A 288,358-nucleotide genomic window follows, 5' to 3' on the forward strand; every position below is an offset into this window, starting at 1 on the left:
AGACGGCCTTGACACCTGGATGCTAACATCCAGATTCTGATTTCTAAATATTTTTCTGCTAGAAAACAATCCAGGGCTCCTTGGAGAAATGTCTGATTCTAGAACATTGACAGGGGATATACAAGATGAACCTGGAGCATCTCTTCGACCTAGAAGGTAAGGAAGTGTTAAAAAAAAAAAAAAAAGAAATGATGGGGACATATCAAAGGAACACATGAATAGGGGTAGGGAATGAAGAGGTACAAACTACTATGTATAAAATAAATAAGCAACACAAACATATAGTACAACATAGGGAATATAGCCAATATTTTATAGGAACTCTAAATGAAATATAACTTTCAAAAAAGGGAACACACAAGCCCAACTGAAACAGCTACCAATAGCCAGGACCACTTGAGCAACAATATAAATAAGGTAGAATTGGATTATCATCCACAGGATAAAATAAATCCATAGTTTGTATAAATAAATGGTAGAATATACAAATAAATGAAGGCAAAGAGGCAAACTCTCTCTTACACAAAATCTCAAATATATGTAGATATTTTCCCCATAGAAGGTTCAGTTAATCCACCCCCTTGAGAGTACTCTGAATTTTGTGACTCACTCCCAAGAGTAGAGTAGGTAGAGGGAAAAATAATAACTTCAAACTGGAGGAACTGGCCATCGCTCCTTAACCAGGAGATATGGCACTGATGTTACGTGGAGGCCAGGTACCTCCAATATGATGTGACAAGAAGGGCACTTCACCCATGTCATATTCTTTCCAAAAACCCTTAACCAAGTCTATTCAGGAGAAAATGCACCCACATTCTGCAAATTACCTGGTGAGAATGCCTTAAAACTATCAAGGTCATCAAAACAAGGACAGTCTGAGGGACTGTCACAAACCAGAGGAGGCTAAGGAGACATGAAGACTACGGGCAATGGACTGTATCCTGGAACAGAAAATGGACATTAGTGAAAAACTGCTGAAATCCCAGTAAAGTGTGGACCTTGTTTACTAGGAAGGGCTTTAGTTGATGTCTTAGTTTTGAGAAACGTAGCCTGGTAATGTAAGAGGATACTATTAGGGGAGAGTGAAACTGGATGAAAAATGTAGGGGAACTCTGCATTACTTCCATGAATCTGTAAATCAGAAATCATTCAAATAGAAAATTTACTTTTAAAAATTCTTATTGTGCCATGTTTAGCCCAACAAAGGAATTCGATATTGTTGAATGAATTATATGTGAAAATGGCTTAGCATGTCTGGAACACGGTAAGTAATCAGTATGACAGTTTAAGGAAACAATTAAAAAGACATAATAAATTGCCCTTGATTAGGGATCACATCAAGGTCTTTAAACACTTTGAAGATAAAACCCAACACTGATTTTAATGAAGTTGCTTATGTCTTCAGTGTCTGGGTCATATGTTGGTTTCTTTCCACAATATTCTCTTGGCTATTAAGATCAGCTCTAATCTCTAAGCAAGAATTACCCAGCAATAAAATTCAAGAGCACCTTTTAAAAATAATATCACTGTCTTTAGATTTTCAGGTGCAAAGAGGAATCTGATATCTTCATTGTATTCCTCTCTTCCTTTTGTGCTAAAGTTAGCTTTTGACTAATGCTTATTGCCTAAGCTGTGCCACTTTTGATGTTTACATGGGCAATTCCAAAAAATATTAAACTTTACTCTGCCTAGTATTCCGTTTCACACTGGAACAAATACAAGCTAAGCTTCAGAATTATTCATTTATTAAAGTTCTAGAAGTTCTTACTTGTTAAGTCAAAGGAACACAAAGTTCAACTTAAATTCCAGTGTTACACCCTATCTGAAATCCCAGTTCATAAAAAGAATTTGAACACAGAATTTTTAAGTGCATTTTTTTCCTTTCTTTTCAACGTTGTGCTTCAGATGAAGCCTCTGTAAACATACTGTCGGAGTGAAGAATATCTTGTTTCATAGCTGCAATACAATTTCACAGAACGTGGAAATGAGAGAGGGAAAAGAACTATTAAATCATCGTGTCCGCTCCCTGCTGGCACTGGATTGCTCCCCGCAGTACATTTTCCGTTGCTTTGTCGATTTTGAAATGACTCAAGTAAGGAGGTTTCCATCACTTCCCTTGGGAGACTTTTCAATGGTTTAATAGCACTCACTGTTAGGATTGCTTTAATTTTCCCTCGCTCAATTTTCCTTTGCTTAATTTTATTCTGTCTTTCCCAGTTGCACTCCCCTGGATGTGCTCTCCCCCTCCCCAATGTTAGAGAAGCTCTCATCTGTTAGTCGTCTAAGGCACGGATTTAGTCCTTTTAAGCTCCACTCAGAAATCCAATGCTCAGTCTTCCTTAACTGTTCTCCTTGACTTTCTTTGGAAACATTCTATTTGTGGTCAGTTAACACCAGATTGATGTAAGCAGAATATAACTAAATTATTAGTACTCTGTTTATACCAGAAGTCTATAATATGTGTTTAATATATTCTTGCACAAACAGCAAGCTCTTCTGTAATCTTTTTAACACCTATTTAGTGCAACAGCGAGCTAAACAATGCACAAAGGAAAATTCAGATTACTTCCCATGGATTTAAACCCCAAATCCAAAATGGCCTGAGTAGAGGGGGACCAATTTTTTAATGATGCGTATGCTCCCATATTTTTCTAGGAGATTTGCAAAATTATAATAAGGTTGGTTATGATTTATTTTACTTAAAGTATATGGTAGCTACTGTTACAAACAAAGATATATTTCAATAATGTCAATAATAAGAGTTTATCTTTTGATATTAGAAAACTAGGAAAAATTTAATAAATTGTGATACTACTTATATTTGTAACATGGGAATTAGGGTCCTTATCCTTAGCCCTGTGGGAAGGAGCATGGGGTCAGAAGAATAGACCAAGGAGCACTTAGCCTGAAGCAACTGAAGGCTGAGGACCCATCAATTTCCTTCCCCTGCTATAGTCTGAATGTTTGTGTCTTTCTAAAATGCATATGTTGAAACCTATTTCCCAAGGAGATGGTATTAGGAGATGGGATCTCTGGGAGGTGATTAGGTCATGAGGGTGGAGCCTTCAGGAATGGGATCAGTGCCTTGTAAAAGCCAGTTGGGAAATCTCTCTCTCACCCCTTCCTCCATGTGAGGACACAGGGAGAGGGCAGCCATCTATGAACCAGGAAGCAGGTTCCCACCAGACACCGAATCTGCCAGGATCTTGATCTTGAACTTCCCAACCTCCAGAACTTCAAGAAATAGGTGTTTGCTGTTTATAAGCTGCCAAGCCTCTGCTATTTTGTTAGAGCAGCTCACGTTGACTAAGACACTCCTCTTGCATCCATTACCACTCAGAGTTGCTGGGAATATTCTCAGGTGTGTGTGGAGTGGGGGACAATTTGCAATCGGGAAGTATTTCCATGTCAGCATAGCAGGTCAACTATCCAAAGACAGCTCAGAACAATTGGGGCCTAAATCTCTAATGTTCTAGCAATTCGTTATGACGGATATTTTCATTTTAAATATGCATTCCTAATTGCTTTCCTAATGTAATTATGATTTTGTAATTTTTTTCTCAATGAGGACCACTCAAATCTTCTAAGCTTTAGGTCACATCACTGTGAATCCACCTTGGCTGAGCTGATGATGGTGCAGGTTCCCCAGATCACAGCATCAGCCAAGCTGCAGGTGCCAGGCACTGACCTAAGGTGAGGACAGGTAGTCTGTTCTATTCCTTTCCCTCTGCCAAGTGATCAGACACAACCCCACAGGTAGACTTGGGGAATCCGGTGATAAAGCCAGCTCATCCAGGGTTGGAGGGACAGTCACCTTTTTTCTTAAATTATTACAGGTTCTGATAACTTCTGCAACTTTCAACTTAAAAAATCGAAATCTTAATTGTTGAGCCAATACTTCCTGATTTTATTTGGCTACAAACCCACCTTTTTTCCTTTTTAATACATTACCCGCCATTTTGCTAATGGACTTAGATTCTAAGGAACACATTATGGGAAATACCCCACCACTGCATCCCTTACAAATCTAACGTTCATGCTCTTTACACAGCAGGACTTAAAGCACACATTGAATTCATGTGGTTATTGAGTCCCATAAAGAGGTAAGGAAGCTAGACAGAAATCTCCATGAAGCTTAAAGAATAAAAGGTCTCTCTATGAATATGTTCTATATCTTCTCCTTCTTATTGATTACATGGATGTATATTATTGTTAAATCTTATTGAACTGAGCATTTAGGATATATTGTATGTAAATTACATCCCAAGAGAAAAGAAAATGAAAATAAATAAAACTCAGCTTGAAAAAAAAAATAATCTCTCTATTCCGAAGTAAGTGAACCGAACAAAAACCTTCTGAAAGAGGAGTTAGCAGTCTCTACTTTGCCCCGAGTCCCCAGTCCTTGAAGGTAATTTCCACCTGAAGTGTATTGGGCCAATCATTCCAGACCCCTGTCTAGCTGACAAATCATGCAGAATTACTGTCTGCCTCAAGCCTCACCGGAGGTTTCTTGCCATGCCATCTGGGCTGATGTTACTTATCCCGCTGTATTTCTTAAATCTTTAATTAGCAACAGGTTCTTTGTGTGAGGACAGAATGCAACCCCTGGGCTACTTCACGAGCCAGTGAAGCTCACATGCTCCTGGGAAGGCTTGGTTCCCAATATGTTCTCTTAGTTCACTTCTTCCACCAATGTTCTTTGTTGGAATCAGGCAAGGAAACAAATTATTCCGATGCCTCCAAAGTGAAAGTGAATGTCATTTGATCTAGGAAATCTCAATCTCCATACAATTTCTTCCACAAAATCATATATTTAGGAAGATAAACATATTCTTATTGATTTTATGTCTACTTCGTCCATCAATTTTTTGGGGGGTGAATGGAAATCTCCAACTGTAATTGTTCAGTAAACTATCTCTTTTTTGCAGTTCTTTAAGTGGTTCTACATGTTTCTGAAGCCTCATGTGGCTTCTGGTGGCTCCTGGTGTCTCTTGGCTTGTGGCGGCATAACTCCTTAGCTTTTGCTCTTAAGGATTTCCAAATGTTGGATGAAGCTCACCTACATGATTGACTTATTCTTCTAAAAGTCAACTGATTGTAAATGTTAACCACATCTGCAAAACACCTACACAGAAACACCTAGACTCCTGTTTGATTGACAGGCCTAGCCAAGTTGACAGTGACAGTTAAAACTAGCCATCATTAAACTGCTTCACTAAACTTTTGTACCTTAATACAGCATCTGCGAAACTCAGGGATCTAAAAAAGTATTCTCAGAAGCCCTCAAATTCCAAGTGATTTTAAAATGTACATTTTTTTCCTTAGACAAATACTTTCTTGCAATGATTTCACTGGTTACAAAGATAGAAGATGAAAGTTCTCTTTTGCAGCATAATTGGATGTTGAGACACATTTTCAAATATTAAGAATACCATCTCCTGTTTGAATATGTACATTTATATTGAATGTATATATATTTATATTGAACATTTATGTGTGTATATATATATGTGTTTTATATATATATATATATATATATGGAGAGAGAGAGAGAGAGAGAGAAGTTGAAAGAATAGAGCAATGAACTGCAATCTCACTTAAAGTATCCCCTGGTTACTCATAAAGTTTCCAAGATATCCATTTTAAATATGGCCAGAAGGGGTCTCTCCTATTCTGCCTTCCATGAACCCTGTGGTTGCCAGACTTTATGGCGGACCCCATGACACCCACTCCTAGAATTAACCTTTGTGTAATCCCTATCTCTTGAGTGTGATAAAGACCTGCAACTTGTTTCTAATCAAGAGAATGTGGCAACAGTGACACACCTGATTATGTGCACATGATTATATGAGTGTGGTGCCTGTTTTGTTAGAGTCTTTATCCATTTCTAGATCTCAAAAGCAAGCTGACATGAACACAGCTACAAAGATAATTCTGCCAACAGCCTTGATGAGCCTGGAAACAGAGCCCTCTCCAGGCAAACCTTTTCATGAGAACACAGCCCAGCCTGTGAAACCCTAAGCAGAGGACCCAGCTAAGCTGAGCCCAGACTCCTGACCCATCGAAACTGTGAAACAATACAGGTGTGAGTTTTTTTAACTTACATAATTCGTGGTGATTTGTTGCAGAGCTGAGAAAATCTAATATAAACACCCATCTACCCAACCATCTCAAATTAAATACGAGTGTGTTGATATGTATGTGTGTTTAACATTGTCCCATATTTTCTTTACTTAGCTTTTATTTCCTGAACCATATCTACATTTCAGGCATCATGATGCTTTACCCTAAATACTACAGTGAGTTTCTCATCAAAGTAAAGACAATCTCCTATAATTGTAATATAATGATATTTATATACTTAGCATACTTAGCAAATTAATCATACTTAGCAAATTGCCAATAATTCCAAAGTATCAAGTAAAACTGAACTTCATTTATGTATTCTTTGAGACACAAAAGACTTTTTAAAAAAAACTTTTCAAAGAGGTCCACACATACTCATTTTTTGAAAACTATTTTAGCAAAGGTCTACTAGAAGATAGGATAAATTATTAAATTGAATATAAATGACTAAATGAGACCACATTTAAAAGTATCCATAGCATTGTTAATTCCCTGTGTTCATTCCAAAAATAGTGCGTTTAATACTTGGTTATTTACATATTAAAGGCCACTTAATGTCCACCATCTACTGCTGAAGAGAGTCTGGGCAGCCCTTCCTGACCCTCTCTCATCTCCAGCCCTAGCAGTGTCCAGTCCAGATTCTTTAAATTGCAAACAATAAAATCCACTTAAACAAATTTAAATATATTGAATGAGCATTATTTCAATAATTTTTAAATGTTATAGAATTCAAGAAGGGCAAACCAAAATTAAGTCAGACTTTGTGAGATTGGAATTGATGATTGACAAATGGAAAGTCTAGTACACTTTGTCTCTACTTGGTCTCCAAGGTGTTATGTATTCGATCTCTATCTTAAATTCTATTTTTTTTCTGCTTACTTATATCATCTTACTTACTTTATCATGAATTTAGTACAGCATAGTCACCAACTCTGATCTAAATTGTGACACTTCTATCCCAGAGCCCTTTACCACCTGACTCAGACTCCCAAGGCCCCATCCTTCTCCCCAGGTATAAAACAATACTCTCCTTTTCTCACTTATCTAAAAGTAAGATTGGATAAGGTCACAGTTGTTGCAAAAAAATGTAGACTAATTGTGATCCCACACACGATTATAACCTCTGCTCAAAGTGGCAACTGTTCATTGCAACATGCAAGTGAAAAAGAGACAGGTGATACATAGCAGGTCAACCGCTGACCAAAACCGTATGTGTCCTAGGGAAAGTGGGTACTGCAGGTCTGACCTTGTCTCACCTCACATTTCAGTACTTGATTCTCAGGCAGGTAAAGATGGAAAAATACTGCTTCCGTCTCATCTATCCCACAGACCAGGCAACACAGACGTTAACCTTTTGAAAAACAGTTTCTTTCTCAGTTTATATGGGTATAACTTGTCCATGGATCTATCAACCCTTGAACCTTCCAAAGACACCAGAAAAGGCACCCTGTAATCCTGCTCTCTAATCTTTTTCAACTATAGATTTTGTCAAATAGCCAGAAAGGTACAAGTCCAAGGATTGAGGACAAAATTAGCTGGCATCAACAGATGTGTAAAAAAAAAAATCCCTGCCACCAGCAGGATGGGTATAAAATCCCTATTTAATAAAGACTATCAGTATCTATGCCAGCTTTCCTCTTAATTGGATTATGATTAAAATGTTGATGGATAAAAATAAGAAAGTCAACTTTTGATTCTGATTATTTGTTTTTACCATCTACAACATGTTTGGACCTGCAAACATGGCCCTGTGATTTTATTATGACTTACCCAAAAATGAAAAGCTAAAACAGCACACAAGGTGTGTGAGATTTCAAAAAAAAAGTCAGTTTCCTCAATGTCACCACCTTATTGGTAAACTCTATCGCTTCTCACCAATATCCAGCTTTCATTCTTATTAAGAAATTATGTCTCCCCACCATACCGACCTCAGGTGTGGCCATATGTCTTGTTTCAGCCAGTGAAGGGTGAGAGATGACACTTATCACTGGTACAAGCTTTAAGAGTTAAGTGCACTTTATCATGCTTCCTTTTTTGCTACCAATGTTTTCAAGAATATTACAGATGGAGGATCTATCTGACAGCCTGCAGATAGACTAGAGCCCCCCAGCTGACCTGAGATGAATATCTAGGATGAGCAAGAAATAAACCTTTGGTGTTTTACACCCTTGGAATTTGCAGTTCCTTTGTTACCATGGTATAGCCTAGACTGTCTGGCTAATATCCTTTACTTCTGAACTTTATATCTACCCAAGAAGACAGCAACAACAGTCTAGCTATCTACCCTACTTCTCCCTTTCCTCTGTCAAAGACATAGTCTACATTGCTGCTGGTGTAAACCTTATGAAATCCAAATGTATTCATGCTTTATTAAAATCCTTCTATGAAATACAGTGTTAAGTGAAAACCCATAGTATATAAAACAAAGTCACTCATAATCTGCCATCTCCTTCAGATTGCCTTCCACTCACAAACTTCTTGCAGTACTTGGATTTCTGACATTCTTTCACATTTTGGAATTTGCTCATAAAATGTCCTCTACATAGAGGACAGACCTTTGCTGGCTCTCCTATAAAGGCTTTTACCCATTCTTCAAAATTCAGCTCAGATATCTTCAATTCTATGAAGTTCTTCCTCCAACTGAAGTCAGAAGACCTGTGTCCTAGTCCTCACTCTGCAAGCTGTGTGCAAAAGCGGACTCTCTCAACAACGCACGAAGTATCTGAGACACGTTAGCACTGAGTATTCTTCCTCTTTTTCAATGGCTCTTCATTTATTACCTCATGATTCTGTAACGTGGTCCACACAATCTGTGGAATCAGGGAGATATCAGAAAAGGACTATAGATATCCAGCCTGTCCTTCTCACTGCTCTTCACTAAGACTTTTGTGATTTTATGTTCTAATTTTGTTATTTATTAAAGATCGATTGGGGATGCCAGCAGGGTTCTTAAACTCTTTTTGATGAGGTAGATTGAGCAATGGACCCTTCTATGGAGATATATATTCTGGTTTGGGGCCAAGGTCATATGTCTCTGGTTAAAAAAATGAACTTGATTTAGATGATCCCCATGGTTTCTTGTAGTGCAGCATCTCATGAGTGTAAAGGTATGGTTCATTCAACCAATAACAGAAAATATTTATTGAGGACATTCCAAGCACAAGGTCTCAAATCCAATGCAGGGACCTGTTCACTAACCTGGAGGTTTTATACCAAAGCTTGAAGATATTGTTGATGGAATGCACTTTTTCTCTGCTACACTTCCCTCTCTGTATTTCAGGTTAGTGATTCCAAAGCTTTGCATCCAGCAACTTCTTGTTTATTACCAATGGCACCCTTGGTGGGTCCCTGTGGAGTGACTGTGGGGAAATTAAATGTTTTCACACTGGGCATAATCCTTCAAAGAAAGTCCTTGCCTGAGACGAATTCTCTCCACAGGTTGTAGTTAGTAATTTGCTTCCTGTTAATAATTCCACACACATTGAACTCACAGCAGCTGGTGATTATTTAGCACAAAACCCACTGGATTTATTTTAAATTTAGAAAAAAATGTGCTCCAGTACCTGCTTCCTGCTTCCGCATTGCCTTGGGAGACCAGAGTATTCTGAATAGCTTGGTGAGAAGGACCAGTGTTCTCAACAACAACAAAGCTTCAAACTTTTCATCCAGCTGCCCACAGGAACAAGATTTTGTTTTTCATTCAGCTGAATTTCTTCAAGCAGTTTCAAGTATAAAGGCTTTTCTAGCTTCATCCCAATTCATCAGGCATACACTGCTAAAATAAGACATTTTCTTTTCACAGCCAGCTTCTCTTTTTGCCCTTCACACCATCCACCCCTCTCCACTCCTCACCTCTAAAAAAAGAGTGGTTGTTTATCATTAAGCGTCTGTTATCTGTATCGGGAACACATTTAATGCCAGAATAGGAGCTCCATTAAGGCATTTTTGTATTGTTCATTGTGGTATCTTCAGCAGCTGAGACAACGCCAGGTACATAACAGGTGTTCAAACGTTATCTGTGCTGATTTATCAAAAACACCAAACTACATTTTCTATTGCCTAAATATTATTATCTCTTGCCAAATATCAAAGGTGGGTTAAGATTTCTCTGAGTGTAATATGATGACCATTTCTCTAAACACAATTTTGCTACCAATACACTCCATTTGTCAGAGGTAATCACACCTAGTTGTATTCAAGTCTCCTATCTGGTTATCTTACCTTAGGATCCATCAGCAATTCATCCTATTTTTCACCTCCACATTGGGACCTTTGAGGTACCACATTCATCATTGTTTTTTCTTCTGAAGCCATTAACACTTTTGTTGCAAAAAGATCATTTAAAACTTTAGCAAGCACTTAAAGCTTTCTGATATTATTCCCAGTCAGACTTTATGCCCCAAATGCAACATGTTCATTCTTTCCTCCCTTTTAAAACTGCTTCTCACTTTTACTTCATTGATCAAGTTTTTATCTATGCTTCCAGGAGTATTTCACTTAGTACGCTCTCCATGAAGCCTTCCTGAACCAGTGCAGGAAAAGCAAGCACTCTGTCTTCAGAAACTCCCATACAAGTCATTTGCATCCTTCATTTTGGTCAAAGACATCCTGAGTTAGAGGAAAATGCATAAAATTTGCAGCAGAAAATCTAAAATTAAATTCCTAATTAAGACGGTTGGACAATGATTGTGTTCCTTGTATTCCTTGGACAATAATTGTACTCCAATTTATCTATCAGTTTTGTCACTTGTGAAGTTATGGAAATATTATCTGACCCATATGTCTTGTGAGAAGCAAAGAGGTAATGATTGTGGCTTATAAAGTACCACAAAATGCTAGTTTTCATTACTTACCATATATTATACATTTGCGGACGTGTCATCTTGTCCATTAAAGTAAGTTTCTTGAATTCAGAGACTGGGTCCTTTTGTCTTCCACAGCACTGACTCCTACAAAGTTCCCTTGATTTTAGATGAATAAAAAGAAAATTCAAAGAAGAACCTAATATGTGAGGTCCTAGCCTCTGTTCTCAATGAGCAGGTTTCTCACGCTATGTAGGGAAGACCCTATAGTGCGGTCTATGCTTTTATGATGAGTGTACAGAAGGAGGAGGGACCGAGTACTTCTCAGAGGAGGTAACTTTCAAATTCCATTTTAGAGGTGATTATGATATTCAATCATATAAAATAAAGAAGGATATATTAGGAGTGCATCTAGAAATAACATTTACAAAAACCAGGAAGCACACTCCGAGTTTTATAAGGGAATAGTTAGACACTCAATATGGCCAGAAAGGATCAGGTACCAAGAGCTGGAGAGTCCAAGTAACAGGAGACCTGCATGGCAAGCTAAGAAAATTCCACCCTATCTTTTGGAACTTTTTCTGGTCCATTAGCGTGGGCTGACCTCCCGTGTGTCTGGTCCTCCTCACCTACCCAACTGTGACTTGTTTTCCCACCCTTGCATTCATCATCATCTTCTGGTCCCTGCAGCTTGATCCCCTCTCCATCTCATCCCTGTAATCATTGTAAATTTCAGACCTATTATTTCTTATTTGACCTTGGACATTCTTACAGAATCCAACGCTATCTCAACCCACAACGACAGGAAAGAAGCACACTGACCCTGGTCCTCCTGGAGCCTTTAAAGTCCACTCCTTATCAAGGGAAGGGAATCAGTCTTGGAGACATCAAGGTCCAACATTTAAATATTATGCTGCTGCATTTACGGAAAGCATTTAGTAGCACCTGTGGAAAATATAAACTTAAAAATAAATTCAGAAAGGGAGACCTACCATGAGTGGGCATGTGTCACTTATGTGGTAGGAAATCTTTGGATAACACAATATTTTACAGATAATGTATGTAAGGGACTTCAAAATTTTGAAAGCTCTGAATAAAATGAAACGGAGAAGAATTATTCTTTGACCTCAGGATTCATAGACCTGAGCTATGATTGCATGTTTCAGCTTTCTACAGTTTCCCCAGCTGATGATGTTGATATCAAAATATCACATAATAAGTGTGATGTTCAATAACATCCAATGTGATCTTTACCAGAAAATGCAATGCATCATAGGGAATCAATGGAAACAGTTTCACTAAAGTAAGAGTGGAATGGATTAAATCACTGGTCATCTATGCTGCACTGCATCACAAACTGGATTCTTTCTCTGTGAGACCCAACAGTGCCAGGTAGAACAGTGTAACTCTAGGGCTGGGGTAGAAAACAATTCTCTGAAATTATGAACACAAACTGTGTTATATGCTGTGAAACCTTTGGGCACAGTGCACTGGGTTGTCTGGGAATCTTTAGAAGAGTCCAATGAAGTCACATCATCCATGGGCTTTATTCTGCATCTTCTCTGGCCAGAGACTAGCAGCAGAGCTACATTCTATCAAATGTTAAGTTCCAAGCATTTTCTCATTTATTAATTCAAAGGATATTTCCTATAGATCAACTATTTTATATGAACGTGAAACTAGAAACTTGACAGCAAGTGAAATGGGAGACATTCTCACTCCCATTCTTGATCCAAGTCTACTTTAGTAGTGCTTTCTAAATATTCACATGAAATGAATAAATATTATAACTCTTTTGTGATACATACCCCCTGAGGTGATGCCTAATGTGATGACTATCCTTCCCTTGAATGTGGACATGTCCTGTGACCTGCTTCTAACAGAATATGGCAAAGGATGTAACTCTATTGATTAGGTTATGTTACATGACAAAGGTGAAGGCTATCACTCCATGACTACATTACATTATATAAGATTATAACTTAGCAGACTAGAGAGAGATTTTCCTGGTGGCTTTGAAGAAGCAGACAGCCATGTAGTGAAGAGCCCATGGAGAGGGCCAAGTGTCAGAAAACCACAGTGGTCCAAGACTTAAGGGCAGCCTGTGAGAAGCTGAGGGCCTCAGTCCTACAACCACAAGGAAATAAACCCTGCCAACAACCTGAATGAGCATAGAAATGGATTCTTCCCTAATGATCCTCTGGGTCAGAACACAGCTCAGCTGACACCTCAGTCACAGCCTGGTGAGACACTGAGCAGAAGACTGCTAAGCCGTGCCTGGACCCCTGACCCACAGAAACAGGTCAGAAACTAGAGATAATATGTATGTTGGTAATAGTTTGTTATGGAGTAAGAGAAGACTAAGACATCCTTGATTCTAAGATTCCATCTTATAAGGTTTCAAATCAATGTAGTAATAGTTTTATGGGAAACTAGGATTACTACATTAAATATATATTGAAAAAGAGGGATTTAACAACCTATAATACTATATATTAATGTACCAGGTGCTTTGCTAAACCCAGAGGATGGGCTAATAGGGAAAAATGCAAGCTTTCTGCTTCAATGAACCCACAGTATAGATGAAAGAGACATAGACAGCAACAAGGCAACATGCAGATTTACACTGTGGCCTAGAGGGACCACACGCTGACTACAGCCTATCTCTCCCACTGGTTCTAGCTGAAATTGGACAGAACACAACAAAAAGCTACTTGAGGCCTCTGAAAAGTAAGCAATATCAGATGAATTGGGAATTGAAGTAAAAGCTGAGTAACAACTTACAGCCAGAGTGACTGTCATAGATTTTTCCCCCCTCCTTTGTCTTCTCAAGGGTGAACCAAATTGTGGAACTATGCAGCAGTCATTGACTGCAAAAACAATAGAGGAAAAAATCAATAAAATCAAAAGCTTATTCTTTGTAAAGCTCAATAAAATTGATAAAACGCTACTCAAACTGCCCACGAAAAAGAGAGAAGACGCAAACTCCCTAATTCAAGAACTAAAGAGGGAATATGACTAGAGACCCTTAAGACTTTAAAAGAATAATAACGAAATTCTATGACCAATTCTATGGTCTTCAGTTCAACAACATGGATGAAATGGAATGATTCTTTGTAAGTCACAAATTATCAAACCTCACTGAAGAAATAGGTAGTATGATTCTTCCTACACCAAATAAATAAACTGAACTGTAGTTAAAAACCTTCCAACAAAGAAAACTGCAGACTCAGATGGTTTCACTACAGTTCTACCAAACATTTAGGAAAGAAATGCTACCAATTCTACATAATCTCTTCCAAAACACAGAGGAAGAAATACTGCCCAAATTATTTCAATAATTTTTTGGTTCTGTCACCTAAGGCAAATAAATAAAAGCAAAAATAAACAATTAAACTTAAAAGATTTTTCACAGCAAAGGAATCCATTGACAAAACAAAAAGACAACCTATGGAATGGGAGAAAATATTTGCAAATGATATGACTGACAAGGGGTTAATATCCAAAATATATAAATATCTCATACAACTCAATATTGAAAAACAAAAAACCCAATCAAAAAATGGGCAGAAGACCTGAATAGACATTTTTCCAAAGAAGACATACAGATGACTAATACGCACATGAAAAGATGCTCACATTGCTAATTATTAGGGAAATACAAATCTAAACAACAATGAGATATCATCTCATACTTGTTAGAATAGCTATCATCAAAAAGTCTGCAAATAACAAATGTTGACGAGGATGTGGAGGAAAGGGAACCCTTGTACACTCTTGGTGAGAATGTAAATTCGTGCAGCCACTATGGAAAGCAGTATGGGAGTTCCCCAAAAAACTAAAAATAGAATTACCATATGATCCAGCAATTCCACTCCTGGGTGTAGGTATATCCAGAAAAAAATGAAAATACGAATTCAAAGAAATACATGCACCCAATGTTCCTAGCAGCACTATTTACAATAGCCAAGATATGGAAGCAATCCAAATGTCCATCAACAGACAAATGAATGAAGAAGACATATATGATGGAATATTAGTCAGCCATAAAAAGAATGGGACTGTGCCATTAGCAGTAATGTGGATGGACCTAGAGAATATTATGCTTAGTGAAATAAGTCAGATAGAAAGACAAATACTGTATGATATCACTCATATGTGGAATCTAAAACATAGTACAAACAAAAGTATATAGCAAAACAGAAACAGACTCACAGATACAGAAAACAAACTAGTGGTTATCAGTGGGGAGGGGCAGGATAGGGGTATGGGATTAGGAGATACAACTACTATGTATAAAATAGGTAAATAACAAGGATACATTATATAGCACAGGGAATTATAGGCATTATCTCATAATAACGTTTAATGGTGTATAATCTATAAAAATACTGAGTCACTATGCTGTACACCAGAAACCAATATAACATTATACTTGAATAAAAAACAATCAACTCTAATTCAATAAAAAATAAATTAAATTACAAAATAAATTCATCAAAGATACCTTTAAAAAAATGTGGTATTGGTATAAACCAATGTGACAGAACAGATTGCTATATAATGTGAAAAGATAGTTACATGAACAATGAATTGCCTTTTCAAAAAATGGTACTGGACCAATGGGACTTCCATATGCAAAACAGACAAATAAAAACAAAAAGCAAAAAACAAATTTCAACCTATACCTTAACTAAAAATTAACTCAAAATATCTCAGCTCTAAATGTAAAATATACAATTATAAAACTCTCAAAAGAAAACATCAGAGAAAAGCCTTTATGACCTTCATTCAGGCATCTTTCTTAGCTAAGCATGATCTGTGAAAGAAAAAATATTAAGTTGGACTTTAAATTTAAAACTTCTGCTCTTCAAAATAGGTTGCTGAAAGAATATAGACAAGCTATAGATTGGGAGAAAATATTTGCATATCTGACAAAGGACGTTTCCCACAGTATATAAAGAACTTAGAAAACTCAAAAATTTAAAAGCAAACATGCCAATGTAAATAATGGGCAAAATATTTTCACAGACAGTTTTTACCAAAGAAAGTGTGTGGAAGGCAAATGAGTACATGAAAAGATGCTCAACATCATGTGGCATTAGAAAAATGCATATTAAAATCACCAAGGTATACCACTGTATATGACAAGAACTCTCACGCATTAATGGAAGAAGGCACAGTAGAAAAAAATGTGGAAAACAGTTTGTCAGTTTCTTATAAATTTAAACACACACTCTACGACCAACCAATCCCACTCATAGGCATTTACTCAAAAGAAATGAAAAATTGAGTTCACACAAGAATCTATATGACAAAGTTTATAGAAACTCTATTATAAATCACCAAAAATGGAAATAACCAAACGACCTTTAACAGTGAATGGATAAATAAAATATGATACATCAATACTACTCAGCAATAAAAATTAACAAATTACTGGTACATTCAACGATAAGGATAAATTCCAAATGCATTATGCTAAGCGAGAGAAACCAGACTCAAAATGCTATATAGTGTCTAATTCCATTTATATGACATTCTGGAAAATGCAAAACTATAGGGTCAGAGAACAGGTCTGTGGTTTCTGGGGCTGAAGTGTGGGGTAGGAGAGGCAGCATAAGGGTGTTCATTTAGGGTGATAGAAACCTTCTGTGACTTTACTGCACTGGTGGTTACATAGTTCTCTGCATTTGTCAAAACTCATAGAACTGTGCACCAAAAAGTGAACCTTATTGTATGTAAATTTTAAATAAAAACAAAAATAATTAAACCACAAATCAGACAAATATATAACTACATCTATTATAAGTGCTACAAAAGAGAATATAATAAAAATTAGCCTGATCAGAGAGGATAGATACAGACTGTTGAACAGAAGTGAGATTTGAAGGAACAGTGGCATTTTCACGGGAGAAGGGGGGAGGAGTGAAGGCTGTTCCAGACACAGGAAGAGCATCTGTGCAAAGGTCCAGTGACAGGAAAAAGAAGGGCGTGTTTTGGTAACTGAAGTAAGGCCAGTGTGGCTGGAGCATGGAAAACGATAGTGACCTCAGTGTGTCTTGTAAACCACACTAAGAATTTGTTCTTTATTTGAGGACAAGGGCAAAGCCATTGAATAATTTTCATCAGGCATAGGACAAAGTTCCTCTGTCACAGAATGGATTCAGGGAAACAAATCATAATTAGGAGCCTACTGTGATACTTGAGACAAGAGACCATCAGATTCCCACCTGCAGTGGTGCAGTGGTGATAAACAGAACTGAAAAGATCCTTGGAATATTCATATAGCAAATTGATAAAATTTCATGTTGGATTGCATATGGCACATGAACAAACAGCAAAGTGTCAAATGTAAGTCTAAATCTGGAGTCCCTAAACATTTTTACATTTTAGGCTTTGAAAGCCACACCACACGTGGACTCTGTTGCATATTGTTCTTCTTGGTTTATTTTATTCTGCTTCTTGCTTTTTAGCAACCATTTTTTAAATGGTTGGCTCATCCTTAGCTCATGAACTACATGAAACAGGCCACAAGCTGGATTTGCCTTGTGATGTAGGGGATTCTGGCTTTCATAAGACAGTAGGTACCAGTGCCTTTCTGTGGAGCAGCTGACATGGTTTGAAGCAAATACATCATGGGATTAAATTTTAAAATGTTGACCTTGAGCTGCCTTTGAAACACCAGATGGAGATATCAAGCTGTCACTTGGGTATACAGAACTGATGCTCGGAGCAGAAATCTGGGCAAACACATAATTCGACATTGTCTATGACTGTGGTAATAAAGACAGAGATACGGATGAAAGTGCCTGAGGAAAAGTTAGACTGGGAAGAGGAGAGGGTTTGGGATTGAGTCCTGAGCAACTGCATAAGTTAGTGTCTCAATTAAAGGTGATGAACCTACAACAGAAACAGAGAGAGTGGGCAGAGTAATTGAAGGGAAATTAGATCAGGTTGTGTTACAAAAGCCAAAGGATTCCATTCAGATGCTCATTTCTTCTCCAGAATCACACTCAAAATGGGGATTTAAGTCTTATGAATGTCCTAGCCAAAGAGTCTTCCAAATCCATAACGGTCCTAGGTTGTTTCATAAACTATTATGATAATCCAGTGCATTTATATTAACGTGTGTGGGTGATAGCAATCCTTTAACCTATAATATCCATAATATAATTTTGATTATTTAGAAGAATTACAGGGTCTTTTTTGAGTTTACTGTTTGGTTAAAATAATCATCTTATTTTTCAAAATCAAAGAACTTCTCTTCAAATTTGACTGGACGGGTTTGAGGGTCAATAATTACCTAGCTCTGTGATATTCCCATACAAATCATATTAGTATCTGTCAGCTTCAAATTTTATGTATGCATTTTCAATATATGTGCCAATTTTTATTGTTTCTTACTGGATTGTATATTAATGCCATATAGGTTAATTTCATCTTGGACTATAGTAGATAATGTTCATTATTTCCCAAAATGGTTTTACCAATTTAGAGTATTACTAGCAGCATACAAGGAATTCCAGTTAGTCCACATCTTTGTCAACACTTGATTTTGGCAGTCTTTAAAATTGTTGCCAGTCTTACAAATCCAGTGACATGTATTTAATGTCCATTTTCCTGATTAATGAAATTGAGGACTTTTCTCATGTTATCGGCCAACTGAATTTCTTTTTCTGTGAAATGTCTCTTTACATTTTGTCTCTTTTTTATGAGGTTGTTTGTGTTTTTCATATGGATGTGTATCAATTATTTATATATTCTGCATATTGATCCCATTTCAATTACATGTTTGAAAAAACATCGTCCAGCTTGCAGCATTCATAATCTTTTTCCTTGAGGTTTATTTAGTAGAAGAGAGATTCTTAATTTTAAAGGAATTTGATTTTTGCAGTTCTTTTGTTTTTCACTTCTTACATCTTGTTAAAAGTTGTACCTTAGTGTGATAAAGATGTTGTCCCGTATTTTCCTTTAGAGATGTAGAGCTATGCCCTCCTTTTCCTATGGATCTGCAATACCAGTGCTGTCATAAATCATGGTGCTATTATCAAGTGGTGATTATGGGATCTCTGTCCTGCTCATTGGTTAATTGGTCTGTCATTGAAGCCATGCCCCACTCTCCTGCCCTCCTAATGACTGTAACATGAGAAGTCTCAATGTCTCAAACAAAGTCACCCCTCAGCCCCCTACCCTAGCATTGCCCTGCTGCTCTTCAATGTTCTGGCTTTTTTTAAATTTTTGCCATTTACTATTCCATATAAATTTCAGAGTATTTTTATTTTTATATATTTTATAATTTTATATTTCATGGTAGTTTTCAAGAGATTACATGTCTTTCTCAGGCATTCCTTTCTGCCTTAAAGACTAATGTGTCTGACATTAATGTAGCCATCATAGCTTTCTTTGGGTTAGGATTTGCCTTTACTTTAAGCCTTTTTGTATTGTTTTGTTTCATATATGTTTCCTATAAATAACACATAGGTCTATACATAGAAACAATTTTAAACAAGTCTGGTAATCTTTAATTGGATACTTTAGTTCATTTTCAATTATATTATTACATGTATATATACATACACATATACATTTGTACTTATTTCTACCACCTGATTTTGTGCTTCATATTGATTCACTTCACCCTACTTTTGATTGGTTATGTACCTTTTGTTGTTTTTCTCCTCCTTTAGTTTGGAAGTTATGCACTCTATTATTCTCTTGGTGGTTACATGAGACAATTGAACACACATACTTTGCACCTAAAATAACATTACCTTCCCCATGAACAATACAGAGATCTTAAAATATTTATTTTCCACTGCCTGTCTTCTGACTTCTAAGCTATATTGTTTTCACTGATTTTAGTTTTCTCTTGTTTCTTTTACATCACAGACTTCATTTTTACTGTAGGATAAAATTGATGATTGTTTAGATTCTTTTGCATATTTATTACTCTCTTTGCTCAATACTTCATGATTCTCGGAATTTCCATGCATGATAATTTTCCTTCTGCCCAAAATACATCCTTTAGAAATTTCTCTAATATTGGCTGGAGGAAAATTGAGTTTCTATTAATAGGAAATACTTATTTTGTCCTCATTTTTAAACATATTTCATAATATATATATAATTATATATAAAATCATTATATAATACATATAATTACATAATAATTATAATTCATACATATATATAATTTTGCCTGGTCATTTATTTCCTCTTAGTGTATTGAAAATCTTATTATCTTTCAACTTCCATTGTGGCTTTTGAGAAATCAGATATCCATCAAACTGTCGTATTTGTAAATGTAATCTTTTCTTTCTGTTTTAAAAATACTCTTTCTATCTTTGTTTTCGTTTTGTTCCAGTTTCATTGTGATGAGTCTGTGTAAGGATTTCTTTTTACTTATATTGCTTGGGATTTATTGGGATTTTTGCATGTAAGGATTGATTTCTTTCTACAATTCTGGAAAATTTTAAGTCATTATATCCTTTAATATTAATTCTTCTCTCATTCTCTCTGTTATCTCCTTCAGAAACTCCAGTTTGATGCAAGTTCACAACTTTGATCTCCGCTGCATGTGTTTCAACTTCCCTTTTACTATATGACATCCATTTATCCCCCTTGACCATATTCCATGTGATTTAATGATTCTACAGCTGCCCAACTTTCCATTTACTCTCTCCAATAGATTTTTATCTTAATTGTCATGGTATTTTAATTTTTAATTATTTTATTTAGTTCTCTAATTAACCTTATTTATTATTTTTCACTCTCCTGTTTTTGAAGATGTTATTAAGCTTCCCTAATATCTTAATACACATAATGTAGAGAAAGTCCCCCCTCCAAAGATGTGCATGCCCCAATCCCTGGAATTTACAAATATATTGCTTTAAAGGGCAACAGTGACTTTGCAGATGTAACTGAGTTTACAGGCTTTAAGGAGGACGATTAGCCTCGATTATCCAGGCTGATCCATTCTAATCACAGGCAACCTGAAAAGGGGAGAACTTCCTCCTGTAAGAAAAAAATATAGCGGAGGGGAGAGCAGAAAGGTCCCCAGGGTGAGAAGGACTCAATATACCTTTGCTGGATCTGATATGTAGGTGCTCCCATAAAATGACCAAAAAGAGGCCTCAGAGTTAATGGTAGCCCCCAGACAGCAGTCAGGAAGGAAATGGACCTTAGGCTTACAACTGCAAAAACCCAGATTCTGCCAACAGCCCTGATGAGCTTGGAAGTGGATTCTCCCAAAAGCCTTCTCATGAGACTATGCCAGCAAAGCCTAAACTTTGGATTCCTGAAACCTGGAGCAGAGAACTCAGCTGAGCCAACCCCCAGAACTAGATAATAAACACATGTTTTTTCAAAACCCTAAATTGTGGTAATTTCTTATAACAACAATAGAAAACAGATACAATGTATTGAACATCAAATCAAAACTTTACTACTTAATGTGTGGTCCACAGATTAGAAGCAATGGCAAACCTTGGGGGTTTATTAGAAATGCACAATATCAGGACCAACTCTTAGACTTACTGAGTTAGGATATTATTTTAATAAATCAAAATATCACTAGGTAGCCCATAAATGCTCAGAAGCAATGTTAGAAGACATCCAATGTCTGATTATGTCAATATCCAAGGTCTATGTGATGTGATTCTTGTTTCTTATTCCTATTCATGGTGCCTGGATCCCTTGTGTTTTATGACTTACTGTGCATTTTCATTTATTGGAATTTTATCTATGGGATTTCAATATGTGCATGTGTTTACAGATTTTAACTGAGCGGATCTGGGATGGGTCAGGAGTATCTACATTTCCAACAAAGGAAGTTCCTTCAGAAAGTAATTGTATTTGCTCCGGGCACCTGGTGCCTGGAGACTCTCAATCCTGGTTCCACACTATTCACCCTACACAAGGAGGCGAATTAGATCTCTAAACCTATGTGGAATTCAGCTTGTGGTTTTGATTCTCAGGGAAGATTTCTTTGACCTTCAACCAAGAACAAAATGTAATTTTCCATGTAAGGAACTGGTCAGTGAGCTTATTCTAGTTTACTCTTAAGCTAAAGGTGAAGCTACTAGAAGTCACAGGTTCGTTGGACAGATCTATTGGTCCCCCAACATGCGTGGGGCTTTGGCTTCGTGTGGCCTTGTGCTCAATGCGGCCTTGAATATTGAATCTTCTAATTGCCCCATTGGCAAATGGCATCTGGTGACAGTTTATTGTACTGATCTGCTCACTTCTCTGACCTTCATCTTTCACACTATATTTGGCCTCTGAGAAGTTCAGAAAGAATTTCTTAAGGGATTATTGATACAATTAAAAAGCTGATTTCTATATATTTTAGAAAAATATCTCTAAAAACTGTAAACTGATGGCATTTTGATTGTTTTCATCAAGAAGGGTCATTCAGGGAGCATGGTTCATTGTGTTGCTGGAAACAAATCTCTCCAGTAGCTGGACTAGGCAAGTATTTGACATGTACAAGGCAGGAAGGTGTCCCAGCAGAGGGGAGGGGTCTTCCACCATCCTTATCCCAGGGGTAGGTTAATATGGCATTTTGTGTTCTGTTATTGAACTTGTCAGGTTGAGTCTATGCCATGTGCTTGCATATGTTAAATGGGAATAAAGCCATACTTGGCTTTTATGCGGTTTTCAAGGTGAAACAATTGCTAACCCACATGAGATGTCCCAGGACGGATATCGGTGTCATGCACTGAAATACACCAGGATTGAAGAGATAAATGTTCAATATTGAAGTTTGAGACATTTTCTTTTGAGATTTCCAAGTGTCGATGTCAACTAAGCTATTGGTCTGGGCTCAGAGTAGAAATCTGGGCCAGAGACATAAACATGGAGTAATTTGGGGCAACACAAGGAAGGAACAATATTTCACATTTTCAATAAACAGAGCTGCCGGCTGGTCGTAGGGGAGAGCGAATGTTATTGGAAATTCACAAAGAAGGCTTCTTGGAGGAGAAGGGCTGTAGAAGCCACTGAGGTTTATGAAAACAATTTGTTTATGAGAAAGAATGATGTGTATGCAGTGGTAACGTTGCTCTAACAGGAGAATTCTGACAGCAGGCCCGCCTGAGAGAGGTGGGCAGGAGACAGCGGTGTTTGTTTTTACAAGGAGATAATGAAGCAAACAATCTCAGATTCATGTTATTTTCAAGTGTCATGATGTTGTGTGAGGTTATTTAATCTTCCTTTAAACAAACAAACAATCCAAAGAGAACAGAAGGTAAATACCATAAACATAAGCTGGAGAAACCTCCGGAAAGATAATCTGTTAGGCTGTAGAGATAGGTGTCAGCCCTGCCTTCCCTGGCTCCTCTGGCTACAGGTGCTGCCTTTCAGCACCTGCAGAATCCCAGACCCGTAGGGGAGAAGCTATAGGACCCGGCTCTCAGGAATGCAGAAGTTTGCATTTGGTAGAAGCGTTTGCCAGACCCAGAGTCTAGTCCATATAGATAGAGTCCTGCTTGTCCTCTCCCATCATTCCCCACACTTTTCATGTGGCCCCAACAGTGCTGGGCCTCTCACCATCCCTGCTGCCTTGCTGGTATTCCTGCCTTGATGCTCAGTCCTGACTCCCCGTCCAGCTCTTGTCACTTTCTAGACCTCAGTCTCACACTTCCTTCTGCTACAAATAGACTGAACTTTCTGAGACCTTCACTGCACATGTCACCTCCTGCATCCCACCTTTCAGAGTAGGTTGCCCTGGATGCTGACACTGGCATGGATTAAGCAAAAGTTTGCTGTACCACTAACCCTTCTTACCAAATTGGGACAGTGTTAGACTCTGGCTCTCAGGGTTTCAAGTCATCTCAGCAGCCAGGTCTGACCTGGTCCCAGCTTCCTTCCCTTACACCTCAGCTCAGACCACCACTGTATTTGCATCCCTGATATTGAGCCCAGGTGGTTGTGCTCCATGAAACCTGGAAATTTCTAGGAAAGTCATTCATTATTGTATTCTACAGATATGTATTACCTGACTACTATGCCCCCTATCGATTCTGCACCAACAACAAAAATAAAATCCCTATCCTCGTGAGATAGCATTCTGGTAGGGGTTGGAGTGGGAGGGGGTAGAAGTAATGATCAAAATTATGGAGGATGTTAGATGGTGTTAAATGTTATGAAGAACAATAAAGCAAGGTGAGAGAAAAGAAATTTCCAGGAGAGGTGGGAGGGGGTAGCTCTTTTTTGAGTGCCCAAGAATGGGTCTCTGTAATATAGTGGTATTTTAGCAAAGATCTGAGGGACAGAAGGAAAGGAGCCATGAGACTATCTGATGGCAGAGTATCCAAAAGAAAGAACCACAAGAAGAGCCCCTGGAGTGGACACCTGCTCAGCATGTCCAAGGAATAGGGAGGACGCCAGTGATGTGGATGGACAGGTGTGGAAGAGGTGGCCAGCAGAACAGCAGAAAGTCAGGTCAGGGAGGACGTGTAACTTTTATTTAGGGGCAGACGGGGACCATCAGGTTGTGAGCAAGAAGCTGAGATGATGGAATTTCCACATAAAGAGATCACCCCAGTCCCTATGTCAAGAATAGCCCATGTTACAGAGGCAAGTGGAGAAGCTTGGACCAGTTTGGAGCAGTTGTAATAATCCATTGGAGAGATGATGGATCAGGGAATGGAAAAGGAAATGGTGAGGTCTTCAGATTCTGGATTTATTTTGAAGTTGGCTCCAGTAGGATTTTCCACATGAACCGTGAGAAAATAAGTCCAAGGTGACAGACTTCCCGGTGCTTGGACTGGGCGACTGACTGTAAGGACAGATTGTCGTATCCTGAGATAGGGAGGGAGTTCTGTGTGTGTGTAGGGATGGAGGAATGAGGAGTTTGGTCTGGGATATGTTGAGTAACAATCCAATGAAATATCCGACAAGAGATGTCAAGTAAGTAGGTGGTTGTAGAAGGCTGGAGTTCAGGGGAGGGATCAGACATTCATTGGGAGTATAGAAGCTATTTAAAGCAATGAGACTGGAGAGAACACCAGAGAGTAATGTGGCAATGGAAAGGTCCGAGAGCCAGCACTGAGAACCACTGTTAGGGCTGCCCCAGGGGAAGAAGTGAAGATAAAGCACTGGGGGCTCTTGGCTCCCAAGCCTCTGTGTTTTAACCAAATGAGCTCCATTTTTTGTGAAAAGCCATGCAGTGCAGGGGTTCTATACCTACTGGACTCACCCTGCTTGGGTTAAATTGCAGTTTCCACCACTGACAAGTTTTGTGACTGTGGACAAGATAGTTCTCTCTCAGTGCCTCAGTTTTTCCACCTATAAAATGGAGGTAATAATACTACCTTCCCAAGCTTATAGATTTTTCATGAGGATTAAATGAGTTGAATGCCTTAGGGTGAGGCCAGACATAAAATGGGCACCATAAAAGTGTTGGACATTATTATATGTTTTATACCTCAGGGTTATAAACACAATTTAAGTAGAACTAAAAGGTTGACTGCTAAAAAGAAGCTTTTTCATGAAAAAGAGCAGTGGATCCCTATAACTACAAGTTTACAGGTAAAGACATATTAAGTATCACATACAATTATGCATTAACCTTTGGAAGATAAATGGAGGTTCTTAATATAAATTATGGCAAAATAATATGAAATAATGTTAGGAAACATAAGTGTCTCAGCTAAGGAATTTTAATATTTGCTAAAAATGGGAGAAATGTAAATTATTTGTAAATGTATATAGCACAAGACTATCCCACTGGGAAAACTTTCAGCTGGGTTTCATTCTCCCAGTAGAAACTCCTATAGCACATAAATGAGCCCAGTTAGAATATGCTTGTTCCTAATCACTAAAAGCTTTTGTACAGTAGTGGCTATAACTAGTTATTTCTTTATAGAACAAGTGACTTTCTGATGAAAACCTAGACTTGGGAAGATGCAGGGTCCTAAACTTTAGGATCGGGGAGCAGGTTGGGGACCTCAAACAGGACTGCAGGTGAGGAAATGCATCAGAGAGATGGTGCGTATTGCTCAGGGTCCACAGCACACTGCAGGTAGAACTGAGACGGATCCCAGAGCCCAGCACCTCAGATCAGGCTGATTCAATGGCATTGCCTCCACTGACCTGGCCAATATCCTACCTAAAGTGTGGGCTTTGTTTTTAGGAACCAAATTCCCTGTTAAAACAGAAGCGAAGGTCTGAGATCCTGGGCAGCCCTGCAGGACATTCATTCTGGATTGCTATGTATCCATGGAGTGGCCAGACACCGAAGAAACTTCAATTCAAAAACTCTGGAGGGGGAAGGGTAAGCTGGGACAAAGTGAGAGAGTGGCATGGACATATATACACTACCAAATGTAAAATAGATAGCTAGTGGGAAGCAGTCGCATAGCTCAGGGAGATCAGCTCGGTGCTTTGTGACCACCTAGAGGGGTGGAATAGGGAGGGTGGGAGGGAGACGTAAGAGGGAGGAGATATGGGGATATATGTATGTGTATAGCTGATCCACTTTCTTATAAAGCAGAAACTAACATACCATTGTACAGCAATTATACGCCAATAAAAATATTAAAAAAAAAAAAACTCTGTTGGGGGAGGGAACATTTATGATGAGAATTGCACGCCAGGCCACATGGAAGGGCTACTGCACAAATCGCTGGTGAACTGAATTCTCACTCAATCACCATTTTAAAAATGATAACCTCTGTGTCTTTAGCAGGTCCTAAGAGGAAACATTTGATAGCTCTAATTCTCTCAAAATATTTGTTATAGGTGAAAAGGTTGGAATTGAAATTAGAATCGGTAACTGAGCATTTTTTTCTTTCCAATGATATTTAATTAACAAATAATGTATATGATAAGAGAAGCTGCCATTACAGCGTGCTGTGTGTGCCTGCTCTATTCAAGTTCATCACATACTTTGTCTCTATCGACCCTGTCAGGCAGGAAAAACAGTCCCCATTTTACCTATAAGGCCCAAGGTCACATACTCAGTCTGAAACTAGAAATCCAATACAGATGTATTTGAATTTGAAAACATTGGCTTTTCCAACACATAATCCCTACTTCTCACCAGGTTTATTCTGTTAAACTTTCCCATATTCGTGTGGAAATACTAAATAGTCTTGACATTTTCCTGATGATAATGCAAATATAATGTGTTAATTTTGAAGACAGAGCCAGTTGCAAAATATCTAGGTAGTTGAATTAAAATTCAGAAAAAAATTTAAATTTCTTTAGCCAAGTCTCTAGTCTCCCATCCACAATGAAAAGATTTTGTCATTTAGTTGAAAAATTTTGCCAAACTTGAAGTGGTAAATTTTCAACAGTAGGAGACCCTGTCAATTATATGGATATCATTAAAACTCTAAAGCAGAGCTAACAAAGGTAGCACATTTTTCAAAACTGCAGAAGCTTGATTTAATCAGTGAGAATTTCTTCTTCACACAGATTTTTGTCATCTCTCTCAGCTCCAGGGGCCCCTTAATGACAAATTAGCAAGGTGCTACTGTCTTGTAACTGGGAAACATTTTATCACATTGACATTCAGCATTGTGACCTGCTTCTCGCTAGACTGATAATTAATATTTGCACTGGCTACAGAATTAGCTTGTTTTTTAGATGATTCTATATTCAAAAACTGCCTTCATGTGAAGCAGGTTTTTATCTGGAAGCCAACTTTATTTTGTTTTATTAATGATATTTGCAAGAACAACTACTATTGATGAGATATGTTTTTTCTGGCCACGCAGACATCTTGATGACTTATATGATCTCAATTACACTACGATTGGGCAAGATAAATAACATTACCCCCATTTTGTGGCTTAGGAAACTAAGTCTCAAAAGTTGGAATAATTTGCCCAGGGACATGTAGTTGATGAGCGATGCAAGGAGGTTCAAATGCTCTTCTGTCAGAATCCAAAGATGCTCTTAACTGGACCTAACCACCAGCAGCAAGCTAAAGAAGGTCCACTCGAAAGAGGAGTAGAAATCAATAAAAATTCCAAGTGAAGGCTTGCCTTAGCAGGTGACCTGCACTACTGTAGATCTTGCTGCTGCAACAAAGGAAAAAATACTCTTCCAAACAGAATGGTTTAATTGGAAGTTATGTGAATACACCTGAGCTCCCCGATATTCTTCCAGCATGCAAATATGGTCCCAAGTACCTTTGTTTTTAAAACAACCAGCATTCATTTTGATTAGTTTATACTCAGGGCTGAACCAGCTATTAAATATATTGTATCAGATTCCAAAAAAACAGAAACTGTATCTTCACATGTTTCTTCATAGAGACGGAACAGTTTTCTTAACAGCAAGAGAATATAGTTGAAGATCAATGAATGTGTACCCTATCTATCCTATCAACTACATCTTTGTGGAAAGAGCTACAAAGTAAAATCAAACTGGAGGGCAACAGGAACCAACAGACAACTCAAGCTCCCTGAATTTTCTGTCAGGAAGAGCAATCTGCTTTGTGTTCGACTGTAGTTGAAGTCTCAGGATTCTCCTCTGTGTTTCTTTTCTAAGCACAATTTCACTTCCCTGTTGATCGAGGTCAATACTTGAACAGATGGCAGCTGGCATTTCCAAACTGTAGCTTTAAAGGAACTGGGAGAAAGACTCAAAGTGTCCTAAACTGAAAAACCTTAAATTTATAAAGAAATCACTTTTAAAACAAAGGTCAAATAACTGTTGATTTCTTCTTTTAAGGAAAGGATGTTTAAATTCAGATTGACATTTTATTTATTTGTATTTTTTATTTTGAGTATACAAATAATGCATGTTTATTTGGAAACATAGAAAATACGGAGAAGAAAAAAAGGAAAAGAAAGAAGAAATCATGTGTAATCTCTTCAGAACTAAGGGAGATTAATATCAACTTGATTTGACTTATGTTAACCCAATTGCAGGGGGGAGATATCTTTTTTAATCCCTTCATAACATTTTTGGAGCTTGTCATTTTTGCTTCCTATAGATTTATAATATACATGTTTATATTACACAGTGAAATCACACTGTATATGCTAGCTGTAATGTATTATCAGGTTTTGGTAGTAACAATTTCATTATCATGCTCATTATGTGTTCATTACAATGTTTATATAGTGTTCATTATGACTTCAGTGGCTTTGCCATTCCACCAAATGAGCGCAATACTATTATTTGCTACACAGCCTTAAATAAGATCACAGTTGATTAATTTTTGTTGTTGTTTTTATTTTAAAAAACACTTTGATGAACATCTTTGTGTATACATATTTTGGCACTTGACTAATAATTTTCTTAATACAAATCCCTAGAAGCAGGTCAAAGTCACAAACAGTTTTAAAGCTTTCAATGCAGTCTGTAAAGAGGTTACAGCAAATTATTTTCACACAATCTGTGTGCGAGTATGCCATACCCCTTCACCCTCTTCAACGCTGTATATTTTTATTCTATTTTATCACTGTCAGTCTCAGTAGCTCATTTTTGTCTTAATTCAGCCTACTCCTTTCAAGCTATATTCAGCATACATACAAAATCCAGGACAAGACTTTAGGCTGTTTGGACTTTATGCTAGACTTTTCTCATACTACTTCTTTAAATTTTTTCTTTCCAAGTTTCTCTCCATTTTCTGCCTCATTCTCTTCTGAATGCCCAGCATCTACTTCAAAAGGAAAACCCGAAGAATATAGCTTGAGAACTGTGAGTTTCCTGGCTACCACTCTGATAAGAAGAAGAGAACAGCAGAGCCAAGGGAAGAGACTGTGTCCCAGAACCCCTGCCTCATACAATTCCTAGGAAAAGGTACCTAGGTTCAGAGAAAACTATTTCAAAGAGATACATGCACCCCATTGCAGCACTATTTACAATAGCCAAGACATGGAAGCAATGTAAATATCCATCGACAGATGGATGGATAAAGAAGATGTGGCACATATATACGGTGGAATATTACTCAGCCATAAAAAAGAATGACAATACACCATTTGCAGCAACGTGGATGGACCTAGAGATTATCATACTAAGTGAAGTAAGCCAGACAAAGACAAATATCTTATGATATCACTTATATGTGGACTCTAAAAGAAAAAAAAAGACACAAATGAACTTATTTCCAAAACAGAAAGAGACTCACAGACACAGAAAACAAAATTATGGTTACCAAAGGGCAAAGGGGGGGTGGGGTGAGGGATAAATTAGGAGACTGGGATTAACATATACACACTACTATGTATAAAATAGATAGTCAACAAGGACCTACTGTATAGCACAGGGAACTATGCTCAATATTATGTAATAACCTATAAGGGAAAAGAATCTGAAATAAATAAAATTTTAACAATAAAGAAAAGAAAAGATATCCATGTTTCTTGGCACCTAAGTTCCTCCATACTGAACAAGGCATAGGCAAGGCAAAGCTTGCAGCCAGCAGCTCTGTGATGGTCCTTTTACTTGAAATAATTGTCTATTTTTATTTTCTGTTAGTGATTATCTACTCAAAATGTATGACTCGTGGCTTTGGTAATATTTACTCATTTTCCAGAAGACAAAGTGGTGGGGACTGGAGAGACATTTCCCCTCCCTTTGACCGGATGAAGAGCTTCTCCTGGGCAGGTTGCCCTTCTTAAAGAGCAAGTCCAACCTTGGGCACTCCAACCAAATCATCGGGCAGGCCAGTGAGACCATGGCTTGTCTGAAATAGAAGAGGAGAACTGAGGGACCCCCATCCATACGGTGACACCGACCCCTCCTCTCTAACCCGACTTCTGGGGAAGGGGACAGCAGAGGGGAGAAGGAGAGAAGACCAGGACGCATTCAGAGTGACCGCTGCCCCCCAAATGCACAGGGTCACCTCCAGCTCTTCCTGTCCTGTTTGCCATGCCTCTCACCTGTGACATTTCCTTTAAAGTAGGGCTGCTTGCTCACTGGTCTGCGTCCACCCATGGGCCTGCCATGTGGGTCGTGTGGGAGGACAGTCGGGCCCACACAGTGTCCCCTCCAGGGCGGCACGGCGTCTCCACAGGGATTCTGTCCAACCACAGGGCTGTTGCATCTTTCTGACAAACACGTAGCAAAATTCAGTGTCTTACTCTGTCCTGGGAGAAGAGATGAGGAATTCTGCTCTGGAGCTAAGGAATGAAATCCCGGATCCCAACCAAAGGCCGAGTTAATGGGTATAAGGTTTACCACTGACACCCCCTTCTTGAAGAGGTCTCCCTCTACTTAAAGTCTAGGTGGTTAGCGTTGTATTGCATCCGAGCCATAGGAGCAGCGTCCTTTAATGGGAAGTGGCCTCAGTGCAGCCTGGAAGACAGGGCTGGACCTAATGGCCACCAGATGAGCTGCACTGCCCAGGAGGAGGGCTCCCTGACCGCCTTGGGCTTGTCTGAGATGCAGTTGCGAAGGACCCGGAACGGCAAATATGCAGCAGTGTGACACTACTTCTCCTTCCTATGCCCCTGACTGTGATGATAAAGGTCAAAACTCTGTCCTGCTTAAGTGGGACCGGCTTCAGGATCCTGCACAAAGCAGCCCTCAGACAACCCTTACCAGTGCTCGCAGCATTGAGGTAAAACACCCTTATCACCGCCGAAACCCTCCTAGCCATAAAGCTCTGTGCTTGTGGAAGGAGAGCCAAGTATTAACCCACTTTATCTGTTACTAAATTAAACATTTTCAGTGTAAGGATTTATGCGTGGTACTTTTATGTTCATTTTCTCTCTTAATCTTTACAAACACCCCATAAAGTAGATAGCATTATAAATCCTATTTCATCTATTTGGAAGTTGAGTCTTGGAAGGATCAGACGCCTAATTATGGTTACATAGTTAGCTAGTTACTGATCAACTACAGAAACCTAGTCTCAGGGGAGGGATGAATAGGCAGAGCACATAGCATTTTAAGGGCAGGGAAATTATTCTGTGCGATACTGTGCTGGTAGACACATAACATCATGCAGTTGTCAAAACCCCTAGGAGAACGCCCAACACAAAGAGAGAACTCCAGTGTAAACTCTGGCCTTCTTTCATATTGTTGCAATATTGGTTCAATTGTAACAAAAGTACCACACTAATGAAAGATGCTAATAATAAGGGAAACTGTGACAGAGGAAAGAGGGGACGATAGGAAATCGCTCTACTATCCGCCCAATTTTCTGTAAAACTAACTGCTCTAAAATATGAAGTTTATTTTTAAGAAGAGAGAGAAATAGAAATGATGGTGTAACTTGGTACTGAGGATCATAGATGTAGATAGAAGAACCCACTAGAGAGAAGATGGGTAGGAAGTGTCAAGGATGACTTAAATTACAGCATATACAGCGCTGATAGAAATGGATTCATTTAAAAAAGCAGAATCTAAAGACAATTTTCAAAATGAAAAAAAATTATTGGATGTGCTTAAAAACAAAAAAAAAGCCAGTCTGTGAATGGAATCTGAGTTATTCACACAGTGTTGCCTCCATCTCCGAGGACAATTTTATCTGTTCCCTCCCGGGCATCCTCAGCACCTAATACTTTTGCGTTGACAGATACTCTCATTTCTTTCCCTCCCTGAAGCAAAACTAGAAACGATCCTTACGTCATTACTGGTGCAGATGTTGGGGGAGGGGTGCATCCTTAGGAAGCGTGACTTGTGTGTTATGAATGGACCACTCAGTAAATAGCAGTTGTGATCCCAGCCTGCCCCCACCCAGCACTGGCTTCCCGGGACACAGGTCCTGTTTAGGAATATGATGGATCCAGCTCTCTGAGCACATGTTCCCAGACTCCTTCTCTCTCAGTGTTTCTTCCTTTCTTTTATTTCTTCTATTTATGGGTGTACGCTGTACTTAAATCCAATGGTGGCATGCTAAGCTGCTTGTCAGCCTTCCAAAGTCCTGTCTACTGAAATGGGCAGTTTTCAGGTATGCCTAAAGGTAGGTAAATTCTGACTTCTTATTAACATTTCAGGATGTTTCGACTTTAAACGAACAACCAGGTCTGCAAAAAACAAAGCCCACTTGAGAGTAAAGAGTTTTGAGTCTTGTAACCATTAGCACCCCTGCGAGTGAGCGGTCTTAGACAGTCACATGGAATCCCCCAGCCTAAAAGGACGTCTGCACGATTCACTGGAAGGCCCCGCGTTTCTGGGTACAGAGACCCGGGAGAAGTCTGGACGATGGTGGCGCTCTGTGCTGGTCTTGAAGTAGAGCGGATTTACCACGGTGTGTTAGTTTCAGGTGTTCCGCAAAGTGCCGTAGTTTTATATATATATATTCCTTTTCAGATTCTTTTCCCTTATAGGTTATTACCAGATATTGAATATAGTTCCCTGTGCTATACAGTAGGTCCTTGCTGATTATCTATTTTATGTATAATAGTGTGTGTCTGTTAATCCCAAACTCCTAATTTATCCCTCCCCACCCTTTCCCCTTTGGTAACCACAAGTTTGTTTCCTATGTGTGTGAATCTGCTTCTGTTTTGTAAATAAGTTCATTGTTCTGTCTCTACCAGCCTGAGCTGCGAGACAAGAGTGGGTCTGCACAGCTTCGCTTCTCTCTGGGTGTCCCTGGGCAAACCCAGTGAATTGCGTGGGTTCCAGTGCACGGCTTCTTGCTGAGGTCGTCACTGAGAAACTGAGGACATGAGCACCAGACCCAGCACAGAAGACTCCCCCCGGACTGTGGTCCAGGAGACACGGGGTCTGTCCCTGCTCCTCTCCATCCCTGCTGGGCCAGGAGGCAGCACTGGCCTCCAGGATGTGCCGGCTCTGCCCATTTTTGTGAGATCGTCCGTGCTTACCGATACGGCCCAGTCCCACTGTCTCGCTTCCAAAAGGATGGGCGCTCAGCCTTTCATGACATGAGGATGATTTACAGCCTTTAGGAGGTTTCATATTCATTTCGGAGTTCCTTTGGCCAAGTTTGCGTCTCCTGTAGGGCCTTTTCTCCCTTGGGTATAAATGTCTTTGGGCTAACCTGGCCCTGGCAGGGTTTTTGCTGCAACAGTGACACCTGTTGTTAAGGACAAAGTTGGCGATTTCTGCCAGAGGAGTCTCTGTGGGGCGAAGATGGCTTTCAGATCTCCAACATCTGGAAGGATAAGTGGGCTCATTTTGCAGGAATCAGTACTTCTGCGTTGAACAAGCGACATCAAACAAGAGGCCAGGGACCGGAAGAGAAAAACAAAGGGGAAAGAAAGGTTTTCTGTGTTGAAAAACAAAGAGATCAAAGACCCCGCCAGCCTGGCACAAAGCCACCTGGCCAGGAAAGGCTGAATAAGAGCTGGCTCTTGACCCCAGGAATCCTGAGTGGTTAGAGGGATCGGGTACACCTCCTCGGGGGCAGAGAGTCCTCTCCTTCTCTCCTAGGAGGCCAAGCCCAGCATCCTCAGAGCAGACCCTGATCCACCAGGAACTGGTTTCTGCTGATGGACTTTCCCCAAGCAAAGAAGCACCCAAGGTCCACCCTCCTCCACATAGGGCGTGGTGAGAAATGTCCTCTTTCTCCTGTTTTCCCTGCACTGGGAAAATAAGTGCTTGCTGTTGCCAGTTCATCAAGTTTACACGGTCCTCATGTTCAAAGACGCAGTACCCAGATTTCTTTAAAACCCTAGAAATTATAACAGGAAACATTTAGGATCAATGCCCATTTCACACTTACCTGTAATCTTAGGGAATAATTCTATTATTGATGATTTTAATTTGCCTTAACTTTTAATTAAGGCAGGCCTTGAAGTGTCGATGACATATCAGATTCCTACCTTATATATATATTTTAAAGTAGACACGTTTTTAAATGACCTGCTCTCAAGTAGTCATGTAAATACTTTCAAAATGATTATTTTGGGGTTCCAAAACTATCTTTTCACCTACATGGATAGTTTGACACCCATAGGAAATCCATCAAATGAATGTCACTAATACCCGAAACAGAGGAGTTTATTTCATGGCGGGAGTGCTGGTCTAGGAATTAGCGGAAGCGGGCTGTCGAGGATAAGTGAGCTGGGTGTCCTCCGGCAGGTGTCTTCACCTCTCTTAGTCGTAGTTCTCCACGGATCAAATCAGGGAGTCAGAGCATAATTCAAGAGTCTTCAAAGTGTCATAGAAATCTGTTTAACCCTCTTTGCATGCATCAAATTATCAGCAGAGAAGCCTAGTTTTAAAATTGGAAAAGGTGGAGTCTTTACTTTTTCACCCAGAGCAGCCTTGAAAAAACTCCTTGGCAGCCCAAAGACCCTCATGTGGCAGTTTGCCAAGCACAGGGTAAGCTGCCTTGATGTTCTGTCCAGCCCCATGGAAGCCATGGTCCACGGACAATGGCCACATTCCTGTGAGACCTACAAGCTGCAGATCACTACATGTGCATCCCCATCTGTGGGTGAGGATGACCCAGCCTGCAGAAGTTCTCCTGGCCATTATGAGAATCAAGGGGGACAACTTATCTGAGAAAGTTTTAATCAATGCAAAAGACTAAACAATTCCTGTTTTTAAGTAAAACTGGAAATAATTTCACTTCCTTAGTCTTCCCTTTGCCCAAATATAAAATGAGAGATCAGATTAGGGGATCATTAATAATACCTTGTTACTTAGCAGAACATGTTAAACATGACCATTGCATTTGCTTTTTACATTTCTGTGGTGCCATCCCTAGGTCCATTTTCTGGCTGAAGAAACAGGTTCAGGGAGATTTGGGAGGTTGACCAGTAACCCTACCGGGATGGTTCTAAAGCCCCATCCCTGTGATTCCTGGCCCAGTGCTTGTTTATCACCCCCAAACCCCACTCCCTCCATGGTAGCCTCAAGCTCTGTAATTCTATGATTCCCTGAAACACTGTCCTCAAACTCTTATCATGGAGACTTGCGGCTCTGCACACGGATGTGAAACCAACAACACTGTGGTTACCAGAGCACTCCCTTCTCAGGCGAGCATACATAAAATATAAGCATTCCTAATACACAGCAGCTGGACCCTAGAACAGGCTGCACCTTCAGGGAGGCTCTTCAAGGTGTTTCTGTCACGTCTTCTGGGGCCGTCTTGAACCCTCGACTCCAGACGTGGGGGGCTTCGTCAGTTCTGTTGGAATCTCTCAGGAATGCGCTTTCATTCCTCATCATACCTGGACTGGATATTACAGCACAAATTCAGTTTCCCATTTCCCATTTTCCTCTCTCGTTCATGTTCATTTCACTGATTTCCCCCTTATCACTTAATACATTTTCCTCATTATTGGCATCAGGGCTGAAAGCTGCAACACAAACACTGAAAGACCAAATCAAGACTTAAAAAAAAAAAAAAAAAGAGCAAAATATTCCCATTTCAGATGGAGGAGCAGATGGGGCTCTTGGCACTTCGGAGGATTTAAATTGACCCTCTGCACCACGCAGGGGAAGACAGACTGTCACTGCTGACAAGGAAGCACGCAGAGACCTGCTTTCCCAACGAAGATAGTTGCATTTTGGAGCTCTTTCTGTTGGCGGTGTATGACGAAAAGAAACCATATGATTTATCCTCACTCTCTTGGAACCTGAAAATGCAGCTGTGGGACCCAAGACTGTCCTGGGTACAGATTGCACTCCCCGCTTCCACCTTGGTGGTCTGGACCCATCCGCCTCTGAGCCTTGGTTTTGCTATTTGAAGGTGGTAATAAAACCATCTGCCTCTCATCATTATTGCATGAAGGAAGGTGAGTGCAGGTCAAAGTGCCCGGCACAGAGCCCTGCACATAATAGGTATTCAATACGTTGGGTTTATTTTCCCTTTTTTTTTTTTTTTTCATACATGGCCAGAGATGTGATTTTTTGGAAGCTGTCTTTTCACAACTTTCTCTTTCACAGCTGGTAAAGATAAGGACCAGGTGGGTAGCTCTGACCTTCCCTTGGATGACATTTATAAAATAAGCATGATCTATACATAGGACAAGTGTGATCGGCATTTGAGACAGGAGTTCCTTATTTTAAACAGGTTTTGAGCTTGCCTGCAAATCTTTAAAATATGGGAAACTTGGACAACCTTTAGTCACAAATCTTGAAGCTGTCCTCCTGTTCAGTTATCAAAATATGTTCCAAAGCTCTATGTCTATCCATTTTCAGCTATTCTAAGCACTGACTTCTTTTGATTGGTGTGAACTGTTCATTTTAATAATAAAAAAAATCTGCTTTGAACAAATCAAACTGTTTGTGCTTGTTACTAAAAAAAAAGGAAAGAAAGAAATGGCGTAAGCCAAGTGTAGCTGAGTTAAAGGATTACTTGATGATAAAATACTACAAACTCAAAGAAAGAAAATCCATTTGGGAAATTTATAAATGAAAGTGTTTATTAGGATGATTGTGAGAGAAGAAAAAGGATGCAAAGAGAAAAAGCAGTGAGAATAAAAGAAGAGAGAGAAAAATGTGAGGGTGAATATGCCCTCTTTGGACTTTCTGCCAGACATCGTATGTCTCCGTTTCAAACCTGTCATGGGTGCCTCGTTGGCCATAAGATGGATTCAGTCCTCAAGGTACAGCACACAGGGACTTTTCTGATTAGTCTGCCCAATGCGTTTCAACTCAATTTTTAATAATTCCCTAACTGTTCCTTCTATCTCAAACCATTCACACTTCCCAGACAATGCCCAGCATGGTAACTGGGCACATTGCATGTACTCAGTGACTGTTGTTTATCCAAACAAAAAGCTTCACAATCACTGTACTCAAGTCAATGGCTTATTAAGGATATAGACCACAGAAAATCTCAGAAATTCCATTTACTTCAAGAAACAGGAGTAAGAAGAGAGGCTGAGAACAAAACTGATTTGATAGCCATACAGAGAGCTAGCCCCCCATCCACTCCACCCTGAGCACTAAGGCATCTACACTCTTCCATCCAGGTGGGAGTAAAGAGGGAAAAGGTAAAGTATGAGGCTATAGACAGAGGGAAAGAATGGCATCAGCATAATGAAGAGGAGGTCCTCCCAAGATTCTTCTTTCCTTGGCTCACAAAACACCACAGGAAGAGATGGGAGAACCAATCTCTTGAGAATGGATGTGCCTGAGGGGGGAAAAAAAAATAGGTCCAAGGACACAGTCATATCCATCCAAACACCAATTACTCCAAGTGAAGCTTACCAATTACTAAGCCATACACTCAGAATTTCAGGTGGCTGTTTAGTACTTGACTCTTAAATCTAAGCAGAAAACCAAGAAGCACTAGACATTTGGAGGGCAGGAAGACAAATCAAAACTTAATAACAAGGAAAAGAATATTAATTAAATAGATTTTTAAAGTTTCTTCATTGTAGAAGAAACTTTAAAAATATATTCTCAAAGAGATAAGATATTATTTCAATGAAACAAGAACAGAATGCTGTTAAACATGAATAATCAGAGAACAGAGCTCTTAAAAATTAAAACTATAATCCAAAAAGTTAAAAACACAATAAGAAGGTTGGAAGTTAAATTTGAGAAAATCTCCCAGAAAAATGTAACAAAAATTATGGGACATGGGAAATAGGAGAAGATAAGAAATTAAGAAGATTTGTCTGAGAAATCAAATATCTTAATAGCAGGAGTTACAGAAAACACAGAGTAAATAGAAGGGAAGAATTATTAAAAAAATAATAAAAGAAAATGTCTCAGAACCAAAGGACTTCAGTTCCTATTGAGTGACTGTGGTGGGATGGATTATAGCTGCCCACCCCCACAAACAATATCTATGTCCTAATACCTGGAACCTATAATGTTGTATGTTGGGTTTTTATTTCAAGTATTTGAAAATGTGATTGAGTTAAGGACCTTGAGCTGGGGAGATTATCCTGGATTATCCAGGTGGACCCTAAATGCAATCACTTGTGCATTCATAAGAGGAAAGCAGAAGGAGATTTGACCCATACAGAAGAGAAGGCACTTTGACCACAGAGGCAAAGACCAGAGTGATGCAACCACAAGCCAAGGAATGGTGGCAGCCACCAGAAGCTGGGAGAGGCCAGGATGGAACCCTGTCAGCACCTTGGTTTCAGCTCAGTGACAATGATTTCAGACCATTGGCTACCAGAGCTTGAGAGAATAAATTTCTTTTTTTAAGCCACCCAGTTAGTGGTAACTGCTGCAGTCACAGGAAACTAATAAAGTGACCTATTCAATAAATGGAGAAAAATATACATATGTATATATATATATATATATATATATATATATATATATATATATATATATACAGCAAAAAACACCATAGCAAAATTTCAGAATGCCAAGGTTAAAGATAAGAGGTTAAAAGCTTTCAGAGAGAAGAAAAAAATATCTTCGAAGGAACAGGACTCAGATAGGAATTATAATAATAATTACTACAATCCAATGTAGCAATATCCACAGAACTTAACATTCTGAGATTAAAATAATTTCTGATCTAGAATTCTATATCCAACCGAAATAAAATATTAGTTGCAAATAATTACATTTTGGCATGCAGTACCTCACTAGATGAACCTCCTCTGCACATTTTCTTGGGAAGATCCTGGAGGATATACTCAAATGAAGATGCAAACTCCAGAAAAAGAGGAAATCATGAAGTCTAGAATGAAGGTAAGCCAAATTAGGTGTAACAAAAATGAGTTCCGAGAAAATTGGTGAAGGCAAGTTCTGAGATGACCACTGGACCACAGATTTAACACAGAACCGTCCATGTTAGAGCAGGAGGATGGAAGTTCTCACAAGGATGTCTCAACAACAATGGAGCCCATATATTTACTATGCATTGGATGATACTGGATGGTATACTAAACCCCTTTTTCAAAAAGAATTATTGATAGGTTAATAGAAAAAATATTTTTTATCAAAGATATATGTGGTAGGCATAGAATGTAACACCTAAAACCTCATCGTCCATGACTGAGATCAATCAGAAGGTTTTAAACTTTTAAAAAATAGAATAAATATATATTATTTCAAAATCTGAAGTTTTAAACCAGAAGATATAACTAGAAGAGTTTGAAGTAGATGACTCTGGACATGGGCCCAGGCTACAGTTTTTTCTAAGCTTTTATTACTCTGATTTTTGTAAGCCATGCACACTTTTTTACTATGAATTTTTTTTAAAAAAAGAAAAAATTCATGGGCTTTCTCTCTACAAATAGAGTACTAATCCAGTTTCTACATGACAGTAATTGTGTTAGGTACATTATATATATATATATATATATATATATATATAAAAATATATATATATATATATAAAATATATATACACACACACACATACACATGTTCTGTTAATTCCTCTCCACACTAACAAAATATAGTTAACGAATGCCAATTAAAGATGAAGAAACCAAAGCTTAGAGAAATGAGGTCATATATCCAAGGTAGTAGAATAAGGAAGCCCATGAATCATGACCTCCTAATACAATGTATTGTATCCTATCAATCCAGGTCTCTTTGATTTGGACTCCATGTAGCAACATGAAACCTTATTCTCTTGACTTCTCTGAGCTCATTCTCTTCCTATCATCTCTTACCTTTCCTGCTTCACAGCACAGGGATAAAGGACATCTGCAGATATTAACTTCATCAGGATGGCCAGAGTTCCCAAGGATGCTTTGCAGGCAACAGACTCAGCCTCCACCTTCCATCTGTCCAGATGGGTCCTGGGCTGGCCAGGCCCTGAGACTGAATGAAGGCCAAAGGCACCCAGACCTTAGCATGACCTTGAGTGAGGCTGATTCCTGCCTGGTTGTTTATTCAGGCAAAGAAGACACATGTGCTCTTCTCTGACCTGCTGAGTAAACGAAGTAAGAGTACAAGATGTGCCACATCCCATCCTTGCCCTCAAGACGTCCACGGGCAGAAACTAGATGTCCACTGAGAACTAGTAAAGACACATTTTAGAATCTAAAATTGTGGAGGATAGAGGAAGAAAAAATCACTTTTGGCTGAAACATCAGAAAAGGCTTCATGGAGATAGTAGCATTTAATCTGGGCTCTAATGAGCAGACAATTTCAATCACACCCCTGGATTCCCAGTGTGAAATGCCTCAGTCCTGTCCTGACACCCGTCCCCAAGGCAGGCCTGACAGCTTCTTCCTCTGAACCTGAAGTACCCTCTGCAGACGTGTGTCCTAACACCCATGGCACTGTTGGGCTCTGAGTACCTCAGGGCTTGGGAATTGTCTTAACCAAAAACTAAAGGTTGCTTGGCATTTATTAGCATCTATTAAAAATACTTGCCAAAGGAAAGAAAAAAATGCATGCCTGTTCTGTCCTATCAACTCAGTTCCTATCAGAATCCCTGGCTGTTTAACTGAGGCACTGGAATTTCAGAGGGGTAGAGCCCATTTTAATAAAGTGCATTTCAACATGATTCAGGGGGGCCCTGCTGAGTGCTGGGCTTGAGGACACGGCCCGAGATGAAGGGCCAAGGTCATTTTTCAGTCTCGCTAGTTACCAGATTGGTCTGGGAGAACACGGAGTTTCCAATGGCTGACAAGTACTGTTGTCAATCTGTCATTTCAAAGAATGTTTTCGAAATATATACACACTGCTATATTTAAAATAGATAACCAACAAAGACTGTATAGCACCGGGAACTCTGCTCAATATTCTGTAATAACCTAAATGGGAAAAAAACTTGAAAAAGAATAAGTATATGTATAACCAAATCTCTTTGCTGTACACCTGAAACTAACACAACATTGATAATCAAATATACTCCAATACAAAATAAAAATTTTTTTTAAAAATGGGAAAAAACAATGTAAGTGGAAATGAAGGTGTTTTCCTTCTTAATTCATGACTGATGCTTTCCCTTGAGACTCCTAACTCCCTTGGAAGCTGGAAATTTGGATACCAAACAACTTTGATATATTATTGGGGGTTCAATGGCTCCCAAGTGAAAGGACAGATCTTCAAAAGTAAAAACCCCAGCCCTTGGGGCTGGTACTGCAGGCCTGAGAACTGCAACCAGAATGGAATAGTTAAGGGGTGTGTGTGTGTGTGTTTGTGTGTGTGTGTGTGTGTGTGTGTGTGTGTGTGTGCATGCGTGAATGTTTGTCTTTGGGAGCATTTTTCCTGATGTTGGGGAAAAGAAGGGTTTATTTTTCCACTGCCATTCACACCAGCTGCCATGAAGCAGCAGTAAAGGCCCCCTGGTGCAGCACTCTGGCCATAGATCATGGCGCCAGCCCCAGCTGCAGATGGACCCAGCAGCTGGCCAGAGAGGTGCTGAGCTCACCCCCCTCCCAGGCTCCCTCGCCTCACTCCCCAGATTTATGAAGCAGGAAGCAGCTAGCCAAAAAAGCTAAAGACAAAAAGCCCAACTGCTCCTCTTTTTTTTTTTTCCTTAAAGCCAACACACCTAACTAGTGCAAGAGTCTGCCACCTGCAGGTGTCAGGAAGCCAACACCTTGGACCCAGAAGAAAGCAACGTGTGCAGATGCTGTTAGGAAGTTCCAAGTCCTCGGAGTTTCCCATCATCGGGATCCAGGAAAGGTTGAGGGACAGTAGTCACATTTACTGCACGGCCACTCTGAGCTGGACTTGTGACAGACTTTTACACTGAATCACCAAGTGACACTTGGGAGAGAAAAGGTTAAGGTGAGCTGAACATCATGCCCAGATTGACATGGTCAAGAGTTGCTTCCCACTGTGGGCTCAGGGCTGGGTTTTATGCCACTTATTTTATTTTATTTTTATTGAAGTATAGTTGATTTACAATGTTGTGTTAGTTTCAGGTTAGTTTCACAGCAAAGTGATTCAGTTATATATATTCTCTTTTAGATTCTTTTCCCTTATAGATTATTACAAGATATTGAGTATAGTTCCCTGGGCTATACAGTAGGTCCTTGTTGGTTACCTATTTAATACATAGTAGTATGTGTATGTTAATCCCAGACTCCCTCCCCCACCTTCCCCCTTTGGTAACCACAAGTTTGTTTGTTTGTTTGTTTATAAATTTATTTATTTATTTATTTTTGGCTGTGTTGGGTCTTCATTGCTGCGAGCACGCTTTCTCTAGTTGCGGCGAGCAGGGGCTACTCTTCATTGCAGTGGGCGGGCTTCTCATTGTCGTGGCTTCTCTCGTGGTACACAGGCTCTAGGCACACGGGCTTCAGTAGTTGTGGCACTTGGGCTCAGTAGTTGTGGCTCACAGGCTGTAGGTGCACGGACCTCAGTAGTTGTGGCGCGCGGGCTTAGTTGCTCCGTGGCATGTGGGATCTTCCCAGATCAGGGCTCGAATCCGTGTGCCCTGCATTGGCAGGTGGATTCTTAACCACTGCACCACCAGGGAAGTCCCACAAGTTTATTGTTGAAAGAAAGCTCTAGAACTTTCTAGAATTCTAGAACTTCTCTACAAGACTTTGGAATAAGCCATTGAATAGGTGTTTCAATCGTCATTAACTGAGACTTAGATGGATTTTTTTCTTTTTACAGTTTCACATCATACCTGGTAAAGAGCTCAAAACCTCAAATTAAGTCTGGGGTGGAGAGATTATCACACTAAGTGAAATAAGCCAGGCAGAGAAAGACAAATATCATATGATACCCCTTGTATGTGGAATCTAAAGAAAAAGATACAAACGAACTTATTTACAAAACAGACACAGACCCACAGACATAGAAAACAAACTTATGGTTACCAAAGTGGAAAGGTGAGGGAAGGATAAATTATTAGGAGTATGGGATTAACAGATACACACTATTATATATAAAAGAGATAAACAACAAGGACCTACTGAATAGCACAGGGAACTATACTCAATATTTTGTAATAACCTGTAAGGGAAAAGAATCTGAAAAAGAATACATATATCTGAATCACTTTGCTGTACACCTGAAACTGAAACAGTGTAAATCAACTATACTTCAATTAAAATTTTTTTTTTACATTCACATTGTAGGGCCCGAGAGCTTGGTGGCTGCAGTTTAGCTACGAGGCTCCTCCCAATGTCTGGCTCCAGCAAAGTCAGGGTTTAAGGCTCCTGGAGAATCAAGCATGCAGCGGTCAAAGTCCACTATTTTCTCATCATCCAAGGGCAGGCAGTCAACTGCATTGGTATAAAGGAGATCAGAGCGACAGTGCAGGTGCCACAGACGGACCCCCATGGGCATGTGCTTTTATGTGTCCAGACAGGACATCCCTCAAGGCCAGAACCAACCCCCAAACAAGGAAATAACAATCATGATCTTCAGTCCACAGGGCTAGGATTAAGATAGTGCAAGCCCAGGGTCTGTCAGTGGACCATTCTGTTGCTTCAGTGGTTTGGGGCTTCTCTCGGGGACACCCACAGTTCACCCTTTGTGTACAGGCTCGGTTGTCCTCCCATCAGCCCCAGACACCATCTTTAAGCACGGGGACACCTGTTTTTAACAGCAAATGACTTGGTGATCATTACCCAATATCTAATAAAGTGAGACCTTTAAACAGGCTGAAGAGAAACAGATGTTTCCAGGATTTAATGAAGGGGAGTCATGCACCATCGTACAGCAGAACCTAGTCACATGCATTATAAAGTGCCCGAACGTCCTCGCTGGGTGTTTGGATAAGCTCGGTGGGAATGGCCCCTGGTCAGCTTGAGTTGACTCCAGTGCAAGCTCAGCTAAACATCACACGCTCACAATTACACACCTGTCTTGTATGTGTGCATGCACACCCACCCCGTGCCCAGGCTGCCTGCAGGCAACAGTTAAATAAACTCACTGCCACGAATGACCTTCAAAAAGGAACCAACCCACTGCGGACATCTGAAGCCTGGATACATTGAGTGCACTCAGGCCAAGGGTTGCAGAGGAAAAGAGCTAACTCTGCAGCCAGTCACACCCGGGCTCCCCCTCTCATGAGCTGCAGACGGGGACAAATTATTTATCTTGAGGCTCTATTTCCTCATCTGTGGAATTAGATGACCAAATATTACAAGCCCTAAAAAATTCAATTTGTGGATTGCTGAGTTGTGAAATACTATTGTATAATGCAGGTGAGCCCTAGGAAAGTTTTTTAAATGACCACGGAGCCTGTAAGTCAAGATAAAGTCTCCCCTCATCCATCCTGTTGCATGTTTTCTCCTTTCGCAGTGGAGCCCTCATGCGTCAGCCCCTAGCTCCTTGATCAGTTTTCCAGAGTCACGTTCCTTGATCTGGGGTGCCGCTGAGTGGGGCAGGGCCCTGCTGACCTGTGCTCCGGGTGTGCAGGGCGAGTGGCAGCCTGCTGCTCCCCAGATACACAGAGGGAAGGCACCTTCTTCAGCCAGTCTTGTTTTCTTCCTCTCATCAGTCTGTGTGGCCTCCTAGCCTCTATCCAGACTGGCCATGAGGCAGTGTCTCCCCAAACCCTGCACAATATCAGGGCTCTGGGTAAAAACCTGGTTTATCAACACACACTGGAGCTCAGCCATTTCCCCAGGTGGCTTCTCTCACCTGCCCCGCATGCTTTTAACTCTCTTTAGCTCACCTTGCCTCCCACCCCAGTGGACCCTAATCCTTCCAACCCCAGACATCCTGGGACAATCCACCTGTCCATCCAATCCGACTTCTCTGAGCTATGCTGCCTTAGCCCACTTCCCTCCACTAGGTCATCGTAGTAAGTGACCAAGCATCACCTCAGTGGACTCCCACTCCAAACGAGGCACCTCTGCCCCAGCCAGCAGTCTGTGAGTGAACACGGCCTGTGCAGCAGCTGGCAGGCTTCTCATCTGAGCCAACTCCTGGTACACAAACTGCTTGTCTGTCATCTTCAGTATAACAGCCATTGCATTGTGTGTGTGTGTGTGTGTGTGTGTGTGTGTGTGAGGTCATGCATGTACACACATGTCCGTGTTTGCACAAAATGAAAGCTGCCCAACTCTCTCTCGCAATTACCCCTCCAAAATTCTAATGTTCTGGTTGGTTCCCATCAGCACCGTGTGCATCATCTTCTCTTCTCTTGCTCAATCCTTGTCTCTCCTGACGGAACACCTAAGGGGAAATGGGAACATTTCCAAAACACCCAAAATGATGTCATGGGGTCACTCCCTTTTGCAGCCACGGACTCTGCAGGGTAGAGATTATGACCTTCATTCTAATCATCACATTTGTTGAGGTTTACTATGTGCATTCACTGTTTCAACCATCTTTGCCTGCCTGCCTGACCTCATTGAACAAGCACTAGGGATGGAGTTCAGAGAAGGTCTGATGGGGCCGAAGTAGCCCCGGTAGCAGGGGGTCAACCAGGGCTGGAGGCCCCTAACTCGTCTGTGACTTCACTTACAGCTACAGAAGGGCACAGACCTGAGACCACCTCCATCCTGCAATTTTGAAGGCCCAGGAGACTTTTTAAATGCATCTTTCTCTGGGAAACAACAAGCTTGTCAGTGACCTCGGAACTCCCAGCCCTGATGAAAACCGCACATGATTCCTTCTTCCAGAAAAGCCTCGTTCTGGCTTGTGGCCCTGCTCTCCTGGCAACCTCGGCAGAAGCCATCTTCTTGGCCTCACTTGTGACATAATAAATCTTGAGACTTAACTAGATTATTGTATCTATGGGCACATATATTTAGCTTGGAAGGAATACTAGAAATTTGAGATTCAACATCTAAAGGGCAAAGTGATACATTTTGGCCTCAGAGCATCTTCTTTCACTCCAGGAACAGCATAGAATCGATGTGGTTCCAGAATTGATTTGGGACTAGGTGTGGAAACAGACACTGGGTCCTGTGCTCCTTCACACACACACACACACGCGCACACACACACACACACACACAAGGCCAAGCCTTTCTGGAACACACAAACAACGAAGCCAGGATGTCATAACCTCCGAGGTAACCTCTAGGGCCTCAGCGTCTTTGCAGAACTTTCGCAAATGTGATCTCATTTGAATCTCATGGTGACTCAGTGAGGGGGCTAGAGAAGCAGTGAAACCACATTTGTCAGGTAGAGAAATCTGCTCAGAGAGTGAACGAGTTGCTCTGGATTTGCGGCAAAACTAGAACCATGCCTTGACCTCTGGCTTCCGGTCCCACATTCTTTTATACTAAAACGCTCAGGAATCATCGTAATTCACGAACAGCAGTCACAGTGGTAGTAACAATAGAGGAATAACACCAGGAGAAGCAGTTGTACTGGAAGACATATTAATAGCAGAAGCAGCAGCGAAGGTAGAAGTTATTGAAGTATTAGAGATAACAGCAGCCTAGGTGTTAACAGTAGCGACAAGAGCTTAAGCAGTAGCAGCAGTATGAGGGCAACGGTAATGAGCATAGTGTGAGTCACATGAACGGTAGGATTTGTACGGAAGTATTTACATAAACAACGTCCACAGAAGTAGAGAAACCATTAGAAAAGTGTGTTACCCGTCACACCTTCATTACTAAAACTACCCGTTATACTTGCTAACAGAGTGTAATTATAAGAATAATGGCAGCAAGAGTGAAAACTACACAGTTTATTGGCATCTACTGAGGGTCTGGCTCTCCACAGGCATCATTCCTAAACTCTGTCATGATTCTACAGTGTATGAAACATTATCCCACTTTCCAAAGACAGCTCAGGTCAATAAAGGAAATCAACCAAGGCCAAACGTTTAATAGGTAATAGGGTCAGGATTTGAATTCAAGTCAGAACAGACCTAAGGCTTATGCTCCAAATACCTTGGAACCCACGTTTATAAATCAAAAACTGAAGCTAGGACGTGGACAAATAGAAACACACTAGGGGCAGAATTTTAGGTCACTTGTATCATGACGGAAAAGATAAAAGTAGACAAAACACATCCCAAAGAGGAGTCTTAAATAAAATGTTAATAAGGTGAAGAGAATCAATTCATGTCTAACATATGCCATGGGAACAGAAGATAGGTAGACAGTTTCAAGTGTCCGTGTAACAGCCCTTTAAAATGAATTGAAAACAGAATATAGATATGTACATATATATATATATGTGTGTGTGTGTGTGTGTGTGTGTGTGTGTGTGTAACGGACTCACGTTGCTGTATACCTGAAACTTACACAATATTGTATGTTGACTATACTTCAATTTTTAAAAATGGACCTTTTATGAGGTCACAAGAAAAAACTCATTAAATCCCCAAAGAGTAGAAATGCTATATACAACGATGGAAAAAAACCCAGAGATTAAAAAACAAAGTTAGAAAATAAAACTAATCCTAAAAGCCTTTCATGAGGAAATCTAAGAAATTCCATTTAACAGTACTTTGGTCAAAGAGTAAATCCAAAGCTCAAAACTGAGTGTGAAGTTTCTGGACATAGGACAGTGAGAACGTGAAATGCCAGGATCACAGAACAGGACTGTAAGTTTCTCAGAGGGGATTTCTCTGCCATTATCATGCACGTTAATCAGAAAGTAAAACTGGAAATGTGTTATTTAGTTATTTAATGCAAGAAATTAGAAAAACATAAGAAAGGTAAAATTAAGGAAAGCAGAACAAAAGAACTAATAAAGATAAAAGCAGAAGTTATTTACTTAGGAAAAAAAGTAGTAGCATTAATAAATAAAATGGAGAAAAACATTAAAAATGTTTAAAAACCAACTCCTGGTTTAAAGAGCAACAATAACAATAAAATGATGAACCATTAATGATAAGAATTATAGACATAAGGGGAAAGTGAAAAAAGATAAAGCACAGTGTGCAAAACTTTGCACAAATCAATGTAAAGACCTGAGATAGAATATACATGACCCAACTGACGCCAAAAGAAAGAAAACATTCTAAATAGTCCAGCTAATAGAGAACAAACGAAGTCCTAGAGAATTAACTGCCTTCCTATAAAAGAGCACCAGGCCCGGTCATTCTCAAAGGAGATTTCTAACAATCCTTTGAGGAAGAGGTACTAGAATGACATGAAGTGTTTCTGAGCAGGAGGAAGCGGAGGATGGAAGAGGGAGAAGGGGAAGAAAACTTCCCAAACCATTTTGTAAAGCGGCAACACATGAAAACAAACCAACCAAGAAGAGAAAGGACAACCGTGGGCCAACTCGACGTAAAAATAATTACATTCAGACTTCCCTGGTGGCGCAGTGGTTGAGAGTCCGCCTGCCGATGCAGGGGACGCGGGTTCGTGCCCCGGTCTGGGAGGATCCCACATGCCGCGGGGCGGCTGCGCCCGTGGGCCATGGCCGCTGAGCCTGCGCATCCAGAGCCTGTTGCTCCGTAACGGGAGAGGCCACAACGGTGAGAGGCCCGCGTACCGGAAAAAAAAAAAAAAAAAAAAAAAAAAAAAAAAAATGATTTCATGTGATCAGCACTCTTTCAAAGCAGTACAACACTGAGATATAAAGTAGGGAAAATACCCACTTTGTCAGCTAGAAATAAGTCCACAATACTCGTTGAGATTTTCAAGGTAAATAAAACTTATTATTTAGAGAAATGAATCCCAGGGAGATTCATCAATACATTTTTTTTTAAAGCTTTAAAATGAAATCTCACTCCTTTTTGGTGGAATTACCTCTGGGAAACCAAACATTAATCCCTTTCTGGTCATTTTTTAAACATAAATAAATGGTCTTCAATTTTGTCAAGTCCAGGGGCTCCATAGAAATGACTTGAGGGAGGAAACTATGCTTTGTTCATTTCTAGGGCTCTGTCTCACTCTGCTTCCTGCCAGGTGCCTTCCTGCCATGTGCCTAGGACCAGGATACAGAGGTTCTCAACAAGTTGAGAATTAAATGACCCGCTAGTAACAGCTATGTCTACAAAACTCTCTAGTTCTAGAAGTGTTCTCACACTCCCATCTTTATTTGATCTTCACAACAGCCTTATGAGCTGTTTTAGGAAGGGGTAGTCTTGCTTCCAAGGGAAGAAATGGTGGGCAAAGGCGTGAAGTGAGGCCCAAGACCATACAAGCAGAAGCAGAACCTGGGGTCTTCCGACTTTCTCCTTCTAATTCCCAGCTGGCAATAAGGCAACACACTGCATCCCAACCCAGAGGCTAAACGGAGCCGCTCAGAGTGAATGAGAAAGATCTGGAATCACTCTGCTCACTATGCAAAGAAGTCTTTTTACTTATGAAACAAAGAGTTTGCTTTGCAGCCCAAACATCTCACCCTTAAGACTGGGGAGCAAATGTTTCTGGTCCCATATTCTGAGTAGAATCTGGCAGTAGAAGGAAAAATATTAGGTTCCTTCATTAAAGTTGTAAATAGATCTCCTTTCCATCCATGCATGGATCTGTAATCAGGCTAGACCCTAAGATACAATACTAACCACTGCAATGACTAAACCCAGTTAACTTTATGCATGTTTATTTCAATGAATGGAACCCTTAGAGGATTCGTACTCTTGTCCATATTTTACAGATGAAGAGCTGATGTGAACCTGCAGTTCAGAGATGGAGCAGAGTGGGTCCAAGGTCCCACAGGCGTTAAGGGGCAGAGAAGATGGGAGGGCAATGCCTACCTCAAAGCCTTTCAAAGGATTAAAAGTGGCTGAAAACACTTTCGAAGGGAGAAGGCAAAACCCATTTAATTTTTTCTTATTCTCGCTTCCTGGGGGTCTAGAGGGCACAGTAGTAAAACCTTTCCCAGGTGATGCCACCGAGGATGAGTGAGGTTGAGTGACGTGCCTGAGGTGACTGGCAGAGCAGGGACCAGAGTTCCCCCTGAGCGGGTGTGTCTTTGGGGTTCCCTCTCATTCTATTAAGGAGAAAGGAGCCTACGGGGAGAAACCATTGTCTGGGCAAGAACCAATCTCCTGGCCTGAAGAACAGAAAGCAGTTACTGAAGGACGTCTAAGGTGAAGGCTGATTTTTAGATTATCTTGAAAGGGGACCTCTTCAAACAGGTGTGTCCATCTGGGATGTGGACCAGGTGCATGGGGAGGAGGTACCTGTCCATCACCTGTCTCTGGACCCCATGATGGGATTCCACCTACTCGCAGTGTGGCCCCCGAGGACCAGGGTGAGGCGATGGCCGCAGAGGCCTGGTCTCAGTCAGAGACGTGCACGGCAGGGTCTGCTCAGCTGCCCTAAATATCACACGGTCCTTTCTGAACCTCAGCACTTGCTTTTTCTTCCTTTGCTGCCCTTCTTGTTTTGATTAATTTAAGGGAGAAAGAAAAAAAAAAAGTATTCTGAAAGAAGTTGAAAGGAAGCTAGGTGCGTACAGGGTGCAAGGGCAGGAGGCAGACACAGAATTCGCCACTTACATGGCAAACAAAAACGACAAAATAAAAAATAACAAAAGACCTCAAAGCACAGGCCCGCCGGAAACTGGAAACACGAAGTGCTGCAGTGCCACCTGCTGGCTATCTCTTGGCACTGCATGCTGGCCGGCTTCTCAGAAATGCAGTGATGCTTGACTCAAACCCCAATTCCAGAGATTGTGAGCTCCAAGCTCTCGCCCACTTTTTCCTCTTGCAAACTTCTTCCGGCCTCCGTGGGCCCTCCTCTTCACATGAACCTTGGGTTTCCCTCCATGCCAGTCCGGACCCTGCGCCAGGTTATTTCCGCGAGTGTGCACACACATGCACATATTTCGCCCACCGCAAATACTTTGTGAGGTTCCTTAACGGCCCAGAAATGACCACACCAAGGAATTCACCCTCCACCACCTCCGGGTTCTCTCACCCTTCTTCCTGCTTCCATGTGTCCAACAAGAACCAGAAACTCCTCTCCAGGGCTGATCTCAGCTAGAAACCTTAAATATGTTCACGAAAGAAAACCTTCCTGAAAAACGTAACAATGCTCCGCAGAGAAGGATTCTCCTGAAAACATTTGCTCCATCTTATTACACCTCGAAGCCCGAAAGGACCTCGCTGTCCACGTGCAGGGCAGCTCCCTAGAACTGGACGCCACTGTGAGCGCAGGTCTCGTTCCCCGCTGGTCCTTCTCCGCCATCTCCCTGCAGACCAGCCTTCCCTCTGCTCCTCAGGTGGGGACACCCCAAGTTTATCTGGCCTCGTGAGCATTAATATGACGTCGGACTTCCTTGAGAAGGACTCCGAATGGCCCGCCACGGGTTCCTGCCCATTGCCCACATTCTTTAGGTGGCTGACGGGTGTGTGGATCGTTTTACAAGATGCTGGCCACGCTGTGCAGCCATAAGGAAGCCCCCACCACCACCACCACCAGCAGCCCTTGGCCTCGAGTAGATGCTCAGAAAGTCCACTGTTCTGTGTCCTGACCAGGATGCCTGTGGTCAGTCCCGCTGCCTCCCTTCCATCCCCACCCTGTGCTCAGAGCCAGTGAGTAAGTGAACGAACAGGTAGAGCAGAGCACCTGTTACTCCCCTAAATCCTCACACTATGGGGCGTCCAGTTCAGGATCGCAGGGTCTGAGTACACATACCACACGCCTTCAAGCTCAGCTGGTCCTACTCTCTCTTTCAAAAATCTGTAAACCAGAATAAAATAAAATCATTATAAGGCATAGGGCACGTAAACAAATGTCATGTTCGTCCTCGGGGCTGAGGCTATGATTTGAGAATAGATTTGGGAACTAGAGACATAAAACTTTCTTTTGAAAAATCCCCACTCGTGGCTGTTTCTGAATCTTTCAAAAGCTGTGCAGGAGCAAAAATCTTTGCAATATTCATTCATATACTTGTTGCTTCTTCAAAACGATTGCATCTTTGCCTAAGCCAACTTTAATTATGAGGGGAAAGTCTTTCTGTTAGGTGAGAGATGTTGTCAGTGGCTTAATTTTAACCTTTCTGGTGGGGGTGTAACCTTATTCCATTGCAGGTTTGGTTTGTAATTTCCTGGTAACTAGTGATGCTGAACACCTTTTCATGTGTTTATTAACTAATCATGTATTTTATATTGTGACATGGCTATAGAAGTCCTGTGTCCATCTTTTAAAATCGGGTTGGTTCCCTTTCATTATTGATTTGAAGGAGTTCTTTATATATTTTGGATATAAGTTCTTTGTCAGATACTATATCGTAAATATTTTCTCCCCGGCTTGTCTTTTCATTTTCTTCATAGCCTCCCCTTTGAGCTTTAGTTGTGATAAAACCATTCTATCAATCTTGTTCTCCCACGGTTAAAATTTTTGTATCCTCTCAAAAAAATATTTGCTTACCCCAAGGCCACAAAGATATGCTCCTCTGTTTTCTTTCAGTAGCTTTTATGCTAAATCTATGATCAACCTCAAGTCATTTTTGTGTAGGTTGTGGGGTAGGTACTGAGGCTCAGGCCTTCCACGTGGAGTTGTTAGGAAAACTCACGATCGAATTGCCTGGGCACTCTTGTTAAAAGTCAGTGTACCACATTTACGTGCATCTCTTTGGAGGCTCTCTATTCTACTCTTTTGATCTATTTGTCCAAAGATGAATAAGCCTATTCTGTAAAGAGCAAGCCAGGGAGTATTTTAGGTTTTGCAGGCCATGTGGTCTCTGTTGAAAAGACTCACCTCTCCGCTTGGGGTGTGAAATAGTCAGAGTGTGCGGTGTGGTTGTCTTCCAGGGGAACTTCTGTAATACTGAAAGGCAAATTTCACATCGTGTCACAAAATATTCTTCTTCTTCTGATTTTGTCAAACTTTTAAAAATGTAAAAGCCATTCTTACCACTGTACAACAGCAAACAGCAGGCTGTTTTTGGCTCACAGCTGTGGTTTGTCAACGCATTTTTGTCTATCCTTATCCCCAAACCACAGGGTCTTGATTACTGTAGTTTTATAAGAAATTTTAAAATCGTGATGTGAGTCGTCCAAGTTTTTTTTTTTTTTCAAGATTGTTTTGTCTATTCTAGGTTCTCTGCATTCCCGTATAAATTTTAGAACCAACTTTCAATTTCTATATGAAACATCTGATAAGACCTTGAGAGTAGGTTGAATCTACAGAGCAATTTGGGGAGAATTGACATCATGACACTACTGAGTCCTGCAATTCGTGAACATCACATCACGTATCTCCCTTTCATTCAAGTCTTCTTCAAGTTCTCTTACCCATGGGTTGAGATTTTAAGAGTAAACATCTTATACGTATTTTGTTAAATATATTTCTAAGCATTTTGTATTTTTGCTGCTGTTAAAAATGGATTTTTAAATTAATTTTTCAAATGTTTGCTGCTAGCCTAGTGAAATACAATACATTTTATATATTGACCTTGTATCCTGCAACATAACTATATTTATTTGATGCTTCTAGTAGTTTTGTGTAGATTCCTTAGGGTTTTCTATGTAAGTAATCGTATCAGCTACAAAGACAGTTCTACTTCTTATCCAAATCTTTATGCCTTCTAGTTCTTTCCTGCCTGTTGCATGAACCAGGAACTCTAGTACAATGTGGAATAGAAATGGAAGGAGTAGATAGCCTTGCCTTGTTCCCAATGTTACGGAAGAAGCATTCACTATTTCACTGTAAATTGTAGGTGAAGCCTCTCAACAGACCACGGTAGTTCCTGCCTATTCCTAGTTTGCTGAGAGCTCTCACACAAATGGAAGCTGACTTTTGTCGAATGCTTTTGCAATATTCACTGAGATGATTGTATGATTTTTATTTTTATTCTGTTATTATGGTGAATTATACTTTTGGTATATTTTTGGTTTTCAGTTACTAAATTTAATGAGAATTTTCGCATCTGTGTTTCTGCAGTTTCCTTACATTCTAATCTTTGTCAGGCTTTGGTATCAGGGTTATAAATAAGTTGGGTAGTATTCGCTCTTCATCTAGTTTCTGAATGAGTTTGTATGTAAGATTTTTTAACATTTCTTCTTTAAATATTCGATAAAGTTTGCCAGTCAAACCCTCTCAGCCTGGAGGTTTTTGTTTTGTTTGTTTTGGGAAGGTCTTTGCTTATAAATTTGGTTTCTTTAGTAGATGTAGAGATGTGTGGATTTTCTATTTGTTCTTTGTCGCTTGTGGTTAGTTGTGTTTTTTTCAAAGCCTTCTCTATTTCATCCAAGTTGTCAAATGTAGTGGCATGAATGTGTTCATAATCTTGCCTTCTTTTTAGTGTCTATGATTTTTGCTGTGATATGTTGGGGTTAGCCAAAAAGTTTGATTGGGTTTTTCCACAACGTCTTACAGAAAAACTGGAATGAACTTTTTGGCCAAGCCAATAGTTTCTTCAACTCCTGATACTGGTAAAGTCACATCACTTTAGCATTTCAAATCTGAAAAGATCATTCCACCTTGTAGGGTTAAAGTGGAATGGGACCAGAGCTTTTGACTCACCTTTAGTGTGTGCACATCACATGGTACCTCCTTAAATCTCTTCCTTGAGCCACACCTGTTCAGGGAGGGACAGTAATTCTGTCTTTGACTTCTAAGAATTATTATAGTTCTTATGTTATAGTAGTAGTAATAGTAGTATAGGTCACATGTTGCTTCCACATTAAACCGTAAATTATTTACTAACTATATTTTCATAGCCTAGCATGTCTATAAAGCCTTAATCATAAAAAAAAGAAAGGGAGGGAGGAAGGAAGGAAAGAAGGAAAGGAGGAAGGGAGGGAGGGAGGAGAAAGGTAACATTTGTGTGAGGATAATCTTAATAGTTCATATTGCCCTATCTTTAGAGACAAATTTTAAGAGCCTTTCCAGGGTAAACACAATGCTAAAAAATATAGTGCGAAAAGATGCTCCACATTGTACATCATCAGGAAAATGAAAATTAAAACAACAATGAGGTACCGCTACACGCCTATTGTAACAGCTAAAATCTGGGACACTGACAACAGCAAACACTGATGAGTTTGTGGAGCAACAGGAACTCTCATTCATTGCTGGTGGGACTGCAAAATGGTGCAGACACTTTGCAAGATAGTTTGGTGGTTTCTTACCAGAAAAACATATGTTTTCCATATGTCCAGCAATTGCATTCCTTGGTACTTACACAAAGGAGTTGCAAACTTATGTGCACACAAACTCTTTCATGCAGATGTTTATATCAGATTCATTCATAATTGCCAAAACTTAGAAGTAATCAAGATGTCCTTCAGTAGGTGAATGAATAAATGAACTGTGATACATCCAATGTAATAATTTTCAGTGCTAAAAAGAAATGAGCTATCGCGCCATGAAAAGACATGGAAGAACCTTAAATGCACATTACTAAATGAAAGAAGATAATATGAAATACTACATACTGCATGAATACAACTAGATAACCTTCTGATAAAGGCAAAACTATGGCGAGAGTAAAAAAAAAAAATCAGTGGTTGTCAGGGATTGGGGGACTGGGGAGAGATGAATAGGTGGAACACAGAGGATTTTTATGGTTGTGAAAATACTGTGTATGATGCAATAATGGTGGATACATGTCATTATACATTTGTCCGACCACAGAATGTACAACACCAAGAAGGACCCCTAATGTAAGCTATGGACTTTGGGTGATGATGTGTCAGTGTAGGTTCATAGATTCCAGCAATGTGCCCTCTGGAGGGGGCTGTTGAGATTGGGGGCAGGCATGTGTGTGGGCGTGGGCAGGTGGTAAACGGGAGATCTCTCTACCCCCAGCTCAGTTTTGCTGTGCACCTAAAATTACTCTAAAATACTGTCTTAATAATAATAAACCAAAAGGCTATCGTTCCAGAGGGATGCTCAGTTACAGGTGGCTCTGATAAGAACAAGTTCTTGATAAAACACCTCAACTTTCTTGCTCACAAGAAGGACAGGACACCCTACAGGACACCCATGGCCAAGGGACCATGGTTAATTTGCAGTAACTCCCTGCAGGATGGGCAGCGCCACAGACACCTGGGGACCGGCCGCTCTTAAGTTATGTGCCCCCCACCTCCAATGCACGTGTGTTTAGAAGCTGGGCTACAACTAACAAGGAATTATTCTACTGATGACTGCTTAGGTTGGACTACTTTGAATCTTCTCTAGTTATTATATTTAGGAGGACTGAATACACCCAAGCTAATGGGGCTTCAAGGAGTTTAGTTTCATCCTCACCACCTGGTCGAAATGCTCCCAGACCTTGGAGATAGCTCAGGTTCAGTTCCAGACCATGGCAATAAAGCCAGTAGCACAATAAAGAAAATCACACAAATTCTTTCATTTCCCAGTGCATGTAAAACTTATCTTTACTCTACACTGTAGTCTATTAGGTGTGCAATTGCATTATGTCTAAGAAAAAAACAATGTACAGAACTTAAAAAGACTTTATTGCTAAAAAATGCTAACTATCATCTGAGCCTTCAGAGAGTCATAACCTTTTTGCTGATGGAGGGTCTTGCCTCGATGTGGACGGCTGCTGGCTGATCAGGGCTGTGGCTGCTGAAGGCTGGGGTGGCTGCAGCAATTGTGTTTTTCTTGGTTGGACGGCATTGGGATCTTAGTACCCTGACCAGGGATAGAACCTATACCCGCTGCACTGGAAGCGCAGTCTTAGCCACTGGACCACTAGGGAAGTCCCACCAATTTCTTAAAACAAGACAACAATGAAGTTTGCCGCATTGATTAACTTTTCCTATCATGAGAGATTTCTCTGTAACATGTAATGGTGTGTGGTAGCATTTCACCCACAGTAGAACTTCTTTTAAAACTGAAGTCAATCTTCTCAAACCCTGCCACTGTTTTATCAACTAAGTTTGTAATATTCTGAATCCTTTGTTTATTTTTGAGATGGAACGTACTCCTGGTGAAGTGAAGATTGTTGAAATGACAACAAACACTTTCCTTGCTCATCCATGAGAAGCAACTCCTCATCCTTTCAAGTTTTATCATGCGATAGCAGCAATTCAGCCACGTCTTCAGGCTCCACTTCGAATTCTACTTCTTTTGCTATTTTCACCACATCTGCAGTTACTTCTTCCACTGAAGTCTTGAACCCCTCAAAGTCATCCATGAGGGTTGGAATCAACTTCTCCCAAACTCCTTTAATATGGATATTTTGATCTCTTCCCGTTACTCATGAATGTTCTTCATGGCATCTAAAATGGTCCTTTCCAGAAGGTTTTCAGTTTAATTTGCCCAGATCCATCAGAGAAATCACTGTGGCAGCTATAGCCTTACAAAACGTATTTTTTAGCAAGACTTGAAAGTCAGAATCACTCCTTGATCCACGGGCTGCAGAATGGGTGTTGTGTTACCAGGCACGAAAACAACATTCATCTCATTGTACATCTCCAATCTTGCTTGACTGAAACTTTATGCCCAACAGTTAGTTAACTCCTCATTTCTTTTTCCTCTCAGCCCCTGGGAACCACTATTCCACTTTTTGATGCTATGAATTGGACTAATAGATACCTCTTGTAAGTGGAATCATGCAGTGTTTATCTTTCTGTGACTGACTTATTTCACTTAGCATAATTGTCTTCGAGGTCTGTCAGTGTTGTCATGTGTGGCTGAATAGTATTCCAGTGTAGGGATACACCACATTTTCCTTATATATTCATCTGTGGGTGGATACTTGTTTCCATACCTTGGCTATTGTGCATAGTGCTTCTCTGAACATCAGAATGCTAATATCTTGTCAAGATCCTGATTTCAATTGCTTTGGATAAATATTCAGAGGTAGGATTGTTGGATCTTACAGTAATTCCATTTTTAATTGTTCGAGGAACCTCTATACTGTTTTCCATAGTGGCTGCACCATTTTGCATACCAACAGTGTACAAGTACTCTAATTTTTCTGCATCTTCACTAAAACTTGTTTTTTGTTTTTCTGATAACCGCCTTTCTGACAGGTGTGAGGTGACATCTCACTGTGGCTTTGATTTGCATTTCCCCCATGATGAGTGATATTGAACATTTTTTCATATACCTGTCAGTGCTCATTTTTAAAACATGGGATAAACTACCCAATTCTCTGGGATGCCAGAGGAATTAGACATCATGGAAAATGTACACCTACTGTTTTGTCCCTAAGATTCCCCCCACCTCATCCCACTTCTTAGGAAACTACCTTTCCAGCTCTCCCAATTCTACAAGGTCAAGACGAGAGTAGCCATTTTTACATTTGGTCCAGGCCTCCTGACTTCAGTTGATGGGGCCACAGGAAGACACTTGATCAGTTTGTTCCAATCAGAGTTCTTCTCCAGGACTTTTGATTTGGAACTAAGAGATTCGAGCATCAACCTAAATCTTCTTTGAACAGAGGGAATATCAACTTAAAGACCGTTGTTGTCAGGACACTGATGTGTGGGATACTGACAAAGTCAGGCTTCAGGGAGAAAGATGTCCATGCAAGGGAGAAGGAGAGAACATTCTGGGTCGCTAGAAAAGCCACCACCTTTCTCCATCCCAGTAAAAGACCCACTTGCACACCTGCCTGTTTCATTGTCATGAATTCATCTTTTTTCTTGTGGGCTTAACAGAACTGAATGGGATACTTGCAGCCCAAAGAGTCTGAACACCATGAACAGGGGTCATGGTTTACTGGGTAAGAGGTTCTGCCTCTGGGGTTGGAGCACCTGGAAACCAGTTCTGTTCCATCACTATTAGCTGCCTGACCTCAGGCCAATTCCTTCACATTTCGAAGCCTCATGTGCTCAGTTTTAAAGTAAAACTGAGAGTATCAAACTCATAGAGTTGTTCAGGGGATTAAATTTTAAAATGTGTCTCCCAAAGCACTAAGTACCATGCTGGTACTTAGCATGTTGAACACTCAGGAAATGTTAGCTTTTACCATTATTATTGTTACAGCCAAGAAAATGTTCCGACACCTAAAAAGCACTTTAAACGCGATAGCAGCTTATAGTTACAGCAGACTGTAGCCTTGAATTTGTTCTGGCTCCCAATCTATTCTTCAAGATTACCAATGCTCTCCTTAGGGCAAAACTAATGGTTTTGAAAAAAAAATCTAACCTGAATTGTCTGCAGCAGTAGACATTAGACCATTTCTTCATTTTTGAAATCTTTTATTCTCCACTCCTATTTTCTCCCTCTACCTTGCAGACCACTTCTTCTGAGTCTCCCTTCTGTGAGCTGTGTTTCCTCTGACGAAGCTCTAATATTGGTCTGCTGCCTTGGGCTTTTTCTCCTTTGGTAACTCTTTCAACACCTCTTTGGCTTCCATATCCTTACTGTCCATCTATATAACAATGGTTCCAAAGTTAATCCCCTGCCCTGATTATTTTCCTAAGCTTTGTTCTTTTATATCTACCTGCCCTTTGGACACTTCCACTGGGTACCGCATGGGCACGTCAAGCTTAACCTGTCCATAACCGAACCCACAATCTCCCTCCCAACCCCATCTTGCTCCTCCTCCTATGTTCACCACCCCAGTGCATATGCACATTTGTCCAAGGCCTTGAACCCAGTACAAGAGCTGCTGCTTTCTCCCTGTCACCACCATGCTGCTACAGCTAACTGCCACGTTCTGTCCTACGAACATTATTAAATTCATCCTCGTTTCTCCAACCCAATGACCAATGCCCCCATCATGACCTTTAGCATCTCTTCCGTAGATTACTGCCAAACTCAGTTTTGTGTTCTCAAATCTAGTGTGAGTATTCACTCCATACAGATGTGCCCTTTCTAAGTTGCAAAGCTGATCCTGCCTCTTGCCTGCTTACACCTTACCCATAGGATAAATGTCAAACATTTTCGTTTTTCCACCTCTGTTCAGTACTTGGACCACAAACAATTCCAATTGAATTTTTGTCATTGTTTTGTTTTCATATTCTTAGTATTATTATATTTCTGTTCCCCCCAAAAGAAGAATTTCTAGAGAAAGGAGATGGTCCATACATAGACAGGAGCCTACCAGAAACTATGTCATCCCTAATATGACTGCCCTGATACGTGGTGGGATCTGAAGCTCTCCCCATTTGAGCTGCTTAAGAATTAATGAAGCTGCTGATAGAACTTCACCACAATCAGCCCTCTGAGCAGAAGAGAGAATTCCCTTCAAAGTCAGCAGAGATTCAGAGAAAGAAACTGGGTGTATATCTCTCCTCCCTCCTCTGGTCCATCTCACTCAACACCACGCACGCTGGTATCAGTGGTGAACAAACCTTTATCGTTCTTTGTTTATCTGACTCTCCACCTGAGTTGTCTGTAATCAACTTGTTTTAACTTGGGACCATAATGTCCTTCATACCAAGGATGCAATGTCTTCTGTGGCCTTTCTTGGTTGAGATGGAAGGCCCCGTACGTAACCTTCTTTGCGTCGAATTCCCCACATCATTACAAAGAACACATCTGCGACTGATTACATGGATGGCCCCCCATCCACCCCCTTTGCAATGTGATTTTACAGCCACTCACATCAAGAGGCAGAATGTACAATATTTCCCTATTTCTTAACTCTGGAACCTTCTTGAGATTTGCTTTGGCAAAAAAACAAAAAGGAAACAACAATATAAAAAAAAAAACTCAGCAGAATTAAAATGAAACAGTTTCAAGCCTAGACCTCCAGGGACCCTGCGTGTTTCTACTCTTTGTTCAACCTCTGCCCGGGTCAGCCTGAGGACAACACTTGCCAAACCTGCTAGAAACGGGCCTCCACGTGAAGCGAGGCCAAGTCAGTTCTGGATCGGCAGAACCACGAACCCCGCTGACCCGAGCTAATCACAGGTGCTTGAATTAGCTCTGGGGACACAGGGAGAACTGCCTCCCTGACCACTAGGCTCACCGGCAATGAGAAATACTCATTATTTTAAACCACTGAACTTGGGAATGATTATCCATAGCAAACTGATCTACTATCACTTATGTTTTTTATCTGTTACAGAGTAAAATGGGGAAAATTCCTGTCATACAATATGTATTTGATAGGTAACATCTGTCAAAGGCACAGAGTGTCTCATGCACAGAGTGGGGACTCTTCCATATCAACCTCTGAGATTCTAGAAATAGTTCTCATTCTTATGTTGGGTAATTTATGAAGAGTTATGATAGCCTTACCAGAAGTAAGTATGAGATATAATTCTAGGCCGCAGCATTTGGCCTAAATCATGAATTCCAAAGACTAGGTGTGCTAACCAACCAACAAAATCACAGCAGGAGACGTACAGCTGAGCTGTGTTCTTCAGCTGGCTGCGTGGTGATGGAATTCCACCTTGGCCTGTGGGAACGTGTGCAGATCAATGCAGGAGATAAGCGATCTGGGGGGAAAGCCTTGGCTGTGGTTATTATTTTGTTCATCTGGGAAGAGAAACCTCACCATGGAACTTGGCTCCTGCATTGTCCCTCAGAATATGATTAATTACTCTCTAAATAATAAAAGTCTTCCAGGAACAATAGAAGGCAGCTACTACAGAATAGTCATAAATATTCAACTGAAGCCTGGTGGGAATATTATACTCCCGTCAGGGCTCTGTGCTGACATTGGAAGTCAAACCCCAACTCAGAGACATAAAGCTGTGCAGAAAAATATTTACATAAATGAGCTTGGAATGAGTTGTCAGAGTGCCACATTCTGCTTTTGCCTGGAAACTGGGAATTAATTTGGACCTGATAACGAAACTCAGGTCTGACATGCTGGCAGCCTCTTTATTTCTGTGACCAGCTCACATGAATGTCAGGGGTGAACAGAACAGGTCTACTCAGGCCGCTGTCTTAGTAGAACTCAGGTCTTCAAAACATTTTTATTTGTCTTTGAGTTCTATAGTTTACATCTACCCTTTTAGAAATCATTTGGTGCCCATCTACTAGACATTAGGAAAAACAAAGTGTAGACTCAGGGCCCAAGTTCTCCCAAGGAATACAGGCACATAAATAGGTCATTACAACTCATCTTAAGTGCCAGCATGGCAACTCGACCAAATGCAAGGGGAGCATAGGAGGAAAGCGAGACTGCAGGAGCTTGTCAGGGAGGTGGGGCGGACCAGTAGCTGGATTGACAGGAGAGGCTTCATAGAGCATGGGACATCTGAGCAGGGTCTCTTGGAGGAGGTCAAGAGTTCTTCCAAGTGAGAAGAGAAGGCAGGAGAGCCCAGGCATCTCTGATGTGGTCTGGGAAAGAGTGAAGGACAGTGGGATTGTGGTTAGGGATCGTGAGCTGGAAAAATCAGAGCTAAATCTGAGGCAGTCACTTGGAGTCCCAGAAAAACACTGTGACCTTTCCCTCCATCTCACTTTTGGTTTATTCTGGCTGAAGTTTGTGCACAAGGGAAACACTCCAGAGGGTCTTGGAGTATGTGTCTGGCTGAATCCTTTGGAATTTGTGAGGAGCAAAAGAAGCATCCAGAACCGCCGATTACCACGTGCTTTGAGAATGGCTGAGGGTCTTACAGACCCCCTCGTCCACTGGGGACACCGCCACGCGTTCTTTGTCGAGCCCTTTCAGCTGTGACCCTCTCTGGGAAAGCAGAATGCCGGCATAATGCAACTGGAGCCCGTGGGGGTTGAGAGGACATTGGTGACTTTAGCAAGAGATGCTTGGAGAGGGCAGTGGGTGTAGAAGCTGGTGAGTGTGGTGTAAAAGCAAACGAGAGGATTAGAAATCCAGCTGTGTCACTTAGGAAAAGTGGTTCATATGCAAAGCCTTAGGTCATTGCACCTGTGAGAATGTGGTAACAGATGAGATCTGATCATTGCTTCTCAAATTTCTATGTACACGAAAGAAAGACCCTAGGGTAGCGTCCATGCTCACACCCTGTATAGTTCCCTTGCCTCAAGTGGGGCAAGTCCTGTAACTTGCTTCTAAACAAGGCAAAGATGTCACTCCCATGATTAATCTACACACACACACACACACACACACGTACACATGTATATATACATATATTTATACATACAAGTGCATATATACATATGCATATATGTTCACCTTGCTAGCACACACTAGAGAGAGACTTTCTTAGCTGATTTGATAATGTAAGCCACCATGTTGAAGAAACCCACGTGGTGAGGAAGTGCAGGCAACCTCTAGGATCTAAGGGGCCCCCCGCAGACAACAACAGGCACATGGAAGAAAATGAATTCTGCTAACATTGTAAATGAGAACAGAAGTGGGCTTTTCCCCAGTAGAGACTTCAGATGAGAACACAGCCCAGCTGACACCTTTCTGGCGAGACTCTGAGCAGTGGACCTAGTTAAGCTTCCCAGACTACATACCCATAAAAACTGTGAGATAATCAGCATGCTTTAAGACACTAAGTTTTTGCTAATTTGTTACACAGCCATGAAAACTTAATATAATGTACTCACCAGTCACCTAGGGATCACCCTAAAATCCAGATTCTAACTCAGTAGATCTGAGGTGGGGCTTAGTTTCTGCGTTTCTAAGTAGTTCCACATTTTCAGTAAAAAGGAGATAAGACGCCTACCGAGATTCCTTCCAACTCTAGGAATATACCAGCTGGAGAAGAAAATCACGTGAGGATCAAAGAAAAGAAGTTATTGCCGTTTGCAAATATCTAAAACTGACTTTTGCAATTTCACTAAAAACTGAAAAAGTATGTTGAACAAGTTTAAATGCATATGGAAGTATTTCATAGAAGTCATTTTCAAGAAATACTCAAGGCTCTGCAGGAGAAATGAAAAGACTAATGATGAAATAAATGTTGGAAAGAGAAATTACAACAAAGTGCTAGCTCTAATTAAATATTACATGTGTAATGGTGTACATGGGTCCCTGTGCACGACTTACCCTGTTTCATACACAAACCGAGAATTATGGGGAACAGGAGGGTCTTTGGTAAACAAGTGGCCCCCACCATGTCACAAAAGAAGCCTGAAACATGCTCTCAGCATGGGGACCACAAACCCAAGAGCTTCTCCTTCTAAAACACTGGACCAAAGGCACAAGTGCACAGTCGCTGGGCAGCATGGGATAAGTTGGCTTTGTTGCTACCAGTTACATCACTTATGATACATCCTCTCTGAGCCATGATGAGCTTCTCTCTCAAAATAATGAGCCGTCCTGCCTCCACGGTACCCACTCTACAAGAGGCATTGGGAAAATGAAACAATTCGGTGGAGAGGTCCATCTTGGCAACCCTAAGGACACCTGCTCAAATCCTGGCTCCATGGAATACTGACTTTCACCGTGGGCAGGTCAACTTATGGTTTCTCATCTACAAAATGGGTGCAAAATAATACAGACTTCTAGAATTTTTGTAAGGATTAGAAAATGTTAAGGGTTAAGGTTTCTCATGCTCCACGCTAGGCAGTAAGCTTCTTTGTTGAGTGAAGCGTCACAGAAGAAAAAAATTAGTCATCCCCCTGCCCATTTCCCCATGGTCTCCTTGGCCAAGATCATCAGTTTCCTTTTCTTCTTTCAGCATCAAGAAAAGGTGACTCTGAGAGAGTATCACCTGAGTTTTGAGGGTGAGCGTGGACTGTCCCCGTGCATCTACTTCCTCCAAGCTCTAGCTGCTGAGGCAATGGGGCATGTTGGCGGCATTTGTGGGATGTTTAATTAAGCATCATAATTAAGATGGATTGAAGGAGGGGGAATATGAGTAAGAAGTGGGCACACCCAGGCGAGCATTGCTCTGCGTATCTCCTAACACTGGGCGTTTTCATGATTCTCCTGGAGGAGGGCGCTTAGCACAGGAAGATCCAGCAGTGTTGAAAGCAGAGGACGGAAACAGTCAGAGTAGTCATTCTTCCCTTGGTCATCCTGAACCCTGTGGACAAAGTGCCACAACATGGCCCAGGAACACACAGTCCCCGAGTCCAGGTCACTGCAGCATGTCCAGCAAACCGTACACCCAGAACTCGGCTGCCAACAGAGCCAACTCTGCAATTTCACCTCTGTTGATCTTAAGTCTTTTTATTGATGTTCCATCCTTTCTGCTTCCACTCCACAGTCTGGTACAGACGCCCACCCATTTTAACAGCCTCCTAGTCACTTCCAGGCCTCCACTCCCTTCCACTGCAGGCTCCCAACTGGTAGCCATGCTTCTCATGCCACCACCAGCCTTCATCCCGAATCTCCCAGGCTGGCCAAGCCTAGTGGTCTTCTTCCTGCTGCTCCAGCCCCTTCACCACCTGTCTGTCCCCAACCCCACCCCGGGAGGCCTGCTTCTGCGACTCTGCTCACACAGGGGGTGTGAAGAGGCTCTCCTCCCTCCTGTCTGTGCTCAGGGAAGCCCTGTTCTCTCTGCCCACCCCCAAGCCCTGCAATCCCTTCTCCCCCAGGAGTTGCTCTGACTTCCCCTGAGGGATGCTGCTCCTCTCTGCCCCTCACTGTGCTTCAGGGCAGGTATAACCTCCTCATCTCTGCAGCCCAGTGGCCTTGACGCCTGAGGGTAGAATCCCGCTGCACATTCTTTGGTCTGTGTGCGGAATTAAGGTGCCGAGGATGGAGAGAGATCTGCCGAGAAGGAGCTGCGGGCTGTGGGCGAGGAAGTCTCCCCGCTGGGCGCCAGGCTCCTCCTTTATAAGAACAGGTGATCTCTGGGATTCTTCCCTGGGGAGCTTCGTTAGGGATCAAAGCTTCACTGAAATGCTGGTATTCGGGATCTCCTCCATGAGGTCGGAAGAGAGAGCCAAGAATCAGTCCTTGAAGGGAGAGTTCTTCTGCATCTCCCTGAAGCGCTCCAGAGAATTCACACTCCTGGGATATGTTATTGTCTTAGAATTGTAAAAGCATAAATAAGGAGCAGTACGGGAAGCTGGGGGTCAAAATCTAATTCTTAAGAAATTAAAAATCCAAAAAACTAAAAAGTATAGTGTAACAAACACCCATGCACTTTTCAGCTAAATTAAAAAAAAAATTAAAACCTGAATCCTATAGAGCTCAGTTATATGTCTGGTGTGTGAAATAAACATCACAGGTGAGGCTGAGAAGTCTCTGATGGGTGTCCCCTTCCTTCCCTCACCCTGCCACACCCCAGTTTCCTAGAAAGTAACTGCCTTCCTGGATCTGTTGTGCACTGTTTCTGTTCGCAAAACTTCTACAGAATATATTACACTAAACCATGCAGAGTGGTTTATTGTAGTATATTTACAATATATAATATACATTATATAGATAATCATTTTTTTAAGAGTGGATCAAGAAAGAAAAGGCAGGAGAATAGTGTGATGGGCAGTACATGTGTCCAGCAGGGCAGACTTGCATCCCCCGCCAGCTGCCACTTCCTACAGGGGTCCTCGTGGCCACGCCTCCCAGAGCCCCTTTCATTCCTGTGCTGTGGAGATGACAGTCCTTGCAGACCTGTGAGCACTCAAATCAACCCGTGTAAGGGAGTGAGCAAACTGCCCAGCTTATGATAGGGTCCCAATTCATAATACAAGTATAGTGACACTTTTGCTTCTAGACTGTCTGTATACTTCCAGTTCAATTTTTTTTATTAATTATTATTGGAGTATAGTTGCTTTACAATGTTGCGTTAGTTTCTGCTGTACAGCAAAGTGAATCAGCTATACCTATACATATATCCCCTCTTTTTTGGATTTCCTTCCCATTCAGGTCACCACAGAGCACTGAATAGAGTTCCCTGTGCTATACAGTAGGTTCTCATTAGTTATCTATTTTCTATATAGTATCTATAGTGTATATATGTCAATCCCAATCTCCCAATTCAACCCACACACACCCCTTTCCCCCTTGGTGTCCATATATTTTTTCTCAACGTCTGTGTGTCTATTTCTGCTTTGCAAATAAGATCATCTATAGCATTTTTCTAGATTCCACATATATGCATTAATATACGATATTTTTTTCTCTTTCTAATTTACTTCACGCTGTATGACAGTCTCTATGGCCATCCATGTCTCTACAAATGACCCAATTTTGTTCCTTTTTATGGCTGAGTAATATCCCATTGTATAAATGTACCACATCTTCTTTATCCATTTGGCTATTGTAAATAGTGCTGCAGTGAACATTGGGGTGCACGTGTCTTTTTGAATTATGGTTTTCTCTTGGGTATATGCCCAGTAGTGGGATTGCTGGGTCTGCCAGTTTAAATTTAATGGTTGATTTTTTTTAACTGAATGACCCAAGCAATTGACCTTCCTCCTGTAAACACACACACACACACACACACACACACACACACACACACACACACACTCACAGAGCAATTAATTCCTTCATGTGACAAGCATCTACCATGTCTCTACTATGTGTCAGACAGTAGTAGGAGTTAGTGATGCAAACAGTAAAAACCCATATTTATAATGTTAATTTCCTAAACTCCTGGATAAAACTAACAATCGAGTTCACTTTTCTGAAGATTTCAAAATTTATTCTTTTTACATTTTGGGCCTTTCATAAAAGCTGTGATAAACAGAGAGAATCTGAGGAGTGAGAACAGACTATGCTCTCCTGGAGCTTTCCAGTGTGATGAAAACTGCATTAAAAATATGGACATTCTGAGTGGATTTTCTAAGTCGATAAAAACTATATATAGAATGAGTTAAAATATGTATTTAAAAAGACCCAAATAACTACCTAGGGGAACAAGTGAATGACTTTTGGTTTTCCCATACGGAGAATTTTACTCCGTGTTTCTTTGTGTCAAAGAGTCCAACACAGCCATTACCAGTATCCCTGGCAGCATGGGCTGTGATATCAGAGGGAAAAGTGGTCGGATCCGGCATGTTTCACGGGTCTTACAATGAGAAGAGGGGGAGGGGCCCTCGGTGTTTTGTAGTTGGAGGATGTGAGTGACTATTCTTGGTGGGGCTGTCACCCACATCAGAACCGGAATTCATCAATGACTTGACATGTTGCCCAACACTCTACGATTGACTTACTTTTTCTCATTTATCCTTGGAAAGGTCCAGGGAAGGATACAGAGAACAAACTAGTGGTTACCAGTGGAGGAGGGGCAACACGGGGGTGGGGGAGAAGGAGTGTGAGGCACAAACTATTGGGTGTAAGACAGGCTCAAGGACGTATTGCACAGCTTGGGGAATAGAGCCAGTATTTTGTGATAACTGTAAATGCAAAGTAACCTTTAAAACTTGTAGAAATTTATTTTAAAATTTAAATAAATATTGAAAAAAGTAGGTAGAAAAAAAAAATCCCGTGAAGTATTTTAACCCTCATTTTCAAATGAAGAAAGGGACCCCCTGGGTAAGTCACATGCCTAGGAAGTCACCCATCTGGGACCTGAGCCCAGGGTGCCCTGAGCACAGTGGCCACACTCCTGACCATGATGCTCTGCCTCCTGTTCCGTGTCGGCCCCATTCCTAAAACACACACGCTGAGAGACGCTAGAAAGGGAAGCATTGTAATAAACCAGTAATGAGCAGGAATGGCTATTTTTAAACGTCTGAGTCACCCACGGGCTGAGACAGAGCCCAGCATTTGACACTGTCTTCGGATCTGGCCACATCAACAGCTACGTTCTCCACACGGTGGAGAACCGTTCTCCACACGGTGAGGTCGACCTTCGCAGCAACCCTCCTACGTGCACAAGCCGTGGTCAGTACCGACACCCTCCTGCGCCCTGCAATTTGGGTCCCCTAAGAGGCTGATGTTGGTGAGTGCTGGTACAGTGAGGAGTAGTTTTTGTGGGGAGGACGAATCCACGTGCCCATGTGTATACACACACACACACACACACACGCACGCAGATTTATTTTGCTTAAAAGCAGTTTCCTTCTCAGCAGAGTGTCCTCTGGGGTGATCCCCACGTTCCAGGTCAGCTTGAAGCACTGAGGTCCAACCAGAGTGGGGAGGGGCTGCTTCAGGGCAGGGGAGGCTTGGCGACCTCCCACCTTGGATCTCCTCTGCCTTCTGTGATCCGTCTCACTCGGGCAGGGCTGTCCACCTGTGGGCCATGCTCCCTCTTTGGGCTGAGCTGTATTCCTCCAAAACATGCTGGAATCCTCACCCCCAGCACCTGTGAATGTGACCTCATTTGGAAATAGGGTCTTTGAAAACGGTCAAGTTAAGATGAGGTCATCCTGGATGATCAGTCCCTGGTGGGACTAATCCAGTGACTGGTGTCTTTATAAAAAGAAGAGATGTGGACACAGAGACAGTCAGGCACGCAGGGAAAAGAACACGTGAAGATGAAAACAGAGATTGGTTTGAGGCATGAACAAGCCAAGGAACACCAGAGATGCCAGCGAACTCCTAGAAGCTGGGAGAGAGGCTGGAACTGATCCTCTCCGCTAAGGGTTCTCAGAAGGGACCAAACCTGTTACCCGTTGATCCTGGGCCTCTGGCCTCCAGAACTGTGGGAGAAGAAATTTTTGTTGTTTCAGCCCCCCAGTTTGTAGGGCTTTGTTATGGCAGCCCTAGAAAACCGACACACTCCCCGTAGCTTTAGAATGAAGGTCGAGTCCCAGAGCTTTTCACGCTATGCCCACCGCAGGTGGACACTTGAGTGACAGTCCAGCCCCAGTGTGCTGGTCTGACCAAAGCCCTTGCACTTGCTGGACTGGGCCATCCCTTGAACACTCCAGCCCTCGTTTTTGCTTGGCTGACCCTTACTCATCTCCAAGACCCAGTTCACACAGCTCATCCTCCTTCTCCGGCTGAAGGGCTGCAGGTGGCCCACCAGATCACTAATCATCGTCTCTGATGGACAGACCTGCCTCACTCCGGACTAGGAGTCCCTGTGAGCAGGGACTCTGTGTCTTCAATGCTAGCAATGAGTCCCCAGTTCACACAACACTCCTCGCTCCATCTGCATCTCCAGATTCTAAGGGTGGTTTTCAAAACGTAGCCATAGGACAGGTAATTAACTGTCTATTTCTAGCCTTTCAGTTCAGGTTAATGAGTGAGGTACATACATTCCTCCATGAGGTGTAGATGAAGCAAAGGAAAATCAAGGTGGAACACTCAGAGTTACTATTCCTTTCCCCTGCTAAACACACAGAATCCATATTTATTCTTTTTTTTCCCAGTAGGGAAAGGTTGATCACTGATTTTGATGATGCTCTTGTAAACTTTGGTAGTTTTGCAAGTGCTTGTCCCTGTGGACGTAGGCAGAGGAGCCAGGCTGGGATGCTTTCCGATGCCGCCTTCCTGGGCTGGCACCGGGAGAAGGAGACACGGGAGGATGAGTGGGCCCACCTTCCCAGCGTCCCAGATCTTTTTGGCTGCAAAACAGAGCTGAGAACATTCCCAAGAGAGAAAACCTCAGTGTATGTGGATGGACCTGGAGGGTATCACGCTAAGTAAAATAAGTCAGATAGTGAAACACGAAGAATCTACGATTTCACTTATATGTGCAATCTACAAGACAAAACCAACAAGCAAATGAAACAAAACAGAAACAGACTCATAGTTACAGAGAACAAACTGGTGGTTGCCAGAAGGGAGGGGGCTGGTGGATGGACAAGATAATGTGCAGGAGATTAAGAGGTACACACTTCCAGCTGTGAGATCCCAGGGATGTAATGTAATATAGGGCAAATAGTCAGCCATAAAAAGGAACAAAACTGGGTCATTTGTAGAGATGTGGATGGACCTAGAGTCTGTCATACAGAGTGAAGTAAGTCAGAAACAGAAAAACAAATATCGTATGTTAATGCATGTACGTGGAATCTAGAAAAATGGTACAGATGAACCTATTTGCAGGGCAGGAATAGCGATGCAGACGTAGAGAATGGAAGGGTGGACATGGCGGGGAAGAGGAGGGTGGAAAGAACTGGGAGATTAGCATTGACATACATACACTACAGTGTGTAAAATAGCTAGCTAGTGGGAACCCGCTGTATGGCACAGGGAGCTCAGCTCGGTGCTCTGGGATGACCTAGATGGGTGGGATGGGGGATGGGATGGGAGGGAGGTCTAAGAGGGAGGGGATATGTGTGTTCGTATGGCTCATTCGCTTCGCCATGCAGCAGAAACTAACACAACATTGTAAAGCAATTACACTCCAATAAAGAAAAAAAAGATTGTGAAAGCTTTATATGGTGACGAATGGTAGCTGGTCTTACTGTGGTAATCATTTCACAATGTATAAAAATATTGAATCACTACGCTGTACACCCAAAACAATATCCTAGTGTATGTTAATTATTACTCTTTAAACAAACAAACAAAAAAACCGTTTTCCCGGTGGTAGAAGTTCCCCTTCCTGTCCACCTCCAATCCTCATAGTATTTTCAACCTTCAAGACAGCAGTCAACTAAGAGTATAGAAAAGATGGAGCCAGACAGGATTTACAAAAGTAACCTGTATTCCAGCCAAAATATCTTTAAAAAGAAATCCCTTCTAAAGGGTGGGGGGGCAAACTACATAAGACACAATACACTTAAAATATGTATTGAAATTACAAATCAAACTTTTCCATATGATTCCAAAGTACAAAACACAACATTAAAAGGCATTCAAACAGCTCTTTTATACATCACAGTGTTAGTGGCACAAAACGTACTGACATCTCAAAAACACAAACCAAACTTGTTTTTGTTGTTTTGTTTTTACCACCACTTGTCAAATACATAATGTATACATGTGCATGACTCATTCATGCATATTTTTATACAAGATTAAAATACACCCATGGTAAAATGAGCATGGAATGAAGGAAAGGTCGGGTACCTACCCCTCCCTGAAGGCTGTTGGAATCTCGGAAGACAGGATTGTGCAAACCAAGGACGGGGAGACCACGGGCTTTACACACCCAAACAGCAGGCTCTCCTGGTTGGGAGGCGTCCATCATTCTGCTTTAATGCAGCCCCTTCTCTCCAGCAGGCATTTTTGACAATACCAGTCATAACTCTTGCTTGCTTTCATAAGGGCTTGGGTTAATGATAAGGAATAAACAAGCTTTGGCATTTTTTAAAGAGACCTTCAGGAAGCTTTATACATGCAAAATGTTTTCCCTTGATGATTTTACTGTGATTATATACACATCCCGGGGTATTTATTAATCAATGAGAATCTGAGAAATATACAAAAAACCCACCCTGGTTCTTTCCAATCCTCTCATTTTTAAAGACGACCAAGGGAAAACGCTCTCTTCTAATTTGCGAAATAACCTTTAACATTTGTAACATAGGAGAGAAAGATAAAATCATCTTGGAGTAATTTTTGCATATCTGATACTCCCCTTCCCCCGGGAACTGGCCTGGTTGCTAAACCGGTTTTGTGCAATAATATGCTGTAAAGAGAATTTGTTCCCCTTTAAAAAGATGCCAGAGGTGGCGGATATTGGTCCCTCAGCCCGCAGCTCCCCCTGGAGGTGGAGCAGACACTGGTCTGGACAGCCATGCGTGCTGTCAAAGGCTCTGCGCATGCTCAGGTCCTAGGTCGGTCTCTGTCCCGTGAGCATCTACAGAGACGCCTCTGAAGGCGCTGGTCCCCTGTGACGATGGCGAGCTCGGCCGGCCAGGCTGGAGGATGCAGGGCAGGATCAGGCTCAGAGACCAGGCACGGCCGGGGAAACCTCACAGCGTTGTCAGTTACCAAAGGGACTCAGATAACCCCACCGGGACAGGGGCAGAGTCAGCCGTGGTCTGTCTCCATGCTCTTCCATCCCTCCTCCCCAGATTTAAAGGCCTCTAAATGAATAAACAGACGTGTGCTTCCAGAGAGTCAGCAGGAAAACCACCTGTAAAAGTGTCATTTTTAATTAAGACCAGCTCCTAAGCATCGAATCCCCAGGTTTTACTGGGAGGGACCGAAAGGTCAAAACCCAAACCGCGGGCCACCTTCCCACATCCTGTTTACGTCTGACATCAAGCCTGGTTCATACTGCATCCCCACAAACAACGGGATGGCATTCCTCCCTGAAAGAAAAGGAGTCATATGGGGGCGATGCAAGTCTATGTAAGGATCTCAATGCGATCCCACTGGTATCTTTCTAGGGAATAGACAGTTTTAGTTTTGTTTTTACTGAATCAGACTGAGCACTCTGAGGCATGCCTGATGCAAAAACTCAGAGCAAGTAGGTACCCGGCCGGCCCCAGAATCTCCGGTGTTCCCTACCTGGGTCAAACCATGTGCTATGAGCAGAGGTAAAGGCACAGGGATGGTTGATGCTCTAGATGTGCACGATTTGCCCATGGACTCTTCTAGGAGAGACAAGACAGCCCGACTCGCTAGGAATAAAGGAACCTGAGCACTGACCCAGGGAATGCAACCTTTCCAAAGCCTCTGGTTCCCACCCCAAAGGAGCGGGTACTACTGTGTGGACCTCTGTATGCAATGGGCAGTAGTGAGCACAGGCAGGATGACCTGGGATGATGAAGGCCTGCTCCGTGGACCACTGGACATGGGCCACGAGCCTTCTGTATTCCATACGAATTCTAAAGCGCACTCACAGATCATGAAGCCATCTCACGCCTGGGCCGCCAACCTCACCTTCAGGCCTCCTGGAGTTGTCACTCTCTCCAGAAAAGCCATTCTACCTCCAGGGCCGATCAAAACGTCTCATACTGCAGAGACCTAGTGCCCAGGCTTCATCCAAAAAGATGGTCCCAGGCATGTTCTTATTGTTACTGAGTTTTCAAACTGCAATTACAAGGATGATTTTTTGCATGTAATTTTGACACAGACTGGGTTCCTAAATGGCTTCGGTTTCAAAAAGAAAATCAATACTAGAGGGGAAGAGTGAGGTGAGCCTGTTTCTCCTAACTGATGAAATGTTAAGAAATAAAGACATTTCTCTATGGGAAGGTAAACCAGGACCTGAGACAGGTACCCAACTGCAGAAGTCAAGGATATAAAACACCACCACACTTTACAAATGTGCTTGCCACAAGCAAACAACTGAGATAAAAGTCAGGTTTTGTTTTCATTTTACTCCTTTGTGGAATGCTTAGTAAGTTTTAAAAAAAAGTTCCACCATGATAAATCTACAACATTTGCCTTTCTACTATGTTTAGAAGTCCCAAGTTGGATGCAATCAGTTTGTTCTTTAAAAGCCATTATTAAAGTCAACTTTCTGTAAAGAACACACTGTCCAAAGGCAATTGATGGAGTTCCGTGTGTCTTACTGATCCGGGCATCCTGCTGCCATGGTAATCGACACACTCAGCCTGTAAAAGACCAATCCAAATAACTAAGTGAAATGGAAGATTTTTTTCAGCAGGGTAAGCAACAGGATTTGGAACTAAGATGATTTCTCCAAATTAGCTTAGTCATTACAAAAACTGTGAACATCCGGAAGCTTCTCCCCCAGCCCCTGGGAGTCCCCCAGCCCTGATAGGAGGCCCCCCTGCTGGGCATCAATGTCACTCTTTGCTTGGTTTTGTCTGCTTGAGGAGACTGAGGCTACGGCCAAACCACAGGGATTCTCAGCAGAACTATTTCCAAGTAAAACATTTGGTTTCTGAAGACATGAAAAAATATTTACTGATACTTGGGTGAAAAGAGAGGAGCCCTGTGAGCTGAGCTGAATCACCAGAGAGAGAAAGACAAAAGGCAAACCTAAGGATGGGCATGTCCCTTCCAATGCATCCGTGTTTTCAAAGAAATGCAATGATACAGGAAACACGTTGGTAACAGTACACAGCTTACAGCATCCAAAAAGTCTCCACAAGTTTCAAGAAAAACACAAAGAGCGCATAAGGCTTTCTAAATCTCCTGAAAAGTGGCCAAGCCAGAAAGGTCATCTAACCATAACTTCTTAAAATGCACATTTCAAGAAAAGGCATAGGGTGGTTTCAACGCACCTTGTTGATTTTTCACTACTCAGTTGGAAAAAAAAAAAAAACCTTCTAAAAAGGATTTTACTAAATGCCATTAGTAATAAAAAGAGTTGTCATAAACAGAGTGCTTTTCTCAAGTCAGAACACTTGGATTCTGCCTGAAGTGAGATGCGATCCTTAAAAGACTGCTTCTCTCAGCAACGTGGCGCCAGCTTGAAGCCAAGGAGGAGACGGACAACATTCTGCGAGAGAAGGTCTCCTAAGCAACACCAGACGTTCCTAGTCTACCACCACCTGGTGGTCCATACAGCAGCTCCCTTGTCAAGTCTGCAGAGACAGCCTCTGTGGGACATGCCCCACCCATGCCAGCCTTGCCTCCCCCACGCCGGGGTGACTGCACCTGGGGCCTCCGCCAACGATCTGATATCAGTCCCTGAAATCACGGCATCCGGCGTGACACTGTGAAGCTCAATGGGGCACATAAGGCAAGAAACATGTTTAGTGAGAGGGGGACGGCGGGGTGGGGATGGGAGAGAACCACGCTTCCCGGAGGTGGGGTCTTGTTCCAGCATCACGCCTTCCTCTAGGTGGGTAGGGGGTCGTCGTCGCCTTTACTGCACTTGCACTTGCAGCAAAGTACAAACGGAGTGGCCAGGAGCAGGAAAGGTGAAGCCACCAAGAGCAGGAGCCCAAATCCAGCAAAAATGCCCACAACCTGCAAGAAGGAAACAGAGGAGCAGAGGGTAGGTTGGCTGGTCTGTAAGTTAAGTAGCTAAAGTATAAACCACACAACCATCCACGCATCCATCATCCACCCATCTATCCATCCATCCATCTGTACCCACCCAACTATCCAACTACCCATCCATCCATCCATCTGTATCCACCCAACCATCCAACTACCCATCCATCCATCCGTCCACCCATCCATCCACCCACCTATCCATCCATCCATCTGTATCCACCCAACCATCCAACTACCCATCCATCCATCCATCTGTCCACCCATCCATCCACCCACCTATATCCACCCATCTATCCATCCATCCATCTGTACCCACCCAACCATCCAACTTCCCATCCATCCATCCATCTGTATCCACCCAACCATCCAACTACCCATCCATCCATCCATCCACCCATCCATCCACCCACCTATATCCACCCATCTATCCATCCATCCATCTGTATCCACCCAACCATCCAACTACCCATCCATCCATCCATCTGTCCACCCATCCATCCACCCACCTATATCCACCCATCTATCCATCCATCCCTTCATCCACGCATCCATCATCCAGCCACGTATATCCATCCACCTATCCATCTATCCATCCATTATACACACAACATCCACCCATCTTTCCATACATCTTTCATCTCTCCATCTACTCATCCATCCACCCATGCGTGTTTCCATCATCTACCACCTGTATCATCCATCCATCAATCCATTTATTTACCCACTCATCACCCATCCGTCATCCATCTATCCAGCATCCACTCACCTATCCATCCATCCATCCATCCATATTTCCTTCCCTTCACTTCCTTCCTTTCACTCCCCCTTCCCTTTTTTCCCTTTTTTCTTCCTTTCCCTTCTCTTCCCTTCCCTCCTTCCACCTAAATACCCAAACATCCATCCAATTATACATCCAGTTAACCAACAAGCTTCCTCCGAGCCAAAGGCTGTATTAGGGGCGGCAAACACAGAGGCACATTAGATCTTGGCTCTCAAGGACCACCCAGTCTGGTGGAAAGAGACCATGACTACAACTGATAATAATACATTTTACAAAAACTGCCATTGTGTTCCAGGGTGTAAAGGGAGCCCAGGAGCCAGACACCTACATTAGCCAGGGGCAGGAGACTTTGCGTGCAATGGGAAATGGTTGAGATTATAAGGGTTATGAGGACGTGGGTGGTAAACAAAAATGAGTGGGATAAGGCATTCCAGGTGGGAGAATAGAAAGGCACAGGCGTGGTGCATTAGGGGGTGACCAGACCTGTGTTATCCCTGGAGTTTAAAACCCAACATTTACTGCTACGAATTTTGATTTTTTTAAAAAAACATATGTTTACCCCTAGGTATGAGTAAATACCGAAGGAAGTAAGCCTCAAATGTAGACATACTGTCATTCAAATCAGGCAGTGAGGCTAGACAAAGAAGCAAGGGGGGTGGTTCTTTAACTGGTCCCCCCTCCACCAGCTGCTGGAGTCCAGAATCGGAATCCGAAGGTGGAGCTCGTCCGCCACCTAGTGTTCAGAGCGATAAATACATGAACCCCTTGGGCTCATGGTTCTAATCCTGACTCGGTGTGTTCACCTCTCTGGGCTTCAGTTTTCTCAATCATAAAATAAGCAGATAAAGTAAAAGATCTCCAAGAGCTAGTATCAGCTCTGAAGTATGATGCTACGCTGCAGCATCACAGCAGTGTGAATGAAGGTGCACCCTTTGATTTTGCCGGAAAATCATCTCACACACACACACCCTCTCACACACACACACACACCATGTTGTGTTTCTAAATTAGACTGTGCTTATGCTCAGAATCTGTGTTTTCTGCCGCCTGGCTGAGTCCATTGGTCTGAACATAATGTCAACGGTGGGATTACGCGGTGTGGACTCAGATCATGCTCTGTTAAAATCACGCACGCAGATATTTCAGAATACATAAAACCCCCCAGGAAGGCATCACCGATCTGCAGGGCATCTTGGATAACCTCAACCACCTGGGACACTTTCTCAGTCTCTAGGGAGCCAGGGACTCTTGCACCAATAACACACCAAAATCCTTCACCAAATGCTCACATTCTTGGTCAATAAGACCCCATCTTCATTTTCACTCAGGCTATCTTGTCTCTTTCTTTGCATGCCATTGAACAAGCGATGTTACCCAGTGGGTCCCAACTGGTGATGGGAGGATACAGGTATTGTCAGAGGGAAGTCAGCCAACAATAAAGAATGAGACAGGAAGCAAATACCTCACAACAAAAATAATCACTTCGTGAGCATCTTATAAGTACGTGTCAGGCAGAAATGATATACTGTAGGAAGACAGAAGGATAAAGAAGGAATCACGGTGAAACGAGGATCATTCCTACTGTCAAACCCTGATTTAACGGAGCGGCTAAGCAGTCAGACAGTTTCTCAAGAGGTACACTCATTCAGAGCAGGACACAGTTTGTGTGGCCACCATAAGCCCCTGTGCACAGCCTGGTGGCTCTGCCTTAACAAATGTCCAGTATGTGTTTATAGGATGAACCAGTTCAAGGGAATCTAGTAGCTTCTGAATCCTCTGCCCCCAGAGAGTTCTGTGACAAAACCACTCCAGGGCTTGGCAACACTAACCCAAGTCAAAGAGATGGTGAGATGAACGGGACACATTTAATTCACTGAAACTTGGCATTGGACACAGCCTGGGTGTCTGCTGCGCCCAGGCCTGAATGCGCAGAGGCCGGGCCACTGGCCGAGGGCTGTGCTGGGGTATATGGGGGCTGCTCCCATGTCTCTTTCCAGTTCTCCATCCAATGACATCACCTTGGCAACTTGAAACAGCCATCCTGGGGGTGCTGACGCCGCCCCGCCCCCTGCCGCCCCATGGCCAGTTGTTGAATATCCTCACTGCGCTGGCCCTGTGTGTGTTCTGAGGCAGGGGATGAATGAGCTAAGGGGGCCGGTGGCAGCTGCGTCGTCTACATGCAACGTTTACCGATTGCTCCCATGCAGTCCTCCTCGCCCCACCACAGAGCCCCTCTTTTCTCTGCTTCATGAATATCTGCCGTTCTGGATTGGATAGGGTGCGAGAGAGTTAGGGTCTGCTTTTGTCCTCTGAGAGAATGGGTTCTCCTGTTGGCAGGAGGAGGTGGATGCAAATAATGAAAAACTTCTGCCCCAAAACAGAGTCAGGACACTGAAAACAGCCCCAGGAGAGGCGTCAGGACCCGCAGGGGTCAGGCAGGTGGAGATGGGGGCCTGATAAGGGAGACACGGGAAGCTGTCTCTGAGGATGGGATCGCCGAGCTGCTGTCTGCAGGAGAAGAACCCCAGCAGGGAACGTTAAGACGGCTACCCGTGCAGTGAGCCTGGGAGTGGGGGTCAGGGAGCAGGAAGGAGGTGATGTGGCCGGAGTGGAGGGGTGCTGGGGGGAGTGCTGGGGGCGGCCCAGGTCTTTTGCTCAGAAGATACAGAAGCTGGGGGTGTGCTTCCCGCCATGAGGGAGACCTGGAGAAGGAGGCGATCTTGAGGGAAAATCTAAACTTCTGTTCGCGCCTATGCTAGCTGAAATGTACCGTTAGACGTCCAAGTGGAGATGGCCGGCAGCCAGGTAGGCACGAAGCTGCGAGTTCGGTGGGGCCGCCAGGACGGAAACCGAAGTGAGGCAGACATAGCCTTGCAGTCCCGGGGGGCCGTGGGCTCTAGGAATGCACACAGAGGGCTGACACGACGTCCCCTCCCTGCTGTGGTCACAAGCGCTGGTCCCACCTGCCTATAAATGTAGAATAATGAAACCACGGTTGACCCTGGATAATGACCCAGTCCAATTTTCTCATTTCACCAATGCAACATCTGTGGCCAAAGAGCGATTCCAAAGGCCCCAGCACTTAAGACAGAGAGGAATGGGCGTCTAGGTCAAGTACAAGACACAACTTGTGTGTATTTTCCTGAGTGCAGTGAAAAACACCCTCAGAACAGGTCACTGCGTGAGGCCCCTGCCCTGTAGCCTGGCCTCGGGGGAGGGCTGAATGAGGACAGCTCCACCACGTGTGAACACAGACATCAGCAATCAGCTGCGTGTGAAATGCCACCCTCGGGCTAAAAGTGAGCTCTCTCTTTACAGGGAGGTGGGTCTCCTGCTCAGAAGAAAAGGAAGAGCCAGTGTGGGTGCGATTCCCCCTTGTCAGGTGCTGGCCTCCTAAGGAAGAAGATTTACTTGACTGAGAAAGAAATGCCGCCTTGTCTCTTACGCACGACGGCTGGAACAGCGCCGGGAAAGGCAGGGGCTGCCGCATAACAAGTGTGTTTCCAGAGGTGTTCGCGAGGGCAGGTGGAAGGCCCGGGCTGTGAGCCCTCAGTGTGGTCAGGGAAGGGGGCAGAATTAGGACGTGCAGAGCTGGGCATGGACAAGACAGGGAGAGAGAGGGGTGGGTGATGAAGACCAGGACAACAGCGGGGCCACGGCGGGGCCAGGGAGAGGGACACAGCACAGTTGGGGGCTTGCGTCCCGAAGGCCAGTGAGTGACGAGGATAAAAAGAGGAGGGGCTGCGGAGGGAGACCCAGAGTCGGGCCATGGAACGGGGGCCTGCCCGCCATCCCAGAGCACCTGGACATCAGCGCCTACTATGACGTCCAGGCGCTAGGGAGACACTGAATGCAATTTTCCTGAGTAAATTGATGGAAGATAATCAAACCTGCATTTCTGCTTAAGAGACTTGGTGATAAATGCAAAGTGAAACTCCACTCGCGGATCATTGGCGAAGCAGATGATGAACGTGCCCTGAGCCAGAGCCCGTCTGAGGGGTAAGGGAATGGAGGCCACCAATCGGATGGAGAGCCAGGAGACTCACAAGGGAAGGAGGACTTTCTCAGCTTCCACCTGGATGCTTTACCTCTAAAAGCAAATTACAAGAGTGAAAGTTCCTTTCAGTAATGGAGGTTCTGTACCATGTGCTGGGAGGTGGTTCTAACTATGAAAACTGAAGGCTTAAGAGCTAATTGGTCTTGTGATTGCACAGGAATGTCTGCTCTGGGCGGGGCGCTTCCACTGCACACCATGTCCCTCGCTAATTCCCAAGCCTCTGGCCTTCGTTCCTGGTTTATATGTCACATGCTTTGCTAGTTTTCGTGACTCCCTTACTTTCCTTTTGACACTGCTCACTCATATTTTATTGTTTACCCCAAATCCAACACTAATGTGTGGACATCTGTCTACAGCCCTGCGTGTCTCCAGGGTTCCTCACACCCCAAGGAAGAGACCCCTGCACCCCGAGTGCCTTTGTTCAATTCCACCAGCACCGAGAGGGGCCTGAGATCGGGGCCGGGGGGGGGGCTTCCTTTGTCCATGTGGCTCCAGGGGTGACTCAGAGCTGGCACTCAGCAGGTGCCCCTGGCAGGTGCCGACCGACGATGCTGAGAGAGGCTGGTGGGAGGTGCCCCCAAGATCCTTCCTCAACAACAGGGGAGGCTACGGACCCCCGTCCAGGCTTCTGCATTTCTCAAGGGCCCGTTCTCTAAATGACCGTTACCAGAAACCGCAACTGTTCCAGGACCCCAGGAACACGTGACTCACTCCCGGGGATAAGCAGGCACGAGGGCTGAGGTGTGAGCGCCCAGCCCAGCCTTGCTATTGGACAGGGTGACACGGTCTCCACAGCTCTCACACTCTCCTGGGAAGCTTGCCGTGCTCTTAGGGAGCTCAGGCCACATGGAGAGACAGCTCCTTATGCAGAAAGAGGGCCTTTCCAGAGGGAATCAGGTTAAAATGACATTACTAGGATGGGCCCTGATCCATTATGACTGCTGTCTTTATCCATAGGGAAGTTTGGACACAGAGACAGATGTGCAGAGAGAAAGATGAAGTACTGGAGAGGCGCACCTGGGAGCTAGGACTGCAGGGAACGACCAGGGGCTGGAAGAGGCGGGCGGGGCCCTCCTACAGGTTTCCGAGGGAGCCCTGCCCACACCTCGACTCCAGACTCCTGGCCTCTAGAACCACGAGGGAGTCTATTTCTGTTGTTTGGGGTGCTTTTTTTACACAGCAGAGGTAGAGGGGTGAGCACTGGAGCTGGCCGTACTGGCCAGGAGGACGAAATAAAATGCAGCTAAAATCCACTCTCCACGCTGAGGTCGGCAGACTGGCCCTCGGGCCAGATCTGGTCCGCAGTCCGTTTTGTTTAGTTTGGTTCTTACAACTTTATGGAGCTATAACACACATACCTCGCAACTCACCTATTTACTGCACAGTTTGATGGTTTTTAGTGCACTCAGAATTGTGCAACCTTCGCCACAGTCAATGCTACCACCTGATTGTTCAAAGCGTTTTCCTGGAATGCAGCCACAGGCCTTTGTTGGCCTACTGGCTGCGGCAGCTGCTTCCCTACCAGGCAGAGCTGATAGTTGCAACAGAGACCTTATGGCCTGCAAAGCCAGGACCGTCTACTGTCCGGCCACCTGGGGGCCCATCAGCCCTGCCACGTGGTCTGCAGTGAGGATCACCGAAGAAGCACACTTACGGGTGGTCTCCTTCTACTCCCACAAAACTGCCTGAGTCTCGGTTCCTGCATCTCCCAGACCGCCTGCTTCAAGGCTGTGCTGAGAAATGCCGACAACGTGGTAATGGTCGGAGCCCATCAAGGCTCTTCCCCGTACCCAGGAGCTGGCGCACACCTGAGTCCTGCCTGCAGCTCCCCTCGGTGGGCTCCCCCCGTGAAGATTGCACCTCATCCTGCAAAGCCATGGGGTCAACTCTGATCATCTCTGACCACTGCTGCCTCATGGTTCCCATGGACCTTTATGCCATAGTTCCTCCCATCAGCCCATCTCCGTTCCCCCCTGCTTGCACTGTCCCCTCTGCCTTGTCCCACCTACTCCCATGGCCGGCTCCCCAACACTCAGTGCTCAGTCCTAAAGCAACGCCTCCAACAAGCCTTCCCAGCCACACCATCTAAAAGACCTCTCCCCAATCACACCTCCCCTGTAGCTGAATTCACATCATATATATATATACGTTATCTGTCCCTCCACGGAATGTGGGTTCCATCAGAAAAGGATGCATCTATCTTATTCACTGGAGTATTCCCAGCTCCTAGAATACTGCCAGGCACACAATAGGAAATAAATACGTGTTGAAAGCATGAATAACCGCACCAGCTGCACAGACATCATCACCCAGGGACCTTTCCATTCTTTCCCTCTTACCCTTCTCTGTGACTAATTTGCTCACCTGGGAGCCTTTATGGAATGCTCTTCCATTGAAGGCCATGCAAGGATTGACTAAGCACAGTGGGTCATTACCAAGGTCAAGAGTAGGTGCTAGCAATCGAAAGCCTGATGTTGAAGAGTCATCAGGGGCTAAGTGTGGTGCATGTTTATTCCAGGCCTACTGAAAGCATCATCTTGGTCCAGGAAAAATTCAGGCAGGAACCCCATTTACTAGCTGTTTTTCTATATAATAGACCTTTGACCAACCGGCAAGTCTCCTGGAAACCCCACACACATGTACACACACACTCTCTCTCCCCCTCTCCCCCAGAGGTCAGAGTGCGAGGTGAGCGGCCTCCTACCTGTGTCCGATGCCAGATGACAGATGCCCTGGAATGACCCAGCTTGTTCCTGCAGGGCCCTTTATCATAATGGATCAGAAGGAAGTCATCCTGAGAAGGAAGGGAAAGAACAGGGGTGGGTGGGACAGTCCTCTCTGTTCAGTGAATGAGTCCTGCCTGGTCCCAGTTTCTTTTTTTAAAGCTTTAATTGGGGATGTGAGAGAACGAGGACAACAGCAGAGGAAGAACGTACACCCAGAGGGAGCTGCTGCCACCCCAGGTCCCTGTGAGTCCCCGGGCTCTCCATCCTCCGTGGAGCGTCCCCGACAGACTGCTCACGGGCCACTAGAGGGAGCCCTGCTCCAGCTTCGGTCTCTGCTGCAGCCTGGCTCCCCCACCCCCACCCCCGCCGGGCTCAGGGACTCTGTGCTGATGCAGGACTTCTGTACAAGTAGGTCAGAGCCCCCTGCTGCTCCACGAGCTGCCCCCAGCCCTGGCTGTGCTTTACTCCCCACGAGTCTCTGCTTGTGCATCTTCCCGCCACCCTGGCAGGATTATTCCGGGATGCAATGACTTCCTTTATGTCTGGTCCATCCTCCTCGCCCTGAAAGTCCTTCCTCTCAGCTCAGACCAAGAAAATGTTCTCAGTACTCAAGAGGAGACCCACCCTCCACCTCGGACTGTCTAGAAGTGAGAGACAGCTCGAGGGAACATCCTGCCCACCCTACCACCTCCAGATGTCCTCACGTCCCACCTTCATCTCCAATCACCTTCCCCTGACAACCTTCACCAGACCGTCAGGTTCTTGGAGCCGGGACCCTGAGCTGATGTCAGCCTCTGTCACCACATCCCCGGCTCGGTGCGCGGCCCCCAAACCTCAGCGAGCAGCGACCGAGGAACAGGAGTGCGTTTTCTGGACAAAGCCCTCTGCTTCTCCATGTACAGGAGGCGCCATTTTCTCTCCTATCGTCCATGAAAAGGACCAGCTCAGTAAACAGCACAGAGAGAGGCTGACGCTGTTTGTTTACTTAACTGAGCCTGTAAACAGAGCCTCTTTCTGAGAAAAGGGGAAATAAGCACAGGGCCCAGCGTGTCTGAGGCGGGAAGTCACTCCTCTGAGGGCCGGGCAGAGCCGGGGGCGGTGGTGTCCTTTGGTCCTTAGCGGCCCCGCTGGGTGGTCCTCCAGGGAGACTCCAGTCTGATGATTTTATAGGTCGGCCTCGTGGAGCCTGAACACACGCTGGAGCATCAGGAAATCCTGGCTTTCTGGGGGTTGTGGTGAGGGCCCAGACTGCCACCCCCCGACTCACCCCCTGTCCTAGACCCTCATCTGTCCAAGGAAGCACAGGCGCGGGTGAACGCACGCCTCTTCTGGCTGGAGCTTGTCCTCTCTGGGGCCATTTCTGATGACTTCTGTCCACGGAGACTCTCTGTTCCTCGAACTCCTAATTCTGTTTTCTTTCACCCACACACCGCGGAGAGTCACGTCCCACTTTAAGCCTCATTTTCCCAGGCTGCCTCTCACGGCCTTGCTCTGTAGACTCCTAACAGCCTTTGGATTTGTTTTCTGAAACGCAAGCTGAGCTGCTCTGCGTGACCCAGCTGAAAAGTCTTCAGGGCGCTCGCCTGGCAAAGCTGGACAAACCCAGGGACTGCACGTTACAGTCCCTGGGGCCGCCTGGGGAAACGCGGATCCTGACTCTGGGTCGGGGGGTGGGGGGGTGTACCCAGGTCACAGATGCCCCACGTGGCCCTCATCAAGCTGCTGCTGGACCAGTGTTTGGGGGGCACGAGCCCCCGTGCCAGAAGTCCAGCTCTAGCTCGGCACGGAGACCCTGGTCACGTTCCCCGCCTCGGCCAGACACAGACCACGTACAGCCCACATCCTTCCTGACCACGTCCTGTCCTCTGGAGGTGACCCGTCTCCCACATTCTGCCCTCTGCCTGGTCAGCTAACTCCATAGCTGTGCCCACACCCCACTCCCACCCCAGACCCAGTGACCCGCCCTGGAGGGGCTGCTGGCGACTCCACACCAGCCGTCTTGTAGCACTGTGCTCACGAGGACCAGGTGCTACTAGGGGCTTCTCAGTCGGGAGGTCACCAGCCCCTCAAGGTCACGGATTTTGCCAGCGGCATCCTGGCAGCCCAGGCCTCCATGCGGAGTTGAGTTGCCAACACTCACGGCATGCTTCCTGAGCAAAACAAAAGCCTTCTCCCTAACAAAAGCACTCCAACATGCTTTTACAATATAAAAGTGATTTCATCGTGACTTTAAGTTCCTGGATGAAGCCCTTGGGTACACCCACCGCAGGGCCTGCCAGGAACCTAGGTGCGTGGTGAGAGTGAATGTTTCCCTTACATTGTTCAGAGAAGCCTCATCAAGCTTCTGGGTGGAAGCAGAAACAATGGTGCTGGCGAAAGAGAGCACGGTGGACCAGATGCTCGCAGATAACAGTGAATTCCTCAGAGCAGCTCCACCACGGAAGGTGTGAGACTTCCTGTCCTACTCTGGCTGACAGTGACTGGTCGTACCCAAGCTGTTGGGTCTTGGGGTCTGAAAGATCAGAGAGTGGATGCCAAGTCCGTTCCTCACTCCTTCGGTGCTTTGGGGAAAGATGGTTAACCTTCCTGGACTGCTTCTTAAGGTCAGGAAACAATCATTCCACGTCTCACAGAAGGAGTGCCCGTATGAAACAACAGGGCTGTGCAGCGCAAGTCACAGATAGGCTAACCTTCAGCCCACGTAAGCATCACTTCATAAATAGGGACCATTTACCACCAACTCCAAAAACGATAGAAGGCGAGCGGGTCCCTTCTGTCTGTAAGCGGTGAATGTTGGGCCCGCAGGGGCAGCAGAGAAGCAGTGCAGTCCTGGGCCTCACGGGTGAGGGCGGGGCCTGGCGGGGGGGCAGGGGCAAGGACGAGAATGGAAAGAATCACCCTAAGATGACTGATAACTCCGGGAGGTGTATGTGCCCAGGAGCCGGTGCTCGGAGAGGAAAATTCCCGAGAGGAGGGAAGGGGGCTGTGTAAGCCCCTCCTCCGTCTCGGAAGCTCTGCTGCTTCCAGACACACGTTCACACACTTGCCCTAAATCATGGCTACTGTCCTTGATTGACCACTGCAGAGCAGACCCCCTGTCCCTCAGGGTCTGTTTTCTGTGGTCACAGGGTCACTTTTCAGCAGCTCATCACCTACAGAGGAAAACAGGCCACCCTTGGCCCCAAGGACACTGACCTTCAAGGAGGAAATTGCCCTGTGCTACCTCTGTCCCTGGTCCGGGCAGAGTGAGGACACAACGGGGCCTCTGGCCGGCACGGACTGTGCTTTAGAGCCAAGTCAGATGGACACACAGACGGACAGAGAGGGTGTCTCTCCAGAGACCAGATCAGAGAGAGAATAGCTTTGGGCTCAAAGGGGACAGACCTCGGGGAGGTCACGGTAGCAGGGGAGGTCACAGCAGAAGCAATGCTCCCTCTGGAAATCTGTGTCTGTCCATTTCTAATACTTCCCCCAAAAAATCTACCAGGAGATTTGATAACATGAGGTAAAACTGGCATTTCATTTCCTTCCCCCTTTAGGAAAAGTTGATAAGGAATTGCAAATTGCAGGCCAGACTTTAGATAATATAACATAATTTAATAATCAGTTTTCAAAAAAAAGAAATACAGTAAAATGCAAATTACACATATATATATTATGTATAATACAGGGAGACTATATATAGCCTATATATGATATATAGAGACTATATATTTGGACTATATATATAATTGTATATATAATAAATAAAGAAACTATACACATAAAGCCTCTGACGGCCCTGAAGACTTTTTAGTGCTTCAGACGTCATTCCAAACAGCAGAGACAGCGCAGGGCACACTGGGGAGACGGTGGCCGTATGAGGCCAGAAACTGCCATCCTGCCAGACGGCAGAAGGTCTGTATGTTCTTCTGCCCTGCAGGTGACACGAGTGTCACTAAAGTAACTGCCCCGCGCCCAGCATCCGCGGTCCCCTGCCTCCATCATCCTTGCTATTCCAGTAACGGCCCCTGCTATGGACTGTTTGCATTCCCCAAAATCCCTGTGTTGAAGCCCTGACCTGCAGTGTGATGGTGTTTGGAGGTGGGGCTGCTGGGAGGTGTTTAGGTTCAGAGGAGGTCATGAGGCTGTGGCCCCCATGATGGGATTCGTGTCCTTATAGGAAGAGGAAGAGAGTCCAGAGCTCCCTCTCTCTGCCAGGTGAGGCCACAGCGGAGGCGGCCGTCTGTACACCAGGAAGCGGCTCCAGAACCTGAGGACGCCGGCGCTGATCTCAGACGCCCAGCATCCAGCACGGAGAGACCAACGTCTGTTGTTTCAGCTCCCCGATGTGGGGAGATGCTGAGATCCTACCCACCCCTTTAACACCCAGGCTGAACCCCAGTCTGAGCTGACCCTTCGCTCCCAGGGCTCCTGCACAAACTCCCATCTGGATACCTGGGATACCACTGCATCCAGGGAGCTCACATTACCATAAATACGCACAGAGAAAACGCCTGACAGTGTAACTTCAGTGAAGCGGCTAGCGCACGCCTCCGGCTTCAGCCTGACCCCCAAAGCCCCCGCCGTGTACTCACGTCCAGGGACTCGAGGCAGTACCAGCAGAAGGCGTGCTTGCAGTTCTTACACATCATCTGTGCGCACCCTTCATCCCGCTCGATGTAGACCTTGCACTTGGGGCAGCGTTTGATGGGCGCGTCGTCCTCCTCCAGTTGGAAAGTGGAGCTGCTGAGGGAGAAGCTGCATCAGGGCTGTGCTCAGAGGGCCAGAGGGCCAGGAGACACCTGCCAGCACAGGTTAACGCTGGAAGCACTAGCTCAACTAGAGGGACTGAGGTCACCTGTGAAATATGTTGAAACCAAAGAGACTCGAACTCTGGAAAACAATCACCGAAAAACGGTGAAGCAGCCAGTTTGACTTGGGGGAAGAAAAAGCAAGATCAGCACATGCCTAAATTTAGACGCGCACAGACAAACCAAAGAAACTAGGGCAAAAGGCTTAGAATGGACGTCTCTGAGCAATGGGATTATGGTCGAATTTGATGCCCTTATTCATATAATTGTACACTTTCCGAAGGGTTGAAAACACACGGTATGTTCTTTGCCATTATCAGAAAAACATATTAAAACACACACACATACACACTAATCGCTTATTAAGATCTACTTGGCTTGTCTGTACAAAACTGTTTTCCTGAGAGGTCTGAGCAGGCCCACAGGGGTGAGTATGGTGGCATTTAAGCTTGGGGTCAAGTGCAGCTCATCTGCACACCGGCTGGGTGGCAACCTCTCAGAGGCCCAGCCTTCTGGTCAGTGTGAGTGTGACAGATGGGGTTATGCATGTGTGAAGGGCAAAGGGCAGTGCAGGCCTGTGTGAAGTGCCCAGTAAATGGCAGCAATGATTCTATGCTGTTCATAAAAAGACAGCCTAGGTATCTTTTTAGGTTGACTGTAGAACGATGTCCATCCCATGCTATTCATCTTAAAAGACAGCTAAAAATATGGAATCACCTGGAAAAAGAAGCCACCAAGGTCAGTCATCGCTGATTATGGGGCACGTACTGCTTGAACTCACTGCAGCTACTCAACGTCACCAGGAGAAAAATGACTTCCCATTGGGATGAGCAGCCTTTTCAGAACCTAATGCATTCGTGAGTATAAATTCACTGCAAGTGAGCAAATTCTGGCATCCTGAGTAAATTCTGGCTGAAGGATCTTCCATAAGCATCATAGTGAATGTCAGCCCTAATTATGTCATCACTTTACACGGTTGTCTGAGGATCAGTGAGCTTCCAAACAATTGCAGTCTCAGGGTTTTCCTAAGCTCGAGGCTCCTACACCGTGGGGCACGTGCCCCAGCTTAATAGCTTCTTGTTTCGTTCACTAGTACAAGGTGACCAGGTAAGACGACCTGGAAGGAAGCAGTATGTCCTCATAGTCAGGGGGTCTGGAGACAGACATGCAAGCCCTAGCTGGGCTGTGTACGTACTATCAGTCTCCACGTCTGCAGACATGAGGCGAACTGCATCCGTCTCAGAGCGGGTGATGAAGATGTAAAGAGTTTCTCTGTGCTGAGCACATAGAACCCAGCACGTATATAGTAATCACTCAATAAATGCTAGTTGTTAGTAATACTATCACTGAAAGATAATACAACTGTAGCTCAAATTCATCTCTAATTTAACAGCAAACTGCGGACCAGCCTGGCTGCACAGAATGAGATTTACAATGAAGCAGGGCTGTCATAACACGTGCAGGTACCTCCATGGGGATGGGCAGGGGCCAGCCATGCACAGACGCTAGCTGCCTCCTTCTGGAATGAGCTTGATTTCTAACAAAGGCCAAAAGTCAGGAGGTACCAAGTCCCGTGACTAAGGTTGACTATCAGGTTAGAAAACGTTGTTTTGATTTGAAAGCCAGGTGTGACCTTAAAATAATGAAACCAATTTTCTCATGTGACTCATAAACTAATTTTGAAGGAAATGCCATGAACAGAGGCCACGTTAGTGGAGAGTGGAAAGCGCCTCTCAGGGAGACTTTTCAAGCAGAAACAGTTAAAATATGTAAGTTCTGGTGCATTGCGGCATGGAAATTATACGGTATAGACAACAGTTTTCAAACATTTTCTGGTACCTTAATTATATTTAAAATGATTATTAGTAACAACTACTACTATACACTCAAACTTGTGAAGGCAGGTAGGAGTCTTTTGACAGTTTCATCACAATTTACGTGGTCTAATGTCTTTAAGGGGCAAACACACAACATAAATGAGTGGGGCTTGTCAGGTGGTGGGTGGGAATGGGGGTTAAAGGAAGATTTAACTTAAAGGAAAAAAAAGTCTGTTATATGAAAATAACCGAGCATGTCCTCAGTTATAAATGGTAGTTGACAGTCAGCCCAGGGGCCAGGGAGACAAGAGGGAGTGGTGAGGACTGTGGCAAAGTAAAGATGCCAGAAACCCCAGATAAAGAAGGGGTTGCTGCCCAGCTCCAGACACCTGTCTCCTGGTGGGGATGGAGTTCCATGTGGCTGGATAAGCCAGAAAGTCAGATTTTTTGGGGGTAAAATCTTTGTTTTTTATATTTTCACAAAATGAGATTTGTGAGTTCTTATTCAAATTGCCCTTGTGTCAGTTTCTTAGGTGGCACAACCTGATTTTTTTTTTTCATTTTGTTTGTTCTTGTCCTTTCTAAGGTATATCACGGATGATTTAATATACACGTATGTTGTGCCACCGTGACATAATTGCAGTCTTTGGGCAATGACCTCCATGAAATCAGAGCACCACAGATGAAGAAATACTAAGTCGTCAGGCTCCCACCACCCACCACCCACCACCCTCCACCTTAAGGAGGTTTTATGGATCCCTTCTCCATCCCTCCCAAGAGCAGGACACCGGCTCTTCCTGACTCCTGGTTTCGCTGGTTCTTGGAAGGGAGGAGCCCCTCACTCACTAAGCGGGGCCTTCTCTTAAATAGTCACCCGACTGCTTCACGAGGGTACAGCCCCGCCTGCCCTCTACCTGCTTCTTCCCCAGCCTGGAAATCCAGCTCTCCCGGTTATGTGTAATCTGTCACACTCGCAGTGTGGCTCTCCTCACAAAATTATGAAGGATCAAGACCCTAAGTATAAGTTAAGTGTTTCGGCGCCTGCCGTATGCCAAGATGTGGGGTGACAACGCCCAAACACACACAAGAGCTCAGCCTAGTGGAGGGACTGGCCACATAAACAGATGAACTAACAGCCAACAAGGCTGGTGCTGTCATCAATGCAAACGATCTCCAGCGGGGGCACAGAGGATGGGTCTCCAACCCTGCCCCGGGAACTGGGAAGCTTGACAAAAGAGGGGACATAAGCCATGTCCTCGAGGGTGGCAAGGAGTCCCCAGGGGAAGCAGGAGGGCAGAGAAGGGACATTCCAGGCACAGCGCAGAGGTGCAGTCGGCAGGGGACAGGAGTGTGTCCGGCGTCGCCATGAGGGTCCCTGGGCAGGTCGAGCTGTGGTGAGAGGGGCGGGGGCAGCAGATGGGGACAGAGGAAGACAGGCTGGTGACACCTTCAGGTGGATGGTGAGATTTACTCCACCAGGAACTGGCCTCAACAGGCGCTGGGCCACCTCTATCTGATTGAACCAGATGCCACTGCAGATACTGGAGGACAAAACAGCTGAATACGATCAGTTTCTATGCTTCAACCTACTAAATTTCAAGGTACACAGAGTGATGCTGTGGTGTCCACCTGGCCATCCAGGCTGAGGGTCTGGCGGGGGACGGGAGGGCAAAACCGCTATAGTGGTTTACCGCAGCCTTCCTGCCAAGGCCCCCATTTCAGGGACATGTGGCCCCCTTGGCCTCAGGCACCAGGAGCCTGTATTTGGTGATCCTTCTGGTGTTTCTAACCACTGCCCCCTCTCGTTTCTGCTCCCGCACCCCCATTTCGGATCATCTTCAGCACAATGGAGTCTTGGCAAAACTTCAGGTTATCACAGGACTTAAAACCCTGCCTAGTAACTGACTGTTCATACGTTTGCCTTTCTGGATGGGCAGAGTGTACTCTGTTTCTTATGCAACTTTATATTTCCAGAGGCTGGCACAGTGCCAGGCACATAATCAGTTCTCAAAATTTAATAATAAACAAATCCAGGTCTGAATGAGACCCAAGAGAAGACTGACCTTGGAGACTGACCGGGGTGCAGCCCTGTCCTCCCCAGAGGCACATTGAAGGAGAAGCCTGATTCCTTCTCCTGGCCTGCAGTCTGTGCCCCGAGCGTACCTGGTCTCCCCGGGAAGGAAGGTGATGGGCATGGTCTCTGGGCAGCCCTGGCCAGGGTGCCAGCTGGCTTTGCAGGCGGAGCAGAATTCCGTGTCGCAGGCTTTGCACTGCACCAGCTGCGGGGTCTGCAGCCCCATCTCCTGGAGCTGGCACACAGCCTGGCAGGTGGACGCCGGGCACCAAGTCCGACAGGGGTCCAGGAGCACCTCTGGCACAGGGAATAAAAACGGGCAAGTCAAACGCCGCAGGACCAAGGATCTGGCGGGGCTTCGGACTGATGGACACGGACTTCACGTGTTTAAGGGAGAAAAGGAAATCAAGGTCAGACATAACATCCCCTTCACGATCCGGGACCCATCTGGCTCTACCTCCTCCCCCGCAGCCACTCCCCATTTCCCACTCCACTCACGTGGGGGACAGCAGATCCCCAAGTACCCCCAGAGTCCTCGTGGCTCAGGGGCCCCTACATCCTGGAAGCCTTGTGGTCCGGGGACCACGTGTTGCTCGCTGCCCGCCTGCCCTGGGACGTAGCTTCGTGGAGTCAGGACCGTCCTTCAGGCTCATAGCCTCACAACCTAGCCCAGTGTGGGGCGTGCATCGGGCATCCCCAAATACTGGTTAAGGATGGAAGGAAAAGAGGGAAGGGCGATGGCTGATTCTTCTTCCCATCGAAGGTCAGACCTCTGACTTATGACTATCTCCCTCCCAAGTTCAAAGCTAAGCCCTGAGCTAAGGACTGTATGAAATTCACTCTTCAACAGCAGGCTTTCCCTCTGAAGTGGAGCCCACGTCACTAAAAAGCCTGATTTGATGAAATCAGTCAGGAAGTTGATTTTGAAAAACAGAACACCACAACCCTCCCATTCCTTCACATCTGCTTTCATATCTCGCATTTCTTTAAATAACGGTCCCGAGCTGTCCTTCACGTGAGCCTGGTTACTGGTTCCTTGGACCCTTTGTCCAGTGTGACTGGACTCTCAATGCAGGCCAGCGGGAGGGAGAGCTGGGCAGGAACCCACACGGATGCTGATGCAAGGCCAAAACGCCGCGAGGGAGGCCAGAGGATTCCAGGGTGTGTTCAAAGGCCTCCAAGTCAGCCACTGAGGGTCGCTCTTGAGAAGGAACGGACTGCATTGTGCTGGAAGCAGTGAAAGGCGCTTGCAGCCTTCTCGGCCATGTGACCAGCGACGGCCAGGGTGGGTGGGTTCACCCACATGAGAGACAGGATTTGTAGTCACTGGGAACTCCAACAGGCTGGGGCTGTCATGAGCTGCAGGCGTCCGGGCCTCACCTCAACAGGCCACCCGTGTGTTTGCCATGCTCCCCAATCAAATGCGGATTCAGCCCGCCATGAATGAGCTCCTGTCAGGTACAACTGGACTAAAACCCATCTCACCACCAATCCGGGGGCCACCAGTAAGCATTTCAGTCTTGGAGGGCCATGAGGTCTCCATCCAACTACTCAGCTCTGTGGTAGCACAAAGGCATCTGTGCTGGCCCGTAAACGAGTGTTCCAATAGAACCTGATTTACAACCCCAAGCCAGGGGCCGTACTAATTTGGCCCACTGGCCATGGCTGGCCGACTCCTAACCTAATCTAACTTTTTTTAAAAGGTGAATTAATCAACAGCACAAAAGTATCAAATTGGTAGGTCTGGCAGAAGCTTTAGAAGACTTGCTAATACAGAGGAACACCTGCATTCAGGAAAATGTGATACTTTTTAATTGTTTTTCTTTATAATAAGGTAAAACCTTCCTGATGCGCCTAATAGTGAGCGAAGGAGTAAAGTTCGCTCTTGTCACGATGAGTTGAGAGTGGGGGCTTTTCTAAGACTGTCTCTGGCTGTCCGATCCGAGGCAGTGGTTTTCTGGGAAAACGCACGTGTGTGGGGCAGCGGCCTGCAGGCCCCTGGGCTGAGGAGGCAGGAGGAAGGCGGAGGGAGGGATGCAGAGGCGGCCTGGGGCACCGGGGGAAACACCAAAGGCCGCTGCCCCAGGGTCCTGTGCCTTTTAGCAGGCGGCCCTCCCCCTCCGTCATCTGGAATTTCTCTAAGAGCTCTGCCTCCGGTACTGGTGTGCTGGTGGGTGAGCCAGGGTTTGCCGCACCTACGTCACGGGGCCCCTATGTGCCCGGCCCCCGAGGGCAGTGCTGCGGGATGTGCGCGCTCGGCCTTCCAACAGCTGGACACGGGCAGGTACGACCTCAGCGGGGTCTGTTTCCCTGCCAACTTGGCAAGGTGTTTAGTGCTGTTGCCCCTAAAGGGGCAACACTGTCCAGTTTAGACCCTTCCAGTTCCCACCGCTCCCCGCGTCTGCTCTGAGGAGCCTGTGACATCAGGAGGGGACCAGCAGAATCTCTGCCTGCATCTCACGGCAGAGCGCCATCTTCCGTCCACTCCTCTTAGACGGCACGCGTGGCTGCCAGCGGGTGGGGGGGGGGCGGGGGGAGCTTTTCATGAAAGGCCCAATTATATCATGCAGCGCACAGCAGAGGAGACCCAGTTAGGGTTTCCATGGTAACGACTTCAACTGTGCAACCTGGGTCCTTATGGCACCGCCCATCCCTATGGGAGAGACTCCCTGTGGGAGATGTGGAGGGCAAACACTCTGCCCCATGGATCTGCTAGCTCAGAACACCCTTCTGTCGTGCGCCCGGCACACATGCCCCTGTGGGCACAGCCTGGGCTCCTCTCTCAGACGTCTATTAGAATTCTACATCATCACCCCGCTGCTGGAGTCTGCCTGCTGGTTGTACAAGATGGGATGCAATCAACAGGAAAATCCACACCGGGCAACAGCAGAGGTTTTCTTTCCAGGATGTGTATATACACACATATCTATGTCTGTCTATCTACCTATGTATTACATATATATGTTATACTATACATTAGATACATTATATCATATGATATAACTATTATAAATATTGTATCTTTTATATATATATACATATTTGTATATATTTTCACACAAGGCAAGTAGTGTATTTTCTTGCACACTAGAAGAAACTCATCTTAACTCCCATCTCCCAAAGGTATATTCATAATAGATTAATGAAGCAGTTCCCTAACAGCTCTACTTATCAAAAAGCCCAACTCTTTTAAAAGATGTTTTTCTTTCCTTTTTTTTTTTTAACATCTTTATTGGAGTATAATTGCTTTACAATGGTGTGTTAGTTTCTGCTGTATAACAAAGTGAATCAGCTATACATATACATACATCTCTATATCCCCTCCCTCCCACCCTCCCTATTCCACCCCTCTAGGTGGTCACAAAGCACGAGCTGATCTCCCTGTGCTATGCGGCTGCTTCCCACTAGCTATCCATTTTACATTTGGTAGTGTATATATGTCCATGCCACTCTCTCACTTCGTCCCAGCTTACCCTTCCCCCTCCCTGTGTCCTCAAGTCCATTCTCTGCATCTGCATCTTTATTCCTGTCCTGTCCCTAAGTTCTACAGAACCATTTTTTTTTTTTTTTAGATTCCATATATATGAGTTAGCATACGGTATTTGTTTTTCTCTTTCTGACTTACTTCACTCTGTATGACAGACTCTAGGTCCGTCCACCTCACTACAAATAACTCAATTTTGTTTCTTTTTATGGCTGAGTAATATTCCATTGTACCTATGTGCCACATAAAGATGTTTTTCTTTCTTAAACACAGCTGTCCTTTGAGAAGCACACTGTGAAGGGCCCAGCATCCCCACTCATACTGGTCCATTCTCACTGCCCTGGATATATAAACAAATGCCTGCAGTGTGGTGTGCTCGGTGCCCAAATAGGAGCTCGTGTGTAGTCCAGTGGGGCCTGCAGGCAAGGGCGATGGACATTCCCTGGAAGCTTGTTTGTTCCCAGCCTTGGGGGTCTTCCAGTTGGGAGAGTAGGTGCTCAGAAAGCACCTCACAGCCTCCCTCCTGGCTTCCTGCTTCCCAAGGACCTGTCTGGAGGAGTGGGGAAACTCAGACTGAAATCAAGGCTCTGATATAAGATGAGATGTGCAAAGTTCACAGGAAGACAGTGTTTGAAACTTTAACCATAGGACTTTTTAGTAACTAACGGTTGTCAGAAAATCATGGCAACTGTCACTTTTAATCCAGTCACCATCCTCATTTGAAAACGAATTTCAAAGGGAGGGAGTACGTTGAAACTTGCTCACTGATCCTGTCTCAGAATTTACTCAGTGACCAGCTATAATCAAGAGCTGTATTTTATTAGCCCTAACATTTTAACATTTCATTCAGACCGGTCTCTGGTCCTATTAAGTCCGAGTCCTTTTTGTGTGTTTTGCTGCTTTGAACGTAATGCTAGAAAAATGTTTTAAAGTGATGGGTTTGAGAGATATTTTTTTAACCTAAGTCGAGTTGGGTTCATTATTATGCAAAGGAAAAAAAAAATCTTTGACTAAGCTAAAGTTCGGAAGAAATAACACAGTTAAAATTATTATGTAGGAATATTTACCCAGCTGCGTTTTTAAATTCAATGTCATAGAAAGTTCATTTTCTTGTAACCCAAGTAACTGCCACTTTCTGTCAAGATTCCCACTGGAAAATGTTTTCAGAAGACGCTCAAAGTCTCAGAAATCCAACTTAATTTTATTGCTCCACATACTGACTTTTGTATCACATGGCATTATATTTAAGCTATAAACTGCCCCAAACCAAACAATATATGGCATTTGAATAAATAAACTCTTGAAAACAAATTTCAATGCCATCAAAAATCCTGTTTGATTTTTTTTAGGTTGGCCACACATTACCTTTTTTTTTCGTTTCTTGAGAAGTGAGCCTCAAGAGGAAATGCAGCTATCTTTAGCAGTTCTTTAAAAAAAAAAAAAAAGAAAACTTTCCACATTCAGCTAAACTAAGAGTCTCTGGACACTTTACTCTAGTCTATTCCGCATTCCATTCCCATCCTGATGGTGTTTTCCTGTAAACACGCCACCCAGGGTTTCATCTCTCATAAATGCCTGATCCAGGCAAGGACCGAGAACCAGTCCAGGAAGAGCGGGGAGCAAACTTCAGTGCTCACAAACTGAGCTGAAAATTTTACAGTCCGGATGCAGCATCTTCACGATAAAGTTTTACCTACAGAGCGTCTTCTACCCATGTCTTATTCTGCTCCTTTTCAGATGAGCCCAAGGTCCAGAATATATATGAAAACGAGGCCAAACAGAATCCACAGACTCTTCAAAATACCATGTTATGATCCTGAAGTATTTCAGACAGCAAAGAGAAAGACCCATCCCGGACGCTCAGCGTGTCTGAACTCTGCAGCGGCCCGGCTCCAGCCAGCAGGGCTGGGCAGGGCACTGCGGGGGACCTGGTCCACACCCCACCCCACTACCCACCAGAGATGGAAATCAGGGCACGTCAGTGAGTCTCTGTGGGTGTCAGGTTAACAGACAACTTTGTCGGGCTGTTGGGAGACTTGGTGAACTAAGGACTCAGCACCCACTGGTCCCAGCGTGCATGACGCAGCCTGTGAAGGCGACGGACATGTGTGCGGTCAGGATGGCGAGCGCCACGATTCCACCCTGCGTGACCTCGGGACTTGCTTCCAGGCCTTTGTATCTCTTAAATTCTCCGGAGGTCAAAGAATTAGTTCTCAGACTGTTAGGCCCCACGAGGGTCTCTTTAAACTACCCCCCAAATCCCAACCCCCTAGAAGCAAGCTGTGGTTCACGAATCTTTCCTGTCCTAACGAGATCCCCAACAGAGGCCTTCCAGCTGTGAGCTCTGCAGAGAATTCAAACGACAGCCGAACTTTAGAAGTCTAATTTACATCCATGTTTTCACTTCTGCTGTAGCCAAGTGATCTATAATCACAATCACCCAAAGCACTCCCCGAAGTTACCCGGATTCTGTCACGGGCTACGACACTGGCGCACCTACCTCTTTCAAATTGTAGCTTTTTGTATTTTTGCATGATTTCAGCTGCAACCATACACTCAATCTAAGGGAAAAAAGAAAAAGGAGTATAACAATCTGAGGGCTAGACTACAATGCCAGGTCAGCCTAGACAGAACCCATAACCCCCGATCCGCTGAGGAGCCCAGGCTCGTGCACCCCAGTTTTCCCAGCTGAACGTGCCTCGTTCTCCTGTAGGTGGCCCTGTTTGGGGCAGGCAGCATCAGGGCAGCTAATTGCAGTTTCTAATCCTTCTTTGATCAAGAGTTCCACATACTGTTTCAGGCACTGAAAAAAAGAAAAAACAAAACAGAGAAATATCTGTAAACATCTTTACTTCCCTAAGGCTGAAGGAGCAGTGAGGCATTAAAAAAAAAAAAAAAGGGCAAATCAAGAACATTGTTCCAATGCGTTTTTTTGTATATTTGCTGTGTAGCCATAGCAACGACCAAATTAGGGGTTGTATTCACTCAACAAATATTTGCGTGGTACCTCTTCTGCACCGGGACTAGGGATGCGGGCTGGACCCCTGGGCCCGACCTCGGCAACCACCATGTCAGTGCGCCCAGGGCAGGAGCAGAGGCATCGAGGGAAGCAGGGAAGCCGCGTCCCTCAGACACACATCAGACGTCAGGCGCCATGCTCAGTCCCCTATATTCCATTGTTTCACGTGCTCCTTAGAATATTCTCGCAGGAAAGGTGTGACCATGTCATCACTTGGGTGTGAACACTGAGTCACCAAAGAAGGAACTGCCAGCTTACCCAGACAGCAAGGGCAGAGCCCAGATTCCAAGCCAGCCTCGCCTGCCTCTAAGTCGCCCCTGCACCCCACACCCAGAACCCAGGTATGGCTGCCCATCCTCCTTCAGGGACCCCTTACTTACTGGGCAATTACTTGCTACCACCTTCCGCTACTTGGCAGTCTGGCTGGACATCTGAAGTAAGTCAGAAAAATCAGTGAGGGACACAAAGCAAAGTTCATACCAAAGTGAGGAGGCCTTTCCCAATGCCAGTTTACTCTTGCTTCACTGTCTGCTAGTCGTAAAAATCCAATACTCCCTTAAAAAGCCTTTGTAAACAACAAGTAGAAGAAAGGTCATGACCTTCCCTAGTTGCAAGCTCACTACCATTTGTGACTGAGACAAACATTGAAGCGCTTACATCAGAACTCAAAGAGCATGGGAAACCAGACCTTTCAGTGAAGGGACAACAAAGCACAATATCTCACCAGCGTCTCCAAACCTCCTTTCGGTCACAGCCCAGTGTAATACTGGGGCTCATAATTCCACCACCACTACACTATTATAATAACACTATTACGTGTCACAGCGATTCATCAAGAAAAGCGCATGAACTGTTGGTGGGAATGTAAATTGATACAGCCACTATGGAGAACAGTATGGAGGCTCCTTAAAAAACTAAAAATAGAACTACCATAGGACCCAGCAATCCCACTACTGGCATATACCCAGAAAAAAACATAATTCAAAAAGACACATGCAGGGGCTTCCCTGGTGACGCAGTGGTTGAGAGTCCGCCTGCTGATGCAGGGCACACGGGTTCGTGCCCCAGTCCGGGAAGATCCCACGGGCCGCAGAGCGGCTGGGCCCGTGAGCCATGGCCGCTGAGCCTGCGAGTCCGGAGCCTGTGCTCCGCAACGGGAGGGGCCACAACAGTGAGAGGCCCGCGTACCGCAAAAAAAAAAAAAAGATACATGCACCCCAATGTTCACTGCAGCACTATTTACAATAGCCAGGTCATGGAAGCAACCTAAATGCCCAACGACAGACAAATGGATAAAGAAGATGTGGTGCATATATACAATGGAATATAACTCAGCCATAAAAAGGAACGAAATTGGGTCATTTGTAGAGACATGGATGGACCTAGAGACTGTCATACAGAGTGAAGTACGTCAGAAAGAGAAAAACAAATATCGTATATTCACGCATATTTGTGGAACCTAGAAAAAAGGTACAGATGAACCTGTTTGCAGGGCAGAAATCGAGACACAGATGTAGAGAACAAATGTATGGACACCAAGCGGGGGAAGTGGCAGGGGGTGTGGTGATGGGATGCATTGGGCGATTGGGATTGACATGTATACACTGATGTGTATAAAATTGATGACTAATAAGAACCTGCTGTATAAAAAAATAAATAAAATAAAATTCAAAGATTCAAAAAAAAAAAAAAAAGGAAAGCACATAAGCTGTTTCCTAAGCCTCTTCCTCCCCCCCGCAAAATGTCTAATCCATTTCATTATAAGAATGCATGGTTCCTAGGAACAGATGGGCCTAAAATCAGATCCAGCTGCACCTTCCAGTGGTTCTGTGCTTTGAACAAGTCTGCCTCTCTACCAGCCTCATTTTCTGGATCTGCATTTTAGGGTGGTTCAGCCTACATCATGGTGGAGTCGAAAAAATATTGTGCAAGGGAAAGAGGTCGAGAACTTCCCTGGTGGCTCAGTGGTTAGGAGTCCGCCTGTCAATGCAGGGGACATGGGTTCCATCCCTGGTCTGGGAAGATCCCACATGCCGCGGAGCAACTAAGCCCATGCACCACAACTACTGAGCCTGCGCTCTAGAGCCCGCGAGCCACAACTACTGAGCCCATGTGCCACAACTACTGAGCCCACGTGCCTAGAGCCCGTGCTGTGCAACAAAGAGAAGCCACCGCAATGAGAAGCCCACGCACCGCAATGAAGAGTAATCCCCACTTGCCGCAACTAGAGAAAGCCCGTGTGCAGCAACGAAGACCCAACACAGCCAAAATAAATAAGTAAATAAGTAAATAAGTAAATACATTTATGTTAAAAAACAAAAAGAGAAAGAGTCTAGAAGACTACATGGACAAGAGTGTATGCTCAATATATAAATGACAGTTGATCTAAATGGGTAATTCTCACCACTTTAGCAAAACCAGAATATTTCATTCACTAAAGACTCTAAAGATGGCAGTTTCCTTAAAAAATAGAAATCAAGGTAGTCCTCGAAAAGACCCACCTCCTACAGCCTCTCTCAAGAGCACTGAACAGAACGCCAAGACTCCACGTGTCAACTGCAGCCTGGGTTGCTATGACCCAAGGGCCCTGTATGCCTCTGTCCTATCCAAGCTCCCTGTGACCACGCGGGCCCTGAACTCAGGTTTTCCCCAGATCATCTATGTTTCACCAATGCAGTGATGATGAAGAGAGCTCCAGAGAACCGAGTAAGGATGAGCCTAGTCCTGGCACTGCCTCTGAGGCCTAAGATGGCAGAGGTTTCAGAGGTAAACTCATCAAAACCAACACAGGAGCTTCCCAGAACGAGGGAGGGGGTCACGCCGAGCCTCCATCAGGCCTGCACCTCTTCAGGAAGACGGCACCAGGGTTTGGTGGTGTGCTGAACCCCGACAGCAAGGTCTGTTCACGGTGGGAGGTGACGGGAAAGCGAATGTCCCGTGTGGGGCTGGGGGCAGAGGCTGAGGAAGAGAAACACCGCAGGCTTCAGAGCTACAGAGACACCTGGAATCCCTGCCCTTCCAGGCAGAGCCGCGGACCGGTTATGTGAAGAGTTTGGGCCACAGCCCCCTTGACTACAGAATACAGATGCCCACCTTGCTGGGCTTTTGCCACGGTAAGAAAGAAACTATGTAGAAGCACCCGACACAATTCCCAACACACAGACCAGCTAAGTGAGAGGGACCACTGTTACCTGCGGTGTGTCTCTCTGGGTGATAGATGCCTTACAGTCATAGGTGAAAAGAAAGTCAGAACCTTAGCAACAAGATCATCAGTTTACTTTTTACATTAAGTTTGTCTACATTGAGTCTCTGGAGGACACTGGAATGCCATAAACTGATAAAATGCTGAAAACTCTCACAGTACTGTGCAGAGAAGTACGTGACGAGAGAAGGTTTACAAAATGCAACCATGAAAGCTGGTGTGAAGCACACACCCGGGGGGCATCTCCGAGTCTGAACGACGCTGTTGAAGAGACGGCACATATCAACAAGCACTGCGTCACGTCTGCGGAGGACTACCCAGCAGCGTCCGTCCTATGCCACTAGCAGGCCGCTATGCAATTTGCAAAATGACTGTGCTCTGGAAGCATCCGTTTGTTTACTATATAAAAAGAGATGAGGATCTAAGTGTCTGACCAAGCACACACCGAAAACAAGCCCGGGCTTCTTCCAGATATAAAGCAGACCGTGACTCACAAGCTATGGTTTTCAATCTAATAGCAAAAAGATGTCTTGAAACGAGCACAAAAGTACGCCAGAGAAACCTCAGTCAAAATATACATGACAAAGGCAGACACTGATGTACTGATACTTCCTACCATCATATTAGTTATAGCTCTCTGTAACCAAATGCCTCAGGACCCTGTGTTCATCACTACCTGTGTTAGCCAACTAAATAAACGGGAGGCTCTTAGGAGGTGTTAATCACTCCCATTTTATGGAGGAGAGAACAAAGCTCAGGGAGGTTAAAAACGAGCCCAGAGGTGGAGTCTGTAAGTGTAGGAGCTCGAGCTCAAACCCACGTGTGCCTGACTCCAAAGAGGTGAGGGTTTTGTTTTTTTAAACTCGTGTCTTCTTCCTCCCCAATCAAGAATTCTTTCATAAGCAATCATTTATTACTTATTTTCTGTTACCTCATGAGGTTTTTTTTTTTTTCTTTCAGTACAAAGCATTGTATGCATTTTAAAGTGGCAAAGTCTGAGTCAAACTAGACTGTGTCTTTATGTGTCCCTGATGCTTGGATGCCAGGACATTCCATGACATCAAGACCCCAAGGCCCCTGTGGGAAAAGATGCGGGTGCAGATCCTTAAGACGCACTGTGCTGGGGCTCCAGTGGGGTCCCACCTCAGGGGCGCGGGTGCTCAGGAAGGCGTCCCAGAGACGGAAAGCTGGCCAGAGGGACAAGACGTCCCAGCAAAGGAGCGTCTACCACACAAAGGGCAGGAGGAGGGAGGGGGGCTGTTGAGAGCCGCAGAATGTTCCAGGCCTTTCGTTTTCCACTCTGTCGTCCAAGTCTTTGAAACCCGGTCCAAAGGCAGAGGCAGCACTGCTGATCTGCTAAGGTACCTCCGCCGTGCCAGAATTTTTCTGCCAAGGAGAAGGGGGCCACACAGACACCTCTGCCTGATGTAAAGTCTGCAGCAAGCCTGAATTTCATCTGCTTTCTCCCTTGGAGGCCTGCTGGCTACTGATGATGCTAACAGCTGAAAGAAACCTCCAGAAACTGTGCTCAAAGGTGCTTGAGTAGCTTCTGCTTACCAAGATCCACTGTTTACAAACAGTACATGCAGGCGGGTCCAAACAACTGTGGTGGGACCCCCACGAACAGTGTTCAAACAGCAAGGACCCTGGAATCCCCGCCCTGGGTTGGGATGCCAGCGAACCCGCCTGCCAGATGTGTGACTGGAGCCGGAGCTGTGCCTCTCTGAGCCCCCGTCCTCCACGGTGTGGAATGAGACAAGCCTGGCGGACAGAAAAGGGTGCCTCTACAGTCGGTGCCCCAGGGCCCGCAGTGCTCCGGCATGGTGCCCGCACACGCACCACGTGTTCTGCCCGGCACCCCCTCAGCCTCCATCACTGAGGGTCTGCTTACATTCCTTCTCCATTAGAAGGCAGGCTCTTTGAAAGCAAGAACTGTTTATCTCTCCAGTCCCTGTGCCTGTGAGTGCTGGTAGAATGCAAGGGATTAACAACACCGCAGGGAAAGGCAGATGCCAACAACTGGGGAGCCGAGCGCTCACACACACGACAAGCCGACACCCGCATGGACACGGACACTCGGCAGCCGTGCAGAGGAGGGGAGACCCAGGGCGGCACGGACCTCAGGTCACCGCCAAAGAGCAGCTGGACGACGTGGCATCCCAGGCATCTCCGCAGGCGGGGAGGGCAAGCCCTTCCTCACAGAGCTGTCCTCAGGGAGGCGGGAGCCACCGCCTGGCACAGCAGGCATGACAAGGATGCTTCCTGCATCACCCTCCGCCCCCCGGCCATGCCACCAGGGGCTGGAAACCTGAGGAGGCCACCCAGCCGGCCCCGTGGTCAATGTGCTGGCAGCGACGCTGCTCCAGACTGCAGGAATGTGACTTTACCCAAAGCAGGGGAGTCCAGAGTATGAAGGTTGCTTTTGTAAAATTTTTAGAGGAAAACAGAATGCAGACGTACTTTCTACCAAAAGAAAACCCCCAGAAAACAAAACCCAACTCTCATCTCTGTGCTCTCTTTGTCCTCTGCTCTTGACAAACCACAGGATCTGCTGTCTCCTGGACTAAAGCTCCCCTGAGCTCCGACCCCTCGGCTTTGCTGAAGGCCAGGTGCAGCCCCACGGTCAGCCCTGCTCCAGGTAACCTCAGTGCTCTGCTCCCTGGCTGTCCTTGGGCCTTTCTGGGGAGAAGACACCATTCTCTCCTCCGCAGGGAGGGCGCTCTCCTCACCCTCGGGCTTCTAAACGAGCTGCAGGAGACGCCGTGTGTGTAGGACAAGGTCTCTCTTCTCCTAAGCCGCAGAGAAGCAAGTATGAGCGTTTCACCAAACCACACCTTCATCACCAAGAGCTCCCAGGGAAGGCCAGACAGAGCCGGCTGTGGTGGGCAGGGTTAACATATGGAAATCAGAGTCAGGGACACAAAGGGGTCCTCTGTGTCATCCACTCAATAGATATTCATTTACTCTGCAGCAAAAGTCCAGGAGGCCGGAAATGCAGAAGCAACAGATAAACCTTGGGGTGAACTCTTCCTGAAAGTAGAATGAGTGTGTTTTGTGCGCAGTTGTGTGGGATCTGTGTGTTGTGTGCATGTGAATTTAAGAAGGCGCGTGAGAGAAGGGGATGCAAGGATATGATGAGTTTGAGGGTCTGAGGGTGTGACAATGGGAGTACATGGGCAACTGCTCAGAATAGGTGGTACCTGAGGGCTAATTCTAACAGAGGGGTACTCTGTTCACCCAGTCTCGTTAGGTAGGTTCAGCTGTCTAGATTTTCCAAAGGACTGAAGATTATTCCATGGAATGGAGAAACCAAGACTTTTGTTTGTCTTTTCTCATGAATAAGAAGGGGCTGGGGAGACCGAGAATGCCCATTTGGGTGTCTTGCCATCAATGGGGCAGGGTTCCAGGACCCTGACTGCAGCAGGATGAGGATAGGCTTCCTGCAAGAGAACAGGGAGGTCGGCTTTGAGATTCAGAATCAAGTGCACAAAACAAGGAGAGAGAAAGGGACCCAAGTGTCCTTCCTGGGTAGGAAGGTACTGAGATCTGGGGGCGTGAGAAGGAAGCCCAGTGCCCGTGACCCAGGACATGGCCTGCAAATGCCTCCCAGCAGCCCTTCAGTTCTTTGTTATGTTTGTCAGCAAAGCTGATACCAGGAGTCAGCACTTCCTTCTGCATGGTTAATGCACAGGCATCAGGTTTTAATGCAAAAACCAAATGCACCGGAGTCAAGGCACACCCAGTGAACGTTCTAGAGCAGCTGGCCCCGTCTTTCTGAGCTGCAGTGTCCCTTTTAGGAGATGGAGAATCCTGCCCACTTGGCAGGGTCTTATGGGAAGTGCGGTCATGTCGCAAGGCACGGGGTAGACCACCGGCAATCAGAGAAGCTGTTCTTTCACCCACAAGGGGAAGTTTTAGAGGGACCCTAAATCCAGACGTAAAAATGAAAACCACACCTGCGGAGCCTGTGAGCAGTGCCCCAGCTCGCCGGCCCCAAGAACAGGAGCAATGACGTCACACAGCCAAGGAGGCCAGAGGGTTCCCTGGGAACACACGTGTCTTCCTTACCCACAAGTTACCGAGAGAGATGCCCTCGCTCTACCTGTGGACAGCGCAGGGTGAGGACGTGCCGTCTGCAGCTGCTACCATTTTGTTACCATCGCTGGGAGCCCCAGCTCTGCAGGCTTCCTGGGTCACGGGCAGGATCCTCATGCCACCGGAAGCTCTTAATGCCTACACAAAGGCAGTGCCAGTGGGACTGGCAAGTGACAATGTCCGTGCAGTCTGAGAGCTCAGAGACTAAAGAGTCCCACTTTCCTTCCCTGGACAAGGGCACCAGAGAATACGGGGAAAGGGACTCGCCCAGGGCCCCCCATCGTTAACGGTGGGGCGGACCCTAGGACTAGTCAACACTTGTGAATTACAGCCACGTGACCTTCCTGCAGTGTCCAAACTGTGGCTGTCTATGCAAACAATGCCCTGCTGAGAAGCTGGTCTCACTGGAAGATTCATGCACTTTCTAGGCCCAAAGCTTTCTGCTCCTTGCACATCTCTGGCCTCATGTGGGAGGTGGATGACCCAAGCTGCCCTGCTCTCTGCACGTCACCATCCAAGCACAGTTGCACATTCACATCTTTCTGGCCTGATGCCCTTCTAGTCCCTGCCAGTTATGTCACTGTGGGAACCCCTCATGACACCCCGTCCTTTGCCTGCCCTTCCTGATGGGGCTCTATCCATCACGCTTTCTTCAAGTGACCCCCTGAAGCCTGCCGGGTGAGTTCCCTTCTCTGTGTCATCACATACCTCTGTTTATACTGCGATTACAAGTCTTTCCATCCCAATGACAGCAACCCAGACCTCTCTCTCGCCTACACATGGGATCAGGAGAGCAGAGACTGGAAGCTTTCATCTCCCCCAGGTACCCAGGGCACCTGGCACAGGCTGGCCCTTGACAAGGACTGAAGAATGGAAGTGACCAAGCACCCACTTTGTGCAAAGCTGATGGGGATGTTAAGGTGTGCAAGTCAAGGTCCATCTCCTCACGTGCTGGATTTCTGGATGAGAAAACATAACTAAGGGAAAGAGTCAGAAGTTCTGGGTCTCGGAAAACAGACATTTCCACACCTTCCTGATCCCTGGGGCGTGTTATTTTGAGGGGGGAACCACAGCACCCCACGTCTTTGAGCCTCAAGTCCCCCCAACCTTCGGAACAAGAAGATCCCCTCCAGTGCTGCGAGCTGTCACACTGACCCTGCTTTGTCAGCAGTGAAACACCATAAACGTTCTACGTTATAGGATGCTGCAAGTATAGGGGAGACCACAATGGCCTTGATGGGCTTCATTTTAGCTTAAAATGTCATACATGTTAGCTTCTGGTCCACGGGGCGTCTCCCAGGCCACCAGAAACACAGGCTGACGAAATGGAGGTGGGATTGGCTCTCAGTGCAGGATCTTAGTTTAAGGACATATTTTGACATAAACGTCAACAACCCTTTCTCTCCTCCCAGTACTTTTGCACAGAAACTGTTGGTCATACTTGAAGATTTCACATTTTTGCACACAAACGTTCAAGTTTACTTTATCTCTTTAAGTTTCATTTTCACCCTCAGCCAAAACTTGACCATTTGAGCTACCTGGTGGGCGTCACATCTCCAAAGCCCTGGAGCTTAGCATCATACCTGAAATGTGCACGGGGCTGGGAGGGTCGCTCCAGTCACTGAGACCCTTGGACCAGTGCATCCCTCTCCTACCTGTGTCACGCCCCACCGGCCCCGTGCACAGGCTCTCCATGACCTTTGAACTCACCCTAAAGCCACCAGGCGCCCTGTAAACAAGGGAAATCCCCCAGAACATGTGTCATGGTCACGCCACGTTAGTACGTGGTAGGCACACACTTCTGGTGCTCGAGGAATCTGGGGAGATGCAGGTTAAATCAACAGCTGTCCCTCGTGTGGGTTCCTCGGGGCTTTCTCTGTGCTCTTGGGCACCCAGAGCGTCCCAGGGGTAAGGGTACAGAGAGGGACACGGCATGCTGCGTTTAGTAAATCCACTGAAACACACAGATTGTCTGAGTGCATCCTTGAGGACAAGTGTTCCTCAGGACACACGCTTGGGGAAAGCTGCCCAGAGCTCCCTCGAATCCCTGCGGTTCTAAGTCCCAGTTCAGAAGCGAGATGGAGAGGATCTGAGCCTCCACGTGGCAACTCCTTCACACGTCCTTCCTGAACCTTAGGGTAAACTCCATTCAGCTCCGTTATACAGATGAGGCACACAAGGGAAGCTGAGGTCAGAAACAGCCTGCATTTTAGTGCCCTGACGCCTGACCCCAAACACCAGGCTTTCCCCTCGAGCCCCTTCCTCCTTGAGGTCAATCTACCTCAGACCTAAAGCCCATAATTCTCTAGTAGTGTTTTATTTGAAGAGTGCCCCCTTTCAGCTTTGCACAGTTTTCTCTCTTCACTCTTTCCTACCTTCCCAGGTCTGTCCCCAGGAAGAAGACAATGGCAGTTCTGCTGGCTGGGGGGCCCTGAGGCCTACACAGAGGGGACAGCAGGTGACGGAAGCCCTAGGGGACATGGGCGCCTTCCCCCAGTCTGCGACACGCAGGTGTTTCCTGTGCTTCACGGTGCAGGGAGCTGCGGACACAAGTAAGCCTGCCTCAACATCTTAATTTTTAATAAATGGCCGTGAGAAAACAATCACAGCTGTCACCTGTTTCTCAGCGCTCCCAGCAAACCCCTCTTTGAGAAAACAATGTTATTCTCCTCTATTCGCAGTCCCTGACTTAAATTAAATGTTTGATCTGAATTAGACTTGCCTATTTATTTTCACTACTATGCTCTAGAAATAGAAAACTAAAACAACAATGACAACAAATGAAAGGCTGGGTAAAACCATGCCAGGGTGAATGGGCGACCTCACAGTGGAAGAAAAGAAGTCGTGGGCCCGTGAGGCCCTCCCCACACGACGCAGGCAGGGGACACGAGCGGCAGCAAGCTCGCCTACAGGCACATCTGCAGAGGGGAATCGAGCCAATTGGTTGAGATTGCGGAAAATTCCCCTTCAGGCAAGAGGGAGGCAATTCTTGCATAAAGAGAACTCTAATCCATCCCCACGCTGGACCATCTCATCCTCCAGAAATGAAAACGAGTCCAATTCTCTGTGTTCATTGGCTGCACGTGTCTTTCCACCCACCTCCCCCCAGGGCTCTCTCCCTCCCATCCTTCCCCAGCTCAGAAAAAGCCCAAAGCAACTTCCGGTGGTCCAGGTTGAAGTTACTTTCCTGGGGCTTTAATGAGGCACATTTCTCGGCTGCTAAGCACACGGCTGAGGCTGACTCTGTGCGGTTCAACCCAGCTGCCTCTCCCGATTATCTATCGTGGGCCCCGCTGCAAACCAGGCATGTGGGGGCAGAACTGTGCCCTCAGGAAGCCAGTGTCTAACATAAAGGGAAGTCAGAGACCCAGACTTAAACGATTGAAGCTCCGTCTCATCTGTAAAATGCAGATGATGCTATTGAATGCACATAGGTCCCAAACAGACAAGGTCGGTAAAACAGAGGCAAACAGAATAAGGTCTGTAAAATAGGGGCAGGAAGAAAGAAGTCTCTGAAAATCAGGAGGAGGCTGCCGGGGACAGAACCCAGTCCAGACGTCTGAACCATACATGGGAAGGCCGTCCCTACAGTCCATTTATAACAGTAGTCAAATTCAGAAACCTTTTTAGTTTTTCACAGTCTAAAGGAAAATTGTTTTTTCCGGACTTTTCTTTTCTTTTTTTTTCTATTTCTTGAATGGGAAGAAAAACCAAGCATAATTAAACGAGACAAACTGAAAACAAGCCCTACACCCTCATTCTTCTCTTCTGATAGGTAAAATGCTGGGTCTGAGAGAGGCCTGATGGGAACAGGAGCCCCTACAGGCATTAAGAGCAGGCCATTTGGCCCACGGTGACGCTGGCTGCATCTTCAGGAAATTCAAATGTGATTTCAAGATGCAGCCTCTCCAGCTTAGCACTAAAGCAGTGACGGCTGACACGGAGAGCTGACTATTCTACCGTACGCACTCACCAGGCCAGCACCCCTGCAATCTCAGTCATGTCACTGTTCAATTAAATTTAAAGGGAGCTGGGGTGAAGCTTTGCCTTTCCAGAAAGGAGCGCACACGCCATGCTCAGGGTTTCTCAACTGCGTTCCCAGCTCCTAAGATTCTGTTTAACTGATTACTTTTGCACCACGAGCGCCTGCAATCGCACCTGCTTGGGGAGCCTGACTGATTTGGAGGAGAATCCCTCCGATAACTGGGTAAAAGTGAGGGCAAAGGGCTGCATGGTGTCTCCAAAAACAAAAGTGAAAAAGGCTCATCCTGAAATTCTTTTAAACTGGCGTTTTCTGCAAGACCCACCAGGGTACAGAAGATGCATTGGCACTGGGCAATGGTCGTCATCTTCTCCACTGGGTACTCCCCGAGACACAGCTTGCAGGACACCAGCGGGTCCAGGGCCAGGTCCCAGGTGGGCCGGCACCGTGCTGTGGTCATGGCAGAGCAGTCTGAAACGAGAGAAGCACAAGCCATCAGACACTGTGGCCTCCACCAGAACCGAGGCAGGGGTCACTCCTGGCTGAAACTGGGGCTCTGGGGGGTGGCCAAGTGAACACTGAGGGGCCCGGGGTTTTAGAGTCCTCGTCTGGGTCCTCTGAGAAGTTTTAGCCAGAGGTCCCCGATCTGAGTCTGTGGGCGATTCCCTTCCCGTATCGATGGTAATATTCAAAACGGCGAGGGATCTCCCCATCGGCATCCTTCCCTCCACCCCTCCGATGGGTACTGAGGAAGACATCGTCCACTAAACGAACCACCCAGCTCAGGAGGGCAGAACCTTAGCAACCCGGCAAAGGACGCTTTCGTTAAAATAGTTACTAATCAGATCAAAGTGTTCTCCAGTCTCTGCTGTAGGGATATCCCAGGGAAACCAGTTGGTGGAGTTCTGGCCTCTCTGTGCCCTCCCAGTAGAATGGTCCTTCCACACTGGTTTCTGTCCTCACTGCCCAGGTGTCACCTGACCTTCCAGAAGCAGCTCAAGCACCACTGCCTCCGAAGTCCTGGAAGACTGTCTCAAATGTAAGTTTCAGGGAGGCAAGGCCCTTTGGCAGATTTGTTCATTTATGTGGGTCAAGTGCATCCAACAGTGCCCGGTATGTGACAGACACTTCACAATCGTCCACGGAACAATCCTCACTTCCCCACCCTCCCCAACATTCTCTGTGCACATCCACCTCTGGTCTGTGTTCCCCTGATAACAGGCATCTTCCTATTGCTATGTTACACACCGATTTCCACTGCTTACTGCTCGAGGGAAACAGAGAAGGTGTGAGTGTCCAGCTCTTAGCTCAGCTGTGACCCACGGTGGCCTCAATAATTTCCTGTTGATTGACTGAATTCTTGCATCCAGGGAAATGGCTCCTTGCTCCTAGCATACCCCCTGCGACTTGATTTAAGCCTTACAACACTTATTTTGCACCTGTGGTGGGTAAGTATGTGCTTTATTCTACCAGCAGCCCCTTGCCCCCCAAACTCAGAACTGCGAAAGATTCAGTTAAAATTTCAGATAAAATCCACGGCCATCCAAACTCTCACTATCTGCTATCCAAATCTCAGGATCTAAACTGATTTAGAGAATTTGGTATCCTTCCCTACTGAACCCCTAACCTCACTCTCTAAACTGAGGCATGAAAAGATTTGGATAGCAAGACACACCTACATTCCCCCCGAGTTTGTGAGGCCACGAAAAGAGGGTTTGTCTTGTTCAACTCCACATGTACAGCAGAAGACTGTACGCATAACGACCAAGGTACACACATGAAGGGAAAGAAAACAAGACAAAGCAACACCAACCAACGCCCAGAACGTACACAAAACGGCTCTCGGATCCTGGAAAGTCTCAAAGATGCGTGAGACAGAGCTCCCCACCTTAGGGTCTTCGGATTCAACCCAGGAACATCCTTTGCCAAATAAAAAGCTAATTGATAACACAAGGCAGAGTGTAGGATTATGTGTGAAATCAGTGCTCAAGGCACTCGGGAAAACTGGAAATCAGCCTGGGCTAGAATCTTCCGGATAGAACTTCGCAGGGGAGATAAGGCTTGAGTTTTAAGGGGAGGTTGCATTTCATACAGGTGAAAAGGGGATGGATATCAAAATAAGAGAGAGAGGTAACCCAGCATCTTTCACCAGGCAACAGGGTGTGGAGGCAACACCATAGGGGCAGAAGGAACTCTGCTCCTCCAGGGCAAACAGAACACCCCTATCTAGTAGGGTGCTGGCTTACTTGGCCACTGTCAGCCTCAGTCTGCTCATGTGTGTGATGGGGCCACAACCTCCATCTCCCAGGGCTGGTGCAGGATTAGCAGAGATCATATGAAGGACCTGACACACATGGGCAATGCTCAGTAAACCCTCGTCCCTTCCCCTGGGATGCCTCATTTGGCCATAGTTTATCCACCTGTGAGAAGGCCTCTGATGATACCAGCCAGGGGCTGGGTGTGCAAGTTATTTCTGGGGTCAGGGAGCTGTCATGATACTTTTTTTTAGAAAAAAATTATATCCATTTCTCGTGTTTTGACAGTCACAGCTCACCGGGTATCACTAAGCAAATATTTACTTAGGACGAACCACTGTGGGTTCTACGCAGGGCGCTGGGGGCGGGGAAGGCACGTGTGAGCTGGGGAAGAGACTCTGCGATGGTCTTGGGAACGCACAGAGGAGGTAAGACACAGTGACACACGACCCAGGCGCGTGAGTGATGTCAGGGTGGCAGAGCAGCGGAGGAGACCCTGACCTATAAGAGCTCAAGCAAGTGAGGGGAGTTACTGAATTCCGGCGGGAATCGGCATTGGGAGTGAGGGCGGGAAATCCGAGGTCGGGGCAGGGAATGGACAGCAGCCTCCTCCCAGGACAGTTAGTATCTGTGGGCGACTTAGTCTAAAGTAAGTGCACTTTCCATTGTTAGAAAAGAACTCTGACACAAATTCAAGTAATTTTGGGGTGGGTTGGAGCCTTCCAGCTAATTTAAACAAACATGATCATTTGACCTTAATCCAAGGGCACCAGAACACTTAGGTGATTTGGGGGTCACTCAGTGATCTGGGGGTGCAGAGTGTACCAGAATCAAGGCTCCTCCTGTCCCTGAGTTCATTTTCATTTGGAACATCTCCCTGCATCTTGAATTTATGCTTATGATGATTATTTTAAATGTCCAGTGTTGCCTGGATCCTGGGCTCAGGTGCCAAGACTTTTTTCTGTATGTTTCTCGGCACCTTTTTTTGTTTTAATCCTTAATATCTCTTAAAGCTCACAGTACAGAGTGTCAACTGTGTTTTGATTAAGACTGTTAGCTAAGCTCTATCAGGGATCACAAAGCTTTACTGGAAGCATTGAGAAACTGCCTAAGACTGGAAATGTCCCCAAGAGGACAGAGGTTGCTTAATTGGCTTTTCTGTCCTGGAGAGCTGGGGAAAGGCTGCAGTGGACACTGTCCAAAAGGTCTGGGGTCCAGATTCTGTAGGGCACTGAGCAGCAGATGACATGTCACCCAGCAGACCTGGGTCCACATTCCTGTTCTGCCACTTGGTCATGTGATTTTGGAGAAATTACTCAACCTCGAGGAACTTTAGTGTTTTTCTCTCTGTAAAACGTACACACCATCACCTCCCAGGTACACTTGTGAAGAGTGAGTGAGAAAGAATACGTTTAAAATTCCTGGTAAGTAAAGGTCATTAGGCTCTGTCGGGTTCAAGAGCTTGGACATTAACCCATATGAACCAAGGGGAGGAGAAAAACTGAGAGATGGTAAGACGGACTTAGTCTTAGGAAGTTCACGCTGATGGTCGTCATCTTTGGAAGAAGCAAACACCAAAACCTCAGAAGCCTCGTGCTTTATCGTCTGCTGTGCAGGTTGCTCCAAGGCTGGACATCACCCCAAATGGCAGAAATCAGGGACTTAACCCTTTGACATAGTCCTTGAAGCCCACGGCCCTGACCCCACTCACTGCCTTTCACCCTGGACCACTGGTCCCATCCTGGCTGGTTCCTCCCCAGACAATTCTCTCTCCCCCAGCTTCTGAGCTTGGCTCCTTTCTTGTTTATAATGACCCTCAGTTCAACTTGCAAGGCTTGACCTCTCACCTCCTCTCTTCCTGGACCATGATTTCCACTTGACCTGAGACAGTGTGGCCTCCACTGCCCTGGGCACAGGTTAGCCGTAGCCTCTCACCTCCCAGCCCCATGATTCAGCCTTGAAGCAGGTCAGACACGGTCTCCTGGCATCTTGTCAGTATTCTTTCCTACACAGTAGACACTCTCTAAGGTGAGCTCACAATCATGATTCAATGGGAACAACAATTGGACATATTTTACCAAAAAGAAAAAAAAAAGGGGATACATTGTCTAAGCCCATCACGACCTTCCCGACACACAGGATGGGCTGAATATGATTTTGCAAACATTGAACAGCTGCAAACTTGAAACAGGAATTTGCAAAGAAAATCACAATGCACAATAAGAGAAAAAAAGTGTTTGTTTTCCTAATGTGCATGTCAAGTAGAATGAAACAACAAACTATTTTAAGAACATCTGGTCAATTATAAGCATTATTCAATCTAAGCAACTCAAAATGTTTATAAGGCAAGTTACTTATTAAGCACGTCTGGGTTATGCAGAGGGTGCATTGTGATGAGAGGTATACAAAGATGAGAAAGAGCTAGAAGGGAAAAAAACCCATTGAGGGAGACAGTCTTAAAAGTACGATGTGGTTATTTGGCCAGGACCATCGCACCTGGGCTCTGAGGCTGTGGATTCTGAAGGTCCCAACTCACCCACTGTCACCCCTTCAAGGCAAAGTAGGGGAAGGGAAAATCAAATTGGTGTCAGCCAATCACTACCCAACTTTTACTCTCAGGACTTCCCTAAAGCCGGCAGAGGCATGTTGGTGGTTCTTCCCCAGCCGAGGGGGCAGGGGGAGTCACAGCCATCTGAGTTTTCACTAGCCTTTCAGGGAATTCCCATATGCAGTGAAGTCTAAGAACCGCTGGGCTACATGATTCCACAGGATAGCATCTCCCCCGAGGACCCTCCCACCCTGAAGCCCATAGGGGCTTAAGCCCAACACATGATCACCTCTCAAAAATGCTACACTGCGCAGCCTGTGTCTGCCAGGCACGGGGTTAGACTCTGCATATTAGCCTCCTTTATTCTTTGCCATGACTCCCTCCGGGGAAGCGTGGCCTTTCCACATCTGCCACGTGCATTAGTTTGTCCCCCAAATTGAAAAGCAGTGCTTTCTACCCTGCTGGACAGTGCTGGTCACAGGCAGACAGCCCATTACATACACATATATGTGCATCAGGCATTATGTGAACCAATTTTATACATTATTTCATGTATCCGCACAGTGACTTTGAGGCTTTAGTAGTTGTTATTATTCCAATTTCAACAACGAGGAAAGCAAGACACAGAGAAGGCACATAACCAGCCTGCGAGACGTCCTTTGTATATCCTATGGATGGCATGAGAAGGGAGTCTTCTGGGTCTGTAGACAAACTAATTCCAGTTCTGCCATGGAGCTTCCTGGGCCTAACCCGAGTGCTTCCATGTTGGCGGCGGGGTGGAAAGCTACAGCTTCACAGTTTGGAGCTGCCAGTCACAGCAGAAACATGAGAACGGTTGCTGGGTAGAAAACTGACTGCAGGGAGGTTGACTTATCCAAGTGTATGTGGTTCCATGAACCTTCAGGAAGGTGTCTGAGTGTCATCTCCTCCAGAGGAGATGATGCTGCTCCCAGGTATTCACACAACTAACGTGAAAACATATTCACACGAACACCTGTGCATGGATATTTACAGCAGCTTTACGCATGACTGCCAAAACGTGGCCTCAACCAGAATGTCCTTCAGGAGGTGAACGGATAAATGACCTGTGTGTCATCCAGACAATGGAACATTTTTTCAGGGCTAACGGGAAATGAGCTGTCGAGCCATGGAGAAACATGGAGGAACCTTCAATGCATGTTATTAAGTGAAAGAAGCCAATCTCTCTGAAAGGCCACAGACTGTCTGATTAAAACTATATGACATTCTGGAAAAGGTAAAATTATGGAGACTGTAGAAAGATCAGAGATTGCCTGTCAGGGAGAAAAGGATAAACAGGCCGAGCACAGAGGATATTTTAGGACAGTGAAACTAATCAGTATGATTTGTAATGGTGGATGCATGTCATTATACATCTGCCAAAACCCACACCAAGTGTGAGCCCCAATGTCAATGGTGTGGGCAAAGTCATGTCCCCCACAAAGTTCCTGTGTTGAAGCCCTAACCCTCAGTGTGATGACTGTATGTCCTTTCGAGGCAATGAAGGTTCAGTGGGGTCGTAAGGGTGGGGTTCTAATCCAGTAAGGCTGTGGCCTTATGAGAGAGGAAGATCTCAGCATCGCCCTCTCTTTCTCCTACAGGTGAGGACTCAGGGAGAAGGTAGACACCTGCAAGCCACAAAGAGGGCTTTCACCAGCACCTGAGGAGAACCCAACCCTGCTAGCTTCCCGATCTTGGACTTGTAGCCTCTAGAACTATGAGAAAATACACTTCTGTGTTTTAAGTCACCCAGTCTATGGTGTTTCGTTATGGCAGCCTGGGCTAATACAGCAAGCTATGGACTCTGGGTGGGAGGGATGTCTCAGTGTAGGTTCATCGCTGTAACACCCACACCTCTGGTGGGGATGGGATGTCAGCAGTGGTGGAGACCTCAAACTCTTCTATATGGTACCTCCCTATACAATCTACATCAGCTTTCTAAATATAAGTCCAAATCTGTTAACCTAAAGCTAAATTTAAAACCAAATCTGTTCATCTAAACTGCCCTAAAATAAAAAGTTTATTTTAAAAAATTTGTTATTTTCATTTAAACCCGAATAAGCCTATTAACATGCAGAGTCAACTGGAATCTTTTAAGAATCTAAGATTTTAATCTGTTTTAAGACCATGTTTTCCCCAGGCAGTATTATTTTTATTTTTTAACTTATTTTTTTTTCTATTGAAGTATAGTTGATTTACAATGTTGTGTTAGTTTCAGGTGTACAGCGCAGTGATTCAGTTAAATTATATATATATATATATATATATATTCTTTCTCAGATTCTTTTCCATTATAGGTTATTACAAGATATTGAGTATAGTAAACTGTGCTATACAGTAGGTCCTTGTTGATCGTCTATTTTACATATAGTAGTGTGTATCCATTAATTCCAACCTCCTAATTTATCTCTCCCCACTCCCCTTCCCCTCTGGTAACCATAAATTTGCTTTCTATGTCTGTAAGCCGATTTCTGTTTTTTAAAAAAGTTCATTTGTATCATTTTTTTAGATTTGACTCCAAACAGTACTATTAAGTGTGATACTAAAAATCAGAAGAATACGGGATTAAATATAATTGGGCAGATTCGTGTGCTTATTTTTAACCATCACACCCCGCGCGGTCTTCAGGTGGTAATGAACACAGTGATACTCCAAGAAGGCCGTACAGTGTGGCTCCGCTGGACGAAGCACAAAACACGCTCCCAAGCACAACCACACACCATCAGGTTAAAAAGGGAAGAAAAGGCTACTTTTCAGTCATTTCGCTGTCACAGGTTCCCCAACATTCAGACTTTGAAGGGAAAAGAGCAAAGAGGAGACAACCAACAAGGGGCCCAGGGACCAGAGAGAACTCTGGCCTGTCCGAGCTGCACTCCGCACAGGAGAAACAGCCAGAGACCTGTCAGGCACAGGTAAGGGTTTCCACTCCGCATGTCGTAGAGGCCCAAGGGTCCCTTACCACAGACAGGACGAGGAAACTTGCCTTCACTTAACCTGGGACCTTCCGTTTACTTCCCTCCTGCCTCCCAAAGATTCGGACCATTTTACAAGCATATGAACTCACCTCTGTCTACAGTGACCCAGAAGCCTCTTTGTGCTAAAAGCAGGGATGTCTAAGGCAGTCAGCCATTCCCGGGCAAACAGGTCCTGTTGCGTTTGGCTGCCCCCCCACCCCATCCCTGAGGCCCCATGCAGTAAGGCAACCCCCTTGCCAGGCCGTCCCACAAACCCGTGTCCCAGCCGGGCCCCGCGTCTGAGGAAGGTAAGCCTGTTTCCCCTTGAGGTCTTCAGTCGGTTACCCGACACTGGTGTCCCTCAGTCACCTTTTCCGTAAAATGGGGTTTTTAGTTTTGTCTTTTTTTTTTTTTTTTAGTGCTGGGAAATACTTGCATTCAAGCAGGGAAGGGAAGGCAGAGGTCTGGCCCGATGCTCTATTCCTTTAATGCTGTGGGAGCTGCCCCGGGAGCTTCTCTGCTTGTAGTTATCTCAAGTTCAACATAGTTCAACTTAACCCCCTTCTAGATGTCGTTTGGAGGGCGAAGGAGATCTGCTTCCCATCGCCACTGGGCTCTGGGGCTCTGACTGCCTTGCCTATAGATTCATGGCTTGATAAATTTGTCATATTCAAACTCTTGAAATGTACTAAAAGTGGGTTTAAAAAAACATCCACGAATGGGAGCTCTGCACCTTTCAAATGCACCTGCACAGGTGAGAGCGAAGAGGAGTTCCTTCACCTGGCGCATCCTGACTGTGATGCAGCCTCTATTCCTGGGCGCTGAAGTGCACAGTGGGGTTGAGGGGAAGGTTGACTTAAACGAGCCGCCTCCTTCCACAGAGCAGGCCCACATCCTCCCTCCATCCTACCCTGGTGCTCTGGGTCTGCGCTTCTCTTGCCAGAGAAAATGTCTGGGCTGGGGCGAGGCCAACACAGTGAGTCTTCCTGCAGCGGGGCCCGGAGCCCGTCTGCCTGCCAGGGGTGCCAAAGAGGGAGGCCCACACAGACACGACAGAAAGCCGGCTGAAAGAGCCCTTACAGACATTTCCAGCGCCAGCCGGGGCGCCGGCCTTGAGACGCTTCCTCCCCGGCCTGGGCAGACCTGTGCGCTTGCTTCTGGAAGCTGCCCCTCTGCGGGAGGCTTGGCTTAGGAAACAAGTGACATTCACGGCAGAGCACTCACTCACAACGCCCCAGTATCTTCCTCATCACAGACTGCTTCCCGCAGGCAGCCCAGCCCAGCCTGGCTCTCTGACCTCGGTCCCGGAATGAAACGAAGAGGGAGACACAAAGGGACTATTATTCCCACCGCAAACGTCACACTTTGGCTATCAGAGAGCGACAACTTTAAAAGTCAGACATAAAGGCGTTGCGTTTTAAGGCCGATGGGGATCCTCATCAGATTGTGTGTCCTTTTAGAGATGATTGCCTTGCTCCCAGCCGTTTAGGGATTTGCTAAGAGGTCGCACGGCCACCTCACGCCATCCCACTGCCTTCTACCTGGTCATGAACTACCCTGATGGTACTATTGCCAAACCTTGGCAGTGACACAGTGAATCATTATCTCCACTTTTTAGTTTTCAGATAAGGACACAGAGAAAAGAGCAACAGAACATGTCCACACATGTAGGATAGAGCATGGACAGCATGGGCCACGCCCATTCCCTGCTCTAAACATTCCTAACCACGCTCTGCCAAAGAAAGGGCCCTCAGTGGGGCACAGGTGTCCTCTGCGTCCCCCCGCCCCTTTAAGTCAGTCCTGGTTGATGGCAGGTGCTTTGGGAGCACGCTCTGGCCAGCTCAGGTGGGGGTAGGACAGGTAGGTAGCTGTGTCTTTCCAGGCACCAAACAGACGTCTTGCTGCTAAGACAAGGAGCCTGGGAAATTCCTTGGTGTGGAGCTTGTCAATCCCTTGGGTTAACAGAACAAGACGTGATGGAGTAGGGAACACGCAGTGGGATGGACACGGGCCTCTGTGAAGATTCCAGAAGCCAGGGTTCTCATGTCAGCATTGCTGCCCACCGACCACGTGACCCCCGGGACCTGTCCTGGACCCTCCTGCATCAGTAGCCTCATCTGAGCACTGGCTCGGGCCTGGCTCGCAGGATTCCTCCAGGCCCCTGAACCCTCCCTCCTTCCACCCACCTGGGAAGCTGTCCCCCAGCTCTCAGCAACAGTGACTGCTGCTGTGACTGCAGCAGCAAAGGGGGGCTTCGGCGGGGGGGTTGGGGGGCGATGCATCTCAGAGAGAGAGAGAGCTAGAGGATAAAACATGCTCTCGAAGGATCGATCCTGCCACCACAGACCCATCTCAGAGCTCAGGTACTCCTGCGGCTGTGAGCCCTGTCTGTCCACGAAATCATCTCAACACTCCTGCCTGCCCTTTCTAAGAGCTCACCACAATTCCACCTCAAGCCCCTCCCATCCCAACGCCTATGGTTACACACCCCAATCCTTCCATGTACTCCCGATCGGTAGTTAGCCAGCCGGCGTTAGGCTTCTGTAATGATCCAAACACTGTTCTAGACACGGGATGACAAGGGCCAGAGGTCTCACCCACACAGCACGTCGGGCAACAACCAAAGCCTTTTCTCCGGTTGAAGCACCTGCTTGTGAAGACCTCAGCATGAAAGAAAAGGGATCAAATAAAAGGTATAGAATGACAGGGAATCTGTTCAAAGAAACCTTGGGGGAGTCGAGCAGAATCACCCTTTTATCAATATTGAGCTGCAGATGGTTTCGGCTTCCTTGATGTACTTTAGCCAGAAAATTAGGTAAAATTTGGAGCTTCCAAATACATGCAGCAGATTTCTTATTGTGCCGATATATACACTTCTTCTATCAGGTTTATTTGGATTTTGTCTTTGCTTCTTAAGAACAGATGAGAGGAAGGGGTATTGCTAAAAACAGAGTAAGTGGATACCATAAACTCCACTCGGGTAGTTAGAGCTGATTCATGTTTTCAGTGAGGAGGCCAGGTATCTGCCAGATTCTCTGAAGACAGAGTTGGCAGGATGACATTTAGGACTCAATGAGGGGCCTGAAATAACCAAGAGGCACACATGGCCCAGCCTGAGGTTCCGGTGGTGTCCCTGCAGGCCAGGCCACGGCACGTGCCAGAGGTCTGGGGTCGTTCAGGGTCTGCATGCCCGAGAAACGTACATACACATATACCCCTTAGTTTTCAAATGTACATGATATCATTGGGATGAACTAAAATGTGTCCCTAGGGGAATTCACACCTGGGACAACAGAAGGCAGTCTTCCTTCGATCATTCATTAAACAGGTATCTCGGAGCGCTTTGTTCCAGGCACTACTCTGGTCACCGGAAATGTTAAGAGTGCACAGACTCTGCAAGCACCCCTGCCCTCTGGGAGCTAACACTCCACTGGGGAGACAGGAAATAAATGAGGTAAATCGGTAAAACAGACAGTGTGTCAGCCAGTAATGCGTGTGCAGTGGGCAAAACAAGCAGGGTGGGGGAGATGTGCTGAAATGGTGTCCAGGGTCCCCGACAGACCAGCGGGGCAAAGGCAGAGGCCAAGCGACCAGTGGGAGACAACGGCAACTGTCCAGGTGAGAGACGGGGTGTGTCCGGGTGATGCCATGAGAAACAGGCCGAGGACAAGCGGTCATACTCTAGACCTGCTTGGAAAGAAAAGACGCTAGGACGAGCTGACAGCCGAGGTATGGCTATGAGAGAGACAGGGTCCAGGCCAGCCCCAAGGCCTTTGACCTCGCAAGTGGAAGGACTGAAGGACAGAGCTGCCCTTGCTCAAGTCTGGTGGGCGTGGGAGGAAGGTGCCAGGGTTTCTCCATCATTTACCGCCGGCTGCAGGATCTCAACGAGCCTCTCTGAGCCCAGCTCAACCGCTTTCCCAGGAAGCAGACACGGTGGGTACACATTACCAGCAGGCAAGGCAGGCTCTGCACGGGGCAGAAGCCCTCCAAGTGAAGAGCAGAGTCTGCGAACCAGGGCCAGGCCTTTTCTTTCTACAACCTTCAAGCTAAGAATGTCTTTTTGCATTTTGAGAGATTATAAGGTAAAGAAAAACACAAGCAAAGAAATGTGGGCCAGCAAAGCCTAAAACGCTCACTACCTGGCCCTGCACAGAAAAGCCTGCCAGCCCCTGATTTACAGGTCGGCATCCTCGATTCCGTGGGTGGAGCCAACTAGGACTCCTGGATGAGGCTCAGAAACAGGAAATTCCTACAAGAAGTCCTCCAGGAGAGCAGGCCCAAGGTCAGGACCAAGGCCAGGGACTGACGACAGCAGCCTGGAAATGTCACTTTAAACACACGTAACCGTGAGCAACTCTCCAAAGCCTGAGGTTCGAAGAAAGGAAGTGAAAGAACTAGAGGTTTGGGCCCTTTCTCTGCTTCCACATGTATGACAGCCAAAGGCTGGACACTGCCTGGACAAGACAGTTCTGAGTGCCCCATCCTTTGTGCTCTAGTTCATTGAGACCCAAGGGCTCCTAAGGATTTGTCCTAGAAAGACCACAGCAGGCGCAAGTCAGAAGGTCCAGCGCACATCCTCAGCATCCAGGAGACTTCCTGTGGGAAGGCAAACAGGAAGCTTTAAATCCCGCTTCTCCTATTTGGAGCAGACCATGAGGTGATTGCTCACACAGGGACCAGACACATAAAAGTGCAATCACCTCGTGGTGTGAGCCACACTCAGTCCCCACGTCTTTAGATCTGGAAGCAGTAACCTCTGACACCTGCCAGCACAGGCGTGGGAGAGACATGCAAATCCCACGTGCAGAGCAGGAGTGGTGTCCCCTGCCTTGGACCCTGTAACACTTCTATGACAAGTATCTTCCCTATGCTATCTCCAAACTCTCATTTATACCTTTGGGTATACTCAGAGTTCACTTTTAATCACCAATAAATTATAACCCGCTGCGCCCCGAGTTGGGCAGAATCCACATCACTCTATTCCTTGGGGGCTCAGCTATTTTCTCATTGTAATAATGGCCTGGTAACTATGAAAGGACCCCTGTATTCAGAAAACGAGAGCTTGGAACAAGCCTAAAGAATCCCATGTCACCTTCAGCAGTATGATGATTATGACAATAATATCACGAATCTTTGTTTTCCAAAGCCCATGACCTACAGACTATCACATCTTTCACCTTCTTTCAATCATCTGATCACCTACATAAAACCCCCTGCATCCCATCACCTCCGGTCCCCTGCCCCTCTTTATGTGACCCCAGGCATTGTCTACATGCACGTCTTTATTTATGTATTGTTTTCTTCCCCCTCGAAAGTAAGTTCCATGAGAAGAGTCAGTATTACCATCCGACAGTTTAAAAAAACCTACTCAGAAAAATATGGCTGTATTTAGTTCTTTCCTTTACTGCCTAGTTAACTAGGTGGAAAAAAAAAAATACTAGCCTCAGTGGGCATTACTTATTTCATTGGGGTGAAGAGGACATACCTATTTTCTGACCAAACAATGCTGAATAGCATCTCAGAATGCCCTTGTGATTGCCTGCAACGTTTCTGAACTTCTATTCAAAAACACTTTCTATTGTATAGTTGATAATCAACACTTCAAAGAAGGAAATCAGCTCAGTTATCTTCATTTAACAGATAATAGCAGAGGCTGAAGAAGAATAAAACATTTGCCAAAGTCTCAAGGTAACAGATGGCAAATCCAGAATTCTCACCCCCTTCCTGACTTTCCAAAGCCACATTCTCTTCCCGCACCAACGTTTCCACTACTCTCAGGTCCACCGAACGCTCTCAAGGCACCCACTGCTCAGATTGCTGACGGGTGGCAGAGTCTTCCCTGGGGCTTGGAGAGGCCCCTTCACTCACAAGAACTCCACTCACGGCCCCTCTACTCTCGTCCACTGCACACAAAAGCCAATTGCTAACCTGGCTGTTCCACCTTTAGATGACAAGAGGCCACCATCTGAGAAAAAACGCCACTGCTGTTTTAACCTAAGAATTTTGAAAGTGTCATGTTTTGCACATAAAAATATCCTTTCCGTCACCGAGAGTCCTCCAGTTATGAAATGAGGCATTTGGCCCCACGATGGTTAAGGACAGTCCATTTAGCTGGCTAAGATACCGAAATCAATCCAGCGTTCCACTTCCTTGATGAGATGATGAATCATAATCTCACAAAAAGCTCCTCTGTCTTCCCCAGGCCCAATGCCAGAGTCTGTACTTTCTAATAATCAGGAGAAACGATCTATCACCCTACTGGGTTTCCTAACCTCTTTGTGAAGAAAGCTGGGTCATCAGTATGTCCTTGGACAGGACTGAAGACCAGGGGTCCAGAGGTGTGGCCAAGATTAGGGAGTCAGGAAGGGTCCTGAGATCCACGTACCCAAGCCCCAGGCTCAACCCTCGCCCACGATTCTAGAACTCATATTCCAGTAGGGACTCAGAGAACACCACAGCTGCTCTAATCTCTCTTTTCTGCCCCTGGCTAAGGAGACCCCAAGTGCAGATGAGCTTACTGGATGGAGAGAGAGATACCCAAGTCATGACAGAGAGATGGGATCATGGAGATGCCACGAACCCCTTCTCGTCCCTCTCCTGTTCCAACACCTCGCCTGTCCCCACTCTCCAGCCTTTAGCTAGACAACACTGGGGACTCTATTAAATATCAAAACCACAAAACTTACTCAAAATTAGTTCTGACATGGTGGCGATGATGCCCCACAGGTGCAGACACAGAGCTTCAATTTAGAGAAGAGTCACAAAGACAGAAGGAAGGCCCCAGACGAACAGGGTCAGCACTCTGCCTGCAGAACTACTTCACCGTCTCCTGAACATGCAGCTTTGCTCGAAGCCCACCCATGAGGGAACTGGATGTAATCAAATAAACTGATGCAACCTTTCCTGCAGGGAAACAGAGATGCCAACTTCAGATAACTCTCAAGGAAACACCAGCTTCCAAGGTGGGCAACATTCCTGCTGGGAATACCCATAAGAAAGCGAGTCTAGAAAGCACATTTATTTCCAGCCCAGTGTTGAAACCTGAGTTGTACTCCTCAGACCGGCACATGGTGTTCCTGTGCGTGGAGCCTTCCTTCATGGAGAACAGACGTGGAGAAGTCTGTTTCGGGGAAGGACCAAGTTGTTGACATGATAATGGGTCTAAAGGGACTACGTTCTCTCAAAGACATACAACTCTTTGGTCACTTGAGAATCATCAGTGTAGAATTACAGCACCCAAAATAATAGGACCCGCTATGTCCAGCCAATGTTTTCCTCTTTCACAGATTACAGGCCTCTGACGCATCAAGGGCCGTCTGCATGCTTCCTGACATTCCAGAAAGGAGCAGGCTCAGGTGGTCCAGGGCCATGGAAGACCACACACACCCTCGTCCACAGGCACCCAGATCTCATCTCCAAGTCTGCTCGCACCTGCGCAGAGACGATGAGGGATGGGGGCCGAGGGGCTGTTTCTCCGGGCTCCGCAGCAGTCTCACGTGTCTGCAGGACGCTATTTCATCAGGTCTCTCCTGCTTGAAAGCTTCTGACCACTCCCCAGCAGTGCAGATGCAATGCAAAGCCCTCAAGCTCCACCTGCACCCACCTTCCTCTTCCTCAGAGCCCATCACTGTCTGCGGCTTACCTTACTTATCTCATTTATCCTCTGCCGCCCTTTCCTCGAGGAGGCTGATTTTCATTGTCATTTCTCACACTTGCATCCAAAGGCCCCGGCACAGAGGACGTGTCCCATGAAAATAGGTCAGCACAATCTACCTGATGCTCCAAACTCATGCCTGGGAGAAAGCCAGGGTGACTGGGTGAGAGGGATCTCTGCTCTACTAGAAGCTTTTCTGGAACAGGGAGGATTTTATGTCCATGTCATATCCACTACCTGGTATTATGGGCTACATGTGGAAAGTAAATACTTACTGAATGGATGTCTCAATAACTACTAAATTAGCAATTTGGTGTGACTTTTCTCTGCAGTGAAATACAATTGCTCATTTTGGCCCAGTTAAATTTATGTGAAAATTGTCCAAAGGACCACGTCCAGTCACCTGTGCTCTGGTGTGAATTCATGTGGAAAGGTGCCAGCTCTCTCTTCCTGGGAGCCAGGACACTGGCCGTAGCCAGCTCTGTGACCTTGGCCCACCTCCTGAGCACTCTGCACCCTGATTTACTCACGTGGAAGATGATAGGGCTGATCCTCCACCTATAAAGTCAACTGCACATTTTTTAAATTATAATTATCTGGCTATAGTCACGGAGCCACTACTTAACACACATGGCTAATGGTAACACATAATGATAGACCACTACTGAGAGGCAACAGTCAATCTTCTTCAAGGACCTTAAAAATGTTCAACTCCTTTGATCAAGTAACACCGTTTCTGGGAATTCATCCGTAAGAATAAAAAAATCAGGACTTCCCTGGTGGTGCAGTGGTTAGGAATCCACCTGCCAATGGAGGGGACACGGGTTCGATCCCTGGTCCGGGAAGATCCCACATGCCGCGGAGCAACTAAGCCCGTGCGCCACAGCTACTGAGCCTGCGCTCTAGAGCCCCCGAGGCACAACTACTGAGCCCGCATGCCACAACTACTGAAGCCTGCGTGCCTAGAGCCCGTGCTCCACAACAAGAGAAGCCACCGCAATGAGAAGCCCGCACACCACAATGAAGAGTAGCCTCTGCTCGCTGCAACTAGAGAAAGCCCACGCACAGCAACGAAGACCCAATGCAGCCAAAAATAAGTAAATAAATCTATTTTTTAAAAAAAAGAATAAAAAGAATCAAGGGCATTAAATGTTCATTATAGCATTTCCTGTAATATTAAAAAAGTTTTCAGAGCATAAATATACATTTTAAAAAGAAATATCAAACCGGTAAAACGGAAGAATGGAAAAGTACGAGCCACAGAATGATATTTTACAGTCTTAACCAATGGCTTTACAATATAATTTTGGATAAAAATCATATGCTATGTTAGCCACCACAGACAAAGAAAGGATACACACCCACACAAGTAAAATCACTGCTTCATTAGAATGAGGAGACATTATGTTTCTTCCTGGCAATATTCCTTTATATATACAATTACAAAAAATTCTGCAAAGCCAAGGTAAGTCAAAATAAATAACAAAATTATTTAAAAAACAGTTGCAGGGCTTCCCTGGTGGCGCAGTGGTTAAGAATCCACTGCCTGAGCCTGAGCGCCTAGAGCCCATGGTCCACAACGACAGAAGCCACCGCAATGAGAAGCCCGCGCACCACCACGAAGCGTAGCTCCTGCTCACCGCAACTAGAGAAAGCCCGTGCGCAGCAACGAAGACCCAACACAGTCAAAAATAAATAAATAAATTTATTTAAAAAAAAAAAAAAAAAACAGTTGCAAAACTTATTCCAGTTAACTTCCTTTGTACAGTTTTAGAAATTGAGAGATAAAAGAGCAACAGTAATAGAAAATGATCAAAGTACAAGAAGTAGTTCACAGGGAAAGAAAGACAAGTGTCCCCAGATGGACTCATTCCTAAGAAGAGAGATGCAAATTCACTGCATAAGATGCCACTTCTCAACTCTCCAACTGGCAAACATTCAAACGTTTGACAAAACACTCGTCCACGAGGCTGTCGGTCAATAATTGCTTTCCTGCCCGACTTGTTGGAGTCCGAGACGATACAACACATCAGAAGGGTTTTGTTGTCAGAATCTACCGACACTTTACCTACATTTATCCTTTGAACCAGAAATCCCACTTCTCGGGCATGTGACCAGTGTATTTGTGAGCAAGTTTGTCATTGTGGTCTTGTCTGAAATATCAAAAGATTAAAAACAATCCAAGTAGGTGACAGGTTAAATAAACTGAGGAAGTCAACCCTGGAATGGATTACTAGGCTACTGTAGAAAGAGGAGAAATATTCCACGCATTAAAATGGGAAGATTTGAACAATGTAGTAAATTTAAAAGGCAAAGTGGAGAACATGTATTTTGCATACTGAATGTTGTGTAAACTTCATATGTATATTCGTACTTATTTGTATTTGCATAAAGAAACACTGGATGCTGCAGGCACTATGGAGAACAGTATGGAGGTTCCTTAAAAAAATAAAAATATAGCTACCATATGATCCTGCAATCCCACTCCTGGGCATATAGCTGGAGAAAACCATAATTCAAAAAGATACACACACCCAGTGTTCACTGCAGCACTATTTACAATAGCCAAGACATGGAAGCAACCTAAATGTCCATCAACAGATGAATGCATAAAGAAGATGTGGTATATATATACAATGGAATATTACTCAGCCATAAAAAAGAATGAAATAATGCCATTTGCAGCAACATGGATGGACCTAGAGAGTATCATGCTAAGTGAAGTAAGTCAGACAAATATCATATGATATTTATATGTGGAATCTAAAATAAATACAAATGAACTTATTTACAAATAATGCCATTTGTAGCAACATGGATGGAAAAACAGATTATCATACTAAGTGAAGTTAAGCCAGACAGAGAAAGACAGATCTCACAGGATATCGTTTATATGTGAAATCTAAAAAAATGATACAAATGATCTTATTTACAAAATAGAAATAGACTCACAGACATAGAAAACAAACTTATGGTTATCAAAGGGGAAAGGGGATAAATTAAGAGTTTGGGATTAACGCATACACACTACTACATATAAAATAGATAACCAAAAAAGAACTACTGTATAGCACAAGGAACTATACTCAATATCTGTAATAACCTATAAGGGGAAAGAATCTGAAAAAGAATATATATACATATATATAACTGAATCGCTTTGTTGTGCACTTGAAACTAACACAGCATTGTAAATCAACCATACTTCAACAAAAAAAAAAAAAGAAGAGAAAATGGAAAAAAAAGGAACACTGGATGAATACCCGAACCATAATTAAAGCAGTTACCTAGCGGAGTGGGCTGGGCTAGAGGGTGGAGGGACTGACCGGGCACAGAGGCAAACAGGACTCTTCAAATATTACCTTTAAATAAATTGATTGTGAACTATATGGATACTCCTGTTTAGAGATTACAAAGATTTTAATGAAATAAACTTAAGTATTTTAATAACAGTAATTTAGAATAAACAGAGGGTCTCTTGCCTGGTCCTAATTCCATCAAGGGATAATGCCTATTCATTCTACACATAGACTTGCGTACTTAAAGTCAGGGGATGCATTTCAAAATTGTATAAGAGAAAAGTTCCAAATGATATTTTAACAGTGTTTTTCTTCTCTGAGCTAGCTCAGAGTTCCAAAACTGTCAACGTATAAATGCTCTCCTCCACGTCTCTTCCAAATTTAAAACCTGGCATTTATTTTATCGTTGAAAGGCTCAACGTCCTCTGATCAGCTGCCTGTCAGTGTAAGTTTTCAGACAAGGGCCTGTCAGCTCACAGAGTAATAAGGCTTTCACAGTGTCAGCCTTTGGGGGAGGGTTTTATACTTCCCACAAGGAAAAAAAAGCAACATCAATTCAAATAAAGATTAAGAAATAATAATAACAGCTAACATTGACTGAGAACTTGCTAGCTGCACAAATTCATGAGCCACTTAATCATACAGCAGCTGTAAGAAACATCACCCCTCATTTGCAGGCGGGCCGGGGTACAGGGAGGCTGAGTGGTGGAGGTGGGGTGCATCTCTCGGCAGGCAGGACCCAGGCCTGTTCTCTAACCACAAGGCTGTACGTCTTTATTTTCTGAATGCAATGAGACCGACGTAGCACTGGTTGTCACGAGGCAGCTATAACCTCAGCGACACGCGGGACCACGCTCCAGTCGCCGCTCTTGCTTTTTAAGAATCCTATGTGCTCAGTTAGAACGTTCCTGGTGAACAGGGGTAAGTGAGCTCGCCGTCCCAGTTTACAGAGTATGAATGAGATGGAGCGGGTAAGTGGGTGGTGTCCAAGCTACCATCAACAGACGAGCACTAAGCATGGTCTGGGAGCTGTGGAGTCTAGAATTCTTACCCAATCTTAATTTCTACATCCTTCCTTCCACTAGTGAATAATGTGCTATGAAAGCCCAGTAAAGGTATAGACCAGAGGCTGGCAAATGTTCCCCATAAGGGTCAGACAGTTCCTACCGTAGGCTTTGTGGGTCATAGAGAGGCTCCGCAGCAACGGCTACACTCGGCAGTTGTAGCCTCAAAGCAGCCAGAGGCAGCTCCTAACCCATGGGCAGGGCTGTACGCCAATGAAACCAGGGGTCAGGATATGGTGTAGATGCCTGTGGGGGAATCCTGCCCGTCTTTCTGACCGTCCCGCTGCTCTAACGTGGTTCAAGACTGTAACAAAGTTTGCCTTTGTTTTGTTTTGAAATCATTTCTATTCTGAACGCCTGAGCCTGCAGTGAAGACACTACACAACCTGAGGCTTTGCCAACTATAGCCCGAAGAACCTGTGCACCGAATAGCCCGCCTGGCTTCACGCAGGACGGGGACCCAGTCAAGGTCAAGAAAGAGCCTTCCATTCAGGCCACGTGCTCTAGTGTTTATTTCTCGCAGAAGTCCTGGGCCTTTGCTCGCTCTGTTCCAAGGGCGCGGATGTCCACGCCTCTCCTCCACCTAGTGAATCTGTGCCCCCCTCACCATCCAGCTTCATGGCATCTGCCAAGATCACTGCAGTGCGACCCTCCCATGACCCTCCCATGAGTCTCCCCGGCCCCAGGTCCGAGGTACCCCGACCACAACTTAGATTCAGACACAACGTCTTACCTCCATGCTCAGTATCCAAGATCCTCCAGACAAAGCTACGCCATCTTGCCTTGTGCTCCTGACTCTTACGTAAGCATTTATTCTGTGGGTCAATGGCAGTAGGATGGCTTTACCGTCCCAGTACACACGCGAGGAGCTGAGAAGGTGCAGTACAATAACCCGGCCAGGCTGTGGTTAAAGAGTTAGTGGCAATTCTGAGAGAAGATCCTAAGTCTCTTTATCCAAGGAGCCTAAGACATCACAGGAGCCTAGTCTGATAGACAGTGGCCTTTGCTGAAAGTGGACAATCTCCAGGACCAGAGGCCACTGGGTTTGAATCTCAGCACGGCCACAGGATGGTGGCAAATCACTTAAACTTAACATCAGCTTACAGTTACCACGGCACTATCTTAGGCTGTATAAAATGCATACTGCTTCATTTAATACTTCCACCAACTGTGACGTATGCACTCTTATCCCCATTTTATAGATAAGAAAACTGAGGCACTGAAGTGCTGCAACTTGTCCAACATTAAGTGTCAGAGCCTAGTTCCAAACCGAGGTGTTCTGGCTCCAGAACCCCACTCTTCCAACCATAAACTCTAGGGCCCCTTGGGCCTCACTGGCAATGGTGTCTGTTGTTATTGATCACTCAACACATGCTGTTATTATGATTATTCTCTCCTCATTGGCAGAGGATGTACACCTCTCTAGCTAAGGCGGGTTGCAGAACTGACCTCATCAACTCTTTCCTGCCTCATCAACTGCTCCGCCAGCCACAAGCATCTACAGGAGGTCTTCCTCTGGGAGTCTGGGCCTGGACACAGCCCAGGGATGGGCCTCCTGATCTCGGCCTTGCTAGGTGTGGACAGTGCCCTCACGGAGGGTCAGACACACCCTGGAACACTGCTGGCTGCCTTGTCAACCAAGATCACAGCAACACCTACAGCCAATGGTAAGATGGTGCATAAGCTAGAGAGGCCAGGAAGTGGGTGGGGAGGACCTAGAAAGGGAAAGGGTTGCCAAGGAGTCTGATCCTACGCTCCCATCCCAAGAAAGAGCAATTAGCCCACAGAAGAAACCACCTGGGGCTGTTTCTGCTCAGCCTGACCCACTCGAAAATTTCTTCTAAAAGGGAAAAATCAGTTACAAGCACATGAAGACTTGCAGTTTAAGAAGGTGAGGGGTGCAGTGAATGCCAGAAGTTACATAACATCCTTTCTGTAGGCTGGGGGAAAGCTGTCTCCTGAAGTTTGACAAATGAACAAAGAAACGTGGCAGCATTTCAGACTGCCACCCAGTCTTTCTGTGGGCCCATCCCAAACCCTGGCTCGTGATGAAGAGGAGAAGGTGGGGAGGGGGAGGGAGATCATGTAAAATTAGCATCTTCTCAGCTGTGTGCTGAGCTGGGGCTTCCAGGATAGCGGAGGGGTTCTGTGGCTCCAGCCTGATTTGCGGTTATTGCATAAGGTTGTGGGCCTGGGGGTGGGAGCCATTCCTCCCCAGGAGCCTGAGAACAAAGAAATGAGGCTCCTCCCCCACGGCCCACCGCTCGGGAACCAGGCTGTGGTCTCCCCTGTGTGCAAGCCGGTAAGAAAAGACCAGAAAGAAAACTGCATTAAATTCAAAAGAAGCCAACAAGGAATCCAGAAATATACATGCTGTACTTAACCTACAGCAGAGAAACACGCAAGGCCTCATTCAAAGGTAGAGTTGCAGTTAAGCAGAGTTTACTCCACACTTGCTAACACAGTAAAAGAGGAGGGACAGCTTTGGAAATCACAGTGTCCAAGCCCTCTTCCATACACATCACTCAGAGACAAGAGACCTCCATGGCCACATAGCAGAGCGGCAGAATCTAATCAGAAGACAGGCACCTCATCCCCAGGTCAGCGGAGGGGCCGTACCGGCACAGTGAGATTGGAGGGCTGTCTGCGTCGAGAATAAGCTGTTCACACAGCTGAAATGAGGGGCAGAGGGCACGAGGTCTACAGAGAAGGGTCAAGGAAAATGCTCAGTAACCCTGACGCTGTATCTTGTTTTTATCCAGATCCACCCAAGAACCCAAGCTGTTTTTCACTCTTAACCATCACGTCTCAGAGGTAGCTCCGTCTTTTAATTCTGCAGCATTCATCATCTTCCTGGCATTTATGCGGAGCAAGATTGGAACTACCACGTGTACCGGATGCCAATCGGCAGGACCGCCCCCCAGCCATCGCATCACAGCCCCGTCCTGGGCTCACAGCACCAAAGAAATCAGGCCGACTGGAGAAACCAGACAGCTGGAGGAGCATTCAGACGGGTTCACAATGGTTCACAGACTCTTGGAAATCGGAGGATTAAGAGAACACTGCACAGCCCTCCCCAGAGGCCCCCGCATAACTTCCGGGCTACGGTGAACCTCGAGCCAGCTGGAGCTCCTGCAGCCAGGACAGAAGAGGACAGTGGGCAACCAGAGGCACCGGCAATAAAGTCAAACGAGGTGCTAATCAGTATTCCTGTTTCTCTAGATTTGCCAGATATTTCACAAAGTGTATGTTATACTTTGTAAGAAGAAAAACAAGTAAGAAAAATGTGGCAAAGAAGCAAAAAGTTTAGGAAAGTAAGGTAGAGCTGAGTGATTTTAGCGCACAAAGTTCATGTCCTCAAGGTTTTTGTTTGTTTGCCATTTTTTTTAACAAACTTTTTTTTTTTTGCGGTATGCGGGCCTCTCACTGTCGTGGCCTCTCCCATTGCGGAGCACAGGCTCCGGACGCGCAGGCTCAGCGGCCATGGCTCACGGGCCCACCTGCTCCACGGCATGTGGGATCTTCCTGGACCGGGGCACGAACCCGTGTCCCCTGCATCGGCAGGAGGACTCTCAACCATTGCGTCACCAGGGAAGCCCCAAACGTTTTTTTCTGCAATAAATTGTGTGCAGGCCATGCTTCAGGGGCAATACATTTAGCTCAAAACTTCAAACAGGGACTTCCCTGGTGGCACAGTGGTTAAGAATCTGCCTGCCAATGCAGAGGACACGGGTTTGAGCCCTGGTCTGGGAAGATTCCACATGCCACGGAGCAATGAAGCCCTTGAGCCACAACTACTGAGCCCGTGCGCCACAACTACTGAAGCCCGCGCACCTAGAGCCCGTGCTCCGCAACAAGAGAAGCCACCGCAATGGGAAGCCCACGCACTGCAACGAAGAGTAGCCCCCGCTCATCGCAACTAGAGAAAGCCCGCGCGCGGCAATGAAGACCCAACGCAGCCAAAATTTAATTAATTAATCATTAATTTAAAAAAACTTTGAACAGGGACAAGGTCTTGGGAGAAAGGCAGGGAGCCCTGGGTCCCTTGAGAAGTCTCCGTAGGGTGAGGAAACTCAGCCCCTGAGGTTGTGCAGGAAGAAGGCCCACATCCCGGCCCCCCGGGCCTGCGGGCCGAGAGCACGTGGCTGGAACCAGATGACCTAGGTCACACCCACCTGCGGCCCGTGCTCTCTGGGGACCTTGGGCAAGTTACTCAAGCAACCCAGCCTCAGTTTTCCCATCTATAGAATGAGGATAAGGAGATGTGCATTAGTTAGTTAAGGCTGCCTTAACACACCACCACCGACGGGCAGCTGAAACAACTGTCATCTATTGTCGCACAGCTCTGGAGGCTGCAAGTCCCAGGGCAGGCTGGGGGCAGGGTTGGTTCCTCCACAGCCCTTCTCCTTGGCTTGTAGACAGCCATCTTCTGCCCATGTCTCTTCACATCGTCCTCCCTTTTGAGGTGTCTCTGTCTCCATATTTCCCCACTTGATGAGGACACTCATGATATCGGGTTAGAGTCTGCCCTAATGACCTCATTTCAACTTAATTCCACCTGTGAAGACCCCAGGTGACTGCTGAGGGCCCTAAACTCAGCCAGTGCCCTTCACGGACTAAGCATCATTGTCATCATCACTCCCAGAGCTCCACCCCTGGTGACAGGCTGTCACCAAGGCCGTGTGCAAGGCCTGGACCAGAGGCAGGAGGCACAGCCCGAGGCTCAGGACCCCATCTGTCCAACAGGACGAGTCACACTCTGCCAGCCTCACGCTTTCTCTGCAGGGGACGGGGTGGCCTGGAAGGGCAGCACTCGGGGACACAGCGTGGCCACCATCACCCTTTCTGATGTGGAGGAGGAAGATTTGCAGAGCCATTGCCCACTGCCCCCTAAGTTCTAAGTGCCTCCTTTGTCCTGAAGAAGAGTGAATTAGTTTTTCTAGACATGGTGGCTCAATTGACTTGTGAAGAACAAATTTACAAGGAATTCCGGGCGCTATTTTGTATGGTTGGAGAGAATGACCTTTGTGTCAAGCACGTCTGTTTCTGTGGCAAGAGCAGGCTGGGTCAGAAGCCCCTCATCCCTGCTGCTGCCACAGGACACACTAAAATTACTGGACGGGCTGTGTTTTCCCAGAATCAGTCAAGGGTTTGCCCGGCTGCGGAGGTGAACAGCAGTTGGCTCAGTGGGGCCTGCCAGCCAGGAGGGAGCTGCGGCCCTAATTCCCACCTGGCTTCCTTCTGTGCCCTAAATGTTCACCGCACTCCTCCTTCGACCAAAATAAAATGAAAGTGTTTTTGCCAACATATTTCAACTTGAGAGTCATCCTGGAGGATATTGTGACTCTGTATTTTCTAATGCAAATAAGGAAAGCCCGAGGGCCCTGGAATGTCTCTCTGCCAGCCTTCGAGACAGTGGCCCAGAGAGCGGAAGAGACTTGACAAAGGGACGCACTCGGGGTTGGCAGGGATGGGCTGTCTGCGGACCGTAAGTCCAGTACGTCTGCCCCTGCCGTGCTGTCTTTGCATCAGACTGCCCCAGGCCATAATATCCTGTCTTCATAGAAAAGTTCCCTTCACTCCGTGTCATAGTGGCAATACAGGGGGAATAGTAGTGCAGTGCACGAGAGGGACACAATTTAAAAGCAACTAACAACAAATCCCACAGAACTAAGAATCCTTTCAAGAGGGAACCATTTCTCGGGCCCCAGAGATGTCAGCGACTTATTGCAAGCAGTGACCCGTTTCTGAAAAGCATCATGTTCCTTGAAATGCTCATAGGAGGTCCGCCAACACACGGATTCCAAATTCAAATAGGTTAGCGCTTTGAGTTTAAAAGTACATCCATGCCCTTTAATTCATCTGATTCTCCCAGCAAGCTCTTGGCTTTTCCCTCGTTTCGCACATACAGAAACAGAGCCTACGGAAGCATCTCAGCTTGGCCTCCCCCAGAAGCAGAAGCAGTTTATTTGGGGAGTGATCCCAGAGACCCAGCTGTAGACGTGCAGAGTGAGGCAGGAGAGGAAAGGCAGCCAGAGCAGGATTCATCAGGAACAGCTCCCCCCATGGGTCATAGGGGCTTCCTCCCCACAGCTGGGTGCTGCAGGGGGCGGGGCGGGGTACAGACCACAGGAGTCACTGCAGACCGGGGGTCTCCATCCCCCCACCAATGGGAGTGCCCAGCTCTGAGCTTCGGGAAGATTTCCTGGGGCAGGTGACAAACGGGCTGTGCCTTTCTGTACATGAGGAATTAGATGTTTCACAGAACATCTTCCAAGCTTGATTTGCGGTAATTTGTCAGATAAATTAGTCTCTAATTGGAGAGAGAACAACCTAAATGCACAGAGATGGGTTAGAATTTATTAGAATACGTGCCTGAATTGATGAGAACCTGCATTCAGGGGGATGGCGATGGGAAAATGCAGGAGCATAGGATGGATGGGACAGTCAGTGAGGGAAGATGCCAGAGGGATGCAGGGAAGGATCGGGGGCTGGGGAGGAGGAGACAGAGAAGTATCCCTCAAACGCCCCTCGCAGGTCCTGGAGACACTCTTGACACGGTAACAGAAATCAAGATTGGAGAACAGGAGTCTGTGCCGGGCAGAAACATGGACGTTACCAAGACAGAAGGGCTTCCGGGTGGACACACAAACCCAGTCTCTGTATCCCAGGTCTGTCAACAGGGAATCGGGTAGCTCATACACCCACAGCCCAAGGGACCACCTGGCATGCCGAAACCTGCCCAATGGCCCTAACCACTAACCTCTTAACTGTCCTGTTCACAGAACACCCTCCTCAGTTATTATTCTACTAGACAAACTTGAGGTTCTTCAGACCACCCCAAAATAGCCTCCAGTCACTCACCCTCTCAGACCAATATTGACTGGACTTCATAAATGCAAGGGAGGAGGTTGTTAATTTAGCTACCATTAGCCTCTACCCTAAAATGTTCTTTTTATAACAGATTGTTTTGGATATTTTGGTGATTGGGGATTTCTCCAGTGGCCATTTACCCTTCTCCCAAAACAACCCTCAAATAAATCACAGCCTTTCCCGTCTCTGGGAAGCCCAGGGCTGGGCCATGGCAACTGGATACCATGCAGTCTGCCCACTGTGCTTGTGGTCTGGGTCCTGCACCCTAGCCTGAAGGTGAAGAAAATACCCAACATGGAGAAGATACCCCCAATCTTAAAATATTCTAGAGCCCTTCTGGCCAATTTGTCACAATTAAGACTCACACGGTCAATTAAACCTCCTCTTTTCTTAGTATGTAGGAGTTAAAAAAACGAGGCAAACTCAGGGCCTCACGAGGGCACAGCAAGTGCTTGCTGAGTGAGGACTTTCCTAATACTGAACATGGGATTTTGGTTTGGGGACAGTCTTCTTTTTTCTTCCCTTTTCTTTCTTTCTTCTTTTTTTCCTTTTTAAAATAACACTAAACTTTTAAGTCTCTCAAAACTAAAATGCAAATCCTGTTTAAAAACTAGAAACGTAATAAATGAAAACCCCAAGAAACACATACCTGGTAGTTAAAACAAAGATGTCCTTCTACTATTACAAAGTTACTTGCAGAAAAAGAAAAAGGTTGTGCTTATTTCACTGTTCACCTGGAAAGGGTAGACAGATGGCTTCATCTAGGAAACCCTGAAGGTAGAATCCTATAATATTTTCCAAGAACTGGTGCCACTGGCCTATCAGCCCTGCACATCTGGGGAAGCCACCTGCACGCGGATCAGCTGCCTGTGCTCACGTTTTACAACCTTGTCCAAGACTTTGGGAGGTTCTGCCTTTATAAGAAACTGGTCCCCCAAACTTTTCAAGGCCCTGAATGTACAGACCTTTCTGTAACTGAGAGAAACCTACCTCCCCAGGGAAGGAGGCCTGGTGCTGCCAGCCCACGCACCCCGAGGCTCCCATCGGCCTTGGCAGGTGTGGTGGGTAGCGGGGAGGGCCGGCGGGGAGCCCTGCACAGACACCTCAGTCTCCCCGGCAGGGTCAGAAAACCTGTCTCGTGTCACCGCCTCAGACAACCCTTCTTCAACAGCAAAGGACACGTCCTCATTTCCGCACTGCCCATTCGTCTGCCGAGTGCTTATGCTTCTGTAATATGCTCAAAACAGCCTCGCCAGCCAAGGCAAAGGAAACAGTTCCCACCTGAGTACACGCGGCTACACGCAATTCCAAACGAGGGCCCCGCATAAACACGCACTCGGGACCCCGTTTTATGCAGAAAACCCTGCTTTTGTATCTCATCTCCTTACTCTCTCCTTGATCTCAAACCATAAGCCCTGCTCCAAATAAGGAGAATTCACACTGAAACCAGTGTGTTCCTTTGCCCCTGCTTTTTCGTTGTTCCTTTCCATCTCCGCTACTCTTGCAATGGTTTTCCTTTAACCCTACTCCTCTTTTCCGGGCCACTTCATTAATTCTTCTACAGCTCTGCCTCAAGCTGCTGAGGTGGGCCAGTTGGTGAGCAAGGAAAACACGAGACTCCCAGAGGGACCCTTCTCCAGTGCAAAACCGCTTCACTCTGCATAGCCCGTGTGCCCGACGCCTTCCCCAGCTGAGGACGCTCGGGACCAGGGATTAAATGCATCTCCGTGACCCCAGTTCCTCATCCAGTGACTGGCACGTAAAGGCCAAATGAGCCAGAAACCCTGAGTTTTACCCCTGGACAGGTCATGAACCCGCTGGAAGACTTTTACTCATCAATAGGAGGGAGGGAGGAAGGGTGCGGAGAAAGAAAGAAAATTGGAAGAAAGATAAAGAGAGAAGGAAAGGGAGTTAGTTAAACCATGTGGTTTATTTGGTTCTCTTCTCTTGTAATGTTCTTTCGTTCCATCATTTTCTTTCCAGACGTGGGGCTCAGGCAGAGGACATCTAAGCGGACATCACACAGTTGACTACACAGATTCATTCTGAGAAGGGGGAGGAAGCCAGACAAAGGGTTTAACTTATGAGAGCCAGGTGCCGAGGAGCAGCGTGACATGTGAGGAGAAGGTGGGGGCACGTGGAGGGCTCTGGGCTCGATCAACACCTTCAAGAACAGGAAGAAGCCAACATGGGGGAATCTCTCTGATCAGAATCGGCTGCATGGTAACTTGGTGCCCTAACAGAATGAGTGGAAATTATTTTCTCTCTAAAATGCATGGACATACTTCAACCCAAAGACCCCTTGCTTGGCCAGTGAGGGTGAAAATACACTCGTGCAAGAGTTGGGCTTGCATCGTTAGGCATTTAAAATCTGTGTCATCAGAGAACTCATGATGCCACCTCGATCCCTCCTCTCAAGGCCCAGTGCCTCTGTGGAAGGGACAGAAAAAGATGTTCTCACGTGCCTCAGACACAGAAAACTGGATCTCAACAATCAATCGCCGCTCTCAGACTTGCTGCCTGATTCCAGGCCACACGCAACTTTTCCCCCGTCCTCTGCTTCCCAGCGCCGAGGACGGCCCCGTTATTCTTCCGTCTTTCAAGATCAACATTATGATCATGCGGTCTCCCTAGACCAAGACCAACCAAAGACTCCAAAGGTCCAGCATTGGCCTCACGATGGCACAAACCATGGAGAGGGCAAAGGGCCGTCCAGTCCGTGTGTGAGGGTCTTCACTGGGCCCTGGGTAGGACAGCATCCAGCCTCAGGAGGTTTCCAACGCAGGTGATAGAATAAGACACGTGCACAAATAACTACACAACATAGAAGGGAAAAGAAGTGATGTTTTACTGGTTGCCCAGTAAGTGTGAGGAGCTTTACCTATTTACATTAATTTAGCCATGACCTCAGTCCAATGGGATATTTGTTACCCTAACTTTACAGATGAGGAAACCTACTGTCAGAAGGTTAAAGACGTCTCACAAAATCTTACATGTATTTAGTCAACAATGGGAGATTTCCAAATGCCAACCAGACACCATAGCTAATGCCAAACACTCTAGGAGTTCCCAGTAGAGACACAGCGTTTCCAGATGAACTCATCGGTAATGCTTCACGGAAGAGGAGCTATTTGTGTGTGGCTTTAAGGGACTAGTCGGATGCTGCTGTGCGAGAGGAAAGAGATGCCAGGCAGAAGGGCCAGGGAGTGATGGAAAGTAACAAACCACATGCCAGAAATGAAAGCACGACCTTGCTGGACCCACCCGCATCGGAATTCCCATTTCTTAGTGACATGTGTCTCTTGAAATAAAGTATTAACGATGTCATTATCATGCATGTCTCATCTCTCCAAATACATAAACATCTCTGTGAAGGCTGGATCTATGCCAAATATCTTCAAATCCCCAAAAGGTCCACTCCCAGAGCCTTGAGTGTAGTCGTCACTTAACGCAAATCTTAAATGAACAGATAGCATGCTGAGATGCAGTGTACTTTTACAGGAATTCAACGGCAAAAATAAAGTACCTCCACCCCTTAGAAAATCATTATTTCTTTTTCCTGATCTGAGTACAACGAAAGAAATAAAACGCAATCTAAATATATATCAAATACCTATGAAGCAACCAACCTCTCTGTAATGCAGTAAGAGGCAGTGAGAAACCCACGGACTGCTTTAACATCAGACTTAAGAAAGAGAAAAGCATTTATTATTTCTTTCCCAATTGCAAAAGTATGGCTTGATGTTTTAAAGAGAAAATACAAGAAAAGGCATAAAGAGTCAAATGATAAACTCACAAACCAAGAAAGACATGAAGGAGGCCAGGTTTATTTCAAACACCTAAGCAGGCTGTTTTAAAGGTTTCTTCAATACCACACACACACACACACACACACACACACACACACACGCACACCCTAAACTGGCATTACACTGAGCAGTGGCTTCACACAATCCCTTCACTGCCAAGTTCAAAATAAAAGGCAGACAGTACTTTCTTCTGTTCTTCCTTTCATACTGAAGGTAGCAAAACAAACCACTTGTGAATGTGAACACGGCAGAGCTCCCGACACCCTGCCTGCAACACCTCACCCATCCAGGGCAAGGGGAGTAAGTACACACACAGCCACATGCAGGGCGATTTGCAAAGACAGGACTGCCAGCACCTCTTCCTTTTATAGGTGAGGAAATTGAGGGCCAGTGAGATGAAATAAATGCCAGGCAGAAAGCAAGCCCATGGCTCCTCTGACTTCAGTAATTCTTTCCCTGAACTCCAGCACGTCTGAGTCATGACTGCTTTCTCTTCACGTTCAAGATTGGGTTAAATTTCTTCAGTGACAGGTTTTGGTCACCACTTCCCATAACGCGTGCCTGGCCGCTCTCACTGCCAGGAGGAAAGGGCAGCATGTAGGGATCGTCGTGGACATATGCCCCCACTCAACTGCTAACAAAACAGAAGCAAAGGCCCCCTTCTGGGTGAGCCTTCCAAGCATCAGAGCAGACTCTTGCGATGCTAAGTTTCAAAAAATAAGAACATAGGCCAGCGTTTATCTGGAAACCTCAGAGGGCTTGGCTCTGCGATAAAGACTCTCTTCCAAAGGCACCAACGTCTCCATCTACACTGTACATCTTCCCTAGCCCACCCCAGGGGAGAAACAGAAAAAAAAAAAAATTAAAGGGTTTCAATCAGCAAGAAACCAAAACAAGGCACAGTTGACTTTTCCTCTTCTCGTGTGTCCGTGTAGTTTTCCAAAGGCCTCCACTGTCGTAAAGCATCCTCTCAAGTATGAGAGGCGATCTGCACATTTCCAAAGAAGAACCAATTCTTAGAATCTCCGAACGTGGGCTGAGGAGATCGTAGGAAGCAAAGCGTCACAGAGAAGAAGTGGCTTAGAGGAGAAACGTGGGATCTCTGTACCTGCAGGAAGGTGAGATCAAAGTCCTATTTGATGCCAGACAAGTCTTGGGGGACCCATGGGACTTGGGGCTCCACTGGCTGTTCCAGCTACAATTCTCCTGCCCGGACGTGAGCACGCAAACGGACCCAAGGCCTCCATGCTCTTAACTAACCATCAAATTCTGCAGAGGTTCTGAGTTTCTCTCCCACTGCTCCATCCCAGGTCTCAATTCTTCCTCTTCCCGTCCACCTTTTCCGACTCCTGGGAACCCCAGACCTCTCATTAGGAGAGAGGCTGTGAACATTTCAAGGCATCCTAAGAGTCCAGGGATGTGAAATTGAGAGCTGCCCGGGTTCAGGCCTGGGATGCTTGTGCCGTGTAAGATCGCCGACCTGGCCCCGGGCTGTGACTGGGCTGCAACAGCACCTTTTACAGGGATCCGGAGGCCCCTGTTCTCGCAGGGTAGGGATGGGGGAGGGGGAGGTGTGTATCCCAGATAAGTCACTGGGGCCACTTGATGGGAGCATCGCACGTCCCTGCTCTAAGGGGAGAAGAGGACGATCAGAGGAGAAGCCAGCCCTGCTCGACGGTGACCGAGCCACATGCTGGCTCATCTGAAGTTGGATTTAGGGGGGCTGACCGATGGGGAAAATATAATTCTTAATTCAGTACCCAGAGTCCTCTCAGATGGGCCCCCCGCTCTAGACCTTGATCTCTGCACAACCCACCACAGTGTTACTCTGCACCCTGTACACTCAACCCAGATCATGACCCCGCCCCTCTCCTGCAGGGTTTTGAGAGAAAAGTGGCAGTTTCTCCACGTTTCCATCCTTTAGGTCTTCTAACGTTTGCCTTCTGCAAAATAGAAGCTTAAGACACATGTGCTGAGTGGATCTGGCCTCGGGAGAACAGGCACAGGTGTATAAAAATGTACAAAAGTAAAAGACAGTGTGCCCTGACCGCTGGATGAGTGGAGGGCGGAAGGCGATGCAGCGGGCAGATGTGGAGTCAGGTAAACATGGCCATTAAATGGGGGTCAGCACTGACCAGCCCTGTGGCACGGGCCTGACCTCTCTGCGCCTCTGCTTCATCATGGGAAAAACAGGGGCATAAGGCCTGTCTCGTGCGTGAGGTTTCCGCGAGGGATGAACCAGCCTCTCTGTGCACAAAGCCACCCACGGCCTGGACAGAGGAGACCCGCCAATGCCAGCTGCCTGAATCCGGCGCTTCATGACAGAGTCAGCACTGAACTGAAGGGAAAGGGCTTTTAAATGATTCTTAAAGAAAAAAACAAAACTCTAAGCTCCCTAATATTGACTATAAACACACCACATCCTAACTGCAAGGGTTTTTAAGAAGTGGTCAGTGGGGCTGGTCATCCTTCACGGTCTCAGGCACTGGCAAAGCTAGCCCTTTCAGCACACGGTGGCGGTAGCCCAGGAGGACAGAGGTGAAGCCTCAACTCCTCGACAGCCCGAGGCCACCAGGCTCCCGACACCTGAGCCAAGGCCCGAGAAGATGGCATCAGGCTGGTGAATGTTCATGGTGAAGCCGGGCATGTGGAAGAGTGGGGGGAGACAGCATTCTGGCCTTCCCCCTTCACGTTGCTGGACAGCCCGCCTGCATCTGGACAACCCGCCGGGCCCCTCAAGCCTCTGCCCCCCGGTCTGTGTGTCTGTGCATCTGTATGTCTGTGCGTCTGTGTGTCTGTGTGTCTGTGCATCTGTGAAGGCAGGCGGGCTGGCTTAGGACCAGGAAGGGGCCCCAGGGTTTGCACAATGATTTGGGGTAGAAGGGAAGGGGGTTCTGCGTCCTCCACCCCAGCTCAGATCACACATGATAGCTGATTTGGAGGGAAAAAGTTCCACTGCCAAAACAAAAGCAGTTTGTAACATGTGGCCTATATTCATTGCTAAGGGCCCTGTGGGTCTGAGACCCTCTGAATGAACCCTGCTGCTGTGGACAGCCTCTAGGTCTGGCAACACCACCTGCCCTGACAACAAAACCAAGGACCGAAAGGCCCCCGTATTCCTCTAAATCCTGTGTTTTCAGGCACTCGCACCCTCCCGGGGTCAGCGACATCTGTGCAACGTGCAGGCCAAACCCCTCACATCTCCTACCAAGATTCACGGGAACACCGGACTGATTGGGAGGGAAGGCCAGCCTGGGACCCTCTGGGAAGTCAACTGTGGTCACACGGATGTTCCCAGAATAGTGGACGCTGAGGCTCTGGCCTGGCCCGAAAAGCCACATCAAAGGCCCAGGAACTTGCCACTATGATTCAGGAGAGGCTGCCATGTCATCAGCTAAAGGTGCGAGTCCCAGCCTGACTGTGTGATGCCCAAAGGGGCCCAGAGCTACTCCGGAACCGCAGACGGGTCCCATGGCCACTTTCTCAAGGTCTGTGCCGAGAGGCCTGAGGGGAGCTAAGGACCTTTCTTCTTAGAAACTGCTCTACCTGCAGTAGGGCTTTTTTTCTCCCTCGCTGGGTGATGAGAGAGCAAGGAGAGCAAGGAGGGCTTGTCTGTTTTTTGTCCGTCTGTCTGTGTACACCGTCTCTGTCACAGCATTAGCGAGTTAGCCGGGCTTTGTGTTTCCATCATTCCTGTTTACTTTCTGGACCTTTCCCAGCTTCTACAGGAGCAGCAGTGCAGAGCAGGGGGCCTACGGAGGGGCTGCAGGGGCAGGGCCGATGGGACGGGGCCCAGCATCCCGAGAACAAGTGGGCCTGTCCCCTGAGGTTGCCACATGACAGCCACTCTACAGACTGCCGGCGTCCCTCTGTCAGCTCCACGCACAGGGCAGAAGCCCTCCAGGGATTCACATGCTTCCCGGAACGTCCCCTGCCGCTCCCACCCCGGTCTGTAGGTGACTAATGGGACACATCCAAGATTAGGTGGTCTCAGTCCAGGAGAAAAGCTGAGAACCTGTATCGGGCTGTTGACCAGTCAGTACAGGGTGCTGGGAAAGCAGGGAGTGTGAGGTCCCCACGGGGCCTACAGGGTGACACACAGGGTGACACACAGGGTGACACAGCTCAAAGACTGGAAAGGGTGGAGCAAAGGATACTGCTTTTATTACAACAGAAGCATTTCTAGAATTAGCTCTCAGAGCAACCCTCTAAGTGTTCTCTGGGATCTATGAGAGGCCCAGAACCGAAAAGGCTCAAAACGTTTTAAGTGTTGGGCTTCCCTGGTGGCACAATGGTTGAGAGTCCGCCTGCTGATGCAGGGGACACAGGTTCATGCCCCGGTCCGGGAAGATCCCACATGCCGCGGAGCGGCTGGGCCCGTGAGCCATGGCCGCTGAGCCTGCGCGTCCGGAGCCTGTGCTCCACAACAGGAGAGGCTACAACAGTGAGAGGCCCGCGTACCGGGAAAAAAAAAAAAAAAAAGTCTAAGTGTTGAGAGAAATTACAGTGTTATACAACCCCATAAACATCGCTGAGAGCCAGAGCCGTGCCAGAGCGCTGTGCAGAGCTGCTTGGGAGAACACAGAGACGAACCCCATGGGGCAGCCTCCCTGGCAGAGGCCACAGCACCGTCCGTACATCAGGGGCTTGGAGCCCAGGACCAGCGCCAAGGTGCACGCCAGGTAGAGAAGGTTCCCTGTGAGTGACCCCATGGCAAGCCCCCTCCTCTCCATCACATCCTTCCAAATACCCATACTGCGCACACACATGTAAGGGGATTCAGGAGGGAATTCTTGAACTGTAAATGCAGTCCGTTTACTCACTGACTAAGTGCACGGCCTTCCAGGTGCTGTCAAAGCCCAAGGAGATGCACGGTCTTCCCCACCAAGCTCACAGTCTACTCAGAGCTGGTTAAATCCTGATGACAGGGAGGAGGGACATGGGCTCCAACAGAAGCAAATGCAGGGGACAGGGGAGGGGCTTCTCCACCAAACTGGGTCTCAGGACCAGCTTCCCGCAGACACTGGACCGAGGGAAGGGAGTAACAACTGAGAAATCACTCCTTGGACTCCAGCCAGGTGCGTGCCGGGGACCTCCGAGCAGACAAGGCTGCAGGTAGGCTGGAGCTGCCTCGTGGGTTCAGATAAAGACTCTTATCTTGGTCCTTGAAGCTCTGGGAGCCAGAGATGGAGTTTTGAACAGAAGGTATGTTTATCATTCTAGGACGATTACTCCTCAGCAGTAATCCAGTTAGATTACTGGGGCAGAGAAACCAGTTAGAACTTTGCTGAAGATCAGTAACAATTTGGAAGCGGCCTCTCTGTTTTCAGCAGTGTATGTACATAGTGAAAGGCTACCAGAGAACGCGTGAGGGCACGGGATCTAAAGCGGCAAGCCTTCCAGAGCGTGATGCTGAGGCAGCCCAGTGCCCCCAGGGGCCAGTAGATTAAAAAAGAGCATCTTTGAGGATATACCGGTAGTGAGACGAAAAGAACCCCTAAGATTCAAGAGACCTAGACTCAAGAGCCGATTGCACATTAACTTCACAAGCTCTTGGATGATTCCACACCCCCTGGAAGCCTCAGCCCCCTCATCTGTAATTTGGAATTAATAGCGACCACCCCACGTCTCATGGGGCGGTCACGGGGACTGCATAAACGAAACGGGAAAGCATCAGGGGCGTCCGCGTGGGAGCATCAGGCAGGGAGCTGGCGGCCCTCTGCTCTCCGCCCCCTGACACTCTAGTTCAGCCACTTCACAACTATTTTGGGTCCATACCTGTGCCAGACACTGAGGCTACCGAGACAATTAAGGAAGGTGCCGCCCTCAAAGAGTTTACGAGAAAATAAGTGACCATTACTGTGCATCTTGTCCCAGAAAAATAGAAACAAGAGAGGAATTTGACCGTCGGCAGCCATGACTCAGTCCTCTATGGATCACACCCCCCTTACCATGTAATCTGGGATATTCTGGAACAGCCATAAGCCTTGAAATGATTCAGAGGGACCACCTCGTTGTCAAAGGTCTCGGAGGGCTCAAGGCCATGTGATATTTTTATAGCTTCTTTTGGAGTCAAGAGCAGTACAGATTTTGTACTTACTCTGAATTTAACCAGCATTTAAGCGTGCTGATTATAGCTGCAAATACACTTTCTGCTCCTGCGTGTGACTGGAGAGTGGCCAGGGGAGAAGCCTTGGAAATTTACAGAACAGAAATAGCATGTGGTCTGTCTGCTTGAAGGAATGGGTCCCTCTGTGACCAGCAGGGAGAAGACCAGCAAAGGGCCTGAAGCAAACCCAAGACAGAGAATAAAACGAAGCTTTTTGTCACCATCTCCCTGTTACCAGCCACCTTTTCCCCAGTCTGGGAGACCCCTAAGAAAGCCGACAACAGACCCGGGGCTGGGGTTTCAGAAGACACAGGACACAGCAAGTCTAGCTGGTGAACTGGGGTCACCCAAGCAAAACGTCTAGACATGGTTCTGAATATAAAGAAAATAATGAAAGTGGAAACGTGGAAATTGCTTCCTAATTGGCTTTGCACGAACGAGCAGCTGTCCTGGTTGTGGAAATGAACTATTAGCGGCAGGAAGGCCTAGAAAAGGATGCAAAGACCTGATCTCTGCTCCAGCCCCCAGCCAACCTGGGGACCTTTGATGTCTCCAGCTTCTCCTCTGCTGAGCTAGGAGCTAGAAGGAAAGGCCTTGTGTAGGGTCTGCACTTCCCCGGCTCTCCCTGGGGGCCAGGGTGGGGAGGCCTTCACTGGCACAGGCTACAGGTGCCCCAAGTTTGTTCCAATCTGAGCCTGTTTATTTTTGAGACATCAGGCTTCCCGAAGACTTCTTTGAAGAAAGGATCACTGAACCACCTCCCCGAAATAATTGTGGAAACCACGTGCTACATGAGAAGCACGATTTCCTTTAAGCAGAACACTCCACAATTCTATATCCAGACACATCGGCACTGCCTGGCAGGGAAGCGTGCAAGAGAAGAGAGAGTGTGATCTTGCCCCATAGGGTCTGGCATAGTGCCAGATCCCAGAACTTCAAGTCACTGAGAAAAACATGGGACAGAGAGGTTCCTTTTTAAAGAAATACACACTTGGACTTGTTTTGTTTTTTTTGTTTTTTTTTTGAGGGAAGAAGGTGTGTAAGTATCTTTATAAATGTTGATATACTATAGAAAATAAGGGTAAAATGAAATTACAGAATTAAAAAATCTAGAATACCATGTTGATAAGAAGCAATGTTAATGTTGTTGTGTCCTCTCTGTATGTTTGTATGATGTATGAAGGAAGCCCCTCTGTTTACATACAGGTTACATCTGGATCAGTCATCTGGTCCAAACTGACCAACAAATATTTCTTTACACTAACACTTGCTGCACCCATTTCACTGACCATCTACATAAATGTCATGAAAACCTTCCTAGCAGTAAGGGGTTATCAGCTACAGTGATGCTCCCAATACTGAAATGGGCTTGGAAACCATCCGTATCTTCGGTAGCAACAAAGATTCAATTACTTTAAAACAAAAAAAATGGGAGACATCTACTTCTGTCAATGTGATGAATTAGATTCTGCAGAGGTCTCTCACACTGGAAGATAACTAAAGTCCAGTTAAAATACTGAACCAAAAATAAATAAATAAGTACCCCTAGCTTATATGCCTCCAAGTTAATTGCAGTGTTCTGAGGCTTTTGTGTATTTTGACAACAAAGGAGTTAAAATATTTATTTTAGACCTTAGATGTATTTATGGTAAAATTTCAGCAGTTTCCACTAAAAGAAGAGAAATTGAATATATAACTGCCCAATGTAAAAGGAGGAAGTGGAAAAAGAGTACAAACAGACAAACATGCACTTTAAAAAAATAAGCAACAAAGAAAATAGTATAAAAACAATTTAGTAGGGGCTTCCCTGGTGGCGCAGTGGTTGAGAGTCTGCCTGCCAATGCAGGGGACACGGGTTCGTGCCCCGGTCCGGGAAAATCCCACATGCCGCGGAGCAGCTGGGCCCATGAGCCATGGCCGCTGAGCCTGAGCGTCCAGAGCCTGTGCTCCGCAATGGGAGAGGCCACAACAGTGAGAGGCCCGCGTACTGCAAAAAATAATAATAATAATAATTTAGTAGGAAAATAACCAACCCTATTAAATCATGTAAGAAATAAACTGATTAAACTCAATAGCCAAAAGAAATAAATGATAAAATTGAAATTTAAAAACAGAGATACACATAAAACCATAGGAAACTGGAAAGATTGGAAGTCAAAGGATGGAGAAAGGTGGTCCAGAAAAATGCAACCCAAAGAAAGCTATCAGACGAAAGAAGACTTAAAGCAAAAAACATAGCTAGAGTAAAAGAAGGCAATTATGTAACAATAAAATACCCAGTTCATTACGTAGCTATAGTAATTCTAAGTTTGTATATATCAAATAGCTTCAAAATATAAAAAGCAAAAATAAATTAGTTTCTGAAAAGAAATGACAAATATACCACCACAGTGGGGAAATCACAATACATTGTTTAATATAGCAAATATAGAAAATTAGGAAAAACAGAGGTGATATGAAAAGCACTATTAACAATCTAAATTTAATAGACATAGGAACTCTCATAATCAACAAACTGAAAATCCACAATCTTCTCAAAAATACACAGAACATTTACAAAAACTGACCTTACACAGGGACATATAGAATGACCAGCAAATTTCTAGTAACTGGTATCATGTGGATCATGTATTTTGACATCAGTGCAATTAAGACAGACATCAATAATGAAAAGATTCTCCATGCTTGAAAAGCACAGAAGACTCATCAATAAACTCATGAGTTTAGAAGAAAATATTGAACTTTAAAAACATGTAGAACTAAACATACTGAGAATATTGTTTAACAAAACCTATGAGATGCCATTAAAGCAGTACTAAGAAATTTATAATCTTAAATGCCTATATTTAAAAAGAAGTCTAAAAGTTATTGAGCTGTCTCTGGCTTAAGAAGTTAGAAAAGCAACTGCAGAATAAACACAAAGCAAGTAGAAGAAAATAACTATTAACAGGTAAACAAAAATAAATAAAACACAAAGTTAAAATAGAGTCAACAGAGTCAAAAGTATTTTTCTTTGAAAATAATAAAACATACACTGTCTGGCAGATTGGTCAAGGAAGAAAAAAGAGATGTGGCCCAATTAACATATTTGTAATGAAAAAAATGGATAGGGATTTTAAACTAAATGAATAATTTTACGCTAATTTTAATTTGAAAAACAGGTAACTAGGAATATACTCCTAGAAAAATATAATTTAAGAAAACCGAAAGAAATTCAGTTTAAAAAGAAATAGGGATTCAGATCATTTTTAAAGCCTCAAAAAAATTAAATAGATAAAAATCTTACAACAAGGAAAGCACAAGTTCTTGTTTTTAGCTGAGTACTACCAAAATTTCAAGAGCAGATAATTCAAATCACACAGAAAATCTTGCAAGAAATAGAAAAATAGAAAAAAAAATCCTCTTTAAATCAGACAAAAAGCAGTTAAAGAAAGGAAAAATAGAGGCCAAACTTACTCATGAGTAAAGAAACAAAAATTTAAAACAAAATAAGAGCAAATAGAATCCAGATGTGCATCAGGCATGTATTTAGGGGGAAAAAAGTAAAGCCGAACAAGCTAGATTTATCCTAGGCATAGAAGAGAGTTTACCTCGGAATGAGCCATACGTGTAAGATAACACAGTAATAGGAAAACAGTGAAAATCATGCGATCATCCTAATAGATGCAGAGCAGCCTTTGATAAAACTCAGCATATACTTACGAATAAAAGCAGAAAACAAAACTGTAAAGCAGAAACATAAGGGAACTTCCTTAACCTAATAAAGGGTATTTGGGAAAAAAGTGATAGCAAACAACATTCTTAATCAAATTAGAACACTCCTTATAAAGATTAAGAACAATGAAGGGCTATCTTCTATTGCTCCAATTCATTATTGTACTGGAGGTCCTAACTCAAACAAGGAAAACAGGAAAAAGAAAATGTGAGAATTGAAAGGAATAAACCATACTTTAATTATTCACAAATGGCTTTTTACATATAGGAGGATCCATAGACAAAATATTAGAAATACTAAAGGTTGAGTTAAGAGGCTGGATGCAAGATCAATGTATAGATATCAATTACACTTTTATCCTCCAGCAAAGACGCCATCTCTGAAGGCACCCCAAAACTGAGGTGGCTGGAAACAAACAAACATGTCACATGTACCTAAGAGCATACAGCAAATGAGTAAGATCTATCTACAGAAAAGTATAAAGCTTTCCCAAAAAACATTTGTGAAGGCAAATATATGGATACTGACACAATGTTCATGGATAGGAGAACTCAATATCAAAAAAAGTCAATTTTTTCTCAATTGATGTATAGATTGACTGCAATCCAAGCAAATTCCCCACAGGTTTTGTTGTTTTTATTGATGCTATTGCTGTTTCATAAACTAACTCTAAAATCTCTATAGAAGAGCAAAAGTCCACGTACAACCAAACATCACCCAATAAGAGGGAAAAGATGAAAGGACCAAATATCAAGACTTCGTAGAGAGCTACAGTCATTAAGAGCAGGCAGCACTGATACAGAGGTGGGCAAATTAACCAACATACAAATAGAGACAACACAGAAAAACAAACCCATGCACTTAGGGAAACTCAATATATTACAGACTGTATATCCCAGATCAATAGAAAAAAAGGATTATTCAATAAGTGGTACTAGGAGAATTATTATTCTTTTTGGATAAAAATAATCCTGGATTCTTCTATCACACACAAAAATTAATTCCAAATAATTGTAAAACTGATAAAAGAAAATAAGGGAGTAACTTATAACCTTGGGATACAGAAGAATATCTTAAATGAAAGGCTCTAACTATAAATGGCCAAGGTTGGATACATTAAAATCAAGAACTTCTGTTCATCAAAAAGCACCTTGTGAAAATATATGGCACAAAATAGAAGGTAATATTTTTAACAGTATGAATCTTCAGAATATATAAAGAATGCTTTCAAATCAATGAAAAACAATATACAACCCATTGGGAAACTAGAACAAGGAGATGAACAGTCCTTTTACAATAGATGAAACAGATGATAATTAAATATGTGAAAAGAAGCTCAATATTATTGGTACATTAAGTTCACTTCACTATTAATTTGTCAAAAATTAAGAATTCCAATAACACTAAGTGTTGGGATAAGGCAGACATGAATCTTAAAGGACACTTTTATTCACTGCTGATGGCAATGTGCATTGGTGGTATAATCACTATGGAAATCACCAGGACATTTTCTTGTAAAGTTGGTCATGAATTAGCCTTTCTTCAGGCCCAAACTCTCCTCCTAGGTATATAACCAAGGAAAAAAAATAGTGTACGTATAGCAGAGATATATGTGCAAGAATATAAATAGAGTATTTTGTGACAGTAAAAGACTGAAAATAACTCAAACACCCACTGACAGGAGGAAGCATGGATGTTAACCTTATCAGATATTATGTAAGCGAGATGAATAAATATAGCTACACGGAACAAGATGGTTAAATCTTAGAAACAAAACACTGAACAACAGCATGACACAATTTTTAATGAGTAACATTATATATACTTTTAGGAGTACAGACTACCAAAAATAGCAAGGGAAGATTAAATGATAGTGCGGGGAAAAGCAGTCAGATAGAGGAAAATGTCGACATCAATATCACAGTGTTAATGATATTTTTGTTTAAGAGATAGGTTCATGGATATTCATTAATTATGCTTCATAACTCACATACATAAAGTGTTGTATGTACTGGATCCGACTTTAAAAGATCTGCACATTTCTTTAAAAGATCTGCTTAGAATGGTGTTGTCTAATCTGGTTCAGATTTAAAATGAGTATCTTTTCATGGGTACTAAATTTTCTAGATGGGGAAATTAAAAAAAATAAAAAAAATAAAAATCAATAGTGGTTTCCTCTGGGGAGGACAAAGAGATGAAGCATTTACATTTGTATTTAATAACCTGTCTATATTTTAATAATTTTACTACATGCATATACGTATTTAAAAAATTAAGTACCCAGCTTAATTGGTAAGCTTTAGGAACTCGAATTTGGTGGTTATGAGCAACAATAGCTCATTGGATTCAGAAAGCTCATTGTTGATTCATCATCAATGAAATTAAAGAAAACAAGGATGTCCGGGCTGAGTTGGGGGCCAGCTCTCTGAACGGATGTCCTGGACCATGCCCACACCGCCCCCCAATCCCACGCCTCCATTGCCCCGGCCAGGGAGGCAGCTCTGGGCGCAAGAAGTCCAGATTCAACTCCAATACCAGCTCTTAAGGTCTACAGATTTCATGATCCTTTCAATAAAGAGGACATCCTTTGGGTCCTGTCCTATAAAAGAATAAGAACCTTCCTCAGATTATGTACTTGTAATTTCTTCTCTATTCTATTGGAAGCTTTTTGATTCCCTAAAAATGGGGGAAAAAGGACGATGAAATGTTTTCCCCTGGCTAGCCCCCTCTTCAAAGATTATGAAATACGATTTTTTTCCCCATCTTGGAGCAATTTATACACAAAACATCCTGCTTCTTGTCAATCCTCACATTCAGTTCACTCACTCACACAGTGGAGAAGTCACAGTCTGCTCTTCATTCTGATGTTTCAAAACCCCATTCATTTGATTCATTTGATTTTCTTTCTGGGGGATATTAGTGATAAGAGTACACTCTCTGGTGTTCACTTCAGCTTGCACCACAGTGTTGAACTTGAACTGAGCAGAGAGAATCCAGAACACAATTACAAAGTACCCTGTGGTCATCTTATACAGCCTACACTTCCTAATACTTCTAGGGATGGATGCCCCAGAGCCCAACTGGCCTCTTCCCTCACCACACCAACCCCGCCCACTAATGGACTTCACAGTGATGTTCCAAAACTCCGCAAATAATTCATCACATTTCAATATATATGGCCTCTCCCATAGCTGGGTAGTTACTGCTGGCACTCAAGATGTCTTGCAAACCTAAATAACTTCCTGTTGGCATGGATGCAGAGGAACTGACATTCTAATACATTGCTCATGGGACTGCCAAATGTTACAGCCAATGTAGAAAACAGTTTGGAAGTTTCTTGTAAAGTTAACCATATCTAGCAAAAAAAAAAAAACTTAAATAACTTTGTTTCTGAAATTTCTGAACCAAGATGTTCTCCCAGACTTCCTAATCCTCCCTGCTTTCCTGGTGCTGAGAGTGCATACAAAACCTTCTTTATCAGGCAGAAAGGTCAAGTGAGATCTGGAAGTTGGGTGTCCTGGCTTTGTTGGGCTCCACCACCAACTTCCAGCTGCATCATCTTGAACAAGTTGCTTTCAGTCTTAGTTTTCTCAGCTGGACAGTAAGAAGAACAATAGCTATAATCACAGGAGAGCTGTGTAAGCTAATAACAGTACACAGTGCACATGGAGGTTCATGTAAGAACTCCAAAGCGATATACCAACGACAGCTATTAGCAGCCATCAGTAGTTACCTCATCTCTCCCTAGACATTTGGACAGTGGCTTCAGAAGCCAGAGAGTAAATCAAACTCTCTAGGGTTGTGGCTTCTCCCTGCTGTGCTGGAAGACATCCCTTAGCCAGATCCTCCAAATTCCTGCAGCCCTCCCTAGTAATCAGAATATCCCTCCTCAGAGAACAAAACGCGCATGACTGCGGGAATGCCTAGCCCTCCTCACAGCTGTGAGCAACGTGCTTCCTGTCATCTTGTTTGCATCTTCTGTGGTCCCAAGGTCCAGCCCCACCTGCACACACACTACCCTCACTGCCCCTTCCCTCAGGTCCCAGAGGAGGCTGCAGGTGGTCATTTCATTTGCATTTGGTTCCTAACCAGTAAATAAGAGCTGAAAGTTGTTTACACATCATGAGAAATGTCCCCATCCTTCACGCACATCTGATCCTCACAAGGACTTCCGGGCAGGTAGGGAAGCATTGCTGTCATTCCCGTTTTGCTATGAAAATATCCAGGCTCTGAGACGTCAGTGACTTTCCCAAGCTGCACTGGGCAGTTAGTGGTGAAGCTGGGCCTAGACCTGTCTTCTGACGCCCTGTGTCCATCACTTCCTACCACTCCACAAAGCCCTGAATTTGCTCTGTGTGGCACAAAGCAGAGATTTTCTGGTTTTGTTGGAGGGGGGCTGGGCTATAGCCAAAAATAACCTTTTACGAGTACACAGGCCTTTAGCACATTCCTCAGTTGCCATTAAAAATTATAGAAGAATTTTAAATAGTTGCAGAATATGTAGCTTCTGGCATATTGGAAATATTGCCTTTTTAAAATAAAGTAGCAACAGTTGAAAAAATGTAATTTTCAGTATATCATTTTTTTTAATATGCATGAATAGCTGAAGCAATCCTGAGAAAGAAGAACAAAGCTGAACACTTCTCAAGTTCAAACTATATGATGCAGCTATGGTAATCAAAACAGTATGGTATTGGGTAAAACAGACACATAGATCAACAAAACATAATAAAAATCCCAGGAATAAACCCATATGTATAGGAGCAATTAATTTTCAACAAAGACACCAAGAATATACAATGGGGAAAGAATAATCTCTTCAATAAATGGTGTTCGAAAAACTGGATAGTCACATGCAAAAGACTGAAACTGGACCCCTATCTTACACCATAAATCTAGGAGAAAACCTAGGCAGTAAGCTCCTTAACACCAGCCTTGACAATGATTTTTTTTTTATTTGACACCAAAAGCAAAGGCAACAAAAGCAATGTAAACAAAAAAAGTAAACATCAAACAAAAAAGCTTCCACACAGCAAAGGAAACCATCAACAAAATGAAAAGGCAACTTACAGAATGGGAAAAAAAAATATTTGTAAATCCTATGTTTGATAAGGGGTTAATATCCAAAATATAGAAAGAACACATACAACTCAATAGTAAAAGTACAGGGCTTCCCTGGTGGCGCAGTGGTTAAGAATCCACCTGCCAATACAGGGGACACAGGTTCGAGCCCTGGTCCGGGAAGATCCCACATGCCATGGAGCAACTAAGCCCGTGCACCACAACTACTGAGCCTGCACTCTAGAGCCTGCGAGCCACAACTACTGAGCCCATGTGCCACAACTACTGAAGCCCGTGCGCCTAGAGCCCATGCTCCGCAACAACAGAAGCCACCGCAATGAGAAGTCCGTGCACTGCAATGAAGAGTAGCCTCTGCTCGCCTCAACTAGAGAAAGTCCACGCACAGCAACGAAGACCCAACACAGCCAAAAATAAATAAATAAATTTATTTTAAAAAATAGTAAAAGCATAAATAATCCAATTTTAAAATGGACAAGGAACTTGAATAGATATTTCTCCAAAGGAGATGTACAAATGGCCAACAGGTACATGAAAAGATGCTCAACATCACCATTCATCAGGGAAACACAAATCAAACCACAAGGAGATGTCAACTCACACCTGTTAGGATGTCTATTATCAAAAAGACAAGAGTTAACAAATGCTGGCAAGGATGTGGAGAAGAGGGTACCCTTGGGCACATGATGGAGATGTAAACTGGTACAGCCACTATGGAAAACAGTATGGAGGTTCCTCAAATTATTATAAATATAACTGCCATGGGATCTAGCAATCCCACTACTGGATATATGTCGAAGGAAACAAAATCATGAACTCAAAGAGATATCTGCACCCCCATGTTCACTGCAGCTCTATTCACAGCAGCCAAGGTATGGAAAAACCTAAGGGTCTGTCGGCAGACGAATAGATAAAGAAAACGTGATATGCGTGTGTGTGTGTGTGTGTGTGTGTGTGTGTGTGTGTGTGTATTTATTATTATTATTATTATTATTCAGCCTCAAAGAAAGAGGAAACCCTGCCATTTGCAACAACATGGATGAACCTAGAGGCTATTTCTCTGTCTGGAAATAAGCCAGACAGAGAAAAAGACCACACGATATCACTTACATGTGGAATCTAAAAAAAAAGGAAAGAAAGTAAAACTCAGAGAAACAGCAAAGAGTAGAAAGGTGGTTGCCAGGTGCAGGAGGGTGTGGGAAATAGGCAGAGGTTGGTAAACGAGTGTAAACTTTCAGTTATAAGATGAATAAGATCTGAGGATCTAATGTACAACATGCTGACTATAGAGGCCCCTTGTTTAAACAAATACACTCAGAAAAAAAAATTGAGAAAAAATACATTCATTTTAATGCACCTCTCCATAGAAAATACCTTAATACATGATTTTATTATAACCATGTTTCAACTATATGTTTGTCCATATTATTTGCATATTTAGCTCCTTCCAATAACTTAAGAGATGAAGACAGTTTTCACTGTCAAACCAATGAGCCAATGAGAATTCCTTTCTATCAGAAAGATTTTACCTTGTTTTTAAATTCAGATAAGTGTGTTTATATATAGATGATAGATAAATTATGGAATACACCCATAAAGTCAGCCATTAAAATAAGTAAATTCAGGATTAAAATGAGATTGAGATAATTCAATTATGCTATGCAGTTTTCAATACATGATAATGACTAGATACTAAAGGTTTCCTCACTGATATTAATCAAGCCATGCTAAATGTAGCTAACATCATAAGTATGATAAAAGGATGATATTGCTCTGGTAAAAGTGCTTGCATGTGTTTGTGAAGCTCTGTTCTTAGGCTTTGGGGAATAATCAAAAATGTACTGCATTTTTTATATCGGGGGAAAATATTCCATTAATTTTGTTAAGCCACATGATCGAACTTTTCCTTTTGACTGTTCTCCCTGCTTTCCATCTTTTCTTTGTATTAGGAGCACAAGAGTGCCCAATGAATCTGTGCAAATCACTTTTTAAAAAAATCCTATCACTACCCTTAGCAAATCATAATGGTTCCCGACCAGTCACAGGAAAGAGTCTAACTCCAAACCTGCAGGGTCCAGCCCGAGTGGCCTTCCGTACTGCCTTCTCATCTCTGTCCCTCTCTCTTCTCCACTCAGACATGTCTCAGCCGTGAAGGGATCTAGTACTCAGCACCCACTTCTCACAGCCTCACTTCTGCTCTGTCCCGCGCTCAAGTTTTGGGAATTGGCGTTCCACACCTGCCTGTTAACATTAGTCAAAGGAAAACATAACAGCAGAGACCCGCCCCGTGTCTACTCTTCCATCCCTCTTGGCCCAAGCACATGACCTTGCACATAATAGATGCTCATTAAGTGTCTGCTGCTTGGCTGTCTAGAGAAGTCCACACTGCCCCAGGGAACAGGCACTTGCTTCTCCTTGATCAGTGGTTCTCGTTGCCTCTGCACTTTGGGATGTGGAAACACCGAGAATGCTCACGGAGACTTACCCAGGAAATACTGACTTGACAGCAGGGCTTAGAGGATAGCACATATAGCTCTCAAAACAAAACAAAAAAAAAGAACAACAAACAAATTTTTTTAATTAAAAAACAAAGAAACTGCAATTGAGACAAATGTGGAAAATGTGGTCATTAAGATTTATTTGAACAGGGCCTTCCACCATAGCAACTCAGAACAGCATCTCTAAGTGTTTCTATTTCTAAAAATATTGCTCGTGTAACTACCTCAGCCACTCCAAAACCATGAGAAGTTAAGCAGGGTATTGATATTTTCAATTCTAGTTAGAGTTTTAAACGACCTTTGCCTTAAAGCTTCACCAGCCAAGAGCAGGGTTGAGCCCAGCTGTCCCAGCTGCAGCTCTCCACATGCCGGCCATTCCCAAGGCTGAGTCAAGGCCAAGGCTCAGTTAAAGTTTCTTAACAGAAGATTTATTTTCTTACCAATGACATTCTCCACTGGGGGAAGAAAGAAAAAGAAAAAATGAAACTATCTTTTAGATATAGCTATGTCAATGACAGAAGTGTGAATTGGGGGTGGTTTATATCCAACGGAGGCCGTGTCTCTTTATAAAACCTAACCATTTAAAAATATCTTTGCTTGTGCTGGAATGCCATTTTCTGGTATTTTGGCTTCTTCAACATGAATCTTTTGTAACTATGAAGCCATTTCAGCTCTTGGAATTTGCTGGAGACAGATTCCCAAGCAGAACGTCCTGGGAGGTGGGAGTGGGCAGATTCAGGAAAGAATGCACAATTCCACTTGGCCTTGCAGTGCATTTATTCCAGGGTGCTTTCATGTTTTCCTCATACCTGAGGGAACTCTGTCTCTGGACCAGCAAATGTACTGCAGAGAGGGATGCAGTAACCCTAAAACGTTAAAGTCGAGGTTAAAAAAAAAAAGAAAAAGAAAAATCCTCTTAGTGTCCAAGGCCTATGAAGAAGGGGAAGGGCGGCTTCAAATGTCAGCTGTCACATTTCCTGTGTCTTTACTGCACTGATGAGCTGGCTGCAGGCCTCCCTCTGCCTCAGCAAAGAAATGTGTTGGTAAGAAATTAGCAATATATTCCCAGTATTACCAGAGGAACATTGGTAATATCGGTATCTGGTTCGGGATTCAACAAGAGTTCTCGAGCAGGCCCTTTCACAGTGCAGGCAGTGAGGGAGCTCCCTGGTGGCCTAGTGGCTAGGACTCCGCACTCTCACTACAAGTTCAATCCCTGGTCTAAGAACTAAGATCCCACAAGCCTAGAGGTGTGGCCAAAAAAATTTAAAAAATAAAGGGCAGGCAGTGAAAAGGCAAAGTGGGGTGATGACAACCTGAGGCTCGGGGCAAGGAACGCTGGAATTTAGGTTCCCGAAAGCACCCCAAATCCCCAGGTTCAGGCACACGGTCAGCCCACCACCTCTGGTCTCCCCAGCCATTCCCTCCAGTGTCCCCGGCCAGACAGCTCTGGCCCTTCTCCTGCACCTCCAATTCCCCTATCGCTCAGCCCAACCTCCTCACGACCGATGTCCTCTGTCCTCAAGTCACCGTGGCAATCTCCAGGTGACCTGGGCCATCTCTCTCCTGCAGATGCTATTGCTGGGCCACCCCTGTCAATCTGTCCCTCTCTGCTCAGCCAAATGACAATTCGATTCTTTTTTTTTTTAATTTTATTGGAGTACAGTTGATTTACAAATGTATGTTAGTTTCAGGTGGACAGCAAAATGAATCCGTTATACTTACATATGTATCCATCATTCTTTTTCAGATTCTTTCCCCATATAGGTTATTACAGAATACTGAGTGGAGTTCCCCGTACTATACAGTAGGTCCTTGTTAGTTATCTATTTTATATACAGTAATGTGTGTGGGCCTAGACATTATCATACTAAGTGAAGTGAGTCAGACAGAGAAAGACAAATATCATATGATATCATGTATATGTGAAATATAATTAAAAATTGATACAAATGAACTTTTTTACAAAAGAGAAACAGACTCACAGTTCTCCATAATTCAATTCTTGAGCTATTGTGTGTGTGTGTGCCCTCAACTCCACAGCTGAACTGTCTAGAAAAACACACAATCTCACTGATGAGTACAGGTGGACTCTTACGACTAACAGGTGATCACTCCGCACCTCCTTCCCTTTTTCCCCAAACTTACAAGCCCTCCTGCACCATGGCTCTCTCAGCTGGTGACTTTACTTCCTATTTCACAAAGAAAAGAAAAGCGCTCAGAAGAAAACTCCTCTTCTGAGCACTACCTCGGCCCCCATGTATCTGTCATTTAGTCCGTCCCCCACCAGTAACTATCTGTGCTCTGCCTGAAGCAAACAACTCCACCTGTACACGAACGCACCTCCCTCACCCACTCAAGACATGCTTCCAGCAACCCTCTGTCCTATATTATCAACTTTTTACTCTCTACTGAATCATTCCCATCAGCGTATAAATAATGTTAATGCTTCCAACTCAAAACGAATTCTCTTGGCCTGACTCACCCCACCAGGTACCACCCCATTTTCGGCTCCCCTTTGCAGCAAACCTCCAAACTGCCGTCAACAATCTCGGTCTCAGAGTTCTCCCTCCATCTTTCCCTCGGTTGCCACAGTCACCAGACCCACATGACATTTTGCTGTTTTCACCGAAGGCACCAATGACCCGCGTGGCACTGATCCAAGAGTCAATTCCGGTCTCCGCCTCACCTGGCCCATCCACAGCTGCGCACAGCTCATCATCCCCTCCTTCTGAAGTGACTTCATGTGGCTTCCGAGATGCCGCACCCCTGGATTTCCCCTCCCTCTCCGGGGGCTGCCTCTTGGTGTCCCACTTCCTTTGCTCCTCCTAAAGCCGGAATGTTCCAGGGCCCAATCCTGAGAACTCCTCTCTCACTAGGATCTCACTGACCTTATTCCTTTAAATCCCAACTGCAGGCCAAAGACCCCCGTTGTACCTCCAGCTCAGATCACCATCTTCAACTATCGGATGTGGATATACCTGTCCACTCAGCATCTCCATTTGGGGGGGTCTTATAATCTCAAACTCAACCTGTTCAAAACTGAACTTCTAACCTCTTTTGGCACCAAACCCTCCCCACCCTGCAGATTTCCCCATCTCAGGTGGTGACAACTCCCTCTAGTTGCACAACCTAAAATCTCTGCCATCATGATGGACTTTCCCTTCTTCTCAAACCCCACACCCATTCTGGCAGGACATCGTAAAGGCTCTTTCTTCAAAATATATCTAGAATGTGACCACGTTTCCCTACTTCCACGGCTACCAGTGGCGCAGGCCACCAAATTATCTCTTGTCTGACTTACTACAATGGATTTCTCTAATGACCTCTAAGTGGTCTCCTGGTCTACCCCCCATCATTCAACACTGATACCAGAATGAGCCTATCAAAATGGATCCCGTCCCTCCTCTGCCTAAAACGCTGCACTGATTTCCCATCGTAAAGCCTAGAATTCCCCCCAATAGCCCGCGATGCTAACAGGTTTCTGTTACCTCCTGACCACTGTCTGACCCCGCCGCCCGACTCACTGCTTCTGCTGGCTCCCCTGCCTCTCGGTGTTCCCCCAACGTGCTGCGATGCACAGACTGGACTCTGGGCCTTCACACCCACCTTTTCTTCTAGCTCCAAGTCTCTTGTCCCAGTCGGTTAAATGGCTAATTCTCACACTTCCTTAAATCCACGTTCAAATGTTGACTTTTTTATGAGACCTCCCGGAGCACTCCATTTAAAACTCCACCCCTCTAAACTTGGTAGCTTTTTATTTTCTCCACAACACTTATGCCTGGGAATGAGACATGAAATTTACTTCTTCACATGGTGGTCAGTCTCTTGGTGCCTGTCCCCACCCTCCACTCACACGCCCCCCCCCCCAACCTGGAATCTCCATGAGAGAAGTTTGCGTCCGTTGTGCTCACCGTGGGTCCTGGGTTAGAACAGCACCTGGCGCAATACGGCTGCTCAATCCATATGTTCTGGACAACTTAATGAATCACTGAGACCCTAGGGACGTCACTTTGATCTTCTAAACCTGTTTCCTGGTCTACAAAACCGGACTAGCAATAGGAGCCTCATGAGCTTGTTAAAAGCAGAAAATGAGGACCCGTGTGGTAGCCTTTGTAACATATTAATTACTATAACCGCTTAACATAATATGTTGAAGACCATCCTCAAAACTCATTCAAGGGAAGCAAACTAGGCAATTGCTTATTTGGTGTGGTTTAAGAGGTACAGAAAAACCCATCCAGGTTGGGGTCTTTCCCAACAATGGCCTGAGAGCCCACCAAGAAGACATAAATGAAGGTTTTCAAGCTTTCATTTTCCAATGTCAAAGTTACCTTTGAAAAGTCCTGATGGGAGGAGAGGAACGGTCTTCTGGCCAAATCCTGGTGTCCTGATGTGCTCAGCTGGCCCTCCCTCTCATGACAGGCTGCCCATCTGGAGTAGTGGGGGAAGATCTCTGGCACTGGGGTCCCTGCAGACCTGGGGGATGGGGAGTATATCAGACTCAGCAGGGTGAACACCTGGGGAGCAGGAGAAGGGCACAGGAGCTTAGAGACCAGGTTGGGGGGTGGCAGGGGGCAGCAAAGATGATTGTGCTGATTTAGAACCCAACATCAGCCTTTCAAATCCCCAACCCAAGGGGGAAAGCTATTGATATAACTACTAGAAATCTAATCTGATCAACATTTGGAAGGTACCACCAGAGAAGAAACTAAGGTTTATGGTATAGGTAATCAAATTCCACAAAGAAGTTAACAGATAAATCTACCAACACAGAAAATTCTCAGATAACAATGTGTCCCTGGGTCTCCATTTCTGTCGCCTCCTTTTCCAATCACAGCCATTCAGGTTTGCCCCAGTGGGACTCCTACAGGCAGAGGTTTAGGGCCATAGAAAAGTTTAAACATAAGGCAAGATTATGTTAACTGTAATCCCCAGGGCAACCACTAACAAAACAACTGAAAAATGTATAAGACATGAACAACAGAATTAAAATGGTATGCTAGAAACTAACACAAAAGAAGGCAAAATGGAGGAATAAAGGAACACAAAAGACATAAGATCCATAAGGAAAAAAAGCAAAACGGCAGACATAAATTCTATCTTATCAGTAGTTACACTAAATGGTCTAAACGCTCCAATCAAAAGGCAGAAATTGGTACAATGGATAAATAACATGCTGTTAGAAGAGCACCAGAACAGAATCAAAAAGAATAAAATACTTATGAATAAATTTAACAAGATATGCAAGATTTGTACATTGAAAACTACCAATATATCATTACAAGAAATTAAAAACTAAGTAAACAGAAAGGACATCCTGTGCTCATGGGTTGGAAGACAATATTGTTAAGACAGCACTACTCCCCAAATAGGTCTTCAGATTCAATGCAATCTCTATTAAATTCTCAGCTTTCTTTTTTGCAGAAATTGACAAGCAGTTCTTAAAATTCATACAGAAATCCAAGACATCTCACATAGCCAAAAGAACCTTGAAAAAGAAAAGCAAAGTTGGAGAATTCACACTTTTGGATGTCAAAAAAAAAAAAAACACTATTGTAATCAAGAGAGTATGATACTGGCATAAGGAAAGACATAGAGAGCAATGGCTTAGAATTGACAGTCCAGAAATAAACCCATACATTTATGGTTAATTGATTTTCGCCAAGACTGCCATGACAACCCAGAGGGTAAATGATAGGCTTTTCAGCAAATGATACTGACATTCAGAAAATGAATCTCTACACAGACCTTACACCTTTCACAAAAATTAACTCAGAATGGATTGTACACCTAAATGGAAGAGCAGAAATTATAAAACTCTTAGAAGAAAGCATAGGAGTAAATCCTTGTGACCTGAGATTACGTACTAGTTTCTTAGATATGTCACCAAAAGCACAAACAGCAAAAGAAAAGTTAGATAAACTGAGACTCCACCAAAATTGCAAAGTTTTGTGTGTTATAGAACACCATCAATAAAGTTACATCACCCACAGAAAGGGAGAAAACATATACAAGTCATGTACCTGGTAAGGACTTTGTATCCAGATTATATAAAGAACACATTCAAATCAACAATAAAAAGACAAATAACCCAAATTAAAAAATGGGCAAAAGATCGGAATAAACATTTCTCCAAAAAAGATATCCAAATGCCCAATAAGCACATTTAAAAATGTTCAACATGGTTATTCAATTATGGAAATGCGAATCAAAACCATAATGAGATACCACGTCACACCCACTAGGATGACTAGAATCAGACAGAAGATAACAAGCATGGGTGTGGGTGTGGAGAATTCTGAACACTTACACATTGCTACTGGAAACTGAAGTGGGGCAGCTGCTTTGGGAAATAGTTTGGCAGCTCCTCATAGGGTTAAACACAGAGTCACATATGGCCCAGCAATTCCACATCTAGGTATGCACCCGAGAGGATGGAAAACAAATGTCCACAAACAACCTGTACATGTATGTTCATAGCAGCAGTATTCAAAACAGCCACAAAGTGGAAACAGCCCCAATGTCCATCAACTGGTGAATGTGAAAACAAGATGTGGTATGTCCACAGAACGGATTTGAAAATAAGGATGAACTATGAATATATCATGCTAAGTAAAAAAAAAAAAAAAAAAAAGTCAGACCAAAAAGGCTACAAACTGCAAGAAAACATGTATATGGAATATCCACAACAGGTAAATCCAGAGGGACAGAAAGTAGATTCATGGTTTCCAGGGGTTTGAGCCAAGGCAGAGTAAGGAGCGACGGCCATTGGATCAGGGATTTGGGAGGGAACTGAAAATGTTCTAGAGTTAGATGATGCTGATGCTTGTACAACTCTGTGAATATGCTGAAAACCCCTGAATTTTATACTTCAAAATGATGAATTTTATACTATATGAGTTACATCTCAATGAAACTATTATTGAAAAAGAAATATATCAACTGGAAAAAATGTAAAGGCATAATAACTTCAGAATTTCCCAAGTTTCTCTCTCCTCAAGTACAGCATCTTCTCATCAGAAATGCAACACCAGCATCTGAACTTGGCTTATTTTTAGGCATCTATGGTCAGGAAGCAAAGAACAAAATCAATTCTGTCTTTCTAGTCACTTCAAAGTAGGGCATCCGAGAGCAGCAGATGTTTCCATCGGAGTAGACGTGAGATACATCCCAATGGACAAATCCACATCTCCTCTGGAGCTAGCGCTTCCTCCCTGTGCTTTTACTAAAATGGCAAGCTTTGCCCACGTGTGGCCTGAGCAAGTGAGTTTTCCTGCAGTGCTCCTGACCAGCTCCCAAAGCCTACAGCCTTCAGTGTGGAGGCTGAAACCTCTGAGCTACCCCCGCCCGTCATCTGGTCCCTGCACAGAGCAACCCTGTCCACCTGCAGGAAGCTCCTCCTCTGCCCTGAAGCATCAAGGTACCAACTTCAGAAAATATGACCCTGTGTTTTGCACATCTTTTCTCTGCCTGTACTTGGCAATCAGTAAGAATCCTTCAAACAAAAGATAATACAAAAGTCTGCTTTACTACATGTTTCTGCCATTTTTCCCAGGTACGAAGAGCCAGTAAATAGAACTATAATCTTCAGCAAGAAAGAAAAGCTCTCGGTGAGCTGCTGCAGTGACAACAGAAGACTTTTAGCTACATTAGAAAAATGTTCATGAAAAGAGGCTGCACGCAGAGCTCTCTGCCCGGAGGTTGCGCTGTGAGCCTGTGTGTTTTCAGGCTGCCAGCAGGTCGGAAAACCCCTGCCCACTTTCCAGAGCCCCACTCTGGGGGCTGCCTTACGCTGGCACTGCCTGGGCTCCACAAACAAGCCGGGGTTAAAGTATTAAAGTGCTGCAGTGTTTCCCACGGTGGTTCTTCAATCACATGTTTCGTGGAAGTGGTGGCCACCTCCAGCCTTGGCTCAATCCTCCAGGTATGAAACAGTGCCCTTCACAGAGCTCTGCTTACAGAGCTGCACAGATTGTGATCGGTCAGTCCCCATCCTAGGTCCCCACAAGCCCTGCTATTTTTAGTGCTGGTGTTGCAGAGAACTGGGAATATATGTACTGGGTTTTAGCAGAAACACCTATAGTAAACATTTATCAGTTATTAACCTTTTCTTTGCACTCCTACCATCTGCTGAGATGCTGGGTAGGAATGATACAAAAACGGATCTGCCATGATCCTGCTCTCAAGGAGATCAGAATTGATAGGAACTTTTATGCCCACACATTACTCTCCTGGGTGATTAAACATAAAAAACATTACTTTTTGTCACTGGAAGAAATATGACACACCACAGCCTAGGACCAGGCTTCTTGTTTCCTAAGTCTGTGCTCCTCTGGAATCTCAATTTCATTCCAATAGAAATTTAATAAATTCACCCTTTTATAGGAACAGGGATGCTACATCAAATAACAAAGGTCTCAACTGTTTGGAATAACCTGAGAAAGCCAACCTGGTACAAAAATACGCATTAAAGAAATTATTTCACCAACTGTATGTACATCAATATATAAATGGGTCCTATTAGTGAGTTATATATAAGATTATTCCTTGTTAAATTAATTCACCAAACAAAGAACAGCTGGAATCACTAAAATAACCAGGCTTAGAAAAAAACTGGGGGAATTCCCTGGTGGTCCAGTGATTAAGACTCCGAGCTTCCACTGCAGGGGACACAGGTTCGACCCCTATTTGGGGAACAAAGATCCTTCATGCTGTGCCTCATGGCACGGCCAAAAAAAACAAAAGAAAAAAACTGGGGTTAGCGATAACCACTCAAAACCTTCAGAATTTCGTAATACATATACGCACACCCACATATATATATATACACATACTGCAGGATTGCTTGGCCCTGCTGAGGGAGCACTGTGGTCAGATCTAGGGTGGCAGGGGGCCAGGCGGAGCACTCCCTCACCGCCACACAGCAGCTCAGGTGCAGGCACGCAGTAGCAGGAAAATGGACTTAGCCAAAAATGGGTTTTGCCAGGTGATTACTAAAGTGGGAGAAAGGGCCACATTTCAGAAAGAAGAGGATTGAAGACATAAGGAGGGCAGTGAATGCTGAAAAGAAAGTAGGGCTGACGATCCTGTGGGGATGAGGTATTTCTGAAGACCAGGAGCAAAAGGATTAGCTGCACTGAGGAACGATAGTGATCAGAGTGGGTGCTGGATGTCAGGTGTCGGAATAACCAGGTATCACTTTGGGAACGGGCAGATGACAGAATGCTTCACAGCACTCTTTGCAAGATAAAAACTGGAAAGTGACTTAAATGTCCATCAAAAGGGACAAGCTGAATAAATAAGATGGTGTCTTTCATATAAGTGAAGAAGGAGCTGGACCTGCAGGCATTGGTATGAAGAGATGTCTAAGACATAATAGCAAATACAAAGGCATAATACATAACAATGTGTATAATAATCCCATTCACAAACATAAGTTTTAGTTATACACTCACACACACACAAAATTTTTCTAGAAGAATGTAGAAAAAAACAGTTAGTAATCACTTTATACTACAGAGAATTTTATTCCTCATTTTATTCCTAATTAAACTTTTTTGTTTTACTTTCTACATTTATAACTCTAAGTTTTTAGAACTAAAGATTTTTCATGTAGTCTATTACCCATGAGATGCTACACATTGAGAGAAAGTAGTTATTTTTCTTTGGCTTCACCCAGGATCTCGTACTGCAAACTGAATTAAAATCCCACAAAAAGCCCCATTGCTTTGCATTCCAGGGATCCCTGAAGCAAATCCTTAGAGCGGGACTGGCTCTGCCATGGGCACAGGGATTAGAGTTAGTGGAGGCTCTTCCTTCTTCCTGTCTGTCTCTACACTGAACGGACATTGAGACTCCACTGGTTATCAGCACAGACTCCAGCTCACAGAGTGAGATCCTCCCACTTACCTGCGATTCCATACACACAAGTACTCAAAAGAGATCCAAAGGCAGCCCCTCTACCTCTTCCCAATCTTTCAATTTCCAAATCAAGAACTGTCTTTCAGTTGCTGCTGGGCTTGAAAGTTCTTAATTCAAAAATCCGTGTAGTTCTACTCGGTTCAGCTTCTGTGGCCACAGCAAGTGGAGGCTTTCGTATGTGCAATTTGTTTGACTCTAAGATGAATAGAGGTCTTGTCCGGCGTGTATAAAGCCATCTCTGTCTACGGGTATTGTATACTAATAGCATCACACACTGGGAGACAGAGGGCCCCACAGCCATCCCTTTGGAGTCGTCCTGCAGTTAGTTATTTCACATTTGTCTTCTCTGGGGGAAAATAAAACACGGTGTTCAGCAATGGAGATATTTGTCAAATTACAGCTATGGAACAGATTCATTGGCTCCTTAACTATCAATTAAATAAATGATTTTCAATTATCTTGTTGCGATAAAAGGCATTTGGCTAATACCATCATCCTTCCTGATTCTAAGAAATGACTCATAAAAATGAAGCTAATTCTTAGGTTTAAACCTGCTCACAAAGAGCAGATTGATTTACCCAACTGGATACTGAATTAGGCACAGATTAAGCACCTTGTTATAGTAGAGGCATTACCACAGGAAAGAATGGTTTATTTAGAATGGTGAGATAAAACACACACCAACTTTAAGAACTTAGAAAATAACTCCTTTGACTATGTAGCTCGGAAAAAGAGAAAGGTGGATCTTTATGTGCTGATAAAGAAAAATCCAAAATAAGTAGAAAAAAAGCAATATGCAGCATTTCCCACTTAAAAAGGGAGGTGAGAGGGACTGGTGTGGAAGTATATAAGAAACTGATAGCAGGTGCATCTGGTTCAGAAGGTTAAAAGCCTGGGACAGAAGGAAGAATTGCTTTGTACTGTAAAAGTTTTTATACTGTTAGACTTTTGAATTTTTAATGTGCTATATATGATTTTTATTGAGGTCAAATTCACATAGAATTAACCATTTTAAAGTTAACAGTTCAGTGCATTCAGTGCACTCACAATGTTGTACAAGCAGAACCTCAATCAAGTTCCAAGATAAGTCGCATCACCCCAAAATAGAGCCCATTACCTACTAAGCAGTTTGTCTCCACTCTCAGTCCAACCAGTCCCTGGCAACCAGAAATTGGCTTTCTGTCTCTATGGTTTTACCTATTCTGGGAACTTCATACAAAAGGAATAATACAATATGTGACCCTTTGTGTCTGGGTTCTTTTGCACTTCATTTTTAAAAACTAAAATTTAAATACAATATTTCCTGGAAAAATTCCATTCAAGTCATTCATTACGTTTTTCAAAAATATTTAAATGCCTAATATATGTAAATCCATTATATCATGTCCCATAAATGACAGAACAATGAAATTAGCCATGAAAAGGTTATTCAGCTAATTATGCTCCACTTCAAAGGGCAAAAAGTTATCAGCCTACTGAAGAAAAGTTTGAACACCTACGCTACGCAGAATCTCCTGCAAAGTATCATGAGTAATTTAGAAGGAAGAGAAGGTTAGATTCAAAGCTGGAAGGGAACAGAGGTTTCATTCACTTATAGGTTAAAAAGTCAAGGCCCAGACCCACAAAGTTCCCCAGCGTCACACCGCAGTTCTGAGTGCCCTGGTTTCCATTGATATCCTCTCCAGTCTCACAGCCAACGCCTTCACAAGGTTTGTTATTGAACAAAGGAGAGTAAGGCAGAATAGCACATGTGGGCAGAAAACTGTGAGGGTGGAGACCTGAGGTTTCAGCTCTGACACATAAAGAGCTGTCACTCCCATTCTCACACGAAAGGGCTGGACAAACCCACAATCAGAAACTTTCTGGACCCATCAGAAAACTGAGGGCGCAGGGCAAACCAATCCCCTGAAATCTGGAGAGGTCACAAAGTCACAGCCAAGATCTGCTCACCAGAAGGAGAATCCTCTAGGCCACAACAGATAGGATCACCTACATGGTAATTTTCATGAATTGCTAGAAGTTGAGTATGAACTAGACTGAGCGAGAAAGAAACTACTAGGGGCCACAGTCTTGAGGAGGCCCCCATGCTTTGGTGGGTTTGACCTCTAGGAATCCCACCAGGTTCTCACAGTGAAGAACCAGGAAAATTCACTCCTGGTTCTAGCTTGGAGAGGGGAAGAGTAACCAATTGAAATATGCCCAGATGGTCTACATAACACAGGCCCATTCTGCAGCCCTCACCGAACCTGAAGAACAGCAATGACTCCACTCCAGTCCTGTCTCACCCTGTCTCACCCAAGGAGGAGCAAAATAGCTAAGAAACTCTTGTGAAGAACACAGCCCAGGTACACTGTCCTGCTGAAAGACTGAGGCTTAATGTTGAGAGTATAGAATGCTCCCCTGCCTCGCAACTTACAGCCCCATTAACAGGGCACCAGTATGGTAACAGTGAATTACAGGTGAGAGGGCTGCAGGAAACAGACACCCTCTAATGATGAGTTCTTAGGAAAGTTCTTAGGAAACCACAAAGACGTCAGGGAAGACAAAAAAGTTCATGAGAGGAATTTGAAGCCTCTGGCACCTACAGCTACAGCACACATTAAACACAGCTCAGCTCCTACCAACATTCACATAAAACCTCACCCTAAAGGCTTTCTACCTTAGTTCCTACTAACAAATACATCATGCTCAGCTATCAACAAAAAACCCACAAAGCATACCATATGCAAGAGAAATTGCAATCTGAAGAGACAGAGCAAGCATCAAGCCCAGACCCAGACATGACACAGGTACTGGAATTATCACACAGGGGATTAAAACAGCTATGGTTAATGCAATAAGGGTTCTTTTGGGGCAGCGCAGACAAAACACAAAGCCAATGGGTTATGTGGACTGAAAAAGAATGCACAACCTAAAAGTTGAGAATTATGTTTTATTTGGAGGATTTTCTGAGGACTTAAGCCTGGGAGACAGCCTCTCAAATCACTCTGAGGGACTGCTCTGAAGAGGTAAGGGAGGAACCAGGATTCATAGGAGTTTTGCAACAAAAACCCAGTCTTCAGAACATTAAAAGATTACAGTTAATTAAAGAAAAAACAGACATCTCAAGTTAATGAATTTAGCACTTTTCTATGTATGGGAAGATATAAGAGTCTGGACTCATCCCGAAACCATTCCTTTGATGTGCACCTCAGCTATCTAGGGCCAGTGTCCTACCTTTCTCCACCCTAAATCCCCTCAGGGTACACAGTTGGTGGTGGCTGCAGTGGCTGATGGCTTGATGGCCACAACATCTTTTGTCTACTGATGTGGCAGGTGACATTTTTCACCCACAGTTATGTAAACATAAAGATGGATTTTTTTTTAAGAATCAAAGGAAACGCTAGAAAACAAAACATTGTAAAGAATGAAGGATGCCTTAGTCGGGCTCATCAACAGAGTAAGCACAGTGAAAAGTCAGTGAGCTTGAAGACAGGTAAAAGAAAGTTCCCACACTAAAATGCAAACCAAAAAGAAAGAGAGAGAGAGAGAGAGAGAGAAAGAAAGAAAGTAAGGGAGGGAGCGAGGAAGGAAGGAAGGAAGGAAGAGAACATCCAAGAACTGTAGGAAAATTTCAAATTTCAACAGGAGGAAAGTTCCCAAACTAAAATGCAAACAGAAATAAATAAATAAATAGATAGATAAATAAATAAATAAAAGAACATTCAAGAACTGTAGGAAAATTTCAATATACATACAGACATAGGCATATGTCAGAATATGACATATACGTAATTAGAACACCAGAAAAAGAAAAAAGAGGAAAATATTTGAAGCAAGCATGGCCGAGAATTTCCCAAAATCAATTACAGACACCAAACCACAGATTCAGAAAGCTCAGAGAACATCAAATAGGAGAAATACCAAAATATGTACTCCTAGGCATACCATACTCAGCTGCACAAATCAAATACCAAATGAAAATCTTGAAAGAAACCAGAAATGAAGGAGAAAAAACACTGTACCTATAGAGGAGCAGGAATAAGAAAGTAGATCTGACTTCTCTACAGAAACCGTACAAGCAAGTAAGTGCAGTGAACTATTTAAAATGTTGAAAGAAAGCCACTACCAAACTAAAATTCTATTTCCAGGAAAACTATCCCTCAAAAGTGAAGGAAAGGGCTTCCCTGGTGGCGCAGTGGTTGGGGGTCCGCCTGCCGATGCACAGGACGCAGGTTCGTGCCCCGGTCTGGGAGGATCCCGCGGAGCGACTGGGCCCGTGAGCCGTGGCTGCTGAGCCTGCGCGTCCAGACCCTGTGCTCCACGATGGGAGAGGCCACGGCAGTGAGAGGTCCACGTACCGCCAAAAAAAAAGTGAGGGAAAAATAAATACTTCTTCAGACAAGCAAAAATTGAGGGAATCTACCATAAAAAATGTAAAGTTCTTCAGAAAGAAAGAAAATAAGTCAGAAACACAGATCAACATAAACACAGGGAAAGAGAGAGAAAATAAATGAAGGTAAAATATAATGTTTCATTTTTTAATTTTCTTAATTGATCTAAAAGAAAATTATTTAAAGCAGGAATAGCAACAGTGCATTGGGTGACTACAGAATATGGATAAGGGAAAAGAATGACAGTGAAGTCATAAGGGCAGGGAGAGAAGAATCAGGAATACCTGCTCTAAGGCACCTTTCCTGCATAGCAAGTGGTGTAGTGGTATCTGAAAGCTGACTTAGTTTAGTAAAATATGTGTATTGAATACATACATATATATATATATATATACTATATATATATAGCAAACTCTAGGACAACCACTGAAAAAGGTTAAAAATAAGTATAACTGATATGCCAATAGAGGAGATAAAATAGAATGACATAAAATACTCAAAACCAGAGAAGTCAGAAAAAGGGGGAGAAAAAAACAGAGAACAGATGTCATGAATAGAAAACAATTTCAACTATGGTAGGTATTAATCCAACTATATCAATAATCACTTTAAGTGTGAACAGTCTAACCATACCAGTTAAAAGTCAGAGATTTTCAGAGTGGATAAAATAGCAAGACTCAACTATATGTTGTCTAAAGAAACCCACTTTAAATAAAAAGACTCTGGTTAAAAATAAAGGAATGGAGAAAGACATAACACGTTAATGATAAAAGAAAGCTGGAGTAGCTATGTTAATTTCAAACAAAGCAGACTTCAGACCAAGGAAAATCATCAGGGATAAAGAAGGGCACTATGTAACAATAAAGGAGTCAATTCTCCAAGAAGACATAAAAATACTAAACGTGTATGCACCTAACAACATAGTGGCAACATACAGACACAAAAACTGACAGACCTGCAAGGAGAAATAGACAAACCCACTATTATGGCTAGAGGCTTCCCCACTCCTTTCAGCAATGGACAGATTCAGCAAGAAGAAATGCAGTTAGTACATAGCTGACCTGAACAGCACTAAACAATCAACTTGATTTATTTGACACATAGAATATTCCATCCAACAACAGCAGAATACACATTCTGCTAGTTCACATGGAGCACTCTAGGCCATAAAACACATTTTAACAAATTAACAAAAACAACAAAAATCATACCGAGTATGCTTTCACTTCACAATGGAATTAAATTGGGAGTCAATAACAGAAAGATAGCTGGAAAATCCCCAACTATCTGGAGATTAAACAGCACACTTCTAAATAACACATGGGCCAAAGAAGAAGTCTCAAGAGAAACTAACAATATTTTGAACTGAATGAAAATTAAAATATAACTTATCAAGATGAGCAGAATGTAGCAAACACAGTGCTTACAGGGAAATTTATAGCATTAAATGCCTATATGCCAGAAGAAGAAAGATCTAAAACCAATAATCAAAGCTTCCTCTTTAGAAAACTAGAGTAAAGAGAGCAACTTAGGCCTAAAACAAGCAGAAGAAAAGACATCATAAAAACTGGAGCAAAAATCAATGAAATCATAAACAGAACAAAACAGAGAAAAGCAACAAAACCAAGGGCTGATTCTTTGAAAGATCAATAAAATTGATAAACATCTAGCTAGGCTAAAATTGTGATGGTTAAGATGGTACATAAAACATAAGGAGTGTGAGCTTTCAATAAGAAATGCACGTAGGACTAACCTCAGCCCATAGCCTGTATCTGCCATGTCTACCAGCAATGCAGTGGTTTAGAGCATTTTCACTGAAAATTTAAAGCAAAACAACAATCAAAAGAGAAAAATAAGGAAAGGAAGAAATGTGGCATTATTTCATTTAGACAGTTCTCAACAGAAACAGCTGAAAAGCTAGAGAAAATAACAGCCTTGATGGGTCTAATACTTTCCATTTCTGTGGACCAGAAGGGCAGTATTGTATCCAACCAGGACGTGCTTCCCAGATGGAATTTGAGTGCATTTAGAGGCAGTATTTGTCCGAGTTTCCAGATCCCTCACCACTTCCTCACATCTCATACCTGGCTGCCCCCGTCCCTGTGGAATTCTGCAGACTTATTCGTGACTCTGCCTTTTGGATAGAGCTTAAAGGCGTTTCTTCAGGTTTTCTCATTGGCGATTTATGAAATCCTCAGAGGAGCCAAAAAAAAGAAGTAGCCCTAGTACTAGTCTCACTTTTTAGGTGAATAAAATGGGACCGTTTACAGAGAGGTTAAAGGTTTTTGCAGAAGTGACCGATGAGATGTGAAGTCTGGGGCAGGATTCTGAGCCACCGCGCCTGCAGTCCTGCTCCGTTCGGCTCGGGCAGTGACCATAACCACAGGGCTAGGAGGTGCCCGGACTTCACAGGGCGAGTCATGTTTCTGACATGAACTGTCACTGCTGGGATGCAGGGGCGTTAGCTACAAGCCAGCCTGAAAGAGCCCCCTTTCGGGAAAAATGTCAGTGTTTGTATTGCTTTATCTTGTTTAACAGAAGGGATGTCTACTAGTTTACACTCATTTCTCTTCAAGCCCTGGCAGCAGAACGTCCACTTGAGACACAGAGTTATTTGCTGAAATATATTTGTTGTATATGAAATAATAAAATTTTTGAGGGGGGAGTGCAGAATTTATAATTAAACGTTTTTAAACTGAAATAAGTCCACTATAAAATTGAACAGAACCACAATTTAAAAAATCAAAAATGGAAAAAAATGTCACAGTCCTTGTGAGTTAGGATTTCCTTTCTGTGGTATATTTTCCATCTTTGTACACATATCATGCATACACTTCAGTCTCATAATTGTTTTCATTTAATGATATATTTTAAACATTTTCCCATGACCATAATCTCTAAAAATCTTACCAAATAAGAGCGGGGTATTTGCTTATCCGTATTTAGATGTTTGCCATTTGGGGCTATTATTAAAAACACACAAAGAAACAAATGAAGAGCCTTTGGGCCTCAAGCACTTCTTTTTCTCCAGATTTAGTATCATTTCCTTGAGCAAAATTCTCCAAAGTGCAACTGTCTGAAGTAATCATGTGGTTACAAATAAAAATCATGCATTTATCCTTCAGTCATCCCTTCCCCCAGATTAGACCTAGAAATTCATTCTTCCTGCTGAGGCAACATGATTTATATTTAAATGCTCCCTGCTCTGCAGCAGGGCTCACTTCGTCATATTAGCAAATGTTCCCTGTAGCTAACTTATCTTAGGATTGTTTTTCAATTAAAAAAAATTTTAACCCAGAAATGTTTTTATCTTACTACCCAAGGTATTTATTATCACATAACGGTAGTTACACTGTAACTAGACTGATTTCTAGATACGCAGTGTGGTATAAAGTACATGGGGTCCATGGAAGGAAAGACCCACACACAATCTAAGCTAAAATGATACAAACTACATTTGCAGCTTCTAGATGATTATTTTTATTAGCAGTTCATCTAAGGGTTTTTGTCACGTGGGGTCCGTTTATAAATGTCAGTGGTTTTAAAAACTACCATATGGTAGTGTTTCAGAAAAAAGAGAAAACTTTTAAACCTTCAGGCAGTATCTTAATGTCCCTTATTTATTTATGTTTTTAACGTACTGAATTGCGATAAAAGTTTAGCACACTGAAGCTGGGTGTAAAAGGCCCTGTGCTGGGAATTCAAAAATGAGTGATAGGCCTGGCCTGCCATTTAGTGAGGAGCGTGTGATAAATAGATGGGGAAGTCTGAATCTCAGAAGGCAAAAGCATGGAGAGCAGTGCTTACCTCAGGGATGTTTTACTCCCAGAGGCCCCACCATGAATCATGCCAAACACTAAAAAGTACCCTCATTTCAGGTTAAATATGATTTTCTATATAACTGTGTCTTAACTCTCAGCTGACTAAATGACAGTTATATTTTGTTGACATAACACGACACGGGTGTTACCATCAATTTTGGCTTTTCAGGTTTTGGGCTTCTTTTTGTTTCTTGTTTTTTTATAATACTTTGGAGCTAATACTTGTTTCCAGGATTTTAAAATACTCAATTTTGCAAAGCTCGCAGGCCCTAGGCACCGTGCCTGCTGTGATCGCGAGTGAAAGGATGCTGACTCAACTCCGTGTCATCCACAAAATGCCAGGGCAGTTCAGAGCCAGGATGAGGTCCAAAGGGGCCACGCAGAGCTCCCAGGAACCGGCAGGAAGAGAAGCAGCTGGTGAGCCAGGATGACCACAGGAGAAGGCAGAGTGCCGAGTCAGGAAAACGGAGGTGAGCCTGGGATGCAGGGAAAAGCAGGTGATGTGGAGGCAGAGGTATCCTGGGTCGCCCTGGACCATGGCAGTGTGTCCAGTGACTGCGGGGAATACAGCCAGCCAAGGACAGCAGGCCAGAGAATGGAAAAGGCAGGCGAAAGAAACACATCTCAAAGATGCAGGGGAAAAAAAGCTGGCAGCTCTGAAAGCAGGGATGCAAACAAGGCAGGCACCGTTGCCGGGAATGAGGACGACAGCTCTCCGGAGGTCAGCTAGAGAAGGATGCCTGGGTGGGTGGCTGACCAGCTGGAGAAAACACTCTAGAACATCTTAGGCGAGATGTGTGGACTCAGGCCAGGCACAGGTGGCAAGATTCACCAAGAGGGGACATGTGTGGGAGAGGATTTTCTCAACCAGTCTCCATTGGGCATCTAGTGGTGGAGTACTGGTGGATACACTTGACCTGATCCTGGACAGCGGGTGGCCAGAAGCCGATGTCCCAGGGCAAGCCAGGTGGACACTGTGAGCCACGGGGGACTTGGGAGAGAAAACCAGGAGGGCGGCTGTTAACCCGAGGCCGGAAGTTGACAGTCTAGGAAGATTTCCATGATCAAGGAGCTTTGTAAAGAAAAGTGTTCATCTAAGGCGAGCCCCTCCTTTTACACATAAAACATAAAAGTCCAGGACTTGCATCTGAATTGGTACTGAATGGACTCAGTGGAATGTTTGAATCTGAATAGCGAAGGCTGTGGAGAAGACGATGGGCCGAGCTGGGCAGGAATCTCAAGCATCCAGGACTAAACTCAAGAGAGAACCGTCCAGTGACAGTAAACTCGACACAAGTCAGGCCCAGACCCGCTCCTGGCCGGCCCCACCAGTGCCGAGTCCCCGGGTGGCCAGGTTCTAGAAGGGGGCAGAGCTGGGCTGGTCACAAGGTCTGTCAGCTGAAAAAGAAACTCACCCCTCCAAGTCCCTTTGGACCATCAGTCCAAGGAAATATCAGGAGAGCCGCATCGGTAATTTTAAACGTTCTGGTATCCACATTAAAAATAAAATGTAAAAATAAGCAAAGGAAATTCATTTTAGTAATATATTTAACCCAATATAGCCAAACTAAAATCATTTCAACATGTAATCAACTTCAACGTTATTAATGAGATATCTTGCATTCTGTTTTTCACATTAGATCTTGGAAGCCAGATGCTTTCTACACTCAGGACACAGTTCACGTGGAACTGGCCACAGTTCAAGGGCTCAGCAGCCCCACAGGACCAGTGGCTGCTGCCTGGACAGCCCGGACCTCCACCCGCACTCCCCTCTGCCTGCCCGCCTTTGGTTTGCTCCTGCTGTACCAGGAAGAGGTCCCCAAAGAGAGGCCTTATCTGTCAGGCCCCAGGACACAGCACAAGGCCTCCAACCAGTGGCCCCCTCGGGCAGTCGAGCTGGTCCTCCTGGACAAAGGCTGGACCAGCTGCATGTGGCTGGGGACAGGGAGAAAACAAGGTCACTATCAAGGAAGCGTGGCTTCAGGCCAAAGGAAAAGAATCCTAGGAGTGATTAAAGTATTAACAGATAAGAACTGTTCCCGGCCACTCTGCTATAGGAAGGGTACATTCATCGAAGGACAAACTGAAAACATTTCCTTCAGAGACTTATCGCGTTTGCACATTCCACAGCCCAGGACCTGGCTTAGGGTGAGGGCTCAATAAACATTTACTGAGCATATTAAAAAGCATGCACCTTACGTTGGAGCTATTTCACAAATAGGAGAAATGGAGAGTGAGCAGTGCTGCTATATGGAAATTCCTATGTGTCCCAAGTGGTTGTTTTTAGTGAAACTGCAATTTATAAAATTACAAAAGTTTACGAGATTGATACCTGTCCGTCCTGTTGATTACTGAACAGCACACCCTATCTTGTTCTAGAAACGCCTCACCAGTACCCCCCACCCCACCCCCCATGGCTCACCCTCACTGTCTATTCCTTAATCTGCCTTTCAACCCCCAGGACCAAAACCATTTTGCCAAGTGAATGAATGAACAAGAAGAAAGAAGGAATGACGAGATTGCTTCTGGACTCGAACATCTTTGAAGGAAAAAGACGCCTACTAAGTTCAACAAATATTTACTGGGCACCTACCGTGTGCCAGGTGTTAGAGGGATACAGAAATGAACAAGACTGGACTGATTTCCTGGCCCTCATTGCACCCCAAACCACAGATATCCACGGGAGATTCAGGGGTGCCTGCACTACACTGGCGAGACACCACGAACATTTAAGCCACGTGCACAGTGGTCTGGATCTCATCCCATATGGATTCTTGCCTTTCAGAGAAGAGCAAGTGACAGCAGCAAAGACATTGTATTAAATCACAGTCTAGCCACGCACCACACCGGAAGCTCTGTCCTGTCCCGTCCACTCGGGGACGCTCTCCCTGCTCCCGTGGTCTCTCACGTTCTCAGCTTCTCTTACTCCCTGGAGTTGCCGTCCAGCCCACCGCGATGAGACAGAAACAGAGGCAGCCGTGGTGCTTTTGGAAAGGGTGGTTTCCATGATAAAGAAAGACAAATGGATCTGACACCAACTGCCCCACCTCTCCGGCTACCTAAACACGGGTGTGAGTGCAGCCTGGAGAGCCATCTGGCCACGGGGTCCAGGGCAAGACGGTGCAGACACAGGAGACGCTGGGTTGTCAGAGCAGCTGAACCAAGGCCAGCCACCAGCCCCTTCCATGGCTTGTCACAGAGGACACAGGGAGTGTTGTGTTGCTGGCCAGACATACAGTAACATACAAGGACATATGCACATGTACTGCATGGCACTGGGAGATGTGTGTTATGGGCTGAACTGTGTCCCCAAAAGATATGCTGAACTCCTAGGTCCCAGCGTCTGGGAACATGACCTTATAAGGGTCTCTGAAGATGATCAGCAGAGTGGGTTCACCCCAGTATGACTGGTGATGAGCCATTTTGCCTATCTTAGTCCATCCAGGTATCCCTAACAAAAATTCCACAGACTAGGTGGCTTCTAAACAACAAACATCTATTCCTCACGGTTCTGGAGGCTGGGAGTCCAAGAACAAGGTGCCAGCAGATCTGGTGTCTGGTGAGACCCATTTCTGGTTCACAGACAGCAGTCTTCACCATGTCCTCCCACAGAGAAGGGGCGAGGGAGCTCTCTGGGGTCTACTTTATCAATACAAGGGCACTAATCCCATTCATGAGGGCCCCACCCTCACGACCTCATCTAAACCTATCACCTTCCAAAGTCCCCACCTCCTAGCAACATCCCACTGGGGGTCAGGTTTCAACATACGAACTCGGGGGGCACACAAACCCTGGGTCTATAGCATCACACGTCTGCCTGAGGACAAGAGGGAAGTTAGTAAGGTCTCAGTGAGCGAGATTGGGAGGAGCAGGGAGAATAAACACGGAAGCAGAGGCAATTTCTTAGGGTCCCACGAGCTGAGGGACTAAAGATCCCGTTCTTCTTCTTTCTCATACATCCAGCCCACCCACCACTCTACCTCCCACTATCTCAGGCTAACGTTTCAGCAGGACACAAAGAAGAAGAAGCAACTGCGATCCCAGCAGGGACACCCAGCTCTGTCTGGTCCACACCAGCACTGGCACCGCCTCACCCCTGCCAAGCAATTAGGAAGAAATATACAGTTTCCGCCAACAAATTCGGCTCCCAAGGCGCCAGCTCTGAAAGCCTTCGGGAAGCTCTTTGTGTTCCATTGTCCTAGGACTGTTATGAGCCATGCATGGGGTACCAAGAAGTACCGTGTGGCAATCAGGGTGTCAGGAAAAATCAATTTATGGGACTGTTTGTTTCTTTGTGTTCTTAATGGCATAACCAACAGCCAGCCCCCCAGGGTGTCTGCAAGCCTTCCCACTTCCCAGAGCAAAGCTGCTCTGGGAACACACAGCCTACAAGATGCTCTTGAATGCAAACTGGCCCCATGCACCAAAGCAGAGGGGAAGGCACTCAAAAAGCAGACCCCTCGGGGACAGAGAAGACACTCACCACTATGGGTTATCTTACATGCCCTGTAGGTCCAGAACCTCTAACAGCTCTCTTCTTCTATGTGACTCGAGGGTCCCCACCACATTCACCTGGCAAACACTCCAGGAACCCTGATCACCTCTTTACCTAGAGCACCTCTGTCTCCCATTAGAAATATCCAGACTCATGAGGCTGATGGAGCCTCACCCACAGCCCCAGGTCCCCGACATCCTCAGGAACACATCCTGCAGTGTCCTGCTCTGTGGCCTGACCTCCCCAAAGAGAAAGCATCTTTCGATTTGCTCAGATCTTGCTGGAGAAAAGAATGTGAACCCTGATCCCATCTCTTTGTCGATAACCCGCCTCAGGTTCCCTTTTGAACCAGGTTTCTCTATCTTGGATTCAATCACAGAGCAAAAATTCATTTAGAGAGAGCATGATAGGCACTGAGGGAATGCAAACATGAAGAAGTTCCTACCCTTGTAGAGCTTATAATTTAGTAAAAGAAATGATAAAGTTACAGGAAAATTAGAGTAGAGAGGTTTAAGTGCAATTACACGTTCTGAAAAAACGTTGCTGTGGAAACACCTGGTAGAGAAGAGGCTCCCAGCTCACGGGAGAAGAGGCTGGGGCCTGGAAAGAAAGGGGCCTGGCTGGAGCCCCAGGTCTGCCATTCCGTCCTCTCTGCTCCGTGCCTGCATTTTCTCATCTGCAAGATGCCAGTGCTGGAGGAGTCAGCCTCCACGGCTACCACGTTGATGACCCCACAGCTTTAAGAAAAAGGCAACATGTGTGCGAAGCCTGGAAGGATCATTAGGAATTTGGCACGTGGAGGTGGTGGGAGAATGTTCCAGGGCCTACGTGTGGAAGCTGCGGACAGATCAGCCTGGAAAGACGGGCTGGAACCAAGTGGGGAAGAATCGCAGAAGCTCGATCCAGGGACACATGCGTGACTTAACAAGCAACGGTGTCTCAGCAGGAAAGTGACGAGAGGTCAGTGGTGAGCCTGGAGGCGGACACCACTGGGAACCGCAAAAGTCATCCCGGGAAAGTGAAACAATATCTGCATGATTCTGGCCTCAGAACACCTACTGAAGAGACTGTTCTACCTTGAGGTCAAAGAGGCCCCCTAATGCAGAGGTCTGCACACTTTCCACCCATGAGCGGGGCGGGGGAAAGCAGCCTCTCTGCCCAGGGGGCTGCCCTTCCTGTAGGGTGTGTGGGCAAGCCTCCGCGCGAAGGGGGCAGCAAGGGGTGGCCAGCGGGGCTGTTCTGGAACATGGGAGCGCCTGAAGACCTGCCAGCTACAGAGGACAAGCAGGGAGGGGATGCACACACCACCTGCCGCTGGCCAGGGACCATGTCCCGGATGCAGAGACAGACCGTCAAGGAACGGCTCCCTGGCTACCCGTGGAGTCCGAAAGGCATTCTGTCCTCCTTCGATGCAGCCTGCGCAGCCCACCTCCCTCCAAACCACCTTTAAACGCTGCCACCTCAACATCAAACATGCTGTTTCAAAGGACTGTTTGAAAACTGACCCTTCGGAGGCCGAAACATGTCCCAGGTCAAGCATATCATAGGGTTCCATCTGCTGGGTCTGGAGCTCCCTGCCCCACCAGCTCTGCCCGGGTTCCTGCCTGCAGGGTGGAGCCGGCAGGAGCATGGGTGACCCCAGTCTCACTGCCATCCTTCGCTGGGGCTCACTTCCAGCTCGGAGCTTCCCCACTGCAGGCCCGGCTGCCATCACCTGGGGAATCACAGCAGCCTTGCTCAGGTGACCCCGCAGACAGAGCGTGGCGACGCTGGGTTGTAAAAGCCATGGCTGCCGCTGGGCTTCCTCTCATCTTCCCTGAAGCCTCTCTCCTCTACTAAGGAAACTGGGGGCAGGAAGGGAAAAGGGGGGAAGACTTCTAGGACAGAGGCTCCAAAACCAAAGAATGGAAGTCCCCCGCACTGCTGGGATGGTCCAGGAGATTCCAGAAGTGAAAGCAGCGCCGTTGCACCCAGGAGCTTGGTTTGAACAGGGTTCAGAGATAGCCGGGCCACCCTCCAACAGGACAGGGGCTCAGCCCCGCCGTGCCGGCCCGAAGTTCCCTTCCCACCCCAGGCAGTTTCTTGCTGTTCCCAGCCCCAGAATTTGACCCTGATCTTCTCATTTGCCTGGTTAACCGGGACTCATCCTTCGGGTCCTAGCCAGCATCAATGGCTCCAGCGGGCAGGCTGCTCACCACGCCCCACTGCATGGTGCACACCGACCCCAGTGCTAGAACAATCTGTGACTGTCTACCTTCCGCCCCCCAGACCGTTGCCTCCTCAAGGTCATGGAGGATATCCTTTTCCACAGGACTCTGAGTTCCACGTCAGCTTCAACATGTACCACGTACCTGGCCTTGGACGCCACAGCTTCTCCTTGTCCCTCTCACCTTGGTAGGTTGGGTACAGTAGAGATGCCTATCCTATGGGCCAAGTGAGAACTGGGTCCAAGCATACAGAGCACTTCCTATCAGCACCTGGTGATGGAAAATGCTAAATGAACACCCACTGTTCCCTGGCTCTCCAGGGAGCCAAACTCCAGGAGACTATAATATGTTGGTTGACATGCTTCTTCATGCTATCCAGGAACTTATTTTTTCTCTGTAACACTGCATCCAGCTTGTCCACTTGCTTCTTGGTGAAAGCCCTACTCTGCGTCTATCTATAGGCCATTCAGGAAACACAATCCGGTTCAGGCTTTAGATTCCAGGAAAGAAGGAAGATGCCAGACTCTCATCACCAAGGAGCCACCCTCTTCAAAGCCCATCTCTCAAATTATCATCTTTGAGAAAAGCCATTGTTCTGAAAGCAAAAATATATATATAATGTTTTTTCTTGCAAAATTCTTTAAAAATGGTTGCATTGGCAATATTGATGCTCCTGGAAAAGACCTTTAAAGCAGCACATTTTTATATCTGGATCTTGGAAATCATTTAGACCAACACCTTAGTTTCACAGTTGAAGGAACTGGGGCCACACAGGGAGGTTAAGACACTTGCTCAAGGTCACAGAGCTGGGTCAGAAAGTTGTACAAGCTCTGCCTTTCAGCCCGAATCCCCAGCAGGTATGTGAACAGTTGCTTCCATTTAATTTCTTCATCTAATTAAGAAAAGGTATTCATGTGTGTCAGTAATGCAGAAACAAAGGAGAGAGGAGGCTGGTTCCAGAAATGATTGCCTCACGTGACTTTTCCAGTCTTAAAGGAAAGAGCCTTCAACTTAGTTCTCGGGTCTCCAAGGTAGGAAACTACCCAAGGGAATACGGGGAGGGTCCGTCTTCCGTAGAAGCATTCCATTCTACTCACAGCCCCATGGCTGCCTCTCATCTTCCACACCCCAGGGATCCAGGGGAGGTCCTTATTGGCCAGATGCGCCGGAAGAGTCTGGGGGGCTCCAGACCACCAGACCCCAGGGCAGCTGACACGTCTTCATCCTCCCAGTTCTAGGGTGGAACAGGAGAAAGAACAGCAGACCGTCGGGAGAGCTGATGCCAGGCCCAGGCCAGCCATGGCCCTCTGTGTCGCTGGGGCCCCTGACCTCCCCCCTCCAGTCCACAGTGTCCTCCGTCACAGTGGGCCGGCTGGCCTGGTGACCTGTGCTGACCAGCGAGCTCCGTGATGCTCTGTCTGCGGGGACAGACTTCCCCTGTCTCTACACCAGAGAGAAAGGCTCTCAAGAAGGAGAAGTGTGCACAAAAGAAGGCAGTGGGGACAAATTATGAACCACAGTGGAAAAAACAGGCAACGTGGCTCCCGGCGTCTGGCCCTGCCGCCGTCTGGCCTAGCGGCACGTTCACCCGCTAAACGCCAGCAGCTTCAACTGAAGTGTGGGCAGTCCCTTCCAAGTCCAAAACCACATCGAGTCCACAAGCCAAGCCCTGAACTCAGGTGAAGACCTGGATGCAGGGATTACACTCGATCAAAGTAAGGGCACCGGAACACGCTTCTAAAACACAGGGATTGGTAAGTGCTCTTGCAGGTTTCAGTACCCCCATCTTCACGGTCCGTGGGCGCCTATACCATCATCGGCCGGCTGAAGCTCTGCCCCCCGCACTTGGGTTCTCCCTTCATCAGCTCCTCTTCCAAGCAGCCTGACACTTGAATCAGAGCTTCTTTAAACAAACTCCCAGACCCCAGTGGTGCTGGATCTGGAAAAGGCCCCTCCCATTAAAATTAGGTCATCTGCACCTTGTTTTCTCCTGAGGTTCTGAATCCATGCCTGACCTTTCGTAAGGGGCAAGGGCACAGGTGGGAGCCCACGCTGGGGACTAAAGGCGACACACCGCACACTGGACAGTAAGGTGCGGTCCCCATCCTTCAACCCCGCCTTCACCACTCTAAATCCGGGCCCAGCTCACTCTCCAAAAGCATCAGTGGCTCCCACTGCCACAGGATCAAGGCCAAAGGAGGCCTGGAATTCAGAATTTCACGATCTACCCTCATCTGACCACTCTAGGCATAATTCCTTTGCACTCTCTAAAAAATAATAAAAGCAAAAATTAAAAAGGTGCTGGAAAACTGCACAAGACCAGGTCCTGAGTCTCAGTACCAGGAAAGGGAACACTTGGGCTGCAGGCCTGTGGGAAAGTTCGAGGGTCACACTTTGTGTTCCTTCCCCCTTCCTCCGCTGGGCAGTTCCTTCTGGCCTGGGGCCCTTCCTGTCACCTAGAACCTGCCCCTCCTTCAAGCTCTGACCCAGTACCAGGCTCCCCAGCAGCTGGGACCCTCCTCCCCCTGCCTCTACCTCCTGGGCACTCACAGAGCTCACAGCTCTTCAGGCAGGTGTCCACACACAGCACTTTCCTTCTCACACTTTACTATCCGCACAGCTTATCTGCCAGCTGCCCCCGGCCAGATTCACTGGAGTGTGTCCTTATCAGATCCCCAGGCCCGCTCCTAGAAAAAGGCTTTCCTCCCACAACAGTTCAAAGCAAGATGTGAGGTCCGTTTTTAGTTCAGGGACCAGAGCTCCCTCCCCCCGCAGGGCAGCAGGACCCTCTGGGGATACTCCCCTGGGGCTCCCTCACCCCGCCTGCCTTAGGCCTGGCACAAGGCCAGCATGGGATACTTGTTGAGCGAGATTTTTATTATTATTATAATTGTTCACTGGGAAAAAGGGCAGGCAGAGAGAACTTCTGGAGTGCCCATCCAGAGGTCTGCCTATGGAGATCAAAGGGTGCACGAGGCACCCGTTCCTCCCCGAGACCCTGAGCCTCCAGGCTCGCAGGAGCGCCCAGAGCTGGGTGCCCAGGACAGTACGGGGAAGCTGGGGAGCCACCGCCGGAGGGTGGGGTGGGGAGACCCACAGGGAACTTTCCGCGCGCCCCTGGGGAGGGGACGGCTTGGAGGAGCGAGGCTGGCGGCCGCGGGCATCGGGCGCCGGGATGTGCCCCGCGGAGGACGCGGCGCCGGCCCACTCTGGCCGGGCTGAACCTTCCCGACGCCCCCACCCCGCCCCGCGCCCCGGCGGCTCGCCCTCGCCAGACCCCGTCCACCGCTGTCGTCCGTCCCGCGGCCCCCAACCCAGGGCCGCTCCGGGACCGGCCGGAGCGCGGGGACGCGGCGCTGCAGACCCGGCGGACCGGGGAGGCGGGCGGGGTCCCGAAGGGGCCGCGGCACTGGAGCCACCGAGGGTCAGGGCCAGGGTGGCGCCCTGGGCGCGGACCGGCCCTCGCCCCTGCCCGATCCCGGCGCCCGAGGCCAGCTCGGCACGGCCACCTCTCTCGGGCCCCTCGGCCGCGCCCGGCTCCCGCGAGGCCGACACAAAGGGGACGCGCGTCACCCACCTGGTCCCGCGCGGCAGGGGCCCCGGGGCCGCCGCTCCTGCTCGGCCACAGGCGGGGCTCCGCGCGCCGTGCCTAGGTCCGCGGTCCGGGGCCGGGTGTCCGCGCTGCGCGTCCGCCGCCCCGCCCGGAGTTGCCCTTTATTCCCGTCCGCCCTCCAGCCGGGGCGCACGGCCCGCGGGGGGAGAGTGGGCGGCGGCGCCGAGTGGCACAAAGACGCGGGGAGCACAGGCTCGGCCCGAGCGTCCCCGCCCGGCGCGCAGCGCCCCCTGCCGCCCGCCCGCCGCGCCCCGCCCTGGGCCGCGCAGGCCCGCAGGGAAACCCGGTGCCCGAGGACCACCCGGACCTCACGCCGCCAAGAGGCACACAGGGCATGTGGTCCGGCGGCAGCCAGAAGACTGCCCCAGATGCCGATGCGCCGGGAAGAAACGATCAGCAAGACAGGAGAGAAATGGGTGATCCCAAAACACTCTTAGCGCGGGTGATACAAAGAGCACTGCCTCAGAGCAGATCGGGGCTCCCAGAACCTGGGCTCGATGCCCCGGCGTGTGGGGACATTGAGATGAAGGCTGAGGGCCTTGCCACGCCAGCGTCACGTGAAATGTCTTTGCATCCCACTACCTGATTGCTTGGACGGACGGAGAACTGGAGGCAACTTGTCTGGTCCTTCCTTCTGGGGATTCCCGAGATCCAGGCACAGCAGTTTACTTCCTATGCTTAAGGGTTTCTAGCTTGTTAGAGCCAAAGATCTTTGAAGGTAGAATTTTCCTGTAAGATTTCTCTTTGCCACTCCCTCTAGTAGCTGGAAGTTGCACCAGTGCTAAATTATATGTCTCAGGCATGCGTATCTGAACAAAACCTATTGGTGCGTATGAAAGAATGCCTCCTTCAATAGACAGACTCTTTTCTCCAGAAGTATGGGAAAACCCACCACCATAGCTTTCTTCAACACGAATTCTAATGCCATCACCTACGGGCCCAGTGACCTTAAGCAAGTTACTTAACTTCTCTGTGCTTTGATTTTCTTATCTGAAAAATACAGATGGTCATCGAGATCTTGGCAGGGGTTAATAAGGCAAATATGCATAAAGCAATCTCAACATAACTGGAAAATTGTAAGGATTCCATAATCCTTAGCTGTTATTTGTCTCATTTTTCCCCAAACTACAAGATTCTTAACTATCTTGACACCGCATCATTTGTCTTCCTCTACTACATAACCGTCTTTTTAAAAATCATAATCATAATAAATCTTCTCATCTACATTGAGAAGTTATTCCAGTAAATATTTTTCCTCCCCAAACATGAATGAGCACTTCTGATGTCTTTGTCTAATTCTTTGTACAAATGTCATCTTTCAAGGAAAAGGCACAATGGGAAGAATTCTAACAACGCTTGGTTACTCCAGCCTCTCACCAGAAGATGAAAATGATTCTGCATAAAGGCCTGAGCTTCACAGAAAATAGATTCACCCCTTCTATACACTGGTTGTGGTACCAGGAATGTACTGGTGCAATACTGCTTATGAATGAATGATTAAATGAATGAAAGGATGACAGCAAATAGCAGGAAGGAGGATGAATGGGCCCATACTGAGATGCAGATGTTTGTATGGTTAGCAGGGGCATGGGAATGGGGATGGGGGGAGGGCTGGCAGGAAGAGGGCTGAGGTACAAAGCCAACTTCTTACCCAACTGAGTCACTGAGTCCTTAAGCAGTGATGTGTGTGTGTGTGTGTGTGTGTGTGTGTGTGTGTGTGTGTGTGAGACTTCATTCCCATGTTTGTTTGTTTGTCTTTGTTAACATAATTTTTGTCGGGAAGATGGGGAAAAAGGACACCATCATTGACAATATAGTTTGCAGCAGGCCATACACTGCATCTCAAATGTCGTTTTTCTCTGTGAAGTCTTCCCAATCCATCACTGCTTTCCCCACATCCAGGAGTCTGAAGTTGTATAATATGCTGATCATGGCATCTCTTAGACTTCATGCTTTGGATATTTACTGCCTGATTTTATTAGGTCGTGAGATTCTGTAGAACAGCAGTGAAGTAATTCTGTATGGAATTTCCCAGAGGGCCTTGAGCATAGTAAGTGCTCAATAAATAAAGACTAGAGTCATCTGTTCTGAGCTGTGCCACTGAGCAACCTTCCTGGTTCTTTCCAATGTCTCTCAAGGTCACGTCCACCCATCACTGGTTGGTTTTCTGTCCGACTGACCCTCTGCACAGGTCAGGGCTCTCAGCCATTTCACCCAGAGGTTTGTCAGGTCAAGATCACTTTAAAAAATACCCTTTGTTGCTAAGTGTTTGTGCCTGTGGGCAATGTGACTCATCATTCACTCTCTGAAAAAGCCCCTTTTTGATTACCTACTAAGGGCAAGATTCTGTGCTAGATGGTTACAGGCCAGGGAATCAGTGCCACAGTAAATAAATGGTCCAGAGGCTGGAGAAATGGAAGTCCATTATGAAGTTCCTCCTTTACATAGAAAATTGAGCGAAGCTCAAGACTCACACTGGTGGCTTAAAACAGAACAATTTTAGACAATGGAGTTTGTATGAATTCATAGTCACACATTCTGAAAGTAAAGAAAATTCACATTTCTTTAATTTTTAAAATTAACTTAAATTCAATTCCTCATTTCTAGAGTAGCAAGTAATCAGAATGTCAGTTTTTGTTCTATTTCTCTCTCCCTAGAGGTGCACAGGAATCTGGGGGATTTTACAGTACTGAAATATGGGATGTAACCTGTCCTCTTCAGCCCATCACCCGGTCCATCCAGCAGTCCCTTCTCCAAGCCCTGCAGTCCCTTGCAAGCAGGCTGTGCTCAGCTTCTCTTCCAGGTACACAGGAAGCTGAGATGTTCCCCACCTCGCAGGGTGATGCCAAGTCTCTGCCGTTCTCAGGGCTTCTTGGGAAAGCTTTCATCGTCCCACCCCTGCCTCCCTTCCCACAAAGACCTCCTCTCTTTCCTTCCCAGCCTAGATGTCCCAAATAATCTCTTCCGCAGGTGGAGCATCCGCATAAGGAGCCCGGAGAGGCTGTCTTCAGGCAGCTCTGCCTTCTGCTGTACAGAGACCCCTGGAGCTAGAAAAAGTGCAAGGCTCCAGGTATTTTCCCAGAACACGTGGAGAGAAAGTGCAAAAAAGCAAAACTGCCTTACCATCACAATAAAGTGTGTGGTCAAAAAAACAAAGCATGGGGCTTCCCTGGTGGCGCAGTGGTTGAGAGTCCGCCTGCCGATGCAGAGGACATGGGTTCGTGCCCCGGTCCAGGAAGATCCTACATGCCGCGAAGTGGCTGGGCCCGTGAGCCATGGCCGCTGAGCCTGCATGTCCAGAACCTGTGCTCTGCAACGGGAGAGGCCACAGCAGTGAGAGGCCCGCGTACCAAAAAAAAAAAAAAAAAAAAAAAGCATGATAGCTTAAGGAAGAAAAACAGAACTTCAGGAAAGAAAGTACAAGTGAAGGGGAAATTCATCCTTGCAATCACTTAACAACAGCACTGCTAGGGGTGAATTGTGTCCCCCAAATTCATAGGTTGAAGTTCTAACCTCCGCCACCTCCTGATATGACCTTATATGGAAATAGGGTTGTTGCAGATGAAGTCGTACTGGAGAAGAGTGGGCCCTAATCCAATACAACTGGTGTCCTCATACAAAGGGTAAATTTTGAGACAGACAGGCACACAGGGAGGACGCCATGGGAACATGAAGGCAGAGATGAGGTGATGCCTCCACAAACTAAGCATCACCAAAGATTCCAGCTAAGCCCCAGAAGCTAGGAGAAGGCCTGGAACAGATTCTCCCTCTCAGCCCTCAGGAAGAACCGACCTGGCCGGTCCCTTAAGCTCAGACTTCTAGCCTCCAAAACTGTGAGAAAATAAATTTCTCTTGTTTAAGCCACTCAGCCCATAGTACTTTGTTTCAGCAGCCCTAGCACACTAATACAAGTAGCTAGAAAGTGCCCATGGGTGACTACGATTTAGAGAATAATTTCATAACAAAAATAAAAATGTCATACCAAAGTGATAAAGTACATGCTAATAAGCAAGAAGGCTACCATGTTAATAAAAAAGTAAAGATAGTTTTCTGGCACTCTCTCAGAAAGTAAAATCATTTTCTGTCTTGTTCACCACCAACCCCAGCACAGTAAGAACAAGTTCTGGGCACTTAATAAATATTTGTCGAAAGAAACAGGTAAATCTTGTCTTCCAGGACTCTCTGCTACCTTGTACTTCTATATGGCTCAGATGCAAAGGCCATAGGTTCTACGCAGATGTTTAGACCAGAGAGAAAGTTTAATCTCATCTTTTCATTTCACACATAGAAACACTGAGGTTTAAAGTGGCCCTTGAAGGTCCCAAGATCGCTGCCAGTTGGTGACACCCACGGTACTATTACTCAAGGTTCTTGGCTGATCCAGTTATTTTCATGTTTTATTATATTGCTTTTCTAGAACAATCAATGGGATCTGACCCTTGTGGCTTGACAGAATTTTAAAAGGCTTTTCCAGTTCTGAAGGAATGACTGTTATATTCAACATTAGATGGACTTAATTGTGGGCAGACATTTGATGCTCACTAAATACCTACGTACTTCCCCACATCTCCCAGCCCCTTGCAGGTAGGAGGGGGCATGTGACTCATTTTGTTCACCAGACTGTGCACAGGACTGTCACTTCTGAGCTGAGGCAGAGAGAAGAATTTCAAGACCTCTAACTGGCCTGGCCTGGCCCCATCACATTGAGCACACAGCCACCTAGTGAGACAGTTGGACCCTACAGTGAAATCAGTCTGGGTTCCTGGGTTACCTCCTGTTAGGTGATTCTTCTGGTAATTCCCAGAAGAATGTACACTTGCACGTGTTAAGCTATGGAAACCTAGTCTACACTTACTAATGCCTTCGTTCTAGACTTGCTGTCGAGTCACAGTAATGCACTGTGGGTCTTAAGGAGAGTCAATGTGCAGTCCCAGGTAAGTAGAATGAGTCATCAAGTCTTAGATGTGAGAGCACGTTTGAGGCAGGTGGCCAGGAGCCAGAGAATATGGGAACCTGGAAGGAATGGAGGTATCAGAGAGGCAGAAAGGCAACACCGTGAGGAAATCAGGCGAGAATCAGAACAGAGATTGTGGTGCCCGGAGCTCATTCCTCATGCGTGTGGCCATGTGGTATAATGTCTTAAAGGTTTACAATAAAGGCTGAGAGGGGAACAGGACATGAGCTCCGTCCAGTGGACAGGGTTTGGGTGAGATCTGACAGGTCGATGCAGCAGTGCCTTTGCACAGACCCGCCTATAGAACCTGCGCTCTTCCATCCTACCATGGAACCATGTTCCCAGGCAGCACTCACTCCCCAAGCTGCCTGGAGTGAGGGGGTGTTGACAGCTCACTTCCTGGGAATTCTCCTCTGCCAAAGGAAGCTGCCTCACCCAAATGTCTGGAGGCAGTGCTTCCAATCATTGGTCCATTGGGAGTTAAAGGCCTGCTCAACTGCATTAATTTGGCACAGTCCTGAAGGGTCCCAGCCAAGTCCCATCAGCTGAAGCTCTATTGCAACCTCCTCCCAGGCCCTCTTCTCCCCACTCCCTATGAGAGCCATTCAGAGAGCATTCCCTGCCAGGAAACATCCAAGGCAGAGCCTGCCTCCCAGAGAGCTGACCCGGACATAGTGAACAGCGGGAAGAGCCCCAGCACAGCCACAGAGGGGAGAACCAGGACACATCAGGCGGGGTCAACTGGTTGGGCGAGGCAGTGGGTTTGTCTACCAGAAATGAGGGTGGAGGGTGGGTCCTGGACAGCCAGGATCCACGGGGCCTTGGGTACCACCTGTGGATGGACAGTTCTGAGGGACCATGGGAGTAAGAATAGAACCGTGGCTGCAAAGACCCTTTCTGGATCTAAACAGACCTGGAGACCCCTTTGGAGATTCTTGTTTCTGGTTGTTTCTAAGAACCATTTGATTTCTTTGTATTTAACTTTTATTCTGCTATGATTTTAAGGATACTTTATGTTAAGGAGATTATTCAATCTCTTTAAGTTCTCCAACCCCGGACAAGCTGGGAAACTTCTCCTCATATTTCAGACCTCAGTTCACTGCTGTTGCCTTTGGTGTCGTTAGGTCATCAGCCTTTGGGCCTGACCCGAGCTCTCATACTTTCCTCACTCTCGTGGTGTCCATGGCTCTGACACCATGGTTCCATGTTAGGATGAAAGAATGCAGCTTCCTCTTCCTCCGTCCCCATCCTGCATGTGTATGAAGGTCTGTATCAATTCTCTGTCTTCCCCTTTCCTCCCTGTCTTATTTCATATCTGTGTATGAATGCTGGATGCCAGGCTGTATTTCTGAGAACTTTTTCTTATCACAGGATCTCAGGGTAAGGCCACATCTCATTTCCCTGAAAGAAGATGCACATTTAGAACATCTAATCATCAAGAGAAGGCTCCACAGACTCAAGCAAACAAACAAATAACAACCAAGCAATACCTGGAGTTGCTGAGTCTGGGTGTCCCGGGAGGTGGGGAGGCAGAGGGAATACCCCCCTCCCAGAGCCTGGAGCCCAGGCGAGTCCTCCCCAGTGTTACCGACCGGTGGTCTCTGCCACGTGAGGGCAGCAGGAATGGCTTACCCGGCACGCAATCAGCCAGCACCTTGGTCTTGGACTTCCAGCCTCCAGAACTGTGAGAAATAAATGTCTGTTGTTTAAGGTGTATTATTATGGCCACCTGAGCTGACTGCAACAGGTCAGTTCAGTGCAAACAACACTTGAATAAAGTGACATCTGTGTTACGATGGAAGGAGTGACGAGGTATCCCTTGAGAAAATACACAGCTCCTGCTTCACACACACACACACACACACACACACACACACACACACGCACGCACACACACACACACGTCTTGTGACTCCTCAGTAACAGCTTATGGGGAGGAATTCTTGGAAACTTATTACAACCCAAACTCCAAGAGAGAACTGGTAGAAGTCAGTCTATTTAGACATGGAGCTAAGGGGGTTCAGGGTGACAGATCATAATTTATAATAAGAAATACATATTTGGTCTTCATCCTCATTCCTGGTGCAGAGCTCCTAAAACCCTTGGACTTTCCTAAGTGATGATATTACTAGGTTCTTGGATCACTTTAATCACTAGAAATTGATTAGAGGTCAGATGAGGAATTGAGGCAAGGCTTTATTGGGACTCATGCTACAGCAGGAGGGAGTGAAAAAAAGTAACAGGTTTCCTTGTTTGCTCCCCAGAGGGGGCGAGCTGGTCCCTTAACTGGGGTGCGGGGGCATAGATGGGTCCAGGAGGGGTGGCTTGGATGGTGTGCCCACCCCTTTGGTGGTGCTGTGTACAGGGGGCACGTGCGGTCCCCTGCTTTTGCTCCCAGCACCTCAGAAGTGGCCGTTGGGTTTTAGCCTTTTTGTATCTTGTTCATAATTTGCCCCAACTGTGCGAGTGCACAGTTACTTTTAGCCCCTATAGTTTCTTTTTATTCCATTGTTGTAGGAGACATTTGTGCAGGTGCAGGCATTTAGGTAAGGGGGTGCCAGGTCCCAGGTCCCAGCCTATCTCAATGACATCAATATGGATGTATTTGCTACACTATTGAGGGGACTTTGGGAAAGCCCCTAGACCACCTCTGGTGGGGGGTGATTGCCAGGGCACCGACCATGTGATTAGGGGGTTAGAACTTTCAGTCCCACCCCCAGACCTCCAGAAGGGGAGTTCAATCACCAGTGGCTAATGACCTAATCAGTCATGCTACGTAATGAATCCTCTATAAAAACCCAAAGGGATGGAGTTCAGAGAGCCTCCAGGTTGGTGAACATGTGGAGACTGGGAGAGACTGGTGCCCCTGGAGCGGCCATGGAAGCTCTGGGCCCTTTCCCCATACCTGGCCCCCTGCACCTCTTCCGTCAGCTGTTCCTAAGCTATATCCTTTCACGGTCCACTGGTAATCTAATAAGTAAAATGTTTCTCTGAGTTCTGTGAGCTGGTCTAGCAAATTAATCCAATCCTAGGAGGGGGTCCTTGGAACCTTCAATATAGCTGCTCAGTCAGAAGCACAGGTGACAACCTGCAGTTGTGATTGGCATCTGCATTGGGGGGAGGGGTGGTGAGGGACAGTCTTGTAGGACAGAGCCCTTAACCTGTAGAATCTGATGCTACCACCAGGTAGAGAGTGTCAGACTTGAGTTGAATTGTAGGACATCCAGCTGGTGTGGGAGAATTGCTTGGTGGTGTGGAAAAACTCACACATGGGAATTAGGAGCAGGATTAGACAAGGACGGGACCTCCCTGGCGGTCCAGTGGGTCAGATGACATGCTCCCAATGCAGGGGGCCCAGGTTCGATCCCTGGTCAGAGAACTAGACTTTGCATACATGCCTCACCTAACAGCCCTCATGCCACGACTAAGAAGTCCGCGTGCCGCAACTGAAAGATTCCACGTGCCTCAAGGAAGATACTGGAGTGCCACAGCTAAGACCCGGCGCAGCCTAAAAAAAAAAAAAGGAATCAGGCAAGGACAAGCCGAGATGGCCCCAGGTGAAAAAATAAATCACTTTTGGGCAGTTCCCTGGATCTTCCTGGAATGAACTTGCGCAGAGAAGCTTTCTTTTCATTATTATATGTATATTTTCTAGATAAAGTGAATTCCCAGAGCACAAGTTGCACTCACATTCATAATCAAACACGTAAACAACTCAAAAACGAAATCCAGTGATTTTTTTTTCAAATTAACTGCTTTTTTTAGAATACCATTGAATCTCTTCTCATCTTTTTGTGTGAATTGTTAAGAACTGGCTGTTCTCATTAAAGTGTAAGAATGCTAATTGGCTTTAAAACCCTTCATAAGATATTAGTGGAAAATAAAATTGAGTAAGAGCTCAATTCTATTAAAACTATACATTACTGGACATATGCATGAAATTAATTAGCAGTTGCCTCTGGGTGATACAATTATGGGTAATTTTTATTTTCTTCATTTTGCTTTACTTTGTTTTTCAGATATTCTCCAAATGCATATTCTTTTTAGAATCATGGGGGGGAAAATGTGGTTAAAGTCTTTCTGGTCTTTCAAACCCAGCTCAATGGCATCTGAGTTGAAATTGCTATGTGGGTTTTCTGCATAATTTCCCATCCTTTTCCCCTGACTGGTACGACATATGCCAGCAGTGGCTTGACACTGGGTTGTGTACCCCAGATGTGGCTGTCTGTGTCCCAGCCACGATGACAGAGGACCTTGGCTGCCCCTTGAGTCTCTTTCACTGTCTTCAAGCCCCTGGATTTGACCTCTGTCCTGGGGGCTGGAGCCCAGTGTTGGCCTGTATCCAGGATGGGAAAAGGTAGTGAGGCCATATCCTTCTTGAAGAAGTGAGTGCTTTTAACCAGAGATCAAGTGCAAGTACATGTCTGGGAAATGCCGCATGTCCGAGGAGGACGAGTCTGCGTCTGGAGGATGTGAGGTGGGCATTGGAGCTAGGGATGTGAAACTCTTAGCTCCCACAGCCAGGAAGCAGGTGGGAGGGAGAAACAGGCTGACAGGGGAAGCAGTGGCAGGGCCGGCCCGATGCATCTGAGGTGACTGAATAGACCGCTTGGAACTGGGTGTTCGGGGGGAGCTCTGCACATCCTTGGACTCCAGGGTGCCAGACGCCTGCCCTTTGGACTGCTGACCAGGTCACACTCAGAATGGTGGTTCTACGACCACTCGTACCCTGGGCTGGTACTATTCCTGCTGCCTGTCTGCAGGAATTCATTCCTTCAGAAGGGATCAAGTTTTGGACACTGGGCCCCCAAGAGGCTGGCTTTTATTTTAGAACACAAGGAGTTTTTTCCCCAGGGGCTCACCTCTGCTCCATCTTGTTGCCCAGTGGGTTGGTTGAGATGTGCTTATTAATTATTGATAAGCTTCTTGCTTATCAAGAAGCTTGCCTTTAGCGAGGGTGGTTTGTAAAAGCATGTAATTACTTTAAAACACACACCAAGGAGAGACTTCATTACATTGACCCACTGAAAGTGAAGGTAATGTACAAAAAATACTTTAATGTATTATAACATCTTACAATACAACAGACCAGTAGTCAAGAGCATCATATATGGAGAAAAAATATACATATTTACATATATTTCTCTAAAATTAAGAATGTCCTAAATATACTCAAGAAAAAACCTTAAAATCTTATTGCATGATTAGTCTTCAACGAATCGCAGTGAATGAAACAGTCCTTTCAACAGAAGAGCAGCCTACGGGATGAATTATTGCCTGATGGAGCCTCATTGAGAATTTGTCCGCCTGTTTTAGTATCATGATTCTCGTTACTGATCCAACAGTTAGACTCCCAACTCCAGATTGTCATAGAATAAGAGCTGACATTTCAGATGATTCAGCCAAATGATCTCATTCATCTTCAAACTTAAACAGGCAACTTTCATAGCATTTATCACTAAATAACAGAGATGGTTCATCCTTTCTAAACCAGTACGCTGCTACTAATGTCTGATCTTTCTAGGTTTCTTAAGACAAAATTCCATTCATAGTATCACAAGCCAAACTAAGCAATAATTGAAAGCACCACAGAATACTTGCCTTTAACACTTAAATTGAGACACCTCACTTAAATTACCTTTTATTTTCCTAATAAAAAGGAATATGTCTCACAAAGCTAATACACATATTTAAAAACTGAAACTATAAAGCAAAATGTTATATAATCCAAACTTGAATTTTACTCTAATGATAAATGTCCTGACTTCTCCCACTTAAGAAAAATGAACATTTGAATATTTTAAACATGAAGGCTTTGAAAATTCTCTCAGTGCATAAGAAAGGGGGTTGTGGTGTAAAAACAGCTGGAAAGTGCATTTAAAATAGCTTATTTGTTTTTCTTTTTTTCTGATTTTTGTTCATTTTTGTATTTTATTTTTTTGTTTTTTTCTCTTTATATATATATGTTTTGTTTTTTTTTTTTTTTCTCAAGTGTAGTGTTTTGTTTTATACTTCCCTTTGGGGAAAGAGAAATGCAGTTTCCCTCAACTCGAGAGAAATTCACTTCAACTCAGAGGATTTGGGCTTCAGATTCAGATTTTGTTTCAGATTATAATAATTGAGCATCTACTGGATACCACACAATGTCTTCTGTGCTTTCACATATGTGCCCTTTCTCTGTGGAATAATGTAATGGTCAGCAAAGTAAACTCATGTTAAGTAAGAAACAAAAAACCTGTTTTATGGTTATCTGATTATATTAAGGTCGTCATGGTTTAGATACTATCAAGACCCACAGAGGAAAAAAACTTTCTAATTCTTTTTTTTTTCTTAAAAACATAAAATAAAATGGAAAATACATGACAACAATTCTATCACAGAAGACACACAAACATATTTCAGTTGAATTACAGTGATTTAAAATTTGAAGTAGGAATATCTTTTCTGGGAAAAAAAAAATCACATAAACCACTTTCAAAAAGTGTTGAAAAAAGATTCTGAAGCGGAATTTCTGCATGGCTGCATAGCAGAATCAGGCAACATTTAAATGCCACCTAGTGGCCAACTCTGGAACTGCAGCTGGATTACAAGAGTTCTTTGAGCAAAAAATTGTCCATGATTTTGCTTTTGTAAAACAGTGATAGGAACTTATTATTTCCCAGGAAATGGTATATTGTCTAGGTTGCATGAACAAACTGAATGTGGTATTTCCAAGAGGAGAATTTTTTTTTTCTTGTCCCAATTCAGTGACATTTTCCCTCAAGCTCTTTCTTAGCCTAGCAAAGGAAGGCTCTGGATCTTATATTGACCTAGATTACATTCTTATTCCAAGTGATTCAGAGTTAAATGGGAAATATTATATTGTGCCACAGCTTCATTTACAGAAAATTCTGGTTCATCCTACACTCTTCGCCACACCCTTTGCTCCACCTTTGCCTGCTGCTTTTGCAGATGAGTTCATGCCAGTCCAGGAACGTCGCTTTTCAGGGACACGGGGACGACCAAGCAAGTAAACTCATATGCTGTTGCCTGACAGACTCAGCAGATTCACACAGCAACCCAAGCCCTGACCCCATGTCAACTTCCTCACTAAATTTAAAGCACACCTTGGTTTTGTTAAGAATCTTGGAAGAGAAAGGGGAGCAGCAGAGATCACTCACATTCCTGGAATAGTCGGCGTGGGTCAGGGCCATGCAGAGCCCCGGGGTAGGTACTTATCAAAGCTTGGTAAGATGAGCATTTCTTATTCTTGGAAACATGTATGGACTATTTCTAAACTTCTGGGTAAAAAGTCCAAGATTGCAGTGATATAAAGGCCGAAAAGGAAAGAGCCTCACCGCAAGCAGAAATAATCGGGGGAGATAATTTGTAATTTTTCCATATGGGAAAATAACTATCAAATGAAAGGACTAGAAAAATAACTTCAAAATGGAAATACAGGAGTCAGTAAATACTACTCAAAAATTAAATCCATAATAAGCTAATTAACTAAAGTTAATGGTCTTGCATGTTCTAAGGATTTCAATTTTCCCAGTTATTTATCTGTTCAGTTACCACAGGCAATCAGATTCCACGTACGACTGAAAATCGAATTTGGGGCCGCTGGCAGTGCCTACGGGAAGCAGGGCAGCCACGCGCTGAGTGCCAGGGCGGTCCCCACAGATGGGCTGAAGGTTGTTCAGCCTTCAGCTTTACCAGTCCAGCTTCAGGTCCGCCTTGCTCCATACGTATTTCCCTCCTCGCTTGAGAAACATCTTTTCATCAAAGCCGCTGAATTTTATAGCTTCTTCTACGCCAACATCCAGGATGGACGTGGAAGGATCCTTCCGCCCGTTTCTGCAGTTCACGAAGCGCATCTAGGAAATTCATGATAGAAATTGGGATATTTCCTGTAAAACTCAATTTGGGGGATCAACTCAAAATGACTTCTGATGTTCCAATCATTTCAACAGATGTTTGTGGAGAGCTGTGAACCAGATGCTTCACTGGGGACGTTGAACTCTGGGGACATCATCTCTGTACTCAACCAGCTCCCATCACCCACGTGAACACCTGAGACCAGGTAAGGGCACGATAAACAGAATTATATACACATGCCTGTCCCTCCACTGGGGGGCGGGGTAATCAGGAAAGGTTTCCAAAAAGTGCTGCCATCTAAGTTATGTTTTGAAATTGTAAACTAGAGAGAACAATATCGTAAAAGCCCAGAAGCGTGAAACAGTACTGTGAGTTTGGGAAATTTCAGGTAGATGATATTCCTGGAGTGAAAACTGTGTGTGCAGGAATTTAAAAAAAAAAAAAAAGTGTAAATAAAAAAAAAGTGTAAAAGCTTCTTTTACGAAAGGGAGATAGCATGGTAAGAAAGGTGATACAGAGGCGGGCAGGTCCCACATCAAGAAGAGTAGCACATGCCCTGCTAAGGGTCTTGGTTTTTATCCTAGATTAAGCATCTTACAGACAGGAACCAGATCTTCACACCTCTGTGACCTACCATGGCACACAGCATTTTGTAGTAACACTTGTTGAATCAAAATGTTCTTAGATTGCCAAAAGTAAATTTTGCTCCTACTCTATTTATTCCAACTGTACAGAAACCAGAGAGTTTGTGGAGGAACATTGGTCAAAATCCCCAGCCAAAAAAAAAACAATCCCCAGCTAGTCATGGTACTCCAAAAATAAATTCTGTTTGACTTTTCCTCTCTACCTTGAACCCATTAACTGAACATTTGTGTTACCACCTTTTCCCCTCTGCTCCTTAAAGAAAGCACATATTGACAACAAATGAATGACTGTGAATCATCACTATTTAACTTGAAAATAATAAAATATCAAAAGTCACAGTAAGCATTTCTCGAAACACCAAATTCAGCTTAAATATAGAAAAGCCATGGTTCTCGTTGGAGCTCATTTCTTAAAAACAGATCTTTGAATGGAATTATTTGTCCAGTGCTAGAAATATTGGCAAAAGTTTATGAATTGGGACAGAAAAAGAAAAGAAAAAGACACAAGGAAAGGGAGAAGTGATTTGTTTTTCAGTTTGGAGAATGATGGCATATCTCTTCCTTTGGAAGGCAGTGGGGTAGGAAGGTACCAGTGGCTTTTGGAGAGGAACTGTAACCTCTTCTCTCCAAAGCCAAGAGCTATCTGTCAGAGGACAAGCTGGCAGCATCTGAGGTATTAAAGGCAATAACGTCAAGGGTGACATGTCCTTCCTGCAAAGATCCCTGGGTGTCCCTTGGCCAGAGAACCCAGCTGAAGATGGCGTAACAAAGGACACTGCTTTGTGTGATGTCAGCTCCGTGCGACACCCGTGGATCCATAGCCATAGGGAAAAGACCATCGAGTGCGGGTGTGTGCAAACACTGGGACCAGATTCAAGCCATTGCCTGCCCAACCCCTTAGCTCAGAGATGGACACAGCGAAGTAAGGGCTCTATAATATTAATGTTAGTCGGTGACAATAAAAACATGAAATGCTGGCCAGAAAGAATGAATATAGACTAAATGGTTATGCTGATTATAACTCAACCCTGACCTTGCCGCTTAATGAATTGTTAAGGGATCATTTTATAATGCATTAGACATACTCACATATTCATCCAGAATAAGGTAGGAATCTCTCATCTGCAAAGCAGAAATCACACACCAATTTAGTCTCGAGCATATTTTTCAGTATGTATGCTCAACTGCCTGTCTTACCGCGTTTGTGTGTTTGTGCTTTATTATTTCTGGAGGCCACATTTCTTACATCTCTTGAGTGTCTTTAGATGCGTCCCTTACAAGGTGAGCCATCTGCCAGTGCCCCATACCCACCTAACACTCATCTCCGAGCCATCTGTTTGTGTCCATTCGGATTCTAGCAGATTCTAGCAGGCTGGCTTCTGCCCCATGCTGGAAGGGTCACATGCCACTCTGAAAGCTCCTCTGACAGTGAAACCTCCAGGCTAATTTCCCCATTTCCTCTAGCTCTGGGGAACCCTGTCCTTCATTGTTCAATATTCCCTGTGTCTGCCATGCCTCTGATGGACCCCCTTTTCAGTGAATAAAGCAGAATCCCTTTAATGCTATTACCTGGGAGCTTATCTGAGGATTTTAATATTACTTACATTACTTGTAACTAGTTATGCCTTCTATAGGTATATAGAGAGTGTGCCTACACTCTCATAGGAAGGTATACCCTCTATATGTACCCCATATAGGTAGGAGTCTGCAAACGTTTTTCTGTAAAGGGCCAGAGAGTAAATATTTTCAGCCTCATAGACCATGTGGTCTCTGTGGCAACTGAAAGCCACTGTAGACAATGCTTAGAGAGGAAGCATGGCTGTGTTCCACTGAAACCTTCCTTATCGACCTTGAACTTGCATTTCGTATACTTTTCATGAGTCACAGATGTCATTCTTGTTCTGATTTTTTTTCCAACCGTTCTTGGCTTGCATTCTGGGTTTGTCCCACGGGCTGTAGTTTGCCAATTCCTCCTTTGCATGGCCAGTTCGGGACCTTGTTCCTGAATGTCTGGAGGTGGGCCAGGCATCAGCATCACCTGGGAGCTGGTTAAAATGCTGAATCGTGGGTCCACCTCAGACCTGCTTGCTGGTTTGCAAACTTGGGAGTTCCCTGGGTGAAACCTTACCCACGTCAGAGGTAAAGTGAGCTGACCCCATCTATGTCAGAGGCAGAGTTCACCGACCTCATCTACATAAGAGGCATGGTTAGCTGACCTCACCTACATTGGAGGTAAAGTTAGCTGAGCTCACCTATGTCAGAGATATAGTTAACTGACCTCACCTCTGTCAGGTATAGTTAGCTGACCTCACCTACATGAGAGGCAGGGTTCGCTGACTTCTCCTATGTCAGAGGTGAAGTGAACTGACCTCACCAAAGCAAGGGAACCGACACACAAAGCCTGTCTTGGGTGACCTGCAAGACAAGAAGACCTCAGCACCCTCTGCTCGTCTTAAAAGTTTATAGAGAAGCCTGAGCTGGGTTCAGTCACATGTGCCATCCAGATGGTCTCACCGTGGGAGTGCACGTCCTGAAGACAGAGGAGGGGTCAGGAGCCTCCACTTGCCCCAGTCCAGCTCTGGGTCAAACAGTGGTCACCTCCTCTCAAGAACTTCCCCAACCCTGCGGACTCTAAACCTGCATTTTAGCAAGACCCTGCCTGGGGGGGGCGGGGGTCTGTACAATGAAGTTTGAAATGAACTGACTAGTAGGCTTCTCAGGCTCTGGAGTTGTCCAAACCCCAGTTTGTCCCTTGCTGGGCTCTAAGGGAGGTGAGTGAACTCTGCCTCTGACATGGGTTAGGTCAGCTAACTCTACCTCTGTCACAGGCGAGGTCAGCTAACTTCACCTCTGACACAGATGATGTCAGTTAATATACCTGACATAGATGAGGTCAGTTCACTGTACCTCTGACACAGATGAGGTCAGCTAACCACGCCTCTCATGTAGGTGAGATCAGCTCACTTTACCTCTGACATGAGTGAGGTCAGCTAACCCTTTCTGTCATGTAGGTGAGGTCAGTTAACCCTATGACCCAGCCTCAGAGTTTCTAAACTGGGGGTAATATTTCTGGCTCATGAAGCCTCTGTGAAGTGCTCAAAAAGCAGTAATTTATGACATATTTTCTTTGATCTCACATTACCTGTGTAATTAAGACAAATTTTAAAAAGTCAAATAAAATAGTGTAGAGATATGAGTATTCTCCTCTGTTCTCTGGCTTCTTTTCAAAAGCTGCTCTGACCCCATTCAGGAATTTTCTTATTCGTACTCTGGTCAACATTACTCTGAAGTATAAGGAATGAATCCTTGTTCTCAAATTTCTAATATGATGTAAGCATATGAGGGAGAGATTCTTTGGCGGAAGATGGGGAAAGCTTTTGATTTTTAAATACTTTAAAAATAATAAAACTACCTATTTTAGAAAAATTTAAAGTCCAAACAGTTATCAAGGTAAACAAAAATGACTGATAATCCCATTATCCCAAGATGACCATGGGATGTGTACATACACACCTTTTCTGCACATTAGGATTAAAGGTCAAATGAATTTTGCCTATAGTTCTTCATTTGTACCTAATATCATATCATGTAAATTTATCCTTGTTCCCTAATATTCTTTGAAATAGGTTATATAGTCAGTATAACATTCCATACAGGGAACATGAGCTTACCTGTTCTCTGTAAGTTGAATATCAGGCTACTTTCAATTTTTTACTTCTGTCCCTAACACTGCAGTAATGTAGCTTTGAATAAGTTCTTTTTTCTCTTTAGCTTCTGAGAACACACTGATTATTTACTCTGTCTCTGATAACACCTGGAAGCTCCAAACTGTAGACGTGCTTTGGCTGACACTGTTGAAATTACATGATACATACATTTGGACTGATAGGATGGATCCAATTTTTCACATTGGAAACCTAAAGATCTAGTGAAACTTCCACCTCAGCCCTGAGACTACTCCCATCTCTCCACGCAAACCCTCCAAAGCCACAGTGTGTGCAGCCCTTGGTGGAGACGCTATCCTGTTTGGAGCTAAATGTGTGATGGGGAACAAAACAACATTTGCTTCATACAACCTTCTGGTTAGACTCGGGCACCAGGCAGGGCACGTCTTTGTGGCGGTCCAAGAACGCTTCAAACTCTTCATCACTTATCACGAACGGTTCTGCTTCTCTCAGAGCGTCTTCTCCAGAATTCTCACCTTCAATTATGAGGCATTGGAAGACCTGAAACACAAGTGTGGTGTTGGCTTTGTGAAGAGCTTTCCATCTCTTTTTGCCCCAAATCTCATTTCTCCCTGAACCTCTCCTGAGCAAAGAAGACTCCTCCAACTAGGGAACATTCTAGAAAGACACTGCTCTGGGGAAATGAGAACATGCCCTGAAATTTAGGGATATGGTACTAGAAGCCCAAACATTCCCAAAATATAAATTTTTAAAAACTGGTCTAGATTACATTTGATCTAGTCTTATAACCTAATATTTTCAGACTACAAAATAATGGTTGCCTGCAAGCCCAGGGCCTCCCGCGGAGGAGGCTGCCTGGAGGACCAGGTTCTGAACCACGTGAGCAATTGCATAACAGTTGACACCTGATCCAGGTTTACATCAATTTGCATCCTGCAGACCTCAGTGATCTGATGCAAAAACTGTTTTCTAAATGGACAGCAGCTAATCCTCTCCCTCCAAAAAAGTCAGAATTTTGAAAAGGCAATTCTGGAGTGAATCAGGCAAGTGGAAGCCAGAGTAGGGGTCGAAAGATTGGAGAAAAGAGAGAGAGAAGAAGTGACAAGGAGCCATGAGCAAACCAAAGCTATGAGAAAATATATATATAATATGTATTTATAATATATAAGTAAAGTACATGAGTGATGACTGGCAGGGGGCTCTAGAAGGGAAATCTAAGAGCTTGGAGCTTAGCCCTCTGGCTCTCCTCTGACGCCTCCACACAGTGGGTCATAGCCTGGGGTCCTCCCATCACCCCTGTTTCTGTAGCTGTTTTCAGTTCCTCCTGGACCTGGGAGAGTGGCTGATATTCCAGCTTACTCACATATATAACCAAACATCAAGGTCAACATACAAATTAAAACTTCTTAAAGTAAGAAACATTTCTTGTTTCCCATAACCCATTTCCACATGTTACAGGATAACCTCAGGAAAATAATACATTAATCCCTTTCCCATCTCCACAACCCTTCTCTGAATGCTAACGTGGGATTAACAGCACATCCCAGGCAGCTTTGATAGGAAAGGTTTTCTTGGTGTCTAGACAGGAATTCCTTCCCTAGGTCTTCTCTACCTGTGGAAATTCTATCCCTCTGTCCAAGCAGGAGCCAAATACCTCCTCCTACACGCAGTCTTCCTGGCTCTTTGGGAGAAATAAAGCTTGCCTGTTTTACCCTGCCACATTATCCCAGCACACATAGCTTTATATTACAAGAGTTTTCTTTAACTCTTTTACTTGCTAGAATTGAATTCTACATCTTATCTTTAGTTGCATTAGTCTGGGGTTCAGGCACAGACTTTGGATACCTGCATAGCAATCATCGGGGCAGCTTGTTAAGAATACATATTCATACAAACCCTCCTGCTAATCTGTTTCAGGATAGTGGGTATAGGATGAGGCCCAAGAAGCTGATTTGAAACAGTTCCCTGAGTTCATTCTGAAGAACAGCCAGGGGCAGAAACCTTCAGTTTATAATTCTTTGTAAGCATCTGTGCATGGTGGGTGCTGTAAGTCACTGTGAACTGGCTTACGAGTATTTGAACCTTAGACTTTTTAGTAGCTGATAGTGGGGCTAAGTCCTAAAGCACACATCTGGGTGAATGAATCTTGGGAATGAATTTTGCTACCACTTGGGGATGGCCTTTCTCCCAAAAGCTTCTAATAATGCTATGAAAAATGAACTAACAGAATTTATGAAGAACACATACCCATTTATAAATAGGCCAAGAGTTTTTAAGACAAATCAGTCTTATTATTTTAATAAACACATACGAGTTAGACTTCCTATGAACATATTCTTCAGATTATCTCCAAGCACTTCTCATATTCTTTTATATTTACTTTCACAATTTCCCAGAAGGAAATCAGTTATAAGGGGGAAATTGAGGCAAAGAGAATGTAAGTAGTTAACGTTTAGCAGAGCTGAAAGAAGGACCAAGGGCCTGCTTTCCCAACTGCCTCTCTGAGTCCATAGTTCTCTGTATCCTTATCATTTCGGGTTTTGCCGAAGCAAGTCTCTCCTGACCGTTCTCTTAATTACAACTAGCAAAAGCGACTCAGTACGTACCTTCCAGCGGATGGGGTTCAGGGCTTTAATCTGTTCTGTCATGTCCTCGTCCACATTGTATCGATTGATGACAGAATTTATCTTGAAGGCCACTTTGTAATCTTTGCACCACATCCTCAATTTTTGGAGATTTTCCACGTGGTTCTTGTTTCCTTGACCACGGCCAATAAGGACATTGACCTGCTCGTCAAAGCTGTCGCAGGAGATGGCGAGAATGTCCAAATATTCCCCTGAGGGAAAACCGTCACCATTAGGCTTTTCCATCCAAGGATGCAGACATAGGCCTTTAAGCCAGAGGTGGAGAATTGGAGTCTTATGGACCATAGGTAGACATAGGTAGGTAGATAGGTAGACATAAACGTTGTGTTTGTTCCTCCAGACATCTAAAAATATTTCAAACTGTTTGCAACTATTTTGGGGGGATAGATTTAACACAGAATGTAGATTTATGGTGTATCTTTAATAATTTGAGCATATAGCAGCACTAACCTTGAACTCCCATATAGGACCAACGGAAGTTCATAAATGACTGTCCACGTGTCCACTATTAATAATCCTTACACTTTCTTTTTGTCTCCCTACCTCTAATGATCCTTTTTCTTAGGCACTTCCGAATTCACTAATTGGCACCACCTCTCCCGTACAACATTTGAGCTTTTGACCCAAAGGTGCAGCAACCCTCCTGGTCCCTACTCTTTACACCATATTGACAGCATGTAGAGCCCATCCTGGAGAGAGCACGCTGCCCTGGGGACACAGACAGCAAACCCAACCAGTTCTTCTCTGATCACACAGCTCCCTAACCCTGTCTTATTGCTCTGAATCTGGTTCCCAAAGCTTACTTTTGAACTTCTGAACCCCCTCTTTCACTGAGTGACTCCCTTCATGGTCATTTTGATGTTGACTCATTGTCCTGTGGTTTTCCTGTTAACCTTCCTCAGGTGGGCTGTTCTACCCACATCCACACCCAGATCCACATCCAGTTCTTCATCATCTTGGAAGGAGGATTTTATCAGAGATCTCCTGTGAGTGTCCTCAACAGATCACAAGTGCAACTACCCTTTGGATGATTTCAAGGCTCAAACAACTTACACAAAGCAAAGCACACTCTAAGAGTTCACTTAGAACTGTTTCCCAAAATGATAGTAGTAATAATAGCTAACATTTTTCAAGTGCCTCCTAAATTCCAGGTACTGCTCTCTGAATATTAACATCTATGTAAAACTTAGCTTCTCCGTCTTAGGACCAGGGGTTCGTAACCCTGGGTCGTATAGTGGAATCCCTCGGAGCACCTCAACTTGGCCTGTCCACATACCACGAGGCTCTGATATAATTAGTCTGGAGTCCAGTCCCAGTACAGATATTTTATAAAGTTCCTCAGTAGCCAAATATGCAGCCAAAGGTGAGAACGACTGTTCTAGTCTAATCACTTACTTTGTACACGAGACTACTAAAATAGAGTTATTTCCGAAAATACTTTAAAAATTAAACATGAATAGCAAACGATAAGGTCAGGGCTTGCAAAACTGCACACTGCGTTCATTCTCCCCACTAGCGGCTCAGCTAAAACTAGCTACGCTGATAATGGACAGAAGAGTTCTGGGGCTCGTCTGTTCTGCTATCTGCCTTTCCATACTTGTTGACTTAGAGCCCTACCAGCCTGAAAAGAGATTAGAGTAAGCCCACTTGTTTCTTCCTCCCTTTGGACTCCCAGCAGGCCTGGCCAAAAGCCCGGGATGGAGGGAAATAGAGCAACAGACCGTGACAGAGGCGGCCGTCCCGTGCCACGTGAGGCTCTCACCGTAGCTCTGGAACCACCTCTCCCGGATCAGGCTCCCGTTGCTCACTATGCTCACGCTGGGCAGTTGCAGCTCCTGTTTGCAGAACTTCACCAGCTGGCCAAGGTATCTGCCCCGGTCGTGGAGGAATGGCTCTCCACCGGAGAAGTTGATCTTTTCCATACCTGGGAGAGACAGAGCACGGCTTTTCCTTCTAGTTTTCCACTTCACCAACATCCATTATTATTTTAATGGCAAAAGTAGTATATTCTCAGTGTAATAGAATGAGATGAGAGAAAAGTGGCACTAGGACGTACGCCCAAGCTCCAAAGCCTTTGATCTTTCTAAGTGTGCAGGGTCGCCCTCCATCCTAGCTTTCCCGGGACAGTCCCGGTTTATGGAGGACCAAATCTCATCAGTTAGTTTTTTCTAGCACCCTCTTTTACTCTCAGATGTTTCCACAATGGGGCAGTGGTAAATTATAACACCTCACTATTTATAAGCTAACATACTAGGAGGTGGCTTGTATGGTGAGCATTATTATCCAATAAAAATACAATCCCCTAAAAGTGTGGTTAAATAGGGACAGATAACTAGAGAAAGTGAAACAGTGCATTGGCCAGTGGTGTAGCCCGTGAGGAGTTTGAGGATTAGGTTAGAGGTGATGAAAGAATGAGAAAACTGAATGAACAGGACGTAGAGATGTTGCTAAGAGCTTAGACGAGGAGCAATTAATTCACAGTGGTGCCAACCTACAAGCCATCCTGTCACGGCACACGGATCAATAGCTGATGCTCATAATGCTTGAGTTCTATTCAGTCCGCTCTGTTCAAAAGCCAAAGACGTGGGCTTCCCTGGTGACGCAGTGGTTAAGAATCTACCTGTCAGTCCAGGGGACAAGGGTTCGAGCCCTGGTCTGGGAAGATCCCAGATACCGCGGAGCAACTGAGCCCGTGCACCACAACTACTGAGCCCACACACTTAGAGCCTGTGCTCCACAACAAGAGAAGCCACCGCAATGAGAAGCCTGTGCACCGCAATGAAGAGTAGCCCCCCTCGCTGCAACTAGAGAAAGCCCGCGCGCAGGAACAAAGACCCAACTCAGCCAAAAAAAAAAAAAAAAAAAAAAAAGCCAAAGAAGTAAATAATGTATTGTAGAAGCATCTGCAGCCAGAGCAGTAATTTTAAATGTAATGTACTTTTATTGTTTAAATTTAAAAATAAATTTAAAATTTTAATAGCTACCAAAATAGATTTTCCTCTATTTGCCAGAAATCTTACTTACAGGACACATCACCCATACTATACCTTAACCATTTTAACTAACTTTGGTTTTATTTACTTAAAACTGAGAGGTCATGATATAAAAGTATTAATTATAACTGTAATAGTTTATACTCTATTAAAAAACATATGAGCATTTATTTATTTGTGCCTTGTAACAACTTTTTAAGGTTGATATATGAGTTATCAATATTGTCTGTATTTTAAAGAATATTAAACTGATATTCAGAAAGTTAAATGTCTTGACACATTGTTTAAGTGCTGGAACAGGAGCTCAAATCCTGGCCGTGTGAATCAAGAGGCTAATTTTGTTCCATAACCCCAGACCTCTCTTCATTTGTTCATTCATGCACTAATTCATCCATTCAAAAACATTCATTAGATTCCTATTACCTTCTAGATACTTTGCTAGGCAGCAAGATAAGCAGAATGCTAGGTTTCAACCTTGGAACTCAAACTCTTTGGGGACCCAGATATTAAAAACAAAACACAAGAGCACAATTTTAAATATGCTGCGGTAGGCACTTAGGTTGCTTCCATACCTTGGCAATGTAAATAATGCTGCTATGAACATTGGGGTGCATGTATCTCTTCAAATTAGTGTTTTTACTTCTTTCTGATATATATCCAGAAGTGAAATTTTTGGGTCATATGGTAATTCTATTTTTAGTTTTTTAAGGAACCTCCATACTGTTCTCCACAGTGTCTGTACCAATTTACATTCCCACCAACAGTGTACGAGGGTTCCCTTGTCTCCACACCTTCTCCAGCATTTGTTATTTGTGGACTTTTTGATGATGGCTATTCTGACTGGTGTGAGGTGATACCTCATTGTGGTTTTGATTTGCATTTCCCGGATGATTAGTGGTGTTGAGCATCTTTTCAAGTGCCTGTTGGCCATCTGCATTTCTTCTTTGGAAAATTTCTATTCAGTTCTGCCCATTTTTTAACTGGGTTGTTTGTTTTCTGATGTTCAGTTGTCTCAGCTATTTATGTATGTTGGCTATTAACCCTCTATCGGTCATATCATGTGCAAATATCTTCTCCCACTCAATAGGTTGTCTTTTCATTTTGTCAATGGTTTTCTTTGCTGTGCAAAAGCTTTTACATTTTTTTAAAAGTGTCCATCAATAGACGAATGGATAAAGGAGATGTGGTATATATACACAAAGGAACACTACTCAGCCATAAAAAATAATGACATTTTGCCATTTGCAGCAACATGGATGGACTTGGAGGGCATTAGGTTAAGAGAAATAAGTCAGACAGATATTGTATAACATCATCTATGTGTGGACTCTAAAATAACGCAACAAACTAGTGAATAAAACGAAAAAGAATCAAACTCACAGATATAGAGAACAAACTAGTGGTTACCAGTGGGGAGAGGGAAGTGGGGAGGGGCAAGATAGGGCTAGGGAGAAAAAGGGTTATAATTAGGATTATATGAAATCATGTGTGTGAAACTTTTGAAAACTGTGAAGCATTATAGGATTTAAAGAATCTTTCATTCAAGTAAAAAAATAAAATAAATAAAACATGCTATAATACATGCATTTGTAACAAATGCCATGGGATCACAAAGGAAGGTGAGAGGGCATTCATTCTGCATGACGAGGACCAGGGATAATTCTAAGGAGCTTTGAAAGTTCACCAACAGAGACTGAGGTGACAAGCATTCCAGGAAGAGAGAACAGTGCGATCACAGGCTCCACGATGCAGGTGTTGTGGGAGAACTGTGTCACATGATGTGTCCACAGCTTGGGGCCCTTCAGGAATTGGGGTGAAGGATGGCAACACTGAGCTTGAAGCCTGTGCTGACAAGTTTGGGCTTGGAAGCCATGCAAGAGAGCTAAGTGGGGGAGTTAGCCATCAAAATACATATTTTAGTAAGATAACGTGCTTTCAGAGGGGACCCAGAGACAATGAGATGAATTGCAGCAGTCCTGGTGAGAAATAATGAGACCCTGAACCAGACCCCAATGGGAACGGCAAGGTGGGTCAGGCATTGGATGAGCTGTGGATGACTGGGCAGGCGTATGGGAAGCAAAATGAGTCGATCCAGTAAAGTGCAAGCCTACGATCTCACCATATCAAGCACAAAATCCGGCAAAACTAGTGTGTGTGTTAGAGTAAGAGCTAGTGGTTATCCTGGGCAGGAAGGGCAGGGGCTGAAGGGAGCGTGCGCTTTGGGTGCCCTGCTGTTTTCTGTCTAGAGCTGTGTGCTGTTTACCTGGGTGTGTGCAGGTCTGTGCAAATGTATGTTACATGTCTGTAAAAAAGGCAAGCAAGTTGGGGCTTCCCTGGTGGCACAGTGGTTGAGAATCTGCCTGCTAATTCAGGGGACACGGGTTCGAGCCCTGGTCTGGGAGGATCCCACGTGCCACGGAGCAACTAGGCCTGTGAGCCACAACTACTGAGGCTGCGCGTCTGGAGCCTGTGCTCCGCAACAAGAGAGGCCGCGATAGTGAGAGGCCCACGCACCGCGATGAGGAGTGGCCCCCGCTTGCCGCAACTAGAGAAAGCCCTCGCACAGAAACGAAGACGTAACACAGCAAAACTAAATAAATAAATTACTAAAAAAAAAGGTAAGCAAGTTGAGAAAAAAGTTGGCCATGTGGCTGAACTTGCTCTAGGGAAGACAGGAGGACAGATCTGGAGCGGAAGATGTCACCGTAGAACTGGACAGGCTGGGGTCTCTCTGAGATGCCTTCGAGTTACTGACGTGGTGACACTGAGTGAGTCTCCAGAGCAAAGTCATTGCCTTATTCGAGTCGTAAATAGTTTCTCTAAAGTGTCGTAGTAAGAACAGGTAAATAATCCAAAATAAAAGATTCAGCTGTTGCGTTTCTTAAGTCAAAGTGTTTGTATTTGTTTGCAACCTTCCTCATTAACTGTTTCTGGGAAACCCCAAGTGCTTCGGGCCGACTCAGAGTGCAGCACGACCTTCCCGACCTGCCTCGCTCCGCGGGCTGGGCGGACCGGGACCCTGCAGGTGCAGGCGCGGCTCGCTTAGCTTAGCAGCGTCAGGAGGATGGGTTTGCTCCACTTACACCCAGGTCAGCCGACTCTGCGGGCTGGGAAGGCCTAGACACCCATCCCCAAATTCACCTCCACATCCTCTGGAGGGAGGGCATCCTCCCTGTGCTGTGGGAACCGCTAGGATTCTGGGGGAGCCGTCCAGTCCATGCGCGCTCCCAGCCCCCTCCTGTCAGCCAGCCATGTACCAGCTGAGCCCCTGATCTCGTACTGGGTCCGGACTCACCCGCTTCCTTCAGCAGCAGCAAGCCTCTCTTGGCCTCCGCCAGCGGCAGCACGAAGGACGTTTTGGCCGTGTGGAAGCAGAAGCCACACTTGTAATTGCACTGGCGGGTGAAGTGATAATTTACGCTGATGGGGGTGATGGGCAGATCGCGGTCCTCTTTGTCTTCCCTGCTGGGCTTCCTTGGTTTTCTCCTGCCCCGCTGCTGCTGGCTCTTCTGGCCCCCTGCCAGCCAGAATGCTGTACTGAGCCGGGGGAACAGGGTCCCCAGGCTGCTCCACATGGAGCCCAGGTGCTGCACGAAGGCGCTCAGCAGCTTGAGAGTGAATGACACGGGTACCAGCATCCACATGGTGGCCAGGTTCCCTGAGGCCGCCCTGCAGCTGCAGGCTCACTTTATATGTGCCCCGGCAACCTGTCACACGGGGAGGAGGGACACACCTTCCTTGACTAACTCTCAGCGGAGCACAAGTTTCGATTTCTCTCTTTATGAAAATGAAAGTTGGAACAGGGCCAAGACTGAAGGCTCAAGGCTAAGACTGACATCTGCTTTCCCTGCCCCGCTGCTTCCCCCTGTCTATAAATAATAGGGGTATAAATAATAGCCTCCTAACTGGATACAGATGGAGAAGTTGTTGCTATCTCATCCCTATCTCCATCTAGCAGATAGCAGTAGAACTAGACAGAGACTTAGCCACGTCTGTAGCTGTTGCATTGCTTGTGCATGACATAACATGTAGAAGCTTCCACTCCAGCACCCTTCACCTGGGGGCACTCAGCAAGAGTTCGTTAGGAGAGCCAAATAGTGAAAAGAATGAATGACCCTTGGAGGATGAGACCCTACTCCGTGAGCCTCAGCATCCCCTTTCAGATCACAGTCAAAACACATAGGCAGAGCTCCCCTGGTGGCGCAGTGGTTGAGAGTCCGCCTGCCGATGCAGGGGACACGGGTTCGTGCCCCAGTCTGGGAAGATCCCACATGCCGCGGAGTGGCTGGGCCCGTGAGCCATGGCCGCTGAGCCTGCGCGTCTGGAGCCTGTGCTCCGCAACGGGAGAGGCCACAACAGTGAGAGGCCCACATACTGAAATAAAAAAACCAAACAAAAACAAAAAAACGCATAGGCACATAATGACACTGATGCCTGAATCTTTCTTTAGTAATTTATCTTAATGTACGCATTTTTACATATTCAAATTTAGACCTTGTATTTCCCTGCATGTCTATGCATTTCTATACCTTTTTTAATAGACAATAGGAAAATCAGATGCTTTTCTAAGATGCTTCCTTTTTTTAAAAATTGAAGTCTAGTTGATTTACAACGTTGTGTTAGTTTTAGATGTCTGCAAAGTGGTTCACCTATACATATCTATCTGTTCTTTTTCAGATTCTTTTCCATTATAGGTTATTACAAGATATTGAATATAGTTCCCTGTTCTATACAGTAGATCCTTGTTGATTGTCTATTTTATATATAGTAGTGTGTATTTGTTAATCCCAAACTCCAATTCATCCCTCCCTGCCTTTCCCCCTTTGAAAACCATGTTTTTTCTTCTGTCTGTGAGTCTATTTGTGTTTTGTAAATAAGTTCATTTGTGTCATATTTTAGATTATACATATGAGTGATATCATATGATATTTATCTTCCTCTGTCTGGCTCACTTCACTTAGTATGATAATATATAAGTCCATCCATGTTGCTGCAAATGGCATTATTTCATTCCTTTTTAGGGCTGAGTAGTATTCCATTGTATGTATATACCACATCTTTTTTGTGTGTGTCTTAGACATTCATTTATTTATTTTATTTTATTTTTATTTTTAAAAATTTTTATTGGAGTATAGTTGCTTTACAATGTTGTGTTAGTTTCTACTGTACAGCAAAGTGAATCAGCTATATGTATACATATATCCCCTCTTTTTTGGATTTCCTTCCCATTTAGGTCATCACAGAGCACTGAGTAGATTTCCCTGTGCTATACAGTAGGTTCTCATTAGTTATCTATTTTATACATAGTATCAGTAATATATATATGTCAGTCCCAATCTCCCAATTCATCCCACTCACCTCCTTTTTCCATTCATCTGTCGATGGACATTTAGGTTGCTTCCATGTCTTGGCTCTTGTAAATAGTGCTGCTATGAACATTGGGGTGCATGTGTCTTTTTGAATTAGGGTTTTCTCCGGATATATGCCCAGGAGTAGAATTGCTAGATCATATGGTCATATCCTAGATCATATCTATTTTTTTTAGTTTTTTGAGAAACCTCCATGCTGTTTTCCATAGTGACTACACCATCCAATGTTTCTTTATGCAAATACAAGTAAGTACGAATATATATAAAGTTTACACAACATTCAGTATATAATATCCACATTCTATACTCTAGTTTTTAAAGGAACTGCCATACTGTTCTCCATAGTGGCTGTATCAATTTACATTCCCACCAACAGTGCAGGAGGGTTCCCTTGTCTCCACACCCTCTCCAGCATTTATTTGTAGGCATTTTGATGACAGCCATTCTGACTGGTGTGAGGTGATTCCTCACTGTAGTTTTGATCTGCATTTCTCTAATAACCAAGATTCTTCTTAGTTGGCAAGAATTATTGTGTTTTTTTATTATCTATTTTCACAGTTTTCCTAGTAAGTGTTGAGATTTGTACTGAAATTTTCTATCCTTTAGCCCTCTTTAATGGGAATTGGGTTTGATCTTGAGTGTGTGGTTTTATGTTTTCATGAGACTTGTAGGAAGTTGGGATAGTCCTAGTGGTTAAGTTTATGAAACCACAAGCCTAGCTTGTCACTTACTAGCTGGGTGACTAAGTGACTTTATTTCTCTGGATCTTCAATTCCCATCTGTAAGACCAGGTATCTCAAGGGATATTTGTGAAGAGTGAAAATTCTAATTTATGTGAGTCACTTAAAACAGTGCCAGGAAAATCATTCAATTAGGGTCAGCTTTTGTTATTCTACTCGTGTTATGTTTTGAATAGAAGCAAAGATGACTTTTATTTCACTGAGAGGGAAACTGAAAGCAAATTCAGCACAATAGCCAGTGTATGCTTAATGATTACCAAGCCTGCAGTGAGAAATATGACTTAGTCAAAAGTATTTTATAACCTTACCATGGCCTGGCTCAATTAAGAAATACTTTTGTTTTGTTTTTTCTAGATCACATGTGTATGAAGAAACGAAAATCAAATCAGTTTCCATTTCAAATCAAATATCAAATATGATTATGACAAATACATCATAAAGGGTAAACACACAGACTTTTGAAGCCAAACATTTTAAGGTTTGAATCTTTGGTCAGCCAGTATTGTTTAATTCGGGGTAACTTTCTTTACCTGCCTGATTTTGCTAACACACCTGGGAAATATGGGTATTAATGTCTATTTCACCCAGGGCATTTTAAGGATCAAATGACATGAAGTTTATTAAGCACTGAAAGTAGAGTTCATAATCAGTTAGAAATATTAGACATAATCAGTTAGAAATATCTAGCATGTATATAACATTATGTACCAGGCACTGGCCTATATTTTGCAGGCACTAACTTATTTTACAGCTGGGGAAACTTATGTCACACAGGGAGTGAAGATTTGAATCAGGACTTAAACACTTGCAATACTGCTCAATAATTGATAATTACTATCACATTATTTTATTATTACTTCTTTTTTTTTTTTTTTTTTTTTTTTTGCGGTATGCGGGCCTCTCACTGTTGTGGCCTCTCCCATTGTGGAGCACAGGCTCCGGACGCGCAGGCTCAGCGGCCATGGCTCACGGGCCCAGCCGCTCCGCAGCATGTGGGATCCTCCCGGACTGGGGCACGAACCCGTGTCCCCTGCATCGGCAGGCGGACTCTCAACCACTGCACCACCAGGGAAGCCCTATTATTACTTCTTAAGTCTGTTCTATCCAGGCCAGTTTCTTTTATATTCATTCATTTGTTTATTCATTCACTTATTCACTCATTCACTCAAGGATTCTTTCTTTCCTTCCTTTCTTCTTTTCCTCAACCATGGTTTATTGAGAAGCTCCTATGTATCAGATAAAATATTAATAAATATGAATAAAATAAATAAGTCCAAGTCCCTTCTGGCAAAGAGCTCACAAAAGTCAACGTCACTTTGATATCCTCTGAACATATGCTTATTCACTCAAAACCTTTCTTCCTCCATGCATCCAAGAGTAAGGCTCAAGAGAAGTAGACTTTCTTATTCAAAGTCATGGCTGACAAAGGCCAGGGAGGGATTTCTTCTCCCAACTGCTCAAGATGGGTGTGGGCTGGAGGGAGGTCAAGGCAGCCCCTTCTTGGTCTCTACCTCTCGGGAGTCAGCCATCTCTAAAGACATCTAAATGCAAACAGGTAACAGCCAAAGGTCACTACCATTTTTCATTAGCCACAGGGACTTTTTTCTTTAAAGACTTGCACATCCCCAGAGTACTCCCTGCTCCCTGATGTGGACCATCCTGCAGTAACATCAAACAGCGGCTGCCACACACCAGCAGATCGCAGAATCGGTTCAGTTACTTGCAATCTTCATATTATTACTTTGGTAAGTCTTTTTCTGAAGCATCTTGTGCATAAAGAAAAGTGCACAATTCATACACATACAGCAGAACAAATTTTGGACCGAATGAGCACACATGTGTAACAACCATCTTGATCAAGAAACAGAACTTTGCTCAGACCTTCACGTGTCCAGTACCTTCCCCCAGGCCCTAAACCCTACCTCTGCCCCAAAGATAACCATGTCCTGTTTTCTAAAACCATCCTCTAGGTTTGCCTGCTTTTGAAGTTCCTGTGGATATAATCACACCTTATGTACTGTTTTCTGTATAGCTTCTTTCACTCAATGTTATATTTGTAGATTTACCCATTTTGTTGTGTCTACCAGTACTTTGTTCATTTTCATAACCATCTAGGATTTTATTGTTGGAATATACCACAATCCATTTAATCGCTCAATTATAATGAGCATTTGGACTATTTTGCTATTAGGCTATGAATTTTCTTGTACACGTCGTTTGGTCAACATAAGTATGCATCTGTGTTGGGTATACACCCAGCAACGGGATCACTGGTTCCTAAAAAATATACATATAGGGCTTCCCTGGTGGCGCAGTGGTTGAGAGTCCGCCTGCCGATGCAGGGGACACGGGTTCGTGCCCCAGTCCGGGAGGATCCCACATGCTGCGGAGCGGCTGGGCCTGTGAGCCATGGCCGCTGAGCCTGCGCATCCGGAGCCTGTGCTCCGCAACGGGAGAGGCCACAACAGTGAGAGGCCCGCGTATCGAAAAAAAAAAAAAAAAAAAAAAAAAAAAAAAAAAATATATATATATATATATATATATACACACACATATATACTCCCCTTTAGTACATAATTCCATAGAGTTTTCCAGAGTGCTGGCCCGATTTACACTCCGACCAGAGTAATGTAAGTATAGCTCCACATCTTTCTTCTCACTTGGTGTTGTCACTGTAAGATGCTTGTTTTATCTGGTTTAATTTTAGCATCTCAGTGGCTGTGGAGTGGTGTCTTGTGGTTTTACTTTCCAGTTTCCTGATGACTAATGATGTTAAGCATCTTTTTAATATATTTATTAGCTATTTGGATATTCTCCTTCGTGATGTGCCTATTCAAATCCTTTGCCCCTTTTTGTATTGGATTTTCTGCATTTTTATGATTGATTTATAAGAATTCATTGTATAGATGTACTTTCTTAGTTATATGTTTTGCAAATATCTTCTTTAACTCTTTGTCTTTCCTGTTCACTCATTTACTGGTTGTAATTTAATTCATCCAATGAGCGCCATTTCACTAATTTACAGAGTTGTAATTATGTGTGTGAGTGTGTGTATTTAAGTAAATAAAATGGAATATCAAAGCACTTCAAAGTAAGAGTTCCTTGAACTTTTAATTTCCATGTGTGTGTGTGTGTGTGTGTGTATTGGGTTGTGTTTTAGGAACCTTAAGACCACCCACGTGTTTGCTAATCGGCTATAAGGACTCCTGGGACAGGAACAGGTCACACTCACAGGTGGGCTTTATTCCAGGGAAGAGATGCAGAGCAAGGATAACAGGAAAAAGATGAACATCAGAGGAGTCTGGAGAGACAGGCACAGCTTCTGAGTCCTTCACCATCTAGGTTGCATAGATAGATGTGCTTTCTTTCTAGAAGCACTCCCACCCTGGGTACAGGAGTGAGATGGCTGGTCAGGGAAGCCCGCTTGGGTCTCAGGTTTGCCATTACGTGGTGGGCTGGACACGTAGGCACATCCAGCTGTGACCAGTCTTGGTCACCTAATCTCAGGACCCCATCTGTGAATGAGGTGCCCATCACCAATCTTGATGTTTGTGCGAAGCAACCCTGACAAGTTGCTGTGGCGTGTCCATTGTTCCTGGTGCAAACACAGAACCATCAATGACTGATATAAAGAAGCTTGTGAGGGCATATTTCTAGGATTTGGCCACGATGAATCATGGTTCCAGGCTCCCAGTAGAGATGCCAGGAGTAAGTATCTGCACCTGCTGTGTTAACTCTCTTCTCACAGGGAGCTGTATAAACTATATTTCTTAGTGAGAAAGTCAACTCCACAATATGATAGTGTACCCTTCAAATCAGAAGCCCACAACCCAGGGGTCTGGCCCCCAGAGCGGTTTTATGCGGTGCCAGCTGGTCTCTGGAGGCCAGAGCCTGGCCATGGAAGGGATCCCCAAAAACCAATCTCTTTTTCAAAATAAATGTTATTTTCTCATTTTATTGTTTATTAATTACAACATTTATATTAGTTAATTCTCCCTTTCTGCTTTTTTTTCCCCAGGAGCAGAATGACTAGAATCTTTCATGTTTTCCTGGTTGACGTTGTTAGTGTTGAAGACTCTGGCTTTTTAAATGAATAAAGTTGTGCTATTCATTCATTCAAGGACCTCTTTCAAGTGTCTTTCCAAGCCCAGCTTCTTTCCTCCACACCCACTGGATAGGTTACTACAGGCAAGTTTATTCAATCTAAACATGCACCCAAGCTGGGTCCATCAGATTCTCTGTCCTGGGAATTTGAAATTGGAGCTCAAAAATATGACAGAGATTTTTTTCACTTCATGAATGAAGACATTGTATCTTCAATCTTCGACTCCCAGTTAACATTGAGCGAGACCAGATCCTGCAGTGTCACTAATTTCACAGTCTTCTGGTAGGGAGGAGGGTGAGTGAAAATGGAGAGGAAAACTTAAATTAAAAGCAGATATGATTGGGGGGGGGGGGCGGTCATGGAGAAAAGGTCAAGAAAGGCTCACGGGAGGATGCAATCCTGTCCTAAGGAACAAAAAGGACTTTGTTCTTTTCCTATTTTCTTATGTTCCACACAGGTGACAACATCTCTGCTCCCTAAATGTCCAAAAGTCAAATTGCTCACAGAGTATAAAAATGATCCTGTTCTCAAAGAGCTAAAAACATCTTAATCTCAGAATTATTCCTTGCCTATTAACCATACTTCAACCACATATCTGTAATAGTTCATGTCTATCATAAAGGGTTTTCCTTTCAGAATTAAACTTAATCCCACGCTACATGCACATTTGATTAAATCATAACTATATGCTTTCAGTTTATCTAATGTTTTCCATCTTTGTTTCAATTCTAACTTTTGGGTCTGCTGGACAATCATTTTCAAAGATATCAGTCAATGAGTAAAAACAAAATAAAACACCCAAATAATCTTGTCCATGCTGCTTTACTATACAAAGGCAGCAATACATCTGACGCCGGCTGCTGGCTGATAAGGCGCTTCCAGGCCATCAAGCTGCTGTCTCATTGGACCTGCGTACACGACTTTAATTTGGCGTAAGTCAACTTAGAGGTGCCAGTCTGGGGACACTTCTCAGTTTGAGAGTCAGCAAAAGGAGGGGTTAATTCCAAAAGAGGGGAAAGCGTGTGCAATGCGGGGTGAAAACGCTCCAGCGGCTCCCAGACCTGGAGTCCGGGCGCCGGCGGGGAGGGCGCTCGGGGCGCACGGCTGGGGTCGCGAGCGGCCGCGTCTGCGAGGCCCGCAAGGCGAGCCCAGGTGAGGCGTCGGCGGTACCAGAGAGCGAGCAAGAGCCGGTGGTGGCGCAGGTGAGACACACACACACACACACACCCCCCCAGGAATTATTCAAACGGGGCCTGGCACCCCCTGCCCACTCCCCATCGATCGCAGCGCAGGTCCCCATCGGCGGCAGCCTGCGGCCCGGCCCCTGCGGGAATCCCCTCCCGGCGGCTGCCTGCTCCCGGCGCGACCTCGCGGCGAGGCGGAGGCGGAAGCGGAGGCCGGGGAGGGCGCCCCATCCAGGGCCCCGCCCGCCGCCGCCGCCGCCGCCGCCGCCGCCGCCGCCGCCGCCGCCGCCGCCGCCGCCGCCGCCGCCGCCGCCGCCGCCGCCGCCGCCGCCGCCGCCGCCGCCGCCGCCGCCGCTTCACTTTCGCTTTTCCCCGCGGCGCCGCCCGCCGAGTCCCGGGTTTCGTTTTCGACGCTCGGGGCGGGACCGGGAGGTGCCCATGGTCTTTGGCCGCCGCCCGCGCGCCCCACTGCTGCTCGCGCGTCTCTCGGGGCTGCGGCGCGGGGCCTGCGGTCGGGCCATGGCGCCGCCGCGCTGCTTCGCGCTGGAGCTGCCCGGCTGCACCCTGGCCCACTTCGCAGTGGGCGACGAGGCCCCGGGCGCGCGCCCCGACCCCGGCGTGGCCGCGCTCCTGGGCCCCCCGGGCCGCAGCTACTCTCTGAGCGTGCCGGTGGCCGGGAGCGCGGGCTGCGCGGCCCGGGTGCGCGCGGCCCGGCTGCACCAGCGCTTGCTGCACCAGCTGCGGCGCGGCCCCTTCCGGCGGTGCCAGCTGCGCCGCCTGCTGTGCTACCGCCCGGGCGGCGGGGCGGGGGGCCTGCAGCACGGCTTCCTTCTCCGCGACCCCCGCGACAGCCCCGACACCCGGAGCGCGCTGCTGGCACTGCTGGATGCCTGCCCGGAGGCTCCGCGCCCGCGCCTGGCCGAGTTCTCCGGCGACCCGCTCTGCCGGCTGTGGCAGCTCCCGTGGGAACGGCGGGACGGCCTGGGGTGGCGGCAGCTGGGCCGCGAGCGCGTCGTGCCCGTGCCGGAGCCCGCGCTGCACCCGGTGGTGCTGGACCTGCCTAGCTCCGGGGTCTTCCCCCGCCGGGAGGCCGCCCGCGCCGTTCTGGAGGCGGTAAGAGTTGGATCTCTTCCCAGCGCTCAGGGTGGATCCCCTAGGCCAGGGAAGTGGACACTGTGCGCTCTCCGCGGGGCTGGCCTGTCCAGACCTCCCTTTGCCAGGGAGTTGCTTTACTCCCGAGCGCAAATCTGGTGGTGAAGGTCGCCGGTGGGCCAGCCTCTGTTTAGACACCGTGGCTCTTTCCAGATTCTTGCTCGCCAGGGACCCCCAACCCCATGGGGGAAACTGACATCCCAACAGGAGCGGTGCGGCTCCCGCGCTGGCCGTGCCCGAGGTGGGGGGGTTGTGCCGCTGGGTACGGGGAAAGCAATGCCATCCTGGAAGTGAGGACCCTGTTCCGGGAGGTCGGGGTGTAGAGAAAGGGCGTGAGCTTTGGGGTTTTAAGAAACTTAGATTAAGCGGTGCCTGCTTGCTTACTGGCTGCCACCCAGACACTCGGCTACTCCGTGTTGCTTTGTGCCTTTTCATCTGTAAAATACCTGCCTTGCAGTGTTAGGACAGGGAAGCATCTGACCCACAAGAGGTGCTCGGTGCGGGACAGCTAAGATTCTGCCTGAGCGCAGCCTGGGCAGGTCCCTAGGCAGGACTATGGGTCTTAGATACCTTGTATGAGCCTTGGGATAGTATTTCCGAGTGGTTAAGATTGCAAGACCTGGGTTCGAATCCAAACTCTGGCATGTATTACCTGTGTTACTTTCAGTAAGTTTATTAAACATTCTTCTTTGCCTTGGTTTCCCTGATCCGTAGATGGGGTTAATAACGGTAGCACACTCACAGGGTTCTCTTCAACAGGGGCCACGTTAATACTGTGAAAGCACTTAGACTGTTGCCTGGCTCAGAGTAAGCACGTAAGAAGAAAATACATGTCTGGGCCTCTCTGTAGAGGTGCTGTGAGTACACGTGAGGTCATGCACAGTTCAAAACCTGGAAACTCCCAGAGACGCCGCCCTACCCGCTTGGTGATTGCTGTGCTTGGCACTCTTCTGAGCCCCCAAGAGCTTAGCAAAGGACGGGATGCTGATGGCTTTTTTTGGAGCCTACAGTGTGGCTGATTTCCCACATTTGTGACACACAGGGCCCACGGTTCCACTGTCGCTACGTGACACTGCTTTGCAATTATACATCTTTTCTGCCCTTCCTCCTCTGGGGGAAGCTGGTCAATGAGAGTTGCAGGCTGGGTGGTCCCGACAGTTATGGCCTTTTTGAGCCTCAGCTATGCGGGACAAAATAAAGCAAGGCAGCCCTTGCTCAGGTTCAAAATACTTCACATTTTGGCGTGGTGCCAAACATAGCTCATGCCTTATTAGCATTGTGCCGTCTTCTTCTCAGCAATTAGATATGGCTTCTGCCAGGGCCCCGTTGCTTTGCTGCTGATGCACGGACATTCTTTTACAGTGTACATCCTTCATTCCTGAAGCCCGGGCTGTGCTGGACCTGGTTGACCAGTGCCCAGAGCAGGTCCAGAAGGGAAAGTTCCCCGTTATTGTCATTGAAGGCCTGGATGCCACAGGTAAGAGAATATTACCTTCTAGTTACAGGCAATGAGTTGTAGGAATAGACAATTCTTGACACACAAAACTTTATACAGGGTTCAATTCATAAGCCTCCTGTGAGCCTCTGTCGTGTACCAGGCATGGAGCAAGGCTGGCCTGGGACACAAAGATGGATAACTTCCGTTATCCATCCCCGTAAGGTGGGGGGAGCCTCAGGTGCTCCGGTGAACATGGGAGGGCACTGGGTACAGCCTCGGTGTGGGAGATGAGGGGCGGTCACGGTCCGGGAGACCTTGGAAGGATGGATCCTGGACTGGGCTTTCAGTAGGACAAGAATTGGTCGGGTGAGGAAGGCGGGAGAGAGCCTCCAGACAGAAGAAACAGCAGGGTGAAGCTGGGGACCCGAACCAGCCTGGTGTGTCCAGGAACTGCAGGCAGTTCAGAGGCCCCTGTGGAAACAAAGTGTGGAAGAGCTAGGGAGTGGAGGGCAGAAGCCTTTGGAGCTGCCAGATAGGCATCAGAATACAGTGGACGTGCCCACACTTAGTCCAACACACGACAGCAGGAAAAGGGTGGCTCCAAGGGCCACAGGGAATACCCAAGGACAGGGTGGATCTGGGAGAACCACAGGGTCACGGGGTTCCCTGTGAGTCTCCTTCCTGAGTCAGGTGAGGCGTGATGGGAGGAGTGAGTTCCTGGAAGCTGATAGCAGAGTTTATCATTAGTTTGTAAACGGGATGACCATTTGTTTTTTACTTTCAAGCATTCTCACACCGAACAGGAATCCTGAATTCCCAAGGATTGGCAACTTTTTGTAAAGAATTGTATTATTTAATCAACTCCTTCTGGTAACAGGTGGAAAGAATGTCTTTGCTCTGACATCAGTGTTAACTTTTGGGAGTGATACCGTGGCTGCATTTTGTATCCGACCTGCAGGTAAAACCACTGTGACCCAGTCAGTTTCAGATTCACTCAAGGCTGTTCTCTTGAAGTCACCACCCTCTTGCATCAGCCAGTGGAGGAAAATCTTTGATGATGAACCGACTATCGTTAGAAGAGCTTTTTACTCTTTGGGCAATTATATCGTAGCTTCTGAAATAGCTAAAGAATCTACCAAATCGCCTGTGATTGTAGACAGGTGGGTATAAGGATGCGTTGAATTCGGCATTTTCCTCCTAACATATGAGTAGTGTGTACGTGTGTGTGTGTGTGTGTGTGTGTGTACATATACATGCAAGTACACAATAGTGTTTAAGACAAAGTGTATTATGATAATAACAGGAATGATGTCTATGATTTATTAATCACTTACACCACTGGCTGGCATTTTGCTAAAGACATTATACATACTATACTAACATCTGGAACGACTACTACATAGATACTAAAATTACTGGTGAGAAACACAGGTCTTAGAAAAGTTAAGTAACTTGCCAAAGTGACAGAGCTAGAAACAGCATATGGGGGATATTAACAAAAGTCTCTGCTTCACAAATCAAGCTTTCAGTGGTTCATTTGTTTATTGGCTTATTCAACAAACCTATATTGGGCATCTACCATTTGCCAAAGACAGTTCTCAGTTTAGAGGATTCGGTGGTAAAGGAGCTAGGCAGTGCCCTGCTTTCATGGAGCAAACATTCTGTTGAAGGAGAAGGTAATGATCAAGCATATAGATACATAAGGTAGTATCAGAGAGTGATAAATACTATAAAGAGGAGAGATCAAGGTCGTGTGGTGGAGGATGGCTAACCCCCCACTAGATGTGACTTAGGAAGGCCTGCCTGAGGGGGTACCAGTGGTCTGAGTTCTGAATGACCAAAGAGAGACACACCTGAAAATCCTGGAGTAAAAGCTTTGTGGGAGAGGGTTCAGCAAAAGCAAAGTGTAGAGACGGGAAGATGCGAACACATTCCAGGGCTACAAACAGGCCATCGTGAGGAAAACATGTGGACGAGGGGCTGCTTTCTGGATGGGTAAAAAGACAGAGACAGGTCAGCAGGGTCTGTAGCTGTGATAAAAGAGTGTGGATTTTATTCTGAGTGCAGAGGGGGGCCTTTGGGAGGTTTCAGGTAATGGAGTGACAGAAGCTGAGTTATATTTTGAAATTTCATATATAAGAAGTAGCTTAAAAGTGCTACAAAAATGGACAAAGGGAACGGCAGGCCAGTCCTACTAGGAATGGAAATTCAAACGACGATGAGAGCCCGTTTTACTCTCATCAGGTTGGTGAGAACTCATTAGAAAAGTCTGATAGCCCAGAGTTGGAGATGATGTGGATTGAGAGAAACTCACATGGTGCTGGTGGGAGTGGGCACCTGTAGGGTGTCTTGGGGAGCAATTTGAGAAGATTGCTTCCACTTCCTGAAGAAATACAGTTTGTTTCAGCTTTGTTCATATATTGAAAAACTTGAAAAACCAAAGGCATCAGCAGAAGAAAGGGTAAATTAATACTGGCATATATTTATAAAACAGAGCACCGAACAGCCATATGCTCTCACAGGATGCATCAATGTGCCTAAGTTACAAAACTATAGTTTCAAATGAAAGAAATCAACTTGCAGAAAGATATTCAGTAGAACACATGCAAAATAATATAAAACATAATACCAAAAAAGGGATGGAAGGATGTTGAACACCAAATTTAGGAGAGTGCTGTCCCCTGGGAAAGAGAGAGAAATGCACTTGGTGGGGAGTACCAAAGGGCTCCAGTTGCAGCTGAATTCGTCCTTAACATGACTCCAGTGTACATCTTGTTCTTGCTGCAATTTGACTTATTTTTGAAAAGATGAGCAGTTGCACTGAAGCCTGACAAGTGTTCAGGGAAGAGCACTAATTATAAATGGAAATCTCAAGGAATTTTAAAAAGTGAACATGTTCAAGTACATCCTGCACCCAGGTCGTGACTTAAAACCTTACTCCACCCTGTAAGTTCCTTCCCTCTCAGTCACGACCCATCCTCCCGCCCGTGGGAACCATGACCCTGACTCCGTCACCGTCACCAAAGGTTAGTTCTGCGTGTTCTTGAACTGTCTCTACAAGCAGATAGACACTGACTGCTGTTTGCATCTGCCTGCCTTCACGCCACCTGTGAGAATCGTCCCTGTTGCCGTGACCATTCTTTTACACAGCTTTGGTGCCCACGTGTGTTACCAAACCAGGTTCGACGTTCCCCAAGCCAAACACTGAGACTCTTGTTTGCAGCAGAGAAAGGGTTCATTCATAAGGCCGCCAAGCAAGGAGACGGCAGAGCACATCTCAAATCTGCCTTCCCCAAAGCAAGGGGCTTAATATTTATGGGATGAAGAAGCAGAGTGGTCTGAGGCATGGGAAGTCTGGGGAAGGGTGACTGGACCTAAGAAAAAGTGTGTGGTGGTGAGTGGTGGTGGGGAAGATGAAAACCGTACAAAGTAGTTAGAAGGCCTTTGCTGTCATCTAAGCTGTAATGCCAGTGGGTACTCTTAACTTTGGGGATGGCAAGATAGTGATTTCAAAGTTGGCAAGTTACAAGGAATCCTAGACAAGGGTAAGGCATTGCTTTCCTTTGTGGGACTTCTTCACCTGTGGGATCCACCCTATTGTTAAAGTCCTTGGATTTACCATATTGAGATATATATATATATATATATATATATATATATATATATATATATATATATATATATATATGTAGTTAGTTAGTTAGTCTCTCTTTATTTCAAGGAGATAGACTAGGCTTTTCCTAATAAAGTGTGACTTCGTAAGGCACATTACTTCCTAGGATATCCAAAAATCCTGGAGCAGCACGGGTTTCTGCATGTAGGTAGACACTTATTCTCTGCATCCTAATCTGTTCAAAGATGATATTCTTTATCCCTTCCCTGCTGGCCAGAATTTAAAAAAAGAATAGATATATGTATAACTGAATCACCATGCTGTACACTTGAAACTAACATAACGTTATTCATCAACTATACTCCAATACAAAATTAAAAGACTTGTGGTGAATATCCAATGAGTTGATGAAGGTGGACGTGCTTTGAAAACAGCACATTGCTATAAAAATATAAAGCATTATTTTATAAGTGATGTATAATGTGTCAACAAATTGCATTTGATTTGCGCTAATGTGGTTTCCCTGATGGCAGGAACGGAGAATACTAAATAATGAGTCTGAAATTGATGGCCAGAGGGTATGATTATTTAAAATGAGCAGCAGTGTTGTCAGTGAGAGAACTCTGGCTTTGCAGAACAGGGCTCCCATTCTTCCCTGATTTTTCTTCTTTATGTCTGTGAATTGTCTGCAATTTTGTTTCTTTAAAGAGATAATGCTAGATCACCTTGTCAGATGAGAAGAAAAGAGCAGTTATTTGTTGTCTGGATGGGTTTTGTTCATGTTTAAAGATTTTAAGGAAATCCATTTTAGACAACACCATCATCTAGCTGAAAAAAGAAGGGAGATGGAGTAATTTTTGATGGTGACTGCAGTTAAGGTTGGCAACTTAATCACCCTCATTACCTTTAAAAAATCTATTCTTGCTGATGGTTTTTCTACAGTAAAGAAGGCTTTTTACATTTAGATGATATCAGCCTCTGTATTCAGAGCTAAGTATTTAATTCAGTGAACACGGAGCATGTGCAAAATGCAGTGCAAATTGTAGTTTTGTTGCCAAGAAGAAGAAAACCTGGACCTGCTTGGGTTTATTCGGCTTGGGAGACAAGATGTATCTGGTGGAGAAGGTGAAAGTACAAGTTTGTGAGTGATTAAAAGTCTGGTAAGTGAAACATAGGAATGGCCCCGGGCAGAATTCAAGGTGCTAGCAGCTACACTGGCCACGCTTTTAGAGGTGGAAAAGGGCTTTGAAGAATGAATGACATTAGAATTGATCAGCCCCCAAATTTATTTTTTACCTTTGTTCTTTTCAGTATTTTCTGTATTGTATTATCATAATTTGAAATCTTACAGCTTTAGTGTCCAATAAGAATTAAATAGTGCCTTATAATGACAGTGTGATACATTTCTTGTTTGAATTTTATTTTATTTATTTTTTTATACAGCAGGTTCTTATTAGTTATCCATTTTATACATATTAGTGTATATATGTCAATCCCAATCTCCCAATTCAAGTGTGATACATTTTTAAAAAGCACTTGACTATTTTTGTAAAAACTATGGGAGGAAAACAAAGCTTTCGTGATTTTCATTTTCCGGAAGAGGAAATTGAGACTTAACCAATGTACACAAAGCAAGTAGGTGGCAGAGAGTAAAACAATCCACAGCTTGGATAACACTCTGCATTTATTTTGTAGATAAAGGACCAGGATGTCCTTTTCACTGTGAAAAGCAGTTCAAATCTAAAGGGATTAAGAATTTAGGATTTTAAAACAGTACAGGCAGTAAATGGAAAATACAGACAAGGATGGGGCCATGGGTGCCTCTCGACATTGGGATGTTTATAGTTGTTTCATAAATGTTTTTGTAGGTGTTAGTCCTTTGATACTGGATTTGGAGTTTTGCATTTCGTCACTTAAAATTGGAATATGACATGAACAGGGCAAGAGTATAATAAACTATGCCAATCAATAAAATAATTCTAATTCATTTATTCCTACATCCAAAAAACGTTATTAGTTGCATACCTATTGTGTGCCAGATGCTGGTGTCAGATTTTGGAATAGAGAGATGACTAAAAAATGAATGATCTAATGGAGGAGATGAAAGAGGGAAACTTGTACACAACTGGCTCTAATTTAGAATAAGTCCTTCAGTGGAGCTGAGTATGAAGGGCACTGAGAGCCCAGAGGAGGAAACAGTGAATTCTGCTGGGGGCTCCCTCTGCATGGCCTGTCGAAGGAAGAGGAGGCACTTTGCTGCCTGAGACCCTCATTTCCTCCAGCCGGAGGAAAAGTGTGAAGACAGACCCCCATGGAAGAGCGTGCCTGGGTCCACACTGGGAAGAGGCTTGTGTCTTAGATGGAGGCTGAATGTTTTCTGGCAGGTGGTAGAAAGCCATTGGGCTTTTTTTTTTTTTTTTTTTGCGGTGTGCGGACCTCTCACTGTTGGGGCCCCTCCCGTTGCGGAGCACAGGCTCCGGACGCGCAGGCTCAGCGGCCATGGCTCACGGGTCCAGCCGCTCCGCGGCATGTGGGATCTTCCCGGACCGGGGCACGAACCCGTGTCCTCTGCATTGGCAGGCGGACTCTCAACCACTGCGCCACCAGCAAAGCCCCACTGGGCTTTTAGAAAGAGCAGGCTGATTTGATTTTCTTTGATGGTTGTGATTTTCTTTTCCTCTCTTCAAAGCATTTTTTAAGATCAGCCGGTCAAGAGTGACCGCTGTCACTCAGGGAGGACATTCACAGAGTTTCAGAGATTTTATCTGGGTTTATTTCTCTTTCTGATCCATACAGTTGCAGTTGGATGACTGGAGAGCTGGGAAAGACAAAGGCCTCCTATCCAGGATTCCTAGAATGCAGATTTCATCAGCAAGTCCAATTTTTTTATTTTTCATTTATTTATTTTTAAAATTGAAGTCAATTTACAAGGTTGTGTTAATTTTTGCCATACAGCAAAGTGATGCAGTTATACATATATATATATTTACATTATTTTTTTATATTCTTTTCCATGATGGTTTATCACAGGATATTGAATATAATTCCCTTGCTCTACAGTAGGATCTTGTCGTTTATCCACCCTATATATAATAGTTTGCATCTGCTAATCCCAAACTCCCACTCCATCCCTCCCCAACTCCACCCCCTTGGCAACCACTAGTCAGTTCTCTGTGTCTTTGAGTCTGTTTCTGTTTCATAGACAGGTTCATTTGTGTCATATTTTTGATTCCACGTATAAGTGATATCATATGGTATTTGTCTTTCTGACTTACTTCACTTAGTATAATAATCTCTAGTTGCATCCATGTAGCTGCAAATGGCATTATTTCATTCTTTTTTATGGCTGAGTAGTATTCCATTGTATATATGTACCACATCTTCTTTATCCATTCCTCTGTTGTTGGACGTTTAAGTTGTTTCCATGTCTCGTCAGCAAGTTCAGTTTTTTTTTTTTTGGTGTGTGTGTGTGTGTGTGTGTTACGCAGGCCTCTCACTGTTGTGGCCTCTCCTGTTGCGGAGCACAGGCTCTGGACGCGCAGGCTCAGCGGCCATGGCTCACGGGCCCAGCTGCTCTGTGGCATGTGGGATCTTCCCGGACTGGGGCACGAACCAGTGTCCCCTGCATCAGCAGGCGGACTCTAAACCACTGCACCACCAGGGAAGCCCAGCAAGTTCAGTTTTAAAACATTGTAGGAACTGAGTGGGCCTGCAGATTTTTGTTTGGCCAAGATACAGCATTAAATACCAGTGGACTACCGAACAAATCTACCATCCCATGCCAACCTGCCATCACAAAAGAAAGCATCCTGCAAGGCCAAGGCAACAGAGTAGTCTCACAATACATGCAGTTTTAACTGAGTAAATGGAGCTCTGGGTGGTGTGCACTGGATTCTTATTGTGGTTGTTGATTTTAACTTATTTTTACATTTTATAAATACTTTAAAAAATAAGATTATTTTTACCTCTTTCATGTGTACAGTACTAGGACAAGTTCAGCAGAGCCATCTCTGGTTTCAGCGTCCTCAGCAGCTGGTTTTCAGGTGCTCCCTTGACTTCCTCTGTGGACGGGGAACTCACTACCGCTTTCCTTCTCAGGTACTGGCACAGCACGGCCACCTACGCCATAGCCACTGAGGTAAGTGGGGGTTTCCAGCACCTGCCTCCTGCCCATCACCCTATATACCAGTGGCCCAGGGACCTGCTCAAACCCGACCTGGTCCTGTTGCTCACCGTGAGTCCCGAGGAGAGGATGCAGAGGATCGAGGGCCGGGGCATGGAGAGGACCAAGGAGGAGGCTGAACTGGAGGCCAACAGCATATTTCGTCAAAAGTAGGTATCCCGATGCCATGTGAGGGGCAGGGGTCCCTGGCTGTGGCGACGATCCAGAAACAGCACTGACTCTGGCAAAGTGGAGGACATGACACGGTTCCCATTTTCCAAACCTGAGAGGCAGTATCCTCCAAGTTAGATTCACTCCTTTCAATGGGATTGTTCCATGGGGCCACTGCGTGGTGGTTTTATAGCCACAGGATATCTGACTGGGTATCAGACCTCCGTCCTAGCCTTTCTAGTCCTGGCTGTGCCAGCACCAGCGTGAACCTGAGTCAGACAACACGCTTTTCTGGGTCATCGTAACAGAATGGTCACAAGCACTGTCTGACGGCCTCACAGTGACTTTTACCCATTGGGGGCTCACTGTGTGTCAGGCATTTTACTTCTGATGCTCTGTAACCCTTGCAAGGACAATGTTAGCTGTACTTCACAGTTTATAAAACTGAGGCTCAAAGATTAAGTGATTTGTCTATAACTTGCATATCTACTGAGTAGTAGAACTGGGTTTTAATTCAAGACCTTTCTGATTTTAAGGCAGTGCTTTCATTTTCATTAGAAAGCTATGAACACAATAGCAGGAGTGTCCGGACCATCTTACTGCTTCACCGCTGACTAAATTACTTCTGTAGGACTGGTTTGAAAAGCCAAAACAGAATTGTTTATATAAATAAACACTGATAGCACTGTTATCCTAACTTAATGCTGTTATAACATAAATAATTAACCACTCAGCTGTGTACAGAGAAACCATGTCAAAGGATTGACTGGTTGGTATTAATTCAGTTAACCTTCACAGCAAACTTGCAAGGAAGGCATTATTTCCGTCCTCGCTTCACAGATGAGGAGACTGAGGCACAGGTGGGAAAGAAATGTGGCATGTTCTCCTAGCTGGTAGGTGGTGAGGCAGAGCTATGGCCCCAGACCATTGTCGACTAAAAAATATTCACAGCCTAAAAGTTGAGAGTTATGTTTTATTTGGCGGGAATTTTTAGGACTTCAAGCCCGGGAGGCAGCATCTCAAGTAACCCTAAGAGAACTGCTCCGAGGAGGTGACAGGAGAGCTAGGACACATGAGAGTTTTGCAACAAAGGACAGGTAGTCTGAACGTCAGAAGATTACTGTTAACTAAAGAAAACCAGATAAGTCAAGTTAAGGAATTTAGCGTTTTTCTGTGTATGGGAAGATGGAAGAGTCTGGGGTCACTGAAATCATTCCTTTGAAAGCACCTCAGTTATCTGGGGCCAGTATCCTGTGCTTTCCCATCCTGAGTTTCCTCAGGGCTCACCAGCTCACCAGCCGTGGTGGCTGCAATCGCCGATGACTGGGACATCCTTTGTTTCCTGATAATGGTGGGAAATATTCCACTTCTCACCATCTACTCTGAGCACTTTTTAAAAAAAAAAAATTTTATTGGAGTATAGTTGATTTACAATGTTGTGTTAGTTTCTGCTGTACAGCAAATGGAATCAGTTATGCATAAACAGATACCCACTCTTTTTTAGATTCTGTTCCCATATAGGTCATTACAGAGCATTGAGTAGAGTTCCCTGTGCTATACAGTAGGCTCTTATTAATTATCTGTTTTATATATAGTAGTGTGTATATGTCACTCCCAATCTCCCAGTTTATCCCTCCCACCCCTTACCCACTGGTAACTATAAGTTTCTTTTCTACATCTGTGAGTCTGTTTCTGTTTTGTAAGTAGGTTCATTTGTACCATTTTTTTTTTTTAGATTCCACATAGAAGCGATATCATATGGTATTTGTCTTTCTCTGTCTGACTTACTTCCCTCAGTGTAACAAACTCTAGGTCCATCCATGTCGCTGCAAATGGCATTATTTCGTTCTTTTATGTGGCTGAGTCCGGGTGCTTGTTTTAACTGCAAAGCTCTAGAGCTTTGGTCATATAATCTGAAACCATGCACCTCAGATTGGGATTTGAACCCAAGAGGCTGGGACTCGAACCCGGCCAAAACCCACAGTCTCCAACTGAGATCACACACCTGATTTCAGGACTTAATGAAGCTCAGGTTCTGGATGTCTCATCACAGAAAGAATTCAGTGACAGAGTGATAGGTAAGAAGTGGATTTATTTAGAGAGAAACACACTCCACAGTCAAACTGTGGGCCATCTCAGAAGGTGAGAAAGGCACCAGGATATGGGGTTGTCAGTTTTTATAGGGGTGGGTAATTTCATAGGCTAATGGGTGGGAGGAGTATTCCAGCTATTTCAGGAGGGGGCGGGGATTTCCAGGAGCTGGGCCACCACCCGCTTTTTGATCCTTATGGTAGACTTTGGAACTGTCATGGTGCCTGTGGGTGTGTCATTTAGCCTGCTGATTTGTCACAGTGAGCGTATGCTGAGGTCCAGTGGAACTTGACTTGTCTGCCGTCTTGGGCCCATTTGGTTCTAATCAGTTTATGTCATGTCCTCGGGCTCTGTCATTCTTTCAAAGGCTGTGCCCTGCCCACTTCCCTCCTGTTTCAAATCAGCCCTGGCTATTCTGTACACACCAAGGCTAGCTAAGACTGGAAGGAGAGGTAGAATTCTAGTGCGATTGTAGAAGACTCCTAAGTGAAAACAATGTATATGCCAAGGACCTCTGGCTTGTGTGAAATCCTTCAGGGCACAGACTCTGGAGGAATTTGCCATTGGGCAACTTAGTTAATCTCTTTGAGCCTTTGTTCCTTTCTCTGCAAAATGGGGGTGGATGACATTGATTCTCCTCCTGAAGTTACTCTGAATATGAAATGAGAAGACCATGCAGGATGCTAATGCTTGGCAGATAAAAGGTTTTGAGTAAATGCAAGCTATTAAATATTATTATTAATTTCTCATTTATGAAACTAAATGTATCGGATGTCTCCTGTATGCAAAGCGAGTTGCCTGGGGTCGGAAGTGCGATAAACCAGATGGGGACCTGGCTTCAAGCTGTCTATATTATGGTAGGAAAATAACATTTGCGTAAAGAGCCGTGTTAACAAATGGGCCAACTCTTTTCATTCTGCCTATCTCCAGGGTAGAAGTGTCCTACCAGCGGATGGAGAACCCTGGCTGCCACGTGGTTGATGCCAGCCCTTCAAGAGAAAGGGTCCTCCAGATGGTGTTAAGCGAGATCCAAAATAATTGCAATTAATTGTAGTTCCTCTGGGTCAGGAGACACATTTTACTAGATGTGATGTTGTTTGATACATCTAAGCCCACGACTGGTTATGCAGTTTTCCCAGATTTCAGTTGCATGAGCTTGTCGTGTGGCAGAAGGTGGGACATTTCGGTTTTACCTGAACCACTGTTCTCACTTCTGCCCGATGGACCCATCGGGACTGAGACTGGGCACATTCCAGTGAGAGACGGTGATCGCTTTCTGCCAAGTATAACAAACGTTTTCTTGGAACAGATTTTCAACTACACCCCTACCAAATCCTTCCAAGGTTTGTCTCCCCTAGAAAGCATGAGGTGGACAGAAGCAACCGAGAAGACCTTCCAGATCAACAGAAGCTCCTCCAGCCTCCCCTGCGCCTGCACTGCCGGCTCCCGGGTGAGATCTTGAGGATGTGCTCGGAGCTGGTTTCCTCCCAGTCTAGCCACACTCCGTCTTTGTGAGCTCAGCCCCGATTCTTAGAGCCAGCCACTCCCGAAGAACGTGTCTGTGTGTCCCGGCTGTCGGAAGACCCTCCCACAGACCCATCTTGTGGGTGGGGGACACTGACCAAGAAGGCATCTGACTTGTGTCTGAGGCGTACAGCCCCTGAGAGGCCAATGCTCTGAATACAAATACACCAACAGTCCTTGGATTCTATTCTGCTTGTTCACTTTCCTCTGAAAACATGGCTTTGTATAGAATGAGTGTTTTGCACTGAAGTAGTTGCATTAAACTTAGCGAATCCGGCAACGTACTTATACTGCTGTTTATGTCTTGTTTGTCCTCAGTGTAGGGGCTGTGCTTTACTAATCAGAATTGAAGACAAGAAGCTGAACGCAATGCTTGTTGTGTATTTTCATCAGACGGGTTTAATTTATCTTACTGAGTAAGCACAGTGGATCCTGGAATGGGATTTCTCAGTGAATTATCTCGCACTTGAATGTCTTATGGTTACACATGAAATCAGTGTTGAGATCTGTTTGGCTAGAAAAAAAAAAGAGCTGAGAAAAGAGGAAACTTAATAGTTACGGGGCCTTGGATGCGTCATTTAGCATCATGTAATTTGATCTAAAAAGTGATAGCGATTCTTCATTTGTCTTAAGGAGTTGACTGAACCAGGTGATTACTTAAAATTCCTTCCAGTTCTAAGATAGATTGAATCTGTGAATTATTTTAGGGAAATGTGTAAAGAAGACATTTCCCCCAAATAATTAAATTTATGGCATTAACAGGTTTATCACATGGACTCTTAAATTATAAAGTTTCTATTAACTCTATCATATTATTTTTCAAAAGAACTGTAGGTGGTTTATACATAATATATGTACCTATGTAAAGATGCACTTTCAGTTGAAAATATTTTTTAAAGCTGATAAATTGTTTGGGTTCTTTAAGATGTGATATCTAATTATGCTCTTGGTGTTATTCACTTTAAATACTTTGAAAAGTTTATGCTGGCAGCCTAGAAACACAAACATTTAATGCTTTCTTTATGTCTCTTGCCAATGAATAAACTTGCTATGATTTTCTAACCTATGCTGTTGTCACAGTGTGTGTTGGTTTTTCCGAAGGGGCTCCCCCAATGAGGCTTTTGTACAGGCTTTTGTACTTCTTTAGAAGTGAAAAGGTGTGAATCTGTGGTCAAAGTGCTTTCAGAGGAAGAGGAGGGCATTTTTGTTTTGTTTTAAACGTCATTTCAAGAAAGTGCAATTCCTTCCTCATTGCAGGTATTAAAGGGATTTTCTTCCCTAATGCAATAAGAAAGAATTCTTCATACACTTGCGCTCTCTATACACTGTAATCCGTATAAGATTACTGAGTATGAGAACAGACAGCGCCTCCTACCCAGAAACCGATGACAAGGCATCATTTGCTTGGCTTTGTTTCATTACCAGGTTTGTTTCTGTTCCTGTAATAGACCTTTAGTGTCCCAAATATTTATTCTTCATCTTTTCCACAGCAATAGAACTTTGAGCCCGACACGTGGCTGCCAAGAATTATGAGTACATTTCCAAGGCTGCCTTACAGCTGGAGTGGCCAAGTGACCACTTACAGGTTCTTCCTGTGAGCAGAAGGGACATCAGGAATGTCACGGGGAGGGTGTCCCTCTCTCCTGTTAACCTGCTTGGTATTCAGCGATGGTGGTGAGGCATTTGCGGACCGAGTGATGAGGGTGACACTATGCAGATGGAGAATGGGGACGGCCTTCACTTAGGAAAAGTCAATAAGGAATGGGTATGGAAGTGTCTGGAGTTCCATCCTAGAGGGCGTGTCCACCTGGGGACACAGCTTCTGTGCACAAAGCTCAATATCCACCTTCTCCGTTTGCTTCCCCTTTCAGTGGCAGGTGTCTGGGTTTTTTGCTCATTTTGTTTGTTCCATTTTCTACAGTACAATCCCCCTTTTTGCTGACTCTTCTCTCTGTGAAATGTCTCTCTTTTCTAGAAGCAGTTGTGAAGCATCTTAAAAATGTTTAGACCCTGGTATCTTTTTGGAATATATACCGAGGAAATGATCAGTGATGCACATAGAAATGTTTTATCATATCTGCATAATGTCCTTCCTAATGTGCAGACAGATACACCTTGTTTTGATGCCCTTTGCCTTACTGAGCTTCACAGTACAGTTATTTACAAATTGAAAGTTGGAGGCAACCCTGCGTTGAGCAAATCCATCGGCACCATTTTTTCCCACAGAATTTGCTCACTTTGTGTCTCTGTGTCACGTTTTGGTAATTCTCACAGTCCGTCAAACTTTTTCATTATTATTATATTTGTTTTGGTGATCTGTAATCAGTGATCTTTGAGGTTATTATTGTCATTGTTTTGGGATGCCACAAACCACACCCACATAGGACAGTGAACTTAATCAGTAAATGTTGTGTCTGATGTGATTACTCCACTCACTGGCCTTTCCCTCATCTCTCTCCCTTTCCTTGGGTCTCCCTATTGCCTGAGACACAAAATTATTGAAATCAGGCCAATTAATAACCTTGCAATGGCCTCTAAGTGTTCAAGTGAAAGGAAGAGTTGCATGTCTCTCACTTTAAATCAAAATTTAGAAAGGATGAAGCTTAGTGAGGAAGCCATGTCAAAAGGCCAAGATAGGTCAAAAACTAGGCCTCTTGTACCAAACAGCCAAGTTATGAATGCAAAAAAAGAGAAGTTCTTGAAGGAAATTAAAAGTGCTACTCCAGTGGATACATGAAGGAGAAGAAAGCAAAACAGCTGTCTTGCTGCTACGGAGACAGTGTGAGCGGTCTGGATGGAAGATCAAACCAGCCACAACATTCCCTTGAACCAAAGCCTAATCCAGAGGAAGACCCTAACTCTCTTCAATTCTATGAAGGCTGAGAGAGACGAGGAAGCTGCAGAAGAACATTTTGAAGCTAGCAGAGGTTGGTTCATGAGGTTTAAGGAAAGAAGCCATGTCTGCATAACAACAAAGTGCAAAGTGAAGCAGCAAGTGCTGATGTAGAACTGCAGCAAGTTATCCAGATTTAACTAAGATAATTAATGACAGTGGCTATATGAAACAACAGATCTTCAATGTAGATGAGACAGCCTTCTATTGAAAGAAGATGTCATCTGGGATTTTCATAGCTGGAGAGGAGAAGTCAATGCCTGGCTTCAAAACTCCAAAGGACAGGCTGACTCTTTTTAGGGGCTCATGCAGTTGGTGACTTGAAGTTGAAGCCAATATTTATTTACCACTCTGAAAATCCCAGGGCCCTTAAGAATTATGCTAAATCTATTCTGCCTGTGCTCTGTAAATGGAACAACAAAGCCTGGATGACAGATCATCTGTTTACTGAATATGTTAAGCCTACTGTTGAGATCTACTACTCAGGAAAAATCTTTCAAAATATTACTGCTGGGAATTCCCTGGCAGTCCAGTGGTTAAGACTTGGTGCTTTCACTGCTGTGGGCCCAGGTTCAGTCCCTGGTCGGGGAACTATGATCCCATAAGCCACGTGGCTTGGCCAAAAAAAATAAAATAACATAAAATAAAATAAAATTTGTGCTCATTGACAGTAAATCTGGTTATCCAAAGAGCTCTGATGGAGCTGTACAATGAGATGAATGTTGTTGTCATGCCTGCTAACACAACATCCATTCTGCAGCCCATGGATCAAGGAGACTTTCAAGTCTTATTATTTATTTATTTTTTAATATCTTTATTGGAATATAATTGCTTTACAATGGTGTGTTAGTTTCTGCTTTACAACAAAGTGAATCAGTTATACATATACATCTGTCCCCATATCTCTTCTCCCTCCCTCCCTCCCACCCTCCCTATCCCACCCCTCTAGGTGGTCACAAAGCACCGAGCTGATCTCCCTGTGCTATGTGGCTGCTTCCCACTAGCTATCTATTTTACATTTGGTAGTGTATAGATGTCCATGCCACTCTCTCACTTTGTCCCAGCTTACCCTTCCCCCTCCCTGTATCCTCAAGTCCATTCTCTAGTAGGTTTGCCTCTTTATTCCAGTCTTGCCCCTAGGTTCTTCATGACCATTTTTTTTTTTTTAGATCCCATATATATGTGTTAGCATATTTGTTTTTCTCTTTCTGACTTACTTCACTCTGTATGACTGACTCTAGGTCCATCGACCTGACTACAAATAACTCAATTTCGTTTCTTTTTATGGCTGAGTAATGTTCCATTGTGTGTATGTGCCACATCAAAAATATGGAACGCTTCATGGATTTGCGTGTCATCCTTGCACAGGGGCCATGCTAATCTTCTCTGTATCGTTCCAAGTTTAGTATATGTGTTGCCAAAGCGAGCACAAGTCTTATTATTTAAGGAATACATTTCATAAGGCTATAGTTGCCATAGACAGTGATTTCTCTGATGGATCTGGGCAAAGTAAACTGAAAACCTTCTGGAAAGAACTCACCATTCTCGATGCCATTAAGAACATTCATGAGTAACGGGAAGAGGCCAAAACACCCACATTCACAGGGGTTTGGAAGAAGTTGGTTCCAACCTGCATGGATGTCTTTGAGGGGTTTAGAACGTCAGGGGGGGAAGCATCTTAGGATGTGGTGGACACAGCAAGAGAACTAGAATTAGAAGTGGGGCCTGAGGATGGGACTGAATTACTGCAATCTTGTGGTAAAACTTGAGTAGATGAAGAGCTACTTCTATTGGTGGGCAAAGAAAGTGGTTTTTTGAGATGGACTCTACTTCTGGTGAAGATGCTGTGAAGACTGTTGAAACTACAACAAAGGATTTAGAATATTACATGGACTTAGCTGATAAAGCAGTGACAGCGTTGGAGAGCATTGACTCCAATCTTGAAAGGAGTTCTCTTGTGGGTATAATGCTATTGAACAGAATTGCATGCTACAGAGAAATGGTTCATGAAAGGAAGAGTCAATCCATGCAGCAAACTTCATTCTTGTCTCATTTTAAGAAATTTCTGCAGCCACCCCAGCCTTCAGCAAACACCACCCTGATCAGTCAGCACACCAGCGTGGAGGCAGGACCCTCCACCAGCAAAAAATTAGACTCACTGAAGGCTCAGATGAGGGTTAACATTTTTAGCAATAAAGCTCTGTAAAATTAAGGTCTGTATATTGCTTTTTCAGATAGAATTCTATTGCACACTTAACAAACTACAGCATAGTGTAAACATACTTTTATATGTCCTGGGAAACCGAACAATTTATGTAACTGGCTTTATTGTGATACTCATTTATTTGAGTCTGCAATATCTCCGAGGTGTGCGTATATGCATAATGTGTGCCTAGGTATAATATGTACTGATTAAATACATTTGGGTAAATCCTTTTAATGAAATGCTAAGCGGAATGCACCTGAGAAGGTGTAAATTATCAAAAATACTTTTCTCTCAGTGATAGCCAGTGATTTAAATTTTAGCAACAACTGAGGATATAGCTAAAACCCTTTTAACCAACACAAGTTTGGCTGATTCAGAATGGAAACTCCACGTAGAGCAGAAGTATGGCTTCAGGTATGCTGGGAGACAGGGCCTTTTATGTCTTTGGTTTGTTTCACATTCAAGCTGTTCTTTTTCTTTGAATTTTGAACGCAGAGGTCAGGCACTACACTATGCCTCACATGGGCCCATATATCCACTAGCAGACTCATTTAATCTTCAGGCTTCTGTAAATGCAGCTTTGTTCATATACTTGTTTTCTTAGTATGAACAGGGAGAGGAGAAATCGATGTTGGCCTTTTTTTTTTTTCCCCAGGAAGGTTTTTTTTTTTCCTTTTCTCTCACTTTAAAAGCATAGGAATTTCATGAAACTCATTCAGCCTACAGCTGCAATCTACAACTAGGAAGAAACACTGTCCCTTTATATTGCCTATAAATAATCTGGTCTTTCTCATGAGCAGCCTAACTGGTCCCTAGACACAAAAATATTTAGTCCTATCAGGTTTAAGCCTTAATATCATTTGATCTTTTAACAGGCCCTTTAGGTGATGCTGCTCTTTTTCAGAGAGATCAGGATCTCAGATTTCTCAGTCTTCAAAGGCCATGCTGGCCTCTCCGCAGAATGGCATCTGCCTGGGGCCAAAAGTGTCAATTTAGGCAACCTTGGGGCTGAGCGGAGGGTGGGTCTAGGGTCACATTATCCTCTCTCTAACTGGATGTGGATTGCCCCGCCCACGTAGGCAATTGAAATTTGTTTCTTGTGGCTGTTTCTGTCGAGCTCGGCTTGGGTCTCCTTGGTGCTGGGATCTCTTGAGTGTCATCCTTGCATGCAGGCCCACCCACAGTCCCCCTCCAGCTCTAGTTTCATGGGCACTGGACCCACCCCCGGGGGCCACATACTCTGAGGGCGTATTTAAATGTCCCGGAACAGAGAACAGTCAAGAAAGTAGATGTTAAGACCTCCTCTGCTTGATCATTCTGCCCAGTCTGGTTTAACCTGACCTTGTTCCAGGTTAGTTCAGAGGAGACGGATGCTCCCCATTACCCCGCACTGAGCTGTGGCTCTGTGTTAAAGCCTGGAGACAGGAAACTGGGGGACACGCACCTCACCATCTCACACTTCAGTTTTTTCCCCTTAGAAAGCAAATAGAATCTTCCATCTGCCCACTGGGTTCTGAATTTCACAACAGTGTAATTTGATGTGGGTCTGTTTTCATCCATTTTCACTGGGCCCTTGATGGGTCTGGTAACTCAAGTCGTTGAATTCTTGGAAATTTTCTTGGCTTGTTTCTTTGATGAATTCCACTCCTCATTTTTTTTCTTTTCTCTCTTTCTGTATTGTCTGCTATTCAGATGTTGGACATATTGGACTGGTTTTCCAATTTTCTTGTCTTTTCTCTCACATATTTCCTTTTTATACCTTTACTACATTTTATAATATTTTTTCAACTTTGTGTTTTCAACTTGTTTTTCAACTCTTTTACGAAGACTTTCATTTCTGCTCTCGTTTCTAAGTTCTAAAAGCTTCCACTCTCTCCCATTTTTTCTTTCTTCCTTTCTTTCTCTTGTTATCTAAATATTCTTTTTTTTTTTTTTTTTTTTGCGGTACGCGGGCCTCTGACTGTTGTGGTCTCTCCTGTTGCGGAGCACAGGCTCCGGAAGCGCAGGCTCAGCGGCCATGGCTCACGAGCCCAGCTGCTCTGCAGCATGTGGGATCTTCCCAGACCAGGGCACGAACCCGTGTCCCCTGCATTGGCAGGCAGACCCCCAACCACTGTGCCACCAGGGAAGCCCTAAATATTCTTTTTAAAATAGTATCTTTTCTTTTTTATTGGATGCAGTGTCTTTACTTACTATTCTGAGACTTTAGTGATGGCTTTGTTTAAAGTTCCTCATGCAAAATCTCCATTTCCTCTATGGTGAATTTTTATTTATTTGTTTCTTTGGAATTTTTTAAATTAATGTTTAGTTGATTTACAGTGTTTCAGGTGTACAACAAAGTGATTCAGTCATATATATGTATATGTGTGTGTGTGTATATATATATTCTTTTTTCAGTTTCTTTTCCACTATAGGTTATTACAGATATTGAGTATAGTTCCCTGTGCTATACAGTAGGTCCTTGTTGGTTATCTATTTTATATATAGTAGTGTGTTTCTGTTAATCCCAAACTCCTGATTTATCCCTCCCCCCTTCCCCTTCAGTAACCATAAATTTGTCTTCAGTGTCTTTGAGTCTATTTCTGTTCTGTAAATAAGTTCATTGTATCATTTTTTAAAGATTCCACATATAAGTGATATCATATGGTATTTGTCTTTCTCTGACTTACTTTCCTTAGTAATGCTCATCCCTAGGAGCATCTGTGTTGCTGCAAATGACGTTACTTCATTCTTTCTTATGGCTGAGTAATATTCCATTGTCTATACAGACCACATCTTCTTTATCCATTCATCTGTTGATGGACATTTAGGTTGCTCTGTTTGTTTTATTTGCACCTTCCAGGTAGGATGCTCCCCTCAGATTCTGGTGATGCCTGGCAGTGGCTCATGATTGGTGTGGAAGATTAGCTACACATGATTGGTGTGATCGCATTGAGTGAAGCTCTCATCTTCTGAATTACTGCTGCAGACATCCAGCCGACCTCCTTAGTGACCTTGTTCACTCTTTAGGGTGTGTAGATCTTATTACAGCTCTTACTTGGGAAAGAGGACCAACCAGGGCTCCGGTTGGATTGGCTAGCAGGCTGAATGGAGCCTGCACAGTGTTATTTGATTTTATCTTAAAGAAAAAATAACTTTTCAGCACAGTGATTTTGAGTCAATTGAATGTGAGTGCCTTTGAAGTCACAGTCTCTCCAGCTGTGTCACTCGATTCTCCAACCGGAAGAGAAACACAAGGAGGGTGAGAAGCTTCCTGTAAGGGGCTCCCTGTCCAGATGGGAGGTGGACATGCACACACACCATTGTCGACGTGCTTTCTGTGGCTGGAGGAGGTGTTTACGACAAGTCAGGGCACAATTTACTTTGCCTGGGGAGTCAAGAAAGGTTTCACAGAGATGGAATCAGAAGATACATAAAATAAGTACCTACACGTAAACTGGATTGAAATGGACATTTCTTGCCCAAAAGCCCTGTCTTTAGCCCTCCTGTCTTAGGGTTTGCTTCACTTGTCCTGTTTAGTGACTGTAATTTTCATAAGTGAACTGATTTTAACATTCTTGGGGGCATAAATTAAATACAAAATATCTAACTTGGACCCATGTATTTCATTTGCAGACCCTGGGTGGGTCTAAACCTACTTTGCAGGCTTTCATTGTTAATCTTGAATTGTTTTAAACAAGTGAAATATTTAAGACATTTGTGTGGGACAACACTGTAGCAAATTGTGTTTGTTTGATCCCGTATTAGGATTCAGTCATGCTAGCTCTTTTTCTCTGTTTTGTTTGATGAAAACAAATCAATTTCGTTTAGAGTAAGTACATGGCATTTCCACTAGAGGGAGGAGAAGTGCTAATTTTAAACATTGAGGGAGGAGCTGTTCTTTTTGCCGAGATAATCACTCCCTTCATTACACACAAACTGTGCTTGGATAAACAACGGTGGTTCCTTTCTTTTTTTTCCCTTTCATTTTTATTTAAATGTATGCTCTAATGGGAGAACAAAGGACAAACATTTCTAGGTCAAAGTAGCAAGTATTGAAAAGTGGCTAATTTCTTGCTTCAAGAATTCTAAACACAGCCCTGGGGTCAGAAACATTTTCAAAAGAAGACCTTAGTGATCAGAGAACTCCATCTCTTTCTTTAATAGCTCTGGAAAATGAGGCCCAGAGACCTGCCCTGCCCAGGTTGGAGAATTTGCTAGTAGCAGATGCAAAAATAGAAATGTTGCCCAGTTCTTTTTCTTGTGCTCTTTATAATGCAATAGATTTGGTCAGCATATCTGATGCCATAAATATTATAGACACATACCTACATATATGTTTTTGTACATGTATATGTATGCATATATTTTCCTCCCTCTGATGTTTATGATTTGAGATCTGGCATTAAGAAATATTCTGGGGCTTTTATGTGTCCTTGTTTACTTGCTCTTAAAACCTCCCCACCCCAGCTCCCCTCCTTGTATTACTCTAGATGCAAAAAGCATTGCTTATGTAGGGTATGGCTAATGGATTCAGCATGGTCCAAGAGCTGGTAATTACTGACCAATCACCAAAATACCCTGGTTTAAAAAACACACTATAAACTTTCCTGTGAAGTCTCCAAAAGTTTTATTAACATGCATGACATTAGTGGCTGTACTTATTTTGCCATAATTGAGGGTGTGTCCCGTTTCTCTAGAATAATAAGGCATTTGAGGGAGTTCTCATATTTCACTTCTGGCTGAACCCGGTCTGTAAGCTCTTACAAACAATGCATTTTGTGCTCATCTTTGAGGTAGGAAAGAATATTTTCTGAGTTTTAACTGAAAAAACAACCATACGCACACACCCAAATTTTCTATTCTGAAGTTTTTTAAAAAAAAAACAAAGCGAGGCCATTAACCAATGAGTGCTTTTTGAAGCCATAAAAGATTTTTCAACATTTTCTCTAGTCAGAACTTTCAAGAAGGAGTTTTCCCCTTACCCCTGAATAGTCTGACTAGCAGTTCTGGTCTATTTCTACCCGAGGAGAGCTTCATTAAAAGTGAGTGTTAGGCTTAGTGTTGGGGAATGTGGAGATGCATGTATAAAAACTGTGATCATTCTTTTTTTTCCCTTCCATTTTTATTGAGATATAATTGACACACAGCGCTGTATATGTTTAAAGTATACAGCATAATGATTTGACTTGATACATCATGAAATGATTATCACAAGAAGTTTAGTGAATATCCATTATCTCTCTCTTTTTTAAAAATTAATTTATTTATTATTTATGTTTTGGCTGCGTTGGGTTTTCATTGCTGTGCGTGGGCTTTTCTCTAGTTGTGGCGAGCGGGGGCTACTCTTCTTTGTGGTGCACGGGCTTCTCATTGCGGTGGCTTCTCTTGTTGTGGAGCACAGGCTCTTGTTGCGAAGCACAGGCTCTTGTTGCAGAGCATGGGCTCTAGGTGCGCAGGCTTCAGTAGTTGTGGCACGCGGGCTGTAGAGTGCAGGCTCAGTAGTTGTGATGCACGGGCTTAGTTGCTCTGCAGCAAGTGGGATCTTCCCGGACCAGGGCTCGAACCCGTGTCCCCTGCATCGGCAGGTGGATTCTTAACCACTGCGCCACGAGGGAAGTCCCATCCATCATCTCTTATAGATATAAAATTAAATAAATAGAAAAATGTTTTTCCTTGTGATGAGAGCTCCTAGGATTTGCTCTCTGGACAACTTTCATTTATAACGTACGGAAGTGTTAATTATATTTATTGTGTTGTACGTCACATCCCTAGTACTTATGTATCTTACAGCTGGGAGTTTGTACCTTTTTACCACTTTTATCCTATTCCCCTCCCCCCTCCTCTGCCTCTGGTAACCACAAATCTGATGGTGGCCACTCTTTTAATGAAAAGATGTATCATCTTCCACTTTTTTGTGCATAAATATAAGTGAAGTAATGAGTGAAAGCACTTCTGGCTGTAAGCGGACGTAGGTGTCATTCCCAACTGGGTGGATCTGTGACCGTGCGTAAGTTACTCTCTCTGTTTGCAAACCAAAACCATCAGGCTGGAAGAGGACCAAGGGCCCTCCACTTCCATTGGCCATAGTTTCATAATTGCATAATGAATGGAATTCACCTATGACCCTAAATCCCTTATAATTTTTAACAAGATTGTAACACAGGGTTTGTTGTTTTTATACCATTTTGTTACTGTTTTAATAACTTGGGAAAGCCTGGTGTTGGTATGTAATGTGTTACACTGTGTGTTGGTTCCCACAAAACGTCTAGGTAAATTAGTCTTCTGTAAAAAATTACCTTTAAATTCCTTAGGGGAGTCTAGTGTGACTTACAGTGTGACTAAGGAGGATGCAGTTGTCACTCCCGCTCAGTGGAACCTCTGTTTTCCTCCTAAGAACTGCAGCGGTAACCTCGACCCTGGTGTTTCTGCTGACACTCTGCTGTCCCCTATAGCCTGCTCTTTGTGCAGCACCCAGTGTGATCCTTAAAAGTCACCTTGTTCATCACACTCACGGGTCTTCCTTTAAGTCTCTTTTTGGTATTTCTCCTAAAAGGCCTTCCACATTACTTGATCTGAAATACCTTTCATCATCCTCTTCCACTTAGCACTAACTCATGACTACCTGTGTCTCTCCATGTCTGTGTCCGTGCCTGTGTGTTTGTCTACAACTATCACATTTATATCCATACCCATAACTATGTATCTGTACTCATAACCATATCTCTATGTCCACACCCATACTTATAGCTATATCTCTGTGTATAGTATGTGCGTGTTTACCTGTACTTTTGCACTAGAATGTGCCCTCTATGAAGGCAGAGGCTTTCTTTTTCTCATTGCTTTAATCCCAGTGCCTAGGACAGTGCCTGGCATATAATAGATGCAAAATAAGTATTTGTCAAACCGAGGAACAAATATCCCGCTTGTCAGGATTTGGGTTTTGGCTTTTATTAGCTCTGTGGACAAGTTACTTAACTTCAGTGTGACTTTATTTTCTCATTTCTCCATCAAGGACGTCATCATTTCCCTCAGAGATCTGATGTGAGAATGAAATGAGATGATACAAGGAAGATGAGCTGCTGGTCCTGGCCCAGAAAAGGCACCACGTTAAGGTTAATTCCCTACTTCCTTCTTCTGTCTTGCTGAGCACATTCTGACTTTCACAAATCTGTGGGCTCAAAGGGAAGCACACCTATTAGTATTCACTGCTGAGTCATTTCCAGAGCTGGCAAACTGAGCCTTTCCAGCTCTGGAAGATTATAAACATAAACACTCTTTTCCACAGGAGAGACTGCCAAAACACAGAGCTGATTTGCCCACGAATTTAAGCATGGCAGTGGTAAATATATATATGTATATAAAGTCAATAACAATGGCAGCTTATTATTTAATTTTATTAATAGACAAAAATTGAGAGTTAAGAGCTATACTTTTGCTATCTAGGTGACATGAGCTTAAGCATTTACCCCATCGCCCAGCACAAGAGATCATGTTTCAAAAATGAAAAACTTTCAGGAAGGCCTCTTTCCATTTGTATTTAAAAACCAAATGTTTCCAACAGAGAATTATCTCCCTTAGAAAGAGAAACCACTTTAGTCAATAAAAATATTAACCCTAAACATCTGCTAAGAGTCTCACATGCATTATTGCACATATTGTTCACATTAAATCTATGAATCATAATACTGTTATAAACTTATATCTATTTTGAAGTGATTTAACCAGCCCGAGGTCACAGGGCTAGTTAATGGTGGAGCCAGGAATCATGCTATGTTTGCCTGACCCTGGAACCAGCGAGGGCCCCTAAGCACTGTACTTGAAGGCCTCAGGTGACAGCAAAGCCAGTCCCAGTGACCGTTCAATCTAAATATATAATTAAATCAAAACCAAAGATGAAAACTGAAAAACAAATATACCCAGATTTGTACAGCTTTGTATTTGTATAGCTCTTTGTTAGTTACAAATGGTCCCTTTATAAGTTGTCTCAGTCCATCCTATGTAGGATTGGGTGAGACTTTATATCACTTTATAGATGAAGGAGGAGAGGTTATACGACTTCACTGAATGCCCCCAGGTAATAACGAATAGAGCCTGGACTCCACCTTCTGACTGTAGATCCTTGTTCTGTCCCCTGCTCTCCTTGACTTTCTAGGAGAAAACCTCCTCTTCTATACTTAGAGACTTGTTACCCATTGACAGAGTATCTTCTAAGTGTCAGTTACTCTGGTAGCTGTTGTGAGCACACAGGTCTTAGATAAACACAGACACTGTCCCTCCTCTCTGGAGGTCAGAGACACAGATAAAAAACAAATAAATACATACGACGTTAGTGCCCTGGTGGTGTTCATGCCACAGACAAAATTAAAATATGTGCAGTAGGTAGGGAGAGTCAGGCTGGGGAGAGGGTTGAGGTTTTAACTTGGGTGGTGTGAGGAGATTGCTCTGCTAAAGAGATACTTGAATACCTGGAAGAAGTGAGACGTTCCAGCCGTGCGCTTATCAGGAGTGACTGCACGTGCCAAGGCCCTGAGGTGATAGGAGGATTCTTGACGTGTATGAGGAATAAGAAGGAGGCCATGGGAGCTGCATCAACCAGGCAGCGGATGAGTCTACAACTCCGAGGGTTGTGTCTTCCACCGTGGAGGGCAAGGACCGGCAAGTTCAGCAAATCCGAGGCTTTGGTGCTGACAGACAGGCACGTGGAGGGAACCGCCCTCGGCAGGTAGAGAAGGGGCCCTGAAGGAGCGGGAACTCAAAAGTGATTCAGGCACAGATTATGTTCAGCCTCTCCTTAAAGGAGTGAACTGTGGATCATAAATGTGATGAGCGTTCCCTGAGGACGGTGAAGCCCGACTGGATGAGCACCAGTTACGAGCATTTGAGGAAAAGCCCTCAGCAGGAAATGGCCGTCTCTCTCCACAGACTGAAACCTTCCTGGCAGAGACCACGCGTTTTTATCCTATTTCCCAGAAGAGCTCGGCTGCTCTGGGTCCGCGTATATGAATTATCTAGAGTGAAGTCAGATGGGGCAAAGTCATGCGAGTCTTTTTAATTAATAGGATTCCTAAGTTCTCACTGGAAGGCAGCCCTATGCATCCCATTTTTTCCCTATTTGACATTTATGTAGCCCTCTTTACCATGTAAAATATCTTATCCCTTTGTATTGTCACAGCAAAACTGTGAAGTAGGGGAGTACGAGCGATATCGTCTTTCTCTCTTTCCCTCCCTCCCTTGAGGAAATGGAAAGTGAAATGGTATTTGATATGATGGGAAGTGCTGGAACTCCAGAGACCTCAGTGGCTTCCTCTGTGTGGCCTGGTCAGACCCCGCCAGAAGGGGACACGGTGGCAGGTCAGGCTGTGACAGTGTGGGGCGGGACAACGGGGGCCCTTCCGGAATCTGCAGGCCCTCTGTGCGGCCCTGTTGGCTCCCAGGCCACATGGGTGGTGGACGGAGCATCTGGAGACCAGGGTCCAGGACCCGAAGAACACAGAGCATCTGAACAAACTTGGGGAAATCATGCTCCCGCTTCAGCCTGCCCTTCTCTCATCGGTAAAGGGGGGAGTAACGTTACATTTATTTAAGTAACATTTCTATAGGTCTTATTTCCGGCCAGTTGTGGTTATAAGCACTCTACAGACATTAACTTGGTTAATTCTGCAGGCGGCCCCCTGAGGTAGGTCATACTATTATCGGCATTTTGCTGGTGGGGAAGGGAAGCCGCGGGAGGGTGAAGCAGCTTGCTCAGGGCTGCAAGCTAGTGCCTGGTAGGGCCGGAATTCAAATCCGAGCAGGCTGGCTCCATCTTCTGGCTTTAAGCTCTCGCTCTGCCGCCTCCAGTGCAAGATCTCTACGTTCCCTCTTAGCCCTCCCATCTGGCGAGGGTAATTTTATGAGCTGAGATTTCAGCCCATACGGGGAACTCTTGCTCTAATCCATTACACCAAACTGCACGCTCTGATCTGATCACCCAGCCTTCCCTTGAGGCAGTGTTGGCGTCGGAAACGTCCACTGTGTGAGTTGGCCGGGATGCTGACTTACACAGAAGTGAGAACTCAGGGCCTCTGTGTACACTGATATCACCAGTGATTTCTACTTTTAAGCTAGGAGACTGTAGGTGCTGATGTAGGTGAGGTGCCTGGCCCTGGGACCCCCTCTCCTTTCTCATGAGCTCCCCTGCTCCCCTGTTGGTTCCACTCACCTCTGCTGGGATGACCCCAAACTGTGTCGTTAGCGCTCACTCCCCACAAGGTTAAGTTAGGTTAAGGAGGAACCACAAGCACACCTCCTCTCCTGCTGCCCGCTGGCCCTCTCTCCTCCCCCGGAAGCTGGAACACGCTCACAGCGCCCCACAAAGAAGTAGAGCCCCCTGCACATAAGTCTGCAACCCACACTGAGGCCGGACCTGCCGGGGGTTCTTTTCCAGCCCCTACTTCAATTCACCTCTCGAGGGGCCCACGGGAAGCTCCACCCCTCCTCTGGGGACCTCTGAAGACAGTTCTTGGGGTTCTAAGGTTCCTTTTTCTCTTTTTGCAGACAAAAGTACATCTTATTCCTGAACCGTAGCTGCAGACTTGAATTTCCTTTGTACTGCCGGCCTCTTTCACCCGCAGCTCTGACACAGCTGAACCTCAGCCTCACCTCCTGTCAGGTCGACTCAGGTCCATGTGGTCAACGGCCCCTCCGTCCTTGAGGTCTGGGATGCTTTGCCCGTGCGGTCCTGGATGTCTGTGATCATGGTCCCTGACGTTCCTCCTCTGAAGTGACCCTGTGTTTCTCTCTCACTCTCTGTCCCCTTGTCCTCTTTCCCGTGTTTTCCATGGAAAAACGAAGCCACTGTAGCCTCTTCCCAGTTACAGGAATAATCTCTCTGTAAACAGCTTCACTAGTTAAGAGCTCTCATCAAAGCCCTTTTCTTTTCTTCTTCCTCAATAGCTTCTGTCTTTGTTTTTTTTTCTTAAACACATTATATTTTCAGAGAAGTTTTTGGTTCACAGCGATCTTGAGAGGTGGGCACAGAGGCTGCTCACATAATCCTCCTGCCTCCACGCAGGCACAGCCTCCACCATCATCAGCATCCCCCGCCAGAGTGGTCCATTTGTGACAACCAAGGGGCCTCTGTCGACCATCATGATCACATCAAGTCCACAGTTTACAACAGGCTCCATTCTTGGAGTTATACATTCCATGGCTTTGGACAAATGTATGATGACACATATACACCATCACAGTATTAATCGGAATAGTTTCGCTGCCATAAAAATCCTCTGTGTTCTACCTCTTCATCTCCCCACCCGCCTTCTACCCCGACTTGCGACAACGCCTGATCTTTCTTTCTGTCTCCACAGTTTTGCCTTTTCTAGAATGTCATATAGTTGGAATCATACAGTAGGTAGTCTTTTCATATGGGCTTCTTTCACTGGTAATATGCGTTTAAGTTTCCTTCATGTATTTTCATGGCTTGATAGATTATATCTCTTTAGTGTTGAAGAATATTTCATTGTGTGAATGCACCACAGTTTATTTCTCCACTCACTTACTGCAGGACATCTTGGTTGCTTCCAAGTTTTTGCAATTATGAGTAAAGCTGCTATAAACATCTGTGTGCTTCTGCCTTTCTTGTTTTGCTTTGAAAGTTTTTCTCATTTCCAAGATAAATTTAAAAAAATTTAATATCCTAATTTTCTTCTATTTGCTTCTATTTTATAATCCATTTGAAATTATTTTAGTGTTAGGATATATATTAATGTTTCTCTTCAGCTGTCTTTTGAGTTATTTTGACGGCAAGAGTTACATTTTGCACTTCTTTGAAATTTACCTAAGATGTACCAGAATGCTTGGCATGTACATAGCACTAAATACTTATTAGCTGTAATGATACGTATTTGCTTTAATAAGTATTAAGCAGTACCACTAACATGTAAAGGCTGCTAATATAGTAGTAATAGCTACCATTTATCGAGCAGTTGTTATGTGCTAGGTAGATTCTATAAACTTTACCCATTTTAAATCCAACAACCTGGCAAAGTATGTATTATTGTCTCTATTTTATACATAAGAGAACTGGTGATCTTGAGATCACACATCTTAAAAGTAGCAAAGCTGGGGCTTGAACACAAGTTGATGTATCTTCAAAACACCAAGATTTTCCAACACCTATTGCTGTCAATAATAGTGGAGAGAGGAGGTGAGTGATGTATGGACATACAGAGTAACCTCTTTCTGGTCCACTAACCGGAATTTATAGTCCTAAGGATTCAGTCTTAACATCAAATATTTTATTGAATTGGATTTAAACCTCTTTACCATCTACTGAGCCCAATGAGGTAATACTTAGTAAATGCTACCTGTTGGCTTTTGGCCCAGTGCAGGGGATACGAGCACTTCGCAGTGATAATTTTCTCCTAATTGGTTGTAACTAATGCACTGCCGTTCTGGAATTTGTCACTTACCTAAATGTACCTTAGCAAATGGACCATGGTCTCCACATAAATGTACATTTACACACACTAGAAACAGCTTGGCGAGAGGCAAGTGGGATGAAGAAGGATGTGCCTGAGTGGGCAGTAGGTGACCTGGTGGACCGCCACCTTCTACGAAATCTCTTTTGGATGAGGGAGGATGGCGGGAAGAACAGGAATTGGGACTCGAGAGGCCAATGGAGAGGCAAGGCTGAGCCAAAGTCGCTGTGTCTCCTGGGCTAGTCTTCCTTCTTCAGAGGCTTATCTTCTCATAAGTAAAATGGAGAAGCTTGGTTAGATCTGCCACTTCAAGCTGTGCTCTGTGGAGGTTACTTGGGGTCATCGTAAGTAAGAAATGAGAGCCAGAGGGATCTGAGTGCTCTGCTCCCACTCAGGCCCATAGCTCTCTGCTTTGCCCATCTTACGGTTTCTGTGGCGAACAACATGCAAACCACTGAAAGTGAGCCTGCCCCAGAATGGCTCCAGGGAGGACATTCTGAGAGCTTACCGCTTCTCTCCCATCTCCAAGAGCCCCCAGTGCATGTGCTCTGATGAAGGTTGGCATGACGAGCACAGAGGACGCTGCCTGTGTGGCTTCCCAGGAACTCCCACCGGCCAGCGCACAACAGAAGGTAGGGAGGATGGCAAAAAAGAGAAGCCGGTGGAAGTAACCTGGGTTAGTCTCGGCCCCCATGGGAGGAGGTAGACAAATGCTCACCAATAGCCATCCAGTCCCCTGTGAAAGGAGCTAATGTGGTAGAGGGTGGTCAGGGCATCTGTGTCCCCATGAGGAGCTCCCAGGGCTGGCAGGGGCTGAGGACATATGGAGTGCCCACCCACCTGCCCAGCTGACCCGCTTCAGGCAGTGCCAACTGCAGCCAGGGGCAGCTGTCCTGGGCCAGGGGGACATCTGATTCCTGGAAGGGCATACCAGGAGCTTCAAAGGGAAGGCATACGAGACAGATCCAGGAATTGAGGTGACATGAAACTTTCAGAGGGAGAGGCACCTTTAGCTTTCTTTTTGTTAAAATATCAATGAATTCATCTCTCTGCGTATCTAAGTCTCCCCCTTCTTTCTCTGTCTCTGTCTCTCTTTCTCTCTGTCTCTCATCTATATTCTGTTGAGCTGTGATTTTCAGTACTCCAGGGACCTTAAAGTTTCCACACCAGCTGTAGTAAAATTGCATAAGATGTCTTGATGGTAGTGTGAATTCTCAGTGCCTTGGGGCCAGGCTGAAACCCACAAGCTTGAAAGATCTGGACTTTGTAGGAGAAGCAGAATTGGAGAGAGAGAGAGAGAGAGAGAGAGAGAGAGAACAAATGAATTCAGGAAGATCCACAAGGAACCTCATTTCTGTCTTTCTGGAGCTGGTGGGAAATTAGCAAATGACTTAACCTGTCTGAGTGTCATGTTCCACATCTGTTAAAAGAGGATTTAGATTAACTTTAGATTGCTAAAGCTAATAGTAACATCTACCTTCCAAATTTATTTTGAGAATTATTAGGAAAGAGTTTGAGTAGTCTAATATTTCCAAAATGAGCTCCGTAGATGGCAGCTGTAATTGTACACAGGTTAACACCAGCTCTGATGGCTGTCTTTGTCTGTGTGGCCCTGTGATCATGATTGTATTGTGTTCTATTCCTTCTAGGCAGACGGAACCCACCATGCACATGTGGTATTGTGTCAGCATGTCGCTTTCTTGGGCTTGTTGAAAAGGTCAAAGAATACAAATTTGGAGAAAAAGTTAAAAGATTTAGTTAAGTCTGAAAAAGCAGTTGTCTACCTTCCAATTCTTATCTTTCCTCATTGCCTTTTCCACCAAAATTCCAGCCTTTCCAGGAAACCTTTCCAAATCAATCAGAAGTCAGAAGTGTGCGCTGGCATCTCCAAAATGTGAGCTCCAGAACCATCATTCATTTCTTGCCTAGTTTTGGGCACCACTTCTGGTCTGGACCGGCCACTTTCCTGTTCTGGAAATCCAGCCTATTGGACTTCATGGTTCTGAAGTCCATTCAACCCGGGTAAGTTCTGCGATTCTCTCCCTCTTCATCCTGAGACCACGGTTTCTACACTCAAATTCGGAGACCTGGTCTGATAACTCCAAAACTTATGATGGAGAAATTAAAAGAATATTTTAATTTTAAAATATTGAATATTTTAATATTTGAAATTGAAATGGTTTGTGGTTGGCCCCTTCTCAGAATCTTTCTGATGAAATTTGATTATGTAGATCCAGCATTTTATCAAAATTGAGGAATATTTTCTATTTTATTTTTTTAGTTGGAAGCCCTTTGGCTCTAAGCATCAGAGGAAATGAAGAAGGGACGTGAAGCTGTTACCAGGATGGACTGCATGAAATCTCATTAACTGAGAACACAAGGGACCAGACAAAACAGATTTTGAATTAATTAGTTTGCAGTATGTGAAAGCATTGCTGAGAAATATAGGACATTTTATTGGCTAAGAAATTCCCATTCATTATATTACTCGATGCAATGTTAAGTCAAATGATAAATGGGAATGATGTTTCTTTATTTTTGGGCAAATGATAGGTGGTTTGGGAAATACCGTATTCGGTTCTCAGCTATCTGGATGAAATTTATCAGATTCTTGCTTATTGTCATAATTTTAGGTTGTATCCTGACAGCTCTCAAGTTCTGTTCTTTAATAAATTTTTTCCTTTCCATGTGAATCCCGAGTGATCTAATGGATAACCAGACATCCCATGTTTTGTTTTATTTATTTTTTAAAATATTTATTTATTTAGGCTGCACCAGGTCTTAGTTGCGGCACGCGGGGTCTAGTTCCCTGACCAAGGATCGAACCCAGACCCCCTGCATTGGGGAGTGCAGAGTCTTACCCACTGGACCACGGGGGAAGTTCCCCCATGTTCTGTTTTAAATGTATTGATTCCTAAAGATTCAATACTAGTTTTTCACTTTAAGATCTTTCTTTTTTCTTCAAACGTGGCTCGTGGTCATCAGAGAGAAGCTTGGCTTCTTCACCTTGTGTTTGGAGGCACTTGAGCTTTTCCATTTCCAGCTCCGAGGTTCCCGGACACTGGGCTGCCTCTGGCTGTGCTCTGGCCGCCTCAGCAGCGCGGCTCACAGTGCGTTTTGGTTGCTGTCTCCTGACTCACAGCGTGTGTGGTGAGGTCTATGAGGAATTTTCACGTCTGTGCTTATTAACCTTTCCTCCTTGTGTTAGAGTCGGCTTAACCCAGGGCCTTGAGAAGATTAGGCTGTAATGAAATACTCCACGTAACAGGGAGGAAAGAGTAGCCAGCTGAGCATGGAGCAATGGGGCTGAGCGAACGGGAAGAGTGTGATGGGGATGCTTGGGGTGAGCTGATGCGTGTCCCCCACCACTTCTGTAAAGTCCTCTCCCACCCTCTTGGTCGGAGCTTCCTCTCTTCCCTGCTCACCCTCCTTCTCCTGGCTAAGCCTCCACGTGGTCTGGGACTGAGCTGAGGCCTGGCTCAGGCTGCCCCCCTGCTCTGCCCAGCACGGGGCTTGGCTTGCCGGCCGGATGTTTGTCTGTCTCCCCACGTGAACCCCTGCTTCCCAGTTCCACAGCCCCTAGCCCCAGCTTCAGGCTTGGTGGAGCCGAGGCGCTTGAAAAGCACCTGCCAGGAGCTTCCCTGGTGGCGCAGTGGTTGAGAGTCCGCCTGCCGATGCAGGGGACACGGGTTCGTGCCCCGGTCTGGGAAGATCCCACATGCCGCGGAGCGGCTAGGCCCGTGAGCCATGGCCGCTGAGCCTGCGCGTCCGGAGCCTGTGCTCCGCAACAGGAGAGGCCACAACAGTGAGAGGCCCGCGTACCGCAAAAAAAAAAAAAAAGCACCTGCCGAATCTCACCTATGACCAGATGGGTAGAGAGGGACATGGTGCTATCTCAGCAAGGAGGTGTGTAGACACACACTCCCTTCTCTCCTTGACGAGGCCTGACTGCGTTCGCCCCTCTCTTCACATCTGTTTCTTCCGGTCAAGTGCCCCACACCTGGCTGTCTCTCCAAATGTGGACGAAGCCCCGAGAGGAGAAGCTGGGCCTCAGTCACCAGGACAAGCTGTCTGCAGAGCACGTGAAGCTGGCTCTGGGGACCCGCCTGCCCCCGGGGCCTGGCCTCCGGGCCCGGCCGGCTCTCTGGACTGCCCCTGATCTTCCCTCCTCTGCCCATCTTTCTAGAATAAGAAGGAAGGAGGGAGAATGGAAGGTGGTTGAGCTCCTTTTTTTTTTTTTTTAGATGTTGGGGGTAGGAGTTTATTAATTAATTAATTTATTTTTGCTGTGTTGGGTCTTCGTTTCTGCGTGAGGGCTTCCTCCAGTTGTGGCAAGCGGGGGCCACTCTTCATCGCGGTGCACGGGCCTCTCACTGTTGTGGCCCCTCCCGTCGCGGAGCACAGGCTCCGGACGCGCAGGCTCAGCGGCCATGGCTCACGGGCCCAGTTGCTCTGCGGCATGTGGGATCTTCCCCGACCGGGGCGCGAACCCGTGTCCCCTGCATCGGCAGGCGAATTCTCAACCACTGCGCCACCAGGGAAGCCCTGAGCTCCTCTTTTTTTAAAAAAATAACCCATGGATTGGAGAAATCTGAATAAGTTAGTAGGGTCAGGGCAAAGGAACCAAGGGAAGGAACAAGATGGGAGACGTAGGGAAGAGCAGAGCTGAAGCAGAGTCCTGAAAGTGGTGGAGACAGGGTGGGATTGTTATAATGAATGGGGGAGGGACTTGGCTGGACAAGGAAAACAGCTACTGTGTTCCGTTGTGTCAGGAGAGACGGGACAAAAAAAATCATTCAGAGAAAATTTGTGTCAGGGCTTATGTTTCTTTATCTTATTTTAAAATCCAGGCCAGTTTATCATTTTATCAATGTCTCACTCACTCTCTTTTGAACACTTAAAGTTATTTAAATTTTTGATTATTTCCTTGCTTTGGGTTAGTGGCTCTCAACAACAGGTCACATGACCTGCCCTAGGACACCCTCTCACTGCTTTACCCTGGGCTGGAGAGGGAGGGGTTTCTCCCTCTAAATCTTCAGTGGGTGCTGCGTGACCCAGTGGATTCAGAAATGGGAAAACTGATTGGCATCTTAGCCTGAATGAGCAGGATGTTTGATGTTGTTGCTAAAGAATACTGTACATTTAAATGCAAATTACCTATGATTTTTCACAGCCTAGAAATAATGTCTTCTGAAAGCAGAGAAAGAAAATCTATTAAGCTTTCTGAAAGATATTGATTAGATGGGCACATGCTTCAGCCCTCCCGGGGGGCAGGGTCAGGGAGGGCACTGATACCTTCTGGAACCTGCAGAGCAGGGGTTTAGTTTGGACGATGTCATCACTATATATTGTGCCTCACTTTCCCTCCTTTGTCAAGGGAGAGATGTACGTTCCGGGTGGGCTTGAATGGACAATGCTGTTTGCATGTCATTAACTGGATCATCTTAAGCCTCCTTACTGGCTCGAATTTAGTCTGTGTGGGACAAATAAATAATCCTGAAATTTTCCAGAGCCCATGGCTGCTGGATGGACAGGGACCCTCCCTCTGTGACACTGAGACATCCTGTGCTCTTCGTCACCAATCCTCCGCCTCCTCCGTGTCATTCTCGTCCCTGGCATCTTCAGCTCCATCAGCCTGTGACTGCAGCCACAACTCCCTGGAGTGGCCCCAATTGCTGAGCAAACCACTCCAGCTACTAGAAAACCGTGTCCCTCTCACCTGCTCGCCTCACACTGTCAATACCTGTTGCCATGGAGCTGTCTGAAGGAGCCTTATTGCTGTCTTAGTATCAAGTCCTCGTGGAAAGAAGTCCAACGTTTGTGCAGATGTGCCAGTAGCCAGATGTGCACAGTAGGAGGGTGTGCCAGGGAGGTGCTGGAACTGGCCCAAAGCAAAAGAATGCCCACCGTCCCAATCCAGCACCAATCTTGGTTAACTGAGACAGACTCTAATTAGTTTTTGCTGTGTCTAGACTCACAAAGTTTCTAGCAAAGACCTCTGTCTTTCCCTGGCTCTACCTCTGGCCACACGGGGGATCAGATATGCTCTGCCATATCTCTCAGCTACATCGTCTTCACTCCCAGCTCTCAGTCCAACCAAGACTCCTCTCTCTCTTTCCCATTACTACACAAATTCTCCCCTCTGCATCAGTGCCTGACAGCAGTCCCCGGTGGTGTTGCACTGTCTATACTAGCAGCATCCTGGAGGCTCTGAAGGCCTCTGCTGTACAAAGTCCTCTGGGCTCCTTGAATACGAACAAGTTGTTTTCTGAGCAAACAATCAGGAAACCGGGGCAAACAAGTTTACTGGTGGGACAAAGGGACAGACCATTTGTAATTAGGAGTCTCCAGAGGAATCCTGAAATCTGGGCTGATGCAGCTGAAAACTCTGCCCTCGGGAGGGAAATGGGTTAAAGCACGTTCGGAAAACAGGCTAAGCTTGGTCACAGGAAGCCCTCTGACTATGCCAATGACGTGGACAAAATGCAAGCATCCCACTATACGCCAGATGCTGTAGGAGGGGCTCGCGTATGTTACCTGATCTTCATAAAACCACAACCCAGGCAGGATCATCTTCACATGGAGATGATAACATTGCATCTCCCCGACGTGACTTGCCCAAACACACACAGCCAGCAAAGGGTGCCGACATAGCTCTAACCCAGTTGAGACAGGTTACGAAGCCAGATCTTGTCACACTGCCATGTGCCAGGGACACATCCAGTCATCCTGATCCCTTTTCTGGTCCAGGTCACCCCTTCCAAGGACCACATGGTCTGTATCCCATAAGAAGCAGATTCTGATGTATCAGCCCTCTTCATAGCAAGACTGCTGAAGCTCTTGCCTTGTAACTTGGGATCTCATCTTGAGTCTCATTTCCAGATTTCCCTGACTTTGGGCTTGTGCTTTACCCTCTTCCTCACCCTCTTACTCTTATACGAGAGGACACGTTTGTTTTCTTTGATCTGATGTTCCCTGATCCACCTCCATGAAGGTCTGAGCTCACCCTGGAGGCCTCTGGCTCCGACTGACCCAGCTCAGTCCTGGGACCTAACCTGTCATGGGACATCTTGACCCCCTGCCCCGTCTGCTTTCTCTGCCATCCTGCAACGTCAGGTGGCAGTCAAGTGTGAGGTAGGATTCCTCCAAGAGGCACTTAGAAGAGGGAGAGAGTGGGCACAGAGCAGCTAGAGCTGTGCTCGGAGACCCTGAGGTGATGCGCTTGGCCACGGAGTGAGAGGAGAGGAGGTCTGTCACACAGTGCGTCCCTGGCAGCCATCAAAGGGGAGCTCTACCCTTACTGGGACAGAGCCTGAGGCATCTGGGCTGCAGATATGCCTTTATTGACTGCTTGACCCACTGTTCCACATGGCCACCCACCATCCTAGTCAGAGGCTTGTGGTATCTTGACCGGCCCTCGTGGGCTGACTGTCCTGGCCTAGCCTGTGACGTTATGAATGGCTCACGTCGAATCTGACCTTTTAAATGCTTCCAGCTTTTGTGATTTGCCTAATGGAAGCAGAGAAGACCAGCTATTTCAGAATATGCCAATAAAATTGCTCACGGATTGAAAGAACCACTGGACCTTTTGATTTATATCAACACACAATGCTGTTTGTCAAATGTGCTTGGAGGTTCTCCTCTTGAAATTTCAGGCTGTAAATAAGACGAGCATATTTGCCTGGAGAGTACCTGCCTCCATACACCCATTTTGATAATTAGTATAATAAAATCAATATGGTGGAAACTGATAACCTGACAAGAAAGAGGAATGTTGTGGCTGGGGCTTTGAATTAAACCTGGCATATGCTGGATGGGGAGCTCGTATCGGGAGCTCTTAGATGGTGCGACGGAGGTATTTTGATAGCTATTTGTAAAGAGCTGATAGATTATTATTCTAAGAAAAATTCAGGGAATACCCATGCTCTTTGTGGCTCCAAAGGGAAGAACTAAATCTTATTTTTGGGCAGTGGAGGGTACAAATTTCAGCTCACTATAAGCTTCATTCAACGATGGAGGGTTCTATTTTGAAATGAGTTCACCATCACTGGACTGTCGCGTCCTAAGTATATCGTGGGTTGTTGTGTTTGGATAAGATGACCTCAAATGTCACTTTGAACTCTGAGATCCTGTGATTGTTTTCTAGACACATTCAACAGAAGGGAAGAAGACAAAAGGCAAGGCGTGAGGAGGTATATTTCATTTTGTTTTCCCACAATTTTTATCAAGGAAAGTAGAACCGCTCTGAGTAAGGAGAAAACAAAAATTTTAAAATGTATATAGTTAATAATTCACCCCATAAATAAGGATTTCAACATCTCCCATAATCTCACCCTCCGCACATAACAACTATTTTCACTGCTTTGTATTCACAGAAAACATACAATTTTCAGGGTTTGGGATTTTCGTGCAGTTGTAATCATGGCACGAAGAAGATTGGGTACAAATCAAGGTTTTGAGCTTCCCTTCAGATAATTAGGGATAGAATAGTTCCTTGGTCTCATTTTATGTGGGAACTAACAATATTATAAATCATAATGTTTATTAATAAATGTATATCAATAATGGAATTGTGTACACAGTTATGAATAAATAACATTCCTCTTTAGGTATGTCTATTTCCTGCTAGCAATTGTTTTCGGTCTTATGTTATCTACAGCATATATATATATTTTTTTTGCGGTACGCGGGCCTCTCACTGCCGTGGCCTCTCCCGTTGCGGAGCACAGGCTCCGGACGCGCAGGCTCAGCGGCCACGGCTCACGGGCCCAGCCGCTCCGCGGCATGTGGGATCTTCCCGGACCGGGGCACAAACCCACGTCCCCTGCATCGGCAGGTGGACTCTCAACCACTGCGCCACCAGGGAAGCCCCAGGCACCCATCTTGATGGAATCCGTTTGTTTGGGGACTGTGGTGTTTTGCTCTGGCATCCACAGGACATCCCCGTTTCTTAATCTGGCAGAAACAGTTGACACGTCTTCTGCATGTACTCTTCTTTTTCTTTTTTTTAAATTAAATTAAATTTTTTTTTATACAGCAGGTTCTTATTAGTTATCTATTTTACACATATTATGCATGTACTCTTGATCTGGACTTGACAAGTATTCTCTGGGGATTGGATTTTTGGAAAAGAAAAAATAAGTTTGACAGTGGGGAACTGGGCTTGCAGATGGCTGGTGTATAAAGTACAGCCTTAGAGAAACAGATGAGGTCAAGTTTGCAAGAGGAACCTACATGTAAAACAAGGACACTGTGATGAATGAGCATGTATGTGTGTGTGCACGCACGTGCACTTGTGCACACTGGTGGTAAAGTTGTGTGGAAGGGGATGAAAACGCAGCAAGATTGGGAGAATGCAATGGCTGTGTTTCAACTTTGGGTTTACCAGGACAGCAGCAATTTGCCTGGCACCTATTCCTGTGTATAAAGTTTGCTGAATTGATTTCATAGGTATAAACAAAATTCATAGAAGAGAAATTAAAATCTAAAAATCTAATTGAAGAATTAAGGGAGATCACAGGTAAAGCACTTCCTGAAGTGTTGACCACATTTCAGAGCTCACGTCCCCAAGCTCCCCACTCTTTTTGGTGGTGCTGACACTTCAAAAAGGCCCTATCCTAGGTAAGGTGTTTGTGGCTCTTTCTTGGTGTCTAGTGCCTTTAAAAGGGCATTTCCTGTCCACAAAACCCCATTTAAGGAGCACATGGAACCCAGTGGGGAGCTCACTGATGTGGCACAATTCTGGGTTTTTTTTTTTTTTTTTTTGCGGTACGCGGGCCTCTCACTGTTGTGGCCTCTCCCGTTGCGGAGCACAGGCTCCGGACGCGCAGGCTCAGCGGCCATGGCTCACGGGCCCAGCCGCTCCGCAGCATGTGGGATCTTCCCGGACCGGGGCGCGAACCCATGTCCCCTGCATCGGCAGGCGGACTCTCAACCACTGCGGCACCAGGGAAGCCCACAATTCTGGGTTTTGAAGTGAAAAGACCTGGGTGTCAATTCCAGCTCTACCATCTTCAAGGTGTACCTCAGTGCCTTCTCCCCGTCAGTGCACAAGGATAATAGTCACTGCTTCGTGAGGCCATCCTGAGGGTTGTATGAGATGCTGTGGTCTGCGTGCTAAAGTGGAAGTGAGGTAGTTTTCTTGCTCAAATGCCTCAGGAACTTCCTTATGGTAAGAGTTTGGGCAAATGCATCATTCCAAGCCAGAGTTTGCTCATCTGTAAAATGGGGATTTTATTCCCCCTTGTCTCCCAAGATGGTGACGATTAAATGGAATAACTCATGTAAAGTGCATTAGGCAGAGGAGGCACTTAATAAGCAGCTGCTATTAGACTAGCTGAGAGACAGGGACCAGTTTAGTCACGTGACCTGGTATAGGATCATGATTCCAGGACCAGAAAAGCACCAAGAAACGGGAGCTGACTTCTCTACTGCCTGTGTCCCTAGAGCCTTCCCAGTACACTTACTAAATCAACCAAAATATACGTAGAACCAAAGAGGCAGAGGGAGAACAAGCGCCAGACATCTTGAACCTGTGGTGGACCAGGCCCAGGCTCCTTCCGGGGCACAGAGACATGAACCAGACATGGGTGGTGATTGCCTGCAACGGCTCAAGGACAGCTTTCTGTTTATGCCCAATAGAAATACACCCAGTTACACATAGACATATATCCACTCTTTTTAGATTCTTTTCCCACATAGGTCATTACAGAGTATTGAGTAGAGTTCCCTGTGCTACACAGTAGGTCCTTATTAGTTATCTATTTTATACACAGTAGTGTGCATATGTCAATCCCAGTCTTCCAATTTATCCACCTCCCCTCCCCACCCCACCACCAGTCACCATAAGTTGGTTTTCTACACCTGTGACTCTATTTCTGTTTTGTAAATAAGCTCATTTGTACTATTTTTCTTTTTTTAGATTCCACATATACGTGATATCCTATGATTAAATCAACTCTAACTCCAATAAAAAAAAAAAAAAGAAATACACCCAAGATGCATGTGGCTGGCAGAAGGGCTTTTCGGGTGAGTCATGTGTTCTCTTTTCATCAGACACAGAATACAGAGATGTTCCTTCTCCACTGTGAAGTTTCATGGTGTTCAGTGAGCATGGCTGGTCTACTAGCTCATACTTTGTAGCATCAGAAATACTCAGGAGATCAGCCAAAGGAGAACATGAACAAAGTGGTGTGTACCTCCTGTGTGATCTCACGAGAGTCACCTGGTAGGGCTCTTGGGGAAAGGTGGATGGCTGTGTGGTGCTGGGGAACGTGCCCTTGGGGGGTGCTGTGCCTGCACCGGATGTTAGATGATGACAGGCAGATGATCCCCGTGCGCTCCGATTTTCCCCATCCATTGATACCTGTGGGTCTGCTTTTGCTCTTCCCACTTCCCTCTTGGATGGAGGAGGAAAGCCGAGTGGCACTAGTATTGGGCGCTCATGGAGACTCTGACCGGTCTGTCCAACTGCCACGACTGCTCCTTCGAGGCTGGTGTCATTCTCAGCGCTTTAGCAACGAGGAAACTAAGACTCGGGAACCTTGATTTGTCCAGAGCCACAGATCAGGAGGCAGGAGAGACAACATTTAAATGCTGGGCTTTATTCATTGCAAATCAAAGCCCTTTCACCATCTATGAAACTCTCCTGCTTGGCTCACAAGCAATTGAGTTTTAATAATAGATAATGTTTATTGAGTCTTCACCCTGTACACTCATTATGTATGCTGTAGTCCTTCAATAATCTCACGAGGGAAGATTTATAAACCACTAATGTGATGTCTGTTTTACAGATAATGGAATGGTGCCCCGTAGCTGAGTTAAGTAACTTGCTTAAGAAGACAGCTCATCAGTGATGGAGTTAGCATTTGAACTAAGGGATGGGGCCATCTTTTTAACTATGAAGGTATGTAATCTCCCATTTTTCTTTGATTTTTGCCTCAAATCTTCTTGGTCTGTTCACAAGTTGCATCTCTATTGAAAAACTGAAGCAATTACCGAGGGCTTCTGACCTGCATCCTTAATAATTCATGCACAGCTTCAGTCTGTTACGGAGGATAACACATTTGCCATGTTGAAAGTGAAGTAGGAGCCCATTCATTAAAAATAGGAGCTCCTGAGAGCCAACCCCCAGAAATCTCTGCAGGACTTGACACCAGAGGGGACGCTGTTTATAAATTTTGCTCATAGCTGTGTACCGCTCACACCTGTGGGATCCCTGGTTGAATGCACTTCCCAGATGGACTTGACTTCTTTCTCTTCACCGTTCCTCAAGGCAGACAGTGACAGCAACAATTGGAAAGGTCCTCATTTCATGTAATTTAGAAACAGAGACAGTCTGAAGGGCTTGCTGATTTAATTACGCGGTGTAAAGTGGGCGATGCATGGCACACGACTGACAGCTGATGGGAACCTCGAGTGGACATCCTTGTTTTCATCTCCTGAGATCATGCTGACAAAGCTCGGGGTGGGGGGATTCTGATAGGACAATCGTAAACAGACACTCTTCTTTAACTGCCAGGGTAAATTACCAGGTAATTTTGGTGGAATCTTTTGTCAATATAACATGATCTCTCTTCCTGTCTTTCTTTCCTTCTTTTTTCCCCTTCTATCCTTTCAAGGTTGTCTGTCTGCCAGTAGGATGGTGAGAGGAACAGATGAGTTCTCTTTGATCAGGTATTTTTTGAGGATGCAGTTTCTCATTTATAGCCCGAAGCATTCTGAGCAGGGTGGTGATGAGTGCATGCCCCTCAAACCTGAAGACTTGCCCTGTGTGGGGAGCGATTGTCAAGCCTGAAAGGGAAACGTGTCCCGGGCTTACAGAGATGTCGCCAGTCATGTTTTTAGTTTGGTGGCTGGTCATCCAGAAGATCTGAGTCATGTTGGAAACCTATGGTAACTTGTATTCTCTGCCTTTTATTTTGGCCTTCCAGATCATTGAAAAACAAAAGCACAAGACTTCATTCCACCCCATAGCAACTCTTCCTCCCATGCACATGTCTCCCAGCTCCCCTGACCTCACGCAGCATACCTGGACCACACATTCTGGTCCCACCAGGGGCTGCCGGCCGGTCCCTCCCCACCACACTGGGCTTGCTCTTGACCTTGGTTGGAGGGTTCCCTCAGCAGCTACGTGACTTAGTTCTTCAGCTGGAGCTTTTGATCTAGCCAGGAGGACACAGGTCTATGGATAACCCATAGGTCAATGGCTTCATGGGCAAGGGTAGTCATTGATGAAAGTGTCACTCATGTCACCAGAGGAGAAGCACTGGAGTGACAGCAGAAGAGGAACTGTGACATCATTGGGATAGCTGTCCTCATCTCCTTGTGCATTTTCTTTACAGAACCTCACGTACAGCTGACTGACTCCCTTTGCTTCCTTCATCTGCCTTCTTCTGATCAGCTTAAACCTGAGCACGTAGCCCTTCTTCTCTCCTCCCACACACGGGTCCACCGAGGCTGCCTCCCCCGGGTCGGTGGAGTCAAGTCCTCTGTAATCCGGCCGCATCTCGTTGCTCCTGTCAAGCTGCTCTGATGACATCACTGGTCATCTCACCCCCTTGACCAGCAGGGCCCTGCACTTCCTTCTGCCCTCAGGCGATGGTATCACAGCGGATGCATCCAAGCGTTCTTCATGACTGTTTGCTTTCCTGGAGGATGAACCCCATTACCTTTCTCATTCTTCAAGATGAGGTTGGAATCTTCCATCCTCCAGAAGCTCGCCTTGACCTCTCAACCCACAGTGCTATCGACAGCAATGGCCAACGTTACCATTTTCTGTCCTCAGAGTAATGCTGTGACTTAGGTATTATTATTATTCCTACTTTGTGGATAAGATGATTGAGGCTCAAAATGGTTATGAGTTGCCTACATTTCAACTCAGTAATAATAAAAATAACAAGCATTCATCAGGTGTCTACTGTGCACTCTACACTGACCTAATTCCTATGCATTTTATCTTATTTAAGTCTTGAGAAAACCCATGCAATAGGCACTGCTATAGCCCCATTTTACAGATGAGAAAGTGAGGCCAAGAGAGACCAGATGCCCCTGTGGTGGAGCCAAGATTTGAACATTCATGACGATAGTCCAGCTGCTCACCTAGCTCATAGTCTATTTTCCTAGACTGTATACTAAAATATTTCAGTAACTGGCAGCTGTTGTCTTTTAGTAAAAAATTGTTACGGGTATTGGGAAAAACGCCACTTTTTTCCCAATCTGGCCCCAGGGCTTGTATCTTTCTTGTAAGGAAATCTACATAGACATGCATCCGAGGAGGCAGAGTCACGTTTACAGCATTTCTCTGTGATGGGGCCATCGTAATGCATAACTTGTACAGGTACATTCAGATCCAGAATTGACTAGACAATAGTTAAAATGGAAATAAATAAAATAATTTGTCTCACTTTATGTTTGCTTAATTGCCCCAGTCCACGTGCGAATGTGTAGCTAAAAATATGGCTTCTATCACCTTGTGTTTTGCATCTTGCTTCCCTGGTTCAGCTTTTTCTGCCCCTAAGTAACTTTTACATACTTCAGTGCTTTAGAAATAGCTTTATCTGAGCTAATGACATGAAAATTGAAGTAATGTATACTCAATTGTACATAATAGGGTTGTAATTCCATGGAGAGATGCCTGAGTGCTTTGCTAATGTCATGAGAAATTCAACACGGAATTCCAGGCTCCAGTTAACAGGCGTGATGGTTTGATGGGTTTGTCTGTGAGGCGATGTGAGCTGACTTCCCTTCAGGATGCTGCTTTCAGTGGGGTCGCTCTAAAGAACAATGCGAGTGGAGAAAGAGAGGCAACGGTGGGGTCTACCAGCTCCTCGCACGGCTTTAGGACACTGCTCCTGACATTGCCGTGTCTCCTGCTGGACTCCCATCCTGCCTGTGAAGAATATCACTCCAGAGTCCTTCCTGGGGTAAAGTGTGTTCAATGGAGATAGACATTCTCCAATCATCATAACATGGTGTTATTTTCAATATGGGTCATTTGCCAAGATTTTTATTAGTGATAAGAAACCGTGGGCTAGGCATCACCCCTCAGCAGAACATCCCTATCTAACTATTAAGAGCCCTCTTTTTCTGCCACAATTGTACTCTACAAATACTAAATGACTGCAGGACTGCACACTCAGCTGCAGTGGGCATCTTGGTGTCCTCTCAGGCTAAGGGTGCCTCAAAGGAGCCCACTGTGAGTGCTGGTAGAGGGCTAGTAGATCTGAGAGGTTTCTTGATTGGAGGTGGCAGGGTCAGTGTTGCTGGATAACAGGACCAAAATCATTGTCAGGAGCACCCAAGGTACTAGCCAGAAGCTTACGTGGGGTCTGGTGGGGAGTCTGGAGTGGAGCTGAAAGAACACAGAGTGATGATGGGGGAGGAGAGGGCTGGAAGCAGGGTGAGCTGTGATGTCTTGACTGGAAAGTCAAGGGAGAGTGGTTCAAGGCCAAAGGTGAGGGTGGTCAGATTCTTGAAGTAGTATAAATGCCCATCCCCCCCCAAAAAAAAGCCCCAAATGATACTTGATCTAGAGGAAGAGACTGACACGTGATTAGCTAAGCTGCCCTCACCCCAGGAGACAGCAGGAGACACGGGGGTTGCAGCGCAGTGGAGGCAGGATGGGGAGAGAGGGCTGCAGGCAGTCTGCACCAGGGGATGGGAAAAGGGGCCGCTGGGCTTTCTCACAGGGAAGAGTGGGGACCAGCACCTCTGGGGGCTTGCCACGTGCCAAGCACGGGTCTCATTCACTCCTCAACACCCGAGGGGCACGTTCCATCTGTCCCCTCATCTTACAGAGGAAGAGCTGGCCTCACGGAGCTCAGGGAGCAGACGAGAGCTCCCAGGCCGTGTTGGAATCAAAGCCCGCATCCTCCGGTTCTCAGGGGAAAGGCTGTAACTTTGAGGCATTGGCAATGTTTGAATGGGGCTTTGCAGCTTCCTTAGGATTGGGGCGAGTAGGGAGGTAGAGTGGAGAGAGGGTCAGGGCAACACGGTGGAGGCGCTGCTGGGAGAGCTCACGGAAGAGCCCAGAGGTGGGAGGGGAGACCGCAGAGACCTAGGGGTCATTTGGTGGGATTGGGGCAGAGAGAGGTGGCAGTGGGCGGGGCTGCCCCCTCTTTCCCTTCTGTTTTCTGCTTTGCTTCACCCTCAGCATCTCCTGAAAATGCAGCTCTTCCTATTAGGTCTTCAGGCTTTTGGTCGTGAAGGAGGTGAGGGGTGTGTGTGGGGTGGGGACGGAGGAAGTGAGGGGACATCCCGGTGACAGGACCCCTCCGTGTGTGGCCCCTTGTGTTCCCAGGGCTGGTCCCGCTGTGGAAGAAAGACCCCTCTGGGGTGGGACTGTCCAGGCAGTGCTGGCTGAGGGCCCCCGTGCAGAGCCCAAGGAAGAGCAGACACCCTCGCTCTGCACCCGAAGCCTTGGGCCTCCCTGGCCAGACCCGGCCACCCTTTTCATCTGCACTATGCTCCCCTCACCTGCCCTGGATTACAATTCTTGGTGCTCAGGGCTCAGCCAGCTTGAACCTTCGTAAGCACCAGGAGTCTGCCCGCATTTGCCAAGTTCAAGGATTCTGGCTCAAGTCTTCTAATTACCTTCATCATTTTTTACCTCGATGCCTCAACCTGTGGCTTCCCAAGCTTTTCTGTTAAAGGAGGTTTCTTCAGAGGAAACATTCTTAACCTCATTGGCTTAATTTTCTTCTCAAAAGGTGGACTGCCCTTCTGAGGTTTAGGCCACCATTTCAGCGAGTCCCTGCTGAGATTTTAGAGTTCCTTCTGTGAGCTTTCGTGGGGAGGAGATTCCTGTCCCCTCTGTCGAACTCCCCCTGGGCCTATTGTGCCGCAGCCTGGGAGGAAAGACCCTCCTCCTATGGCCCTCCGCATTTGTCAGTGTGTCAGGAGTCTCCCTGGACAGAGGATGGCGAGTGGAGGAGAGCCCAGCATGGGGGGACTTTGTGAAGTCGTGGGAAGAGCCTTGTGATGGGGGCTCTGTTCGCTTCTCTGCCTGTGCGACTTCCATGCATGAGTTGATTTCACCTTCCTCCTGTGTAAAATTAAAATAAGACAGTCTCACTGCCCTGAGCTGTAGCCAGGATTGAAAGAGATGCTGTTACATCAAATCCCGAGCCAAGAGCTGAAGGCATGTCCGGCACATTCAGGCATCACCACGTCAGTGAGCCTTCCTGTCCTTCTGTCTTTTCAGTTGAGCTCAGCAGCACTTTCACTTTCTCTCTCTTTTCTCTCTGCAGCTTGTCTTCGTTTGTTTCTGCATATCTGAGAAACAATGATAGCGTGGTCTACAGTTTCATCCAAATATAAAGACAGAAAATCAGTTTTAACAGCAGATATACTGATTTCTTCTGTTTGTTAAACATCATACAATTTGGAAATGACCTTCTTGTTGGTTATTATTACTTCATCATTCATTCAACAGATATTTCACGTCTGGATCTCCCATTCTGATTTTATCCAGCAATATCTTCTGAAGTGTCAGCATGAGGACTTTTCCTTCCCAGGGTTAGATGCTGGGACCCAGGGTCTTACTCAAGGTCACAGCCGGGGTCTCTAGTTCTCTGTCCAGTGCTTCTTGGTACCCAGCACACTGAATGAAGCTGGTTAGTGACAGAGATCCCCTTGGTCAGGAAATGAGGGGAAGCTAAGTGCGCTATAAAAAGCCTGGTGCCTCCTAAGGAGGGTTCTTCTCATTAGGATGATTTACAATGTGATTTTCATTCTAAAGAGCTGCCAGCTCCTGAATGATATTTGTGAAATACTTAACCCTATGGGGGTTCCTTCGGATATGCAGAAAAAAGTACCATAAATCATTTTGTCTTATTTTTCAAATGCAAAGACATGAATTATGTCCTCATGAGGTGTGCCAAATTACGTGCACAGGAAGCTGCACTTTTATTAAAAATTTTAACTAAAGAATGCATTGGACTAATGAGGTTACTGATCCTGTCTGCCCAGTTTCCTGGAGAGGGGCTGGGGAAGACCAGGCTGGGCCATTGGCCAAGGAGACCAATTTAAGGTGGTTTCTGAGCGGGGTGTACAAGTGCCCTTTGGCTGGTGGGGTGTGTGCCCAAGGGTGTAGATGCTCTGGGATGCACCAGCACACACTTGTCATCAGATCAGTGCATCCACATGTGCTATCCCCCAAGGAACAAGCAGAGAGAAGAAAGCATATGGAAAGTTAAGAGCCTGGTGCCTGCAACAGCTGTGCAAGAGGCAGGAACAAGGAAGAAGCAAAGCTGACCAGCCTTGGGCTCTTTCCCTGTGGAATGGCCTTCACTGCACACGGGTTGTCCAGTGGTCATGGTGGAACGTGATGGTATCTCATGACCTTAGGATCTGGGACAATTGGAACTTTGGTGAGATGGGGCTTGGGCTGTTCCACAACCTGTCACCCTTCCTTCCCCACCCCCATCCTGTGGGACGTTGAGCTCAGGGCAGCTGCTTCCACCAATGCACCTGGTCAGGTCAGCCCACTGCCAGGCAACTTGGGTCCATAGGGCTGCCCATCAGGCCATCTGGCCAGTCCCTCTGTGGGTTTTAAGGACACCAAAGCTTCCATAGGCTATCTCCTGATGCCACCTGGCTGGGAGATAATGGAGGGAGAATCCATTTCATCATACCCCATTGCCTAAGATAATGGGTTGGTTTGGGCAAGTGACTTAACTTCTCTGGGTCTCTGTTTTCTTTTTTTTAATATCCCTTCTCTAATAGCCTATGATTCTCAGTTCCAAAAAGGGGCTCTTCCTGTATGAGCTGCATCATAGCAGAGTAATTCAGCTGGAGTCTTCTTATGTCTGTACTATAGAGGGGAGAAAGCACAGGCACACATGCTTGCACATGCACCGCACACATACCACATACACACACCATACACATATACACCACACACACTGTACACACACACCATACACATACACACACCATACACAAAGCATACACACACACACACACTCATACCCACAAACCACACACCATACACACACACACACCATGAACAAACATGAAAGGAGCTGATATGGATTAAGTGCCTTTATGGCCACACTCTTTTCATATCTTATCTCAATTAATCCTCAGAACGATGTCGATAGGCATTGATTCTATTTTCTGTAAGAGGAACCGAAACTAAGTCAAAGTGACTTCCTCAAATGCACACAGCCAGTGCCTGCCACCACGTGGGAAGATGATGCCAAACTGGGCAGCAGCCAAAGACAGACATCTGCTTCAGCAGAGGGAAGTGCTGGGCGGGGTGAGAGTCCTTGTCAGGGCCAAGTCTTGGAAGCAGCTGGTTCCAGGTGTTGTTGCCTCTCCTGGAGCATCCTCTGGGAGCTGCTTCTGGTGGAGGCCACCCGATTGTGGCCACCAGGCAGCGACAGTGGGAAGAGCTGGTACCAGGAGCTATTGCCTGTGAAATTCTAAGTACCTCCACCAGGACCTGCCCCTTTTATGAACTTTGTGGGAAATATGCTCCTCAGAGCCACCACTGGTCACAGTAGGGAGGAGGTCAGGGTGGGTAGACCAGATGGCTCAAACATCTTTATCTCCTCACCTTGTTCAACTTTGCTGGTGGGTCTTTCTCTCCCTGCAGGAGCTGACAGCTCACTTGTCTTTCAATACTTTTCTCTGAGGAGCCAGGGCCGCAGATTCCTATTAGGACATCTGGTGGATCAGAATTAGGATGGGACACTCCAAGGGGAACTGTGCCAGCCAAGCATGATGGAAATATTGAGGGCATTGGTGTCTGACAGCTGCAAAAGATGCATGACCTTCAGTCAGTCTTTGATAACTCAGGGCTCCTTTCCCTGTGTCTAAAATAGAGATTCAAATGTCTGGCTCATAGGACTGTTGTGAGGATTAATTGAAATTATGCATACAAAGTGCCCCAGAGAACATCAATAGAGTTTCTGTTTCCTTGGTCTGGCACCCTCTTCCTACCCATCCTTCTGCTTTTCACTTGGGTGCCACTGTCTCTCATAAGCTCTTCTAGCTCCTTTCATCCCGTTTAGATGCCTGAATATGTTAGGGATGTTTTTGGTTGCAAATTGATGGAAGAGACAAAAAAGAAAGAAGTTAAGTTACACAATCAGTTCTGTTACAACAGGATGCATAGCTCCCTAAAAGTCACCAAACTATGTCAAATTGGGTAATCAATTAGTCAGTTATGGGGAAAATGGATCTAGGGGCACAATGCTTGAACAAAATCTTTGTCAGTGACATAAAAAAAGGATAAGAACCTAATAAAAAGAGTCTTACAGTTTTACACTTTGTTGAATGATGAGGACTGACATCAGTACTGCAGTAAACACGGCGCTTAAACTCGAGAAAAGCCAGAGGTTTGCTTGAGGACGTGGGTGCTGAGGGATCCTCTTGTGAGCTGTGGTGGCTTTTGGAGGAAGGATGGAGATGTGGGAGGGGCCCAGTTCTAATGGAACGGTGGGTGTGGTTCGAGAGACATCTGGTGGTGGGTGGTACCTGGGAGATGATGGAGGGGTGTGTGAGTGTGTGCATGTGCGTGCGCACGTGTGCCTGTTCCTAGGCTCGGATTGGCTGGGTGCAGTTTATCACACTCACCTAGTGTTTCTTGCAGGAGAAATCATGCATCTGAAGACACAACATCTGCATCATTCTCAAATCGTTCCTTAATATATAATCTCGTTGAAACAAGTGTGCGTGTCAGAACAAGCATTAGAGTGGAGCTGACTGTGCCCGCACCCACGGCTGTCAGGGTGTGGAGACCCTGGGGCTCTCTCTCTGTTGGGCGATGGACAGTCGTGCAGGAGGAGTGGGCGGTCTCCAGGGCAGAGGGTCTATGGTGGTACCACATGCACTCCCACTTTTTAGGGTTTTGAGCAACTGTAGTTTACTTATCTCTGGTCAAGTGCATTTATTATAGATTATTTTGTCTAGTATTAACTTTGCTAGCCCTTCAAAGTGAATAACTACATTAGAAGTATTCCTACAAAACCACGGATTGAAAATACTAATATTGCAAGTACAGATGAACAAAAAGAAAATAACAGAGCTGCTATATGTCCCATTCATGATTCAAGAGCTTCCTCTGTCATAACCAGATTAAAAGGGCAATAAGGTAATAAAATCCGAAACTAGCAAGCACAAGTTTCAACGCTATAAAAATGATTTGAAATGTAGGTTTAAGTCCACCGTGATAACCACGATCCTCGCTTTTGGTGGGCAGAGAGCTGGTGCCTCGGCGTATTAACTCACAAAAGTGCAGTTCCGTCAGAATTAGGAAGACATTGTGCTCTAAGAATTCAAATACGAAGACAAGAATATCTAACTCTTTTGCCAATGCTACAGGCTTTACGTTATTTAGTCCTGTGCTTTGCAAAATTCCATAAACTCAATGATAATTCTTTAGAAGTCTCTTCTGAATTTTTTTTCCTTGGTGGGAAAAGATGAAAAACCGTATCCATTAAGAAGATAGCGCTTCTCCTCCTTTGGTGAAAATGGCTGAAACAGCAGACAAAACAATATGTCATATACGAAATCGTACCCTTGTCTTATTATTTATTTATTTATTTATGGCTGCGTTGGTCTTTGTTGTTGAGCGCAGGCTTTCTCTAGTTGCGGCGAGTGGTGGCTACTCTTTGTTGCGGTGCGCAGGCTTCTCATTGTGGTGGATTCTCTTGTTGCAATGCACGGGCTCTAGGCATGTGGGCTTCAGTAGCTGTGGCACATGGGCTCAGTAGTTGTGGCTTGTGGGCTCTAGAGCACAGGCTCAGTAGTTGTGATGCACGGGCTTAGTTGCTCCGCGTCACGTGGGATCTTCCTGGACCCGGGATCGAACCCGTGTCCCCTGCATTGGCAGGCGGATTCTTAACCACTGCACCACTAGGGAAGTCCCTGTACCCTTGGCTTCAAGTGCTTTTGGAGATGCATAAAAATATTATGCAAGATTGGAAGAAACCAATTTGTGATTAAATTATTCTGGGAGGTGTGCTCTACAATTGGGTAAAATACAGATGTTTATAGTATATCCAACCTTCTGGTACTTCCTAAATTCAGTTTCACTAATGAAATACACTACGAAAAACTTCTTTGTGATCTGAACAGCACACAATTCTGTTAACAAAATGATAGTTTGTGGAAAAAACTGATGTAAAGGTAACCAGGGTTGCTCTGCCTAACTGCCAATGACAAAGGATGCTAGCACAAGCCATTCACTCCCCACATTATTCCTAGTCAGTGATCCTTTAAAATGTTGCAACACTTTTTAAGAACATGGGAAATAAATACAAAAATCTTTAGTACACACGTTTACTGTTTATTACATTGCAAAGTTCTTAAGAGTTGTCAAATGTGAAATGGAGTTATAAAAAATATTTGTTCAAGTTATGCTTTGGAGGAGTAGTGGTAAGAATTAGCTGTCATCCAATGCTGCCAACCAGGTTTTTTTTTTTGTTTGTTTTCTTTTTTTGCGGTACGCGGGCCTCTCACTGTTGTGGCCTCTCCCGTTGCGGAGCACAGGCTGCGGACGCGCAGGCTCAGCGGCCATGGCTCACGGGCCCAGCCGCTCCGCGGCACGTGGGATCTTCCCGGACCGGGGCACGAACCCGTGTCCCCTGCATCGGCAGGCGGACTCTCTCAACCACTGCGCCACCAGGGAAGCCCAACCAGGTATTTTTTAATGAAGAAATTGAAAATGAATAACTAAATGAGTAATCTTAAGTGTATACTGCAACCCATAGGTGTTTTTTAAACAATGAATGAGAAGGTAACTCCTTTTGAAGGGAAATTTATACTACAGAGAGCGTGGAACTTGGAATTAGATATCTGGAAGTGATGCTACTGTGATGTGATTTTTATTATCAAAATATTATACATCAACAATGACAACAAAACTCTTAAATCTGTGCATTGTAAAAACAACAAAAATATATATTTTAAAATTTTTTCTAAAATGAGGTATAGCGCTTTGAACCACTTGGATGAAATTATAAAAATGACAAAATGTAAGCTTGAAAGAACAATTCAGGAAAAAGGAAATTTAGTACCTGGATTCTAACAACCACCTTCCCCCCGGCAAGTCTCCATGTAATTGTTGAATGGGATTGAATCGTGGCACCCAGATTTAGAAAGCATGGCTCACGATTCATTTCTATCTGGATTTATGTCCTTCCATGAAATAGACTTTTCAACTATGACAATAATTTAATACAAAAAATAAACTGAACTTAGAGCTTTATTGTATCACAAAGCGTCAAACCAACATAAAAAAATAGCAAATCATATTTAATCATATTTCTTTCACTAAAATATAATCTTATTATTAATAAAATATTTCTTCTTGATGGTACAAAAGTTTTTGTTTATTTTTAAATGAAGATTTAAAATTCATCCAAAACATGATTTGTTTTCTCTTATCTCACCTATACTGTACACATCTTCTTCAGAAGTAGGTGTATGTAATGAATACATACATAAATATGCACAGATGCTTTTTAGTTTCTCAGATTGGTTTCCTAAATACATGCAAGATCAGAGGAAACAAAATTGGACAATGCTATTCTAGATAAGAAATGAGAGCTATCGTAATATACCTGAACCATAACAGAAGAGGATTGGGAGGAAAAAGAGCCAGTATAGAGGGAAGAACACCGAAGGCCATCAGACATTCTTACCACTAACGAACCCAATTTTGTCAATATACAAACTCCTATGAAACGACTATGAAGTGTTAGCTGTCTGCAGATGTGCTTTCTAGAAACCATCTCAGTATGTATTTAGAGATGATATTTACACTGCCTCACATTCTGACCTCCAGCATTTGTTAAAACTTTCCTTCACACTTTTACCTATTTATTCTTAATACATTTTAAAGTTGAAATGCTTTCACATGTGCCTGGCAAATACTAAGACAATGTTGTTCAATCCTCATAGACCCTGATAATCCAAGAAAGCAAAGACTATGGCATGGCTGTTTCCTCGATCGCCTTGGTACTAAAATGCCTGACAGAGAGAATAAACTCACTTAGTATGATCCAATTCTCCAGGAAAAGCCATTTTAGCTATAACTTATAAAATTTCTCATATTTGATAATTTTAGCCCATACAAATAGCAACTTTACATGATTTAATCTAGTAATTCCCAGCACTCACTAAATAACTTTTTCTGAAGCAACTCACCATGGGAGATTATTAAAGGCTTCAGTAAGTAATGAGTTGAAAACTTCCAAAAAAATAATACTATTATTTTTTCCAGCGCAACCTTTTGCTTTATAGATGGAAAAAACATTCTCAGAAATTGTGACTGCTCAGTGACAGAGAGCTAAATCCAGTGATGGAGTTGGATTCTGGATCCAAAGATTTTGTCAGTGTGCTTTCTGCCTCGAAATTCAGGCATTTCTCATTTGAGAACCAACCTATTCACCAGTAAGGATTTTTAAGCATCCGCTGTGTGGCTGAGGAACTGAGGGACAGAAAACGAGAACATCTGAGGACATGGATGGTCAGAAAGGAACTGGGTCGTGGACACTCGTGGACATGCTGGGAAGAGGCTTCCTGGGAGGAGGGCAAGACGGAGGTGAGACTTTCAGGTGAAGAGGAGAAAGCATGAGGTCGAAGGAGAGGCAGAGCAGGAGGAAGGACATCAGGAATATGGGCAGGGATTTGAAAGGAAGCTTAACCCCCATTCGTATTGACTGCATCATTCAGAAGCACTGTCTCGAATAATATCATTTCACAGATGGTCCATTTCACATATGAGAAAACCAAAACATCAACAGCAAAATGACTAATCTAAAGTCATCAACCATGTACCGTCCACATCAGGGCAGGAGTTTTATCTGCATCTGCCTGACTCCCGCTTCTCTGATACTTCTGTCCTCTTTTCCTGCTTTGGGGTGAAAGAGGTCCTCCCCGCACCCCTCCCAGCTAAGTTTCTGTTGTTCAGATCTTTGAATTGGATCGTGGTAGATATCCACAAATTAATTAATCAACTAAGTAAATGTATTTAATTTTATTTTCTTGTGGAATATGTAATCGCCAGTATAGCTGTTTGGGGCGGGGGGGGGGAGGAAAGCGCAAAACAAAGCAACAGCAAAAAAAAAAAAAAACATTCCTCAGTTCTGTGCGCTGCTTTTTATGGGCATTCCCAGATTTTCCCATCAAGGTGGCTTTGAATCAGTCCCAGGCTTTCTTTCATGTGGATAACTATTTAAAGATGTGATGTTCAGGCCAACAGTTCATAGCAACTCATTTTCTCTCTGTCATCTCCCCGTTGGCGGCGACGGGAAGGAAGGGAGGGAGCGGCGAGGGGCGACCGCTTGGGGGCACCGTTGCTCCACGGAGGGCCGCCCCCGGCTCCCCGAGGACCGGCCAAGCTCAGCACAAAAGGTGGCCTTTCCAAGGTGTGCCCGGTGAGTGTCTTCATAAATTTCCCTCTTTCGTGGAATCCTCCTTTCCAGGCATCTCCCCGCGTTGGAGGTCAATCTCTGACCCTGGACGATTTTCAGCACATGGGTCCGGTGTGGGTCCAACCAGCCTTTGCAGCTCTTCCGCCTGGAAGAACCGACTTCATATGTCACCTGGGTGGCAGCCCTTACGACATCACTTAGAAGATTAAAAATAAATTGAAGCACATGCCACTTCAAAGGGAGCACAAAAAGGACATCGACATGATTTGATGCATTGATGAGAAAGTGCTGGCTCTTGATTTGAACTGTATGGAGAGAGAGAGGATTCTGAAGCTTGTGAGTTGCTGGTATTTCCAAAGGAATGGTTAGATGTATTTTATTACTTAACTAAGGAAGCACCTCCCTCCCCCATCTCTATACTTTAATCCTCCCTGGCTTTGACTTGGGGGATATGAATATGGTAGCACGGGGAGCCTGCCTTTCCACCCCATGCTGGAGGGCCCCCCAAGAAGTGCAAGGAAGGTAGGACCAAGGACCCTGATTTCCCAGGCCAAGATCGGTGGGGTCCGCAGGCTGCAGGACTAACAGCTCTCTCTGGGCCAGGCTGGCTTTATCAACCAGGACCATCTGTGTGTCCAGGCCACCTACCGGAGGAGTGGCCTCGCTCTGCAGACTCGCCGAAGAATCATCCTTCTCCCGCTGGTCTTTTGTTTCGAAGACCCCTCTCCGGCAGCCTGGCCCCTCCAGAGACTGAAATCCCAGGCTCCTAGCAGCCACTTCCTGGCTAATGGGGGCCGAGCCCAGTCATTCTCGTTTTTCATGCCTTGTCAGGAGGCCTGAATGCAGAGGGGGGCTGGGATGAGGGCAGTTCCAGAGGAGCGAGGGTGGGCAGATGTCCTCATGAAAAATTTACAAGGAATAATCAGAGGCTCCTGCTTTTCCCCTCCGGGCAAAGTCCCCCTCGGCTTGTTGCCCAGGCCCCTGCAAGACTATTGGAAAATGCCCCATCGTTCCGAAGGAAATCTGGCTCTGGGAGGCTAATGCCTGGCATTTGACGCACTTGGCCGTCCTCCTGAGAGCGGGTTGCAAATGTAGTTCAGGCGAAATTGATGAAGTATCAGTTAATCTGAGGCTGACAGTTTAGAGAGGTCACGGCTGCGAGGGGCTGCCAGGGTCTCACAGAGAGCGGATGGAGAAGAGTTAAAGAGACAGGGCCCGGAGGGAAGGGAGCCCATCTTCTCCACGTGGGCGCCTCCCACACCTTTGCGTGTTGCCAGGCTTCCGATCCTTCGCCACAAAAAGCCGTTCGAACCCGGACAATCACACCCCATCCCCCTCGCAAAACTCCAAACCCACACCCCTGAGGCTCCTCTCTCCTTCGGAAGGAAGGAGGAGAGAGACAGGCGGTTAGTGCTCGTAATGCAAATTTCCTTTCTTAATTGGAGCTCTGAGTCATGTCTGCCCCGCCCTGCATTTCCTGCTGCAGGAAGGTTCGTCTAGGTAAACGGCATATCGCAGATGGTGGGCCAGGCAGTGCTCAGAAGGAATTTTCTGGGAGTGGTAGCAACTCTGTGGAAGGGGATAGGAACAGATACAAATCCACATTTATCCTGAGTTGTTTCATATGTGAAATCTAGGACTCCAGGACTCAGACATGTTGCAGGATGGCTTTGTCATCTGGGTGCCTTCTAAAGGACGGCGTGGCTTTTTAGGATTAGATTCACCAATAATTGACTCTGATGGGGTATGAAGCAGCAAGGGCTTTGGAGTCAAACAGCCTTGGGTTTGCATCTTGGCTCCCCTGTGCTTAGAGAAAGATTCCATCATTATCACCATTTGCTTACAGGGAAATAGGGCAGGAGGTGATCATTGACTTTCTATGATTAAATGGCTAAGGAGGTCTCATAGTTGGGATTCTAACCCAGTTTTCAACCCTTCTCCATATAATCTCTTTCTTCGAATAGCAAGAGTAAAAGTAGTAATAGTAACAATGATAATACTGGAGGAGCCAGAGTGTCAGTACTTACAGCAAGCAGGCTCTGCTCAGCATCGCTTATCACTCCCTGCAAACTTGGGAGAAAGATCTCATCATGATCATGTTAGTAGTATTATTACCATACTATCTCTTTTTAAAAGAAAGGGAAATTGAGGTTTGGCAAGTAGGTAGCACGACCCACTCCCTCTGTTTCTGTTTGGCTGGGAAACTCTTCCTTTCCCTGGGGTGGGGTGGGGTGAGGGTCTGGTTGTCCAATGCTAAGGCTGCTGATATACACATCAGAAAATAGATAAATACCAGTGATTACAGCCAGATTGAAATTACCACTATTTTCAGTCAGTAAGAAAAAGTCTATTTATTAACAAGATTGCAAGTACTTTTCCCCAAAATTACATGGCGAAATTGTATGCCAAGAGAATAGCCTTTCTAGAAAGGAGATATTTTCTCTGAAACAGGAAATCATTGTATCTTCAACGCACTGTAAGCAGATTTCAAACGTGTCCACCCCACTTGGAGGCGAGGGGCCAGGGCTCGTGCCTCCTGTCCCCAGGACAGCATCTCTCAGGTTGAGGGCAGAGCATCGCGCATGCGTGAGCTGGGCTGTGCAGGATGTGGAGATGCTGGGTCCATCATGATAACACAAGATGTGCTGCGTCCTGCCTCCTAACTTGGGGAGGTGCCTTCCTGGACACACTTGGGGCAGCTGTGGAGGGGGTGGCAGACCCCCAATTATCCTCTCTCCAGAACCCTGCATGCGCTGCCCGAGGACCAGCATCTGAAATTGCTGTTGCCGACAACTTGCCTGGAGTTTTGATGGTTTCAGACAGAAAGGTAAATCCAGTCACTCTGACTCGATCTTGGCCAGAAACAGAAGTCTCAATGCATTTTGATTTAACCAAAGAGAATCTAGTGGAACTCTTTATCATTTACACACACACACACACAAGGAACGATACATCCAGACACACACCCAAATATACTTCCCACACATACCCTTTTAAAAATAGTTCCTGGGACTTCCCTGATGGTGCAGTGTTAAGAATCCGCCTGCCAATGCAGGGGACATGGGATCGAGCCCTGGTCTGGGAAGATCCCACATGCCGCGGAGCGGCTAAGCCCGTGCGCCACAACTACTGAGCCTGCGTGCCCAGAGCCCTTGCTCCGCAACAAGAGAAGCCACTGCAATGAGAAGCCCATGCACCTCAACAAAGAGCAGCCCCTGCTCACTGCAACTAGAGAAAACCTGCATACAGCAATGAAGACCCAATGCAGCCATAAATAAATAAATAAATTTATTTTAAAAAATAGTTATTTTTCATATGTAAAATACTTGACTATATTAGCAGCTTATTAGTTGCCACAGGATAACTTAAATGGGTCTCATCCTGGGAGGTTTTGGCCCTTGGAGAGTGTTTGGAAAGGTCAGGAGACATTTTTGGTTATCACAGCTGTCAGGCCTGGTGCTACTGGCATCTAGCAGGAAGATGCCAAGATGCTCTAGACATCCTACAGTGCATAATGCCCCTTCCCCAACCAATGACATTGTTGTCCCAAAGGTCCACAGTGCCCAGTTTCAGAAACCCTTGTATAGTTTCATAGTAAGGAGAAAAAAGGAACATAGTACCTAATAACTCAGATGAAATAGAACAACACCATATATCTATGTATCTTCCTTCCCTGGACATCAGCCTGGAGTGTGGTGACACAGAATTCAGTCTGGTCCTCGAACTGATTTTCTTTCCTGCCATTCAGAAAACCCTCTAACTTATTTGGCCTCAGTTTCCTTGTCTGTAAAAGAAATATTTGGACTCTGTAGATGTGTCAGTATCGTGGGGCAGAGATGCTCTCTGCCAGCCCACAAAAACGGGAGAAGAGGGGAGAAAGTGATGTTCAGGGAGAGCCTCTGTGTGGGGGGATCCCAAGGGAGGTGGGCCTCTGGGGTTCAGTTGTCAAGCCCTCCCCTAAGGAGACAGGCCAGTCAGCCCCCTTCTCTCTGAGTCTCTGAATCAGATCCCAGGGCTGAGAGCCCCCTTCTCACTAGTGGGGAAGCTGGGAGGCCGGCGGCACCTATGGTTAGATGAGATGTTTCATGGGGACTCGATTGTTGTCAAAGCCCAGACCCCTCTCCTGCACCCTGCACTGCTTTGCAGCTTCCTATCATCCTCTAAACTTTAACACTTACTTGCAGGGAAGAAAGAAAGAACCTGAGAATGACATCTCAAAGCATGTTTCTAGATGTGTAAGCTAAAATACGTAACTGTTAGTATGTTACATACTTAGTTCTGATCCTGCAACAACATATAGTGCAGCTATCAGGAGAGTGATCTTCTTCCTGGACAGGGAACTGAGCCTCACCTGGGTGTGAGAAGCAGCCTCCCGTTCCGGCCGAGGAGAACTGCGCACGCAGGGTCGCTGGGAGCACCACATGTGATTCCAGCTGAAAGTGGAAAACATGCTGGGCTTTCGAGGGAACTCGTGTGCTTCCCTTGGCTTCTAAGGATGGAGAGGGAGACATCCCTGCACGTTTTTGTTACCTGGTAGGTGGTCTTTGGAAAACCCCCTAGTCTCACGGTTGCTCCCAGAAGCTGCACTATGGAAGGAGGACTAAGAATATGTTCCCAGAGCTGCGGCCTCTCTCTGCCTGCACGTGATTTGGGGTATAAGGTGATACTATCATGACTGCACATGCTGCCTGCCTGCCACGGTATTCCTAAAAACGATATCTGTTCATGGTAGAAGATGCTTCTGATAAGTAAAAATACGTTCCTAACTTTAGGAACCTTACTTAGGCGTTAGAGAACTCCCTTCAAAAAGGGAAAAAATCAGAAAACCCCTGAAGCGACTCCTAATGATGTCAAATTAGTGTTGGAATTAGATAGACACACAACACTAGTGATTCTCAAAGTGTAGGCCCTGGACCAGCAACACCACCTGGAACTTGTCAGAAGTGCAGATTCTTGGTCACGTTCAGACCTACTTTTAAATAGTACAACTTCTCGCACAGTTTCAATCTCTAGCACACCTAGTTTTTTTGTTTGGTTTTGCTTTGCTTAATTTTTGCAAGAATACAGTCAGAAGTTCCATGAGATACAAAGAGAAAAGCAGGAACTCTAATTCTATCTCAGAGGACTTAAGACCCTACAACTTTGCCTCCATCACTGTCAGTACCTAAGTGCCATTCTGGTTTTCCCTAAATGAAAGTGACAATTAATTAGCATTATACAAGATATGAACATTTAACAAATATTTAAAATCCCCTAATCTTACAGATATAAGATATAAATATTTACAAATAAATAAATATAAATTCAGGCCAAGGGAGGTCCTGGGGGTTCTCCTGGGATCCCCAAGGAAAGCCAAGCAGATAAGCACCTAGGTCTGTTGATTCCCCTTCCAGAGCTGTTTTCCCATCACAGCATGTTGCCCTTCTTCCTTACCGCAATGTTTAGAATTATCAAAATAGTGGGAATTAGATATGAGGAATAGCATCATAAAATATTTCCAAAGAAATTTCATAGACATTGAAGATCAGCATTTGCTTTATTTCACCTTAGAGAGATCTGACCATTTTCTGCAACTAATACATTTGTATACTTCCCTCATTGAGGACATATCGATCTGAAAGTTTTTAAAAATGATTTCATAAGGCTGGGTTCTTTCTCAACCTACCCAGTTTTAACAGGTGTTTGAAAACCGACTCTGATGAAAATAGGCTTCGCGACTTTGTCACAGGAAGTCTGAAGTCACACGGTGCTGCTAGCTGCTGCCTTTTGAGGAGGCGCTGAAACAGGAAAGTCAAGCGACCTCGATGGACAAGGGCAATTTGCCTGAAGGCATTTAGCAGAGTGCTTAGGGGCTGCTCTCCCTGCCCAAAGGCCTGGCACTGGAATGGAGTTTAGTCCAAGCCTACTTGGGACACACTTTTCTGAAGTGACAGGACTTGTGATGGGCACAGCCTTACTGCCATCATGGAACCAGATTTTTCATCATAATTGGTCTAATGTATAAACTCTAAAACACAGATCTTCAAGTATCAGTCATCTGAGCAGGACATAAACAGTGATATTTGGGTGTCTGGTAATGAAAAGGCTGCAGGGGAACCTTGTCAGCAGGTGTGCCCGTTGGCTTGATCGACTCTGCTCGATGATACACAGCTGGACATTTTAATGCAGAAATCAGAGGCTCCCGACCCCAAAGATGTCTTTAAGGCAGTGATTTCTTTTAAAAGAAAGATAAATAGCTTCAAAATGTACTTTGCATGTGAATAAACTTGTAAAGTACATTAGCCTATATTACTGAGTTGGATTTGAGCATACCCATTTCAGGGAGTAAATTTTTAACATGTGTTCAGGGGTGATAAGACTTGTGCCTAGTAGCTGATTTCTCTGTGTACATAAATTACAGAATAGTCAGGTATTGACATGTAGATCAGGGACAGAGCAAGCATAGTTCCATCACTGACTCATTTACATGTCAATGCCAGACGAGGGCTCTTGTATGAGCTCCCAGAACAAATAAAAGCAGACATATTTGTGGCTCTAGAATATCTTTTGTTCAGTTGTGTGTGTGTGTGTGTATCTGTGGGTATGTATATGTATATATATATTTTTTTCAACACATAATAATATGAGAATATGTGATTCTGGAATTCTTTTCTTATTTTATCATGCATTTTATGTAGTAATAACCATAACAATGGTTTCCCATTTGGATAGCAACGTGAAAAATTGTCCATGAGGTTAGAATGTCTTAAGTTTTATTCATCAGTTCTGAAGGAAAATATCAAAACTATTTCAGCAGGCTAGATTCTTTTTAAGCCAAATCTTATGTTCCTACTGCCACCACCTAACAAAATTAACTCAAGAACAGCCTCTATTGGATGCTGCTGTCTTTGCATATTAATGCCTCAGAGGAAGAGAATCTATTTTTCAGCTGGAATAGTTGTCACTATTAAAATTTACTTGGTAGCAAGTGAGAAGACTGAATTGTCCTTTAATTGGACATGCATTTGTTGACAGGATAATGCATTTGCTGGCTGTCTGCAGTGGACAGCTGGTGCTTTCCTCCGCTCCCATCCCTCCCGGTCTTTTGCTGGAAAGAGGACCTCCTTCCTCTGGGGAGTGTAGCCCCTCCTCTCCATGGGAGTCCAGGATGGGTCACTCCTTATTCTCTGTTCTGCCCCAAGTGGTCAACAAAGGGGTGACATAGGTCCCAGGGAGACGATCCTGTGAATTTCCTATGTGGACTCCAGGAGGAAGATTCTGTCCTTGTTCTAGATGCCTGAGGCCGAGATATTGGATACCTGCATCTTTCTGGTGTCATACCTCACTGTCCCCTGCCACAGAGAGACGGAGGATGACAATGTCCATTACCAGGGAATTATGTTGACCGATGAAAGGACTAATGCTGAGAGACACAGGGAGAGAATTCTGACTGTGTGAGTGAACAATTTCCAGTTTTTGCTTCGGCAACTTTGAATCGTGTCAGGCACTTGTTACTGAGAGAGCGCGGAACAATGGACTACCTTACAGTATCATTTATCTTTGTGTATACAGTATTTGTAATACTAATTATGTCAAATCACTAGTTCTAGAACATTACGAAAATTTATGGAAACCTTTAAAAGCAATCAATAACAACTTCCCCTCACACTTTTTCTCCTGGACAAGACCCCACAGCTGAATGCGAGAGCCCTGCATCTTTCAAAACTCAACTACTTCTCTTTGATGATGTCATTTCCTTCCTCCCTGGACCCTAATTTTTTTTCTTTTTTTAGTGTTTAGACTGTCCAGAGAGTCCATTCCCTTTCTTGGAAGCTCTTCTCCACCTCCTTTGCTATTTCATCCTCCTTCTCTTATTCGTAAAGGATGAAGTCACTCATTATCAAAAAGAAAACAAATAAGTGTTGGCAGGGCTCTGGAGAAGAGGTAAACCTTGTGAACTGTTGGTGGGAATGTAAATTGGTGCAGCCACTATGGAGAACAGTATGGAGGAACCTCAAAAAACTACATAGAACTACTGTATGATCTAGCAATTCCACTTATGGGTATTTACAAGCAGAAAACAAAAACAGTAATTTAAATAAGCACAAAATTTAATAATTCAAAAAGAAATATGCCCCCCTATGTTCACTGCAGCATTATTCACAATAGCCAAGTTATAGAAAAAACCAAAGTGTCCAGAGATGGATAAATGGATAAAGAAGATGTGATACACACACACACACACACACACACACACACACACACACACACACACACATACAATGAAAATATACTCAGTCATAAAAAGAATGCAACCTTGCCACTTGTAACAATATGGATGGACCTTGAGAGTATTATGCTAAGCGAAATAGGTTAGACACAGACTAATACCATATGATCGCACTTATGTATGGAATCTAACAAACAAACAAACAAAACAAATCCAAACTCATATATACAGAGAGCAAATTGGTATTTTCCAGAAGGGAGGAGTAGTAGGGGTGAGTGAAGGGGGTCAAGAGGTAGCAGTGCCCTTGACTTACATCCCATGTAACAACTGTGTGAGGGCACAGAACATATATGAATTCCACTGGTAGCAAAGTAGCAATCGCTTATGATGATTTGAGATTCTAATATATTTACATTTTCTTTAAATGGATTAAAGCTCCCAGAAAACCTCCTCCAACCACACACCATGTTAATAAAATTATATCTTGATTACCAATTAAAGGTGTATTCATATTGAAAAGCTCTGAATAATTCTCCATCGTGGCCTGATTCGTTGTGAAATTACCAGCTGTGATTTGTCTGGGTAAATATCACCTCTAGCTCCTGCATCTTCACTTCCATCTTGATAAAATCAGAACTTAATTACTTCAAATCTTGTACTTCTGTCATGGATGTCAAATTAAAAATTTCAACATTGCAAATCTGCAAGGCAACATTTAAAACTGTGGAGCGCTTTCTTCTTCCAGCTCATTGCATGAATGTACATTCCATAATGAACAGAACATATCATGTTCCTATAACAACAATAACCTTTCTGCATATTTTATTTTGTTCTTGAGCCTGTTTGTTTCGATGGAAAGTGTTTCTAATAAGTTGTGTTTGATACGAATTTTGGAAGGGATCAATCCAACTTATCTTTTGCATTAAAGTTCTACGTACATGCTCTCCCTTCTAGTGTAGAAAGCAATGTAGGTATTTTCCTGGAGTAATCAATAAAATGAAATCTTAAAAAAAAAAAAAAATTACGAAGATCTTTTTGTTCAGCTGCTGTAAGCAGATGACTTTTCTTATATAAAGAGAACATTCCTGGAAACAGATTTCATTCATTTCAAACAGCAAATGCAGCATTTTTTGAAATAAAAAGAAAGATAATGTTACCCACCCAAGCCAATAACACTACAGCACTAGATTATTCATAAGATAGTAAATCTAGTTATTCCAATGAGCATCACAAAATCTAATATAAGGTGTTATCGCTACTTAAGTTATAAAAGAGTGTATGCACCATCAGGCATGGGGATTGTCTGAGACTACAAGATGCACGACCTCTGTTTCCTTTAAAAAAATCACTTTCAATATATCTTAAGATTTCAAAAGAATAGAATGCAACAATGGCTCACATTTCAAGGCGAAAGCCCTCTGTTGACTAAAGATGCTTCCATTTTTATTGCAGTTGAGGTTCTTGCTTTTTTTTTTTTTTTTTTGGTAAGCTTTTTACCATCACAAGCTGATGTACAGATTTATTTATAGTTCAGTTTCATTTAACTATGTTCATTTGTACTGTTCTGTGACAGATTTATATGATCATAGATCCCTGGTGTCACTGTTGTATTATTTATATTTCTATAAATTAAGGCCATTATTATCCAAGATGGCTCCTGACAATAGGATGCAGCAGTTGGAAATAGCATTTAATATTTCCTCAGTCCTGATGAATTCTCTATGGATTGCATCCTGACACAGACTAAGAAATCATTGTCTTTGCTGGAAAAAGGGAGGTCTTGTGTAATAATAATAAGTCACTAATGAAAGACAAAAATTTCAGGACTATTTGTAGACTCTGGTGTTTAATCTTCCTAATGATAGCCCTGATGATAAATAGATGAGAGAGATAATACGGGACTGATAAGCTGATAACACCAGCAGACCAGGCTTCTCTCCCTCCCGCTGCATGTGATTAGCCTCTAGGACAGATTCACATCATGCATTTTATTTATTTATTTATTTATTTTTAATCTTTATTGGAGTATAATTGCTTTACAATGGTGTACCAGTTTCTGCTTTATAACAAAGTGAATCAGTTATACATATACATATGTTCCCATATCTCTTCTCTCTTGTGTCTCCCTCCCCCCCACCCCCCATCCCACCCCTCTAGGTGGTCACAAAACACTGAGCTGATCTCCCTGTGCTATGCGGCTGCTTCCCACTAGCTATCCATTCCATGCTTGATAGTGTATATATGTCCATGCCACCCTCCCTCCCTGTCACAGCTTTTTAATCTTCCTTTTATCTCTGTATTGGAGGATGATGTCTCCACCAAGCGATTTTTAAGCAAGGGTTTTATGACAGATGGGGGTAGATGAGGACCTTTCTCTCCCCAGCACCAATAAAACAAACTTAATTGGTGACTTCAACATAAAACAGTTTATTTCTGGCTCTAGGATACAGCAAATTCATAATCAGATATCGAGGATGGGCACAGAAAAGACGATGGGAAAACTGTTGCCTCAGATTGCTTTGAAAGATCTCTTTATAGAACCAATCTGGTTGTACAAGCTCGTTTTCTATCTGTGAAACTGAGGTGCTTATGTCACAGAACGTGAGGCTTAAATGCGATAAATTAAATGGATATAGGTTAAATTAAGATTGCTAAAATATATAAATTTGCCAGTCGTC

At 45.0% G+C, this 288,358-nt stretch overlaps 3 protein-coding genes, 1 long non-coding RNA gene and 1 other non-coding gene across 16 annotated transcripts; 2 read left to right on the forward strand and 3 right to left on the reverse strand.

Annotated features, from left to right (window-relative positions):
* Positions 1 to 71,688: 71,688 nt before the first annotated feature.
* On the reverse strand, positions 71,689 to 186,986 carry RNF144A (ring finger protein 144A). Of its 11 annotated transcripts, XM_033437502.2 has the most exons (10): positions 186,178 to 186,405; positions 182,745 to 183,834; positions 162,115 to 162,259; positions 110,228 to 110,373; positions 98,303 to 98,407; positions 98,105 to 98,165; positions 92,210 to 92,417; positions 88,014 to 88,164; positions 83,415 to 83,504; positions 78,555 to 79,620 (listed from the first exon to the last, which is right to left on the reverse strand). In XM_033437502.2, exons 4-10 carry the CDS (start codon positions 110,360 to 110,362, stop codon positions 79,426 to 79,428), a joined length of 945 nt encoding a protein of 314 aa, XP_033293393.1. In that variant the 5' UTR covers positions 110,363 to 110,373; positions 162,115 to 162,259; positions 182,745 to 183,834; positions 186,178 to 186,405; the 3' UTR covers positions 78,555 to 79,425. The 11 variants fall into 11 exon arrangements, with proteins under 11 accessions (XP_033293398.1, XP_033293397.1, XP_049551792.1 ...); XM_033437507.2 differs by lacking the exons at positions 78,555 to 79,620; positions 182,745 to 183,834 and adding an exon at positions 71,689 to 75,842 and having other exon boundaries at positions 88,014 to 88,161; positions 186,178 to 186,402; XM_033437506.2 differs by lacking the exons at positions 78,555 to 79,620; positions 182,745 to 183,834 and adding an exon at positions 71,689 to 75,842 and having other exon boundaries at positions 186,178 to 186,401.
* A 9,218-nt stretch (positions 186,987 to 196,204) lies between these two features.
* On the reverse strand, positions 196,205 to 212,683 carry RSAD2 (radical S-adenosyl methionine domain containing 2). Its single transcript, XM_004274908.4, has 6 exons — positions 212,288 to 212,683; positions 207,762 to 207,923; positions 205,961 to 206,190; positions 203,745 to 203,894; positions 200,758 to 200,790; positions 196,205 to 199,023 (listed from the first exon to the last, which is right to left on the reverse strand). The coding sequence occupies exons 1-6, from the start codon at positions 212,634 to 212,636 to the stop codon at positions 198,859 to 198,861; spliced, it is 1,089 nt and encodes a 362-aa protein (XP_004274956.1). The 5' UTR covers positions 212,637 to 212,683; the 3' UTR covers positions 196,205 to 198,858.
* Positions 212,684 to 220,705: 8,022 nt separating this feature from the next.
* Positions 220,706 to 235,607, forward strand: CMPK2 (cytidine/uridine monophosphate kinase 2). Its single transcript, XM_004274935.4, has 5 exons — positions 220,706 to 221,503; positions 222,905 to 223,019; positions 223,939 to 224,140; positions 230,692 to 230,925; positions 233,948 to 235,607. Exons 1-5 carry the CDS (start codon positions 220,829 to 220,831, stop codon positions 234,063 to 234,065), a joined length of 1,344 nt encoding a protein of 447 aa, XP_004274983.1. The 5' UTR covers positions 220,706 to 220,828; the 3' UTR covers positions 234,066 to 235,607.
* Positions 235,608 to 238,757: 3,150 nt separating this feature from the next.
* LOC117203294 (U6 spliceosomal RNA) lies at positions 238,758 to 238,864 on the reverse strand. Its single transcript, XR_004485992.1, has one exon. It is a non-coding gene; the product is annotated as a U6 spliceosomal RNA (small nuclear RNA).
* Positions 238,865 to 239,657: 793 nt separating this feature from the next.
* LOC117203281 (uncharacterized) lies at positions 239,658 to 254,803 on the forward strand. 2 transcript variants are annotated; one of them, XR_007470812.1, is made up of 3 exons: positions 239,658 to 246,734; positions 250,159 to 254,105; positions 254,365 to 254,803. It is a non-coding gene; the product is annotated as an uncharacterized LOC117203281 (long non-coding RNA). The 2 variants fall into 2 exon arrangements; XR_007470811.1 differs by lacking the exon at positions 239,658 to 246,734 and having other exon boundaries at positions 246,742 to 254,105.
* Positions 254,804 to 288,358: the final 33,555 nt, after the last annotated feature.

The sequence above is a fragment of the Orcinus orca genome, chromosome 13 (genome assembly GCF_937001465.1).
Source record: "Orcinus orca chromosome 13, mOrcOrc1.1, whole genome shotgun sequence".
NCBI lineage: Eukaryota > Metazoa > Chordata > Mammalia > Artiodactyla > Delphinidae > Orcinus > Orcinus orca.

Excerpts from the sequence above, each read along its gene's own strand:
- RNF144A (XM_049695835.1), bottom strand. The coding sequence starts at position 110,362 with ATGACCACAGCACGGTGCCGGCCCACCTGGGACCTGGCCCTGGACCCG. Across the intron at positions 98,166-98,302 it reads GCCACCTACAGGAGAACGAG|ATTGAGTGTATGGTTGCAGC; the intron begins GCACGTTCAGCT and ends TTTTTCCCTTAG. Across the intron at positions 92,418-98,104 it reads AAAGCTACAATTTGAAAGAG|AGGTGCTCCTGGACCCCTGT; the intron begins GTAGGTGCGCCA and ends TCCCTGTGCCAG.
- RSAD2 (XM_004274908.4), bottom strand. The coding sequence starts at position 212,636 with ATGTGGATGCTGGTACCCGTGTCATTCACTCTCAAGCTGCTGAGCGCC. Across the intron at positions 200,791-203,744 it reads TGCCCGAGTCTAACCAGAAG|ATGAGAGATTCCTACCTTAT; the intron begins GTTGTATGAAGC and ends TCTGCTTTGCAG. Across the intron at positions 199,024-200,757 it reads ACCTTATTCTGGATGAATAT|ATGCGCTTCGTGAACTGCAG; the intron begins GTGAGTATGTCT and ends TGAATTTCCTAG.
- CMPK2 (XM_004274935.4), top strand. The coding sequence starts at position 220,829 with ATGGTCTTTGGCCGCCGCCCGCGCGCCCCACTGCTGCTCGCGCGTCTC. Across the intron at positions 224,141-230,691 it reads TCGCCTGTGATTGTAGACAG|GTACTGGCACAGCACGGCCA; the intron begins GTGGGTATAAGG and ends TTTCCTTCTCAG. Across the intron at positions 230,926-233,947 it reads AACAGCATATTTCGTCAAAA|GGTAGAAGTGTCCTACCAGC; the intron begins GTAGGTATCCCG and ends GCCTATCTCCAG.